The following is a 243,318-nucleotide window of genomic DNA, read 5'->3' as shown; positions in this document are numbered from 1 at the left end:
GAGAAACAGAAGAGAGAGTGATCAAAGACAGCCAACAAGAAAACCCTAGGCAAAAAAGAGAAAACAATGTCCAGAATAAACTAATCAAGAAAATCAGATGCCTAGATAGCAAAAAATCATGAGTCACACCAGGAAACTTGAAGATAAGGCCCAAAGGAATAAACTAACACCTCAACTGAGATTCAGGAGTTAAAACAACTAATTATAGATGTTTAAACACATCTAAATAAAATCAATGAGTTGGAAAAACTGTGGCAAAAGAGATGAAGGATATAAAGAAGACACGGTGACCATAAGGAAGAATTTGTAAGCTTGAAAAAACAAATGGCAGAACTTATGGGGATGAAAGACACAATAGAAGAGATGAAAAACACCACAGAGACATACAACCACAGACATGGAGAGGCAGAGGAAAGGATTAATGAACTAGAGGACAGATCATCTGAAATCCTACACACAAAAGAACAAATAGGAAAAAGAATGGAAAAATATGAGCAGGGAATTAGGAAACTGAATGGCAACATGAAGTGCACAGATATATGTGTTATAGGTGTCCCAGAAGGGGAAGAGAAGGAAAAAGGGGCAGAAAAAATAATAGAGAATATGATCAATGAAAATTTCCCATCTTTTATGACAGACATAAAATTACAGGTCCAAGAAGTGCATTGTACCCCAAACAGTATTGACCCAATAGACCTACTCCAAGACACTTAGTAGTCAGATTTTCAAATGTCAAAGACAAAGAGAGTGCTGAAAGCAGCAAGAGAAAAGCAATCCATCACATACAAGGGAAGCTTGATAAGACTAATGTGGATCCCTCAGCAAAAACCATAGAGGCAAGAAAGCAGTGGTACGATATATTCAAAATACTAAAAATGAAAAACTGCTAACCAAGAGTCCTATATCTGGCAAAACCATCCTTCAAAAATGAGGGAGAGTTTAAAATATTTTCAAACAGACACTGAGAGAGTTCATGAACTGGAGACCTCCTCTATAAGAAATACTGAAGGGGGTGCTACAGACAGATAGGAAAAGACAGGAGAGAGAGTGTGCTGGTTTGTATATTTATGTCCCCCAGAAAAAGCCATATTCTTTAATGCATTCTTGTGGGGTCAGAGGTATTAGTGTGGGTTGGGTTGCAACCTATTGGTCTAGTGTCCATGGAGATGTGACCCACCCAACTGTAGGTGATAACTCTGATTGGATCATTTCCATGGAGGCATGGCCCCAAGCATTCAGTGTGGGCCTTGTTTAGTTTACTGGAGCACTAGATAAGCTCAAACAGAAGGAGCTCATAGCGAGCTGGAGCTGAGAGAGAGATTTTGAAGATGGCTGTTGGAGGCTGATGCAGACGTTTTGGAGAATGCCATTTTGAAATGCAACCTGGGAGCAAGCAGACGCCAGCCACATGCCTTCCCAGCTAACAGGTTTGCTGGATGCCAATGGCCTTTTTCCAGTGAAGGTACCCTTTGTTGATGGACACTTTGTAGCCTTAAGACTATAACTGTGTAACCAAATAAACCCCCTTTTATAAAAGCCAATCCATTTCTGGTGTTTTGCATTCTGGCAGCATTAGCAAACTAGAACAGAGAGGGTTAGAGAAGAGTGTAGAAATGAAGATATCAAGAGATAGAAAGAGGGTAGAGATCAGGCATTTGATGCTGAAGGAGTATAGAATGTTGAAGAGGATTGATTGTATGAAATGGATAGCACAATGCTGTGTGTTGGTAGCACAATACTGTAAGTACACTGAACAAAGATGACTGTGAGTACAGTTAAAAGAGGCAGGTTAGGGATATGTATGACACCAGAAGGAAAGAAAGAAGATAAGGACTGGGACTGGGATGGTATGTGTTCTGGTTTGCTAATGCTGCCATTATGCAAAATACCAGAAATGGATTGGTTTTTCTAAAGGGGGTTTATTTGGTTACAAAGTTATAGTCTTAAGGCCATAAATTATCCAAGGTAAGGCATCATCAATAGGGTACCTTCACTGGAGAAAGGCCATTGGCACCTGGAAAACCTCTGTTAGCTGGGAAGACATGGTGCATCTGCTTGCTCCCAGGTTGTGTTTTAAAATGTCATTCTCCAAAATTTCAGCGTCAGCTTTCAATGGCCATCTTCAAAATGTGTCTCTAAGCTGCTATCCAAAATGTCACTCTTAACTGCAGTTTCTCTGAAGTCCTTCTGTTTATGAGCTTTTATAGTTCTCCAGTAATTAAATCAAGACCCAAGCTGAATGGGCGGGACCACACCTCCATGGAAACAATCCCATCAAGAGGTCACACCCTAATTAGTTTACTGGAGCACTAGATAAGCTCAAACAGAAGGAGCTCATAGCGAGCTGGGGCTGAGACACACATTCACAGAGTCAGTAACTAGAATACAAGTTATTAGGGGCTGGGGTGAGGGCAGGGAATGGGAAGGTAATGCTTAATTGGTGCGAAGTTTCTGCTTGGGGTGATGGAAAAGTTTTGGTAGTGGATGATGGTGATGGTAGGTAGCAGAACAATGTGAATGTAATTAACACTGCTATATTATATCTGAAGGTAGTTAAAAGGGAGAATTTTAGGTTGTATATATGTTGTTAGAATAAAAAATTTTGAAAAGCCATAGGGTTGTACAACATAAACAGTGAACCCTAATGTAAACTAGGGATTATACTTAATAGTATAATAATATTCTTTCATACATTGTAACAAAGGTACCACACTAAAGCAATGTGTTATATAATAGGTAAAACTGAGTGTGTGAGTAGGATAAATGGAAACTCTGTATTTTCTGTATGATTTTTCTATAAACCTACAATTTCATTAATAAAAAATAAAGGAATAAAAAACAAAAGTCATACTAATAAGTCTCCCTGTTAGAGCTATTGAACAAAAAGTATTGAAACTCCACACCTTCAACCTAATCAAAAGACCCCCTCCACAACAGGTCTGCCCCCACAAGATTTGATTAAAAGAACATGGCTTTTCTCAGGTACTTAATAGATTCAAACCAGCACACCCTTTTATGTGCAATTGTTTCACCTCCAGGAGAAAGCTTCCTTTCCTCCATTCCTTCTCTGAGAAGAATAGAGACTTTTATTTTTTGATTTTGCAATTGGTTTCTACTGTTACTGCATTGGTGATCAGAGAATGTTGTCTGTGCTGTTTCTACATTTTAAAAAATTTATTGAGGCACGTTTCTGTCTGATACATGGATAGTTTTTGTGATTGAGCATTTTGAAAGAAGGTGTTTATTTGGGCATATAAAATTATACATATATATATCTGCCTTATTTATTATCTTATTTGCAAACTCTCTTTTTTTTTTACTTTTCAAGTTTAATTAAAGCTAGTCCTAACCTCTATACACCAAGACTACTAGGACGTCCAATATCACTAAATATGGCCTGTTTAAGGGTTCCCTCTATATCAGTCAAGGTCCCAGCAAATAGCAAGATAGCACACTCAAATAAGTGTAATATGAGAGAGTTTAATTAATGTGCTGTTTACAAAAGTGTGGGCTGGGTTAAAGGAAAACTTAGAAGAAAGTTAAAACACCCCAGGTCTAGCAACAGCTGGGAGCCATTACTCTTCCTAGGCATGAAGTAACAAGGCCCCGTGGCAAGGGGATAGTTATTTATGTAACCATGAGAGGATATCTGTGGGAGAGGGCTACCTGATAGGAGCTGTGCCCTTTGATAAAATAACACAGATATTCAATCTGCAGTCCTATAGGGAGCCAGGGAGAAGTACCCCTACTTCTCTCTTCTACCTGGCAGTCTTCTGCCCTAGGTCTCTCATTGGCTGAACCTAGGAGGAAACCAAAAAAACAAAGGAGCCCAGGTGTGGCAGCCCAGGGGTTGAACCCCCCCCCCCCCCACTTAGAGAAAGGGGTGGAACCTTGAGGGTAGTGGCCTCTGTGTCCAGAGCACAGACATTGAAGGTCACTGAGCCTTATCGCTGTTGGTAATCAACTTTCAGGAGACTCAGCTGAGGTTTCTTTGCAACCAAAGTCTCAGGAGGCTCTGCTGAAATCAACTTTCATGAGACTCATCTGAAGCTTCCTTGTAACCTAATCTAGCAAGGCTCTGCTGAACTATATAAGGCACTCCTCTTCCTCTTTTTTGCATGGATCATTGACTTCCATATTCCAGCCAGTCTTCACTGGGAAAAATCCTCCTGTAAGTAAGTCCCTAATTAAAACTCATGGGTTGCCTTTGGTCTTGGGCTTGAGTCAGGTTGCAGCACCAGGTGATGCAGTCCATAAGGGTCAGCTTCCCATGGTACAGAGCAGGGTGATAAAAGTGTGGAGTAGATTTCCCCACACTTGACTGACAACTCCTCCTTTTTGGTCTGGAAATCCCAAAATTGATTAGTTTCCTATTCCTGTTTCCAAGGATCTATAAGGTATAGATACTCTCCTGGGAGTGGGGAAAATACTCTGCAGAGAGAATCACTCACTACTAGATAATTTGCGAATACCAATACCAATCTGCTGCATCTTACAGGTATTATTATTATTATTATTATTATTAGAAAAACACTTCTAACTACCTTAGAAAGCAGAGGATTTTGAGAGGTGGGGGAAGAAAAGACAGAAGTTCTTTGGGTGCTAAAGTCAACTGAGGATAAAGAGAAAAGAGAGCCTCTACTCTACTTTAAAATTCAGTTTAAACTAGGTACAAGGGCTCGTAGGATACAATGTTCTCTCCTCTCTCTACGTAATGCTACAAAAGTAAGATTACCTTAAGGAACAACAACAACAACAAATCGATATGGCTCCAGTTGTAGAACATCCTTCATTATAGATCCTGCTTGGCAAATGAATAGATCCTTCTTTTTGGACTACACAAAATTCACACACACAAGCCAAGATATTGTTAACATGTTTGACCCACAGAAGAAAGTTTATGCCAAATGACCAAATATCAATTTCTATTCTGGGTGATACTAAAAGAACAGCTTTAGAATGTCAAGGTTGTGAAAGGATATCTTATTTGAAATACTCAAAACCTTTCCCCCAGGAAGCAGGTGGTCCTGTTTCTAACCTGGGCAGACTGTTTTTCCAGATGGCCTTCGAACATTGCCCTAGTCAACTGAACAAATTCAATGTCAGTGGAGAGGCTCTCATGAGGGAAATCTGGCTTGAAAACTCTGAGCCAAATGATTTTCTCCAAAGCCCATCTGAAGTGAGAAATGTGACAAATGACCTCTGTGCTTCCCAGATAAGAAATATAAAGCAAGCACACCTGTCACGACTCGGAGGGAGGAGGCTTGTTCTGACCACCGTGCAGACATCTGGTCAGCCCACTATTTGCTGGTTTGGAAAACTAACAGATGTGGTGTTAAGAAGCAACTTTCACAATTATGGGGGAAATGCTATTGGGCACAAGGGCTATGATCTATACCAGTCAATGATTTTCCCTCTATTAATTCTTAATTATTGGTGAATTATTATTTTACAAGGGGTAAAATAGCCCTTTGGAGGTTTTCCTACAATCTCCATATGGTGTACAATCACCTGGAGCTGTGTTTTTCAAAATGTGGCCCTTACCACCTGCATAAGAAAATCCAGGTTCCTGGGCTTGTCCAGCTAGGGTGAGCTAGAATCTCTGAAAGTGGGACTGGATATGTGTTTGGAAAGGCATTCTAGGTGATTTTTTTGTGGGTTCTAATGGTGAAAGGGGATTTGATTCTTCTTCTGTTTTAAATATTTCAAATAACAAGATCACTGGGGTCAGGATAAAGCCTCTATTATACAGCTAACAAAAAAAATTAGAGTAAAGGAAGAACTTTGTAAACTATAAAAACCTAAGTAATTGGTAATTGACTATAATAACAATAAGAGATTGTGTTAGTGGAAAAGTGGAACGGATTGGTGTAAGAATTTAGAGAAAGGTTGAGATAACATTTGGCCAGGTAATTAGGGAGGACTTCATGGAACGGATGACATTTTAGCTGGACTTTGAAGAATAGGTAAAGATTTCAATTGGTGTAACTGGTGAGGGAATTACAAAGAGATGAAAGCAGAAAAGCATACACCCAGACTTCACTCAGTTTGACTGGAGCAGTGGTTCTCAACCTCCAGTACATCAGAATCACTAGCGGAGCCGTTTAAAACTATAGAGGTATGGACCATGCACCAGGCCAATTAACTAAGAATTTCTGAAAGTTGGGTCCTGGGTGTCCCCAGGTTATTCTAATGGGCTGCCTGGGCTGAGAACTACTATGTTAGAGAGTGGGGTCTGCACTAGGGAGAGGGGCAAGGAAAATGAGACTGGAGAGCAAGGTTGGGCTAAGATCACAAAGGGCTACAAATGCCAGTTAGGAAAATTGGAACTTAGATAATAGAAGCAGAGTACTATTGGAAGGTTTCTGAGCAGCAGGGTGATTTAATTAAAGCAGTAATTCAGGAAGGTTAATCTGGGAGAGGTGTACAGAATAGATTGGGGTGGGAGGAGGGAAGGCAAAACAGGATGCAAAGACCAGTTAGGAGGCTAGCTGGAGTAGTCCATGAATGATGTGGAAGAGAAACATATAAGCCTCTTATACCAACAACAACCAAAAAAAGGTCAGAAAAATGAATTTCTTCTTTAAGGAAGATGTACAGCTTCAAAGCACTGTCTGCTTGACAGTTAGATTGAAGGTTAAGGAAAAGGTGTCAGCTTGAATGTATTTTTGGTTCTTTGACACTATAATAATTGATCCATAAGCTCCTACTTAAAAAAAAAAGATAATTCTTGCTCTTGGAAACTTGATGGATTACTGTCTTTTTTCTCTCCCCTCTCCTTCTTTTTCTTACTTCCTTTCTCTTTCTTAACAGATTAAAAACCTCTGTTGCCTTTTAATGGTTTGAAATGCTTCTGAAACATTGTTCAGATAATTATGCTGCTTGGAAAAGAATTAACATGAAAACAAAAGGTGATTTTTAAATTGCCTTAGTTGATTTAAAATGTAAAAATTTACTAAGCTTTTCTGAAAGGAGCATGGCATACACAGCATATGAATTCTATTTGTTTTAGTGGTGTTAGAGAATCTTAAGCACAACAGAAAATTTTCATTTGCTTAATTGACTTTGACAATGAGTTGATAAGAACCTGAATGAGTTGGGTAGCAGTAGGTAGGAAAGAAAGGAATGGTTGTAAAAATACTGGAAGAGAATATGTAGCAACTAATTCCATGGCAGAGAACAAGGGCAAAAGGTGAATAGTTGGTGTCACTGAGAGAAATCGAGACATTTGAAGGAGAAATTGGCTATGGAAAAAATAAATTCAGTGTCAGCTACTCTTGAGTTTGAGGTGCCGCCCTTTCCCCCTCCTCCTCGTTCCTTCCTCTCCTTTGGCCTGGTAGAGAAGATAATCCAAAAGGTTACCATCCTGAAGAAAACTGTCCAATTCTGTACCAAATTTAGCAATCTAATTTCAGTATTTCTTTCCTAATAAACAATGAATCTCTATTGTTCACTTGATCCTGGAACTAGCCCTCTTGTCTTTCTGCTGGTTCTTTCACTAACAGATTGAATAAAACTTTAATATGTGTTAAAAATTATTTTGTCTGAGTATTTTACTTGTATAGTTTCTAGCTTTTAGCAACTCCAGCCTGCAAATATAATCACATTTAGGAGTTTGTTTTATGTAAGCCACGCTTTTTTTAGGAAGCAGCATCCTCGGGTCATAAACATACCTGGGCCTTTGGCAGCTGCTGGTCTCTTATAGTTCACTGAACAACAGAAAGAAATTGCAAACTATTGTCATTCCCTGGCTCTGTCACCATGACCATGGCATTAGCCTTCAATGATAAGCGCTGTAGAAGCAGGGAGAGGTCTTTTTAATAGTTCTCTGTTTCTTAAACCCTTCTTTCTTCTAGAGCTGCATTGTCCAATATGGTAGCCACAAACCACAAGTGACTATTTAAATTTAAATTAATTAAAATTTATAAAACTTAACAATTAAATTCCTTAGTTGGACCAGTCACATTTCAAGTGCTCAAGAGCCACATGTGGCCAGTGTCTACCATATTCAACAGCACAGATAGAGAATATCTAGATGATCGCAGAAAGTTCTATTGGATAGTGCTGGTATAGGAAACTTTGACCTTGGGGGAAAATGTACAATAAAAAGACCACCACAATCCCAGGAATACTTATCTGGAAATCTGACTTACAAAAAAATTTAAAAAGACAGCATTATTCTACACTATGTCATGTTGTACTTTTCATGTTTTTTCCCCTCCTTGGTAAATGTTATCTCTTGCAGCAAGAATTGTTCATGAACATAGTTGGATGTCAGCAGACAAATTGTAAGCTCTCAATCTCCATTTCAACTATTCCATGTGAGCTGAGGCCCTTGGAAGGGAAAATGTGCTTTATCCTAGAAAATAGGATGAGGCTTCAAGAGGCAGAATCCCTCAATAATAGACATGAAATCTTGGGGCCTGAATCATGTTTTGCACAAAAGACATGCTCAAATCCTAACCCCTGGTCCTGTGGATGTGAACTCATTTGTAAATAGAAACTTTGAAGATCCTATTTGGATAAGGCAAAAGGGAATCAGAGTGTGCCTTATTCCAATAAGGCTGAAATCCCTATAAGCAGAGAAATTTGTATACAGCAAATCAGAAGACGTCAGAGAAGGAAAGAGAGATTTCCATGTGATGGAGGCAAAGATGTATCGACAAGCCAAGAAACACCAAGGAATGCTGGCAAGCCATCACCAGCAAGCTACAGACTCCTGGCAAAAGCATGGCCTTGAGATACCTTGATGTCAGATTTCTAGCCTTCAAAACTTTGGGGTAATACATTCTTGCTGTTTAAGCCAGTCATTGTGTGGTATTTGTTATAGCAGTCCTGGTAAACTAAGACATGATTGTTCTTATTAAATTTAATCCATTTATTTTCTTGGGGTACAGTGACCTTATGAATTGTCCAGGTTTTTGTGGTCTGTGAGAAATAGTCCCACACAAAATTAAGTAAAAGAGGAAAGGAGAAAAAGAATGTTGAACTTTGCATCTTCCTTCAAGAAGGTTAGTCATGATGAAAATTAATCTAGAACTTGAGGAAATAAGCAGAAACAATAGCAACATGGTAGCTCTCAAATTTCTGTATCGAAACCCTCCTGACATCTCCCTATATGTGGCACCATTGATATTCTGCCCCTTGAAGAGTTAGTTTCTTCGATTACCAACTTATTGGGGAAAGATCATATTTACTTTGTAAGATATATAGGACCTCCTCACTGATAGCAGTTGATAAATATGAGTGAATATTAATTAGGGAATTATAAAAGTTGTTACAATTATAAAGTAATGAGGAGACTTGCTGCCACTTGGGGTCTCCTACTTGGGGTGGAGGTAGACGGTGATTATCATAGTTCAGGTTCTGACCTCAGGATTGCAGGTCCAGAAACTCAATTTTAATAGGACAGCCAAACTTGATCAGGAACAGGGAACCAAGTCTCAGTACCCCCATTTGTAAAAGACAGAGCATAAGATCCATTTGTTCCTGTATAATGGGAGACATTTCTTTCCAGAGACTAGACTTCAATACATAACATCTGTTATATGTTCTTATAGTTCCAGGCACTGCCTTGTCAGTATTAGGGTTCTCAGAAGGTAGGTTATATCCAAAGATGCTTGTGTAATACATAGAATAAAATAGAATTGGTACCCTCTGGATTTGTGCAAGATGACATTGAAGAGTTTTCAGGAACATTTTTCTTATGCTGTGGGAAGAACTGACAAAACATTAATAGATCACACTTCTCTGGTGATTGGCATCTCACAATCTTCTCTGCCATCCCCCCTTGGAAAATGGCTGGTGCTTGTTCTTAGCTTTTTTCTTTCCAAGGCTCCCAAAGATGGTTCCTTTTCTCATTATATGGTTTTTACTGCTTTTCGTTCACCTCAGCCCCTGACATGTTGTTGTCAGCAATCAAGGCTGGACTAACATGGATTCAGAAATCTAAATATGTTCTTCCCTATCTACCCACAGCCTCAATCTAGCTCTCAAATCTTTTATTCAAGATTAAAGGGCTCTATCAGTCAGGGTTCTACAGAGAAACAGAACCAACAGGATATGTATGTAAATTTATTAAAAGGAACTGACTCATGCAACCTTGAGGCTGGCAAGTCCGAATTCCATATGGCAGGCTGTAAGCTGGAAACTCAGATAAAGGTGATGATGCTAAAGTTCTTAGTCTGAATTCCCCAGGGGAAGCTGGCTGGCTGGATATTACTACAAGAGCCAATGCTGAAGCTGAGTCTGAATTCCTCTTCTAACCTCTGAAACCCTCAGGTCTGACTTCGAAGTCTACCAACTGATTGGATGATGAGTGTCGGTCAGGAGGAGAGACACCTAAGGAGATATCAACGTATTCCAATATAGGTGTGGAGTTCCCAACAGAAGCAAGACTTACACAGCACTGGATGAACAACATTTTGCTCACACAGAGAAGAGACAGAGCAAGGTTATCTTCACTAAAGGGCATCAATTCCCAATAGCCTTCGGGTCTCAATCCATGGTAATGCAGGGAGATGTTCTACACGCAGCACTCTTCTCTTGTGTTTGTGTGCTGTAGCAAAGAAACCCTGCTCCCTTCCCACCAGAGACAGACATACCACCACACTATCTCCGGTGAATACTTAGACATGCTTAGGACAATAGGGGATGGAATGTACTGGCAGTCCTCTCTTCTACTACAGGATTGTGTTTTATCCTGCCAGGTGGGTGTGTCAGCCTGGCAGGTCCCAGGGAAAGGTTGCAGGCTGTGCTAGGACTGTCCCCTTCCACAAGGAGATTCCCAGCATTGCTGAGGCCATCTCCTTTGTTGATTGTAGATGCAACTAACTGATGATAGATGCAAATCCCATGTTGAAATACCCTCACATTATCAAGCAACTGGGCACCATAAGCTAGCCAAGTTGATATGTGAAATTAACCATTTCAGCCCCCAAGTGGGGATAATATTTTAAAAACATAATCTGCTTTGACATGTTGTTTGTCAGCAATCAAGGCTGGACTAACATGGATTCAGAGATATAAATATGTTCTCCCCTATCTACCCATAGCCTCAATCTAGCTCTCAAATCTTTTATCCAAGATTAAAGGGCTCTATCATTGAAAAAAATGCTTTTCTTCTTTGACATTGCTGTTCTATTAAATTTATACCTAACACCACCTCCTCTTCTACTGTGAAAGACAGTAGAAAATACATAATGGTTAACAATAAGGATACTGAATTCAGACTATCTTAGATCTTGTATAAAGTAACCTCTTTGAGCTTACATTGTCCATCTGTAAAATGAGGATAATGATAGTACCTTCTATTAGGATTGTTGCAAGGACTAAAAGAGATAATGCATATAAATTGCTCAACACAGTTCCTGGTACACAGGGCACAATCAGTATGTGTTAGCTTTGCTCCTTCCCCTGTTCCTCTCTTCTTCTCTTTCTCCTCCCCCTCCTCCCTCTTTCTAATATTTGATTAGCTATTTTTACTATCAAATAAACAATTGTGATTGCTAAACATGCGAACATTGCAACAGCTGTTATTGACTAAATGTGTTCTCTCACTTTTTCCATTTCTGACTAGGTTATTTTCCTATTAGTGCTTGGGTACCATAACTATTCGCACATTCAATGCCTTACTCCAAATTATACTCCATGTCCCTCCCTAATACCATCAAATAATATTGTCACATGATATCTAAAGTGGTCACAATGACTGACTTTTCGACAGAAGCATGGGATTTTTCTATAGCAAACATCTAATTTAAATATTGAATCCAAGACTCACTATCCCCTGCCACCAACAGACTTCTGTAATGTCTCCTATAATTATAAGGCACAGTTCTCAGAAAAGCAGGGTCATTTTAATAAAATTACAAGCAGAGCATAATTAGCAAAGTAAATCTGCTGCTGAGGAAAATAATTGTGCTCCAAAGTACAATTGTGATTTAGGACAATGCTGTATTGAAATATGTTACTACCTCTTTCCATTACTGTGGATAATTAAGAGTTGATTGGTACTTAAAACACAACAAATTTTATGTGTGAGGAAATAGAAATTCATAGTTTGTCATTCCCTGCTTTTCTTCCTTAGAGGACTAAAAATGTGCCAACCATAGGCTCAGTCAACCCAGTTCCAGAAACAGTGAAAGCCTCACTTGGCAAAAGAGTGGGAGCCTCTGACCCACAGATATGGGTGGGACCAATAGTCTTGACCCCAGGCACACAGCACAATGGAGTTTCTGTTAGGTAGGAAGAGAAATTGGTAACAGCATGGTCTGGAAGAACTTAACAGGGGAAGCAGATATGGCCATGTCCAGGGAGAAATAACACTCTTAAGTCATTAAGATTGAGGCTTTTTAATCAATTCTGTTCAGGGCAGATGTCATTCAAGCCAAGGGGCAGGCTGTGGGGATTCTTAGTAATGGGGTAGGGAACAGAATCATATAGGTTGGGAGGTCCATTCAAAATAGTTTGAGGGGTATCAGCGCCAGGAAAGAGGATTACAGGTAAGGGAGATCCCTGAGCTCCCATCCAACTGAGCTGAGGCAAAGCACCAGGTTCCAGTCCCAAAATTCAGTGCCAGTTTTACCTCAATGGAGGGAAACCATAAACTGGGGAAGAGGAGTAGTCAGGCAGGTTGATCAGGTGGAGTGGGTATGTGAAAGGAAAGCACACATTGTGCGAGATTCACCCCCAGAAACACCAGATACAGAGCAAAAGAATATTCATGTAATTTTCTAGTACATGAGGCACTCCAAATTTCCTGGCAAATTAGACTCTTTGTGGCACTCTACTGCTCACAACTGGTCAGGATTCAATGGAACAATGGTGAAAGTATTTTCAAAGTGATTCTACTAAGACAATAAATAGTAATGAAAGAGTTCATTGTGGTGATATGTCTAACATGTTTCCCTTAAAATTCAACTATGCTTAAAATTAAATTGAAGACATTAGCACTTAATGTGGACAAGATGAGGTGAAAGTAATTCTGCATTAGAAAAATTGAATTATAGGATACATTTTAAAGAAATAATGATATTCATTTTAAGCATTCAATATTTAAACTATTGTCAAGTAAAGGGCTCACCTCAATAAAAATACACTATTTAAATTAACATAACAATTATCTGGAAACAGAAAGTTCAGATCATACATGCACTTAATTTAGAGAAATTAAATTACTTGTGGGTTGGCAGAGAGAAAAAGAGAGAAAATTACAGACATCTGGCTCACTAACATGCCTCAGAGTGGGCAGAGAAGGAAATTGGCTAAAGCAGATGAACCACGAAAGGGTGGGGATTTGATAGGGAAAGTGAATCTCATCCCTAAGGACACCAGATGCTGGATAAAGAAGTATCCATGTTCTCTCATTCAGTCTTAGTTTCCGGGTGCTTCTTAAAGACTGAGAACCCCTGGTGTTGACCATGAACCCAGTGTTTAAAGACACCTAAGTTTTGGACAACATAGTCTCTAAATATAAGCCAGCTACTGTATCTGGGGTTCAATCAAAGAAATGGTGATCTGCTCCAATTCTGGAAAAGGTTTCTTAGTTTCCTACATGACTTGTGACGATGAATGCAATGAATCTAGCTAGCATATATGCCATAAATATTACAGAGAAAAAAATGGGTTAGTATGGCTTCAGGTAATCAATAAGGAGATGATAAGGCCTTAGAGAAGTATGAAAATAATTGTTGCTGACATACACTGAGCACATACAGATGTGAGGCACTGTTCTAAGCTTTACACATTTTAACTCATTAAATTCTCACAGCAGTTCTAGTATATACTATCATTATTCCCATTTTACAGACAAGGAACTAAAGCTCAAAGAAGTTTACGTGAATTGACACGGCTAGTAGGTGACAGAGTAAACCCAGGAAATCTGGTTTTAGAACCCAGGAAATCTGGTTTTAGAACCTGAACATGTAACACCTCACTAGTACCTTTCAAAGTATTACACTAATGGCTTGAGGACAGGGACTTTTAAATATGTGCTTATTGACTTTAGCACATTGTTAGAAAATGTTCTTGACCTTTTTGTGGAACTCTACCGTCATCTAAAGACAGCCTTATGTTGAAAAAGAATTAAGATTGCCTTAACAGAATAGAGTGGCCATATGATTTTTCATCGAAATGGGGCACTGCCAAAAGTAAAGAAGGGGTGCCATTGATAGATTTGCCAGGAAAATAAGTATAAATTATATTGTCTCAGGCAAACTGTGACACGTATATGGTCATTCATTCTTACAAGACATGTTTCTACTTAAAAAACATGCAGACGCCTGGTGAAGTTGCATGTTGCTGTTCACACTACATATAATACATGTATATTACTATATATGGTTGTTTTCTTCAGACCATGTATCTGTACTATATGGGCAATTTAAGGGATTTTTAAGGACAGTCTTGACTATCCTTGACGTTTGCCTTATACACTGATGAAATAAGTCCTACAAAATGTGACAACGTAGACGGGTTAAGTATATTGAAACAGGTTCTCTTATCATAATTCTCTGGAAAAATGTTTTTCAGAAATTCTGTTTGAACTGATAATTTTTGACTTCCTATAAAAATTAGCATGAATTGCAAATAAATGAAGTCTAAAAAAGAGTTTTCAAACTGTAAGTAGATTAATACATTTCTTCAGATAAATTCAGCTGTTCAACAAATTTGTTGAACTCCTATGTGCCAGGCACTTTGCTAGATGCTGGAGATACAACAGGAAACAAAAATTACGCAAAAAAACAGTTAATATAGGTACAGAGAGTGATAAGTACTATAATGAAAATAAAATAGAGCAATATGATCAATATGATAGAGTAATTGGGGAGTAGTGTTGGGGTAGGGAAATTAGATTGCATGGTCAGGGACAGCTTCCTCAAGGAAGAGACATTTGATCTGACATACGAATGACAAAGAGTTGCCAATCATGCAAAAGTTCCAGGGAAAGGGAACTCTTAGTGCAAAGGTCTTAGTTGGGAATGAGAGCAGAAAGGAAACCAGTGTGACTAAGGCACAGTGAATAGGAGGTGGGGAGGTAGGAGATCTGGTCAGAGGGGTGGTGAAAAGATAGCAGCCATGCACCTTCTATGACTGGAAGACAAGGTTTAAATATCTCATTGTTCCTTGAGCCTTGGCTGTCTTTAGTAAGAAACCAGCCAAGCAATGTTAGGATCTGGTCTCACCAAGTCTGGACAGACCCTGTGAGGTGGATGCAGATGCAAGTGGCTACTCTAATCTTAGCTGTAGCCATGTTGGCATGGTCTCTTCTCTACATTTTCATGATGTGGTAATGGACAGGGAAGGCAAAGGAAGATATAACAAGATCTGGGATTTAGTTTCTTGAGGTGTCCATTTCCTGTGGTGCTTCTTTCTCAATGATAAAATGACCTTTCAAAGTCCGTCTGCTGGGGATTATATCATGCCCTCCACAAAAGGCATGTTCGGGTTCTAACCCCTGGTCCTGTGGTGTGAACTCTTTTGTAAATAGGACCTTTGAAGATGTTATTAGTTAAGATGTGTTAATCCAATATGGCTGAAGTCCTTATAAGCAGAGGACATTGTACACAGAAAGAGAAGCTATGGGGAGCAGCCAGAAGCTAGAAGTCAATGGAACTGGGAAGAGAAAAGAGAAGATTCCACCAAGTGTGTTGTCATATGATAGAAAAGCCAAGGAACCCCAGAAAGTGCCAGCTAGCTAAAAGATACTAAGGAAGAGGCAAGCCTTTTAGCTTCTGACACAGTGAGCCAATAAATTACTGTTAAGCCAACCCATTGTATGGTCTTTGTTTTAGTAGCCAGGAAACTAAAACATCTTCTGATTGATAGAGATGCAAGGTTGCTATGTAAATGCTACCAAAGTTGGTAGAAAATGCTTCGTGGCCTGCTGTCTTGGGGGCTTTGGTACCAGGTAAGCAGATGCAGCTGCCCCTCCAATCAAGCCTGCTTTGGTGGGTTATCCTGAACTGAAATATGCCAAATAAGCAGTGTGAAGCCTCCCTAACAAAAGGAATCAAATTAGACAATCTCAAAGAGGCAGTCACTTCTTTTTGGTTGTAACTGACTCTGGAATTTAAAAGATAAGAGTTCAGAACTTAGAGACATGCAAAGGATATGGCTTCTTGCAAATTCTTACCCAAGAGCCATAAATCCAGATACCTACCAGACCTCTCCCCTTGGATATGCATGATGTTCCAGATGTCATTGAGTTAAGAAGGCAGAAAGGAGAGGGAAGTGGCTTATCTCAACCCTTCTTTGCTCATTTACTTGGGCCAAATGAATTAAGTACTCGTAATGTTCAGCCTCTTGATGCAGAGACTTATAATTTTGCCAAGGAAGAAAACACATGAAGTTAATCAAGCCTCTAGATCTAACTAGTTTATTGGAAACTTGGGAGTTGAAGAAACAAGTGACACTATGAGGAAACTATCAGATTGAGAATTCTACTATACAAATAATACATCCTGGAATTCACCCCATAGCAAGTTATATAGCTCTTCCTAATTCCTTTTTACAGCTGCATAGTATCCTTTTATAAGGATTTATTCATTCATTTATGGCTTGTTTTCCCCACCAGAAAATTAGTTCTATCAGGGCAGGGATTTTTGTCTATTTTGGTTCTGGTGCCTAAAACAGTGCCTACCATAAATAAATGTTTGTTGAATGAATTTCAAGGCAAATGGTGGCTTTGATAGAGAAAATCATGAGGTTTACTTGTCTGCCGTCCATACTAGACTCTAACTTTTCAGGCAGGGCCAATGCCTTTCATCTTTGTCGACTCAGCCTTTATATTGTACCTGAAACATATTCTATGTTTGATAAATGTTTATTGAATAAATGAGTTTAAAGATTGTTTAAATTCAATCATTCAGTGTCTTGTACAAGGAGGGGAAAAAAGAAGAGTAGGCATTTTGGAATTTTATTGCCATAAAGTCACAAATCTATAAATTTCCTTGATAGTCTTCTCTGAAGAATCAGAGGAAGATTGAAAAGTCTCCAAAACAAGATAACTGAGGCAAAATTAAAATATCATCCTGCTTTTACTTGGAAGCCCACAAACCACACTATTTCTTAGAAAATAACATTTCAGGCTTATCTTTCTATTTTAGATATAACTGCTTTTACTATTACACACAAAGGCAGCAATATAATAAAAACAAAATGTAAAAATTTGCCTTGTAAATAAGGAAGTAAAATAACATAAGATTAAAAATAAAATTAAATAAAAATGAGTAAAATAAAATAATAAACAGTAAATACATTTATTTATTGCCTAGGTGAGAAGAAAAGAAAGATCTCAGTCCTCTGTTCTTTCCCCCCCTCTATCCATGTGTGCATGCACTGCATTCCATCCTTAAACTTCTGCCCATTGTACAGAGAACAAAAAAGGTGAATTAATTTGGGGCTCAAGAATCACTGCTCTTCTTTCAGTTTATTTCTCTTGAGTCAAGGCACCCAACATGATGCACAAAATGTTTGCAGAATAAGGAAAGGGAATGTTCTATTGGTTTCTAATGGGTTGGAGATAACATATTTTTAGAGTTTCTAGATATAGGTAACTGGTTATAGAAAGGTGAAGAAGATTTCTTTTCACTAGAATATAAGCTCAGTGAGCGAGGGGACCCTCACAGCCCCAGAGCCTAGCGCAGCATTTGGTACACAGGTTCTTAGTAAATGTTGAATTTATTAATGAACTCAGTCTGTCCATTGGTAGCGGTCTTGTATATTTTCCTGCCACGTTATATTTTATTCTGATGTGGAGAAGTGAAGAGGAAAAGCCAAGAAATTCTGGGCATAATCTGGGGTAAGGGAGCTCATCTCTTTGGACCTCAGCTTCTTTTTGAAATTATAGGGATGGACCAGTTTAAAATTCTTTCCATCTCAAATAGCCACATTATCAGGGTTCCATTTAAATTATCCTCTAGGTATTTCCTGCTGAGTTGATGGTGGAGAAATTAAACATTGCATCAACACATACAAATTAACCACTATAACCAAAGAAATGTATCTGAAGACTAACAAAAATGCTTAAACAGCATTGTCTAATAGGGACTTTCTGTGATGATGGAAATGTCTTTTATCTGTGCTGTTCAATACAGTAGCCACCAGCCACATGTGGCTATTGAGAAATTGAAACCTGATGAGTATGACTGAGAACCTGAATTTTAAACTTTATTTAATTTATATTTATTTAAATTTAAATAGCTACATGTGGCTAGTGGATACCCAAGTGCTAGTTTCCTCCATGAAAATGTAAATTCTTGCAATAATTATGTTTTAGTAAGTCATCTGGGTATTCTCAGAACCTAGAAAGGAGTGGAACTGAATGTCTTGCAGGAATGTTAGTCTGGGAAGCCTGACTGGTGAAAGTAATTCTTTGAAAATGAGAAAAAGGAGTGTTCCTGTATTGAAAGATTAAACAAATCTGTATTCAGTTAAGAAAAAATTTATTGAACAGCTACTGTGTGCCGGGCAGTGTGTTAGGCACTGGAGATAAAAGGTAAGCATCGCATGAGCCCCACTATGTGGGGCCTCTGTATCCAGGAGGGGAGCTATACATAAAAATAATGATGTGTCAAGTGTCCATGACAGGGACTGCTAATTATTCCCTTCTGTGGGTTGAATTGCAGCCCCCAAAAAGATATGGTGAAATCCTAACCCCAGGTACCTGTGAGCTAGATCTTATTTGGAAAAAGGATCTTGGAAGATGAAATTAGTGAGGATGAGATCATACTAGATTAGGGTGGCCCCTAATCCAATATGACTGGTATTAAGAGGAGCAGAATTTGGACACAGACACACAGACACATGGAGACAGATACAGAGGGAAGACAGCTGTGTGAAGATGGAGGCAGAGCTCGAAGTTATGCCGCCATAAGCTCGGAATGCCTGGGACCACCCGAAGCCGGAAGAAGCAAGGAAAGATTCTTCCCTGGAGGCTTTAGAAGGAGCATGGCCCTTCAACACCTTGATTTTGGACTTCTAGCCTCCAGAAACTATTAGAGAATAAATTTCTGTTTTTTTTAAATACATTTTTTCATTGTGAAATCTAACGTATACATGCAACAGTGATAACTTTCAAAGTATGATTCAACAAGCAGCTAGAGAGCAAATCTCAAAGAATGCCATGGGTCACAGTTCCACAATTTCAGCTATTTCCCCACTGTGAAACACAACATCTACAGAAATTTCTGTTGTTTTAAGCAACCCAGTTCGTGGTAATTTGTTATGGCAGCGACAGGAATCTAATATATCCCCCAATATCTATTCTACCTTCTACATTTATTTGTAGAAAGTCTTGAGTTTTATCTGAGCAAATGTTTGCTCAGCTAGAAACTACGTTTTCCAGACTCTCCTGCAACTAGTTGTGGCCATGAGACTGAAGTTCTAGCAAATGGAAGGTGAACTGGTTCATATCCTTATAAAAACCTGGATCACATCTTCTACGTGCTCATTCCCCCTTCTATGCGCTGCCCTACAGATGTGGTAGTATGGGGCCAGCTTTGGTCTTGTGGATGAGGACAATACCCTAGAGAACCAAACGAAAAGGAACTGGTGTCTCCAGAGGCTGGAGGAGTGCGGCTCCCTATCTCTAACCACCTTCCTCAGGCTGTGCTGTTAATTAAATTAATGCAACACAGCATTTATTTGTCTCATTTGAGCCACTGTATTTTTGGGTCCCTTTGTGAAAGCAGCTTAGCCTATACCATAATAAATACAGTGATAGGGCAGAAGACAAGAAAAGTGCTATGGGAGCAATTATTCCAGCCCTGCAGGGAAGGGAACACTTATTTGAGGAACTGTTGTTTAGTTAAGCTTTGAAGTTATAGACTGAGTCTTGTGTTCATGGTATGTATGAGAAATATCAATAATATACCTTGTTTCCAAAGTTCTGAATAATGAAAATGAAACTTAAAAATCTCTAAGATTTATGCTTGATATAGACAGCAGCTGTCAAATCTTACTCAGAAAAAATACGAGCTCTCTGGTGACAAGAAAGCAGCATTTCATCTATATTGTTTTCAAAATGGAAAAAGTACTTCTGGTCATTTTCCTGCTGTAATTGTTGTGATACATGTCATTGTCGAAAAAACTGGTACTAAGGAAAAATAATAAAGGAATAACACGAAAAGAAGATTCACTTTGCCCCTTATAACTGAGCCCTCCTTCCCCTTCCAGTGCCAGATACTAGAATATGTATTAGCAATTATCTTAGAGAAACATTGATTAGAGATAATCATCTGTTGAGGGTGGCCATATAAAAATGGAACAAACATAAAAGAATGTTTAATCACTTTAATTTAAGCCTAAGCAATCAAGTTTTATAGGAATTTTCTGTGGTTCATAATGTTATTTTTTATCATGCAAATGTGCCACATGGATTTTGTAATATGAAACTGTTTTGGCATGATTAAGATTGATTAATAACTTTTCTGCACTTATTAAAAAGAAAAACTCTTGGGGAATGACTTATACATGATGGACCACTGAGATGTTGTAAGTAATGAATGCTTTATTTGTAAAAATCATTACCAAACCATTTTACTCATTGACAAACAAGAAATGACTCATTGCAGGCTGTAGTTTCTCTTCTACATGGCAATGTAGAATAGTGGCTAAGGATATACATAAGGGAGCAACACTATTTCAGTTCAAATCCTTAGGTGCTATCATCTACCAGCTGTGTTAACTTTGGCAAATTATTTAACACCACCATGCCTCAGTTTCTTATCTAAAAAATAGGAATTAAATAATAAAATCTGTAACACAGGGTTTTTGGGTTAATTTTTATAAAGCATTTAGAATGGTGCCAGGTATATATTAAATCTTAAGTGTATTTGGTCAATAAACTAACTTCAGAAGTGATTTTGAAAAGACTGATAAAAACAAATGATGTTTCTGTATGGCATAAAAAGAAATGTGCTATCAAGCCATGGAATAACATGGAGGAATTTTAAATTAATATTACCAGGTAAAAGAAGCCAGTCTGTAAAGGTTACATGGTACATGATTCCAACTGTTTGACATTCTATAGCATGCTATAAAAAGATCAGTGATTACCTTAGGTTTGGGGGAGAGGGAGGATTGAACAGTTGAAACACAGGGGATATTTTAGGGTAGTGAAACTATACTCTGTGATTCCCTAATGGTGGGTACATGATGTTATGCATTTGTCAAAAACCGTAGAACTATATAGCACAAAAGTGAAACTTAATGTATTAAAAATTAAAAACAAAACAAAACAAAACAACAAACATTGATGAGGTTAGTGGATCTCAGAATGGAATGCAAAATGTGATAAAAGGATCTAACTATTAAAAATATATGAAACAACCTCACTAAAAGGAGTGGGAGGAAAGGTGCCCACTTAAGAAACTTTGGAAATGAGTGAAGTCTGTAAGAAACTGTACATAAGCACTGTCCTCTAGTTGATAAAGTTTCCCACAGGGCCATGGGTTAACAATTCTGACACTGCTATATAAATGAACTGGAATTGAACAATTAAGGAAACAGATGGCAGATGGTGGGATTCAGGTTCCTCACTATTTGCTGTGGGAGGCTCCAGAGAAGCAAGGGAGGATGATAGAATGATCTATGTGATAATGGATTAGAGTTGGAATAGATACAGATGATTACATATAGAAATATTTATAAATATGTGTATATACATGTTAGTATACACACGTATCTATCCTTACTCTGTCAGTTGATAGGACCTAGAAACAATGACATTATGAGCACACATATAGTGCCCACGTCTTGGCTTCTAATTCCATTCTCCAATATGAGGAACCAGAACTTCTTGGAGCAACGGCTGATTCTGGGACTGGAGCAGGAAATATACAAGATGAGCCTGGAGCATCTTGTAGTGCTAGAAAATAAGGAAGTTCTCAGAAAATCAAAACCAAAGAGCAAACAAACCAACAAAGATGGGGCCACATCAAAGGGACACAAGAGTCAAGTGAAAGAGCACCCAATGGCAAAAGCTGGAACAATATAGGCAACAAAATAAATAAGGTGGTATTGGATTATAACTTCAAGTATAAAATAAAATCCATGAGTCCATACCAATATAAAGAAATGACTAAATATATAAATAAATGGGGCAGAAAAGACAAATCTCCAAGATTTTGGCACTAAGTGTGCTCACTGCTACTGGACTGTCAGTTTCTAGGCTCTCTCAACTGCGAGAGCAAGGAAAGACATGCATAACACATGTATGCACATATGCAGAAGAATTCCAAATAATTTATGTAGATACTCTGCTCCCAAGAAGGTGGAGCATAAATCCCTACTCACTATGGAGGGCTGAACAAAGTGACTTCTTTCCAAAGAGTACAGTATATAAAAGAGGAGAAAAAGAGTAACTTTACAGTGAAAAAACCTGACAAACACTACCTTATCCAGATCAACAACCTTAGTGCTAATCATGTTGATAGTATGTACCCTTGGTAGGATGTGATTAAAATGGCACTTTACCTATGTGGTCCTTCTCCCAAAACCCAATACCCCAGTCTAATCATGAGTAAAATACCAGAAAAGTTCCAGTTGAGGGACATTCTACCAAATACTTGACTAGTACTCCTCAAAATTGTCAACGTCATCAAAAACAAGGAAAGTCTGAGAAACTCACAATCAAGAGGAACCTAAGAAGACATGACAACTAAATGTATATGGTATCCTGGACTGTTAAAAGGACACTAGACAGAACTAAGGAAATTTAAATAAAGCATGGACTTTAATTAATAATAATGTATTAATATCGGCTCATTAAGTGTACCAAATATAACATACCAATGTGAAATGTTGATATTAGAGGAAACTGGATGTGGGGTATATGGAAATCTATATACTACTTTCTCATATTTTTTCTGCAAATCTAAATCTGTTCTAAGTATTAGAACAAACAAATCAAAATGTGGGTATCTTTTTGTCCAGCAGGGACACAGAGAAGATAAAATGAAAGAGCATTTCAGATTGATGTCTAAAATTGACATGGCATGTAAGACGAATGTGAATGTGAATGCATGGTGCATTACAGTGATTCCTGTAGTACGTAACAGACATAATATGTATTTTCTGTATTCAAATGGGTATTTTTTAAAAAGTTGATTACTATGATGAAAGTACATAGCATTTCATCCTGTTCTATTCGATTCCAAGATGCTATCTGATGTAGAAAGGGGTGTGGCTGACAGTACTCCATGGTTGCAGAGGGGGCATAGGGTCCTAGGATTTCTCAGTGCCTCCTGGATCCTAACTGGTTTTTGGTGCAGTGTGGTTGGTGCAGCTTGTCCCCATTCATTTCATTGGTAGCACTCTGATTGTTGAGCATTTACAGTCCTGACATCTGTTCTGCTTTTAAGCTTAGTTATGGTTTTTCCCTTATTGCATTAACTTGCTGATATGCTTCTAATGAATTCCTTTCTTTGCTTAAATTTGTCAAATTTTATTCCAATTGCTTGTAATCAAAGAATCCCAGCAGATATAATCAATTACAATATTTTAAAATGATTTTTAAAAGATTTTTAAATGATGCTGGTAGTCTGATTTTAAAGTTCATATTGAAAAGAAAATATTTAAGAACAGCCAAGAATATTCTGAAAAAAATGATTATTTCTTCTAAAGACAACAAAAAATGCTATAAACTATAGTAATTAAAATAGGGGCTATGGCTGCTGGAGTAGTGATCAACTGGACGGACTCCAGAAACAGCCCCATATACACATGGGAATTTACTATATGCTAAAAGTACAATTTCAAAACAGTGTGGAATTAATGAAGCGAATCGACAAGTGGTTGTGAGACTTTTGGATTTCCATATGGAAAAAAACGTTACAAACTGTGCAGCGATGACTTGACCAAGACAATTTTTTTTCCCTTGACCAAGCTACTGGTCTTGTCCCTCCCGCACCATACCTGTTTCCTTCCCTGATCTGACTACCTTGAAACTAGTCTTCTAGATACGGGACTGCAGAAAAAAACAACAGACTGTAGGAGGAAAAAAGTTGGGGATGGTGGCGGAAAGACAACTTCAGATAGTAGCTTATTCCAAGTTATCAACTTCATTCTCTTTCCCCTCCCCTTTCAACAGAGGGCTTACTGGTACTTTTACACTTGCCCTGAACATAAAATTCAACCAATCCCCTGCCTTCCTCAGAGTTGAGGTCTGCTCTCTCTCTCTTACCATGGTAGCTATAAATAAAGTTATTCTTGCCTGCTTCGCACTGTCCTGTGCGGTTTTTTGCTTGACAGACTAGCCAGCTACCAAAATCTTTTCTCCAAGCACCCGGAAACTCCTCTGGTGAGAAGGGTCCTTGGGTGAGAAGCCCTGACTTAACCTCTATGAGTTTCTGCCTTACTCATCTTACTCTGCTTAATTCAAGAGGAAATAGGTGAGAAAGCCGTTAGCACAGTGCAAAGCGTATAACAAATGCGCACTGACATTCATTCGGCTCACAGCGAGCCTAACTCGTACGTTAAACAGTGCGAACCTTCCGCAGTCCCCAAGTCCGTTCTAAAACCTGGATCTGGCGTAATCAGCCGATCCTTAAGCTGCGCTCAGATCTGCGCATGCTCTGTAGATGGAGCAGGCCCCCCCCCCTCCTCCCCCTCGTCGGAGCCTCGGTTTGTTTACTAATTTACGACGGTCGTAAACTGGGGTTTCCTGACGGCTTCCTACCTTTACGACGATAACAACTATGGCGGCTGCCAGTGGTAGATTTGAAAGTGAGAGGAGTATTGAAGAACGTAAAGAACAGACTCGGATTGCCAGGGCCGAAGTGTTGCGCCAGGTACCTACTTCCGTTATGGGTGCTTTGGAGCCATTTAGAATCGTGGGAATGAAAGGTTCCCGAGAGCTAGGCCTTCAGCCCCTCGTCCTCTGCCTTCAGTTCCATACCTTATGTGGGCGGGGTCTCCCTTTGGGATGTCCCCGAACTCTTGGGTTCTCTCCATACTAGATGCTTTGACTGTCCAGTTGCTCATTCTTTTTGCAAGGTAATCTGTTCTTCTTCCTCTGAGTTTCTTTACCTTTTAAAGTCACCCCTTCTCGACTTTTTCTATCACCTAGGCTGCGCACGTTGAAGGGACTCGGCCTCTTGCAACAACTCTTCTGCCAACGGCTTCTCAGCCTGCCCTCGCTCCTGTTGTATTTGAAATGAAATTTTTTCCTTTTGAGGAACATATGCAAAGCGCATTGGAGTAGACTGTGTATGGCTGCTTCAATCTACTGTTAGTAGTATTGGTATAAATTCCAGGCTTATTGTAAGCCCTTACTGATTGAAACAAGGATTGATACTTGAGACCCTCGAAAAAGGTTGAGAAACATTGTAGTTTTCATTAAGATTGAAATACATATTATGTTAAAAAACGGAGGAAGTAAATTGTATTATGTTATCTGGAAGCTAGTCAAGATATGAGAAGTTTGACAATGAAGGGGAAAAATTAGTTGGGGGGCTACATAGTGTACAGAGGGTTTTATTTTGGTTTAAGATGGAAGGGTTTTAGACGAGTTGAAATGCAGGTGAGAAGGAGCGAGTAGAGAAGAGGTAAAAGAAGGGGATAATGACAACAGCCAGATCTTAAAGAGTGAGTGTAGGCTATTAGACTTGGACAAGTGAAAGGTTGGTAATGTTCCCAGATTTCAGAACCTGAAATACACGCATGCACACACACACACACACACACACACATATATTCTTCATCCTTTTTTCTTTGATATTTCAAGCAGTGTTTAGAAGGAGTAGGGTTTGTAATCATCCTTGTAGATCCTCCTCTCTTTAAGACCTATCTGCAATCTCAGCGTGACTTGCTGTTATTTAGTGTTCTTGTGAAAGAAATTAGACATTGATATTTAAATTGCAGTTTTTTTTTTTTGAGATTTGGGGACACTTTGTTGACTATTACTGGAGAAAGGAAGAAAGATAAATTTGTGGGAGGATGAGTGGTGACAAAGCAGTTCTAATAGAACTCTCTTGGTAAAGGACAGCAACCTATCAGATTAGATTGTTGAATAGGAACTATGAAAATTATTTATTTTTGTGCAGACTAAGGGTACCTTGAAAACTGACATCTGTTTGCAATGTTAGAAGTTCATTAAGTGTTTTCTTATTGTAATGCATTTTCTTTTGAGGGGAGTTTCTGTTTGAGCTTCCTTACTTTATTAGTGTGGAATAAAATGACTCTCACAAATTCTGGAAGAAGACAACTTGCAGTTTACCCTCTGATGTATTAAGAAAAAATATTCAAAACTTGGAAATAAAGCAAAAATTTTAGTGTTTCCCTTTAATATCAAAGTAGAGACTAGGCTAAGAAGCCTGCTTAATGGTCATCTGATTAAGGCAATGTAATTTTGTTTGACTAACTGTTTACTCTTGATGATAGCTAAGACTCTGTAAACTAATAATTAACTTTTAGAAAGTAGTGAAGATATGTTAATTCCTGATTGGTAGGGAGGTAGAGAATATAACCTCAAAGATTATTGTTCCTTTGCTCTGTTGGACATTAACCAGTTTTGAATCTAATTTAGCAATCATATTCCAGCATTATTTTTTTCCATTGACTATATATGGATACATTTCGTATATGTGTAGTATATATTTTTTTAAACTAGCTTTGTCATATTGCTGGTTCTCTCATTAATGAGGGGACATGTGCTCATTATGTATTAGTGTGAGAACTGTGTTTTTAACTTTATAAAGATTATACTTTGATAATTGAAAGTATAGAAAATTTCCTAATCTGTGCCATTGTGTATAGGTAATACATTCTTGGATATATGGAATAAAAAGTGCTGTGTTTTAAATATTTACATTTTATTTATATATATATTTATTACAGAAATTGCAGATTTACAGAAAATCGTGCATAAAATACAGAGTTCCTGTATTCCACCCTACTATTAATCATGCCTTGTGTTAGTGTGGTACATTCGTTACACGAATGAACATTTTTATAATTTTGCTATTAACTGTAGTCCATTGTTTACAATGTATTTATATATTTTTGAATAGTTAATAGATTCATATAGTTCAAAATTCAAAAGATATGGAAGGGTAAACAATGAGAAAATCTCCCATTTCTGAGCTAAGCCATCCATTTCCCTTCCCTGGAGGTAAACAGTGCTACTTACTGCTCACCTGTTCTTCCAGGAATATTTTATGCATATACAAGCAAATATGTTCATACCATTTGTCCACTCCTCTTCCCACTTTTTTACACAAAATATAACATACTTTACACACTGGTATTGAACTTTGGTATTTTCTCCTAACAGTGTATTATGGTGGTCACTCCCCATCAGTATATATAGAGATACAGAGCTTCTTTTCTTTTCTTTTCTTTTCTTTTCTTTTCTTTTCTTTTCTTTTCTTTTTTCTTTTATTTTTTTAACAGCTGCAAAATATTCCACTGTATTGCTGTATCATAATTTATTTAATTAGTCTTACTGAATTACATTTATTTCCAATCTTTATTAAAAAGAAGACTTTGATGAATAATACCATCTGTAGTCATTCATGTAATAACATTTGGGCATATGTGAGTGTTTTTTTGGATAATCTTTCACTATTACATTGCTACAATGAATAACCTCATATATGGTCATTTGTACATATTATCATTTGCACATATATACTTATATCTGTTGGATACGTTCCTAGAAGTGGATATATGTTTTTGTAATTTTGATAGGTATGACAAAGTTGCCCACCATAGAGGCTGTAAGAATTTACTTGATCATCATCAGGATATAAAGTATCTTTCCATACTTTTGACATCATGGTATATGTTATCAATTTTTAAAATATTATTTTAAGATGATGTTAATGTCAATCTTGGGCCTGATATTAGGTTAGTGATTTCTTTGTTCTCTTCTCCTGGGTATTTTGATTATTTGCTTATTTTCCAATAACTCCCTCAGAGAAAACAAACATTCTTCCCACCTTGGTTTAATATTTCACATTTTCATCTACTCTGAACATTGTGTGACTGAGACCTATATTTTCCTTATGTAGCTTTTATGTATTTTTTCCTTTCTGTTTTTCTTTTCAGTCAGTGTCTGAAATAAGGATGTTTTTATCAATCTTGTGATACTCTTTGGAGAAGTTTTGAAGCTTCTTTTTAAAAATGGGTGTTAAAGGGATGGTTTTTTTTTTATGGCTTCCAAATGAAGCATTAACATTTGTAATAAGTGCCGTATGACTGATAAGTTCTATGAGCTTTGAAGCACTGTAAAAATCTGGGAGGGTTTTATGAAGATGGTGATAGAGTATAGTGTTTCTTCAGACTGCTTATGCCCATGGCCATGACGTATTTTAACATAATGTCAAGGCAAGGCTTACAGGTTTGGCTGGGAAAGAAACAATGAACTCTTGTTAGATTCAGACAGTTTATAACTTATATAGACAGTAAAAGCAAGAGTAGTTAAAGTGTCAGCTCTTTCTGTTTCTTGTCCCAGATGATGGCACTGAAACAAGGGGCCATGTGACTGCACATAGATGGGGGGACACTCTGTTGCTGAGGAGCAGATATTACAGCTAAGTAGTTTTATAGCCTGCAGGTATTCTCTAAATAGAGGGTGAGGCAGAAAGCTTCTTACTTCATTAGAACCTGGGAGGTGATGAAAAACTGTCTCATGACAACTCCCAGGAAGATGGGGAGGCAACTGGGAAATGGCCTACCATCAGTTCCCCACAAGCCTCCTATGATGTCTTGTTACAGGAGGATCATGAGGCATTCTTCCAAGACCTAGGTCAGCTGAGCTTAAGCCTTGCCTTCATGGCCTGTATGAATAAATGCAAAGTTGCTTAGGTGTCATGGCAGAGCCATTCCCCTGCACATCTTAGACTACCATATGTTTTATGGTAGTTAAGAACTTCTCTAAGGATAAATTAATCATATATGTTAGATATTTCACTTTTTAAACCTTCTACTTGATGAAAATGTATACAGATTATCTCATTCACTTAATCACTTGTGAAGTGTTTGTACCCATTGATGCAAGAATAGAAATACTTAAGAGACTTCTTGCGAGTGATTTTTGTAGTTGAATATGCCTTCATAATCCGTTCTTCTGACTTTTGATACTTCAGAATCTTGCTTTTGAGTCTACTCTCCTTATATCTGGTTTTGTAGTTAAAGGAAATAATACTGTAACTCTTTTTCCCAGGAGTTTATTGTATCATGTTTTTAAAGGAGGATAAACCACATAATTTATCATCTAAGTTTTTGAGAGTGAAAGAGGGTGCTATTAATAATTATTGAGAGAAAAAGTCATGAATGAGGACTGAAAGGGCAAACTGGGTCAAATGGTCACCAGTGGAGATCAGTTAGTCCAGTCTTGTTGCATTGATGAGACAGCTGAGAACCAGAGAGGCAACGGCTAGGAAGGTATGGGCGTGTGTGTGTGTGTGTGTGTGTGTGTGTGTGTGTACACACATACTTTGAAAAATTACATTGTTTTGGATATGCATGTCTTTTTTTTTTAAAAATTTTATTGTGATAAAATGGCTCAAAACTTGCCTTTGAAACCATTTTTAAGTGTACAATTCAATGGCATTTATTACATTACAATGTTGTGCTACTATCACCACCATCCATTTCCACAACTTTTTCATCTTCTTAAATAGAAACTTGGTATCCATTAAACAGTAACTCTCTATTCCTGTCCCCCAGAGCCCTGGAAACCTCTAATCTCTCTGTTTCCTTGAATTTGCTTATTTTAGATATTTCATATAAGTGTAATTATGCAATATTTGTCCTTTTGTATCAGGTTTATTTCATTTAGCATAATGTTTTCAAGGTTCATCCGTGTTGTAGCATGTATCAGAATGTCATTCCTTTTTATGACCGAATAATATTCCATCGTAAGGATATACCTCAAAATTTTGTTTATCCATTCATCCGTCTATGGATACTTGGGTGGTTTCTACCTTTTGCCTGTTGTGAATAATGCTGCTGTGAACATTGGTATACGTGTACCTGTTTGAGTCCGTTTTTAATTCTTTTGGATACAAACCTAGGAGTGAAATTGTTGGGTCATATGGTAAATCTGTATTTAACTTTTTGAGAAACTGGCAAACTCTTTTGCACAGTGATCGCATCATTTTACATTCCCACCAGCAATGCATGAGGGTTCCAATTCCTCCATATCCTTGCTAGCACTTGTTACTCTCTGTTTTTAAAATAATAGCCATCCTAGTGGGTGTGAAGTGGCTGTGATTTTGATTTGCATTTCCTAATGGCAAACGATTTTGAGTATCTTTTCATGTGCTTATAGGGCTTTTGTTAATTTTCTTTGGAGAAATGCCTATTTATGTCCTTTGTCTACTGAAAATAACATTTTTGAAATATTTGTGTCTCTTAAAATTTTATTTTAGAAGATTGCCAAATCTACAAAGTTTTAAAAAAGCAAACACTTGCCATATTCCAGAAGTAATTAAAATTTTGGTGTACATTCTTCTGTTTTTTTTTTTTTTTAAATTTTTTTAATTTTTTGTATGTCTGTCCACGGATCCAGATCCTCAAACTCTTTTCAACAAAATTGGAGTCATTCTCAAGTGTAGTTCCATCCCACATTTTGTCATTTTTATTTTAAACAGTTTTCCATGCCATTAAATAATCTCTGAAGGGCCTGTTTTTTTTTTTTTTTTTTTTTTAATGGCTTCATACTATTTCATCTCATAGATATGCTAAATTATTTATTTCCTTTTTCTATAGTTGACCCATGGATTATTTCCATTTTTTCACTACTGTAAATAATGCTGTGATTAATAAATATCCTGCTAGGTATTTGTGCCAGTTTGAATGTATTGTGTCCCCCAAACACCATTATCTTTGATGTAGTCTTGTGGGGCAGACGTTTTGGTGCTGATTAGATTTGCTTGGAATGTGCCCCACCCAGCTGTGGGTGATGACTCTGATGAGATACTCTGATGGAGGCATGGCCCCACCCATTCAGGGTGGGCCTTGATCAGTGGAGCCATATAAATGAGCTGACTCAAAGAGAAGGAACTCAGTACAGCTGTGAGTGATGTTTTGAAGAGGAGCTACAGCCAAGAGAGACACTTGAAGAAAGCACAGGAGCTGCAGATGAGAGACATTTTGCAGACGGCTGTTGAAAGCAGACTCTTGCTCCAGAGAAGCTGAGAGAGGACAAATATCCCAAGTGCAACTAAGAGTGACATTTTTGAGGAACTGCAGCCTAGGAGGAACGTCCTGGGAGAAAGCCATTTTGAAACCAGAACTTGGAGCAGACACCAGCCACATGCCTTCCTAGCTAACAGAGGCTTTCCAGACACCATTGGCCATCCTCCAGTGAAGGTACCCGATTGTTGATGTGTTGCCTTGGACTCTTTATGGCCTTAAGACTGTAACTCTGTAACCAAATAAATCCCCTTTATAAAAGCCAATCCATTTCTGGTGTTTTGCATTCCAGCAGCACTAGCAAACTAGAACAGTATTTTATTTCATTTAATTTTTATTTCAACAAACATTCATTGAACTACCCTGTAAATCCTCCTGGGGATGTAGAGCTCTTCTACAGATGTACCTATTTCAAGGAACATATAGGCAAATAGAATATAGCTGTAATAAATTTTATAGTAGAGGTATGCTGTATTAGTTAGGGTTCTCTAGGGAAACAGAATCAACAAGAGATATCTATAAATATAAGATTTATAAAAGTGTCTCACACAACTGTGGGTATGCACGAGTCCAAATTCTGTAGGGCAGGCAGCAGACTGGCAATTCCAATGAAGATGTTTGATGAACTCCTCAGGGAGCAAACTGGCAACTCCTATGAACATATTCCATAAACTCCTCAGGCAGCGAACTGGCAACTTTAATGAACTCCTCAGGAAACACTTCACTGGTCAGCCGAAGAAGTGAAGGTCGTCTCTGTGTCTTACTTTAAATCTTCAACTAATTGGATTAAATCCAGCTGATTGCATTCTCTCCTTGTGGAAGACATGCCCTTTGTTGATCTAATCAGTCAGAGCTGCAGCCAGTTGACTGATGATTTAGTAAAACAGCCTTCTGGTTTATTAACTGGCCATAAATGTCCTTGCAGTAACAGTTAGTCCAGTGCTTGCTTGACCAGACACCTGGGTATACCATCACCTGACTAAGTTGACACATGAACCTAGCCATCACATATGCATAGAATTTTTTTTGAGATTTTAAATGCAATTTTATTGAGATATATTCACACATCAAATCATCCATCCAGACTATACAATCAGTGCCCCACAGTATCATATAGTTGTGCATTCGTCACCACAATCAATTTTAGAACATTTTTATTACTCCAAGAAAAAAATAAAAATGAAGACTCAAAACATTCCATACTGCTTATCTCCTCACCCCTACTATTTATTTATTTTTTGTCCTTATTTTGTTACTCATCTGCCCATACACTGGATCAAGGGTGTGTTGGTCACAAGGTTTCCACAATCACACGGTCACACGATAAAAGATATGTAGTTACACAGTCATCATCAAGAATCTAGTCTAATAGGGGACTGGTGGTTTGATGGGTTGGGCCCTCTACCACAGGTTTTACCCTTGGGAAGACGGTTGCTGCAAAGGAGAGGCTAGGCCTCCCTATGGTTGTGCCTAAGAGCCTCCTCCCGAATGCCTCTTTGTTGCTCAGATGTGGCCCTGTCTCTCTAGCTAAGCCAACTTGAAAGGTGAAATCACTGCCCTCCCCCCTACGTGGGATCAGACACCCAGGGGAGTGAATCTCCCTGGCAACGTGGAATATGACTCCCGGGGAGGAATGTAGACTTGGCATCGTGGGACGGAGAACATCTTCTTGACCAAAAGGGGGATGTGAAAGGAAATGAAATAAGCTTCAGTGGCAGAGAGAATCCAAAAGGAGCCGAGAGGTCACTCTGGTGGGCACTCTTACGCACACTTTAGACAACCCTTTTTAGGTTCTAAAGAATTGGGGTAGCTGGTGGTGGATACCTGAAACTATCAAACTACAACCCAGAACCCATGAATCTCGAAGATAGTTGTATAAAAATGTAGCTTATGAGGGGTGACAAGGGGATTGGGAAAGCCATAAGGACCACACTCCACTTTGTCTAGTTTATGGATGGATGAGTAGAAAAATAGGGGAAGGAAACAAACAGACAAAGGTACCCAGTGTTCTTTTTTACTTCAATTGCTCTTTTTCACTCTAATTATTATTCTTGTTATTCTTGTGTGTGTGCTAATGAAGGTGTCAGGGATTGATTTGGGTGATGAATGTACAACTATGTAATGGTACTGTGAACAATTGAAAGTATGATTTGTTTTGTATGACTGCGTGGTATATGAATATATCTCAATAAAATGAAGATTAAAAAAAAAAAAAAAAAAGACATAATGCTGAGCAAAATAAGCCAGGCACAAAAAGAGAGATATTGTATGTTACCACTAATGTGAATTCTGTGAAAAATGTACAATGTTTTATACTGTAGAATGTAGGGGACCTAGAGATACCAATTAGTGGAGGGGGAATGATAATCTAATAAGAACAGATAAACTGTGGAGGGTAATCTCAATGTTATGGGAATGCTCAGGAATGATTATGGTTTGTAAACTTTCTTGGATATAGTAAGATCATGTTGGAAGCAATAGAGTTATTTTAGGTTTTTTTTTTTCTCTTATTCCTTTGTTTTCTTAGGGGTTGTTAATTTTCTTGGGGTATGGTAGGAACATGATGGAAGCAATGTAGTTATTTTAGATTATTTGTTTTTCTTACTCCTCTGTTTGGACATGGTTTATTAATTTTCTTGGGGTATGGTAGGAACATATTGGAAGCAAAGTAGTTATTTTAGGTTATTTGTTTTCCTTAATCCATTGCTTTGTTTGAAATGTTGTGGGGTTTTTTTGGTTGTTGTTTGCCTGTTTGTTTTTAATTTTTTGATAAACAAAGTTAAAAAATTGAAAAAAAATCAGTAGAAAAATGGGAGTAAAAACTAAATGACAAATAGGGTGGGATGGGGGGATGGTTTGGGTATTCTCTTTTCATTTTTATTTTTTATTCTTATTCTGATTCTTTCTGATGTAAGGAAAATGTTCAGAAATAGATTGTGGTGATGAACGCATAACTATATGATCATACTGTGAACAGTTGATTGTATACCATGGATGACTGTATGGTTTGTGAATATATTTCAATAAAACTGAATTAAAAAAAAAAAAAAAAAGAATCCAGTCTACTGGATTACAGTTCAATAGTTTCAGATATTTCCTTCTAGCTATTCTAATACACTAGAAACTAAAAAGGAATATCTATATAATGCATAAAAATTACCTCCAGAATGACTTCTTGACTCTATTTGAAATCTTTTAGCCACTGAAACTTTATTTTGTTTCATTCCTTTTCCCCCTTTTGGTCAAGAAGGCTTTCTCAATCCCATGATGCCAGGACTAGGCTCATCCTTGAGAGTCATGTCCAGTGTTGCCATGGAGACTTACACCTCTGTAGTCATGTTCCATGTAGGGGGGAGGGTAGTGAGTTTATTTACAGAATTGGCTGAGAGAGAAGCCACATCTGAGCAACAAAAGAGGTTCTCTTGGGGTGACTCTTAGGCATAATTATAGGTGGGCTTATCTTCTCCTTTGCAGGAATGAGTTTTGAAAGGGCAGGCCCCAAGATCAAGAGCTTGACTTTATTGAATTGGGAGTCCCTAATGCTTGTGAGACTATCAGGAATTCCATGTGGAGATTTTTGAGTTATCTTTTTATTATTATTGCCTTGTAGCTTACCTGCATTATGGTAAAAAATCATGCTCTGAATTATTTCAATTCACTACCATATCTGCATAGAATTTGAGAAGCATCAAATTCAACTTCAGAGTTTGGAGGAGATAAGGAATAACTATTCAGGAAAAACTTGCTTTAGTTGACCATTGTTGGAGTGCGAATAAAAATTAACACTTGTTTTTTAGAAAAATGATTCTTCCTGCAGTATTTTTTTTTTTTTTTTGAGGGGTAAAGAGATCAGGTGTTGTAGGTTGAAGGCACAGGAATCGATGTCCTAACGGTTAGAAAACTTTAAGGCAGTAGCACTAGGAATGGTGAAAGGAAAAAGAATTCAAGTTGTAGTTGAGGTAGGAAGCTTAGAGAGATCGAGTGTCTACAATAGGTTCCGGGATTCTGCCCCTGTTTGGTGGCTGAATTCTCTAGATAATGTGGAGATGTGTGTGTTTTTTTTTTTTTTAATTGTGAAATATAACATATTTACATAGAAGTGATAACTTTCCAAATGCAATTTAACAAATAGCAAATTTCAAAGAATGCTATAGGTTACAGTTCCTCAGTTTCCGTTATTTCCTTATTGTGAAATATAAATGCAAAAAGGTGATAACTTTCAAAGTATAATTTAACAAGTAGTTATATAGGAAGTTTCCAATAATGTTATGGTTTATAGTACCGTAGAGTCAGTTATTTCCTTATTGTGAAATATAACATATATACTAAAAGGTGATAACTTCCAAATTACAATTTAACAAGTGGCTATATAGCAAATTTCAAAGAATGTTATGGGTTACAGTTCCACTATTTTCAGTTTATTCCCTTCTAACTGTTCTAATACCCTACCAACTAAGAAAAAGAAAATTATATATAGATTCAGTATTCATAATCCTTTGTTAAATTTTATCTTGTTTTTTTCCTCTAGTTTAATCATTTTCCTGATCTTCAGGGATGTCTAGGCAGTGATTACCCTAACTTGTTCATGTTCAAAAAGGGTGTCAACATTATAGGAGCAGGGGGCGCAACTGGTTGATGTTCTTGAAGAGGCTATTGCTTCTGAGTTTGGGGACTTAGCTGGCATAGAAGCTCTCTGGAGGATTTAAGTTTCTGAAGAATAAACTTAGTGAGTGAGACTCTATAGAGTCTCGGATACTGTTGACTTTGGCTTATCATACCTTGGCCATTTGGGACATCTAGCTGGATCTTGCATAGGAGTAACCTCCAGGACAACCTTTCGACTCTAGTCCCTAGTATGCAATAGGTAGATTTTTCCCATGTACCACTCTGTTATCAACTCTCTGTACCAATGTCATACCTTAGAAGTATATCATGCAAGCACCTCTCTGTATTTGTAGTGCTGATCTGTGGGATACATGCCTTTAAACAACCCCTTTCAATCCTGTTTGCCTTCAGTGTAGCTCTGATACTTATAATCCCATTAACAAACAATCATCACCCTATCCATTCTCATACCTTTAAATTCACCCTCATTAACATATCTGAACATATTAGGTTATCATTCTCCCTTCACTAGCTTCTGTCTATCTCTGAGTCTCCAATATTCTACATTATAAGATGTTGATTTTACATTGTTCAGGGAGTTCATAGTAGTGGTGACATACAGTATCTCTCCTTTTGTGTCTGACTTATTTCACTCAGCACTTTATCTTCAAGGTTCAACCATGTTGCCATATTTTCAGGACCTTGTTCCTTCTGACTGCTGCATAGTATTCCATCGTATGTATATACCACATTTTGTTTATCCACTTGTCTGTTGAAGGACACTTGGATTGTGTTCTGGTTTGCTAATTGTTGCCATTTTGCAAAACACCAGAAATGGATTGGCTTTTATAAAGATGGCTTATTTGGTTACACAGTTACAGTCTTAAGACCACAAAGTGTCCAAGGTAACACATCAACAATCGAGTACCTTTGCTGGAGGATGGCCAATGGCTTCTGGAAAACCTGTTAGCTGAGAAAGCACGTGGCTGGCGTCTGCTCCAAGTTCTAGTTTCAAAATGGTTTTCTCCCAAGAGCTTCCTCTCTAGGCTGCAGCTCCTCTTCAAAATGTCACTCTCAGTTGCTCTTGGGGCATTTGTCCTCTTGTAGCTTCTCAGGAGCAAAAGTCTGCTTTCAAAGGCTGTCTCCGAAATGTCTCTGTAAACTGTAGCTCCTCTCTCAGCTCCTATTCGTTCTTCAAAGTGTCCCTCTTGGCTTTAGCAAGCTTGCTCCTTTTGTCTGAGCTTATATAGTGCTCTAGTAAACTAATCAAGGCCCACACTGAATGGGAGGGCCACACCTCCGTGGAAATGATCTAGTCAGAGTTACCACCTACAGTTGGGTGGGTCCATCTGTCCCTCAAGGTGAAGTCCCTCCGCCTTTCCATCCAGGTCCCCACCATGTACTATGAGTCTCTCTGTGGGCTCTCACATCCCGAAACCGTGGTCCCAGGCATACTTCAGCCCCTCTCTAGTTTCCTTCATGGAGGAGAAGCCAGCTGCACCTCACCCACTTTGCCATCTTCCCAGAAGTCCTTGTGTTTTGTTTTAAAAAGATATTTTCTGTACTTTGGCAGAAGCAGATTCCTTCATGAGAATGATATGAAAGTGGGTGAGGTTTTTGTTTTCTTGGTTGTGAAAAGTAGTTCACTTGTTAATTTTTTCTCAATGTTATAGGCTAAAGCCAGTTTTGAAAAGGAAGAAAGGTGTAAAGAACTTAAGCGACTTCGGGGTGAAGATACATGGATGCTACCTGATGTGAACGAGCGAATTGAACAATTCTCACAGGTGAATACTAACACATTTACCTGATGTGGGCATATCTGTCTTTTTGTTTACTTATTTGAGTTAATATTAGAAGAGCAACTTTATAGAATATTTTCATAAGTTACAGAATGAATATCACATTAGTTAGCATTACTGAATAATTTTTTGTCTCTGGCAGAATTAATATAATTTGGTATTTTGGATGTTATGACATTGGAAAGATTTTGCTACTTGAGGAGGCTGGTAGAAATCTTTCCTTCAAATTTCTGACCCACTAGTAACAAGCTTATGGATCTAAAAAATATGCATTTTAAGGATTATGTCTTGTTTTTTATATCTCAACCCTTCTCTTCCCAAAATGCTTTTTAATTAGAGAAGTTGTAGGTTTACATAAAAATCATACATAGAATAGATTTTTCATATACCACCCTATTATTAAATCCTTGTGTTAGTGTGTTACATTTGCTATAATTAATAAAAGAACATTTTTATAAATGTATTATTAGCTGTATTCCATTGTTTACATTAGGGTTCACTGTGTTGTACAGTTTTATAGTTGTTTTGTTAGTTTCTTTTAATTTTTATTCTTGTAACAAATATAAAAAATAAATGCAAAATACATATATAAAAAGTATATAAAATATATGTATATATTTAATATATAGTGAAATTTCCCTTTGTAAGCACTTTTAAATATATAATTCAGTGCTGTAACTTACATTCAAAATGTTGTGCTACCGTCACCATCATCCATTATTAAAACTCTTCCATCACCCCAAATAGAAACTCTGTGTGATTGAAGCATTGCTCCCCATTCCCTCCCCCTCCTCTGGCCCGTGGTAAACCATATTCTAGTTTCTGTCTCTGTGAATTTACTTATTCTAATTGTTTCGTATCAGTGAGATCATACAATGTTTGTCCTTTTGTGTCTTGCTTACTTCATTCAACATGGTATCTTCGAGGTTACCTCCATGTTGTGACATGTATCAGCATATCATTCCTTTTGTAGCTGAATAATATTCCATTGTATGTATAAACCATATTTTGTTTATCACTTCATCAGTTGATGGATACTTGGGTTGTGTCCATGTGCTGGTTTGGATGTATTATGTACCCCAAAACGCCATGTTCTTTAATGCAGTCTTGTGGAGGCAGACGTAAGAGTGTTGATTAGGTTGGAACCTTTTGATCGAGTGTTTCCATGGAGATGTACTCAGTCATCTTGTGGGCAGGACCTTTGATTGGATAATTTCATGGAGGTGTTACCCCACCCATTCATGGGTGGGTGTTAATTAAAACACTGGATCCATATAAAAGAGCTGACAAACAGAAGGACTTCCGAGAAGCTGCAGCTGAGACACGTTTTGAAGACTGCCATTGAAAGCTGACACATTTTGGAGAATGTCATTTTGAAATGCAACGGAAGCAAGCAGATGCCAGCCACGTGCCTTCCCAGCTAGCAGAGGTTTCCCGGATGCCAATGGCCTTTCTCCAGAGAAGGTACCCTATTGTTGATCCCTTGCCTTGGACACTTTATGGCCTTAAGACTGTAACCTTGTAACCAAATAAACCTCCTTTATAAAAGCCAGTCCATTTCTGGTGTTTTGCAAAATGGCAACATTAGCAAACCGGAATGGTCCATCTTTTGGCAATTGTGAATAATGCATCTGTGAGCACCAGTATGCAATTAACTATTCAAGTTCCTGCATTCAGTCCTTTTAGGTACATACATAGAAGTGAGATTGCTGCATCATATGGTAATTCTATACTTAATTTTCTGAGCAACAGCCAAACTGTTTTCCATAGTGACTGCATCATTTTATATTCTCATCAGCAGTGAATGAGTGTTCCTTTTTCTCTGCATCCCCTCCAACACTGTTTGTTTTCCATATTTTTTTAATGCTATTTTATTGCGATATATCCACACACCATAGGACTCTTCTGAAGTATACAGTCACTGGCTTACAGTATCATTACACGGTTTTGCATTCTTCCCCATGGTGAAATTAGAAAATTTTCTTTACTCCAGGAAAGATATAAAAAGAAAAAAGAAAACCCTAATCTTCTCATACTCTTTTTCCCTCTTATTATTGACCCATCGTATTGATGTGGTACATTTATTACTATTGATGAAAGAGTATTAAAATATTACTGTTAACTATAGTCCGTAGTTTGCAGTAGTTACATTTTTCTCCATATACCCTTCTATTATTAACTTCTTGTAACAGTGTTGTACATTTGCTCTGGTTCATGAAAGAACTTTTTTATATTTGTACAGTTAATCACTGACATATACCACAAGATTCACTGTGTTATACATTCCCATAATTTAACTTCCAACTTTCCTTCTGGTGACATATATGACTCTAAACTTCCCTTTTCCACCACACTCACACAACACTCACCACTGCTAACTATTCTCATAACATGCTACCATTACCTCTGTCTGTATCGAAACATTTAAGTTCAACCTAATTACACATTCTACTTATATTAAACAATCACTCCCTATTCTTTAGGCTCATTTTATATCCTGGTAACCGATATTCTATATTTTATGTCTGTGAGTTTACATATTGTAATTAGTTCATAGCAGTGAGATCATACAATATTTATCCTTTTGTGTCTGACTTACTTTGCTTAACGTAATATCCTCAAGGTTCATCCATGTTGTCATGAACTTCAAGACTTCATTCCTTCTTACTGCTGAATAATATTCCATCACATGTGTATACCACATTTGTTTGTCCATATATCTATTGATGGACACTTTGATTGTTTCCATCTTTTGGCAATTGTGAATAATGCTGCTGTGAACATTGGTGCGCAGGTGTCTGTTGCTTCCTGGCTTTCAGATCTTCTGGGTATATCCTGAGTAACAGTGTTTCCTCTTCTTGAATTTTTTGGAAGAGTTTGAGCAGGAATGGTGTTAATTCTTCTTGGAATGTTTGGTAAAACTCACCTGTGAAGGAATCCAGACCTGGGCTTTTCTTGTTGGTGGGTTTTTTTTTTTTTTTTTTTTTTTAATCATCATTTTATTGAGATATATTCACATACCACGCAGTCATACAAAACAAATTGTACTTTCGATTGTTTACAGTACCATTACATAGTTGTACATTCATCACCTAAATCAATCCCTGACACCTTCATTAGCACACACAAAAAAATAACAAGAATAATAATTAGAGTGAAAAAGAGCAATTGAAGTAAAAAAGAACACTGGGTACGTTTGACTGTTTGTTTCCTTCCCCTACTTTTCTACACATCCATCCATAAACTAGACAAAGTGGAGTTTGGTCCTTATGGCATTCCCAATCCCATTGTCACCCCTCATAAGCTACATTTTTATACAACTGTCTTCGAGATTCATGGGTTCTGGGTTGTAGTTTAATAGTTTCAGGTATCCACCACCAGCTACCCCAATTCTTTAGAACCTAAAAAAGGTTGTCTAAAGTGTGCGTAAGAGTGCCCACCAGAGTGATCTCTCGGCTCGTTTTGGAATCTCTCTGCCACTGAAGCTTATTTCATTTCCTTTCACATCCCCCTTTTGGTCAAGAAGATGTTCTCCATCCCACGATGCCGGGTCTACATTCCTCCCCGGGAGTCATATTCCACGTTGCCAGGGAGATTCACTTCCCTGGGTGTCTGATCCCACGTAGGGGGGAGGGCAGTGATTTCACCTTTCAAGTTGGCTTAGCCAGAGACAGAGGGCCACATCTGAGCAACAAAGAGGCATTCAGGAGGAGACTCTTAGGCACAAATACAGGGAGGCCTAGCCTCTCCTTTGCAGCAACCGTCTTCCCAAGGGTAAAACTTATGGTAGAGGGCTCAACCCATCAAACCACCAGTCCCCTATGTCTGTGGTCATGTTAGCAACCATGGAGGTGGGGTAGGCGAATACCCCTGCATTCTCCACAGGCTCCTCAAGGGGGCACTACATCATTTTTTTTTTTTCCTTGTTTGTCTTTTTTCTTTCTTTCTTTTTTTTTTTTTTTTTAACTTTCCCTTCTTTTTTAAATCAACTGTATGAAAAAAAAAGTTAAAAAGAAAACAAACATACAATAAAAGAACATTTCAAAGAGACCATAACAAGGGAGTAAGAAAAAGACAACTAACCTAAGATAACTGCTTAACTTCCAACATGTTCCTACTTTACCCCAAGAAAGTTACATAATATAGCAACATTTCAGTAAACTTGTTCCTACTACATCCATCAGAAATTAACAGACCATAGTCATTTCTGGGCATCCCCAGAACGTTAAATAGCTTATCTGTTCTTCTTGGATTATTGTTCCCCCTTCCTTAATTGCTCTCTACTGCTAGTTCCCCTACATTCTACATTATAAACCATTTGTTTTACATTTTTCAAAGTTCACATTAGTGGTAGCATATAATATTTCTCTTTTTGTGCCTGGCTTATTTCGCTCAGCATTATGTCTTCAAGGTTCATCCATGTTGTCATATGTTTCACCAGATCGTTCCTTCTTACTGCCGCGTAGTGTTCCATCGTGTGTATATACCACATTTTATTTATCCACTCATCTGTTGAAGGACATTTGGGTTGTTTCCATCTCTTGGCAATTGTGAATAATGCTGCTATGAACACTGGCGTGCAGATATCTGTTCGTGTCACTGCTTTCCGATCTTCCGGGTATATACCGAGAAGTGCAATCGCTGGATCGAATGGTAGCTCTATATCTAGTTTTCTAAGGAACTGCCAGACTGACTTCCAGAGTGGCTGAACCATTATACAGTCCCACCAACAATGAATAAGAGTTCCAATTTCTCCACATCCCCTCCAGCATTTGTAGTTTCCTGTTTGTTTAATGGCAGCCATTCTAACCGGTGTTAGATGGTATCTCATTGTGGTCTTAATTTGCATCTCTCTAATAGCTAGTGAAGCTGAACATTTTTTCATGTGTTTCTTGGCCATTTGTATTTCCTCTTCAGAGAACTGTCTTTTCATATCTTTTGCCCATTTTATAATTGGGCCATCTGTACTATTGTCATTGAGTTGTAGGATTTCTTTATATATGCAAGATATCAGTCTTTTGTCAGATACATGCTTTCCAAAAATTTTTTCCCATTGAGTTGGCTGCCTCTTTACCTTTTTGAGAAATTCCTTTGAGGTGCAGAAACTTCTAAGCTTGAGGAGTTCCCATTTATCTATTTTCTTTTTTGTTGCTTGTGCTTTGGGTGTAAAGTCTAGGAAGTGGCCTCCTAATACAAGGTCTTGAAGATGTTTTCCTACATTATCTTCTAGGAGTTTTATGGTACTTTCTTTTATATTGAGATCTTTGGTCCATTTTGAGTTAATTTTTGTGTAGGGGGTGAGGTAGGGGTCCTCTTTCATTCTTTTGGATATGGATATCCAACTCTCCCAGCCCCATTTGTTGAAAAGACCGTTATGGCTCAGTTCGGTGACTTTGGGGGCCTTATCAAAGATCAGTCGGCCATAGATCTGAGGGTCTATCTCTGAATTCTCAATTCGATTCCATTGATCTATATGTCTATCTTTGTGCCAGTACCATGCTGTTTTGGCAACTGTGGCTTTATAATAAGCTTCAAAGTCAGGGGGTGTAAGTCCTCCCACTTCGTTTTTCTTTTTTAGAGTGTCTTTAGCAATTCGAGGCATCTTCCCTTTCCAAATAAATTTGATAACTAGCTTTTCCAAGTCTGCAAAGTAGGTTGTTGGAATTTTGATTGGGATTGCATTGAATCTGTAGATGAGTTTGGGTAGAATTGACATCTTAATGACATTTAGCCTTCCTATCCATGAACATGGAATATTTTTCCATCTTTTAAGGTCCCCTTCTATTTCTTTTAGTAGAGTTATGTAGTTTTCTTTGTATAGGTCTTTTACATCTTTGGTTAAGTTTATTCCTAGGTACTTGATTTTTTTAGTTGCTATTGAAAATGGTATCTTTTTCTTGAGTGTCTCTTCAGTTTGTTCATTTCTAGCATATAGAAACATTACTGACTTATATGCATTAATCTTGTATCCCGCTACTTTGCTAAATTTGTTTATTAGCTCCAGTAGGTGTATCGTTGATTTCTCAGGGTTTTCTAGATATAAGATCATGTCATCTGCAAACAATGACAGTTTTACTTCTTCTTTTCCAATTTGGATGCCTTTTATTTCTTTGTCTTGCCGGATTGCCCTGGCTAGCACTTCCAGCACAATGTTGAATAACAGTGGTGTTAGCGGGCATCCTTGTCTTGTTCCTGATCTTAGAGGGAAGGCTTTCAGTCTCTCACCATTGAGTACTATGCTGGCTGTGGGTTTTTCATATATGCTCTTTATCATGTTGAGGAAGTTTCCTTCAATTCCTACCTTTTGAAGTGTTTTTATCAAAAAGGGATGTTGGATTTTGTCAAATGCTTTTTCAGCATCTATTGAGATGATCAATTGATTTTTCCCTTTCGAGTTTTTAATGTGTTGTAATACATTGATTGTTTTTCTTATGTTGAACCATCCTTGCATGCCTGGAATGAACCCCACTTGGTCATGGTGTATGATTTTTTTAATGTGTCTTTGGATTCGATTTGCAAGTATTTTGTTGAGGATTTTTGCATCTATATTCATTAGGGAGATTGGCCGGTAGTTTTCCTTTTTTGTAGCATCTTTGCCTGGTTTTGGTATTAGATTGATGTTAGCTTCATAAAATGAGTTAGGTAGTGTTCCATTTTTTTCAATGTTTTGAAAGAGTTTGAGTAAGATTGGTGTCAGTTCTTTCTGGAAAGTTTGGTAGAATTCCCCTGTGAAGCCATCTGGCCCTGGGCATTTATTTGTGGGAAGATTTTTGATGACTGATTGGATCTCTTTGCTTGTGATGGGTTGGTTGAGGTCTTCTATTTCTTCTCTGGTCAGTCTAGGTTGTTCATATGTTTCCAGGAAATTGTCCATTTCTTCTACATTATCCAGTTTGTTGCCATACAGTTGTTCATAATATCCTCTTATAATTTTTTTAATTTCTTCAGGATCTGCAGTTATGTCACCTTTTTCATTCATTATTTTGTTTATATGGGTCTTCTCTCTTTTTGATTTTGTCAGTCTAGCTAGGGGCTTGTCAATCTTGTTGATCTTCTCAAAGAACCAACTTTTGGTGATATTTATCCTCTCTATTGTTTTTTTGTTCTCTATGTCATTTATTTCTGCTTTAATCCTTGTTATTTCTTTTCTTGTACTTGGTTTAGGATTGGTTTGCTGTTCATTTTCTAGCTTCTTCAGTTGATCCATTAGTTCTTTGATTTTGGCTCTTTCTTCCTTTTTAATATATGCGTTTAGTGCTATAAATTTCCCCCTTAGCACTGCTTTTGCTGCATCCCATAGGTTTTGGTATGTTGTGTTCTCATTTTCATTCGTCTCTATATATTTAGCAATTTCTCTTGCTATTTCTTCTTTAACCCACTGATTGTTTAGGAGTGTGTTGTTTAACCTCCAGGTATTTGTGAATTTTCTAAGTCTCTGATGGTTATTGACTTCTAATTGTATTCCATTGTGGTCAGAGAATGTGCTTTGAATAATTTCAATCTTTTTAAATTTATTGAGGCTTGTTTTATGTCCCAGCATATGATCTATTCTGGAGAAAGTTCTGTGAGCACTAGAAAAGTATGTGTATCCTGGTGATTTGGGATGTAATGTCCTGTAGATGCCTGTTAAATCTAATTCATTTATCAGATTGTTTAGGTTTTCAATTTCCTTATTGGTCTTCTGTCTGGTTGATCTGTCTATAGGAGAGAGTGATGTGTTGAAGTCTCCCACAATTATTGTGGAAACATCAATTGCTTCCTTTAGTTTTGCCAGTGTTTCTCTCATGTATTTTGTGGCACCTTGATTGGGTGCATAGACATTTACGATTGTTATTTCTTCTTGCTGAATTGCCCCTTTTATTAGTATGTAGTGGCCTTCTTTGTCTCTCAAAACATCCCTGCATTTGAAGTCTATTTTATCTGAGATTAATATTGCTACACCTGCTTTCTTTTGGCTGTAGCTTGCATGAAATATTTTTTTCCATCCTTTCACTTTCAGTTTCTTTGTGTCCCTGTGTCTAAGATGAGTCTCTTGTATGCAACATATTGATGGTTCATTTTTTTTGATCCATTCTGCGAATCTATATCTTTTAATTTGGGAGTTTAATCCATTTACATTCAACGTTAAAACCGTGAAGGCATTTCTTGAATCGGCCATCTTATCCTTTGGTTTATGTTTGCCATATTTTTCCCTCTCTCTATTAATATCCTTTATTGTACCCATACCGAATCTCTTTAGTACTGAACCTTTCTCCAAGTCTCTCTGTCCTGTCTTTGTTTCTCTGTCTGTAGGGCTCCCTTTAGTATCTCCAGTAGGGCAGGTCTTTTGTTAGCAAATTCTCTCAGCATTTCTTTGTCTGTTAAAAATTTAAGCTCTCCCTCAAATTTGAAGGAGAGCTTTGCTGGATAAAGTATTCTTGGCTGGAAATTCCTCTCACTCAGAATTTTAAATATATCGTGCCACTGCCTTCTTGCCTCCATGGTGGCTGCTGAGTAGTCACTACTTAGTCTTATGCTGTTTCCTCTGTATGTGGTGAATTGCTTTTCTCTTGCTGCTTTCAGAACTTGCTCCTTCTCTTCTATGTTTGACAGTGTGATCAGTATATGTCTCGGAGTGGGTTTTTTTGGATTTATTCTATTTGGAGTTCGCTGAGCATTTATGATTTGTGTATTTATGTTGTTTAGAAGATTTGGGAAGTTTTCCTCAACAATTTCTTTGAATACTCTTCCTAGACCTTTACCCTTTTCTTCCCCTTCTGGGACACCAATGAGTCTTATATTCGGACGTTTCATATTATCTATCATATCCCTGAGGTCCATTTCGAGTTTTTCAATTTTTTTCCCCATTCTTTCTTTTATGCTTTCATTTTCCATTCTGTCATCTTCCAGGTCACTGATTTGTTGTTCAACTTCCTCTAGTCTTGTACTATGAGTGTCCAGAATCTTTTTAATTTGGTCAACAGTTTCTTTAATTTCCATAAGATCATCCATTTTTTTATTTCGTCTTGCAATGTCTTCTTTATGCTCTTGTAGAGTCTTCTTGATTTCCTTCATATCCCGTACTATGGTCTCATTGTTCATCTTTAGTTCTTTGAGTAGCTGCTCTAGGTGCTGTGTCTCTTCTGGTCTTTTGATTTGGGTGCTTGGGCTTGGGTTATCCATATCGTCTGGTTTTTTCATATGCTTTATAATTTTCTGTTGTTTTTGGCCTCGTGGCATTTGCTGAACTTGATAGGGTTCTTTTAGGGTTTGTAGACCTATTGAAGTCCTTATCTCTAATTTATCAGATCTACAGCTTCGTGGAGTACACTTTCTCTAACTAACCAGCAGGTGGCGTCCATGAGCCACCTGTTCTCCACAAGCCAGTTCTCCCCTGCTTAGCCTTTTTGGTGAGTTGGGGAGTGAGTCTTGTGGGGCCCAATTGGTGTACCAAGCTTGCGTGTGTAGTTGGTGTTGCCTGCCCTGTATGTGGGGCGTGTTTCTGGGCAGTCGGGGAGGGGGGGTGGCCCTAACAATCAAATCTCCCTGATGATCCTAGAGTTTTAAAGCTGCTGCAATAGTCTAATCCTTCAGTTCAGTCCTGCCACAGTTTGTCTCTGCCACTGACCCACAAGTCTTTGGTATTGGCGTATGGCTCCTGAGACTTGCAAGTGGGCCCCTCTTCCAGGCTGTGCACCCCGGGTCCTCTGTTGAGGGATGACTGTGCTATGTCACAGGTGAGTGCCGTACCCCCAGGGCAGTTCTGGGCTGCTGGGCTGTGTAGGGAGGCTCCCAGTCTGCTCAAATGATGGCTGAATGGGGCTTTGTTAATTCACACTGCTCCACCTTCCCAGTTCTGGGACATTCAGCTGAGGTTGCAGGGAAGGCTAATGTCCACGCCCAGTTTTGTGGTGTGTGCCTGTTATTTGAAGCACTTCCGTCACACTGGGTTGTCTGGGGCAGCTCTGGGCTATGGGGCTGGCGATGGGCAGGAGTGTTTCCTGTCTACCAGGATGGTGGCTGTGAGCGGACACCCCCCTTTTCTTGGGAAGTTGTGTTGTTTAGTGAATTTTCTCAGCCACTGGATTATTGCCTTTTGTCTCAGAGCCCTCTTAGTTCTGCTCTTGACTTGACGTGCCCAAATTGCAATTCTTTGAAGCTTTCTGTATTGGGCTTCTTAGAGTAATTGTTTTAGAAAAAGAAAAAAGGATTTAAAAAAAAAAAAAAACAAAAAACAAAAAACGGCCCTCCTCAGAGATCTAATGGGTTATTGAAATGCTAATAGACAAAGCAACCAGGGCCATTAAGGAAAGGTGCACAGGGCAGAGAGATCAGCTTTGCTTCGGGATTTGCATATGCGCCTCAAGGCCTGATCTCCGCCCTTCCCCTTTCTGTGTTCACCAGAACTCCAAAAATCCTCTGCTTTTATTTTGGAGTTTTTCGTGTTGTTTTTTTTCTATGCCTGTCTCCTCTCTGCTGGGCTGGGTGCTCTCAGAGTCTCTGGTGTCTGGTCTCAGTCTATCTATGGTTGGAGTTTGAATCAGTAGAATGAGTTTCCGATAAGAGCAGCCACTGCAGTTCTCCCTTCTCCTTCCCGGAGCTGACAGCCCCTCCTCCCCCGGGACTGAGCCTGGCAGGGAGGGGCGCGGGTCCCCTGGCCGCAAAAACTTACAGATTTCGCTGATCTCAGCAGTTCCACGTTTTCATGAGTGTTGTATGAAGTATGCCCAAAGACAGATTGCTCTGTGGTGTCCAGTCCACGCAGTTCCTGGCTTTTTACCTACTTTCCTGGAGGAGTAACTGAAACTTACAGCTCACCAGTCTGCCATCTTGCCCCGCCTCTGGTAGGTTTTTGATGACTGATTTGATCTCTTTACTTGTGATTGGTTTGGTGAGGTCTTCTATTTCTTTTCTTCTGTTTAGGTTGTTCATGTGTGCCCAGCAAGATGTCCATTTCATCTAAATTGTTTAGCTTATTGGCATACAGTTTTTCATAGTAACAACTTATGACCTTTTTTATTTCTTTGGGGTCCGTAGTAATGCCTCCCTTCCTGTTTCTGATTTTATTTATTTGCTGCTTCTCTCTTTTTTGGTCTCTTTCTCTATTTTTGTCTTGGTCAGTCTAGCAAAGGATGGTCTATTTTATTGCTCTTTCAAAGAACAAACTTTTGGTTTTATTGATTCTCTCTCTTTTTTTTTCCTCCATGTCATTAACTTCTGCTCTAATCTTTGTTACTTCTTTCCTTCAGCTTGCTTTGGGATTAGTTTACTGTTCTTCCTCTAGTTTCTCCAGTTATGTCACTGATTTTAACTCCTTTTTTTTCTTTTTAATGTAGGTGTTTAGGGCTATAATTTCCCTCTCAGCACTGCCTTCACTGCATCCCTTAAGTTTTGATACATTCTCTTCTTGTTTTCATTCGTCTTGAGTTATTTACTGATTTCTCTTGCAATTTCTTCTTTGACCCACTGATTGTTTATATTTGTGTATTTTCTGGTTCTCCATTTGTGATTGATTTCCAGCTTTGCTTCAGAGAAAGTGCTTTGTATAATTTCAGCCTTTTAAAATTTATTAACACCTACTTTGTGCTCCAGCATGGTCTATCCTGGAGAACATTCCATGAGCACTTGAGAAGAATGTATATCCTGCTGTTTTGGGGTGCAATATTCTATATATGTTTGTTATGTCTAGTTCATTTATCTTATTATTTAGGTTCTCTCTTTCATTACTGATTCTCTGTTTGGATGTTCTATCTATTGGAGAAAGTGGTGTGTTGAAATTTCCCACTATTATGGTACAGTCGTCTATTACTCCCTTCAGTTTTGCCAGTGTTTGCCTCATGTACTTTTGGGGCACCTTGATTAGGAGCATAGATATTTATGATTGTAATTTCTTCTTGGTGAATTGTCCCTTTTTTAAATATATATTATCCTTTATCTCTTATAACATTTTTACATTTAAGGTCTATTTTGTCTGATATTAGTATAGCTGCCCCAGCTTTCTTTTGGTTCCTACTTGCGTGGAATATTTTTTTCCATCCTTTCACTTTCAACCTATTTGTATTTTTGGGTTTAAGATGAGTCTTTTGTAAGCAGCATATTAGATGCTTTGAATAACATTCAAAGTTATTACTGTAAAGGCCGTTCTTGATTCAGTCATCTTATCTTCTAGTTTTTATTTGTCAGATCTATTTTTTTCTCTCTCTGGCTTTTTATCCTTTAAGTTACTCTTACTAATACTCTTCAATTCTTTACTCTCCTCTAGACATCTCTCTCCTGTCTCTTCTTTTCATCTGTCATGGCTTTATTTAGCAGTTCTTGGAGGGCCGGTCTCTTATTAATGAACTCTCTCAGCTTCTGTTTATCTGTGAATATTTTAAATTCTCCCTCATTTTTTTTTTTTTTTTTTACATGATAAACTAAGCACATTTATAATGATAAAATGAGTAAATATAATAGCGGCAATGCTAACCACTGATTCCATGAGATACACTGATTCCATGAGATTCCATGAGTTTCAAAACTTACACAGCTACAGAGTATCGACGATAAATAGTCATTACCAATTAACACAGTTTACTACAGCTTTTCTCTTTCATTTAAACAAGCATATCATTCCCTTTTAAAATCATTCTCTAAATAAATATTTAGAGATAGAGAACTCTAAATGAAATAACAATCCAATGTTAAAAAAAAACTAAAAAAAAAATGAGTCTAGTCTTACAGTTTGACAGAAATGAATTATTAATAGTGGAAGGGGAAGGGATCAGGAAATAATTTCAAGTTCTCAATGTCCAAAAGTAAATTGCACAGTAAATCAATATGAAATGAAGAGTCCATATAGTTCAATGAACAAAAGGGAAAGTTCACGAGGACAAAGATCACAGTTCAGAGAGAGGCTGGACGAAATTCAGACATGGAGCATCACACTCATTGATCTTTAATTGGTTGCTCAGAAAGGAGCAGCTGGGATGCCATTTAGCTTGCTAGGATGGACGTAATCAATGGGTTGAAGTTGAGATGGAAGTAATTCTCTTTTGTAATTCAGTTGCTCAGCCAGATGATCCAGAGGTAGCCAGCATTTTATTTTTTGTCCATTGAATTTAAGACTGCATGCACAGCGTGAGGAGGTGCTTGGGGATGGATGCCCCTATGAGTGGCCTTGAGCGGGCAAACTCAGAGGTTAACAGATGGTGTGTCAATGGCCTGGACAGTTGGCACTCAGGAGAGGTACAGAAGAGGGTGACAGTTGTTGGGTCTTGGGAACAAAGGCTTACTCTGAAATGAGCTGTCAAAAAGCCTGACAAAGGTAGATCACACTACCCCTCAAGATAAACTGCCTCTTCTAAATAAGCATGCAGGAAATACTGTCTGGTTGGTGACATAAAAATGCTCCACAAAACATGCAAATTACTGAGTATTAGAAATTGCATTGGCTGCTAGCGCCATGCTGCAAAGACTCCATCATGGGAGCAAACAGCTAAATCACAGATAGCTTCACAGTAAAATCTACATTCACAATACTAATAGGTTTCTAGTGTTAACAAATTATACACAATTATAAGCTCTTAAAATGCAACATACTTATCAAGCAGTTGCAGATAATGAAACATTATCAGCTATCAATAATTTGTTGGCACTTCCACTTTTGTTTATAAAATTTCCAATACACTGTACCACAGTTATGTGTCTAAACAGTGAGGATGTTAATGGAGTAATGACTGTTCTACTGGCCAGGCGATGGGATCAGTAGTGAATTCAGTGCTTAAAAACGAATATACAAACCTCTGAAGAGGTGGGACTCCATGTGAGAACTTTTGTTGAACTTACAAATGATGAAGAATGGGCCATGGCCAGCATGCAGCATTATTTCCATTGTCTAGTTCAGATGGAGAACAGGTGCTTTTATTGATCTGTAAACTTACCAATATAATTTTCCACAGTTTTAACCTTTTAAATATTTTACAGTGCTTTTATGCAACTATATTGCTTTTTGATCATTTTAAATTTAAAACTTATTTTCAAAATATTGTTTCCTACTTCACTGTGTCCTAAGCAGGAAGTAAGACATACATGACAGTACTTTGGCCTCACTCCATTTTAGGTCACTGACCCCACCATACTCAACCTAACAGTAGTTAATTTAGTGTTATCTAGAACTAATATTGAAAACTGTATGCATATCCCTGTCTACATTCAATCATTAAACTACAATAATGCTGGTAAAATGGCAGGCTTAAATCTTACACTAGAAGCACCTCTGACAAATATACACAAGCAAAATATAGAGAACAAAACAGATGAAGAAAAAATTCTTCCTATGAAACATCTGGTAAAACACATATTATTTACATATACACATTGTCAACATAGTCGCATTCATTTGCATAATTATATATTAATAACAGAAAAACTTCACTTCTGCAAAGTACAGTACATCCTTCTTGAAAATGGGGTAAAGGAGGGGTTAAAACAATCTGATGTATAGTTGGGGCACTCAGCCCACTTTCTGAGGATTGGCAGCCCGGACTACTTGCTCATATGTGATCCTTTGTGTAATTAAGTACTGAGCAGCCTGTGTTGCAGCTGGTGTTCCAGTAATGGTTACCTTCCGATTCCTTGTGCCAGGTACGAATTCTCCCTTTTTGGAGATCTGTATCCTTGCACCAGTCAACTCCTGGTATTCCACTAAATGTTTTCCCTCCTTTGCCAAGTATTGCACCAACTAAGTTTTCTGGCACTGCTATTTCAACTACATCCTTTGATCCATCTGTGGATTTTTCTGTTCCTAGAATGGCACTGGCAGCTAGGGGAGAAGCAGCTCCAAAATATCCATTGGTTGCAGCAGTAGCAGCAGCCAGGCTACCTAATGCAAATGTCCCCACTGTACCACCAGCTGTGCTGCCACTGGCTGAGGCTTCACTGGCATAGGTGGCCAACAAATTGGCTGCTGCTGCTGCTGGGTTGGCACTGGCAGCTGCTGCAGCCAAAGCCCCTGTTGCTGCTGCTTGACTGAGGCCTAAACCTAATGTGTTGAGATTATATCCATAGCTGGCTAATGTATTAAGTGCAGAGGTGATGGCCACCAGGTCATTGCCTGTTAAGCCAGATAAAACTGCTGGAAAGGCTGCAACGCCAGCAAGGTTAGCATGTCCTAATAGCCCTGCGGCAGCTGCAGCACTTGGTAACACTTCAGCAGTGTTTGCATAAGGAGATCCGGTTGGATTAGAATTTGCTACTGGACCTGTAACATTGGCATAACTGATATTGAGACAGCTGCCACTCTGTGGATCCTCTTGTATCTTCTGGATGATAAGTTCAACAGCTTTTCGGTTTTGTTCAGGTTCTCCACTCACAGTGACAACCCTCTCTTGCAAGTTGATCCCATCAGGTTTCTGGGAAAGCTGCACCCAAGCCCCTGACTGCTCCATTATAGCCTTCACAGTAGCACCTCCCTTCCCTATTATCAGACCTGCTGTGCTGTTGGGAACTATAATCTTTACCTGATTAGCTCTGGAGGTGGTCATGGGATCAGATGGAGAGGACTTGGTGGTAGTTGGGGAAGATGGCAATGTTTGTTTGATGTGATCTGGATTGACGGTGGTCTGGGGTTGTAGAATGCTGACTGGTTCTGTCTTGGCCACATTTTGGGGCATTTCTCGAATTCTTTCTGCAGTGAAGCCATGAACTGCATTCAGTGCTTCAACTGTTCCATGGATCAAGCACACTCGCTCAGTAGTACAGTCTATGTAGTACTCCTAGTCAGTTTCACTCTGCAGATGGCACAGTAGAGAAATACCTTCTGTACAGGACCATGTACAATTTCTTCTGCAGCTGTCAGCACCTGGGTAAAAATCTTTGGACTTAGACAGCCTGATGGTGGCTCCAGTTTCTTTTTGCAACTGAACAATTGTCTGTCCTCCCTTCCCAATTATAGATCCAGCCGCATAACTAGGTATGAGAACCTTTAGAAAATACTGGCCGTCTTCACCCGTATTGGTCCTCTTGGTGCTGCCGGCTTCAGGGTGTGCTTCCAGAGGCCTTTTCCGCAAGTCTGGTGGATCCAAGTCTATGGGAACCCCAGTGTGGGTCCCGTTCTGCTGGATGGGAGCTGCCGCCATCATGTTTGTAGTTCTCCCTCATTTTTGAAGGACAGTTTTGCTGAATAAAGAATTCTTGGCTGCAAATTTTCCCTTTCTGTATCTAAAATATACCACTGCCTTCTTTCCTTCATGGTGTCTGATGAGAAATCAGAATTTAGTCTTATTTGGCTTCCCTTGTATTTGGTGAATCACTTTTCTCTTGCTGCTTTCAGAATTTTCACCTTTGGCATTTGTGCCAGTTTGAATGTATTATGTTCCCCCAAACGCCATTATCTTTGATGTAATCTTGTGTGGGCAGATGTTGTCAGTGTTGATTAGATTGTAATTCTTTGAGTGTTTCTGTGGAGATGCTCCCTACCCAGCTGTGGGTGATGACTCTGATTGGATAATTTCCATGGAGTTGTTGGCCCACCCATTAAGGGTGGGTCTGAATTAAATTACTGCAGCACTATATAAGATCAGACAGAAGGAGCAAGCCACTACAGCCAAGAGGGACGCTGAAGAACGAACGCCCAGAAGCTGAGAGAGGAACTGCAGTTTGATGACAGTCGTTGGAAGCAGACTCTTGTTCCGGAGAAGTTGAGAGAGGACAAATATCCCAGGTGCAACTAAGAGTGACATTTTTGAGGAACTGCAGCCTAGAGAGGAATGTCCTGGGAGAAAGCCATTTTGAAACCAGAACTTTGGAGCAGACGCCAGCCACGTGCCTTCCGAGCTAACAAAGGTTTTCTGGACACCATTGGCGATCCTCCAGTGAAGGTACCCAATTGCTGATGTGTTACCTTGCACAATTTATGGCCCTAAGACTGTAACTGTGTAACCAAATAAACCCCCTTTTATAAAAGCCGATCCATCTCTGGTGTTTTGCATTCAGGCAGCATTAGCAAACTAGAACAGCATTTGACAATCTGATTACTGTGTGTCTTGGAGTGGGTCTATTCAGATTTATTCTGTTTGGAGTACATTGGGCTTCTTGGATTTGCATATTTATGTCTTTTATAAGGGTTGAGAAATTTTTAGCCATTATTTCTTTGAATATTCTTCCTGTTCCTTTTCCTTTTCTTCTCCTTCTCGGACACCCATGATATGTATATTTGTGCACTTTGTGTTCTCTATCATTTCCATCAGTACCTGCTCAATTTTTTTCATTTTTTGCTCCCTTTGTTCTTTTGTCTCTTAAAATTTGGTTGATCCATCTTCTAGCTCCCTGATTCTTTCTTCTGCCTCTTCAAGTCTGTTCTATGTCCCTAGTATATTTTTCATTTCTCCTACAGTGACTTTTATTTCCATAAAGTCTGTATTTTTCTATGTATTCTTTCAAAGTCTTCTTTATCCTCTTCCAGTATGTTCTTAATATCCTTTATCTCTTTATACACATTTTCCTTTATTTCTTTGAAATGATTCAGGAGATTTTTTTGCACATCTTTGATTAGTTATTCTAGATTCTTTATCTCCTCCAACTGTTTGATCTCTTACTTTGACTGGGCCATTTTTTTGAGTTTTAGTATACTTTGTGATTTTTTTGCTGATATCTGATCAACTGATTTTCTTGATGGATCTATTCTGAAAGTCGATTTCTCTCTCATCTAGGATTTAGTTGATGCCTGGGTTTGTATTAGGGCACTGCTTTGACAGTTGGATTGTCTCTATTTCTCAGCCAAAACAGGGCTGGATTCAAGGGGTTTAGACCAGCTGATAGGCCTTGAGAAGGGCCTGGAGCAGCTCTGAAAAGCCCTGTAGTATCCCCCTGCACTTTCCAGCCTGTCCAGCAGATAGCACTGTTCGGTGTCTTACTTGTCCCTAGAAGCTGTTTACTTCCTGGAGCCCAACAGTGTCTGACCAGATGGGGCTGAAACTATGGTGTTCCTATGCCCTCACTTTGCTGGCCAAAATCTGGCTCATTGTGAGGCTGTGTCCCCTACCGTACTTGGGGCAGAGGACTTCCCAGCCACCCCAGTCTGCAGCCATTGCCCAGGCTGGGATCAGGCTACTCCCTGCTATTTTCCTCAAGGGAGGGGGGTTGGGCACCAGGAACTATGTCTGGAAATGCAGTCTCTGTCCATGTTTCATCAGGCTCTTCATCCCTCACTGACCTGGCCTTGATATGTCCTCTCCTGTCCCTTGGGTCCCAAACAGTTGATTTGGGTATTTTCTGCCTGAATTGTTGCTTTTGGGAAAGATTCAGTTGTTTGGGAAAGATTCTCCCTAATCCTCCATTTTGGAAACTCCTTGTTGCCCTTTTATATTCCATCCTCCCCAGTGGCTCAAGTCCTGCTGTGAGTCTCTGTGGGTTTAGGTCTCTGTGTCCAGATATAGGTAGGGATGTGTCTCACTGTTGTGAGGGATTTTATAGTCTATGTTCCTGGTGGAAAGTGGGAGGGATCTCAGCTGCTGTCTCTGGGTACTTCCCAAGCTGTATGGGACTAATTGAGGGTCAGGGGAGAGAACCATCCCATATGGAATGGAAGTTTCCTACATGACATTTTTCTCTTTCTTTGATTCAGCGTTTGTGGGATCATCCTCCAGTCTTTACCTTCCTCCAGAGTTCTGAACAAGTGAGAATTGTCCTTTTTTCTTTTGCTGAATCTCTGGGGAGAGGTTTTCGTAGCTGTCTTATGTCGCCATGTTGATGGCATCACTAGATCGTATTTTTTATAGTAGCTATTGTAGTGGATGTCAAATGGTATCTTGTAGTCTTGGTTTACATTTCTCTAGTGGCAAATGATGTTCATCCTTTCATGTGCTTATTGGCCATTTGTTTATCTTCTTTGGAGAAATGTCTATTCATATCTTTTGCCCATTTTTCAATTGGGTTGTATGTCTTTTTGTTGTTGAGTTATAGGATTTCTTTATTCTGGATACTAAATGCATATCAGATATGTGACTTCCAAATATTTTCTTATATTGTGTAGGTTGTCTTTTACTTTCATCATAAAGTCCTTTAAGGAACAAAAGTGTTTACTTTTGAGGCAGTCCCATTTATTTATTTTTTCTTTTGGTTCTTGTATTCTGGGTGAAAAGTCTTAGAAACCATTGACTAACACAAGGTCCTGAAGATGCTTCCTATGTTTTCTTCTTAGGATTTTTATAATCATGTTTCTTATATTTAGTTCTTTGATCCATTTTGAGTTTATTTTTCAATGTGAATTAAGATAGATGACCCCTTTCATTTTTTTGAACATGAATATGCAGTTCTTCCAGTACCATTTCTTGAAGAGACTATTTTTTCCCAATTGAGTGGGCATTGGAGACTTGTGAAAAATCAGTTGGCCGTAAATGTGTGGGTTGATTTCTGAACTCTCGATTTGATTCCATTGGTGTATATGACTGTTCTTGTAACAGTACCATATAGAGTTTTGATTACTGTGTCTTTGTACTGAGTATTAAGATTGGGAATTGTGAGTCCTCTAACTTTGTTCTTTTTCAAGATGGCTATGGCTACTAAGGGTCCCTTACTGTTCCATGTAAATTTGATAATTGGCTTTTCCATTTCTCCCAAGAAGGCTGTTGGAATTTTGATCAGTGTTGCATTGAGTCTGTAAATTGCTTTGGGTAGAATTGGCATCTTGGCAATATTTAGTCTTCCAGTCCATGAACATGGGGTGGCCTTCCATTTATTTAGATTTTCTTTGCTTTCTTTTAGCTTTGGCTTGTTTTTTTGCATATAAGTCCTTTCCATTCTTTGTTAGATTTATTCCTGGATATTTGATTCTTTTAGTTGCTATTGTGAATTGAATTTTTCTCTTGATTTCTTCTTCAGTTTGTTCATTGCTGGTATATAGAAGCAATACTGATTTTTGCTTGTTGAGCTTGTACTACCCCACCACTTTCCTGAATGTGTTTATTAGGTCTAGTAGCTTTGTTTTGGATTTTTTTCTGGATTTTCTGAACATAGGATCATGTCATCTACAAATAGGCAAAATTTTACTTTTTCCTTTCCAATTTGGATGCCTTTTATTTCTTTTTCTTGCCTAACTGCTCTAGCTAGAACTTCCAGTAGAATGTTGAATCACACTGGTACATCCTTATCTTGTTCCCAATCTTAGAGACAAAGCTTTCAGTATTTCATCAGATTGTGATGTTACCTGTGGGTTTTTCCTGGATGCCCCTTATCATGTTGAGGAAATTTCCTTCTATTCCTGGTTTTCAGAAAGTATTGATGAAGAAGTGGTGCTGCATTTTGTCAAATGCATTTTCTCCATCAATTAAGATGACCATATGATTCCTTTCTTTTGTTCTGTTAATGTGGGGTATTACATTAATGCATTTTCTTATATTGAACCACCTGTGGTGGTTAAGTTCTTGTATCAGTTTGGCCAGGGAATGGTTCACAGGGTCTTGTCAAGCAAGCAATGGTCTAACCATTACTGCAAGGATATTTGTGGCTGGTTAATAAACCAGAATGCTGGTTTATTAAATCATCAGTCAATTGATTGCATCTGTGGCTGATTACATCAATGAAGGGCGTGCCTTCCACAATGAGAATTTATTCAACTGGATTTAATCCAATCAGTTGAAGACTTTTAAGGTAGAAAGAGAGAGAACATTCACTTCTTCTTCAGCCAGCCAGCCTCTCCTTGGGAGTTCATTGAAGATCTTCATTGGAGTTGCCAACTCACTGCCTGCTCTACAGAATTTGGACTTGTGCATCATGCTCTATGGAATTTGGACTCATGTATTCCCACTGTTACATGAGAAATGTTCATAAAATCTCATATTTACAGATAACTCCTGTTGGTTCTGTTTCCCTAGAGAACCCTAATATACCACCATGGGATAAATCCACTTGATCATGGTGTATAAATCTTTAATGTGCTTTTGGATTCAGTTTGCTAGTATTTTGTTAAGGATTTTTGCAAATATTTTTATAAGGTTTATTGATATCTTTATCTGGCTTTGGAGTTAGCCTGATGTTTGCCTCATAGAATGAGTTAAGTAGTGTTCCCTTCTCTTCAGTTTTTTTGAGAGTGTGAGCAGGTTTGGTGTTAATTCTTCTTGGGACATTTAGTAAAATTCCTCAGGAAAGCTATCTGGTCCTGGGCTTTTCTTTTTTGGGAGGTTTTTGATTACTGATCCAGTCTCTATTAGTTATGGTTTGTGGAAATTTTCTATTTCTTCTTGAGTCATTATAGGTAACCTGTGCGTTTCTAGGAATTTGTCCATTTTGTCCAGGTTTTCTTATTTGTCTGCGTATAGTTGTTCTAAGTATCTTCTTAGAGTCCTTTTTATTTCTGTGGTGTCAGTAGTGATATCGCTTTTTCCCTTCTGATTTTAATTATTTGTGTCCTCTCTTTTTCTTTGTCAGCCTAGTTCTAGGTTTGTTGATTTTATTGATCTTTTCAAAGAACCAGCTTTTGGTTTTGTTGATTCTGTTATTTTGTTATTTTTTTTCTCTATTTCCTTTATTTCCACTCTAATCTTTATTATATCCTTCCTTCTGCTAGCTTTGGGTTTAGTTTGTTCCTCTTTTTCTGTCTCCTCAAGTTTTGAGGTTAGGTCTCTGATTTGAGATGTTTTTTCTATTTTAATGTAAGCATTTAGAGCTATAAACTTCTCTCTCTGCACTGGCTTTGCTGCATCCCATGCATTATGGTATGTTGTGTTTTCATTTTCATTTGCCTCAAGACATTTCCTGATTTCCCTTGTGATTTCTTATTTGACCCATTGGTTATTTAAGACTGTGTTGTTCAATTTCCACATATTTGTGAATTTTCCATTTCTCAATTTGTTATTGATTTCTTGCTTTTTTCCTTGAGGTCACAAAGATACATTGTTTATGTTCAGTAGTTTTGAATTTATTGAAAATTGTTTTATGACCTAACATACCTATCCTATGTTAATTTGAGAAGATTTTGTATTCTGCTGCGGTTGGGTGTTAGTTAGGTGTAGTTGGTTTAGAGTATCATTCAGTTCTTCTGCTTCCTTAATGATCTTCTGTCTCAATGTTGTATCCGTTTTTTAAAAAACTCAGTTTTATTGAGATATAGTCACATACCATATGATCATCCATGGTATACAATCAACTGTTCACAGTACCATCATACAGTTGTGCATTCGTCACCCCAATCTATTTTTTGAACGGTTTCCTTATACCAGAAAAAGTAAAAATAAGAATAAAATATGAAAGTAAAAAAGAACACCCAAATCACCCCCCCCACCCTATTTTTCATTTAGTTTTTGTCCCCAGTTTTCTATTCATCCGTCCATACAGTGGATAAAGGGAGTGCAATCCACAAGGTTTTCAGAATCACACTATCACCCCTTGTAAGCTACATTGTTATACAATCATCTTCATGAGTCAAGGCTACTGGGTTGCAGTTTGATAGTTTTCAGATACTTACTTCTAGCTATTCCAATGCATTAAAATCTAAAAAGGGTTATCTGTGTAGTGCATAAGAATGGCCACCAGAGTGTTCTCTTGATTCCATTTGGAATCTCTCAGCCACTGAAACTTTGTTTCATTTCACATCCCCCTTTTGGTCAAGAAGATGTTCTCAATCCCACGATGTTGGGTCCAAATTTGTCCTTGGGAGTTGTATACTGTGTTACCAGGGAGATTTACACCCCTGGGAGTCAGATCCCATGTAGGGGAGAGGGCAATGAGTTTACCTGCTGAGTTGGCTTAGCTAGAGAGAGAGGGCCACATCTGAGCAACAAAGAGTTACTCAGTGGGAGACTCTTATGCACAATTATAAGCAAGTTTAGTGTCTCCTTTGCGGTAACAAGCTTCATAAGGGGAGTCCCGAGATGGAGGGCTCAGCATACCAAACCGCAAGTTCTCAGTGTTTGTGAGAACATTGGCAACAATCCAGGTAAGGAAGCCCAACACCTCCATATTTTCCCCCAGCTCCTCAGGGGGACCCTGCATATATATTATTATTTTCACTCAAATTACTTTGGGATGTGTTGTTATTTCACACTAACCTATACAAACCTACGAGGTCTCACTTCCTATTCAAAGTTCCATGTGATTATGGTATTTGAACAAACTGTATGAGTTAAATTTTTTAGGAAATATCGATCCTGCACCAACTAAACATCTCTTTCCTTGATCTCACATGGTAGTTGAAGTTTTAAAACAGTCAGTATCATCCTTTACCCTTTGGCGTGATTTGCCCTAGTCCTAACCGTATCTGCTTCATTCATATCTCTAATTGAAGTCTGGACTCTTCTTCAGCTTTTTTAACAGTTGCTGTATGTGCTAATAGTGACATTCATATCTGCTGAGTTCTAGTTCTGAGTTTCGTGTGTCACACAGATACCCAAAGTTCCAGGGATTGGTCAGGTTATAAACAAAGGGAGCAGCATCTCAGAATCTGGAGATGGCCATTACAATTCAGGAATAGATGTGACTGCTTAAGAGCTTATTATCTAGCAACCGTTACAGTAAGTGTTCCCCTGATAAGCTATGCTCTGAGATTCAATTCTGAGTCCTTGTAACAGTTTTTTACTTAGTCTATTTCATCTGATATTTGTGGAGCTTCTCCAGGTCTCTTCTAATTACTATTTGCATGGTATAATATTTTCATCCTTTCACTTTCAATCTAGTTACGTCTTTGAGTTTAAGGTGAGTCTCTTATAAACAGCATATATTTTGGGTCTTTTTTTAAAAATCTATCTTGCCAATATGCATTTTGACTGGAGAGTTCAATTCATTTACATTTAAAGTAACTACTGATAAAGCAGGACTTTCTTTTGCCATTTTGTTGTTTTTTCTTTGTTAAGTCTTATACCTTTTTTTTCACCCTCAATTTTTTCATTATTCCCTAGTTTCATATTTATTTGATGTTTTGTATCATGCCATTTTGAGTTTCTTCTCATTTCTTTCTGAACGTATTTTTCATATATTTTCTTTGGTTACCATGGAGTTAAAATTTAACATTGTAAATCTCTAACAATTATATTTTAGTTGATACCACCTTGACTTCAACAGTATACATGTGCACTCTGGTACTCCTCCATCCCCCCACTTTTTTTTCCCCCATACTTGTTACAGTTTATCTCTTTGTACACTGTATGTCCAAAGCCATAAGTTATTACTTTCGATGTATTTGCATTTTAGCAGCTGTAACTAGTAAGTAGTAGAGTTTCATACTAAAACATAGTATGTAATAGTACTAGCATTTATAATTACCCATATGGTTACCTTTACTGGAGGTCTTTTCTTCTTTATGCTGCCTTCATCCACTATCTAGTGTCCTTTTCTTTTTGTCTCTAGGTCTTCTGTAAGCATTGCTTATATGGCAGGTCTAGTTGTGGCGAACTCCTCAGCTTTTGTTTATCTGGGAATGTCTTAAACTCTCCCTTGTTTTTGAGAGGAAGTCTTGCCAGTCATAAAATTCTTGTTTAGCAATTGTCTTCTTTCAGCAACTTAAATATTTTGTACTACTGCCTTTTTGCCTCCATGGTTTCTAATGAGAAATTGCCTGTAATGTTATCATAATTCTTTTGTATATAACTTGTTGCTTTTCTCTTACAGCTTTCAGAACTCTCTGCTTGTCCTTGTTTTGAACAATTTGATTACTATATGTCTGGACATGGGTCTCTTTGAGTTTATTCCTTTTTGGGGTTTGTTGGGATTCTTAATGGACATTTTCATGTCTTTTGTAAATTTGAGAAGTTTTCATTTGTTATTTCTTTGAATATTTCACCTGTTCCTTTCTTCCTTCTCCTTCTTGGACCCCATAATGCATATGTGTGTATGTTTGATGGTGTTTCACAGGTCTCTTAGGCTTTGCTCACTCTTTTTTATTCTTTGTCTACTTCTCCACCTGAATCATTTCAGTTGTCTTGTCTTTGGAATAACTGATTCTGTCTTCTGCCATTCCGGTTGGCTTTTGAAACTCATTAGGAAACTTTTCATTTCAATTATTGTGTTCTTCAACTTCAGTACTTCTGTTTGGTTCCTATTGAAAATCTGAAAGAGATTCCTATATTGTTCATTCATTGCTTTCCTCATGTACTTTAGTTCTTTCTTTAAGTTTTCCTTTATCTCCTTCAGCATCTTGAGGGTCATTTTTAAAAAAGTCTTTGTTCAGTAAGTTCAAATTCTCATCCTCTTTGTTGATGGTTTCTGGATTTTTATCTTCTTCCTTTGGATGGGCCATCATTTCCTCTTCCTTTGTCTTATCTTTTGTTGCTTATTATAGATTCCAGTATTTTAAAGTGTTAACTATTGGAACTAGTCCCTGAGCTGTCTGTTTTTAAAGCTTATATCCAGCTAGTGATATGACAGAGATTTTCTTGACTGCCAACAGCTAATCAAAACAAATAAACCAAAGCCTTTCGTTGTCTTTCCCGTTCACTCTGCTTTATTTGGTGGCTTCTGTCAAAGTTTAGCTCTCTTATAAATAAGATAGATGGGAAGCAAATGTGAAGTGCAGGGTCCTGTCTGTCTTATGTGAGACTGAGTGGAGCTTCCCTGCTTCTTTTCCTGAGCTTGTGCTTGTTGGCCTTAGGAATTCTGTTTACAGTTTATATGAGTTGGAATGAAAGCCCCTTCTACTCCCTTTGAAATAGACTTTCACCCCCTCCTGGATTCTCTTTTGTGTGATTTAATGCAGGTAGTCATTTTCCCCAGGCTGCTTCAAATTGTTTCTTGCACTGCTTTAATGTTGGCAACATGCTTCTCTGCCTTCAGTACAAATTTTGGAAGGACAAAGGGGAGTTTCTTAGTTCATTGTTTCAGAATTCCTCCTGATAGAATATCACTGACATCCAGGCAACCCAGTGTATTTGTAGGGGTTATTTTGCCCCTTCTGGAGCAAGGCCAGAGACCCACAATTGGAGCACAAGCTAGTTCCACCCCATGTTGTGGAGGGGATAAGGGAGAGAACTGCAGGGGTACTAGGAGCTTCTTCTGTGACTTTTGAAACTGCATTTTCTTGATTCAACTCTTTCCCAGTTAATGCTTCCCTTTAACTGTTTCCTATAGTTTTGAGGAAGGTTACTGTATTTAAGATTCCTCTGCCACTTTTGGCTAAGGGGGATGGGAACAGTGGGCACCCTAGAGCTGGTCCCATTATCTGAAGTAGCTGATCAAAAGTAGTAATCAGACCACACACCCCTGGAGTTTGGAGGATGAGGTCTTTATGTCCCATCCTGGCATTAGCAAACTGTACCAGGAGCCTGAGCTGTGGTCCCCACTCCTGCCTGCCACGAGGCTGGAGGATGGGGGATGGCAGCTGCTGTAGGGAGGGTTAAATTCACTAGCATTTACCGCAGTTTACCAGCCTCTTCCTCCTGCTTTTCCTTGGATCGTGCACAGTGTTTCACTAGTTTCCTGAGCTTTAAAATAGTTGACTCAGACAGTTTCTGCCAGTTCAATAGCTGTTTTGGTGAAGGAAATGATTCCTGGAACATCCTATTCTGCTGTCATCCCACAGTCCTCTTCCACACAATTTAAATTCATGCTGTCTTGTTGTATTTTATATGGTCTAATAATCGTTCATAAATCCATAAATCCTTTTGGTGGCATATATATATATGCACCCATACATACAGTAGATTCTTCTTATTCAAGGTAGTTATGTTCTATAAACTCACTGTGAAGTCTGAATTAGTGAATATTAGTGACTATTGAACCATTGCCCCTAGGTGAAATACAAGGTTAGGTTCCTGTGATCCTCTGAGAGTCCTGGGAGCCTCTGGTCATATTTTATCAAAACAATGATGATGAAACAACAATGTTAGAGGCTGCTCCCATTCCATCCCATCTAGAAACAGTATCATTGCCTTCAGAACGTTTTAGAGCTACATTTATTGAAAGCCTCTCAGCATAAATTTAACCAAGTTTAATCATAAATCATAGTGGGGAGCAGGTAATTGGAGCTCATTAAATGTGTTGATTTATTAATTTTGAACACACAGTCAGTAGCACTTTAACTCATGCCTTACTGCAGCTTATCTGACACACTTATTTCCTCTGTAAGGCACATGACAGACTTTTTTACTTAGGAACACTAAGTGACACTTCAGAGCTATGCTTAGGGGCCATTTAAACAGTGAAATAAACAACAAAAAGCACAAAACATGGGAAAAAATATGGCACTAAGTATACAGGGAAAAGGGCATTTGTTAATAGTATGAGAGCTGAAGCAAGAAGGCAGAGTGTTGCTTTGGTCTGATTAAGCTGGGAATGTGTGTGTCAGGAGACTTAAATTTTTTGCTGCTCTGTGCATGTCTACAAATGATTGTGAAAGTGCTGTGAGTATTGTTTTTGGAGTTACATGTAAATTTTAGTGTGCAGATTAATTCACAAGTATGAAGTCTACAAATAATGAGGATTGACTGATGATCCACACACACAAACACAGATTTATGTGCATATATATATATATATATTTAATTTACAAACAAATCTGCAAGTAAACTAAAGCTAAAAGTTCTCTCCTATTTTCTGGTAAGAAAGTCAGCTATATGACTTATCAGTAGTGCATATATTATAACATCTTAAGGCTTTTTGGAAGATTCTATTTATTTAGTCATATTCCTTGTCTCATTTCATGAAAGATTTGAAGTGTTTTGGAAGATGAATTTTTTCCCTCAAGATGCTTCCTTTTAAACTAGGATGAAAGTTGAATTATTTTCTTACCTATTCAAAATCATTATTTATAGGAACACTCTGTGAAGAAAAAGAAGAAAAAAGACAAGCATCCAAAAAAAGTAAAGAAAGAGAAGAAGAAAAAGAGCAAGGAACAGAAATATGAAAATGAGTCAGCTGATAGTTCATCAGTAAGTATGTACAAAAACTCATCAAGGGAGCTATTTGAGAAAATTTTATGTAAAGAAATGATATTTAGGAACTTAAAAAATATTAGAAGCTTAAAAAAATAATTACTAGGTTGCCAGATGAAAATGTATGGGAGACATCTACTTGGATATGTCCAGGAAATATTGGGATTGTGGACCTTGGGTTCCAGAGAGAGGTAAGAGGATAGAGATACAGTTTGGAAATCATTGCTAGTTGGAGCCATTAGAATGGATGAAATGCCCAGGGAAATTGAAGAGAAATAAGAGCACCAGACATTGAAGTGCCAGGTAGGAAGTAAAAGACATTAAAAAGAAGTATTTGGAAAATTGGGAGAAGCTGGAAAGAGCTGTATTGTAAATAAAGGGAAAAGCATTTCAAGACATTCGAGAGTTGTTAGTTTGATTTTCCACAGGAATTAACTTTTAAGTCTTTAAAATAGGATGTGTTTATATCCTTGTCTTTGGAGACAAAAGGAAGAGTATCTGGGTCTACCATGCCTCTGGCCCATTCTGGGATGAGAGGACTTATATGGGAAAGGACAGCATGCCATATCCCTTAGGCATGTTTTCAAGAAGAAAAGTGTGTCTTGTGCTTAGAGAGTGATGGGCTGGTGATGTTTAGGGATAACTGGGTTATGCTCTTGGTTGAATCACTGAGTCCAAAATCTGGCCTCTCCTGTAGTTTCAGAAACTAAATTTTTGGCAGTATACCTTGAGATAGTACTTGGCTATTGAATACCTGTCTAATATGAGAGTGCAGTATATTAATTTGCAGTGAGAAATACATTTAGATAGACTTGTAGGTTAGCTAGCCAGCATATTTTGTAGTGATAAGAATATTTAAATTACATAGAAAAATTTGTTTTGCTATAACTCAGAACGAAGGGAGGGAGAAGATCTTAAAGTGAAAAAAAAGATAGAGGCACTATTTCCCCAATAATGGGTTTGAATTACTGAACCTATTGAGAATCTGATAAAAATGATCCTTTCTTCAAAAAGCCATAATCATGCAAAGTTGTTTATTTTAGTGAGGTTTATAAAGGGATCATAGGTTAGGAATCCTTATCCTGTGGGGATAGCTCTGCCAGGCAGACTAAACATTTAGGTCATTTGGTTAAGGGCACTTTCTTCGCCATATTAAAAATACATTGTCCCATTCTTTTTCTTTGTTCTTTCCTGGAAATATATGTACGTCTTTCTGTTGCAACATACAGTATATGCATTTGTACATACATACATAAGTTGTACAGTATACCTTAGTGAGAATGGTTTGAATGAATGCTCAGTGCCCACACCAGACTGAAGTGGATTAAAGAATGAAAGAGAAGTTTGTACTGACAGGACAAAGGGGTAGCTAGAAGAGTCAGGTTTGCTTGGTAATCTTTTTGAGAAAATGTTTCTAGGGAAAGAGGAATATCTTTGATAGGTTTTAGTATAACGATAATTCTAGTCTCATAAATAAATTAGAAAGTGTTTCTTCCTTTTTTGTTTTCTGATAGAGTTTGTGCAAGATTGGTGAGATTTCTTCCTTAAATGTTTGTTACAGTTCATGAGTGAAACCATTTGGGCCTGGAGTTTTCTTAGAGGGGTTGTTTTTAATCACCTCTATTAGTTTTTTTTCTTCTTTAGTCAGTTTGGTAATTTTTTTCGAAGAATTTGTTTACTTCATCTGAATTGTTGAATTTATTGTCATAAAGTTGTATAATCTCTTGTTCTTTCAGTGTCTGTAGGGTCTGTAAATGACAGCCTCTCTTTCATTCCTGATTTTGGCAATTTGTATTTTCTCTTTGCTTGGTCATTCTAGTCGATTAATTATTTATTAATCTTTTCGAAGAATTGGCTTTTGGTTTCATTGATTATCCTCTGTTTCATTGATTTGTGCTAGCTTCATTATTTCCTGATAATTACTTTGTATTTAATTTGCTTTTCTTTTTCTAGCTTTCTAAGTTGGATGCACAGGTCATTGATTCTAAATCTTTCTTGTTTTCTATTGAGTATTTACAGCTATGCCTTTTCATCTTACCACTGTTGTATCTCCATCTGACTAATTTTGGTGTGTTATATTTTCATTGTCATCCTGGCAAATATTACCTAAGTTACCTGTTATTTTTTCTGTTATTCATGGGCTATTAAGAGTGAGTTTTAAATTTCTTGATACTTGTTGATCTTACCAGTTTCTTTGTATTGATTTTGAATTTTATTCTTTTATTGTTAGAGAACATACTCTGTATAAATAATTTCAGCTCTTATCATTATTGAGACTTATGGCATGGCCTGTGATCTGTCATAGTGAAAATTCCATGTGTATTTGAAGTGAATGCGTTTTATGCTGTTAGAATTAGTGCTCTGTAAATGTCAGGGAAAGTTGGTTGATGGTGTGGTTAATCTTCTGTATTGTGATATTCTATTTACTTCTTCTGTCAGTTACTGAGAGAACAATTTTAAAATGTCTAGCTCTTAATTGTGGATTTGTCTATTTATCCTTTTGGTTTTGTCAGTTTTTGCCTTAAGTATTTTGAAGCTTTGTTAGGTACATATTTAGGATTATTATATATCCCTGATTAATTGACCCTTCTTTCATCACTAGGAAATGTTTCTCTTCATCTCTGGTAATACTCTTTGTCCTGAATGTCTACTCTGTCTGATATTAATAAAGCTCTCTTATTATTTTGTTTTCATGGTAAATCATTTTTTACTCTTTTAGTTTAATGTATCTGTTTGCTAAAGCTGCTGAAATGCAATACACCAGAAATGGACTGGCTTTTAACAATGGGGATTTGTTAGCTTACAAGTTACAATTCTAAGGTCATGAAAATGTCCACGTTAAGGCCTCTGAGCTACATTAAAGATGAGTTAGAGAAAGTCATTTCATGGCCATGTATGCCATAGTACTCTTTGCCAGTTAGGTGATAAAAGCAATTATTTGGAAATATGATGGAAATTACAAAACTGGCAGAAAGACAAATAGAATAATAATTAGGGCTGGTACTACAAAGGCATTTGCAAGGTTTTGCTTCACTACAGAGCATCTGATAGAATTTGAACTTGCCCTAATTATAATTTTCTCCCAGAAAATAGAGGAAATAATGAGAGAAATTACCTAACCATGACTACCATCTTCAACTGGGAAGTTGGCCAAGGTGAAGGTCTTCTGCAAGTTCCTTGTTTCGGGTTGCTAAAGCTGCCGGAATGCAATATGCCAGAAATGGGTTGGCTTTTACAATGGGGATTTATGAGCTTACAAATTTACAGTTCTAAGGTCATGAAAATGTCCAAATTAAGGCATCAACAGGATGATATTGTCTCTGAAGAAAGGCTGCTGGCGTCTGGGACATCTCTGTCATATGGAAATCACATGGCCAGTGCATGCTGGTCTTCCTCTCTTGGCTTTTGTTGCTTTCAGCCTCTGGCTTCTTTGGCTCCATCATTTTATCTCAGCTTCTCTGGGCTTTTTGTGTCTTTTATCCTCTCAGAAAAGACTCCAGTAAAAGGATTAAGACCTACCTTGAATGGGGTGGGTCACATCTCAATTGATATAACCTAATTGAAAAGTCCCACTTGCAATAGGTCTGTACCCATAGGAGTGGATTAAAAGAACATGGCCTTTTCTGGGGCACATAACAGCTTCAGACTAACACAGTACCTGTTTTGAGATTAAAAATGTAGTGAGCAAAAAATGGGGCCCCATTGAGCATGGATATTTAAGAGCTTGAGCAAAGGAGGAAGAGTTCAAGAAGGAAATGGAGAAGAAACAGAGAGTGTGAGGAGAACTGGGGAATGCTATGGAAGTTAAGAAACTGTATTCAGCAGAGAGATGTAGTGTGTTGAATTTGGCAAAGTGGAAGCCATTGGTGACCTTTAGAGCAGTTTCAGTAGACAGGAGCCAGAGTGGAAATAATTAAGTTTGTAGGAGGGTGAGTTGGATGCTATGGTGGCCTCATTTTTCCTGATGAGGTAGGAGTAGAAGTTATTTGCTGAGGATTTGTGAGAATTGGTAGAAACCATGAGGAGGGTATTGAAGAAGATGTTGAGTACTTACTGTCTGCTAAGGCATTAAGGTAAGTACTTGGGGATACAAAGTAGGCAAAGCAGATGTGGTTCCTGACCTCATGGAATTTATTGTCTAGGGGGAGAGTAAGACATAATGAAATTGTTGTACAAAAAATGTAAAACTGATAAATGTTTCCAAAGAGGGGATGAAGTGAAGAGAATGGGAGAGAGAACTGACCAAGGACCAGTAAGAGGAATGCTAGTTGGATTTGAGTGTGTGAGGTTCAACTGAAATAGTAAATCATGATTGAATTTATCCAGGGTTGTAGACTGTTTGTAGCTGTGGTGGTGGAGCAACTGATGACTCTAATTAGTGAATTTCAAATGGTTAGTCAACATCTGGTGGGAGAGAGAAAATCTGTAGCTTTAGAAGGCCTCTGACAGAAAAATTTTTTTAAATCTTAGCAAAGTGGCACTCCTCCAAAGAAAATGCTAGTTGTTTTAGATTATAAATGCCCTTTTTAGTGGCTAACACCAAGACGTAGGTACTAGTTCATTCTAAATTGCTTTGATGATATAAACATGAGTAGATCAGAAATATACTTAAGTAATTATTTTTAAAAAATGGTAACTATAAATATGAATAGCTAGTTCTAAGGTTACTATAAATCCCATTCAAGGCCAAAGGTAAATAAATGATTAAACAAAATCTGCTCTGTATTGAATCAGTTGGCAGTTGAAATGCCAGAACACAAATATTTACTCTATGTGGGTAATACCTTTTAACAGACATATTTGTGTTCTCTAGTAAAAGAAAGATTAAGATAATTTTCAAGAACTTGTTGGAATGGAAGAATACTGGTCTCATTCAAGAAACCCATGTTCTCATGTTAGCCTACTGTTCTCTCACTTCTTCCTGCCTTGGCTTCAAGATCTCAACTATGCATTAACAAGTGGTTTGTACTAGGTGATTTCTGACTCTTAAGTTGTCCAGCTCCAGAGAATAGATTTAAGAGCCAGGCAGATTTGGATTTGTATCCTGGTTCCCCCACTTGGATACCATGTAACTTTTGGCAAGTTATTTAATTTTGGGGATGTTTTCTTATCTGTAAAACCAAAATAATACTTTATGGATTGTTTCAAGGAGTCAGTATTATAGCGTATGTGAAAGTGCTTAAAACAGTACTTGTAATAGAAGAGTTGATTGATACATTTCTTGAAAGCAAAACCCCAAACCTGGCCTAATGCTGAACTCATAGGGGATGTTGTCAAAATACTTCTTAGAAGTTGATTTAATAGTCTGGTATTTAAACACAGCAAAATGCCTTACTAACTTAGCTGTCAGCTGAGCTCTCAGCATTTGTAGATCTAGGGAAATCTTAAATTTGAGACTTAGGGGCAAACAGCATATTAATTTACTTGGGTGTCTTTTCCCCTATTCTATTTAAGCAAAGATGCAGCCTGCTTGATGTTAATATGAACTGTAGCTCTGTGTTGAAGTGAGTTCTCTCTACCAGACAGCTCTAATCTTTGTGTTTCCCTTGGTTTGATAATAAACTACTAACAAACAAATGATTTGGTTGGCATTTTGTGAGCTTAATTCAAAATAGTGGACTTACTTGTTCTTTCTTCAAATTTTTAATGTTATTTTTTAAAGGGGAAATATAGTGTAAGGATTTTCTCTAGAAAATTTGATAGCTGAATTTTCTACTACTTAACAGCACAGAATTTTTATATCAAAGTATGCAAATTTAAGCATTTTACTTATATGCTAAATATTCTTAGAGCTCTGAAGATGAGTGGGTTGAAGCTGTTCCATCCCAGATTCCTAGCAAAGAAAAGGCCTGGAAAGTGAAAGATGAAAAGTCAGAAAAAGAAGATGACCACCAAGTTATTCAGGTAAGCCACCTGATTTTAAACAAAGAAGTGTGAACTTCTAAAAGTAGATGAATACTAAAAGGAAAGATGATTATAAATTTCCTTAGTAGAAAAATTAGACTTTGAAAACAATATACTTTTATGAATAATTTGTGGCAGTAGTGCTATTTACTGAGCCTTTGAACTCCTCTTTTTCTCTTGCTGTGAGAAGGTGCTTGTCTCTATTCTGGTTCCTTAGAGGACTTCCTCCCTCCAGTTGTTGATAGAGAAGTACACCTGCCCTTTTGTACTTAAAGCCTTGTACTGTTACTACTAGGTGACCTGTCTATAGTAAGTAGAGTTCAGTTGCAGTTTTTTTTTTCCTCTTTTACCTTATGCCACAATTTACTTATAGTCGAATAGTTCACACATCTGGGATAATAGTTTGTGTGGCCAGGGAAGAATTAATTTATCCACTGTTAGCCACACATGAAGGAAGAAAGGTGAAAAGAACTAGTGTTTCAGTGCCTGTTATGTGCCTAGCACTGTGCCGGATGCCTTATATCTGTTGTCATTTATTCCTTACAACAGTTCTGAACGGTAGGATTTTTTTTTTTTTTTTTAATTAATAGACTATTTTTTAGAGCAGTTTTAGTTTTACAGAAAAATTGAGCAGAAAGTATAGTGAGTTACCATATTATTCCTCTGAAGTTTCTGCTCTTATTATTGTTTATTGTTAAATTCTAATCAATTTAGATTGAAATGAATTTTTTTCTAACAGAGGGATGAGTGGATGACTGTTGATTTTATGTCTGTTAAAACTGTGTCATTATCATCACTCAAAGCTGAAAAAGAAACTCTAAGGAAAATGGAGCAAGAGAAAACCCAGGCAGTTGAGCAGGTATGTTTAAATGCTTTAACTCTTTAACTTTCTAAGTTGCCTTTTAATAAGCAGATAAGAACATCTATACAAACCCCAGGTTTACTAATAAAATATTATTTTATCTTTTGTATTGTTTAGTAAAATTAGTAACAACAATGAAATGAGACATAAGTTCTTTTAAAATAACTTTCCTGTAGGAAGTCCATTAAAAGGTATACTGAGATTTATAAATCTAGAGTATTTGTAGTTGAGTGAATACTGAGTTTAAGTAAAAATCATTGAATTAAAAATGAATCCTCTTAACTTCTATTTCTGTTAACCTGATGAATTAGAAACCCTGAAAAATGCTTTCATTTTGAGACAATCTAAAAATTCTGGATAAAATATAGAAGAAATATGTTTATAAAATATCAAATAAATAAATATATTTATTTGATAGTTTATTATTGTCATGGTGCTGACAAGAAAAGGTAGGGGGGAGAATTGAGGCCAAAAAATGTGTCAAAAGTCTGAATCTAGAGAAGTAAGGAAGTGCTGAAACTGGTGGCTTTCCTGGTGCATCACACATCGTGATAATCTAGAACTTCAATTTTAATGGATGCTTGGGGATGGAAGATAAAGTCTAGAGCCTACATGAGATGTGAAAATCTGAGTGTTGAATCCATGTAAGGGATATATCTTCAATAAGAGGATGAAGTTGGAATAAAACCACTTGAATGGCAAGAAACCTAGTGTGTCTTGTCAGGTACCTGGTATGGTGAAGGGAAGAAAATCTCCCTAGAGAATATGTAAGTACAAGTTGGCACTATGGTGGTTAGTAGCTTGGATTCATAGGGGTTTATGTTGATGGCTTGAATTCATGCTACCTGTGAGGTTTGAAAATCTGCAAGATGAAAATTAATTTTAAAGTATTCTTGAGTTGGTAGTGCCTTGAAGCTCTTGGCAGAAGTAACCACCAGTCCTTTCTAGATATCATAGTGTCAATGTAGACTTCAGTGGTTCTCCAGAAATAAAGTTCTAGGAATATGAGGTCACAATCTAAAATCACAAAATACATGAAAATAGAAAGGTAATTTGTGAATGGTAGTCATATAAACAGCAGAATCAGATTCATGAAATGTGTATCTTTTAGAATATTTAATAACTTCATAAAGTAATGACAGGTATAGAAAATATGACTAAGGAATAAAAGATGATTAAGAAGGCATACTTGAGAAAGAGCCAACTAGAACCTCTAGAAATAAAAAATAAAACAACTGAAATTATAAACTCACAGATAGGTTAAACATCACATTGAATGCAGCTGAAGAAAAAATTAGTGAGCAAGAAAATAGTTTTTAAGAATTTACCCCAAATGTAGTATAGAAGGACAAATAAACGGAAAATATGGGAGAGTGATCATAAGAACTCTATGGTCAATACTGTTTTGTTGTTGTTTTTTTTCCTACCCTGATTTTAATTTTGAAAAACATGAGTGTGGTAAATTGTATTGGCTTATAATTAAGCAACTATCCGTATGGGAACATTGTAGGCCAGGAGTTTTTGGAACATCCTAAATTCTGTAAAATATCTTTGTCCTTGAATTAGAACTGAAGGAGTTGGAATTCATTGTATTAACAGAAGAAAAGGAAAGTATACCTAGCAATAGGGGTATAAACAGTGGCTAGTGGAGCAAGAAAGGGAGCTTTCTGATGTCTGGGAGTTGGTTTTACCTATTGCTTTTCACATATGTGCTCTGAAGTCAGTCTCTGCTCTTTGGGCCTAATGGTCTGCTGTGTTAGGGTAACCCTGGATTGTGGTTTTATGTTTTGCTCATATTCAAACCTGATTTCCATATCAAACAATAGGACATAGTAAACTCTTGATTTTCTTTAACAGAATGAAGTGGTGATCATTTTTCTTGGAAATATTGTTACATAATTCCACTTTCCCTTTTCCTAAGAAACTAAAAATTTTGTCTTGCTTTTCTTACCAATTTTCCTGCTTTGAATTTTAGACTTTCTAATCACCAGTATTTATGTAATCTTTTCTTATGAATTTTTATATAAACTTTTCTGATTCAATTAAGTCATCTTATATTGATCTTGTGCTCTTTTACATATGTAATTCTTGTCTTTTGCATCTGTATCCTCTTTTCCTTTTCTACTGCTATTTCTGTATTTGTATGCCAGTTGTTAGTTACGTATCCTTGTCTGTGCATCGTTTATCTCATCTTTTAATTTGGGTTGAGTTAATAAGTGTGCACCTGGAATTAAGCCATTAAGGTTAGATAGTATTATCATTCAGGCCCTCATTTATTTTTGCCTGGGCAATTACAGTGATCTCTTAGTTTGTTTTTCAGCATCCCACAACTGATTTAGGTTAATTTCTTCAAATTATAGCTTTGATCATGGTACTATTCTGTTGAGAAGCCCTCAGTGATTCAAGTTAGGGGGAATCCTTTGCCATTCCTAATGCTTCCTTTCTGGTGGAGGATGCTCTTCTAGTGATATTTCATGTGGTCCTTTTTTCTCATTCTGTCTCAGAGGATATGGAGTAAATTTTCTATTGATAAATTTGGGAAGAAGAAACTGGGCATGCTTAGTTTAGCCTAGCCTTCCTTGCTCTGTGAACTTGCTGCCTACAGAGACCAGGCGGGGAACGGGATAGAGGTGGAGGTTGGCCCAGTGCTTTCTACAACTGGAAAAGTCTGTCTCATTGTGGGGTTCACTTAACAGGCTCATTTGGCTCTCCCTGAATTCTTTTCAGTTTAGCCCTCAGCAGTAATAAAGATAATTTTTGTCTCCTATTTCCTATGCTTTTTTTTTCTTAATGTGTTTAGAGCCTGGACTGAAAAGAAGAGTGCTGTATTTCTTGTTTTTCTTTAGAGACCCCAACAGCTTCCTGCAAAATAAAGTCCAAACTCATTAGATTAGTGTTTATGGCAAATGTCTTTCTCTTGTGTAACTTGTATCTCAACCAAACTAGTTTAGTCACTTTCCCTCATAGTTGTCTGTAAATTCCTGTCTTTGAATTTTTGGTCATCTGTTTCTAACTGAATTCCCTTCATCTCTGTATGTTTGCATCCTGTTTCTCCTTCAAGCTCTATTTCATATATATTATGAAACTCTTCCTATTTCCCTTAACTGAAATAAATCTCTTTTTCCTTTATGTTTCCTTAGAACTTTATTTAATCCTTTGTTATAGTACTTGTAATTTTCTGTAAAGTACTATAATTTGCTGGTCTTGTCATATCTCTTTTATGAGATTATAAATTTTTTGAGAAACTTTATTTTGTTCATATTTGTATCTTCCCTAGCTGCAAGTTTTAGAACTCTGCACATAATAGGTGCTTTTGACTCCCTGTATATTTGAAATTGTAGATTTATTATTTTCCCCATCAATTTTTAATTGCAGTTTTATTGAGATATATTCATACACCATACAAACCATTTGAATTATATAGTCGCTGACTTACAGTCTCATCAAATAGTTGTGCATACATCACCATGATCAATTTTAGAACATTTTCATTACTCCAGAAAAGAAATGAAGATAAAAAAGAAAACCCTAATGCTCCCGTACCCTATATCCTCCTCCCCTATTATTGACCCGTAGTATTGGTGCAGTACATTTGTAACTGTTGATGAAAGAATATTAAATTATTACTGTTAACTATAGTGCATAGTTTGCTATAGGTACATTTTCCCTCCATGTGCCTCTCTTATTATTTACTCCTTGTAATAGTGCTGTATATTTGTTTTAGTTCATGAAAGATCCGCCATCAATTTTATTTTACCATGGTACTCTGTAAATCCTTGGGTTTGGGTCTGAAGTTTGATAACCTGTAGTAATTTGTAATTTCAGTTAGGTGAGAATTCAGATTGGTGTATGCAGAAGTAAACCATCTAGACTATAGATTATGGGGTGAAATTAGCCTATTTCCAAACACCTACATATCAGTTTGTGTGTGGTGGTCTCTGCACATCATCGTATTCTTAAGAAATGATAAATATTTAATTTCTTAATGAGGAAAAAATGACCCTCCTCTTAAAACAAAATGTTAATTTGTATAATGGCAGTGAGGGTAAGATGAATGGGAAGAAGTCTAGAATAATGGTCCTTTGCTGAAGCCTTTGTATGAAGCATGTTGATTTTCTATCTCTTCGTGATACTGGGGATATCATTTTTTTTTTTTTTTAATGTTTGTTCCGGTTTGCTAATGCTGCCCTTTTGCAAAACACCAGAAATGGATTGGCTTTTACAAAGGGGGTTTATTTGGTTATTAAGTTACAGTCTTAGGCCATAAAGTATCCAAGGTAAGGCATCAACAAAGGTTACCTTCACTGGAGAAAAGCCATTGGCATCCAGAAAACTTCTGTTAGCTGGGAAGGCACGTTGCTGGCAACTGCTAGCTCCCAGGTTGCGTTCTCCAAAGTGTTGCTCTTGGGGCATTTTGTCCTCTCTTAGCTGCAGCTGCTCCAGTATCTGGGCTGTGTGGCTCTTTTTAAAGTACTCCAGTGATCCAATTAAGACCCACCCTGAATGGGTGGGGCAGTACCTCCATGGAAATTATCCAATGAAAGGTCTCGCCCATAGTAGATTGAGTCACATCTCCACGGGAACACCGAATCAATAGGTACCAGCCTAATCGGTACTAATACATCTGCCCCCACAAGATTACATCAAAGAACATGGCATTTTGGGGGACATAGTAATCCAAACTGGCACAGTGTTCTAGGCTAGTATTCTTCAAAATGTTGGTTATGAAATTAATTTGTTTTAATCAGCATTTAAAATAAATACAATATCAGCATGTATTACATGTAATAAAGATACAGTTTGTATCCTAAAACTTTTGTTTTAGTCTGTCTCTTTTTCTGGGTCAAGGTGAAAACAAAAGTTTGAAAGCCAGTGCTTGAGGCTGTGTCTGTATTTTCTTGTCTTTTTAGGCTTGTATTGTGTTATATGCTACAGAATAGTAGCACTTATTTATAGACCCAGTCTTTACCTAATAGAGGTGTATGCCAGATTTTTTCAACCTCCTTTCATAAGCAGAAGACCTCCTTACTCAAGTGCTTGGCTTCAAGTGAAGGGACTAGCTCCATTTCCCTTTCTCAACTAGAGTACTTTCAGTATTTATTATCTTATACCAGTTGCACTCAGAACTGTTACTTCCTGCTTAAACAATTGAGCTTAGTAGAGCTGTGGCTTCGGTGCTGCTTACTGCTTTGCATTCCTGTTTTGTTCTGGTTCTCATGATGTTTATCTTGTGTTGAACTCAAGTATGTTTATATATATATATATATATATATAATTTTTTTTCTTTTTCCTATTTGTTCTGTGTAGAGATGTGAAGTGGACCTTAATAAGCCCTCCTTACTAGAAGGCCTGAATATGTTTTTGAATTGATTCATGTTGATACATATTTATTTCTAGTTCATTCATTTCAATTGTTCTGTAGTCTTCCATTAGCTAACTATGCTATCCTATAAATTTTCATTCCACTATTTATAGACATTTATAAATTGTTTACTTTTTTTCACTATACAAACAGTGCTACCATGAAAGACCATATATGTTTTTTCCCATGAACATATGAGACACTAGAAGTGGAATGCTAAGTTATCACTAGAATACATAACTAGAAGTGGAATTGCTAAGTTATAGGGTATATACCTGTCTTCTTTTACAAATATTTGCAAAGAGATTATAACAATTTATACTGTCCCAGCAGTGTTTCTTTACCATAACTTAATACTGTATTTTCAAACTTTTAACTTTTTGCCAGGTTAATTCTTGGATGAGAAATGATATTTCATTGGTTTAATATGCATTCATCTGAATACTAAGAGAGCATCTTTTCGTGTGTTTTGGTCATTCAGATTTCCTGTAGTGTGAACTGCTTGTTTCTGTTCTTTGCCTATTTTCTACTGGTGTCATTTATCTTTTCCTTATTTATTTGTAGAAATTCTTCATATATTCAATCCTTTGTCTTTTATATGTTTTCAGAGAGTATCACACACTTTACCTAGCTGGTTGTCATTTGTCTTACTCTGTAATCCTGACTTTATTTTTTTCCGGCTAAGTATCTGATATTTATTTCTTTAAGTGACAATTGGAAGAATTTCCTTGATTATAAGTATGGTGAGATTTTGTAGTGAACTAAAAAGGGAGGTGACAATCTTTTTTTGATACAAACAACCCTAAGAAAGAAAATTCTTAGGGTTTTGCGTCTCACTCTGGGCTAATGCTTTTTTAACTTGTGTTTGTACTCTGAAACTCCTTTACTCTCTTGTCAGCTCATTGATGAATTTAGAAAGATTGTTTTAAAAAAATTTTATCCAACATTTTTGTTTTCAGTGGTGTGGTTGGTCCATATTACTGGAAACTGAAGTTCCTAACATTTAACTCTTTCTGTTTCTCTCCATACTACAGTCATGACTAGTTCTTCCAGGAAGCATTTTCTGACTTCCTAATTTCGATTTTTTGTGGTTCTGGTATATATATAGCATCCTTTACTTTCATAGCACTTATCTATGGTGATACTGCTTAATTGTCTTTACCCTTTCATTTGACTGTAATTTCTTTGATGGCAAGGACCATGCCTGTCTTATTCATTGATAGCCCGGGTTACTTGAATTGCAGTTAGGCTACTATTACCTCTTATATGGACTTCTGTCACAATATTCCAACTGGATTCCCACCCTTAATTCTTGTCCTTCTGCAGTCTTCCTCCACACTGAAACCAGTTTGATATTTGTGTAAAACAAGTCTAACTACTTTCATGACTCACAGTTGCCCCTAAGCAATTTAAAATGGCTTACGTGGCCTACATCCTGATTATTCTGCGACCTAACCTTGATCACTACTCACACTTCTGAGTTCTAGCCAGACTGAAGTACTTTAGGTTCCCCGAAAGTTCTGTGCTTTCTTTTTCCTCTGAGGTTTTATTAACATGCTGTTATTCCTTCTACCTGGAACATCCCTATCCAACCCTACCAACAAACAAACAAACAAAAATTTGTTAATTCCTGTTCATTCTTAGGTCTCATAGTGAACATATTACTTCTTCTAGGAAGTCGTCTTCGTTCCTTCACTGTGAGAGGGGTTTGAATTCTGTGTGCGGCTTTGGCACTTGTACTTCCATCTTCAGAGCACTTAGTTGCTAATTGTCCGTATCCCTCAGTTAGAGCATAAGCTAGCAAGGGCTGAGCCATGCATATTGACTGTAGATCTCCTGCATATAGCACAGTTTTGAGACATGATAGACTTTCAATAAAAGCATTGAGTGAATTTAGGCATTATTTCCTCCAAGTTATAGAAGAGTGTATCTTAACAGTGCTTTTAATGATTTGATTTGTCCAAGGTTACAACTGTTAAGTGGGTTTCAGATTTTTAATTTATTATTATTTTTTTGTAGTGGCATTATTTTTAAATTCTGACCTTTGAAATGCTTTGTTATAGTCCAGACTGTTGGAAAGAGAATTGAATCCATACTGGAAGGATGGTGGGACAGGTCTTCCACCAGAAGATTGTAATATGTCATCAGTTACTAAAGGTATGCCTATATTTTGGTTGTAGGCACACAGGAATTTCTCAGAACTTTTAATTCCTAAAGGAGTGACCTGAGTTTGTTGGTAAATTGGTAAGATCTATTATGAATTCCCCAAAGCATAATAAACCAAATCAGATTATGGGATGTATTAAATGGAAGTTTTTCTACTGATTATTTAAATTATTCTGCTTGATGCTTTAATTTTGATCAAGACCTGAATTATCTGTGTCTGTGTATTCATAAAGCAGTGATTTCATTGACTATTTGATGTGAAATTTGTGTGCTTTCATATTATGAGCATCTATGGATTATTACTAGTTTTAGTTTACATATGACAGAGCATTGATAAAATTTTTGTGAACTTTTGAGACCATATTCAAATTATTAGTACTTGGGAATATTCTTTTAATTATGATATATTTAGGAGCAAGTTGATTAAATATATATTTTTATACTTAATAATATTTTCATATTTGAGTTTCTAGTTTGGATGGGTTAATAGTACGCTTCTCCGAGGATATAAAATGCTTTTGGTTTCTTACACTATAACAAAATGGAAAAAGCATTAACTGTGAAATTTTACTAAAATAATGTATACACATTAAAAATGTGGTTTCATATCATCAGAAAATTTTCCTTTGCCAACATTAATAAAATATGTATTGGCCTGAGGATAGTGCTGTTATTTTCCAGCAGATGGAGACAAAATATTTAAGGTGTCACGTAAACATACTTTATAATTTTATAAATACTTATATGCCAATTAAGTGTTGCATCATTGACAATTCAATGAAAATTTTATTTGAGTACAATTCCTTAGGATACAAATGGTTGTAGTATATATTATCATGTTATCTTTTTATCTAAGTGATTTTTCAGTAAGGTATTTTCTGCTTTTTATACATAGCTTATTTTTATTTTGGCCTTTTGTTGTAATTCTTTTATATTTTAGGTAGAGATGTCCCTAGAGCCACTTTATAGGTTCCTTTATAATTATTATTTAGTAATTTTACTGAAGTAATTAGTAATTATGACTTTATTGCCTTTCAGCATGGGCAGACATGTCTCTGTTGGGTTACATAATATTAACTGTAGTCTAATCATCAGCCAAGTGTCTCTTTGAAATACTGTTTTTTAGAAACTTAAAAAAAAATCCATTGGGGGAGTAGTAAGTTAGCTCAGTAACAGTACTACAAACATTACTATGTAGGGTTGATTTTATGGTTCAAGCTTTTGCTACCCACATTGTCAAAGGAGAGTCAATAAATTTATCTGTGGGGAAAACTTAAAATGGGCAAGCTGAGTCTGGGTATTTTCAGTCAAAAGGTTCTTAACTTCACTGGGTGGAAAAAACCCAGAGTTCTACCTTAGGTAGTATCTTTCAGCTGGCTGAAACAAATAGCAGAATCAAAGACACTAGGAGCCTTTCTCCCTTCCCTTCATGCCATTCATATCATATCATTCCCTCATATCATTCATCATCATCATTTCCCTTTTCCCTTTGCTTCTTCCTATATTCATTTAGAGGCAGTAAAAGTGACACGACTCTCCAGCATGTCAGAGACCCATTTTTAAATTTTCAAAAATGATCTGCAGACTTTACTAAATATACATAGTGTCCTTCTTTTAGACTAATGCCAGGGCTGAAACTGTCAGGCACCTGTAAGTATTATAACCCTTGTGTTAAGGAGTTATGTAGCGGTTACCACAAAGTTAAGGATTCAGACTTTGGAGTTGGGCTACTTGAGATTAGAATTTTGACATTTCCACATATTAGAATATTTGAATATTATCTTTCTTTCTGTATAGAGGACTGAGACCATGTCTTATTCATGTTTTTACCTCTTACTGTTGTTTAACAAATTTTTATAATCATTGTAGATATTCACTAAATATATGTTAGATTGGATTTCATGATAGATGGTATTGCAAATTGGTAATTTTTGTTTGCTTTTTACATATTAAATGTGGTGATTTCTTTTATGTTAAAAATACTTGATTTTTGCCACCTCTAATTATAGGATTAATAGTATTATTGAAATAGAACATATCACTAAATATAACATTATTATATAAATATTTCTAAAATTGTGGTTTCAACATGGGACTGAATTGACTTAAAATGTTTATTCTTGTTCTGATTTCTTGACAAATGTCAACAGGAATATGAACTGTCTTACATTTCCTCTGAGATATTTTTCTCTGAACTATATTAATATTTTGGTGATTATAGATTATTGAAATTTTCACCATGTCCATCACACTATCAGTTTCACAGATAATTCTTTAGAATGAAAAGTTATTTCTCTACCTTGGACATTAACACAGGCATTGACTATGATGGGTTTCTTTTACTTATCATTGTAGATTGTAGATTTAGATTAACTTCCCACTGAGTGACTGCACTATAAATATTGATCTCAGATTATATAAATAAGAAAAAAAAAGCAAGAGCAAATTAAGCTTTTGAATGAAAAAATGAATCACTATATTAACTAGAAATCTAGGTTTCAAAGTACAAGATATCTTAGACATGTAAAAGAAAGACCACATTATTTTTGAATAGATCACTTAGTAGAGATAAAATTTTGAGATTTGAACAAGAGAATAGAATTAAATTGAATAGAATTAATCTGAGATTGCAAATCTTTTTTTAAGTAAACTTTTTATGGAAGTAATACACATGTATAGAAAAGTACAGAAATCGTAAGCGTACAAACTGCTCATTGTCACAAAGTGAAAACGTGTGTAATCATACAGTCAAGAAAGAGAACATTCTCAGCATCCAGAAACCCCCTTTGTGGTCCCTTCTAGTCACTACCCTCTCCCCAGAAGGGTAACTACTATGACCAAAGATAATTTTTTGCCTTAAATCATATAGTATGTCCTCTTTTGTTTCCAGCTCCTGTTGTGCACATTTTATGATTAATTTATATTGTTGTGTGTAGTTATAGTTCATCATCCTTGTTGTTGAGTAGTAGTCTTATTTTAAGAATACATCATAACCTTTGTATCCATTCTACCTGTGATGGACATTTGGATTGTTTCCAGACTGAGATTGTTGCAGATTGTTCTGCTGTGAACATTGTTCTGCATGTCTTTGGGGGTCTTGCTGTGTGCATTTCTGTTAGTTATAGAGCTGGGGAGATCTTAAAGCAGTTACTATTTTTTGGCAAGGGGAATCAAGAATGGAGTTTTGATTTAAGTAATTGATTAAGTTTCCTCTTTACACATATCAAAAGTGAGATTTGTATAAAGGGAAATGTAAACAGTTAACAAAGTTTATTGTAATAATAGGCATTCAAATGTTCATGGTTGGTAATCATAACTAAAGTAGGATAATTTGTTTTAATGTACATTTCAGCTTTATCTTCTATAAGTCTGTCGTTTGTTCTTTGTGCTGCATCTAAGGTAGCTTCACTTTCCTCCCCTCTCTCCTCCCATGTTTGTACCTTTATTCTTTATTTGTTTCTGGGAATGCTCTCCCTACTCTTTTGTTTGTTTATAGAAACCCAACTCTTTTTCTGAGCATAGTTTGTGAAAATTTCTCTGACCTCCCAGTTGGAAATAACCTTTCACTTTTCTAATTTTCTATAACAGTTTATATCTTTTTAAATACTTATCACATACTATCTTTATTGTAATTGTCTATATCCTTTTAATCTCATTCTCTTACATTGGAATTTTTTTGAGGATAGTATTATCTTTTCCTTCCCTATAGTGACAAAACTCTGTACTTTGTATGTATAGGCACTCAAATATGTTGAATTGGATTTTAAATGCCCTGCTGATTTTTATATATTCAAGAAAAATGTTTAATTTTCTAGTTTAGAAGCCATCGTAGAAACAATAAATATTAATTCTATGATAACCATAGGAAAGTATAACTGGTATTTATATTGGAATTCAGTTTCAGTAGTAGAAGATGGTGGATTAAGCTGGCTAAGGAAGTCATATCAAAGAATGAAGGAACAAGCTGAGAAACAAAATAGAAATTTTGAGGACATTGTAGCTGAAAGATATGGGGTGAGTTTCTCCATTAAGGAGATTTGTATTATTTTTAGAGTTATAGAAAAAATTAAGTGTCACTGACTTTTTTGTGTGTGCCAGAAACACTTGAATTGGATTGATATTCAATTTCAGACTTAAATGCTGCTGAAGTTATTTTCTGCTTTTCATTATCATGTAAACTTATGTAGCATATTTTTATTGACATAATGTTTGTACATTTAAGTATATAAAACTTAAGTGTGTGTGTTTAATGTAATAACAGCATTTTCTTACTGTGAGGAAATTTAAATAAAACAGAAAAGCCTCCATAGTACACTTCTATAGATAACTACTGTTCAAATTTTGGTATATTCTATAGTTATTTTCCTATGAGGGCACATATACTCTTAAAACAATGAAACCATGCTGCACATGCCATTTTAATACCAGCTCCCCTATTCACCATGTGCAGATTATCTTTCTTTTTTAGTTTATAGTGATGTCTTTTTTTCTCCCTTATTTCCTGTTTGCTCAAGTTTAGAAGTAGTAAGATTTTAAAAATATAGGCAAGCCACAAAAGAAAAAAAGAAAAGAAAAGGGAAAACATCATCTTTAGACCTAAGAGAATTGTTAACCATTTCATATATATTCTTCCAGGTATTTTTTTCTATTTATTATGTACGTTGAAAATATGCGATTTTGTAGAAGTGGGTTCATAGAATACATACTGCTTCTTTTTGTTATTATGGTAGACATGTATGATGCCAGTAAATATATATGTGCACATTTTAATGACCTAATAGTTTCTTGTATATTTGTATGGTTGTACCACTATTTATTTATTTGATTGTCGATGGATGGACATTAATGTGTTTTTTCAACCTGTGTTAAACAGCACTATGGAGAACATTTTTGTCCATTGCATTTTGCATACTTATCTGATTATTTTCTGGCTATGAATTACTAAAATTGAAATTGCTGGCTTATAGGATATGGACATTTAAAGTGAAATATATATTTCCAAATTTCTGTACAGAATAATTGACCAAATTATGCTGTCATTAAAATGTATCTTTCATCACATGATTTTCAACAGTAAGATTGTCATTTTTTAATTGTGCTTTTGTGATGGGTAATAAAAAGTTTTTTATTTTTTTGCTTTTATTTTTATGTATTTGATTACTGGTGAATTAGAGTTTTAAAAATATGTTCTATCACTATTTGTATTTTTTAGCGAATTGACTTCTTATATTATTTTCCTTTTGGGATATTGATTCATTTAACACTTTTTACTAAAGCTGTTCAGATTTTTCCTCCTAAGTTTCATGTTTGTTTTTCACTTTGTTTTTATTTGCTATGGATAAACTTGAAATATTTTTACCTAGCAAAATCCATCGAGTTTTTACTTCATGACTTACTGCTTTTGATGTAATTCATTGAGATGCCTTCTCCATCTCAAGGTCTTAAAAATGTGTACCTGTATTTACTTTGAGTACTTACTTATTTTGTATTTTATATTATCTTTAATCATCCTGTAATATATATATATTTGTATGGTGTAAAGTGGAGATCTAACTTTCCTCAAGTGCTTAGCTAGTTGTTTACAATATATTGAATAAAATTATTCTTTTCTCACTAATTTGAAATGACACAGTTATTATTATATTCCATTATATACATGGGTATGTTCCTTTACTCTCCAATCTATTCCATTGATTTTTCTGCCTTTTTCAGGACTTGTATTATACTGTTGTAATTGTAGTTTCAGTAAGCATGCAGATGGCAAATAACTAGTGAATACCTACTAATGTTGGATCATTCTTCCATTCTTTGATTTTTTTTTTGCTTATGGAATTTCTTTTAATATACTATTGAATTAAATTTGTTGATAATTTTATTTTTAATTTTTATCTTTACTTATAAAGGATATTTCTGTTTAGTTTTCTTTTTATGTTATTTTTATTAAATTTTGATAATAGGGGCTATGCTAAGTTTAGTATTTGAATGGTGAAGTTTTATATAATTTTTTTTATCTTCATTTTATTGAGATATATTCACATACCATGCAGTCATACAAAACAAATCGTACATTCGATTGTTCACAGTACCATTACATAGTTGTACATTCATCACCTAAATCAATCCCTGACACCTTCATTAGCACACACACAAAAATAACAAGAATAATAATTAAAGTGAAAAAGAGCAATTAAAGTAAAAAAGAACACTGGGTACCTTTGTCTGTTTGTTTGTTTGTTTGTTTCCTTCCCCTATTTTTCTACTCATCCATCCATAAACTAGACAAAGGGGAATGTGGTCCTTATGGCTTTCCCAATCCCATTGTCACCCCTCATAAGCTACTTTTTTATACAACTGTCTTCGAGATTCATGGGTTCTGGGTTGTAGTTTGATAGTTTCAGGTATCCACCACCAGCTACCCCAATTCTTTAGAACCTAAAAAGGGTTGTCTAAAGTGTGCGTAAGAGTGCCCACCAGAGTGACCTCTCGGCTCGTTTTGGAATCTCTCTGCCACTGAAGCTTATTTCATTTCCTTTCACATCCCCCTTTTGGTCAAGAAGATGTTCTCCGTCCCACGATGCCAGGTCTACATTCCTCCCCGGGAGTCATATTCCACGTTGCCAGGGAGATTCACTTCCCTGGGTGTCTGATCCCACGTAGTGGGGAGGGCAGTGATTTCACCTTTCAAGTTGGCTTAGCTAGAGAGAGAGGGCCACATCTGAGCAACAAAGAGGCATTCGGGAGGAGGCTCTTAGGCACAATTATAGGGAGGCCTAGCCTCTCCTTTGCAGCAACCGTCTTCCCAAGGGTAAAACCTATGGTAGAGGGCTCAACCCATCAAACCACCAGTCCCCTATGTCTGTGGTCATGTTAGCAACCATCGAGGTGGGGTAGGCCAATACCTTGCATTCTCCACAGGCTCCTCAAGGGGGCACTACATATTTTTTTCCTTTTTTTTTCTTTTTTTTTTTTTTTAGCTTTCCCTTCTTTTTTAAATCAACTGTATGAAAAAAAAGTTAAAAAAAAACCAAACATACAATAAAAGAACATTTCCAAGAGACCATAACAAGGGAGTAAGAAAAAGACAACTAACCTAAGATAACTGCTTAACTTCCAATCTGTTCCTACTTTACCCCAAGAAAGTTACTTATATAATTTATTAATGCTTTAGAACAGATAAAAATCACAGAGAGACATTTTAAAATAGTGCTTAAAAACATTGGCTTTGTGGTCATGTCGTCCTGAATCTTAATATCAGCTTTGTTATTATTTGGTGCATGACCTTAGCTTGCATTTTGTTGTTGTTGTTGTTGTTCATTTTAAAAACAGTCTGTTAGGATCAACTTCATATAAATGTCATGAGCATTAATAATAATTTGAGTGCTTTCCATGTGCCAGGCACTGTCAAATTGCTTTATATGTAATTCAATCATTTAGTCCTCACAAAAATACTACTATTCTTGTTTGTTAAATGAGTAGACATAGGTTAAATAACTAAGATTCAATGATTAATAAGTAGATTTGAACCTACGTACTACGTCTCAGGAGCCTATTTAAATGATGCGAAATGTGTATTATAGTAAACATTAGATAAATTGTAGTAACTGCTGTTTTAAATGCCATACTTTATTGACTCTAAGAAGTCACTAATTGCAGATGCACTGTTATTTTATGTATCACTAAGAAAGAAAAAAGCTGCTTATGAAGCAATGCTTTCTTTCTTTAAAACTAGCTAATTTTGTTTGCAGCACTTTCCATTCATCTATTCAAGGTATCTAGGCAATTTTTTTGATATACAGTTTTCATTTACAAGCCTTTCTTGTTTTTGAACTATCCTTTCTCTGTGAGAGTCTATGATTGTTTTAACAATATAGTAAGTAACCTTTTGAATTTTACAGACAGTAGGAATTACTATTTAAAAAAATTACTCCTTGTCTATTTTCTGTATTACACTTTGTTTTAGTGCAGGGAATTTGGTCTAAGTGGCTGTCTTTCAAGCTCCCAGGTCTTTTTCATTATTTGGTAATTTTGCTCCTTATTTTTTAAGTATTAATATTACGGTAGGATAACTGTATGGTTCTTTTTTTTTTTTTTTTTCTTTTGTGGGTTTTCCTTTCATGTGTCACATGGTATTGGGTCATGGCAAAAGGTATGGGGGGGTGTACAAATCACTGGAGCCTTTTTAATTTTACATATTTTGTTTAATTTTTCTCCTTTGTAGTCAATGGAAATATTTCAGTTGAAATTAGAAGAAGCTGAAAAAACTGCATCCCAAAAAGAAGATTATACACAAAAATGGTGGAGGAAACCAACATATACAGATAAAGCACAAAATAGTCAAGAAAGTAAAAAATCAAACTTAGTAAATTATAATAAACGTTCAAGGGATAGATATTGTACAACAGATATTGCAAACAATATCAATAAGGATAAGTTTATTGGCGAAGAAAAAGATAATAGATCTGGGTCTTCAGAAACAAGTAGAAAAGAATCTGATCTAAGGCAAAACCAAGAATTTTCTTCTCCTAGAAATTTGAGACCTAAATTCTTAAGACCCTCTGATGATGAAGAACTGTCATTTCCCAGCAAGGGCAGAAATTTTGAACCATCGAGTTCATCTTCAGCATTAGTAGCCCAGGGTTCTTTGAGTTGTGGTTTCCGAAAACCCACTGAAAACAGCGAGAGAAGTTTATCATCATGGAGTCGATCTGACAGGAGAGACGGAGACAAGAGACATTCAAATCAAAAGCCATTAGAAACCAACAGTAGTATGGACTACCAAAACATTCCAGAACCCGTGAGAGAAAAATCACAAGATGAAAGCTTGAGAGAGAATTCTCTGAAGAAAGAACATCTGCAGGATACAAGGTTTTCATTTTCTGGGTATCTTCAGTTCCTAGCTTTTGAAGTGTTTTTATCAAAAAAAGATGCTGAATTTTGTTAAATGCTTTTTCAGCATCTACTGATATATCATTTGATTTTTCCCTTTTAATTTGTTAATGTGTTGTTGTATAACGTTGATTGATTTTCTTATGTTGAAACATCCTTGCATGCCTGCTATGAACCCCACTTGGTTGTGGTGTATGATTTTTTTATTGTGTCTTGGATTCAATTTGCAAGTATTTTATTGAAAAGTTTTGCATCTATATTCATGTAGTTTTCCTTTCTTGTAGCATCTTTATCTGGTTTTGGTATTAGAGTGATGTTGGCTTCATAAAATGAGTTTGGTAGTGCTCCATTTTCAATTTTTTGAAAGTGTTTGAGTAGGAATGGTGTCAGTTCTTTTTGGATAGTTTGGTAAAATTCCCCTGTGAAGCCATCTGGCCCTGGGCTCCTATTTGTAGGAAGCTTTTTTGATGACTGATTGGATCTCTTTCCTTGTGATTGACTTGTTGATGCGTTCTATTTTTTCTCTGGTCATTCTAGGTTGTTTATGTGTTTCTAGGAAATTATCTATTTCTTTTAAATTGTCTAGTTTGTTGGCATACAGTTGTTCATAGTATCCTCTTATGATTTTTAAAATTTCTTTGTGATCTGCGGTAATGTCCCCCTTCTCATTTATCATTTTGTTTATATGGGTCTTCTGTCTTTTTGACTTTGTCAGTCTAGCCAGGAGTTTGTCAATCTTGTCAATCTTCTCAAAGGAACAAATTTTGGTTTTATTTATTCTCCCTATTGTTTTTTTTTCTCCACTTCATTTATTTCTGCGTTAATCCTTGTTATTTCTTTTCTTCTACTTGCTTTAGGAGTAGTTTACTGATCATTCTCTAGCATTTTCAGTTGTTCTGTTCTTTGATTTCATCTCTTTCTTCCTTTTTAATGTATGCATTTAGAGCTAAAAATTTCCCCCTCAGCACTGCCTTCACTGCATCCCATAAGTTTTGATATGTTGTGTTCTCATTTCATTTGTCTTTGGATATTTACCAGTTTCTCTTGGAATTTCTTCTTTGACCCACTGGTTGTTTAGGAGTTTGTTGTTTAACCTCCAGATATTTGTGGATGTTCTAGATCTTTGATGGTTATTGACTTCTAGTTGTATTCCATTGTGGTCAGAGGATGTTCTTTGAATAATGTCAGTCTTCTTAAATTTATTGAGGCTTGTTTTATGCCCCAGCCTATGATCTTTCCTGGAGAAAGTTCCATGAGCACTAGTAAAGAATGTATATCCTGATAATTTGGGATGTAATGTCTCTCTATATATCTGTTAATGACATTGCTTATGTTCTCAATTTCCTTATTTGTCCTCTGTCTGATTGTTCTGTCTATAGGAAAGAGTGGTGTATTGATGTCTCCCACGATATTGTGGAAGCATCTATTGCTTCCTTCAATTTTGCCAATGTTTGTCTCATGTACTTTGGAGTACCTTGACTGGGTGCATAAACATTTATGATTGTTATTTTTTCTTGGTGAATTGTCCCTTTTATTAGTATATAGTGTCCTTCTTTGTCTCTTATGTCATCCTTGCATTTAAGGTCTATTTTATCTGAAATTAGTGTTGCTACCCCTGCTTTCTTTTGGCTGTAGCTTGTGTGGAGTTATTTTTTCCCATTCTTTCACTTTCGATCACTTTGTGTCACTGGGTCTAAGATGAATCTCTTGTAAACTGCGTATTGCTGGTTCATGTTTTTTAATCCATTCTGCCAATCTATATCTTTTAATTAGGCAGTTTAATCCATTCACATTCAATGTTATTACTGTGAAGGCAGTTCTTGAATCAGCCATCTTATCCTTTGGTTTTTAGTTGTCAGATCTATTTGTTCCCCCTCTCTCTTTATTTCCTTTAAGTTACCCCTACTAATACTCTTCAGTTCTGTACCCTTCCCCAGGTCTCTCTGTCCTATCTTTTTTTCTAGCCAGTAGAGCTCCTTTTAGTATTTCTTGTAGGTCAGGTCTTTTTTTAAACAAATTCTCTCAGCATTTGTTTGTCTGTGAAAAATTTAATCTCTCTCTCAATTTTGAAGGAGAGCTTTGCTGGATGAAGAATTCTTGGCTGGGATTTTTCTTTTTTAGAATTTTAAATATGTCATACCACTGCCTTCTTGCCTCCTTAGTGCCCATTAAGTAGTCAGTACTTAGTCTTATGTTGTTTCTGTTGTATGTGGTGAATCGCCCCTCTCTTACTGCTTTCAAAACTTTCTCCTTCTCTTCAGCATTTGACAAACTGATCAGAATATATCTAGGTTTGGGTGTATTTGGATTTATTCTATTTGGAGTTTGTTGGGCGTCTTTGATTTGCATATTTATGTTGTTTATAGGTGTTGGGAAGTTTTCCCCAATAATATCTTTGAACACTGTTCCTAGCCCTTTGCTCTTCTCTTCGCCTTCTGGAACACCAGTGATTCTTATATTTGTGTGTGTAATGTTTTCCATTATTTCCCTGAGATCCATTTCAAATTTTTCAATTTTTTTTCACCATTCATTCTTTTCTGTTTCAAATTCCGTCAGGCTGTCCTCGAGTTCGCTAATTTTTTTTTCTGGCTCTTCAAATCTGCTGTTATGTGTCTAAAGAATAATTTTATCAACAGTGTCTTTTATTTCCATAATACCTGCTATTTTTAAAATTTATTCTTGCCAATTCTTCTTTATGCTCTTCTAGGGTCTTTCTGGTGTCCTTTATATCCTTAGCCATGACATTGAGGTTTGTGTATACTTCTTTGATTAATTGCTTCAAGTTCTGTGTCTCCTCTGGATTTTTAATTCAGACGTTTGGGTTGTCCGTATCTTCTGGCTGCTTCATATGCTTTATAGTTTTCTGTTGTTTTTGACCTTTTGGCATTTGCTTATCTTGATAGCATTCTTTTAGGATTATTTGAACATGTATCTATGATTTGATAGAGCTATAGCTTGGTGGAGTGCACTTTCCCTGTCCTACTAGCAGATGGTGCTCCCGAGCCTCTTCTTACCCTCCAGCCAGTTCTCCCCCAACTTTGTCTATGCACTGAGTGGGGGTCCAAACCATGTGGAAATCCAATCAGTGCATCAATTTTCCGTGTGCACTGAGGACTGCCAGCGCTGTGGGTGGGGTTTGTGCCCTGTGTAGTTTGGCAGGGATTCTGCCGTAGGACACAGTGATCCTGGCTATTCCTGGGTTGCGGATGGAGTATTCTGGGGCTGCAGAGATGTGTGTCTCACCTTCCAGCTCAAATGCCCCACAAACCCTGTTTGCCTACGCCTGCAAATCCCTGGGATTGGGGGAGGGCTCCTGGCACTTCTATGCAGCACCCTTGCCTTTAGGCTGTGCACACTGTGGGCTTCCATAGAGAAAGATTGGATGCTGTCACAAGTCCGCTGAATCCTGAATTCCCTCAAGGGAGCTCTTGGCCACGGGACTGTGAAGGGTTATCTTCTCAGCCAACTGCAGAGATGGGACTTAGAAAAACTGTACTCCATGCTTGGCAGCCAGTCCCCAGCTCATCTGCGGCTGGGCTGTGAAGGGTTCTCTCCCAAGCCAACTGCTAAGATGGCTGCACAGTACGTGGAAAGCTGCCCCCTTCTGTGCTCATCTACCTGTTCCAACCGCCAGTCCCTGGCATGGGGGCTCTTGGCTGTGGGTCTGCGTAGGGTTATCACCCCAGCCAAGTTCTGAGGAGGGTGCATGGGGCATAGAAGGCTGCTCTCCTCTGCGCTCATCAGCTGGCTCCACCCTCCTGTTGCCTGGTGGTGTTCCAGGCTGAACATTCACTAGTCTTAAACGCAATCTCTCGGCTTCTCCAGCTACATACTCACTGTGTGGTGTAGAAGTCCCTGCCCTGGTGGAACCCTGAAACTGCTGGGTTCCAGGAGTGCTTTCTCTCCTTTACCTAGTGTTTTTCACGGAGGAAAATTTTGCTCTGTCTCTCCTGATCTGCCTTCTTCATGGAGGTTACCATTTATTTTTTAAACTGATAATCGCATATTAAGGTCCAGAGAATGCAAAGAACTCAGCTGTATTTTCAGAATATCAGTTATTAATGAAATAGGAATTATGGATTCCTCTTTTTTAAAATTGATGGAAGAAATAAGATATACACATTTAACAGTACAGTTTTGTTTTATGGATTGCATTTTATTTTATAGTTTTAGTTAATAATAATAACAACTGGAAAAGCAATTCAGTAGCTGTATTTGTTTAAGATGTGTTGCTTTTTTGCAATTTCAAAAGCTGAATGAGTTAATCCTCTTAAATGGTTATGCTACAGGAAATATTTTGGTAGATTTTGTTGCTGGTGCCATGTTACTTTCTAAGGAAATTACTCCATTTTTAAGTCCAATTATAATTGTAAATATTGCTTGCCTCTGGGAGACCTGGGAGACTGAATTATGCTGCCATAGTCAAAGTATGAAGTGACAAAGATATGCCCAACATACGGCAGATGCAGAGGGGACATGAATTATGGTGGTGGATTTGCAGAGAAATAAATAATCCACTCTTGGCAATGGACAGGTTTTAAAGATCATGTTAGAGTTTTAAAAGTGAAGCATAGATAGGATAGTAATTATACCTGCAATGATTAGGAAAATAGGAAGCCATTACTGGTTTTATTATTATGTACCTGTTACACTTAATGTGGGGCTATGTCAGAAGAAAAGGAGCCTTAGGTTGACTGGGGTCAAACCTTGGCAAACTGATTTAGCTTTAGGGATGGCCCTGATGGGGATAACCAGAAATCCAAAATAAGAACCAAAGGATAATGACAGACTTGAATCATCATTAATATGTTAATAAAAACAGCAACAACAACAACAAAATGCTTCCACCAAATCAGTGGGACACTAAAGGAAGAGGTTTTAGGAAATAATAAGATTTAGTGGTAGTAGAAATGAAAGTATGTGATTTGGGGTCACGAATCTGGTAAATCACTTTAATTTTTGTCTCCCTCTGAAACTCTGTATTATAAAGCACAGTGGGTAGATTTTATTCATAGGGAGTTGGCAAAATCTGGACTGAGTGCTGGAGCTCCAGCCAGATGGGTTCTGGTTCAGGTCAAGGCTTTGGTCCCAGGTAACTAAAGGACAAATCCAGTTGTGTTGACTGGATAAACATGGCAGGGATTACAGAATGTCTAAGACTGTGTGCGTATATAATTGTCCAGACTTCACTTCTTGCATCCTGGGTGGTAGATGATTTCTAGTCCTTACTTGCTAGTGGGATAGGGCTTTTATTTCCTGATATCATTAAAGTTGGCTTACTGATATCATTTGGTTATCTGTAGGTCTTGACTTCTGTGACTGTAGCTAAGCAGAGTATGCAAGGCTGTTTTACACTGTTAGTATTCCATCTGATTCTCTAATTGCCTCATATTTGTTTGTCTTATATAAATTGCAAATTTCTGGTAGTTTTACTGTAATACAGTTACTCACTCAAAGCTATTTTTTTTTGGACTGAAGACAATATTCTTTATTAGCGGTGTTAATAAAGCTTTCCATGAATTCCATGATTGGTTGGTGAGAGAAAGAAAAATCTAAGACTCTTCTACATATTTATGGGAAGAAAAAAAATCATGGGCGTGTAGAGTGGTGTAAAGTTAGGAGACCAGGGTAGGATCTTGAAGAATGCCTATTTTCTAGTATTGGAAAGATTCACTGAAGGATTGTTAGAAGCTGTTAGTTTATCTGAATACTATATTGGGGGCAGTTCTTTATAAAATACCTGAATTCTAGGGAGTTTTAGAACCAATGAATTTTAGAACTAGAAAAAAACATAGAACTGAGTTTAGAACTGAAGAAATCATGGAACCTGTGGAAGCTAACGAAACTGAGTTGTGATTTGTACAATGTTGCATAACTAGGGTTACCAGATTTAACGGATAAAAATAAATAAGTCCCTTGAAATATTTAGACATGCTTATAAAAAACAAAATATATGTTGTTTACTTAAAATTCATATTTGACTAGATTTCATGTATTTTGTCTGGCAACCCTTTATATAACACTTAATCATTTCCTGGGTCTGTGACCTTTTACAAGAGTTTGATACCTGACCTTTCTGTGTTTCGGTTTCTTCATCTTTTTTGAAACAAAGATACTAGTAGGATCTATTTCGTGGAGTTGTTGCATTATTTAATATATATGAAAAACTTAGTATAGTGTCTGGCAAATAGTATATATGCCTGAAACATAGTAAGTACTCCATAAATTTTTGCTTTTGTTGTTGCTATTAATATTATTATATAGTTAGTTATTGGCAAAGCTTAGATTAGACTCCATGTCTTCTGATGTCCATTTTAGCAGTATTACATGCTTTTCAAATAAGATTAAAGGAGAACCATGACTTGCCTTTAAAAAAAGACCCTTTTTTCCTTAAGTACTTTTCATATTATCTTTCTAGAACTAGAGGTAGGTTCACTTTTTGTTTTGTCCTTTTGTTTATTTACTCATTACTTACTCTCAACCACTCCCTTATTCAAATAATTTTGAAGCTCTGTTTTCCACCTAGCACTGAGAGAGAAATTTTTAAAAATGTATGACATGTTTTCCTTCCAAGAGCTTGTAGTTTTTTGGTGTAATAGGATGTAGCAACATTAACATGAAATTATGCAAAGCAGTATTTGGGTGAATACCCAGATGGCTTTGAGTTTATCTATAGATTGCTTTTTCACCTTTGTCATGATTGTCCGTTGATAAAGTGCTATAAAATATTTATTCCTGCAGCAAGTCCTTTCCTGCATTACAGGTAAATAAGAAATAGAGATGAAAATAGGAGGTTGAACTTGTTTTGAATCTGTTGTTTTTGAGTTTTCTCTATAAAATGGGTGTTCTTGTATTTCAGTTTACTAGCTTGATTTGTATAGTTTAGATATCTCTCTCATCAAGTAGTTTGTGTGATTAGATTTAATTTTAGATATGTCATGCTCTTAGTCACAGGAGATGGATTAATTCGTTCTTGTATAAGAGAAACCATTACATATTGCAATGTTATTGCATTTCCAGTATTGTTTTAAAAAAGTTTTTAATTAACAGGGTGCCTAATTCTGCTAATTTTTATTAGAAAATTTTATTTAGAAAGTGGAGATAAGGGTCTTGAATCAGCAAATCCTAATCTTGACACCTAAGTTTTTGTTTACTTTTTTTCTGATTAAAAAAGTGGTACATGTTCATTATAAAAAAAACTTTTTTGGAAAGTTTAGTAAAGTACATAAAAATGCAACTTCTCTTAACATCAGCATGATTTCTTTTAGTCTTTTTCCCTAAATCTATTCTTTTAAATAATTGAGAATATACTATATACAACTTGGTTTCCTGCTGTTTTTACTTATAAGCATTTTCTAAGTGTGTGTGTGTGTGTGTGTGTGTGTGTGTGTGTGTGTTTTAAAGACAGTATATTCTAATGGGAAAGTATGACTTGTTTTTTAGAAATTAATTATAAAGAAGACTTCTTAAGTATAGAAGTAATCCTGGAATATGAGAAATGCTTGTACTTTTTTCTTTTTGTATGATAATTGCAGATGTTACGGTGATGTTTCTCTTAAAGCATCTGCTCATCATTCTAAAATCTTAGGGAAAGTAAGGAAGAGTCTATTCACTGCTTTTTACTGCAAAGCAATGTCTTTGTTGCTATACTAATAAAATAAAACAATGCATTCTTCAATCATTGTGTGACTGACAACTCTCATTTTAATGTCTGTCTGTCACCTGTTGTTAAATTAAATGTATTGAAGTAGCTGTAAATATTGAAATAATTAATATGAGAGATGTTCAGAATTGTAGTACATCATGCCATTTATCCTCATTTTTTCCATCTACTAATAAATATAATTCCTGTGAGAAAATGCCACTTCCTCTTCCCCACTGATTTGCGTGGGGTAGGAATTCCATGATAATGAGTACCTCTTTTAAGAGTCCCTTGAGATTCCAGTTATTTTCTTGAAGCTGTGGGTTTTGGATAGTCCTCAGTTTAACTTCATTGTCTTCCCCTGATTGCATCTTTAAGATTTCATCCAGACAAGTGAGGGGTGGAGGAAAGTTTCTTAAAAAAGGGAAGGATAAAATAAAATGAAATGACCCCCCCCCCCCAAAAAAAAGAAGAAAAGAAAAAAGAAATGAAAAATAATGTGTCCTGTGGATTGACCATGTTAAAGGACTTTGGCAACTTAATCAAGAATATTTTCATTGTAAAAGAGGGTATAGAAGCCAGATTTCTGTACACTAAACTATAATTATGGATTATGAGGTAATAAAGATAGAAAGTATATGTGGGAGATACTGGTTCAATGAAGTGCTCCCTCCCCATTTTTTTTTTTTTTTTTTTTCTTTTTAAGGTACAGATCTTTCAGCACATGTATATGTTAATAGGAAAGGGCCAGTATCAAGTTTAGAAGTTAAAAATATGGAGAAATGTCAGATACTGTAACTTGAGCAAGATCCTTGCGGTTAGTGTGGGTGAATGTGGGATCCAGAGTGCTTAGATCACTGTTTTTCAACACATAGTCCGTGGACTGTGTGGTCCTCTTTGGCCTGCATATGGATCACAATGAGTTTGGTAACCTCAGAAAAAAAAACAGTGATGCAACAGTCTGGGGTCACACCCAGCTACAAAATTGAAATAGCCTCTCATTCTTATGACTGTTACTGATACTAGCTTAAAAAGATTATTTTAGTTTTACCAATTTTTGATGAATATTTAGAACAAAATTACCCTAAAATTTTTGGTTCATGTGTACATCACATTTCCCTTATGTGATCTTTGGATACTAAAAGTTTGAGAAACAGAATATTTGTTTCTTTTAATCATTCATGTTTGAAAAAAAGATTAAGTACCTGGACTGGTATGACAAGGAATGAAGTAACAAGGGAGTTACTTTTTGCATCAGAGATGTCCCCTGGAACTTAAATCAGATAATTTTGACCAGTTCATTTTTGCTGTTTATCATATATTTACTGAATGGTTCTGTTTTTTTATGTTTGATGGTATAAAAATGATTATGACACAGTGTCTGCCTTCAAGGAACTTACAATATAAGAGAGGCAGTCATGTAGACCTGTGAACAAATCTGGCACATAAATGCCATTATATAGGTACTTAAAATAACAGTAGTAGTAGCACAAAGGAAAGAGTGATTAACTCTTCTGGGGTAAGAGTAGAGGCAATAGGGTCCCCAGAAAGTTGTGTAAGTGTACTAGTGTGAGGTCTTGAAGGATGAGCCCATTACTCAGTAAGTGGGGAACAGCAACCAACTTGGAGAGGTGAGTCATCATGGTATGGTTAGCATTTGCCAACACTGTTTTGGAGTATAGGATGCAAGAGCTCCCTGAGGGCGTGATATATCTCTTTCTAGTCCTGATAGAGTGCATAGTTAGCTTCACCAGCCTCTTAGTAATTTATGGAATATGGTTGAGTGGGAGGAAGATGAGCAGGTATGTTTTGCAAGCAGTGTCTTGTACACCTTGTAAGCGGCTCCAGAAATCATGCGTTTGACAATATTTTATGAGTAATAAGAAAGAAGTATCAGATTTGCATTTTAAAAAGATTCCAGAAGCATTTCACATTCAATTTCACATTTCACATTCAACTTGTGGCAAGTATACCAGTTAGGAGGCTGTTGTGTTAGTATAGGTGAGAGACAAGAAGACCTGTATGTAGAGATGGACAGGCAGAGCTTGAGTTGCCATCTGTGTGGCTCAGTGATAAAGCTTCTCATTCTGTGACTCCTTGAAATAATTCAGCTACTTCTTTGCTGTGCACTCACTAGCTCTAGACATTCTACTTCTTAACCTATCTTGATGAGATTTCACTATTGGGTTTTAAGCATAGTGAATGGAGGACTGGTTAGAGGATTCTCCTGTGATCAGTAATTGTCATTCAGTGGCATGGTAACTAACAGTCATCAAGTACCAAGTTAGGTTCTGTTTCGAATTTTATTATATATACATCACTGCATTAAATATGATAGTTTGAAGGTATGCATTCATCATTTTATGGATTTTATAGCCCAAGGATATTTGTCCACTCTCATAAAGCTAGTTAATGGCAGAGTCTGCATGTGAACCCATGTCAATCTGACTTCAAACTCCTTTTCCCATAATACTAAGAGGGATTTCCCATTTCTTGTGAGGACGCTTCAAGGAGGTCATGATTGGCATTATAAATAGCTTTTAGTACTTCATAAAGAGTTTGCATCAAGAGTTGAAATTTTCATTAATATTCTGTTTTTAGGTGTTTACACTTTTATTTTTACTCATATCTATTAGTAAGCATGAATCTATTTACATATTGACATTTGATATGGTAGTTTGTGATAACATCCCTAGAAGTTTTCTCCTTAAAAGAAGGAAATGTAGTGGCTTTTGTTTATCAAAAGCCTATCTTACCAACTTAAGGTTGCTTGCAAAATGGCTTCCTTTCTGAATGACTGAACTCAATAGGAAATCCTGTGAGGACTTATCCTGTGTCTGGATCATAGTAAATATGTAATGGAATAACAGAGAAAGGTTGGGGACGTATTGGAAACTCACCTTATCCATTTCACCTTTCTTTGGAACTTTATTTTCTTAGTTGGGTGGTGTTGAGATAACAAGTAGAACTAGATATTTTGCTGGGGGAAAAAACCTGGTCAGATTTTATCTTCATTAGGAAAGTGAAGAAAGACAGAAAATGTGGAAGGAAAAGCAGCCAGGGCTTACATGTTCTGGTTATGCGCTTTAATCTGCAACACTAAATGGGTAACACCCAGGCACTGGCATGGTCTTAGCGTTTGCCTTTCTGCTTGTTTTGGCAGATCTAAAGGTGGAGACTTTTCTGAAGGTCTCTAAGTCTTTCAAATTGCAAGAATTACAGCATGGTATAGACCTTTTGTCTTAGTTTCTATCTAATTTTTGAAAGAGCTTTAACTTAAATCTTTCACAGTGGTCTGTGAAATCATAATAAAGGATAAAAATAAAGTAGAGGGAACTAAAAAAAAAAAAAAAAGCAGCCAGGGGTTTTTCACTTAGGAAGTAGGAGTTTGAGAAGCAGACCCGGGGACAGGCACAAACTTCAGGGGGAAAAAATCGCACTGATTCTCTTTAAGAAGGGCATGAGCTGTAGTTATTTAAGTTATTTTACACTATACATACATGTAAGAATTTAACTAATATTTATAATCGCCATATAATGGACATACAGGACAGTAAATTTTCAAAGCCTAGAATTTTAGAAAATTAATTGTATAGGAAAAATGAAAATTGAGAAAATAGTGTTGATTAGTAAGTCACTTTTTATAAAAATATGATTGGATTGGAAATTCAGATAAATCATGCATACAGTACAATAAAAATGATATGTTCCTCATCATTTAATATGAATAAAAATACTGAAAAGTATTTTCCATACAGAAAAGTATAACTAATGATATAAGCAATAACTCAACCCACAGTTATATGAAAAGTAATAACGTTTCTCTGCTTACACAAATACAGTGCCCCTACTGTTCATTTTATTTGCTTTTTAAGATGTAGACGAAAGAACAGTCAGTTAAAAAAAAATTGCTACTTTCTAATGGTGTTTTACCTCAAATATTGTAAGTTTCTTAGTCTGAGCGTCAGATTATTGCTTTTCTTTCACCAAAATGAGAAGAAATGGTTCTTGTAGGATTTCTGCAGAGATTAATATCTTTTTTTAGCTCAAATACTATCTGTTAGAATATTTCTATTTCTTTGTCCAAAGAAATTCACTACTTAAAAAAATTTCCATATATAGATGGGTCAAGTTTTAATTTGAAGGTCTGTTTATATATTTTGCATATTACTTTCTCAGAATGTATTTTGAAAACTTAAGTTAATTTCAGTAATGTGTGATAAAATTTAGGAATTTGGGAAAACTTGTAATGTTACAGATGAATCTTTTATATTTGATATTGTGGCAGAGGTTAGATATAGTCTGCTTTTAAGTTTTTTTATTCTTCCCTGTTCTGGTTTGCTAAAGCTGCTTTTATGCAAAATACCGCAAATAGATTGGCTTTTATAAACAGGATTTATTAGGTTACAAATTTACCGTTCTAAGACCATAAAAGTGTCCAAACTAGGGCATCAACATGGGGATACCTTCACTGAAGAAAGGCTGATGGCATCTGGAACACCTCTGTCAGCTGGGAAGGCACGTGGCTGGTATCTGCTGGTCCTTTGCTCCCGGGTTCTGGTTTCCAAATGTCTTTCTCCAAAAATGTCTCTTGGCCTCTGTCTCTCTTAACTTTTCTCTCTCAGCTCCTGTACATTCTTGCTTGTTCTCCCAGGGCATTTCACTCTAAGCATTTGGGGGTTCTCAGTTTCTCTGGGGAAATCTGGGTTTAATCTCTTAGCTTAGCACCTCCAATCATCTTCCGTTCTGCATCCCCAAGCATCTGGGTTTGCCTTGACTCATCTTCTCCCGGGGGCAAACTCTGGATTACATATTTAAGCTTCTCTCCAAAATGTCTCTCTCAGCTTCTCTAAGCTCCTTGTTTCTGTGAGCTCTTTTAAAGGACTCCAGTGATCTTATTAAGACCCACCTGAAATGGGCGGGGTCACACCTCCACGGAAATGATCTAATCAGAAGTTTTCACCTATAGTTAGGTGTGTCACATCTCCTTGGAAACATTCAATCTAAAGGGTTCACCCTAATCAAAAGACTAATAAGTCTGCCCCCACAAGATTGCATTAAAGAACATGGCTTTTGTGGGGGACATGAAAAATTCAAACCAGAACATTCTTCTTTGAGGTTTTTTAAAATAGCTTTATTGATGTATTATTAGCATACAATAAACTGCATATATTTATGCAGTTTGAAATGTGTGTATACTCATCAAAACATCATTCCCCAAAGTTTCCTGGTGCTCCTTCATAATCCTTTTCTCTTGCCTCACCCACTGTCCAATCCCCTACCCTCAGGGAACCACCCATCTGCTTTCTTTCATTGTCGTCTAGTTTGCCTTTTCTAGAGTTTTATGTAAGTGGGATTATACATTACTTTTCTTTTTGTTTGTTTGACTTCTTTCACTCAACGTAGTTATTCTGAGATTCATTTATGTTGCTGCATAAATCAATAGCTCGTTCTCTTTTATTGATGAATAGTATTCCATTGATGGATATACCTGTTGGTGGAAATTTGGGTTGTTTCCAGTTTTGGCTGGTACAGTAAAGCTTTTCTGAACTCATGTACAAGTTGTTTTTATGGATGTATGCTTGCTTTTCTCTAGGGTGAAAGTTTAGGGGAGAAATAACTATAATCATGTGGTAACTGTATGTTTAAATTTTAAGAAACTGTAAAACTTTTCCAAAGTGGTTCTACCATTTCACATTACCAACAGTATTGTTTATGTTCTAGTTCTTCCACATCCGTGTCAGAACTTGGTTGGTGTTCTTTTAATTTTGGCTATTCTGCTGCATTATAGTGGTATCTAATTATGGTTTTGCTCTGCATTTCCCTAATGACTGATGATGTTGAGCATCTTTTCATGTGCTTCTTTGCCATCTGGATATCTTTTTGTAAAATGCTTAAAACATTTAGTGATGTTACCTCTCTTATTCCTTTATTACAAATCTGTACCCTCTCTCCTGATCAGTGGGTTAGAGGTTTATCAATTTTATTGATTGTTTCAAAGAACCAGCTTATGGTTTCATTGAATTTCTTTATTGTTTTCTATTTTATATCTCATTTATTTCCACAAAGGTTTTTATTATTTCTTGTATTCTGCTAACCTAGGGTTTACTTTACTCTTCTTATTCTACTTAAAGTATGAGAAGAGGTCAGTGATTCATGATCTTTCTTATTTTCTAGCTAATTTGTGCTATAAAATTTCCCCTAAGTAATGCTTTAACAGCGTCCCCCAAATTCTGATTTGTGTTTATGTTTTCATTCAGTTCAAAATACTTTCTAATTTCCCTTTGGTTTCTTTTTTGACCCATAGGTTATTTACAGGATGCTATTTAGTTTCCAAATATTGAGGATTTTCCAGTATTCTTTGTTACTGAATTCTAATTTGAATTCATTGTGGTCAGGCAACATACTTTCTATGACTTGAATCCTTTTAAATTTATTGAGATGTGTTTCATGGCCCAGAATATGTTCTATTTTGGTAAATGTTTTGTATGTACTTGAAAATGTTGTATATTCTTTTGTTGGGTAGAGTATTATATGAATGTCATTTTATTAATGTTAGTTGATGGTGTTAAAGTTTTCCATATCCTTGTTTATTTTCTGTTTACTTATTCTGTCAGGTACTGAGAGAGGGGTATCGAAATCTCCAATTATAATTGCAGTTCTGTTAGTTTTTGTTTCATGTATTTTGAAGCTTTGTTATTAGGTGTATAACGTTTAGGATTCTTATGTCCAGGTGGATTGACCTCTTTTTTATGTGAAATGACCTTTATCTCTTGTATTATGTTTTTGTTCTGCAAGCTCATTTGTCTAATATAATGTAGCCATCCAGTTTTCTTTTGAGTACTGTTAACATGGTATTTCTTTTTCCATCCTTCTGTGTCTTCATAGTTAAAATGTATTTCTTATAGTTGAATTTTGCTTTTTTTATCCAGTCAGACAATTTCTGCTCTTTGATTGTGTGTTTAGTTCATTAATGTATTTAATGTGGTTATTGATATGGTTAGGTTCAAATCTGTAATTTTGATTTTTCTTTTTTATTTATTCTCATCTGTTTGTTCTCTTTTGCCTCTTTTTCTGATTTCTTTGGATTTAGTACTTTTATGATCCCATTCATCTCCTTTGTTGCTATAATTATTTTTTTGTGGTTGTTTTAGTGCTTGCTTTAACTTTGGTAGTACACATTTTCAGTTTAGCATAATCTACCTTCAAGTGATATTATACCACTCCTGTATGGTAGAAGAACCTTATAATATATTTTTTTTCTATTTATCCCCTCCTGTGCTTTCTGCTAGGTTGTCATACATTTTACTCATTATAAACCCCATGTACATTATTTTTTTTTGAAGAGTCAGTTATCTTAAAGAGATTTGAGTAATAGAAATAAGTCTAATGTATCTACCCTAGTAGTCATCATTTCTAGTTAACATGTTGCATTGGTATGGTACTTTTGTTACAATTGATGAAAGCACATTTTATAATTGTACTATTAACTATCATCTGTGGTTTAACTTAGGGTTCACTGTGTTGTGCAGTTCCATGGATTTTTGAAAAATTTTTCTATTCTGTTACCATATGTACAACCTAAAATTTCCTCTTTTAACCTTATGTAAATATATAATTCAGTGGTATTAATTACTTTTGTCTTTGAAAGGTATTTTCACTGGGTATAGAATTCTAGGTTGACAGTTTAAAGTACTTTAAAGAGGTTGCTCCTCTCTCTTCTTGCTTGAATTGTTTCCACTGAGATCTGCTCTCAGCCTTATCTTTTTTCCTATATGCATGATATGTCATTTTTTCTGGCTGTTTTAAAAATTATCTCTTTATCAACAGTTTTGAGCCATTTGATTATGATGTACCTTGGTTTAGTTTTCTTCATGTTTCTTTTATTTGGGATTTCTTAAGATTCTTGGATCTGTAAGTTCATAGTTTTCATCAAATTTGGGAAATTTTGGTCCTTGTTTCTTCTGTTTCTCTTTTCTCTCATTTGGGGACTCCAATTATAAATATAGCGGGCTCTTAAAGTTGTCCCACAGCTTTCTGATGATGTTTCCATTATTTTAATTCCTTTTTCTCTGTGTTTTTCATTTTGGATATTTCCTAATGCTTCAAGTTCACTATTCTTTTTTCTTGCAGTCTCATATCTCATTAATCCCTTTCAGTGTATTTTTGATCTCAAGACATTTAATTTTTATCTATGGAAATTCAATTTGGTCCTTTTAATATCTTCCTTGTCTCTAACTTTTTGAACATGAAATACAGTTATAATAATTGCTTATACTTGTCTGCTAATTCTTACATCTCTGTTAGTTTTGTGTCAATTTTGATTGATCAGTTTTTCTCCTAATTATGAGGGATATTTTTCTGCTTCTTTGCATGTCTGGTTATCTGTGATTGGTTTTTAGACATTATGAATATAACACTGTTGAGTGCTGGATAGTTTTGCATTCCTATCTTTTTCTTTATTAGAGAACTTACAGGTTTACAGAAAAGTATGCATAAAATATGTGAAGTACAGAGTTCCCATACACCTCCTGTGCTGCTTTGAATGTATTAAGTCCCCCCAAATGCCATTATCTTTGACATAATCTTGTGTGGGCAGACCTATCAGTGTTAATTAGATTGAAATTCTTTGAGTGTTTCCATGGAGATGCACCCCACCCAACTGTGGGTGGTAACTCTGGATAATTTCCATGGAGGTGTGGTCCTGCATATTCAGCATGGGCCTTGATTAGTTCACTGGAGCACTATATAAGGTCAGACAGAAGGAGCAAGCTGCTACAGCCGAGAGGGACACTTTGAAGAATGCACACAAGCTGAGAGAGTAGCTGCAGCTGAGAGACAGTTTGAAGACGGCCATTGAAAGCAGACTTTTGCTCTGGAGAAGCTAAGAGAGGAAAAACACCCCAAGAACAACTAAGAGTGACATTTTTGAGGAACTGCAGCCTAGAGAGGAACATCCAGGGAGAAAGTCATTTTGAAACCAGAACTCTGGAGCAGATGCCAGCCACGTGCCTTCCCAGCTAACAGAGGTTTTCCAGACACCATTGGCCATCCTCCAGTGAAGGTACCCAATTGTTGATGCATTACCTTGGACACTTTATGGCCTTCAAACTGTAACCGTGTAACCAAATAAACCCCCTTTATAAAAGCCAATCCATTTCTGGTGTTTTGCATTCCGGCAGCCTTAGCAAACTAGAACACCTCCCTATTATGAATGCCTGCAGTTAGTGTGGTATATTTGTTATAATTCATGAAATAACATTTTTTAAATAATTGAATAAATAACTATAATTATACTATTATCTATAGTCCATTGTTTACAATAGGGTTCACTATTTGTGTTGTACATTTCTATGTTGTTTTTTTTTTAAATTATGTTCTAGTAACATATGTACAACCTAAAATTTCCCCTTTTAGCCTCATTCACATATATAATCCAGTGCAGTACATTTATAAGGTAGTGTTGCCATCGCCACCATCCGTTATCAAAACTGTACAATAAACTAAATTAGAAGCTGCCTACAAATCAAGCATTAACTCCCTATTCCCTACCCACAATCCAGCCCCTGTATTACAGATTCTGATTCTATGAGTTTGCTTGTTCTAATTATTTTGCATCAGTGTGAGCACATATATCTGAACTTTTGTGTATGGCTTATTTCATTCAACATGATATCTTCAGGGTTCATCCATGTGGTTGCATGTATCAGGACTTCATTTCTTTTTCAGGCTGAATAATAATCCATTATTTGCGTATACCACATTTTATTTATCCATTCATCAGTTGATAAACACTTGGGTTGCTTCCATCTTTTGGCAATTGTGAGAATGCCGCCATGAACATTGGTGTGAAAATATCTGTTTCAGTCTTTGCTTTCAGTTCTTTTGGGTACATTCCTAGAAGTGGGTTTGCAAGTCATAGACTAATTTGAATCTTAACTTTCTGAGGAACCACCAAACTGTCATCCAAGTGGCTGTACCATTTTACATTCTGAACAGCAACAAATGACTTGCTCCTGTTTTTCCATGTCATCTCCAACACTTGTTATTTTCCACTTTTAAAATAGTAGCCATTCTAGTGGCTGTGGAATGATATCTCATTATGGTTTTGATTTGTATTTCCCTGTTAGCTAAGAATGTTGAGAATTGTTCTAGTTTGTTAATACTTCTGCAATGCAAAACAGCAGAAATGGATCAGCTTTTATAAAGGGGGTATATTTAGTTACACATTTACAGTCTGAAGGCCATAAAGTGTCCATGGTAAGTCATCAATAATCAGGTACGTTCCCTGGAGGATGACCAGTGGTGTCCGGAAAACCTCTTGTTAGCTGGGAAGGCACGTGGCTGGCATCTGCTCCAGAGTTCTGGTTTCAAAATGACTTTCTCCCAGGACATTCCTCTCTAGGCTGCAGTTCCTCAAAAATGTCACTCTTAGTTGTTCTTGGAGTGTTTTTCCTTTCTTAGCTTCTCTGGAGCAAGAGTCTGCTTTCAACGGCCGTCTTCGAACTGCCTCTTATCTGCAGCTACTCTCTCAGCTTGTGTGCATTCTTCAAAGTGTCCCTCTTGGCTGTAGCAGGCTTGCTCCTTCTGTCTGATCTTATATAGTGTTCCAGTAAACTAATCAAGGCCCATGCTGAATGGGTGGGGCCACACCTCCATGGAAATTATCGAGAGTTATCACCCAAAGTTGGGTGGGGTGCATCTCCATGGAAACACTCAAAGACTTACAATCTAATCAATACTGATACATCTGCCCACACAAGATTATATCAAAGGTAGTGGTGTTTTGGGGAGCAGAAGACATTCAAACCGGCACAAGCATCTTTTCATGTGCCTTTTGGTCCTTTTGTATATCCTCTTGGAGAAATGCTTAAGTGTTTTGTCTGTTTTAAAAATGGTTTTTTTTTGTTGTTGTTGTTGAGTTGTAGGATTTCTTTATATGTTCTAGATATTAAACCCTTATTGGATATGTGGTTTCTAAATAGTTCTCCCATTGAGTAAGTTGTCTTTTATTTTTGAGACAAAGTCCTTTACTGCATTATAGTTTTTAATTTTGATGATATCCTGTTCATCCATTTTTTCTTATGTTTCTTATGCTTTAGTTTAAATTTAAGAAACCATTGCCTAACACAAGATCTTGAAGATGCTTCCCTACATTTTCATCTAGGAGTTTTATTGTCTTAATTCTCATATTTAGGTCTTTGATCCATTATGAGTTAATTTTTGTATAAGGTGTGTGATAGGATCTGCCTTAATACTTTTGCATATTGATATCCAGTTCTCAGTACTATTTGTTGAAGAGACTATTCTTTCCCAGTTGAATGGACTAGGCAGCTTTGTCAAGTATCAGTTGGCTATAGATATGAGAGTCTATTTCTGAACTCAGTTTGATTCATTGGTCAATATATCTGTCTTTATGGCAGGATCATGCTGTTTTGACCACTGTAGCTTTGTATTATGCTTTAAAGTCAGTCAGTGTGAGTCCTCCAATTTTGTTTTTTCTTTTTCAAGATGTTTTTGGCTATTTGGGGCCCCTTACCTTTCCAAATAAATTTGATAATTCCATTTCTATAAAGTAAGCTCTTGGAATTCTCATTGGGATTATGTTGAATCTGTAAATAAATTTGGTTAGAATTGACATCTTAATATTTTTTCTTTCGATCCATGAACATGGAATGTCCTTCCATTTATTTAGGTATTATTTGATTTCTTTTAGCAATGTTTTATAGTTTTCTGTGTACATGTCCTTTACATCCTTTGTTAAGTTTATTCCTTGATAGTTGATTCTTATAGTTGCTATTATAAATGGAATTTTTTTTTTTCTTCATTTCCTTCTCCTTTCTAGTGATTAGTTTCTGTTACTGGTGTATAGAAACACTACTGATTTTTTCATATTAGTCATGTATCCCACCTCTTTGCTGAACTTATTTATTAGCTCTGGTAGCTTTGTTGTAGATTTTTCAGGATTTTCTATATATAGGATCATGTCATCTGCACAGAGTGAAAGATTTACTTCTTCCTTTCAATTTGGATGTCTTTTATTTATTTATTTATTTATTTATTTGCCTAAGTGGTCTAGCTAGAACTTCTAGCTAGAATAGAAGAAGAGTGGTGACAGTAGGCATCCTTGTCTCATTGCCGATCGTAGAGGGAAAGCTTTCAGTCTTCCACCACTGAGGATGATGTTAGCTGTGAATTTTCATATATGCCCTTTATCATGTAGCAGAAGTTTCCTTCTATTCTTGTCTTTCAAACTGTTTTTGTCAAGAAAGGATGCTGGATTTGTCATAGGCTTCTTTTTTTTTTTTCCCATCAATCGAGATGATCATGTGGTTTTTTTCCCCCTTCGATTGTTTAATGTGGTGTATTATATTAATTGATTTTCTTATGTTGAACCCCCCCTTGCATTCCTGGGATAAATCCCACTTGATCATGGTGTATAATTTTAAGCTGCTCTTGGATTTGATTTGCAAGTACACACATTGTACAAGATTTTTACATCTATATTCATTAGAGATATAGGTCTGTAATCGTCTTTTCTTGTAGTATCTTTATCTGGCTTTGGTATTAAGGTGCTGATGGCCTCATAGAATGAGTTAGGTAGTGCTCCCTCTTTAATTTTTTGGAAGCGTTTGAGAAGGATTGGTATTAATGCTTCTTGTAATGATTGGTAGAATTCATCTGTGAAACCATCTGGTCCTGGGCTTTCCTTCATTGGAAGGTTTTTGATGACTCACTCAATCTCATTACTTGTAATTGGTCTGCTGAGGTCTGTTTTTTCTAGAGTCAGTGTAGGTTGTTCTTGTCTTTCTAGGAATTTGTGCATTTCATCTAAGTTACCTAATTTGTTGTCATAGTATCCTCTTTTGATCCTTTTTATTTCTGTGGGGTCAGAAGTAATATTTCCCCACTTATCACTGATTTTATTTATTTTCTTCTCTCTTTTTTCTTTGTCTGGGATTGTCAATATTATCGATTTTCTCAAAGAACCAACTTTTGATTTTGTTAATGCTCTTTTATTTTATTCTCAATTTCATTTACTTCTGCTCTAATCTTTGTTATTTCTTTTCTTCTGCTTGCTTTGGGTTTAGTGTGCTGTTGTCTTTTTAGTTCCTTCAGGTGTGCAGTTAGGTCTTTGCCCATGTTTAATTGATCAGATTTTTTCCACTCTTCTTCATCTGATTCTTGCCCTGGATATGCAGTTTTTAAGATTGTAATTTTTGTGCAATTGTTTCACCTCTAGCAGAAAGCTTCCTTTCCTCTGTTCTTTCTCTGGGAATCTTGATCTGTTCTGTTTGTTTTTGTTTTGCCTCTATAGTTTTTTACATTCCTTCCCTTGCTTCTAGGTGGGGGGCAAATTTTGGAGGAGGGTCAACTCAGAGAGGCCTTTCCCAAATTGGTATTTCCCAGCAAAAACAGGGCCAGGAACCTAGAAAGGAGGCACCAAGTACCTCCGAAGAGCCCTGGGGAGAGATTCAGCAAAGACACCAGAATCCTTTTTTGATTACTCCTTGAAGCTGCACTTTCCTGGCCTGCCCAGCAGATGGTGCTCTTTAGTAAACTGTTCCTGTAGACCTAAGGAGATACTGTGTTATTAAACCTCCACCGTCTCTACCCCTGTTGGAGATAGGGTTGAAGCAATAGCTAAAGCAGCAGTTCAGAGATTGGACCCCGTGATCCAAATTCACCACTCAAGAGCTGTGATCAGTGCTTGGCCTAGGCCTCCCACCCATTTTCTTGAAGAAAAGGACTTCCACATACTTCTACTGCATCAGTCAGCCAGAGACTGGACTGAGGCGGTCGCCTTGAGAGTGGTGGATGGGTGCCGGCAGCCTCTGCCGAGTGAGTTATTCATAGTTCTTTACCGCAGTTTCTTAGCCTCTACCTTGGCTGCTGTGCAGTACTCCGCTGGCTTCTGAGGCCCCCAAACAGTTGTTTTATACAGTTTCTGCCTATCTTCTGGCTGTTTTCAAGGATGAGTGAACCATGGAGGTCTGTTCAGAGGTTTTTGCTGACTGATTCAGTGTCTTTACTTGTAACTGTTCTGTTGAGATCCTTTTCTTCTGGAATCAGTGTAGGTTGTTCATGTGTTTCTAGGAATTTGTCCATTTCATCTAGGTTGTCTAATTTGTTGCCATACTGTCATTCATAGTATCCTCTTAAGATCTTGTTTATTTCTGTGGGGTTAGTATTAATGTTCCCTGTCTCATTTCTCATTTTATTTATTGGCGTCTTCTCTCTTTTTTTCCTTTTTCAATATAGCTAAGGGTTTGTCAATTTTATTGATCTTTTCAAAGAACCAACTTTTGATGTTGTTATTGCTTTCTTTAAAAATTGTCTATTTTGTTGATTTCTGCTTTAAACTTTATTATTTCTTTCCTTCTGCTTGCTTCGGCATTAGTTTACTGTTCTTTTACTAGTCTCTCCAGATATGCAATTAGATCTTTGATTTTAGTTCTTATATTTTAATGTGAGCATTTAGGGCCATAAATTTCCCTCTTAGCAGTGCCTTCGCTGCATCCCATATGTTTTGATATGTTGCATTCTTGTTTTCATTCATTTTAAGATATTTACTTGATTTCCTTTGCAATTTTTTCTTTGACCCACTGAATTTTTTAAGAATGTGTTCTTTAACTTCTATGTGTTTGTGGGTTTTCCAGTTCTCTGCCTATTACTGATTTCCAGAATCATTCCAGTATTGACAGTGAAGATGCTGCTTTTATTTCAATCTTGTTAAATTTATTGAGACTTGTTTTGTGACCCAACATGTAGTCTCCTGGAGAATGATCTGTGTGCATTTGAGAATAATGTGTATCCTGCTGTTTTGGCATGCAGTTTTCTGTATATGTCTATTAAGTCTAGTTCGTTTATGATGTTATTCAAGTTCTCTGTTTCCTTATCTATCTACTGTCTAGATGTTCTACCTGTTGATAAGTGTGGTGTACTGAAGTCTCTAACTATTATTATAGAGGTGGCTATTTATTCCTTCTGTTTTGCTGGTGTTTACCTCATGTACTTTGGTGCACCATGTTTGGTGCATAAATATTTATAATTGTTATTTATTCTTGGTGGATTGCCCCTTTTATTAATATGTAGTGTTTCTTTATCTCTATGACAGCTTTTGACTTAAATTGTTTTGTCTGATATTGGTATAGCTTTTCCATCTTTTTTTTGGTTACTATCTGAATATAATATCCTTTTCCCTTCTTTCACTTTCAACCTATTTGTGTCCTTGGGTCTAAGGTGAATCTATTATAAAAAACATACAGTTGACTCATACTTTTTATCCATTCTGCCACTCTGGTTTTTTGATTGGAGTCTTTAGTCTGTTAATATTCAGTGTTATTACTGTAAAGGCAGTACATACCCTTTTTATATGTTATATCTTTTTCTGTCTCTCTTTTCTTTTATTGCAGCCTTCTTTTCAGCATAGTATATCTTTTATGCTCTTTCTGTCTGATCTCTTTCTCATTTCTCTTTTTGTATATTTTTAAAATACTTCATTTGTGGTTACCCTTGGGTTTGTATTACACAGCCTACATCTATAACCTAGTAATTTGAATAGATAACAACTTTTTTTTTCTTTTTGGCCTATTTTAGGTTTTTCTTCTTTATTAGAGACATTGTGGGTTTACAGAACAATCATGCATAAAATACAGGGTTCCAACCTCCCTATTATTAACACCTTGTATTGCTGTGGAACATCTGTTACAGTGGATGATATCACATTTTTATACATGTATTATTAACTATAGTCCATGGTTTAACTTGGGTTCACTGTGTACCATATATCCATGAATTTTAAAAAATTTTTATTTTGTTGCTATACATACAATCTAACATTTCCCCTTTTAATCACATTCAGGTATGTATTTTAGTGCTATTAATTACATTCACAATGTCATGCTGCTATCACCACCATCCATTATCAAAATTTCCCATCATTCCAAATAGGAACCCTGTGGATTTTAAGCCTTACCTTCCAATTCCTTATCCTCACCTCATCCCCTGGTAACCTGTATTCTAGAATCTGACTCTATGAGTTTGCTTATTCTAATTATTTCAAATACTGAGTTCATACTATAAATTGGCTTTTAAGTTATTATTTTTTGATTCAGTTTTATTGAGGTATATTCACATACTATACAGTCGTCCATGGTGTACAGTCAACTGTTCACAGTACCATCATATAGTTGTGCATTCATCACCCCAATCTATTTTAGAACATTTTCCTTACACCAGAAAGAATCAGAATAAGCATAAGAAATAAAAAAAAAAGAACACCCAAGTCACCCCCTCCCCATCCCACCCTATTTTTCATTTAGTTTTTGTCTAACTTTGTTTAAATAGCTTATCCCTCTTCTGGTCCCATGTCCTCCATTTCCCCTCTGTATATTGTTTTTGTTACACGTTATCTATGTTTTGCCATTATCGGGAAATATGACTTTTTTCTGTCAATTGTATTCTGACTGTTACAGTTACAGTACTGTTGGGTTTTGCACCTACCTTTACTGATTAGCATCATTTCTTCACACTACTCCAAGCCACTTTCTCTTGTTTTTTCGACCTAAACACTCCCTTCAGTAAATCTTGTAAGGCATGTTTTTTTTGTTGAACTCTCTCAGTTTCTGTTTATCTGGGAATATTTTAAACCGTCCCTCTTTTGTGATGGACAGTTTTGCCAGATACATACTTTTTGGCTGACAGTTTTTTTTTCTTTCAGTAACTTAAATGTATCTTACCAGTGCCGTCTCTCCTTCATGGTTTGTGATGAGAAATCAGAACTTAGTCTTATTGAGGATCCCTTGTACAGGACAAATCACTTTTCTCTCGCTGCCTTCGTAATTCTCTTTTATTTTTTGGCATTTGAAATTCTGGTTAGTATGTATCCTAATAAGGATTTGTTCTATTTGAAGTATGTTGCATTTTTTGGACATGTATATTCATGTCTTTCGTGAGAGTTGGGAAGATTTTGGCCATTATTTCCTCATATATTCTTTCTGCCTCTTTTCCCTTCTATTCTTCTGGGACACCATGATGCATATATTTGTGTGCTTCATGCTGTCACTCAGATCCCTGAGATGCTGCTAATTTTTTTCCATTCTTTTCTCCACCTGTTCTTCTGACTTTATGATTTCAATTGTCCTGTCTTCCAGTTCACTGATTCTTTCTTCTACTTGTTCATATCTGCTATTGTATGCCTCTTGTGTATTTTTAATCTCCATTATTGTGCCTTTCATCCCCATAATTGCTGTTATGCTTCTCTTTTAATCTTTCAGATTCTTTTTTATGCTCACATATTGTGTTTTAAAATCCTTTAACTCCTTTAGCTCTGTATTCACCATTAGTTTATTTATATCCATTTTATTCTTTATTTCCTTGAATTGATTTAGGAGATTTGCCTGAACTTCTTTGATTAGTTATTCCAAACAACTAATATTTCCTTTGATTGGGCAATATCTTCCTTTTTCTTAGTATAGCTTGCCACTTTCTTCTGAAGTCTAGGCATCTGATTATTTTGATTTGCTAACTCTGAAGGTCTTTTTCTCCCTATTGTCTAGGACTTTATTGTAGGTTGGCTATTTGTTAAGGCTCCTCTTTGGCCCTTGGACCATCTTATACTGAACCTTTAAAGTGCCCATGTTTAACTGTTTCAATCTTCTCAGGTCTTCTACACTTGATTCTTGCCCTGGATACATGGTACAACTCTTAAGATTGCCCTTTTTGGTGAAATTATTTCACTTCCTTGAGAAAGCTTCCTTTCCTCTGTTTTTTTTCTCTGGGAATTCTGATCTGTTCCATTTGTTTCTGTATATTATTTTCTCCCCAGCACCTGTAATTTGTTTAACTTCTCTCCCTTTCTCAATGCCGTTTTTATTACACTTTTCTGTTTTGGGATCTGCCCTCCCTCACTGCAATTTGTCTCCTCTTGCCCCCTTTGTATTTATGTGAGAATTTTCTGCCTCTGGTTACTGCCCCATTAGGGTATCCCATCCTGGGGAGCAAAATTGGGTTGATGTAAAAAGGTCTGTTTTTTTTTTTTGTTTGTTTAGATGCTCCAGCAATCAGACTGTGCTGAATGTGTGCACCTCTTGCCAGCTTTCTGCCATGGTCTATTTCATTTCCTGGGTGCCTTTTTTTGTATGTATGCACTGGTTAGCTGCTGTGTTCTGCCCTGGGTCTGTGCAGACTTTTTTCCCTATGCCTGGATATCCATGCTGTGAATGGCTTTATGGTCTACATCCGTGGCAGGAGGGACTTGGGCTGTGCTGCCTCTGTATGAATCTTAAGCTGGGTACGACCAAATGAGTTGGAGGGGTCTGGACAGGTGGGTTCAGGTTGTAGATCTACCTTTACTAGTGTTTCTTTCTTTTTCTTCACGTCAGCATTTGTGGTGTGCTTTTCAGATCTCTATCATCCTTCACAGTTCCAAGCAAGTGGTTATTTGTCCTTTTATTAAGTTGTTTCTAAGGTTAGACTTTTTCAGAGGATGCCTTATGTCACTATGTTGGTGACATTCACTCTCCTCCCATAAATATTTTTGAACTTTGTTCCAGGATATGGTTATTTGGAAACCATTTAATCCTTTTGGTTCTTGCTTTCAAGATTTGCATGGTGGGACCAGAATATCATTTAGTCAAGGTCTTATTCCCCTCCAATGAAGGAAGATCCTTCTCCATTCAGTGCTTTCAGAATTATGAGGTTTCTTTGTCTGTCTGTTGGTACCAAGCACTATTTATAGCCCTGTGTGAGTGCTGAATTCTGTTTTCAAATCCTTTTGGATAGTTCTTTCCATGGCCTAAGTTAGTTTACTGTTGAATCCTCAGTGGGCCTCCTCTGTGGTTCTCTTTTGTGTAAACTCTAGCTTTCTTTGTCTCCATGAACTCTTAGCTCTGTCTTCACTCAGGGAAATCCACTGAGCTCTGTCTGCGTGCCCCTCCCTACATCATAGCCTCAAATCTCTGTTATGGTGATAATTGGTGCAGCTTTGAATGGGGCAGGAATCTGACCCTGGCTGGAAATTTCTCTTTTCTTCTGTGATGTTTCCATAGTGGAATTTTGGCACATGATCTCAGTTGGAAATTATGTTTTTTGATTTAATTCTGGACTGACTTTGCCAAAGAGTACATGATCATTGCTTTTCTTCTTTGAATGCAATTGCATATGCCATTTCCTTGTTACAATTTCTTAGATTATAAATAATTTATCACACTGAATGAGGAGAGTTTCCCCAGATATCGGGAATGGTAGCCTGTTTCTAGTGGTTTTTGTTTGTTTGTTTGTTTCCCTTTTAGAATGAGTATGGGAATATTAAATAATGAAGCATAGCTGATATATTAATTGATTTTTCTCATTGGAACTGGGGCTTTTGTCAGTCAACTTGTTCCCTATCATAGCACACACATGGTATATAACAGAGAGCCACTAACTATTGATTTATGGTAAAACAATGAATTTAATTTTTATATATTAATATCTTGATCTCCTGTTGGTACTGAATGCTTTGTTGAGGTCAAATTGAAAGAACATTTGAGTCTTGATGTTGTAATTTGCGGTGTACCTATATTTCATATCCTCTTAATCTGTTCCATTCAAAAAGGAGTTCAGAAAATGAGTCCATCCACATCCTGAGTGTTGATGAGAAGAACAAGTTGGGTGCCAAGATTATCAAGGCAGAGATGATGGGAAATATGGTAAGACTCATATATGTTGTTCTTTTTGGAAAATAGTGATTAAATATTTAATTTCTTAAGAGTAATTTTGGAAGTTCCTCAACAGTATGGATGTACCACATTTTGAAATGTGCTGTTTATTGATTCCTTAAAGAAGTTCTTAAACATTTCTAAAAAATAGTCTGTTCACTGCTAAATAAATGATCTACTTTCATTGTCAGATTTCTGAAATTTAAGATCCTAAGGAGTTACCTGATTTTTAAAAATTTCTTTTTTACTTCACTATTTACTTTATTTTTAACTTATTGAGTATATTTGAGGGAGATAAAGATATCACTGTCTTCTTTCCCCTTTTAGTGATGTATTACTAAGAATGCTTATTACTTTCTTCAATTTCCTTAGTTATGAACCTAAAAAACGAATTCCTAAAAAGTATGGTTAATTCATTTATTCAAGTTTTTTTTTTAATAATTCAATTTTATTGAGGTATAGTCACATACCATGCAGTCATACAAAGCTTACAGTTGTTTACAGTACCACCATATGGTTGTGTGTCCATTACCAAAATTAATTTTTGAACATTTTCATTGCCACACACACAAAAGTAATAAGAATAAAAATTAAAGTGAAAAAGAACAATTAAAGTAAAAAAGAACACTTAGTGCCTTTTTTTTTTTTTTTTTGCCCCCATTTTTCTACTCATCCATCCATACACTGGACAAAGGGGAGTGTGATCCACATGGCTTTCCCAATCACATTGTCCCCCTCATAAGCTACATTGTTATACAGTCATCTTCAAAATTCAAGTGTTCTGGGTTGTAGTTTGATAGTTTCAGGTATTTACTGCTAGCTATTCCAATTCATTAGAACCTGAAAAGGGTTATCTATATTGTGTGTAAGAGTGCCCACCAGAGTGACCTCTCGGCTCCTTTTGGAATCTCTCAGCTATTGAAACTTATTTCATTTCATTTCACATCCCCGTTTTGGTCAAGAAGATGTTCTCCATCTCATGATGCTGGGTCCAGATTCCTCCGTGGGAGTCATATTCCACGTTGCCAAGGGTATTTACACCCCTGGGTGTCAGATCCCACATAGCGGGGAGGGCAGTGATTTCACCTGCCAAGTTGGCTTAGAGAGGGCCACATCTGAGTATAGTTAATTCATTTATTCAAGTTTTAAAACCAATGTTCGATATTGTATCAGATACTTGTAGGTTAGCTCATTTAATTCCAATTATAATGTTGTAGTTTAAAACTGATTTACCCGAGAATTGAATAGAAATAGGGATGATTCAATAAGAGTACTTCTATTGATTGATTGATTGATTGATTGATTATATTGAAGGCCTGTCACATGGCTGCTGCAGTGGGCACTCATAATACATGTTAAATTGCACATGGCTGATAGCAAAGTCAGACAGCTTACCATGTCTTGACTGAATAGAGTCACTCATGGTCATAGGTATGCATTCACCTCAAGGTGATTTTTAAGTAATTTTCTATTTTGTTATCATATGAATACACGTTGGAAGAACAAAAGGTCTCCAACAAGACATTTCTATTTTTAGTAGTTTGTATGTCTTATAGAAGGCAAATCTTTTATATGCTCCTTCTTTTTCTGAATGTGGACCTTCGTAACACTCAACTTCAACTCAACCCAGAACTTGCAAGAGAGAGAAACTGACAGCAAAAACAGCAAGAGAATAAAGTTTGAATTTTGAAAGCACAGAGGAATTAGCTAAAATAGAGAAAGAGAGGTCATGTAGGTAGGAGGTTAGCTTATATTATAAGAAGTGTTACTGTGTTGGTGGATCCACTTCAGTGGTGAATGCTATTCTTTGCTTGTCACATAAATATATTTATTTAGTTTTTTGCTTAGTGGTTTGTTGCTTTATATGTCAATTTTATATAAATTTCTACAGAATTCCTAGAATAAAAATGAAATATATTCAGAATTTTTATCCATATTACTTTCAACAATGAACAAAGTAATACTTCAAATCTTTTGATGGCTTCCTTGTTACAAATAACCCAAGTTTTAAATATTGCAAGTTTGTAGTATCTAAGGAATTATAAAAATGTCATCCTTACAGTTATATAATTCTTTCATATCCCTATCCTGCCCAAAATATATAACCTTATAATGATTTACCTTGAAAGCATAAACAAATGTCACAGATATTTAAGAAGTTTGTAACTGAGGTAAGTTCATTAAAAAGTAATATATAGACTGTGAGTTAGTAATTGAAGCTAGGTGATGGCTACATGTGTGTTCATTATGCTATTTTCCCTTCTGTTATATAAATTTGAAGTATTCTGTAATGCAGAATTTAAATATATATATGTATATCTATTTTTCCTGTTTTTGTTTTTGAAGGAATTAGCTGAACACCTTAAAGCCCAACTTGAAAAAGCAAATAAATTCAAAGAAACTACAACACAGATATCATCCAAAAAATCTGGGGAAGAGGTAAGGAATAAAAGTTTGTTTGCCGGCACATAATTGCCTTGTTCAGTAGTACTACTTTGCATTGGTAATATTTTCATGTGAGGTGTTTCTATATCTGTGTCTGTGTGTGTATGCTTGTTTTAAAAATGTATTTCCACATATATTCTCTTACATTGGAAACAGAGCCTAAGCCTGGTGTCAAGGCGACCTGGTTTTATTCTGGACTCTGCCACTTACTATTTGACCTTGTACAATTCAGTTAATACCTTTAGTCTATAAATTCTTCCCCTACAAAATGAAATACTTGAATTAGCTATCCATCTCATATCAAACAAGTTATTTTGTTCAATGATTCATTCATCTCTCCATTAGTGAACAAAACAGACAAAAACACCTGCCTGTATACAGTTTTCATTTGTGTAGGAAGAGAGAGAGACAATAAATGATAAAATAAATAAATAAATAAATCGCATAGCAAAAGAGTAGGGTTAATGGAAAAAGAATAGGGTTAATGGGAATCTTGAATGTCAGATGGGTTGGTGGCTTACAGTTTTAAATAGGATACACAGGTAATCCTCATTGAAAAAGTGACATTGATGCAAGGATTTGAAAGAAATGAAGGAGTGAATCTCTTTATAGCTGTGTGAAGAACACTGCAGGCATATTAGGAAACAGATGATAACAGGCCTAAGGTGGGAGATTGATGTGTAGGAAGAACAGCAAGGAGACCAGTCTTGCTGGAGTGAAATGAGACAGAAAGAGGGTTGCAGGTGATCTAGGTCAGAGAAACTATGGGAAGCCAGATCATGTTAAGCTTTGAAGGTCATAGTAAGGAACTGGGTCCTTAATCTGAGTGAGATGAGAAGCTAATAAAGGGTTTTGAGCAGAGAATATATTTTGACTGAACCATCTTGGCTTTGGTTTAAGAAAAGATTGAAGGATAATAAGGGCAGAAGCTGGAGTCTGGTTAGACTTTTGCAATAATACAGATAAGAGATGATGGTAGCTTTGATCAAGATACTTGCCTATGAGAGAAATGATTAGATTCTCTTTCTATACTTTTTCTGTATATATTTTGAAAGAAGTAGTGACGGAATTTTTATAATGGCTTAGATGTGAGATATGTGATAAAGAAATGGGTCAGAGAGGACCCCCATATTTTTAGCTGAGCAGTTGAAAGAATAGAGTGGTCATTATTTGAGATGTGAAAGAAAGAGGAGGAGCAGATATGGGGGTGAAGATGAGAAATTCTATTTTGGTTATATTGAGTTTGGATACCATTTAGATATAGAACAAGCAGAGGTGTCAAGTAGGCAGTTGGTTATAGTGTGGAGTTGGGAGAAGCCTAGGCTGAAACATATTTAAATACATGGTACTGTATTAGATCACCAAGGAAATAAATGTAGATAGAAGAAGTCAAAGGGCTTAGTTGGTTCCTTATGGTGTTGAGGTTAGATAAATGAATATACTGAATTCTTCAACAACTCTTGAGGTAGTTCATGTCATTATCACAGTTTTACCGACCAAGAAACTGAGGCACAGAGAGTTAAGTAATTTTTCCAGATGTGCAACTAGTAAGTGGCAGAGCAATGTTTGAACCCTCATAAGGGTTCTTAAGTTTACATGACACTTCTTCTTTTATTCTGAATGAGAAAGCAACAACAATTTTGGAGATTAGGTTTGATGGAGGTCTATGATTTTAAAGGACTATTCTCAAAGATTAATTTCCATCATTCATTGTTAGTACGAAAGGAGGTAGGAATGCATGAAGTGAAGTTCCGTGAAAATTTTGCAGGCTAACATCATTAATGGCATTGATGCTGGTATACAGAGTATGTTTATGAAATTAGCTGTTTTGGCTAAGTTGTGGTAGCTAATGTTTTTAAAAGTGGATAACTCAGAATTTTTACACAAATTAAGGAATTGAGAAAAAGTTGTGTTTTTTGCCTTTAAAATTTTGTCTCTTTACTAATATTCTCATGTTGCTCATTTATTGTTTTCCTGATAGCCTTTAGTTCTTTTTCTGAATTTTCGTTCATCTCTTGGAGCATTTTTAATATCATTGTTTTAAAGGCCTTGTTCTATATGTATACCTTCTGGTCTTCTTTTTTGTATTATCTGGACTTTTATCGTCTTCCTTTGGATGGGCCATCATTTCTTGTATTTGCTTTTTTTTTTTTTTTTTTTTTTTTTTTTTTTAATCTTGTACTCCTTTTTGCACAGTGTACATTTTAATGTTTAAAATGTTAACTCTGGGATTTAATCCCTGAAGTGTCTGTTTCTTGATTTTATAACTAGTTGGTAATAAGACAGAGATTTTCCTGAGCTTCAGCTCAAGGCAAATGCAGTGTGCAGGGTTTTCACTGTCTTTCTGGACCTGTGTCTTTCCTAGGCGTTTGCTTGTTGGTTGTTTTGCAGTTCTGTTTAGGGGTGTCTGGTTATCTCGTGTGTTTGAGGGAGATGGACCACGCTCTAATGGGTGTTTGAAGCCGGCAAGCCTTTGCCCAGACTGTCCACCTCTATAGTTTGTACAGTCCTTTTCATTGTTTCAGGCTCCTTTTGCATAGAAGGCAAATAATGGGAGGGGCAAACTCGTGTGGACTTTCTCAAGTCAGTCTTTTCTAGCTGAAACATAGCCAGGGACCACAAAACGGATGCAGATTAGTTCTAAAGTTCCCTTAGCATGGGTGTGTTTGGGGGTGGGGGGTGGGGTGGAGGATCAGGAAGAGTGTCACGTGCTTCTTCCATGGCACCCCAAAGCTGAGCTTTCTTGGCCTGCCCAGCAAATGCAATCCTTCAACTAACTGTTCCCTGCAGTCCTGAGGATCATAGCATCTCTCATTCTCCTCTGCCATGTCCTTTGTCCTGGGAGGGTTGAAACAGTGGCTGTGGCTGTCTTTTTCAGGGTGGGTTGAAACAGTCGCCTCCTTCATAGCCAAGCCCCCAGGGGTCTGAAGTTGCTAATCAAAAGCCATTATCAGTGATCAGCTGTGCCCACCCCTGGTCTTGGGGAAGAGGATTTTTATATCCTTTTCTTTCACCAGTGAGCTAGCCCAGGGCCACCCTGACAGTGGCCTGGTGTGAGACTGGGTTATGGGCACCAGTAGCTGCTGCACAGAGAGAGCAATTTACTGTTCTTTAATGTAATTTATCAGCTTATTCCTCCTTCTCTTTCCTGAATGCTATACAGTGTTTTTCTGGCCTCTGGAGTTTTAAATAGTTGTTTCTGTCAGTTTCTTCCTGTTTAATGGTTCTTGTGGTGGAAGGACTGAGTCCTGGCGCTCCCTACTCTGCCATCTTCCTGTAATCCTCCTATCATGGGGCTTTAAAGTCAGAGATCTAGAATTGGGTCTGGGGCTTCATCATTTTTTGTATATGATCCTTAGTATCTTCATTAGTAAAATGTGACTTAGTAACACCTAGGTCACAGGCTTGGTTGTAAATGAGATATATCCTATAACTTTAAAAAATTATATCAGTATTAATTTCTATCTGTAAAAGTTTTCTTGGTTTGTTTTTAAATAAGAAAAATATAAGACGGTTTTTAGATTTCATTGCTATTTTTTTAAATTTAATTTTATTGAGATTGTTCGCATACCATACAATATCCAAAGATCTAAAGTGTACAATCAGTTGCCCATGGTACCATCATTCAGCTGTGCATCCATCATCACATTTTTTTTTCAATTTTTAGAACATTTTCATTACTCCAGAAAACAAATAAACAAAAAAAAGAAAAAAACAAAACAAAAATAATACTCAAATCCTCCCATCCCTAACCACCCCCCCTCATTACTGACTCATAGTATTGGTATAGTATGTTTGTTACTGTTGAAGAAAGAATGTTAAAATAATAGTACTATTAACTGTAGTATATAGTTTGTAATAGGTATGTTTTTTTCCCTATATGCCCCTCTATTATTAACCTCTAGTTATAGTGTCATACATTTGTTCTAGTTCATGGAAGAGATTTCTAATATTTGTACAGCTAATCATGGACATTGCCCGCCACAAGGTTCACTGTTTTATACATTCCCATCTTTTAACCTCCACCTTTCCTTCTGGTGACATATGTGACTCTAAGCTTCCCCTTTCTACCACATTCACACACCATTCAGCACTGTTAGTTATTCTCACAATGTGCTACCATCACCTCTGTCTATTTCCAAACATTTAAGTTCAACCTAGTTGAACATTCTGCTCATAATAAGCAACCGCCTCTTGTTCTTTAGCCTTTTATATCTTGGTAACTTATGTTTCATGTCTATGAGTTGACATATTAATAATTAGTTCGTATTGCAGACCATGCATTATTTGTCCTTATGCGTCTGACTTATTTCACTCAATATAGTGCTCTCAAGGATTCTTAATCAACCCGTTTTTTTTTTTTTTTTAAGACAGTTTTGTTCACCTGCCATACGTTCCGTCCTAAGTGAAAAATCAATGGTTCCCTGTTTAGTCACGTATTTATGTATTCACCACCATCACCACTATCTATATAAGGACATCTCCATTTCTTCCACAAAGGAGGAAGAGTCAAAGAAGATAGAGAGACAAAAGAAAAAGAAAAAAGAAACAAAACAAAACAAAACAGAACATTACAGCTAAAAAGCAACAAAAGGAAAGATAGAATTAAACTAAAGTAGAATAAAAGAGTCAGACAACATCATCAATGCCAAGAGTCCCATAGCCCTCCCTTATGTTCCCCTCTTATAGGCATTTAGCTTTGATATATTGCCTTTGCTGTATTAAAGGAAGCATAATACAATGCTTCTGTTAACTGTAGTCTCTAGTTTGCATTGATTGTATTTTTCCCCAATACCACCCTATTTTTAACACATTGCAAGGTTGGCATTCATTTGTTCTCCCTGACGTAAAAACATATTTGTACATTTTATCACAATTTTGAGCACTCTAGGTTTCACTGAGTTGTATAGCCCCACTCTTTATCTTTCCTCTTTCCTTCTGGTGCCCCACATGCTCCTAACCTTCCTCTTTCAACCATACTCACAGTCATCTTTGTTCAGTGTACTTACATTGCTATGCTGCCATCACCCCAAATTGTGTTCTAAACCTCTCTCACTCCACTCTTTTCCTATCTGTAGTGCTCCCTTTAGTATTTCCTGTAGAGCAGGTATCTTGCTCACAAACTCTTTCATTGCCTTTTGTCAGAGAATATTTTAAACTCTCCCTCATATTTGAAGGATAGTTTTGCCAGAGATAGGATTCTTGGTTGGCAGTTTTTCTCTTTCAGTATCTTAATATATCACCCCACTTCCTTCTTGCCTCCATGGTTTCCGCTGAGAAATCCACACATATAGCTTCCTTTGTATGTGATGGATCGCTTTTCTCTTGCTGCTTTCAGGATTCTCTCTTTGTCTTTGATGTTTGATAATCTGACTATTAAGTGTCTTGGCGTAGGCCTATTCAGATCTATTCTGTTTGGGGTATGCTGCGCTTCTTGGATGTGTAATTTTATGTTTTTGCTAAGAGATTGGAAATTTTCATTGATTATTTCCTCTATTATTGCTTCTGCCTCTTTTCCCTTCTTTTTTCCTTCTGGGACACCCATGACATGTACATTCATGCGCTTCATGTTGTCATTCAATTCCCTGAGACGTTGCTCATATTTTTCCATTTTTTTCCCTATCTTTTCTTTTGTGTGTAGGATTTCAGGTGTCTTGTTCTCCAGTTCCTGAGTGTTTTCTTCTGCCTCTTGAGATCTGCTGTTGTATGTCTCCATTGTGTCTTTCATTTCTTGTGTTGTGCCTTTCATTTCTATAGATTCTGCCAGTTGTTTTTTCAAACTTTTGATTTCTGCCTCATGTTCACCCATTGTTTTCTTTGTAACCTTCATCTCTTTTGCCATATCTTCCCTGATCTTGTTGATTTGGTCTAGCATATTTCTTTGAAAATCTTTAATAGATTGTTTCATTAAAGTGAAACAGTATTTCCACTGTGTCTTGATTGAAGTGTAAGTTTGTTCCTTTGACTGGGCCATATCTTTGTTTTTCTTAGTGTAGGTTGTAGTTTGCCGTTGTCTAGGCATCTGGTTTCCTTGGTTACCCCAATCAGGTCTCAGGAGGGGGAAATATTCAGTATCAGGTTTCCCTGAGGGTGTGTCTTAGAGATTGACACACCCTGTCAGGCCTCTAGCCTCTGTGTTTTTCCCAACCTGCCCAGCAGGTTGTGCCTGTCAGCCTGTCGTTCCTGACTGGTGTAAGGAGGTATGGCCCGCTTAGTTTCTGTTTTGGCTGTTTTCCCCCAGTCTCTGGGGTCTGGTTCTGAATGGAAGGCAGGTAGTAGAGCTGGGCACACCTCCATCCTCTTAGGGAAGATACACCCCCTAGGGAGTTATCATCTGCATTTGAATGGGTTCTTTGTCTCTCTGTCTCTGCTATCTCCACCCTTGTCTGAGTCAGAGAGCTGTGAAATGAAAATGGCTGAGGTTTTCTCCACTGAGCTGCTCAGGTTGAGAGAGCGAAAAAGGGACAGAAAGCCCCCTTTTAGAGCCAGTACATGGCCCTCCAGTTTCACCCATCAGCCAAAGGTAACACCTGGTCTTCTGGGCTCCCCCTCCAAGGGCAGGGGAGTCTTCTGCCTCTTTAAGGTCAGTCATCACTAAAGCCTCTGTCTGCTTGTTGGGGATTTGTAGCTTGTATCGAGCAGTCCACATTTGCTAATTAAAACCCCAGTTGGAGCTGGACTGAGGTATATTTGCTTACTCAGAGCGTGCTCCTTTCTGCCACAGCAAGGTTTGCCTACCATGGAGGGAGGGGACTCCCGGCGTGTTTCTGCAGTTTTTACTTACAGATTTGATACTGCAATCTTAGGCATTTCTTCCAATCCAGATTGGTAGACGATGTGTGGACAGACATGGTTGTTCCCCAGTAGTTATTCCAGGTTATTTACTAGTTGTTCCTGGTTGTTTATTACTTGTTCCAGGGGACTAACTAACTTCCACTCCTCTCTATGCCACTATCTTTGCTCTTGTTGCTATTTTTTTTTTTTTTTGAAATAATATACTTTTATTAAAGCATTCCAGGATTGTATGACTTTGCATATGCATAGATTTATGTTTTTAATTTTATTTTTAGTTGTGGTAAAGTATACATAATATAAAAATAATTTTAATGATTTTAAGTGGACAAATCTTTTACATTAAGGACATTAACAATACAGTGTAACTTACACCACATTCATTCTCCAGACTATTTTCGTCATCCCCAACCAAAACTCACACCCATTCAGTAGTAACTCCCCTGACTCTGATCCTCTCCCCACCTCTAATAATCACTATTCTGTTATCTCTATGCATTTGTTTATTCTAAGTATTTCATGTAAGAGAAACCATACAATACTTGTCCTTTTGTGTCTGGCTTTATTTCACCCGACATGTCTTTAAGGTTTATCCATGTTGCAAATGTATCAGCACTTTATTTCTTCTTATAGTTGAAAACTATTACATTCTGTGTATAGATGACATTTTGTTTATCCATTAATCTGTGTATGGACACTTAGGCTGCTTCTACCTTTTGGCTGTTGTGAATAATGCTGCGATGAATACTGGTGTACAAATACCTTTCTGAGTCCCTGCTTTCAATTGTTTTGGGTATATATCTAGGAGTAGAATTGCCGGGTCCTACGGAAACTCTGTTTAACTTTCTGCGGAACCACCAAACTGTTTTTCAAAGTGGCTACACCATTTTACATTTCCACCAACAATGTACAAGGGTTCCTATTTCTCTGCATCCTCGCCAAAACTTCTTTTCAGTTTTTTTTTTTTTAGTTCTACATTTCTTGATACAGTTCTTTTTTTAAAAGTTTTATTCACACACGATATAATCCATCAAAAGTGTACAACCAGTGGCTCTCAGCATAATCACAGTTGTGTTTTTAGCACCATAATCAATTTTAGAACATTTTCATATCTTGTTGCTATTTTTGATACATGAAATGTAATATTTGCTGTATTTAAAGTAACCTATTTTATAACTCAAATAATTTTTTACATCTAAAAGAAAATAGTTTCTGTTACTTTACATTTAAAAACTTTCTGAATTTTCTCCTCCCCCTCTCCCCTACCTATGTTTAAATGCTGAAATGTTCCTGGTTAAAGATATAATCAAGTTGTATTCTCATAACTAGCTTCATATGTAAGGATTACAAAGAAGCATGATGAAAACATGGCTTGAATTTCATTTTCATATTGCTACAGATATTTCACTGACTCTAGAAAACATCTGCTCAATAACATTATAATCTGTAGTGTTTAAACATGTCCATAAATAATCACCTTTTGAAACTGTGAGATGACTACAGATCTAGGCTTAAATATGTCTCATACATTTTTAGCAATGATCCTTTACATTAATATTTTGTTTCTCAAGTTTGTAAATGTTTATTATATTTTCTAGCAGTAGGTTTATGAGAGAGAGAGAGGAGTTAGGTAGATCATTATTACACCAATTTGACAAGAAATAAAACTGAGGCTACAAGACTGAATATGTGCCTTTATTCTAATTTTAGAGCATGCTGTGGAAAAATTTCAGGGTGGACAAGATGGCTTGATTAACTTAAAAATGGGGTCATGGAAGAAATCTTCAGTCTGTGTTTATGTTATCACCTTCTGAATCTCAGTACTGATATGGAGTTTACACAATGGTTTACCGTCTAGAGGATAGAACATCATTCTACTCAGTTTTTCCCATCATATTTCTATCTGTGCTTGTTCTAGTTTGCTAATGCTGCTGGAATGTAAAACACCAGAGATGGATTGGCTTTTATAAAAGGGGGTTTATTTGGTTACACAGTTACAGTCTTAAGGCCATAAAGTGTCCAAGGTAATGCATCAACAATTGGGTACCTTCATTGGAGGATGGCCAGTGATGTCTGGTAAACCTCTGCTGGCTGGGAAGGCATGTGGCTGACTTCTGCTCTGAAGTTCTGATTTCAAAATGGCTTTCTCCTAGGATGTTCCTCTCTAGGCTGCCATTCCTTAAAAATGTCACTCTTAATTGCTCTTGGTGTGTTTGTCCTCTCTTAGCTTCTCCGGAGCAAGAGTCTGCTTTCAGTGGCTGTCTTCATACTGTCTGTCATCTGCAGCTACTCTCTCAGCCCTGGTGCATTCTTCAAAGTGTCCGTTTTGGCTATAGCAAGCTTGCTCCTTCTGTCTGAGCTTATATAGTGCTCCAGTAAACTAATTCAAGGCCCATGCTGAAGGGCGGGGCCACACCTCCAAGGAAATTATCCAGTTAGAGTTATCACCCATAGTTGGGTGGAGCGCATCTCCATGGAAACACTCAATCAAAAGATCACACCCTAATCAAAAAGATTAATCAGTCTGCCCCACAAGATTGCATCAAAGATAGTGACATTTTGGGGGACATAATACATTCAAACTGGCACAGTGCTTCATTGTAGATGCTATATCTTCATTTTCGCTGATTTTTCTCTTCTTTAGTCTCTAGTCTGCTTTTAATCCCATTCAGTAAAATTTTCACTTCAGATATTATATTTTTTATCTCTAAAAGTTTCATTTGGTTCTTTTTTAAATGTATACATTAAGTCCGTGTTTTTCTTTAGATACTTGAATTTAATATTAGTAGCTACTTTAATATCCTTGTTTGCTGTTTCCATCATCTGTATCATTTTTGGTTTATTTCTGTTCACTGATTTTTCTTCTAGTTATGGAGCACATTTTCCAGCTTCTTTGTAAGTTTAGTAATTTTTGATCAGAATCTGGACATCATGAGTGTTACATTGTTGAGTGTCTGGATTTTGTTGTTATTCTTTAAAGATCACTTAGCTTTGCTTTGGCAGGCAGTTAATTACTTGTGCATCAGTTTGACCCCTTCATGCAATGTTTTAAAGCTTTGCTATAGAGAGTGTAGAGTAGTCTGCCGTCTTGGAATTGTTTATCCTGATGACTAAAGTGTAACCTCTTTAGGGTCTTTAGAGAATTCCTTGAATGATCATCAAGGGCTGTCCACTCTGGTTGATTGGAGCTCAGACTTCTCCTGGATGTTTTTGAGCTCTGGTAATTGTTCAGCTTACAACTCCCTGATTATTCTTTGCCTGATCTTTTGGAATTTCACTCCATAAATGTACAACCTACGACTCAGCCCAAACTCCAGGGGATCCAATGTAGTTTTATTAGAATAGATCCTGGTAGATACCTGTGGCTCTGTAAATCCAGCTACCTTGACTTTCCTGAACTCTGATCTCCACCTCCTCAAATCAGCAAAGTAGCTGAACTGTTTAGGTTCCAGAACCCCTTCTTGTGGTGCAGTCTGGAAACTACCCTTTGGTAGAAAGCTGTGGCAATCTTAGGGCTCCTCTCATTTGCTTCTCTTCTCTTGGAGATCACAGTTTTTCATGTGTCAGTTGTCCAGTGTTTGAAAATAGTTATGTCATATATTTTGTCAAGTTGTCTGATTTTTCAATGGTGACAGATTATAGCTGTTTCTTGTTCTGCCATTATGGCCAGAAGTAGAAGTCAGGCATATTTCAACAAAATAAAAGAGCACTGAGTCCCATTTTCTTCCACTAGCTGTTAACAACACAGATCTGTTTGTAATACTTTCAAGCAAATGCAGATGCTCCTTTGTTCTCAGGTAAAGAAGAGAATCAATAAAATGATTTTGAATTAGTATTATCAGTTGAAGAATAATGTAGAACAAGGGTTGGTAGATTGTCTCTGTAGAGACCAAATAGTAAATATTTTAGAGTTTGTGGGTTATATACTCTCCGTCACAACTACTCAACTCTGCCCTTGTAGCATGAAAGCGGCCATTGACAATAAGTAAATGAATGTGCATGGCAGTGTTCCAATAAAACTTTATTTATGGACACTGAAATTTGAATTTCATAGAATTCACATGTCATAAAATATTCTTCCTTTGATTATTTTAAACCATTTAATAATGTAAAAACCAAATAGATTTTATAACTTTATATGATGTTTTTTTCCTCTTTTCCTCCTTTAAAATAAGAATCCATGATTCCTGTCATCCAACAGGCTATTTTATGGATTAGTGAAGTAATGGTCATAAAACATTTTGAGATTTGTTAATGAAAGTGTCCATATATAATGTTCATAGGGGATCACTCAGTTTTAATATTTTCAAAATGTAAATCCAAAAGAGACAATTGAAATTGTTGGGGAAGTTTTTAAAACCAAGAGCGTTTCGCATTCTTATGAAAAAAACAAAACAAAGCATAAAAACTGGTCTCTTTTCTTTAGAGGGAAATTGCTTAATTACATGGCTGATAAAATTACTTTTGCATATATCTGTGTAAAATGTACTTCTCATTTCTTTCTTAGGTTTTAATAACATGTAGATGATTAGAATGCACTGTCTTGGGTACCGAAAGTGGGAAAACTTAGTGTCCTTTGATCTGGCAAGCCTAAGGAACGGGAAGTAGAAAAAGGGAGGAAAGAGTGAATAGAGGGAAAAGTAGGTTAGCTTTGGTAGTATGATTAATCTATATGAGGCATCAGTTTATTAATCCAGTTTACCAAGCATTTATTGAGTGCTCACTGTATGTTTGGCACTATGCCAGGTGCTATAGGTACAGAGGAGCACACAGCTTGGCCTTTGACCTGGAAAAGTGGGAAAGACAGATAATTATTAGTAGGCGAATAGTTACCTTCCAGTGATATAAATGTTCCTAAAATAATTTGATAACTGAATATTGGTTTTGACTAATTCCTTGGTTTCCTAGTTGAGCAAGAAGGAAAAGTTGCTTCATGCAGAGGAAATAAATATATGGCCATAGAATTTGGAAGAGATACTACGTTAAAATGCTTAGACTTGATTGTAGTATCTGGCACAATGCTTCTCATTTTCTTTCATTTTATAGTTTACATTTTCTAGTCCATCATGGACTAATGGTTTTGTAAAGTAAAATAAAAGTGAATTATAGCAAAATAAAATTTGAAAGATTAAATAAAATACAAGCCCCCAAATTTTATTTAGATTCAATGTAAAATTAGTCTGTGAGATTGCTATAAAAGTTTATAAACCTCAGTTTTTGTATCTCATCATGGTTTGATAATAAATATTTTGTATGGGGTAACAATTGTTGGACTGGCATTAGTCTGTGGAACACTCTTTGAGGGATACTGATCTAGAAGGTGATGTGGAGTCCCTATAGGTTTTTTAGCAAAGTGACATGATTATATTTGTGTTTAACACAATGACTTGGTTCATAGTACAAATGATAATTAGCTTTCAGTCTTGAAGGTTGGAACCTCTGGAACCATCAGCATTTGAGGGGTAGCTAGAAATGGAGGGGAAAGTGAAATTGGCTTTTCTTTTACTGATAATTACTGTAGAAAATAATTCCCCCACTAGATTATAAGCTTCTTGAAGTCATGAACCACATTTGCTTTGTTTGATAATAGTAACTTTTAGAAATAGTAATCTTTTTCAAAAATATTTGATAAATCTATGAATGAATGGGTCAGAGAGGTAAGGGAGAACAAGGAAAGAGCAGGCTATTTAAAACTGGAATGAAGAGAGTTCAGGCTGAAGGATATACATATATATATAAACTGAACCAAATGCTGTGAAATCCAGGAGGGTGATAATTGTGAAGTATTGAATTTTTAGTAATTTGAAGACCTTTAGTGAGATCAGCCTCAGGAGTGTGATAAAAGTTGGAAGTCAGCTAATAATGTTTTGCCCATTCCTATTGTCCTGTAGGGAATGGTTGGAGATGTGTTTTAAAATATAATATTTCATTGATTGAGGAAGAAAAGTAGTGGTAAATAATGTTTACTATTCATTTAGTGTTGTATATGAATTTAAGATTAATAATAGGTATGCACTTTTTTCTTTTCTTTCAACAGGGAACTAAATCTGTTTTAAATCCAAGTGAAATTGATTTTTAGGATTTAATTCATACTTGAGAAGAAAATTTAAATGTGATTGATTTTGGTTTTGTTTCAGAATGATTTTTTTTTTAATTTAGTTTTATTGAGATATAGTCACATACCATGCAGTCATCCACAGTGTACAATCAGTTGTCCACAGTACCATCATATAGTTGTGCATCCATTACCACAGTCAATTTTTGAACATTTTCATTACTCCCTCCAATAAAAATACGAATAAAAATACAAGTAAAAAAGAACACCCAAAATATCCCATCCCACCCACCCCATTATTCATTTAATTTTTGTTGCCATTTTTCTGTTCATGTATCCATACGCTGGATAAAGTGAGTGTGAGCCACTAGGTTTTTGTAATCACACAGTCACACTGTGTAAGCTACATAGTTATGCAGTAGTCTTCAAGACTCAAGGCTACTGGGTTGCAACTCAGCAGTTTCGGGTATTTCCTGCTGGGTATTTCAATACACTAAAAACTACAGAAGGATATCTGTATAATGCATAATAAAAAATTCAGAATGACCTCTCGACTCCATTTGAAATCTTGCAGCCACTGAAACCTTATTTCATTTCATTTCTCTTCCCCCTTTTGGTCAAGAAGGCTTTCTCAATCCCATGCCAGGTCCAGGCTCATCCCCGGGAGTCATGTCCCATGTTGCCAGGGAGATTTACACCCTTGGGAGTCATGTCCCACGTAGGGGGTTGGATAGTGAGTTTACCTGCTGACAGATTGATTTTTAATGAAGTAGTTCCCTAATATTCTTTATGTGATTCTTTATTAGAACCTTTCCAGTAAAAGTCATGTTGGTACTGTGTCATCTTTTAATATTGCCTACATGAACATTTTATTTGAAGTCTTGCTTCTGTGGTTGCTCATTCTTTTTTAATAATTAAAATAAACTCTAGGTGTTTTTTTCTCACTTTTTTTCTTGAAAAGATTATGATCATTTTATAGTATGGTTAGTAATTAAAATCCTGGAGATCTTAAAATAATCCATAATGTTATATGAAGGTGGGCAGGAATCTTTTTATCCCTTTTTTGTTATTAAATATAAATATTCAGCATTCTTCACAATAATTTCAAAAGTTATCTCTAAATCTTTCCATAGACTGAAGACCAGCAAGAAGTGATCCTGGTTAAAACAGATCAGTCTGGAAGAGTATGGCCTGTGAACACACCAGGAAGATCTGTGGAATCAAAAGGAGAAAGACAGAGGAGACAGGTGGTATAGTTAACATAATGTCTTTGTTTATTACTTAAAATTTCTTTCTTCTCTCTGAGACTTTCTTTGCATAAGACAAATATTTTCTAAATTGCAGTTTTCTGATGTATACATTAGAAAGTAGTAAAATTATGTTTCTATTTTTATTCTTAGTTATATTCCTATGCTTTTTGCAAAGTAGAATATGATTCAACTGCCTCTTTTTCAAATGGTTGTGGATTTTGAATATTTAAAGCAATTTTAATCTTAGTATACAATTTCTTTGAGTGTTTATAGCTTCATTTTGCATTCTTACTATATCTCTTAGGAAAACCTTGGTCTTCCAGACCTGTTATTTGTGTTAGACAGCTAAACTGAGACCTGGTGATGGTGTATCCATACACAGTAATGTTTAAATAATTATGTAAATAATGTGATCCTTTTACGTCTTACAGCTCTAGCAATTAGTGTTTAGCACTGCCTTGAGATTTTGAGATGGCAAAAACAATGCATTGATATTTCCCAAATTAGGATTTTGTTTTAAATTTGAAACATCATACAGGTGGGAGTTGGGTCCACAAAAGATTTATTCATTCAGAATTTTTCTGTCAAATGTTTATTATTTGCCTATTGAGTGCCTACATTGCTGGAGATAGAAATTAATGCATTCAGCAAGTAGAAGGTGAGCTGGAGACCTCTTCTGATGTAATGAGAGGAGTTAGGAGGTTGGAGGAGGGATGAAGCAGGAGAATAGTAAAGTATTAAATTTGCTCTGAGAAATGACAGAAAGAACTGACTGGGATGTATTGTTAGGGCCCTTTTTGAGTTCCATACTGCTGAGTAGTCTAGGTATAGGAGTAAAGAAGGCAGGCATGTTCATTCAAGATAGAGGTTTATTCTTTTAGTATATTGAAAGAACAAGGGGGTCAGGAGTTCTGAGGGTCTGGAGCCAAGGAGTGGTTGAAGTCATGGAATGTGAAATTTAAGCTAGCAAAGATTGAACAGTAATATTGGGAAAAGATATTGGCAACATAGTTCCAAAGATCTCAAAGAAGTTGAAGACCAGGTTTTCTTTGGTTAAGGGAATATGAGGGTGGTATTGGGGAGATTTGATTTGGGAAGAAATAAATAGTACTTTTCTTTCCACATTTGGGTATGGAACCAACCTGATAGGAAAATCCAGTATTGACTTATTAAGGGATCACAATATCAGTTTTAATCTGGACTTAAAAATCAGACGTGGGCTTGCTAATACTTCCTTTGTCTTTGAAATACTTATTTGAGCTCTGGGTGACTGCAGGCTTCCCTCCTCAATGGCAGGGATTTTTTACTATAAGGAAGAGAAGAGCAGAGAGGAGTAAGGAAGGAATGGAGCATTTCTGCTTTTCCACCAGATTCAGCAATCAGATAATGCCATACTTCCATCCTTGGGGAAGATGGAGTAAAGGGGCAGAAGAAGTAAGGAATATTGTTCTAATGGAAATTTCCTCCACATGGAAGCAAGTAGAATTAGGGATAAGTGGAAAGATAGATTGTGATGCGTAGTGGTATTTTACATGTAGTATCAGATTTATAGGGTAATCCATAAAAATACTTCAGAGATTCATGTTTTCACTATGTTAATAATGTTCATTTTGTCTTAGGTTCCAACTCATGAGGAAAAAGAAAGGGTCCGATATTTTCATGATGATGATAACCTAAGCCTAAATGATTTAGTCAAAAATGAAAAGATGGGAACAGCAGAAGATCAAAACAGACTTTTTATGAGAATGGCATCTAAGGTAAGATATATATCTAGGTTACCTTTGTATTTTAAGAAGCTGGTTTTTCACTCTAACAATGGTTTACTTGTAGAGAGCTGGTTCTCTAATCTTAATTTATTTTATTAATTTAAATCCTTCATAAGATATTAGGAACATACATTTTGGAATTGATCTGATTGAGAAGTATACATTTGGAATTTTTTTTGTTTTAAATACAGAAACTGATTTAATTTGTTATTGTATTCTGTGGATGTATTAATTATATAATTGATCCACCATTTAGGAGAAAGTTTTGGGCCAGAGTTTAATGATTGGCAATGTGCTGTCAGTTGTGTTACTAATCTGTTTTGTCTTAACGTTCCTCTCCTTATTCTTAATTATGTCATCAGGAGGTAGAATAAAATATGGAGTAACATATTATGGATTATAAAGAAGGCATTTTGGAATAATATTGTCTACTTATATGAAAATATGCATTATCTTAATAATTTGTTAAGAGAAGTAGACAGGATGAGTTTTTGTTTTCAAATAACATTTTTCGTTACCATCCCTTCCTAAACGCTACCATTAATGTTGTTGTTTTATAAAAGAGACCTATTTAAACTTAGCTCTTTAACAGGAGTTGGCAAAGTTTGACCTCATGGGAAAATCCAGTTCACCACCTGTTTTTGCAAATAAAGTTTTATTGGAACACAACCAAGCCCATTCTTTGTATATTATCTACTGCTGCTTTTGCTATATGGCTGAATTGAGTAGTTATGACAGAGACTCTATGGCCCACAAAGCCAAAAATATTTACTATCTGGCCCTTTACAGGAAAAGTTTGTCTACTCCTTCTCTATAATACTAATGGTTACTTTTTGGTTGGTGGTGGTTTGAACTGGGTATCTGGGAGACAAGAATGGGAAAGAGACTTTTTAATGTATATCTTTTCAAACTTATAATATTTTTTATTTGTAAACTGTGTGAATGTATTACTTGGTTAAAAAGTTAACCTCGTGAAAATTAAAATAAAATAAATGTAACCAAGGCGTTTGGAGGGGGTGGTGGGTGGAAGTGGGGAATAAAATAAACTTGGGTTAAATTTAGAAATGGTTATTCTTCACATCACCAAGAATTGTGTGGAGTCTTAAATTTAGCCCCTTAGAATAATTTAACCCTCTGTTTATTTGGAGTGAATTGTAAGGAATTCCGTCATTTCTGGAAATTCAATGCAGAAAGGACGTATTTTATGTCCTTCTTAGAAATGAGATCACTTTATGTGGAAGTCTGAATTAAATATGGCTTTAGTAATGGCATCATAGTCCATTCAAGTTTATTTATAAGAGAAAAGTCCTTGTTAGAAGTTGTAAGTTGTTTATTTATCAAACAAATGTATATTGAACACTTAATTTGTGTGTGACACATTCTAGGTGCTAAGTATAGAGAGGTGATCAAATCAGAGTTCCTCCCCTCAAGGAGCTTATATTTCTAATAGATGAGACAGATGATAAACAAATACATACCATAAAAATTATATAATGTAAATAATATATTGCATTATGGAAAATATTTGTGTAGACCTAAAGCAAAAGGTAGTTGGAGATAGGGTCATATTTTCAATAATGTTGAGGGAAGGCCTTTCTGTGGAAGTGAAGTTACAGCAGACTCTGAACAAACTAAGGGAGTGATCCATGTGAATATTTGAGACTATTCCTAGCAGAAGAAATAACACATGCAAAGGATCTGAAGCAGAGACAAATTTGAAAAACATCAGGAAATAGCAAGCAGACAAGTGTGATTGGGAAGGAGAGAGAAGGAAAGAGAAGTAGAAGATGAGGAGATGGGAGACATAGCAGACAGAGGTCATATCATGTAGGGACTTTTAGCCCATGGTGCAAGAACTTTTGTTTTTGTTCTAAATAGTGGGAAGCAGAGCAGTGTCATGACCTGGTTTACATTTTGAAAAGATTTCTCTAGCTGCTGTTTTGAGAAGACAATGTAGAGAGGCAAGAGTGGAACCAGGGAGATCACTTATGTGGGTATTGCATTAGTCCACTTAAGAGGTAAAAGAGCCTTGGATTAGGGCAATAAAGCTAGTGAGAACTATTAGGATTTGGGGCAATGTTGGTGACATTTACTGAAATGGGAAAAACTGGGGGAGGGACAAGTAGGGGGCATCAAGAGTACTGTTATGGACATGTGAACTATGAAATGCCTGTTGGACATTCACATGGTGGTGTGGAGTGACTTCCTCTGGAGCTCTGGGTAGGGTTGGTTCTCCCATATAAATTTGAATGATGTTAGCATGCAATATTTAAAGCCATGGGACTTAAAAGTCTGAAAATTCTTAAGGGAGAGTCTGAAGACTGAGTCCTGGAGTACTGTCTGGAAGGGGAGAGAAAGGATTGTGCAAATGAGACTGAGAAAGTGCAGCCAGTAAGGTAAGAGGAAAACTAGAAAGATTGCTGTTTTGGAAGCCAGAGAAAACTGGAAGAAGGTTATGAATAACTGTGCCGACTACGTCTGAAAGGTTGAGTACGATGCAGATAGAGATGTGACTGTTGGATTTGGTAATTTGGAGACTTCTGGTGACAAGTGTGGTTTCCTTGGTGTGATTGTATTCAGTTCATGAGTGAATGCATGTAGAATTGGTGAAGATAGTGAATATATCCTACTAAATACTTACGAAGAATTTGCTGTTAAGAAGCACTGTCAATTAATGGGGTCAGTGAAGGTGTGTGTGTGTGTGTGTGTGTGTGTGTGTGTGTGTGTGTGTTTTAAGAAAAGCAGTAATGCACCATATTTGTATGCTGATGGGACTAATCCAGTGTAAAAATTGATGCAGTAGAGAAAGGGCTAATTGAAGAAGTAAACTTCTTGAATAGCCAAAAGGGAATGGGATGTATATTAGTTTCTTGGAATTTGAAACAAATACCATATGATGGGTTGGTTTACAATAATTGGAATTTATTGGCTAATAGGCTTGAGAAGTCCAAAATTGAGGTGCCAGCAAGGTGATGCATTTTCCCTGAAGACCGTGGTGTTCTGTGGCTGGCTGCTGGTGATTGTACTTGCCTTTTCTGTCACATGACAATGCACATGACCGTGTCTTCTGCTTTCTCTTCCACGTTTTATTGACTTTCAGCTTTTTGCTCTTCCTTTGGTGTCTCTTTTTTTTGTGTCCAATTTCCTTTGCTAATAAGGAGTTCAGCCATATTGGATTAAAGCCCACCATCATTCAGTTTGAGCACAACTTAACCAATAACATCTTCAAAGGTCCTATTTACAAGTAGGTTCACACCCACAGGACCAGGGGTTGGGACCTGAACATGCCTTTTATGGGAGCATTATTCATTCCCCAGCAGGAGACAATGTATAGATGGCTTTAGGAGCTGGTTACTATTCATCATTTAAAACAAGAGGGAAGGCAGAGTGTAAAGATACAGATGCAGATAGGTTGGCCAGGTTGGTAGTAGGAAAACGAACAAGTTTTCTTATTACTTCTGTTAGCTTAGTGAAAAGACTTCAGCTAAGTGTATGATAGAAATGAGATTTTTTTTTTCTTTTGCCAAGTTTGGGTAAAGCAGGGAATGGATAGAGACCTTTTTAAATTTGGATTGTGGTACATTGATCAAGACTTGTTTTGTGTTTTCCATATTTCACTACCATTGCTTATTGTCTTAAGAGTACAAATAATAGAGCACATTTTTAATGTATGTTTCTTTCGTTATATTTGAACATTACTTTTAATAACTTTAATATAATATTTTAATATTATTTATATTGTATGGGATAATTTTTGGTATTAGCTGATTTATCAATAATTGCAATTTCATTTGGCCAGTTTCCCTGAACATTTTAAGTCATTTGTTTTTTAAAAAAGTCCATATTCACTAAAGTAAAACATGGGTGTTCGAATACTACAAATATTAATCCGTGGTGTTTGTCCCTTAAAAGTTCCATTCTCAGTCTATCTTAGCTATCACAGAAATCTTTGACTTACAAAATAATGTTTTAGTTTTATAGAATGATGTGTTTTAGATTAAATAGTCATGTGAAATATCCTTATTAAATGGATTTATGAGAAAGCTTTCTAAATGCCTGTCATAGGCATTTAAAGTGTCATAGATAGTAGTCACTCAATAAATGTTTCTTTCCCACGTTCTTTCATTTTTACACTATTTATAAATGTTTATTGTTTTGTTTTTTATATGATTTAGATATTTATCTAATAATTTTCAGCAAAAGTCAGTCAAAACGGGTAGAGTTAAATAAACCTATCTACTAGACCTATATACTAGTTGCAATAGTGTGCAACTAGTACACATAGAAACTGGATTTTTCTTAAAAAGTTCTAGCTGACCAGTTTATATATTGTTGAATTTGTAGTTGTATTAATAAGGTGTTGTTTTTATCCAAGAAAATTGTTTTCCTTGCATCATTTAATGATGATATTAATTTGGTTGTAGCAACTAACAAAATGCAGTAAGCCATTCATTCCCCAGGTAACTATGCTTTTTCCTACCTGTTTTTTTTCTTTTTCTTTTTTTTTGGCTGAAGATTGATTTGACTTGTATATGATAGCAGAAGGAAGAGGGTCAGCTTGAATCATATTAAGCAGTTTCTCATAAAACAAAGCATAAAGGTCCTTTTTTTTTTTTTAATACACAAAGTAATTCCAGTCCCTACTGATAGAATTACAGGCTGCTAAGGAAATGCTGATTTGGCATTGTTTGATTTTTAGTTCATCAAGGCTAATAATTAACCACAGCATAGAAATAATTTTTTTTTTGTAGTTTTAATAATGTAAATCAGCTGTGTTAAAAATTTGAAGTTTAAAAGCAAGCTTATAAAGTACAAAGTACCTGGATTATTGACACATCTATAAGTGCTGTGTTTAATCCTCTCACTCTTAAAAGTTTATGAACTTTTGCATTTTTAGAGTCAGTAATATCTTTGGTATATAGTTTAGATATGTTAAATAGTTTCATGAAGAAACCACAAGCTCATGTTTCTTTATATTATTAGTTGGAAGTTACTGAGTCTAGAACAGAGATTGGCAAACTTTTTCTGTAAAGGGCCAGAAAGTAAATATTTTTGGCTTTCTGTTGCAGTTGTGCTATTCTGGCACAAAAGCAGCCATAGACAATGAGCAGATGAATGGGTATGGCCACATTGCAACAAAACTTTTTTCAAAAAAAAAAAACAAGTGGCTAGTCTGATTTGGCCTGTGGGCTATGGTTTACCAATTCCTGTTTTATAGGCTCTGTAAATGATGTACATTGTTATGGCAAATTCTTTGAGTTTGGATACTTCCTTTGTTTAGTGGTTACCCTGCAAACGGATGTTAGGTTTGGGGAGAAATAACAGTCAGAAATAGTTGATGATAGAACAAGAAACTGCTTATTTATTTGTTTTTTCAGTCAACAAATGTTAATTGATCTCATTTATTGTGTGAGGTGTTCTCCTACTGGGGATATGATGGCACATGAAGAAGACATGATCCTTGAGTTTATGAAGCTTATAGCTAATGAGGAAAAAGAATCATTAAATAAATTTTTATAAAAAATGTTTTCGGTTATTATGGATGTGCAAATTGCCGTGCAAAATGAGTGCTGAATTTTGGGAGCAACACACCAGGGTGACCTAACTTTAACTGGGGAGACAGAAAAGGTTTTTTTATGGACAGCAAGTTTGACACTATTTCCAGTCAGTATTAAGTTTTATGCGGATGTTTTTTACTGTTGATATATATTTTATTTTTATTGCTATCTAATTTAATTATTTGTTGATTTAATTTTTACTGCCTATCCTTTTCTTGTAATTGTGAAATTCAGATTATATTCACTTTTTTCCCATTTATTTTGCCATTAAATCTTTGATATCATCTCTTTCTTATAACCAGGTAAGAAACTTGTCTCATACCAAATATGAACTTGATTATATTTAGATGTGGGATAGTTGAGTTTTTTAATCCTTTCTATATTTTTATAGTTTTTTTTAAACTGAATATGTACTACATAATTAATGAAAAAAAGGTAAAAAATATCCTGAAAAAAGAAGGGTATGTTCATCTATTTTCATACTGTAAATATGTATCTTAAATTATGGATGACAGTGTGCTATGGTTTTCTAGAAGATAACAGGTAAATAGTAACTTCTTTTTGATGAAGAACCTGGCTTGTGCAAGTTATGTAACTTTTCAAAGTTCCCACAGTTAATGAGTTGCAAAAGCCAGTCAGAAGCCTCAGCTTTTAACTCTAAACCCTGCTTTTTTCATTAAACAATACTGTCTTTCAAATGACTCACCTTGATGGATAGATAGTTGTTGCCTGTTGACTAAATTTAATTGTCTTTGCACAGTTTTCATGTGTCATTTGTTGGTATTTTGGAATAGTTGTGTGTGTTTTGCTCTTTCTTAAAATACTTTCTATTGACTCCAACATTCTTTAAATATAAACTCTTCCATTTAAAATTTAAGACGTCAGTGTTTCCTTGGCAACATAAACTCAGGCACATCTTCATGAGATCTATATACATCTTTCCTAATTAATTTTGTTAGCACTGTGAGCAGTAATTTTATCATTTTTGTACTGATAGAGCATTAAAAATGGGCTGGAGGGGAGGGGAAATGAAGGAAAAGAAAAGAATAGTAAGGAAGAGAAAAAAAGGCTCAAAATAATTCGAGTTTTACCTTAAATTGTAAGAAAACAAAATGATTTTTATCATCTACTAAAAGATGTTTGCATTTCTATATATAGTTTTATTTTTTCTGTTTGTGACACTTAAGGCTTGAGGTATTTTCTGATGGAAATAATCCTTAAAATGCACATTATATTTTCATAATATACACTAAAACCTAAATCCTTTTTTTTTAATTTTCATTAAACTCTAGTATTAAGAAAAAATCTTCAGTGATTAAGAGGCATACTTTTTTTAGAGGTATAATTAGAAGGAGCTAAGGCATATTGAATTTGCTGTGTCCGTTGGTCATTTTAGTTCTTATGGAAGCCATTCCCATTCTTGAAGACTTTAACAGATATGAGGTAAGGTTAGCTTTAGAAAATTCTAATCCAAGAGTGTTAAATCATGTGTATTTTCATGTGACACCCCACCCCCCAAAGAAATTTGAAATTTGAGTTTCATAATGATAGAAGTTATATTTTTCTTTTACACAAGCCTAGTAAAGAATTTTGATTTTGTTTATTCATTTTCAAAAGATATAGGCTTGCATACAGTCCAAGCTGGGTTTTTGTTTTTGTTTTTGTTTTTCTCAACTTCACCAAGGGTGGACGTGTGAGAGGGGGCTGGCAACACCAGATAATGTATTTCGTTAACATTCTTTAGTTCGGTCTTAGTTTTTGATCATTGTAAGTAAGGTTTGTGAGGACTGTTAGTTTCAGATTTTGACCTATTATGTTTAAATTGTTGACGCAACTGGGTATCCTGTTTTAATAGGTTACCTATTCATTCTTTGTTTTTAAAAATTAGACCCCAGAATTGCATGAAATTTGTGTTTCATCATTGAATCGATCTTTTCCCAGTGAATTTGAAGATTTGAGATTTGTCACAGTTTTGATCAAAATTTTTATTAAAAAGCGTTGTCATAAAACTTGTAATGCTTGCTCTCTAACTGCTTGTTAAATTGCAGTTAGAAAATTATTACTTTTATGTATGTGTGTTATATTCTACAATAAAATGATTAAAAAAAGAAAAAGAATTAAATGGTAGTATATTTTTCTCTGTTGGTAATCCCAGTGTAATAATGTAATAAAAATTAAATATATTTTGTTACAAACCAGTATTTTTATATGACAACATAAAAAAAAGCCTTTAGTTTTCATGGGGTCTTTTTTTTTAAGGATCCAAGTATCTGATTTTTTTAAAAAGATGCCAGTTAGTTATTTTGTTATAGTTCAGGTTTTTGTTTTGTTTTGTTTTGTTTTGTTTTGTTTTTTGCTCAGCCATCAAAATGGAGAAAACAACTTAGCTTTCATGGTTAGAAGAGATTAATATTTTTGTATGCACAGTATTTAGGCTATTAATTCATTAACTTCTATTTACAGGCTTGAATTTGGATAATATTTGGTGTTGATTAAATAGGATATAAGTAATATTTCGATTTAATTCACCAGTTCATGTGGTTGGTCAGTATCATTAGTGAATACAAAAAACTTTCCTTGTGGAACTACTGTAATCAGAATCCCTCTAGAACAGAGTTTCTCAGCTTCAGCACTATGGACATTTTGGGCTGGCTAAGTCTTTGCTGTGGGAGGACTGTCCTGTGCATTTTAGAATGTTTAGTAGTATCCTTGGTCTCTACCCAGTGGAAACGATTAGCATTGTCCTCCTATCCCCCAACCCCAGTTTTAATAATCAAAATGGTCTCTAGACATTGCCAGATGTCCTCTGGTGGGCAAAATTGCCCCCATTTGAGAACTAACTGCTCTCAAAAAACCTGGGAGAGAATAATAATAATAATAATAGTAACTACCATTTTTTGAGGACTTGCTGTATGTCAGGCTGTTTACATACGTTAATGCTTGTAATTATATGGTAACATACGTGTTATTAACCCATTAATAAATAAAAATTGATTCTCAGAGATACTCAGTAACTTGCCCATGATCACATATCCCTTTCCCAAACCAGGTTCATTTCCATGTTTCCTGTCAGAGCACAGTACTTCTATCAAATCTAGGTTGGAAAGCTAGGAGTCATTAGCAACACTGCCCTTATACCCTGTATCAAACCTGTCACCAGTGTTATACTCTCTCCTGCCCCCAATCAATCTGTTTCTCTTCATTCACATTGTGTGTTAGTTAGGTTTCTCTAGGGAAACAGAACCAACAGGAGATATCTATTAATATGAGATTTTATAAAAGTGTCTTACACAAATGTGGGGCTGCACAAGTCCAAATTCCATAGGGCAGGATGCACAAGTCCAAATTCCATAGGGCAGGATGCACGAGTCCAAATTCTGTGGGGCAGGCAGCAAGATGGTAACTCCGATGAAGATCTTTGATGAACTCCCCTGGAGAGGCTGGCTGGCTGAAAAAGAAATGAAAGTTCTCTCTCTTCTCCATTAATAGTCACCAGTTGATTACATTAAATCCAGCTGATTGAAATATATCACTGTGAAAGATAGGCCGTTCATTGATGTAATCAGCCCCAGATATAATCAATTGACTGATGATTTAATAAACCAACCTTCTGGTTTATTAACCAGCCACAAATGTCTCTGCAGTAATGGTTAGGCCAGTGCTTCCTTACCTGGGCACCATCACCTGGCCATGTTGACACATGAACCTAACCGTCACAGTCTACCCCTTGTCAACTTGGCAACTATATGCATCCCCTTAAACCATACTTAATTTCTAAATAGAACACAATAACAAACATATTTTCACCAACACTACTCGGCTGTCCTGCATACAACTGGAAACACTAAATCTCTCCAGAATAGGGTGCAAGTCCTTGAGTACTATTCACCTTAAGCTTGATATCCCATAACTTAAATACTATGAAATGCACAATAGGCTTATGTCATATGATAAGGAGTTAAAGATAGAGAAAAAATAAAGATATATGGACAAATAAAAACATACTGATAATAAAACGAAGAGGAAATATTCATGATGTCATAGTCCTCATTTCTTTAACTGGTCATGTGGTCGTAGTTCTTATTTTCTACCTTCTTCCACTACCATTCCATGTTCCCTTTACCCTCAGCAAGCGCTTTGGCTGGCCATGGTTCTTTGCCTGGGGGGTGACCCAGACCTTAATTTCTGAAGTTTCTGGACCATTGGTAGTTCTTCCTGGATTAGGTTGTTACAGTTTTCTGTTAACTTTAATCAAAGGGCATGGTAGTACTAAAAGATACCCTAGGGGATTTCCTGTATTCCAGGAGAAGTCTTCTTTACCTCCATTGTGTAGTTGCAGTGCTATTTCCTCTTGATAGTCAGGTTCAATAACCCCAGCCAGTATGGTAGTCCCCTTCCTTAACTGTTGCTTCAGAGGCATGAAAAGCCCAAAGTGTCCAGGTAGCAGTTTTAACTTCTGGTTAAATGGAATTACTATTGTGTCTCTTGGTGCAAGCACTCCTCCTTTTGGAACAAAGACTTGTAGACCAGCAGAGCTTAAGTGTGCAGGGACAGGAAGCAAAAGTTTTCCTAGTGGATCATTAGGAGTGATAGTGAGTGGTGCTACTCCCATTTCCATCCCTTTATTCCTGGACCCATGAATCTTGGCTATGGGAGAAACAGCACCATAGAGTGGATGCTGATTCAGAGCATACACATCCTCCTGGAGATCACTGCCCAGCCCTGCAAGGTATTGCCACCTAGTTGGTGCCGTAATTGTGTCTTCAAAAGGCCATTCCACTGTTCTGTCAACCTAGCTACCTCTGGATAATGGAAACATGGTAAGACCAGAGAATTCCATGAGCACGTACCCATTCCCTCGCTTTATTTGCTGTGAAGTGGGTTCCTTGGTCAGAAACAATGCTGTTTGGAATACCATGATGGTGGATAAGGCATTCCCTAAGTCCACAGATGGTAGTTTTGGCAGAAGTATTGAGTGCAGTGAAGGCAAACCCATATCCACAGTATGTGTCTATTCGAATTAGAATATATTGCTGCCCCTTCCATGATGGAAGTTGTCCAATGTAATCAACCTGCTGGGAGATTGGACACTCAGCAGTGGCTGTGGCAAGGTTGGCCTTGGCAAGTGGAAGTCCATGTTGCTGAGCCCATGGATAACCTCCATCCCTACCACCATGAACACTTTGTTCATGAGCCCATTGGGCAATGACAGGAGTGGCTAGGGAAAGAGGCTGATGGTATCCACAGAACAGGTCATCTTATCCAGTTGATTAAAATCTTCCTCTGCTGAAGTCACCTTCTGATGAGCATTCACATGGGTCACAAATATCTTTGTTTTTTTGCCCACTCAGAAAGTTCTGTCTACATACTTCTTCCCCAAACTTCTGTCACCAATTTTCTAATCATAGGCCTTCCAAGTCCCTGACCATCCAGCCAAACCACTGGCAATAGCCCATGAGTTAGTATATTAATGTACCTCTAGCCAGTTCTCCTTCCAAGCAAAATGAACATCCAGATACATTGTTTGAAGTTCCGCCCACTGGGAAGATTTCCCCTCACACTGTCCTTTACGGACATCCCAGAAAGGGGCTGAGTGTTGCAGCTTTCCACTGAGTGGTACCTGCAAATCATGCAGAACCATTTGTAAACGAGGATCATGTTTTCTCTTCCTCAGTCAATTGATTGTAAGGAACTCTCCAAGAAGCCATTGCTCTGGGCTAGGAAAGAGGATGTAGTGTACAGGTGGGGGGCCATGGACATTTGGGCCACTTCTTCATGTAACTTACTTGTGCCTTCAGGACATGCTCAAACCCTGTCTCGTATATAACATTTCCATTTTATGATGGAGTGTTGCTATGCATGTCCAGCTTTATGGCTTGGCGGGTCAGACAACACTGAGCTCATGATAGGTAACTCAGGTTTCGTGGTAACTTGGCAGCCCATGGTTAAGCATTCTGTCTCTGCTAAGGCCCAATAGCAGGCCACAAGCTGTTTCTCAAAAGGAGAATAGTTATCTGCAGAAGATGGTAAGGCTTTACTCCAAAACCCTAAGGGCCTGCATTGTGATTCTCCTATAGAAGCCTGCCAAAGGCTCCAAACAGCATCTCTGTTTGCTACTGACACGTCCACCATTGGGTCAGCTGGATCATATGGTCCAAGTGGCAGTGCAGCTTGCACAGCAGCCTGGACTTGTCATAGAGCCTCATTTTGTTCTGATCCCCACTCAAAACTAGAAGTTTTTCGGGTCACTCAGTAAATAGGCTGGAGTAGGACACCCAAATGAGGACTATGTTGTCTCCAAAATCCAAAAAGGCCAACTAGGCGTTGTTCCTTTTTTTTGGTCATAAGAGGGGCCAGATGCAACAGCTTATCTTTTACCTTAGAAGGGATATCTTGACATGCCTCACACCAGTGGACCCCTAGAAATTTTACTGAGGTGGAAGGCCCCTGTATTTTTGTTGGATTTATCTCTCATCCTCTGAAATGCAAATGCCTTATGAATAAACCTAGAGTAGTTGCTACTTCTTGCTCACTAGGGCCATTGCTGCTTCTTGCTCACTAGGTCCAATCAACATGATATGATCAATATAACGGACCAGCATGATGTCTTTTGGGAGGGAGAAATGATCAAGGTCCCTATGGAGAATATTATGACATAGGATTGGAAACTTGACATACCTCTGAGGTAGGACAGTGAAGGTATACTGCTGGCCTTGCGAGCTAAATGCTAACTGTTTCTGGTGGTCCTTACTAACAGCTATTGAGAAAAAAGCATTTTCCAGATCAATTGCTGCATACCAGGTACCAGGGGATGTGTTGATTTGCTCAAGTAATGATGCCACAACTGGAACAGCAGCTGCAATTGGAGTCACCACCTGGTTAAACTTATGGTAATCCACTGTCATTCCTCCAAGACCCATCTGTTTTCTGCACAGGCCAAATAGGAGAGTTGAATGGGGTTGTGGTGGGAATCACTACCCTGGCATCTTTCAAGTCGTTAAGAGTGGCATTAATCTCTGAAATGCCTCCGGGAATCCAGTATTGCTTATCAGTTACTATTTTGCTTGGCAGGGGCAGTTCTGGTGGCTTTCACGTAGCCTTTTCTTCCATAATAGCCCTCACTCCACAGTCAGGGAACCAATGCGGACATTCTGCCAGTTGCTGAGTATGTCTGTTCCAATTATGCATTCCAGAATTGGGAAAATAACCACAGAATGGGTCCAGGGACCTACTGGACCCACTGTGAGATGGACTTGAGCTAAAACTCCATTGATCACCTGACCTCCGTAAACCCTACTCTTGTGAACCAGAGTGATGTTTTGGGTGTCCTGGAATTAATGTCACTTCTGAGCCAGTGTCTAATGATCCCTGAAATATCTGATCATTTCCTTTCTCCCAATTCACAGTTACCCTGGTAAAAAGCCATAGGTCCCCTTGGGAAGGCTGGGAGGAAGATTATCAGTATAAATTTTTGGCAGTGTAACAAGGTCCTTGTTACGTTTTTGACTGGGAAGAGAAGAGATCAAAGCTCATCTGGAGAAAGTTTTATTGTAGCCATGCGCAGGCAGGCTGAAGCCTAAGAGTGGCAACAGCTCCAAACAAAGGTGGGGGTACAGTTTTATAGCTTTTTGGGAGGGGGGTTGGGGGAATAATTGTTGGTGGGTAAGATAGAGAAGTAAGGAGTTGAGTCATGGGATTGGTTTGCTCAGGGTAGGATAAGGAGTTGACATCAGGGTAAGATAAAATGTTGACGTCAAGGAGGTTATTATGTTATGGAAAATTTTTGTTTGTGTTGTTTCTCGGACTGCTACGTTAGCTAAGAGTGGGTTTTATGTAAATAGTCATGTCTGTTGTGGGAGAGCTTCTAGGGATGTGTTGTGTATCTGTTGGGGGTGGGGAGTTTTGCCTAACAGTCCTTCCCTGAGAGTATCCGGCCTTCCCTTCATTCAAGGGGCTCTGGGTCGGTAAAGTGTCTCAAGTCTGGGAATTGATTAAGTGCCCATGATTCTGTTTTTATAATTTAAATTAGACTTTGTTCACTTGACCTGGAATTCTTCTGCTTATATAGATCAAATAAAAAATTCTTCTTATACAGAATTTAGTAGACTGCCCATCTATTTTACTTCTAGGTACTCCATGATCTACTAGCCAACATTATAAGTCTCTGTGAGTCAGATTATTTTGACCTCTGCTTTGAGCCTGCTGTCCATTATGGTAGCTATGCCCACCTTGTCTTTGGTGATTAACTGCTGCCATGTGGCTTCTACCAGTTTGGGATCCAATTATCTCCACTGCGTTTAAGGGTTCCAGTTCAGTGACAGCAGTTCCCACAGTAATTTCTGACCTACAGAGAATGGAGACTACAGAGCTCTTCAGGGATGATGGAGTTAGTCTCACAGATTTATTCCTCACAGTCCTGGTAAAAGTTGTGTCCTCTGGACATTCCTGGAGTGTGTGAGCAGGTCTTCCATGATAAATCCACTCTAACATTCCAATCTGTCTAAGCCCTTGGATCCGGGGCAGTTCTGGCATTTCCACCTCAGGTGATGTTGGCCACCTTTTGATCCATGTTTCAGCCAACCACCCAAACAAACTGTTAACACCCTTTCTAACCCCTTGAGCTACAATATTGAATGCAGGAGCTCTGCTTAGTGGGCCCATATCAATAAATTCAACCTGATCCAACTTTATATTCCTTCCACCATTATCCCATACTCTTAATATCCATTCCCACACATACTCCCCTGATTTCTGTCTATATGAATTGGAAAACTCATGCAGTTCTTTTGGAGTATAGTGTACTTCCTCGTCTTGAAGTAAAGAGTGTTAGTGGCCATGGGTCATGAAAAGAATTTGGAGTATCCTTTTACCTAATTACCTCAGGACACTCTGTTGCAGTTTCATCTGGTGAAACAGGAGTAATCTCTCCAGGAAGAGGAGCAAGGGGTGCTTCCTCAGGCGAGGTGATTACAGGTTTAGCAGGCACTGAAGGTTTAATCTCTTTAGGTGGAGGTTAGATGGCAGGCTCCTCAGGGCAGACTGGAGGTCAGGAAGCTGTTTCCTCAAAGCAGGCTGGAGGTTGTGTAACTCTCTCCTCAGGGCAGACTGGAGGTGGGGAAGCTGTTTCTTCAGGGCAGACCATTACCAGTATATCTAGCAAAGACGCAGCAGAATCTAGGCTTCCAGTATCCCCACGGTCATTATCAACCCTTATGTCCCCATCCCAATTTTCAGGATTCCATTTTTTTCCAATCAGTGCCTTTACTTTAACAGCAGATACCTTGTGAGGTTAAGATTTTAGTTTATGTTGTAAATCTGCTATTTGCACAATGAGACTCTAGGTCTGGTTTTCAGAGATCTCAAGTCTGCAGCCACAGGAAATAAGATTTTCTTTCAGGGCACACATAGAAAACCTTTACATCTGCTATACAGCCTTTAAGTTTCAAATTGGAAGGCTTCAGTTCGTCCCTTTCTCTCATAACTGTATCCAGCATATCATTATACCTGTTAACTCCACAAAACTCTGTTCACGTGTCAAAAACACAGTCACCGAGAGCCTTTCCTTGTACAAGAGTATGATTAGGAGAATCAAATGGTGATATTTTGGGTATCTCCATTGCCAGCTCATGCCATGGGCTGTCGGTGCCATCTTGATTATTGGAAATGGAGTCATTAGTGCCTTTGAATCTAATCAGAGTAGAAAACCAATTGTAAAAGCCCATTTTAAGACTCTGTTTCTCAAGAGCCACTCCGGGTACCAAGCTGCATTAATTAGTGCTCTCTAGGGAAACAGAACCAACAGGAGATATCTGTAAATATTTTATAAAAATGTCTCACACAACTAGAGGGATTCATGTGTCCAAATTCTGTAGGGCAGAATGCATGAGTCCAAATTTTGTAGGGTGTGGACAGTGAGCTGGCAACTTGAAAGTCTTTCATGCACTCCCCAGGAGAGGTGAAGAAGAAATGAAAGTTCTGTGTTTTTTACTTTAAAAGTCTCCAACTGATTGGATTAAATCCAGCTGATTGAATTATCTCATTGCAGAAGACACATCCTTCATTGATGTAATCAGCCACAGATGCATTAAATTGACTAATGATTTAATAAACCAGCCTTCTGGTTTGTTAACCAGTTTCAAATGTCCTTGCAGTAACGCTTAGGCCAGTGCTTGCTTGACTAGACACATGGGCATCATCACCAGGCCAAATTGACACATGAACCTAACTAACCATCCCACATTGCTACCACACCATCCAAGCTGCCAGCATCTCTTACCTGATTTACGAAAATAGTGTCCTAACTGGTTTTCTGGCATTCCTTCTTTTCTTCTTCTAATTCTTTCTTCACTCTACCACACTGAAGCCAGATAATATTTTTCAAAATGTATATCTGATCATGTTAACCCCTAGGTTAAAACATTTCAAATATCATTTGGTTGCTGTAACATTGAAGACCAGATTTTTTTAATGTGTGGCCTAACAAGACCTTGAATGTTTTGGTTTCTATTTCTCCAACCTTAACTCAAATATACATTCTTTTGCCTCCTCTACTCCAGCCACACTGACTTGCATTCTGTTCCTCAAATGTACTATGTACTTCCTCCTGCCACAGCCTCTTTACACATGCTGTTTCTGCTATTCTTTGCCACCCTTATCGCCTTCCATCTAGTTATCTCTTCCTATTCATACAGATTTCACCTTTATCATTATGCTTTCTAGGGAAGCCTTTCTTCACTTCTCTGAATGGGTCAATCCCTCTTTTAGGATCTCAAATTCCCATCATAGCTCTAACTTGACTGTTCTTTGAATAATCTTTTAGTTAGTACCTATCTTTCCCTCTGCTAAGTTCCATAACATGGGATCATGTCTGCTTTTATTCACCATTGTATCCTAAATATTTAGAATAGTCCTTGTCACGTAATATTATTCAATAAATTTTTGTTGTCCAGAGTCACATCTTTGAGATTTGTAGTCAACTGTATGAAACTTCAAAAACTCCTTTTCACTGCTGTCCTAAATTGCTTTGAAAATTCAGATGTTTTCTGTTCTCATTGGTTCCTGTTGATTATATTTTGGAAAAATGATTGTGAAAAACAGTCTTTCATCTTTTATCATTGTTGTCTTATATCAGTCAGCCTTTTCCCTCTCTTTCTTAATCGAGACAGCATCTTAAAAAATTGCCAAGTGGTCACAGCACTGACAGACCTGCACAGAAATTATTATATTCAGTGTTTTATGTGATATAAAGAGGTGTGGTCACAGGAATAGTCAAATGATAGGGCGGGTTGCCTGGAATGTTTGGTTAATTTGTAGTGCATAGAATCAAGAACTGAATTTATATTTTTAAATTTCAAAAATAGTGATAATATTCTTCCAGTATATTTTAGTGGTAATTGGAAGCTCAAATGCTTAACAAATAGCAGGATGATAGTGTATTAACCTGAATAAAACTGGTCTATGTATAGCACATTTTATTTTTACATTTGTCTGTTATCCATGCTTTAATTTGAATATCTATTACATAGAATTACACATAACCATTGTCTTATGGAGGAATAATCTTGATTCCTGCCTCTAATTCCTATGTCTTTCTTCTACTGATGACTTTAGGGAGGATTCAGGGTATTTCTACTTCCTGGCTAATATGCATGACCCAATAAAGCTGCAGATGGAAACACTGGAAGAGTAAACTTAAAATCAGGCAATACAGATTTTATATTTATAAAATATGTAAACCATGTTGAAATTAGTTTTCTGAACATGTTATATAGACTAAAATGGAAAAAAAAAAGCTCTTGTGCTTCTCTAATGTTTAATATTTAAATAAGCTGTATTGCAAGACAAACATGGACAGGAATTGCTTATAATGTGCCTATTATAGGCATATGTAATGCTCTAGACATGGAAGTATTCTAATGAAGACCATTGCCATTTGTTTGCCAAAGCTAACATTAAAGTTTATTTTTTTTGTTACTTAGATAGTAAAAGATTGTAGGATTTAAAACTCTCCTTGATTTTAGCTACAATAGGTCAAATCTCTTATGGCATCAGAGATATCCACTTCCATTTCCAGTGTTTAAGATGAGGTTTTCTTTATTTTGTGACCTTCTCTTTAGTGTTAGTGTTTTAGTGATTTCTTCTCTTTTCCTAGGCCATGACAATTTTGTTTTTTCCCCATTAATGAAAATAATCACTTAGGAAAGAGTTACGCATTCTTATGCCCCATAACAAGTCAGAAATCAAGTTAAGGGACTTGAATTATGTGGAAGCTAAAGAATTTTAATCTGATGCCGTATTACCACGTAAGATTTAAAAATCAGTTACTGGAGTTTATCTTTTTTTTTTAAGGCTTAGTTAAAAATTATGATCCACTCAGCATATCTAGATGCTGACTTTCTAGCATTGCACTGGTACACGATTTAATCAGAGAACAATTTTTTTTTTTTTTTAATCATCATTTTATTGAGATATATTCACATACCACGCAGTCATACAAAACAAATTGTACTTTCGATTGTTTACAGTACCATTACATAGTTGTACTTTCATCACCTAAATCAATCCCTGACACCTTCATTAGCACACACACAAAAATAACAAGAATAATAATTAGAGTGAAAAAGAGCAATTGAAGTAAAAAAGAACACTGGGTACCTTTGTCTGTTTGTTTCCTTCCCCTACTTTTCTACACATCCATCCATAAACTAGACAAAGTGGTGTTTGGTCCTTATGGCTTTCCCAATCCCATTGTCACCCCTCATAAGCTACATTTTTATACAACTGTCTTCGAGATTCATGGGTTCTGGGTTGTAGTTTGATAGTTTCAGGTATCCACCACCAGCTACCCCAATTCTTTAGAACCTAAAAAGGGTTGTCTAAAGTGTGCATAAGAGTGCCCACCAGAGTGACCTCTCGGCTCCTTTTGGAATCTCTCTGCCACTGAAGCTTATTTCATTTCCTTTCACATCCCCCTTTTGGTCAAGAAGATGTTCTCCGTCCCACGGTGCCAGGTCTACATTCCTCCCTGGGAGTCATATTCCATGTTGCCAGGGAGATTCACTTCCCTGGGTGTCTGATCCCACGTAGGGGGGAGGGCAGTGATTTCACCTTTCAAGTTGGCTTAGCCAGAGAGAGAGGGCCACATCTGAGCAACAAAGAGGCATTCAGGAGGAGACTCTTAGGCACAAATATAGGGAGGCCTAGCCTCTCCTTTGCAGCAACCGTCTTCCCAAGGGTAAAACTTATGGTAGAGGGCTCAACCCATCAAACCACCAGTCCCCTATGTCTGTGGTCATGTTAGCAACCATGGAGGTGGGGTAGGCGAATACCCCTGCATTCTCCACAGGCTCCTCAAGGGGGCACTACATCTTTTTTATTTTTTTTATTTTTTCCCTTGTTTTTCTTTTTTCTTTTTTTTTTTTTTTTTTTTTTTTTTTTTTTTTTTTAACTTTCCCTTCTTTTTTCAAATCACCTGTATGAAAAAAAAAGTTAAAAAGAAAACAAACATACAATAAAAGAGCATTTCAAAGAGACCATAGCAAGGGAGTAAGAAAAAGACAACTAACCTAAGATAACTGCTTAACTTCCAACATGTTCCTACTTTACCCCAAGAAAGTTACATAATATAGCAACATTTCAGTGAACTTGTTCCTACTACAACCATCAGAAATTAACAGACCATAGTCATTTCTGGGCATCCCCAGAACGTTAAATAGCTTATCTGTTCTTCCTGGATTATTGTTCCCCCTTCCTTAATTGCTCTCTACTGCTAGTTCCCCTACATTCTACATTATAAACCATTTGTTTTACATTTTTCAAAGTTCACATTAGTGGTAGCATATAATATTTCTCTTTTTGTGCCTGGCTTATTTCGCTCAGCATTATGTCTTCAAGGTTCATCCATGTTGTCATATGTTTCACCAGATCGTTCCTTCTTACTGCCGCGTAGTATTCCATCGTGTGTATATACCACATTTTATTTATCCACTCATCTGTTGAAGGACATTTGGGTTGTTTCCGTCTCTTGGCAATTGTGAATAATGCTGCTATGAACATTGGCGTGCAGATATCTGTTCGTGTCACTGCTTTCCGATCTTCCGGGTATATACCGAGGAGTGCAATCGCTGGATCGAATGGTAGCTCTATATCTAGTTTTCTAAGGAACTGCCAGACTGACTTCCAGAGTGGCTGAACCATTATACAGTCCCACCAACAATGAATAAGAGTTCCAATTTCTCCACATCCCCTCCAGCATTTGTAGTTTCCTGTTTGTTTAATGGCAGCCATTCTAACCGGTGTTAGATGGTATCTCATTGTGGTCTTAATTTGCATCTCTCTAATAGCTAGTGAAGCTGAACATTTTTTCATGTGTTTCTTGGTCATTTGTATTTCCTCTTCAGAGAACTGTCTTTTCATATCTTTTGCCCATTTTATAATTGGGCTGTCTGTACTATTGTCATTGAGTTGTAGGATTTCTTTGTATATGCAAGATATCAGTCTTTTGTCAGATACATGGTTTCCAAAAATTTTTTCCCATTGAGTTGGCTGCCTCTTTACCTTTTTGAGAAATTCAGAGAACAATTTTTAAAAACACTATGTCAGCTAAGAGTTGCTATAGTAGAATATAATTCATTTGATATTTTTCTCAGCTTAAACTTAGTGATTATTTGATAGCAGTAGGCAGAGTATCATAGGACTGTTGACTTTGTTGAATATTTGGTAGTTATGTGAATAACTGAAACAAACAAATATCATTCTAGTCTTTTCAAAAAGCTAATACTTGAAAGTTGTTACTCTTTTTAATAAACTAGGTAATAATGATACAGGTTCTTTATGGATTATGAAGGTCTTAATTATTTGTAAAAGGACTAGGTAATATGGTACTTTATACAGTATGAATGCATAAGGCTAAAGGCCAGTACCACAGTTTTAATTATGTTTTCTTGATGTATCATTATTTGTTCTTTGTCTTAGTCAAATTGGCTCTGGCGCCACTTTGAAAAATAATTCCTTATTGGAATGTTTGTCTTTGATTGGATTTTTACTAACCTTAAATTAATTTTGAAAATGCTTGGGATCAGTTTCTTTATTTTCTTTCTGTAACAAAGTATTTTAAGTATTTTAGTATTATAATAATACAATATATGAATGGAAATTGTAATAAAAGAAACAGGGGTCAAAAGATTGCTTCTAACTAGGATGTGATTATGAACCAGAGAATAAGACAAGCATATGAATCTATTTTCTCATAATTCATTATTATGATTAAAAAATGTGGTATTTTGCATATCTCCTCCTGATCCTAGTTACATATTTATGGATTGTAGGCTGGCGTTTGTATTTTTACCCTAAATTTAACAATTATTTATTGAGTACCTGGAGAAGATGCCTCTAAAGCCTTACTCTTATATTATACACAATTCTAATGTACTTGATTATATAGTTTTATACCAGATACATAATAAAATCAGCAAATTGGAAGTTGGGAAACAGAACACCATAATCAGATATGCTTATAGTAATAACTGCCAGCTGACTATATGCTTAGAGCAGACAATGAGATAGAAAAAGGTAGGGAAATAAATAGGTAAATTGTGGAAGTCTTGGTTGATTTAACTACCACCCCTGTTTTACTTTGAATGTCATTCCTGAATTGTGGCACATTGTAGTAATTGTTCCAGTAATTATCCTGTATTGTCAGGAAAATATTAAGTTCCAATTTTATATTTGAAAAGGCAGGGCTGTGTTTAATACTATTTGGAAACATTGCCTTTCAAATGATTAAAATAAATAATGGTTTTATGCTTACAGGGCACGCCCTCAGATATATGGAAAATTTGGTTGTTCAGAAAGACTTATTTTACCAGTATACAATAGCAAAGGTTCTAAACATCAATTATGATTTGATACCTCATTTTTATCAATTGTCAATCACTGCTTAATAAAATCCTGATTGCTTTATTTATTTTTTTCTCTTTAGATAAATTTTTCAAGAAGTTTAGCTGTGACTATGATGGCAGGGTCATATGTATTACAAAGGAGTGTTTAAGCATCTTTAGCATGCTTAAATGTTTAAATTCTGATTTAGAATAGTTGGAAAGGCCAACAATAAAGGAGAAGAGGGAGACGAGTGGCAAATCTGAGCAGGCTGCAGAGTCAGTCCTATCCAGAGCATGTAAGGAGGGATTGGGGTCCAGTGCACAGGTGGCAGAATTATTTTGAACAGGAGCACACACAAAGGCAGGAATTGTAACAGAAAGAAGGGAATAAATGCCATGTGTTTGTGTTTTAGTTTTCTAGAATGCGCTGAGCAGATATCATGAAATGGATTGGCTTTTAATGGGAATTTATTAGCTTACAGTTAGAGGCCATGAGAATGTCCAGTTCAAAGCATCATCAAGGCAGTGCTTTTTTCCTGAAAACTGGTTGCCAGCAAATCTTGGGTCCTCTGCCACATGGCAAGGCACATGGCAACATCTGCTGGTCTCTTCCTTCTCTTCCAGGTTTTGTTGCTTTTAGCCTCTTGCTTACATGACTTTCTTTCTCTACATTCATCCTGTTTATAGAGGACTCCAGTAAGAGGATTAAGACCCATCCTGAATGGGTCAACACTTTTACTGAAGTAGCCTCATTAAAAGAGCCTACTTACAGTGGGTCCATACCCATAGAAATGGATTAAATTTGAGAACATCATTTCTGGGGTACATACAGCTTCAAACCACCACAGTTTGCTTGTTTGGTTGTAGGTTTGGTGGTAGGAAGATGAGGAAATTCTTGTTTGTTTTTATTTTCTCTTTGAGAGTGAGAGTAAGGGGAGCTGGTAGGATGTCCAAGGCTTGTTGGTGAACTTCTAAAATAGCTACTGTGGAAAATGGTAGGTTTTCCAATTGTGTGGGAGAGCAAGTGTAGCTTGTAAATTTATAGTATAACCAATTTACAAAATTTAGTAACTTTTCTTTAATAACATGACAAACCAGGGTGGGACCAGAGAAGGCAGATGACTGACTGCATTCAGATTAGGCTATACTAAAATAGTATATTAGTTTTGGTTATTAAAGATAGTGGATTGAGACATAATGGAGTGGTCTTACATTATTATTACATTTACTTTCAGCCATCATATTATACAATTGACATTTGAAACATTTGAGTTTCATGTACTATTATATACTACTTTTGAACAGTGGCTTAATTATATTAAAAATAATAATTTTGTTCTTGGAAAAATTCTTGAAAAATTAAATAAGTGGAGCTTTAGAGCAAGAGTACCTTGTAATTGCTATTTACAGAAGGTTAGATCTGTATTAGTCACATTTCAGTCAGAGAAGGAGAACCACTAGGAAACACACACACACACACACACACACACACACACACACACTCATACATACACAAAGGGATTTGTTACAGGGATTTGACCTTATGCAATTGTGGGAGCTGGTTAAACATTCTCTAAAAGGCTGTTGTGTTTGTGTCTGACTTCGGAGTAAGCAATTGGGAAGGCAAAATGGATGTGAAGAGGGAACAAGCTGCAACCCACCGTAAGCACTGTTGGAGCCCTCAAGGATGGACTAGAACACATGCCAATTCTTACTGCCTCTGACCTTGGTGGTATGGGTGTCCTTTAGAGGCCAGGATCTAATACAGACAACTGGTCCAGGCATCGAAGAGCTGAGGAGGAAAGAGGAGAAGGTGGAACAGTTGCAGAGCGGTTGCAGACCCAGTTAGTTGTTGCCTTATACCAATGAAGTGAGCTAAGTGATAATGTATGCAAGTGATGAAATGGCTGCTGCTTCCTTTCTACCTTCCGAGTCTCTCACAAGACTCTCTTTCGTGGTCTACCCTAGCCAGAAAAATACAGGAAAGGGAATTCTGGTAAAAGTAGTACAGACTAGCCCAACCGACAACCAGCCACAGCCCCTGTTCCTTGTTACCTTGACAAATTCTCTTAAACCATATTTCATATCTAAATAAGATAGCAAAATTATGCTTCTGTGCAACTTGATGCAACTATAACTTATATAACCAAAACCATGCTAACCTTTCTCTCAGAATAGAATATAAATTCGCTTTCATCTTTGGCTCACCTTCATTCTTCTCTTACTGGTTCACACTTCCCCTTTGATATTCTGTAACTTAAATACTGAGGTAAAAGTTAACTGATCAATACATTTTATGTTATATGGTAAAGAGAGGGAAAGAAGACAAAAAATTTTGTCTAATAAAAATGTGTGTCTATTCACATACATGTTCATTTCAAAATACGGAAGAATTACTCATAATTATTACAGTAGTAATTTCTACAGCTGGTCATGGTTTCAGCTGGTATTTGTAACTACTTGTCTCTATTACTCATCACACATTCCCTTTGTCCACAGCAGCAGCTTGGCTGGTCATAGTTCCTTCCCTGGTAGGGTGACTCAAATTTTTATTCTGAAGGTCTGGGCCATTATTAGCAGTCATACTTGAATTGAGTTGTAGTTTTCCATTGAGTTTAATCCCAGGCCATGGGAAGGCTAAGGGGTACCCTAGAGGATGTCCTACATTCAGACATGTCTCCTTACTTCCATTGTAGTAGCAACTCAGTTTGCATTTGATAGTCAAGATCAATCACCGCAGCCATTATATTAATCTCCTTTTTAGTCTTGTTTTTTCTATTAGAGAAGTTGTGAGTTTACAGAAGAAGTCATGCATAAAATACAGAATTCTTATATACCATCCTATTGTTAATCACTTGCATTAGTGTGGAACATTTATTACAATTGATGAAAGCATATTTTTATAACAATACTATTAACTGTAGTCTGTGTTTTAACTCAGGGTTCACTGTGTAGAGTCGTTCGATGGATTTTAAAAAATTTTTATTATAATCACCATATATACAATTTAAGGTTTTCCCTTTTAATCACATTCAGATATATATTTCAGTGCAGTTAATTACATTCACAATGTTTCCTATAACTCTCTGTCCCCCACCTTTTTTTTTGTACTTGTTACCATTTTTAGCTTTGTACATTGTATGTCCAAACCCCTAGATTTATCATTACTTTTTATGCATTTGCTTTTTAACATCTGTAGGAAGTAAGAAGTGGAGTATATCAAGCAATACACTAGAATAATACCGACTTTTATAATGACCCAAATGGTTACCTTTATCACAGGTCTTTATTGCTTTATGCTGCTCTGAACCACTGTGTAATGTCCTTTCCTTTTGGTCTGAAGAACTCCCTTTAGCACTGTTTATATGGCCAGTCTAGTGGTAATGAGCTTCCGCAGCTTTTGTTTATTGGGGAATGTCTTAATCTCTCCCTCATTTTTGAAAAAAAATCTCATCAGATAAACCGTTAGTGGTTGGCAGTTGTTTTCTTACAGCATTTTATATATTTCAACCCACTGCCTTCCTGCCTCTATGCTTTTTTATGAGAAATCTGCACTCAATCTAATTGGAACTTCCTTGTATCTAACATCACTTTTCTCTTGCAGATTTCTGTCCTTGTCCTTTGCATTTGGTAGTGTGATCAGTATATGATGGAGTGTATTTAGGTTCATGTTTTATCCTTTTTGGTGTTCTTGGGGCTTGTTGAATGTGCATATTAACAGTTTTGCTAAGTTCAGGAAGTCCTCTGTCATTATTTATATCAATATTCCTTCTACTCCTTTCTCTTTTTCTTCTCCTTCTGGGAGTCCCATAATGAGTATATTGGTCCACTTGATGGTATCCCAGAAGTATCTTAGGCTGTTTTTGCTTTTTATATATTTTTTTCTTTCTGCTCCTCAGCCTCACTAATTTCAAGTGCCTTGTGTTCGAGTTCATGAATTCTCTCTTCTGCCATCTCCAATCTGCTCTTGAAATCCTCCTGGTGATTTTTCATTTCAGTTATTGTGGTCTTCAATTAAGTTCTGTTTTGTTCCTCTTAAAAATTTCTGTCTCTCTACTTTGATTCTCATATTGCTCATTAATTGTTTTCCTCATAGGCTTTAGTTTTTTCTCTGTATTTTCCTTCATCTCCTGGAGCATTTGTAAGGTCATTTTTTTAAGATCAAGGTCTTGGTCTGCTAAACTGCTAGCGCCCAATACTTGCAAGAATATCATGAATTCCTCAACTGGGGAAGTTTAATAATTTCCATATTTTCCCCAGTCCCTCAAGGGGGCTTTGCAAATACTTATTTTCTGCCCAAATTACTTTGGGATGCATCGGGGCTTCATGCTAACCTGTACAAACCAACCAGATCTCACTTCCTATTCAAAACTTCCATGTAATTACGGTGTTTGAGAAAACTGACCATACAAGTTAAATTATATAGTGTGCTACAGAAAATACCGATTTTGCACCAAATAAACATCTCTTCCTTTGGTCTCACACAGAAGCCGATGTTTTGAAACACAGTTAATATTATCCTCTACCCTTTAGTTTGAGCTACCTCAGTCTCAACCAAGTCCATTTTGTTCATATCTCCAATCAAAGTCTGATCTCCTTTTCAGCCTCTTTAACAGTTGCTGCATGGGGCAATGCCGACACTCACAGCTGCTAAAGTCTGGCTCCAAGTCCCAGGAGACACACAGACACCCAAAGTTCCAGGGACTGACTAGTCACACACAAACAGCTCAGCATCTCAGAATTTATAAGTAACTGTCACAACTCATGTATAGCTGTGACTGCTGTAAGAGCTTACAATCTAGGAAACTTTACATAAGCCTTCTCCTGGTAGTATGTGCTGTCAGATTCAATTCTCAGAGTTTGTACCTGTGCCGGTTTGAATGTATTGTGTCCCCCAAATGCCATTATCTTTGTGGTCTTGTGTGGGGCAGACCCTTGGGTGCTGGTTGGATTTGCTTGGAGTGTGCCCCACCCAGCTGTCGGTGATAATTTTGATGAGATGTTCCCATGGAGGCGTGGCCCCACCCATTCAGGGTGGGCCTTGATCAGTGGAGCTATATAAATGAGCTGACTCAAAGAGAGGAAACGGAGTGCAGCTGGGAGTGATGTTTTGAAGAGGCGCAAGCTTGCTAGAGAGGAACGTCCTGGGAGAAAGCTGTTTTGAGGCCGGAGCTTTGGAGCAGACGCCAGCTGCCTTCCTAGCTAGCAGAGGTTTTCCAGACGCCATTGGCCATCCTCCGGTGAAAGTACCCAATTGCTGAGGTGTTACCTTGGATGCTTTGTGGCCTTAAGACTGTAACTGTGTAGTGAAATAAACCCCTGTTTTATGAAAGCCTGTCCATCTCTGGTGTTTTGCATTCTGCAGCATTAGCAAACTAGGACAGTACCTTATTGTTAGTCCATATTAGTTAGGTGTTATAATGTTTGTCTTTTCATTTCTGGTTTATTTCACTCAATCTACTCTCCTCAAGGTCCATTCACATAGTTGCATACCTCAGAATTTCATTCCTTCTTCCCGCTGCTCAATATTGCATTGTATATATACACCGTAGTTCACCATTTGGTTTATCAGTCGATGTACCCTTAGGCCACCTCTATCCATTGCAAATCGTGAATACTGCTGCCAGAAACACCGGTGTACAAATGTCCACTCTTGTCCCCACTCTCAGTTCCTTCAAGTATACAACCAGTACAGGGTTGCAGGACCATATGGCAACCCCCTACTTAGCTTCCTGTGGAACCACACACTGCCCTCCAGAAGGGCTGCACCATTCTGCTTCCCTACCAACAGTGAATGGGTACATCCCTCTCTCCACATTTTCCCCAGCACTTGTATCTCTCTGTTTATTTTTTTAAACAGTTTCATTCACACACCATACAATCCATCTTAAGTAAACAATCAGTGATTCCCAGTATAATTACATAGGTATGCATTTACCACTACAGTCTGTATGAGGACATTTCCATTTGTTCCACAATGAAGGAGGAAGAGGAGGAAAAAAAAAATGAAGAGAAAAAGATAGAAGAAAAAAAAATAAAGTACAATAAAAAGGTCATGTAACAACAACAGCAGCACCAAGAATCCCGTATCACTCCCTTATATCCCCCTTTGTCAGACATTTAGCTTTTTGTAGATTGCCTTTTTACAATTAATGGAAGCATATTACAGTGTTACTGTTATCTACAGACTCTGGTTTGCATTGATTGTATTTTTTCCCTTTTAGGCAAAAGGTGTTTTCAACACCTATCAATGTTGGCTTTCATTTGTTCTCTCTTATTTAAAAACATTCTTATATTAGTACACTTAATCACCATCATTGACTACTCTAGGCTTCACTAAGTTTTACAGTCCCAGTCTTTATCCTCTTTCTTTCTGGTACCAAAGATGCCCCTAGCCTTTCTCTTTCACCTGTACTCACACTCATCTTTGTTCAGAGTACTTATAATATTGTTCTCCCATCAGAAAATATTGTGCTATCCATTTCTGGGTCTACACAAATCAATCTTGTTTAACATTCTTTACTCCTTAAGCATCAGATGCCTGATCTCTACCCTCTTTCTATCTCCTGATAACTTGTATTCTCAAATTTAACTTTCAAGGTTTGCTCATTAATGTTAGTTCATATTAGTGACACCATGCAGTATTTGTCCTTTTGTTTCTGGCTAATTTCACTCAATGTAATGTCTACTGTCTACCATTTTGTCTTTTGGATTTCATATGTCATATCTTATTTTGTTTTTATGCTTTGTCTGTCTCTCTCTTTACCCTTACTGATGATCTTCATTTCTATAGTCTTCTCCTAACTTCTCTGTCCTTTCTTTTCCTATCTGCCTGTAGTGCTCCCTGTAGTATTTCTTGTAGAGTAGGTATCTTGTTCAGAAAGTCTCTCAGTGTCTGTTTGTCTGAAAATATTTTAAACTCTCCCTCATTTTTGAAGGACAGTTTTGCTGGCTATAGATTTCTTGGTTGGCAGTTTTTCTCTTTCAGTAACTTAAATGTCATAACACTACCTTCTCACCTCCATGGTTTCTACTGAGAAATCCACACATAGTCTTTTTGAATTTCCCTTTTATGTGATGGATCACTTTTCTGTTGCTGCTTTCAGAATTCTCTCCTTGTCTTTGACATTTGATAAAATGATAATATTAAGTGTCTTGGACTAGGTCTGTTCAGGTTTATTCTGTTTGGGATACACTACACTTTTTTGATCTGAAATTTTATGTATTTTATAAGTGATAGAAAATTTTCAGTGATTATTTCCTCCATTATTGTTTCTGCCCCTTTTCCCTTCTCTTCTCCTTCTGGGACACCCATGATACACAAATTCATGCACTTCATGTTGTCATTCAGTTTCCTGAGATGCTGCTCATACTTTTCCATTCTTTTCCCTATCTATTCTTTTTTGTGTAGGATTTCAGATGTCTTGTCCTCCAGTTCATGAATCCTTTCTTCTGCCTCTTCAAATCTGTTGTTGTGTGTTTCCATTGTATTTTTCATCTCTTCTTTTGTGCCTTTCATCCCCATAAGTTCTGCCATTTGTTTTTCAAGCTTACGAATTCTTCTTTATGGTCACCCAGTGTCTTCTTTATATCTTTCATATCTTTTGCGATATCTTCCCTCAACTCATTGATTTGATTTTTTAATTGATTTAGCATATTTGTTTGAACATCTTTAATTAGTTGTTTCAACTCCTTTATCTCATCTGAGATGTAAATTTGTTCCTTTGACTGGGCCATAGCTTCGTTTTTCCTAATGTGACTCATAATTTTTTGTTGTCTAGGCATATGGTTTCCTTGATTACCCCATTCAGATTGTTCCAGACTATCGGTCCCAGGTCTCAGGAGGAGGGTGTAATCACTATCAAGTTTCCCTGAGGATGAGCCCCCAGAAGGTTGTCAGTCTTTCCTGTAAGGCCTCTAGGCTGTGCTTTTCCTATCCTGCCCAGCAGGTGGCACCTGTGAGCCCACAGCTCCCCACTGGTGTAAAGAGGTGCAGTGCCTTTAATTCTCAGCATACTCTGTCCTGGCTAGCGACTGAGGGTATCAGAAGCCAAGCTTGTTTCTGGGTTTTGTTTTATTTTGTTTCCCCCAGACCCTGGGGTCTGAATTCTCTGAGGTAGGGCAGCCACTTGAGCTGGGCTCCATCCCCCTTTTCTTAGGGAAGATACGCCCTTTAGGGAATTATCTCCTATACTTGACTTCTTTCTTCCTCTCTCTGACCCTCTTAACTCCACCCAGGGATGACAATTGAAAATGCCTGAGGCTTTCTGTAATGAGCTATTTCGAATGAGAGATAAAAGAAAAAGAAAAAAATTCCCTTTTCAGAGCCAGTCCTCAGCCTCCCAGTTTTGCCTGTTGACTGGAGTCAGTACTTGGTTGTATGTGCCCATTTTCTTGGGACACATCCATTTTCCAGTATTCTGAGCTCAGCTGACTCAAGAAGCCTCTGTTTCTATTTATTTGTTGTTTTTTTTTTTTTCCCTCAGTCCCGCCTCCTCTCTCCTGGGAGAGAGACCTCAGGGTTCCTTTCCTGCTTGCTCCAAGTTTATCTGTGTTTGTAGCTTGTATTCAGTAGTCAAAATTTGTTAATTAAAACTGCAATTGGAGCTTGGTTGAGTTACTTTCCCTGGCTCCTGGTAGACTGCTTCTTTTTCCCACAGGGGAGTGTTCCAGCTCAGCATGCTGTGCCAGTGGTGGGGGATGCCAGCTCTGCAGTTTGGGGAGCTTTACTTACAGATCTATGCTGTGATCTCAGCCATTCCACCCATTCCAGATAGTGTACAATGTGTCTTCAGTCACAGATGTCCCCCAACAGTGGTTCCAGACTATTCAGTGTCTTTTATGCTAGTTGTTCCCGAGGACTAACTAAATTCTGCACCTCCCTATGGTGCTTTCTTGCCCCACCCTCCCTATTGCTTTGTATTTGATGATAAATGAAAAGTAGTTCCTTTTCTTCAGGTAATTTAGTCTAATGGAAGAAAAAGTCAAGTTAACGTCCAGTTATGATACTGTGTGGTCATCGTGAGATTCATGGAAGAACGGGTACACACTGGAGGGGCCTGGACGATGTAGTAATGTTCTTTCATGGTGATGAAAACTATGTTTAAGTCTGGGATTGGAAAATGAATAGGTGGCAAAATTAAGGGCAAACTTGGTCATACAGCAGTGTATGCAAAACATAAAGGTAACAGCACTTTTCTGGGACTGAAAATAGGGTGGCTAGGGGATAGAGTCTGCCTAGGGGTGAGGTGGGATGTGCCTTGAGAGGCCATCAAAGCCAGATCATGAAGAGACTTATAATTTTGATGGCTCACATTTACTGGGTCCTTATTGTGTGCTGTGCATATTTTGTGAGGTTTAAGTGAGACAGCCCTATTAGATGGATAATATTGTTATAACCATTGTAAAATGAGGAAATGGGGCATAGAGAGGCACAGAGAGATTAAATAATTTGATCAAGATTATATAATTGGTGGAGGAGATAGAATTTGATCCTGGCCATTTTGACTATAGAACCCAAGCTTTTAACCATTACACCTTTCTGTGTCTAAAGCAGAGTTTTAATTTGTTCCTCTAGGCAATGTAGAGCTCTTTAAGGATTCTAAGCAGGGACATAAATAAGTAAATTATAATTGTGTTTTGTGTTTTAAAATCATCAATTAGACCACAATTTATGTTGCGGAAGGTGTGGAGAAGGTGCCTAGAGATACAATTGAAAAATGTTTTATGTTCTGTGTAAGTGTGTGTGTTAATTTTTAAAGGGAAGGTAGTTACACTCTCTGTGGTTCAGTTTTTTCATCTATTGAATGGACATGATAATGGTTCTTACTTCATAGGAGTATAAAAATTCAAATTGCATTGAATTGAACATCGTAAATTCTCAGTAAAGTGATGATGTAAAAATGATGATGGTGATGGACTGCTTGACCTTCAAAAATTACTTTTTAATCATATTTTATTAAAAAATACTTTTTAATCATTTTATTTTTCCTTCTGGTTATATAAGAGCTTTTTCATAGAACTTTAGAGATATGATTTCAAGATGCTATACTACAATAAAATCTTAACTGCTACCCTCTTCCCCCCACCATTTTTATTTTGGTTTTTCAGTTCATGGGAAAAACGGATAGAGACTATTATACTCTGGATGACATGTTTGTTTCCAAAGCAGCTGAGAGAGAACGTCTTGGTGAAGATGTGAACCAGAGGAAAAAAGCTATTTCTGAGCACCAGAGTCTTACTGCACAAATGGAAAAATGTCTGTATTGTTTTGACAGTGCTCAATTTCCCAAGCACCTTATTGTTGCAATAGGTGTTAAGGTAAGAAATGTAACATTATTTACATAAGGAGGAGATTTTTTAGTATGTAGATTTGCCTTTTTCTTCATACTCATATGAGATTCCTGAGGAATCTGTCTTTCCGTATCCGATGGCATGAAGCTCACATCTTGTGGGAATTTACTCTTTAGAGAAGCAACATTGAGTAGTAGGTAAGGCCATGGACTTTGGAGCCAGATTACCTGGTTTCAAATTCAGGCTCTCCCATTTACCAACTGTGTGACCTTATTTGCATGGTTGGTACTTTCTCAGCATTAAAATCACTTCAAAGAGATTCAGTCTAAAGTAGCTTTTGCCTCTTTCCTTATTTTCTCATAGAACCCTGTTTTTTTCTTCATAGACTATCTCATAATTTGAAGAAATTTATCGTATTTTCTTTGTTCTACTTGTTTATTAGATCTCTTCCTCAGTAAATCTATAATAGTCTATAAGCTCCATGAGGACAGAGAATTTTTGCTTTGCTCATTGTATACCAAGCATCTAGCCCTGCTCCTAGTACATTCTAGTCACTTATCTCAATAAATATTTGTTGATTTAATTCTTACGTTAAGTAAATAATTATTGTGTACCTGGCATACTAACTTATAGACACAGAAAGGCATAATGGTGTCAGGAGCAAATAGTTTGAGGAATAGACATACACATGTTTATTTATTTATTTTATTCATTTGTTTGTTGTAACACACACACACACACACACACACACACCCATTTATGTAGCCAAAGAACAGTCATTAGCTTTTCCATATCAAGTCTAGTCTGTCTTTAGATTGGTATATTGTTAAGTCATTAAGATAGTCACTTTTTCAGTTTGAATGTTGGTTTCTTTTACTTTATTTCCTTACCCTTCTTTTTCTTCTGTTTTCTTTCCTTCCAAACTTCAACCAAAATAAGATAAATATAAAAATTGCATCCAAATTTAATCAAATTTTAAAAGAAACAAACCCCACCTTAACCAATTACTTATTAATTTTTCTGAATTCCTTTTTAGACCTTTTACATAAACATTTAAATTTTTATATTTATTACTTTATGTGTAAATATTTCATTCACTTTTAGTCTACTCCCTATCTTAAAAAAAGGTAAGAGTAAATTAAACATCAAATAACACTTAAAATTTTCGTACATTGCCTTAGGTGAAGTTTGGGTCTTTTCAATGGCTTTATTTTCTCTGTTGTCCTGAAGACAGACTGGCTCCAGAGTTGCACAGGCGTATTAAGTGTACAACCATTTTGTTATCCTCCTGCTTTATAGGCTGCATCCTAAAGCAGGCATTTCTCAATTCACTGGTCAAAGGAAACTGTTGGCCAGTTAAACAAACATTTGTCTTTGTTCATCTCATACTGCTATCTCATAGATTGTTTTTCCCTTACTTATCAGTTTTCCTCTGCTACTGTTAGTAACGTGTCTTTTCCAGTTAGTCATTTCTAATGGTACTGAATTCTTCTCTTTGCTTTCAGCAATGAATTGGCCAATCTGTTTCTTTCTCCTCTGATGACTTTTCATTCAGAAAGCTTTGGAACCAGTTGCATCCCTCCCTTTCTCCACCTGTGCTTTATGTTCTCTTTGCTTTAGAAACTGCTATCTACCTTCAGCCTTTCATCTGTTAATATTTTCATCTAACCTGAAATATTGGTTAGAAGAAAGTTCATCAGTTCCCTATGATATCCCTATAATATATGGTATCCTATCACATCCATTGTAGCTAATAGATCATTTTTTAAAACTTGAATAAACGATAACAAATCTTCCCTTTAGTTATTTCCTAAGTTAATAATATATGATCATGAGTTTCTAAGGAATTTCTTTGCTCTTAAACTGAAATAGCAAACAGTATTTCAAAGCAATTCAATAATCTGGGGCTCACTTTGAATTTCTATTATTAGAATAATGTCTTCAACCCAAATGTATTAATGAAAATACATTAGTACTCATTAGAGTGAGAAGTTAATAATTTTCTGATCATCAGTCATCCCTGCCTACTTCCTCCTTTGCATCTACCCACCTCATTGTCAACACTATGCTTTACTTTTTTTTCAATAAATAGATTTTGGTTTTTAGAATAACTGTAGATTTACAGAACAATTGAGACAATAGTACATAAGAGTCCCATTACCCCAGACCGTTTCCCCTGTTATTAACATCTTACATTAGTATAGTACATTTGTTAAGATTAATGATTCGGTATTGATATATTATTAACTAAAGTCTATACTTTATTCAGATTTCCTTAGTTTTTACCTAATTTCCTATTTCTGTTCCATGATACTATACTACATTTAGTTGTCATGTTTCCTTAGAATCCTCTTGGTTGACAGTTTCTCAGATTTTCCTTTTTTCCTTGTTTTGCTGGCCTTGAGAGTTTTGAGGAATACTGGTCATATGTTCTCCCTTTTATTGGAATTTGTCTGATGTTATTCTCATGATTAGACTGGGGCTGTGGATTTTTGAAAAGAAGAGCACAGAAGTAAAGTGCCATTTTCATCACATCATTTCAAAGGTTCATGTTATCAACATGGCTGATCACTGTGGATGTTCACTTTGATCACCTGGATGATCTGTCATGTTTCTTCACTGTGAAGTTACTCTCCCTCCCCAGCTTCCATACTGTATTCTTTGGAAGGAAATGACAATGCACAGCCCACACTAAAGGAATGAGGAGATAGGCTCCTCCTCCTCGAGGGCAGTGTATGTACATAAATTATAGAAATTTTTCTGTTTGGGAGATTTGTCTCGTCTTGGTTTACTTATTTATTCAGTAGTCATTGATTTATATTAGTATAGACTCATGAATATTTTGTATTTGGGGTTATAAGCCAATGCTACTTGATTATTTTGAAGCTCAAATTGTTCCACCTTTGGCCATTAGGGGTTCTTAAAGTTGGTTCCTATGTCTCTTTGACATACCCCCTGTCAGTGTGGACTCTATGTCTGTTCTTTTGTTTTGTTTTGTTTTTTGTTTTTTGTTTTGACTTTCTTACTTTCTGAAAGTATAAGATGCTTTAGGTTCATCTTGTATATTTCCTGCCCCATTTATAGAATCAGTCATTTCCTTATATTGGAGAAATGTATTAAAATCCAAGATCTGGATGCTGAGTGTGTTCATTGCTACTGGGGTGTTGGTTCTTCTAGGCCTCCTCAACTGACAGGGCAAGGAAATTTATGTTTGCATACTAATTGGTGTATTTACACATACCTATAACTATTTCTATATGTAACCATCTGTGTCTGTATTAAGCTAAACATGGGTTCATCCTGATGTCTGCAACTCTAATCTGTTACCACATGGATCATTCTACCTTCTTCCTTGCTTATCTGTAAACTCCCACTTCCAGAGTGAGAAACCTCATTTCCACCATCCACTATCCATTTACTTAATTGTTCAATTTCAGTATACATATATAGCAGTATCATACATGTATAGCAGTATCATACATGTATAGCAGTATCATAATTAACCTAGTCCCTTCTGGGAAACAATTTTATTGACTAGAGTAAGTGCTTATGTGTAGCTCCATTTGCTTTTAGTCTTACAGGTTCTACTCAATTTCAGAATTACTCAGGTTAGCACCTTTTCCTTCTACCTCCTTCAGTGAGACGATGTCATACATTTTTTTTTTTTAATCATTTTATTGAGATATATTCACATACCACGCAGTCATACAAAACAAATCGTACTTTCGATTGTTTACAGTACCATTACATAGTTGTACATTCATCACCTAAATCAATCCCTGACACCTTCATTAGCACACACACAAAAATAACAAGAATAATAATTAGAGTGAAAAAGAGCAATTGAAGTAAAAAAGAACACTGGGTACCTTTGTCTGTTTGTTTCCTTCCCCTATTTTTCTACTCATCCATCCATAAACTAGACAAAGTGGAGTGTGGTCCTTATGGCTTTCCCAATCCCATTGTCACCCCTCATAAGCTACATTTTTATACATCTGTCTTCGAGATTCATGGGTTCTGGGTTGTAGTTTGATAGTTTCAGGTATCCACCACCAGCTACCCCAATTCTTTAGAACCTAAAAAGGGTTGTCTAAAGTGTGCGTGAGAGTGCCCACCAGAGTGACCTCTCGGCTCCTTTTGGAATCTCTCTGCCACTGAAGCTTATTTCATTTCCTTTCACATCCCCCTTTTGGTCAAGAAGATGTTCTCCGTCCCACGATGCCGGGTCTGCATTCCTCCCCGGGAGTCATATTCCACGTTGCCAGGGAGATTCACTCCCCTGGGTGTCTGATCCCACGTAGGGGGGAGGGCAGTGATTTCACCTTTCAAGTTGGCTTAGCCAGAGAGAGAGGGCCACATCTGAGCAACAAAGAGGCATTCAGGAGGAGACTCTCAGGCACAAATATAGGGAGGCCTAGCCTCTCCTTTGCAGCAACCGTCTTCCCAAGGGTAAAACTTATGGTAGAGGGCTCAACCCATCAAACCACCAGTCCCCTATGTCTGTGGTCATGTTAGCAACCATGGAGGTGGGGTAGGCGAATACCCCTGCATTCTCCACAGGCTCCTCAAGGGAGCACTACATCATTTTTTTTTCCTAGTTTTTCTTTCTTTCTTTTTTTTTTTTTTAACTTTCCCTTCTTTTTTAAATCAACTGTATGAAAAATAGTTAAAAAGAAACCAAACATACAATAAAAGAACATTTCAAAGAGACCATAACAAGGGAGTAAGAAAAAGACAACTAACCTAAGATAACTGCTTAACTTCCAACATGTTCCTACTTTACCCCAAGAAAGTTACATAATATAGCAACCTTTCTGTGAACTTGTTCCTACTATATCCATCAGAAATTAACAGACCATAGTCATTTCTGGGCATCCCCAGAACGTTAAAAAGCTTATCTGTTCTTCTTGGATTATTGTTCCCCCTTCCTTAATTACTCTCTACTGCTAGTTCCCCTACATTCTACATTATAAACCATTTGTTTTACATTTTTGAAAGTTCACATTAGTGGTAGCATATAATATTTCTCTTTTTGTGCCTGGCTTATTTCACTCAGCATTATGTCTTCAAGGTTCATCCATGTTGTCATATGTTTCACGAGATCGTTCCTTCTTAGTGCCGCGTAGTATTCCATCGTGTGTATATACCACATTTTATTTATCCACTCATCTGTTGAAGGACATTTGGGTTGTTTCCATCTCTTGGCAATTGTGAATAATGCTGCTATGAACATTGGCGTGCAGATATCTGTTTGTGTCACTGCTTTCCGATCTTCCGGGTATATACCGAGAAGTGCAATCGCTGGATCGAATGGTAGCTCTATATCTAGTTTTCTAAGGAACTGCCAGACTGACTTCCAGAGTGGCTGAACCATTATACAGTCCCACCAACAATGAATAAGAGTTCCAATTTCTCCACATCCCCTCCAGCATTTGTAGTTTCCTGTTTGTTTAATGGCAGCCATTCTAGTTGGTGTGAGATGGTATCTCATTGTGGTTTTAACTTGCATCTCTCTAATAGCTAGTGAAGCTGAACATTTTTTCATGTGTTTCTTGGCCATTTGTATTTCCTCTTCAGAGAACTGTCTTTTCATATCTTTTGCCCATTTTATAATTGGGCTGTCTGTACTATTGTCATTGAGTTGTAGGATTTCTTTGTATATGCAAGATATCAGTCTTTTGTCAGATACATGGTTTCCAAAAATTTTTTCCCATTGAGTTGGCTGCCTCTTTACCTTTTTGAGAAATTCCTTTGAGGTGCAGAAACTTCTAAGCTTGAGGAGTTCCCATTTATCTATTTTCTCTTTTGTTGCTTGTGCTTTGGGTGTAAAGTCTAGGAAGTGGCCGCCTAATACAAGGTCTTGAAGATGTTTTCCTACATTATCTTCTAGGATTTTTATGGTACTTTCTTTTATATTGAGATCTTTGGTCCATTTTGAGTTAATTTTTGTGTAGGGGGTGAGGTAGGGGTCCTCTTTCATTCTTTTGGATATGGATATCCAACTCTCCCAGCCCCATTTGTTGAAAAGACCATTATGGCTCAGTTCAGTGACTTTGGGGGCCTTATCAAAGATCAGTCGGCCATAGATCTGAGGGTCTATCTCTGAATTCTCAATTCGATTCCATTGATCTATATGTCTATCTTTGTGCCAGTACCATGCTGTTTTGGCAAGTGTGGCTTTATAATAAGCTTCAAAGTCAGGGAGTGTAAGTCCTCCCACTTCGTTTTTCTTTTTTAGAGTGTCTTTAGCAATTCGAGGCATCTTCCCTTTCCAAATAAATTTGATAACTAGCTTTTCCAAGTCTGCAAAGTAGGTTGTTGGAATTTTGATTGGGATTGCATTGAATCTGTAGATGAGTTTGGGTAGAATTGACATCTTAATGACATTTAGCCTTCCTATCCATGAACATGGAATATTTTTCCATCTTTTAAGGTCCCCTTCTATTTCTTTTAGTAGAGTTATGTAGTTTTCTTTGTATAGGTCTTTTACATCTTTGGTTAAGTTTATTCCTAGGTACTTGATTTTTTTAGTTGCTATTGAAAATGGTATCTTTTTCTTGAGTGTCTCTTCAGTTTGTTCATTTCTAGCATATAGAAACATTACTGACTTATGTGCATTAATCTTGTATCCCGCTACTTTGCTAAATTTGTTTATTAGCTCTAGTAGCTGTATTGTCGATTTCTCAGGGTTTTCTAGATATAAGATCATATCGTCTGCAAACAATGACAGTTTTACTTCTTCTTTTCCAATTTGGATGCCTTTTATTTCTTTGTCTTGCCGGATTGCCCTGGCTAGCACTTCCAGCACAATGTTGAATAACAGTGGTGACAGCGGGCATCCTTGTCTTGTTCCTGATCTTAGAGGGAAGGCTTTCAGTCTCTCACCATTGAGTGCTATGCTGGCTGTGGTTTTTTCATATATGCTCTTTATCATGTTGAGGAAGTTTCCTTCAATTCCTACCTTTTGAAGTGTTTTTATCAAAAAGGGATGTTGGATTTTGTCAAATGCTTTTTCAGCATCTATTGAGATGATCAATTGATTTTTCCCTTTCGAGTTTTTAATGTGTTGTAATACATTGATTGTTTTTCTTATGTTGAACCATCCTTGCATGCCTGGAATGAACCCCACTTGGTCATGGTGTATGATTTTTTTAATGTGTCTTTGGATTCGATTTGCAAGTATTTTGTTGAGGATTTTTGCATCTATATTCATTAGGGAGATTGACCGGTAGTTTTCCTTTTTTGTAGCATCTTTGCCTGGTTTTGGTATTAGATTGATGTTAGCTTCATAAAATGAGTTAGGTAGTGTTCCATTTTTTTCAATGTTTTGAAAGAGTTTGAGTAAGATTGGTGTCAGTTCTTTCTGGAAAGTTTGGTAGAATTCCCCTGTGAAGCCATCTGGCCCTGGGCATTTATTTGTGGGAAGATTTTTGATGACTGATTGGATCTCTTTGCTTGTGATGGGTTGGTTGAGTTCTTCTATTTCTTCTCTGGTCAGTCTAGGTTGTTCATATGTTTCCAGGAAATTGTCCATTTCTTCTACATTGTCCAGTTTATTGCCATACAGTTGTTCATAATATCCTCTTATAATTTTTTTAATTTCTTCAGGATCTGCAGTTATGTCACCTTTTTCATTCATTATTTTGTTTATATGGGTCTTCTCTCTTTTTGATTTTGTCAGTCTAGCTAGGGGCTTGTCAATCTTGTTGATCTTCTGAAAGAACCAACTTTTGGTGATATTTATCCTCTCTATTGTTTTTTTGTTCTCTATGTCATTTATTTCTGCTTTAATCCTTGTTATTTCTTTTCTTGTACTTGGTTTAGGATTGGTTTGCTGTTCATTTTCTAGCTTCTTCAGTTGATCCATTAGTTCTTTGATTTTGGCTCTTTCTTCCTTTTTCATATATGCGTTTAGTGCTATAAATTTCCCCCTTAGCACTGCTTTTGCTGAATCCCATAGGTTTTGGTATGTTGTGTTCTCATTTTCATTCGTCTCTATATATTTAGCAATTTCTCTTGCTATTTCTTCTTTAACCCACTGATTGTTTAGGAGTGTGTTGTTTAACCTCCAGGTATTTGTGAATTTTCTAAGTCTCTGATGGTTATTGACTTCTAATTGTATTCCATTGTGGTCAGAGAATGTGCTTTGAATAATTTCAATCTTTTTAAATTTATTGAGGCTTGTTTTATGTCCCAGCATATGATCTATTCTGGAGAAAGTTCCGTGAGCACTAGAAAAGTATGTGTATCCTGGTGATTTGGGATGTAATGTCCTGTATATGTCTGTTAAATCTAATTCATTTATCAGATTGTTTAGGTTTTCAATTTCCTTATTGGTCTTCTGTCTGGTTGATCTATCTATAGGAGAGAGTGATGTGTTGAAGTCTCCCACAATTATTGTGGAAACATCAATTGCTTCCTTTAGTTTTGCCAGTGTCTCTCTCATGTATTTTGTGGCACCTTGATTGGGTGCATAGACATTTACGATTGTTATTTCTTCTTGCTGAATTGCCCCTTTTATTAGTATGTAGTGGCCTTCTTTGTCTCTCAAAACATCCCTGCATTTGAAGTCTATTTTATCTGAGATTAATATTGCTACACCTGCTTTCTTTTGGCTGTAGCTTGCATGAAATATTTTTTTCCATCCTTTCACTTTCAGTTTCTTTGTGTCCCTATGTCTAAGATGAGTGTCTTGTATGCAACATATTGATGGTTCATTTTTTTTGATCCATTCTGCGAATCTATATCTTTTAATTGGGGAGTTTAATCCATTTACATTCAACGTTATAACCGTGAAGGCATTTCTTGAATCGGCCATCTTATCCTTTGGTTTATGTTTGCCATATTTTTCCCTCTCTCTATTAATATCCTTTATTGTACCCATACCGAATCTCTTTAGTACTGAACCTTTCTCCAAGTCTCTCTGTCCTGTCTTTGTTTCTCTGTCTGTAGGGCTCCCTTTAGTATCTGCAGTAGGGCAGGTCTCTTGTTAGCAAATTCTCTCAGCATTTCTTTGTCTGTGAAAAATTTAAGCTCTCCCTCAAATTTGAAGGAGAGCTTTGCTGGATAAAGTATTCTTGGCTGGAAATTCCTCTCACTCAGAATTTTAAATATATCGTGCCACTGCCTTCTTGCCTCCATGGTGGCTGCTGAGTAGTCACTACTTAGTCTTATGCTGTTTCCTTTGTATGTGGTGAATTGCTTTTCTCTTGCTGCTTTCAGAACTTGCTCCTTCTCTTCTGTGTTTGACAGTGTGATTAGTATATGTCTCGGAGTGGGTTTTTTTGGATTTATTCTATTTGGAGTTCGCTGAGCATTTATGATTTGTATATTTATGTTGTTTAGAAGATTTGGGAAGTTTTCCCCAACAATTTCTTTGAATACTCTTCCTAGACCTTTACCCTTTTCTTCCCCTTCTGGGACACCAATGAGTCTTATATTTGGACGTTTCATATTATCTATCATATCCCTGAGGTCCATTTCGATTTTTTCAATTTTTTTCCCCATTCTTTCTTTTATGCTTTCATTTTCCATTCTGTCATCTTCCAGGTCACTGATTCGTTGTTCAACTTCCTCTAGTCTTGTACTATGAGTGTCCAGAATCTTTTTAATTTGGTCAACAGTTTCTTTAATTTCCATAAGATCATCCATTTTTTTATTTAGTCTTGCAATGTCTTCTTTATGCTCTTCTAGAGTCTTCTTGATTTCCTTCATATCCCGTACTATGGTCTCATTGTTCATCTTTAGTTCTTTGAGTAGCTGCTCTAGGTGCTGTGTCTCTTCTGGTCTTTTGATTTGGGTGCTTGGGCTTGGGTTATCCATATCATCTGGTTTTTTCATATGCTTTATAATTTTCTGTTGTTTTTGGCCTCGTGGCATTTGCTGAACTTGATAGGGTTCTTTTAGGGTTTATAGACCTATTGAAGTCCTTATCTCTAATTTATCAGATCTACAGCTTTGTGGAGTACACTTTTTGTAACTAACCAGCAGGTGGCGTCCACGAGCCACCTGTTCTCCACAAGCCAGTTCTCCCCTGCTTAGCCATTTTGGTGAGTGGGGGAGTGAGTGTTGTGGGGCCCAATTGGTGTACCAAGCTTGCGTGTGTAGTTGGTGTTGCCTGCCCTGTATGTGGGGCGTGTTTCTGGGCAGTCGGGGAGGGGGGTGGCCCTAACAATCAAATCTCCCTGGTGATCCTAGAGTTTTAAAGCTGGTGCAATAGTCTAATCCTTCAGTTCAGTCCTGCCACAGTTTGTCTCTGCCACTGACCCACAAGTCCTTGGTATTGGCGTATGGCTCCTGAGACTTGCAAGTGGGCCCCTCTTCCAGGCTGTGCACCCCGGGTCCTCTGTTGAGGGATGACTGTGCTATGTCACAGGTGAGTGCCGTCCCCTCAGGGCAGTTCTGGGCTGCTGGGCTGTGTAGGGAGGCTCCCAGTCTGCTCAAATGATGGCTGAATGGGGCTTTGTTAATTCACACTGCTCCACCTTCCCAGCTCTGGGACAATCAGCTGAGGTTGCAGGGAAGGCTAATGTCCACGCCCAGTTTTGTGGTGTGTGCCTGTTATTTGAAGCACTTCCGTCACACTGGGTTGTCTGGGGCAGCTCTGGGCTATGGGGCTGGCGATGGGCAGGAGTGTTTCCTGTCCACCAGGATGGTGGCTGTGAGCGGACACCCACGTTTTCTTGGGAAGTTGTGTTGTTTAGTGAATTTTCTCAGCCACTGAATTATTGCCTTTTGTCTCAGAGTTCTCTTAGTTCTGCTCTTGACTTGACCTGCCCAAATTGCAATTCTTTGAAGCTTTCTGTATTGGGCTTCTTAGAGTAATTGTTTTAGAAAAAGAAAAAAGGATTTAAAAAAAAAAAAAAAAAAATGGGTCCTCCTTGGAGATCTAATGGGTTATTGAAATGCTAAGAGACAAAGCAACCAGGGCCATTAAGGAAAGGTCCACAGGGCAGAGAGATCGGCTTTTCTTCGGGATTTGCATATGCGCCTTAGGGCCTGAGCTCCGCCCTTCCCCTTTCTGTGTTCACCAGAACTCTAAAAATCCTCTGCTTTTATTTTGGAGTTTTTCGTGTTGTTTTTTTTTTTTCTATGCCTGTCTCCTCTCTGCTGGGCTGGCTGCTCACAGATTCTCTGGTGTCTGGTCTCTGTCTATCTGTGTTTGGAGTCTGGATCAGTAGAATGAGTTTCCGATAAGAGCAGCCACTGCAGTTCTCCCTTCTCCTTCCCGGAGCTGACAGCCCCTCCTCCCACGGGACTGAGCCTGGCAGGGAGGGGCGCGGGTCCCCTGGCCGCAAAAACTTACAGATTTCGCTGATCTCAGCAGTTCGACATTTTCATGAGTGTTGTATGAAGTATGCCCAAAGACAGATTGCTCTGTGGTGTCCAGTCCACGCAGTTCCTGGCTTTCTACCTACTTTCCTGGAGGAGTAACTAAAACATACAGCTCACCAGTCTTCCATCTTGCCTCGCCTCCCCGTCATACATTTTTATACAATTAAGTTCTCTTGTCACAATCTGCATTCTTTTCTGGGATCCCCAGGCCTCCTAAATGAATTTTAAAAAATTTGCATGCATTAAGGTTCACTCTTTGTGCTTTAAAGATCTATGGATTTTGACAAATACATAATGTCATGTATCTGCCATTGTAGCCTCATAATGAATAGTTTCACTGCCCTAAAATTCACCTATGCTTCACCTATTCAACCTTCCTCGATTCCCCTGAACTGCTAGAACCACTTAATCTTTTTACTGTCTCTATAGTTTTACCTTTTCCAGCATGTCTGATAGATGTCTCAACCTGAACAGCTCCAAACTGAATGTCTGATTCCCACCCTGACCTTCACCCTCTGCTAGAGCCTATCTTTCCCATAGTTCTTCTTTTAGTAAATGTCAACTTCATCTTCTAATTGCTTAGATTATTCCTAGTTATAATACTTGCCTCCTTTCTTTTCCTCACACCTCACTATCCTTCTCTAAATCCTGTTGGCTCTATTTCAAAGTGTATACCTGTTTTGACCACATCTCAGAAGCTTTACTTCTACCCCCTGGCCACCATCATCTGTTACTGGATTCATGTAGTAGCTTCCTAATGAGTCTTCCTCTTCCCTTGCTCCTTTCTCTATAGAGCAGCCAGAGTGATCTTTTTAAAAATTTATCAGACTTAGTCAGATCTAGCTTTCAAACAAGTGCCAGAATCTGTACTAGGGCCTCCAAGGCCATGCAGGCCCAATTATCTCTCTTACCTCATTTTTGACTACTCTTCATATCATTCTGTCAGCTTAGCCACTCTGGCTGCCTGAGTATTTGGGAATCACACCCAGTATACTCTGCTCAGGTGCTGTTCCCTCTGCCTGGGGACTCTGCCCACAAGTATTTGCATAGCTTACACCCTTACTTCTTCAGATATCCTCTCACATGTCACCCAGCGGGTGACTCTTAAGTGGGGTCCTCTGACATTTCCACAGACATTATTTATACTCTTTTCCTGCATTATTTTCTGGTACCCCTTATCATGATCTGACTTACTATACATTCTACTTGTTTATTTGTCTCTCTTCCCCCAGTGGTCTCCTTATAAGCAGGGGTTTTTGTCTCTAATCATCGTTTGTTCCTTAGCACGTACAACAGTGCCTGGCATATAGTAGGCCCTCAGTAATTTATTGATTGATGAATGGCTCTATTCTCTCTTTCAGATCAAAAAAAGTATTGCCTTTTTGGGTGCTCTAATTCATTTCTTTCAATGTTTATTTTTTTTCCCCTATTATATGTTCATTTTGTTTGGAAAAAAATTATTTTTAATACCTGTTTTAGGTAATTTTTATAATGTTTACAATGCTTTTTAAAATGGACTTGACTTTCGTGAGTCATCTTACCTATGACTGACACTTGTATCTTGACCTTTTTCATGGTAGTCATGTAGGAAGCCTGGTTATTTGTGTCAATATATTTTATTTTCTAAGTCTATAAGTTGCCTACAGACTTTCCCATGCCTTTTTGTCTTTCTTTTTTTTAAATTGTAAATATAGTTGCAGTTTTACTGTAAATATAGGTAAAAATCCAAATGCATTCTTACTTTGTCCTTTCATCAAACTTTTAAAAATTTTCAGTATGTTGTAAAATAAATAGTAAATAAATAAATATTGTGTGCCATGCAAAATAGTTCTAACTAAACCTAACAAAAATAATAGAAAATAAGATCGAGTCCTTTTGCAGAATTTTCTTTAAGCTCCTCATAAAACCTTTTGCCCATTGCATACATACTATTTGATCTTTTTTCTTTTAAAAGAAAGTTTGCATGTAATGGAAAAATAGCATCAGTTTTTAGGTAATGTGTATATACGTAAATAATGAGAGCTTAACCAGATCAGTTAAGCCATCCTGAAGACATTTTCTTTCCCTCATAATTGGGTTAATTCTCTTGCCTCAGCTAATGAGATTTAAGAAAGCCTGATTTATAGGCATCAGTTAAACTACTTTACCATTACCAGGCCATATATCATTTTATGCTTGGGAAACTTACCAGGCCATATATCATTTTATGCTTGGGAAACTTGTGTTGTTACAAAGGTGTTCAAACCATATAGTTCTCTCAGAATGAGGATAAAGTGTCATCTGTTTTGTGCTTGGGTTAGTTTAACCTTTGTCTGATGTATAACAGTAAAAATTAAGATTTTGTGCTTTCAATGTCCAGTTTGTTTAAAGTCGTCCTCATAATATCTTTTAAAATATTAAAATAAAAATATTGTCTATAAGCAAGTATACGTCATTAAATGTTAGCCACTTTTCCCTATCAGGGGTTCATCTGTTATAACCGAGAATAAATAGCAGTAGCATTTCACCTTTGGAACTTTTTTCTTTAGGTTTATTTATGTTTACCCAACTTTCGGTCTCTTACTGAGGGACACTGCCTGATAGTCCCTTTGCAACACCACAGAGCGGCTACCTTATTGGATGAGGACATCTGGGAAGAAATTCAGGTCAGCATGATAATGCTACTTATAATTATGAAACTTGTGAGCAGTTTTCACAAATTATTGTAATCATTTCCGACAGGTTTTAAATCTTCATCTAATGATTTTATTTTCTGAACTTAAGCACTTGCAAATACTTAAACAAGTGTTTATATCTGTGGATCATAATGTTTTTACCACAGTATATTTTTATTTTCTTTCTCTCATGTACTCCATGTAATGAAAACTTTTGTCTGTTAAATAAATTGTTAGATAAAGTAGTAATTATTTTCACTTAAAAAGTCAATCTATGACTTCTAATCTTTTTTTTTTTAGTAGCATGAGATAATCATTCTTCACATAGTAAGCTAATAAATTCCAGACAAAAGGAAAGAAATTTGAAGGAAATTTTGTGAGTCAGAGGTTTTTAGTCAGCAGTTTCCATATATCCCTTGAACAGAATTGACCTTCTCTTCTGTTGTGATTTTTGTGGTAATTTTGTTACTGACTCTAATTTCTGCTTTTTCTCCTTTATAATATTGCCAAGCTTTTGGATTCAAATATTGTTTTTGTGACTGACTGTTCAAGAGATTGAAAGCACAGCATGGGTGATATTGCTGCTGAATTATTTCAAGACCTCCTAATGGCCAAAAAGAAGGAAAGGAGGAAAACTCCTGTTTTTCTAAGATCTGACAACCGAATAGGAACCAGGGACCCCTGGTTAGAAAATGTGAAAATTATAAGACTCCATAAGAGTCTATTTAATAGGTTTCGCAGCTTGCTGATAAAGATGCCAGTGGAGGGGCTATTTTGATTGCATTTCATGAAATTCAGTCTCTTACTCCCTGTACTTTTTAGGTTCATGCTGTGAAAGTTAAGGGCAAATTTTTTTAATGCATCTATGGCCAAGCAAGATAAGAATGTGGACAGGCTTTTTTTGTTTTTTTGTTTGTTTGTTTTCAGAGCAGTTGTAGGTTTACAGAAAAATACTGCTGGACAAGTATTTTTGATGTGAAAATTTATTTTTTTACAGTAGTGGATGCCAGTGACAATAAGTAATTTAAGGTGGAAAGTATGGAAATTTGATTTTCAGAACTATTTTGGAACTTTTCTGGGATGCCTATTAAAAACTTATACATGCGAAACTGACTTCACTTAGAGCAAAATACAGTGCCAAAAGATTTTAAATAATTACAGAACTCTAACATATACATTTTATATTTCTGTACCATATGAAGCTACTAGATGAAAAGCATTGGGCTGGATAAAGAAGTATATTCAGTTCAACAGATACTTAATACATTAATATAAGATATTCTTCTAGGTGTTGTAAGAAATGCAGAGATAAAATCATTCATTAATTCTGCCCGAAGGTATGGTGTATTCTATAAGAGGTTACATCAAAGCTTAGAAGATGTTGCAAGCCAAATGCATTATGGAAAATTGGATGAAGGAGGAAAAGCCAATTTTTTTATTCAAATAATGGTATTATAGTTCATTTTGTTTGATAAAAGGAAAAGAAATTGTTAGAAGTTATAAATTACTGCAGGGTAGGGAATTTGTGAAATATCTGAATCCTAGCTTATTTAAATAAATCTAGTTTTTTTAGCTTTTTTTTTTTTTTTTTTACTTTCAACGAGTCTGATTATGACATGGTAAATATCCTTATGGTACTTCTTTTAGTGAGTATATGAAAAATGATTTAGTTTAGCATTTTGCAAATGCAGGAGCCACTTCTTTCAAGTGTTTTTTTTTTATCATCATCATCTAGTAACATTTAAATTTAATTTTAGATCCCCTATTTAATAGAAAATGCAAAGATAAATTTCAGTAGAGTATACCTGAATAATTACCATTTCTGAGTAAGATCCAAATTGTTAGTTTTATTAAATATATAATGAAACGTGATCCCCTTTAAATTTATTCTTATCAGATTGACAGCTTGAATTTATGCTACTATCAGACACTGTAGGCCCATTTAAAAATAATTGGGGTGAGGAGAGGGTGCTGGTTGTTTGCGAAAGGGCCCATTTCATTGGGGAACTGCTAGTGTTGGTACCTTTAGGTCTTTTTCTTGGGGCTAGTCATATTCCTTAGAAAAGACTTTTATTCTACTACCTAGAGCCTGTAAGTCTAGATGCCAGTGTTCTGGGAGCTGAGTGGGAGAAAAGGCTGGGGATGGCAGAGTGTTGAACGAGTGCTAAGTAAATTTTCCTGTAATTCCCTCATTTTCATAGTATATTCCCAACTATGTCTGGTTTCTCCAGCTCAGCTACCTGCCTTACGTTTTACCTTCTACAGAAGAGAATCCTGCAGTATTCTGTTGATTTAGAGGAGGAGATATAGGGTTTTAATTGCTCCTTCAGGAAAAATGTCATCTATTTTTAGCCAGACCTCCATAAGAATTTTTTTCAATATTCATTCTATTGAGATATATTCACATACCACGCAGTCATACAAAACAAATCGTACATTCGATTGTTCACAGTACCATTACATAGTTGTACATTCATCACCAAAATCAATCCCCAACACCCTCATTACCACACACACAAAAATGACCAGAATAATAATTAAACTGAAGAAGAGCAACTAAAGTAAAAAAGAACACTGAGCGCCCTTGTCTGTTTGTTTTTTTGTTTGTTTCCCCCACACTTCCACTCATCCATCCACAAACTAGACAAAGGGGAGTGTGATCCCCATGGCCCCCCCAATCCCACTGTCCCCCCTTGTAAGCCACATTTTTATACAATTGTCTTCAAGATTCATGGGTTCTGGGTTGTAGTTTGATAGTTTCAGGTATCTACCACCAGCTACCCCAATTCATTAGAACCTAAAAAGGGTTGTCTATATTGTGCATAAGAGTGCCCACCAGAGTGACCTCTTGGCTCCTTTTGGAATCTCTCTGCCACTGAAGCTTATTTCATTTCCTTTCGCATCCCCTTTTGGTCAAGAAGATGTTCTCCATCCCACGATGCCGGGTGTACATTCCTCCCCGGGAGTCATATTAAGCGTTGCCAGGGAGATTCACTCCCCTGGGTGTCTGATCCCATGTAGGGGGGAGGGCAGTGATTTCACCTTTCAAGTTGGCTTAGCTACAGAGAGAGGGCCACATCTGAGCAACAAAGAAGCATTCGGGAGGAGGCTCTTAGGCACAATTATAGGGAGGCCTAGCCTCTCCTTTGCAGCAACAGTCTTCCTAAGGGCAAATCCCGTGGTAGAGGGCTCAACCCATCAAACCACCAGTCCCCTATGTCTGTGGGCATGTTAGCAACCATCGAGGTAGGGCAGGCCAATACCCCTGCATTCTCCACCAGCTCCTCAAGGGGGCTCTGCATATTTTTTTCCTTGTTTATTTTTTATTTTTTTTAAACTTTTTTTTTTCCTAAATCAACTGTATGAAAAATAAAAAATTAAAAAAAAAAATTAAAAAAAAACATACAATAAAAGAACCTTTCAAAGAGACCATAACAAGGGAGTAAGAAAAAGACAACTAACCTAAGATAACTACTTTACTTCCAACATGTTCCTACTCTACCCTAAGAAAGTAACCTAATATAGCAACATTTCTGTGAACTTGTTCCTACTATACCCATCAGAAATCAATAGACCATAGTCATTCCTGGGCATTCCCAGAACGTTAAATTTACCCACGATAGCTAATCTGTTCTTCTTGGATTATTGTTCCCCCTTCCTTAATTGCTCTCTATCACTAGTTCCCCTACCTTCTACATTATAAACCATTTGTTTTACATTTTTCAAAGTTCACATTAGTGGTAGCATATAATATTTGTCTTTTTGTGCCTGGCTTATTTCGCTCAGCATTATGTCTTCAAGGTTCATCCATGTTGTCATATGTTTCACGAGATCATTCCTTCTTACTGCTGTGTAGTGTTCCATCGTGTGTATATACCACATTTTCTTTATCCACTCATCTGCTGAAGGACATTTTGGTTGTTTCCATCTCTTGGCAATTGTGAATAATGCTGCTATGAACATTGGCGTGCAGATATCTGTTCGTGTCACTGCTTTCCGATCTTCCGGGTATATACCGAGAAGTGCAATCGCTGAATCGAAAGGTATCTCTATATCTAGTTTTTTAAGGAACTGCCAGACTGACTTCCAGAGTGGCTGAACCATTGTACATTCCCACTAACAATGAATAAGAGTTCCAATTTCTCCACATCCCCTCCAGCATTTGTAGTTTCCTGTTTGTTTAATGGCAGCCATTCTAGTTGGTGTGAGATGGTATCTCATTGTGGTCTTAATTTGCATCTCTCTAATAGCTAGTGAAGCTGAACATTTTTTCATGTGTTTCTTGGCCATTTGTATTTCCTCTTCAGAGAACTGTCTTTTCATATCTTTTGTCCATTTTATAATTGGGCTGTCTGTACTATTGTCATTGAGTTGTAGGATTTCTTTGTATATGCAAGATATCAGTCTTTTGTCAGATACATGGTTTCCAAAAATGTTTTCCCATTGAGTTGGCTGCCTCTTTACCTTTTTGAGAAGTTCCTTTGAGGTGCAGAAACTTCTAAGCTTGAGGAGTTCCCATTTAACTATTTTTTCTTTTGTTGCTTGTGCTTTGGGTGTAAAGTCTAGGAAGTGGCTGCCAATACAAGGTCTTGAAGATGTTTTCCTACATTATCTTCTAGGAGTTTTATGGTACTTTCTTTTATATTGAGATCTTTGGTTCATTTTGAGTTAATTTTTGTATAGGGTGTAAGGTAGCGGTCCTCTTTCTTTCTTTTGGATATGGATATCCAACTCTCCCAGCCCCATTTGTTGAAAAGACCATTATGACCCAGTTCATTGACTTTGGGGGCATTATCAAAGATCAGTCGGCCATAGAGCTGGGGGTCCTCCATATGAATTTGATGCTGCCTATTCCTGAGCCTTTTACCATTTGGCTGTGCAGCCTGGCTTTCTTCTTTGCTCTTCTTGCCACCAGTCACCCCCTACCCTTACCCGTACTCCCACCCCCAGCAGGTTTTAATAGGCCTTCTAGTATTTAAGTCAGATATTACAGGGTGATCTGATTTTCAGTGTATTTTCTCTCATTCTCTTTGTTCTAGTAGGTTTATGCATTTTTAAAAATTGCTTTAATGTCATTTTTTGAGGGAATCTCCTATGGAGGGAGTAGAGTTAAATGTGTGTGTGTGTTTCTGTCGTGTGTCATAACCCTTACGTTTGGATAACTTTATCTTTAGACATGGTCTTTAGAAAACTTAAATAAATTTTAGCATGATCAACCCTATACAGCTTAAATATTTTTAAAAAGTACTTTAATTTTAATTTCAAAATTATTTACTTATGTTTACCTGATTCATTGTAATTTGACTTGATGCAAATTAAGAACTGCATCATTATAGTATAGGTTACTTAAATACATTATGAGGAATGTAAGTCCAGATGGATTGACTAATTGAGGAATGGGCAATTAGATGAGTAGGCATAGTTCAGAAAATAGTGATAACCCAAATGATAGAGTGCTTTCTACTAGGAATACGGGAATTTCATGTCATCTCTGTAACTTAAGATCTCCTTATGTCTATGAAGGGTAAAATAGTTTTTGTTATTTCTTATAATGAACTACAAAAACTTTCCTCATTGTTTAGTTGTTACATTACCTTAAAAACATGCACATTATTGAAATGTATATAGGAATTATTGAAATGTTATATTGCACTGGGGAAAATCCAACTTTAACAGAGTTAGTAACCTCAAATTGCACCATTGAACTCATATTTTTAATTTAAAGTTTTTATATACATAGAGAAGTACTTAAATATGTGCATTTGAGTGTGTGTGTGTGTGCATGTGCTCCTTGGAGCTATTAGTGTGATTTTAATAGATTTTATAATATTGAACTATCTTTGCAGTAGTAGCTAATTTAGTACTTTTTCAGTTTTTCATTTATAACTCATGACATCTTGAGCTTGCTTACTTTTATGATTATCCATATGGAATCTATAACAGTCATCCAGGATTTTGCCAGGAAGTGCCTTTTGAACAAATAATGCTGTAGCAATTGGACATCCATAGACGAAAAACTGAAACTCAGCCTAAACCTCATGCCTTATCACAAAAGTTAACTCAAAATGGACCATGGACTTAAATGTAAAATGTAAAACTATAAAACTTTTAGGAAACCCTTAGGATACAATCTACAGGATCTTGGACTATACAAGAGAGTTCTTAGACTTGACAACAATTAGAAAATGGGATGAAACCAGGAAGAGACATTTCACTGAAGATGATATATAGATGGCAGAGAAGCGCATGAAATGATGTTCAACATCATTAGCTGTTAGGGAAATATAGAATTAAAACCACAATGATCTATCACAATATACCCACCAGAATGTAAAATAAAAAAATATTGACAGTGCCAAATGCTCATGGTGATGTGGAGTAACTAAATTTCTCTTACATTGCTGGTGGAAATGTAAAACGGTATAGCTACTTTGGAAAACAGTAGGATAGTTTCTTAAAATATGAAATATGCTATTGCCATATGACTGAAAATTGTACACCTGGGCATTTATTCCAGAGAAATGAAAGTTATTTATCCACAAAAACTTGTAAAGAAATGTTCATGGCAGCTGTAATTTTAATAGCCCAAAACCGGAAACCCCAGATGTCCTGTACCAGGTGAATGCTTAAACATAACTTTGGTGTGTTGAACTATTGATACATGTAACTACTTGGGATGAACCCCAAAAGTCTACATGATTCCATTTATATAAATAACATTTTGAAATGACAGAATTAAAGAAATAGAGAATAGAGATTAGTGTTTGCCAGAGGTTAAGTACAAGGAATGTAGGACAGGAGGGAAGTGTGTGTGGCTATAAGAGAGCAACAGGAAGGGATCCATATGCTGTTGGAATTATTCTTCCTTGACTGTATCAATGTCAATATCCTGGTTGTGATGTGGTACTCTAGTTTTGTAAGATGTTAACATTGAGTGAAACTGCGTAAGAGGTACATGGGATCTCCCTGTATTCTGTGAATCTATAATTATCTCAAAATAAAAAGTTTGATTAAAATAAAAAGCTGTCAAGCTGGCAGAGTTAAATGAAATGTTTTATCCTCCTATTTAGGCAAATAAACTTTAATAATGCCCTACAAAGGCCAAATTTGAATTTCTAATTTTCAGACACCTAGAACACACTAGTTGATGTGAGGGAGCTGGCCTCTGGCTTCCAAACTGTAGCCTGCCCTCCTTTCTTCCAACCCCAACGCTGTCCTGCGTGACAAGGGGTATCCTGTGAATGCACGTGAACACCCTAGACCTCATGTCTAAGCTTCATCCAACCATCTACAAACAACTGTCCCTCAGGCTTAGGAGTACACAAAAATAAATAAACAAATATAATACATGAAATAATGAAATAAATAGAGATTTTATAATAATGCTTAGCTCTTTGGCAAATGAATAACCTCTTCTCAACCTTAGCACATTTTTCCTTTATGCACTTGATAGGATTGCATTATATATGAAAAGAGAGACTACCTGAATATACAAGGTTGCAAGTGAGGGGTCAGAAGACATATAAGGGAACCAACAAATGAAGATACCGTAAGCAGAGAGAAATAATTGGAAGTGAATTCCACTTGTTATCTGTTCCTGAATTTAAGGATGCCTACTAGCTCAGAGTACCCTTTTTGACTTAGGAATGTTTTCCCCTGATTTTACTATCAGCTCTGCATATTTTACCACTTAAATTTGATTTTATCTCTTCCTTTTCTCATTTTAATTTACTGGAACCATTTCCAATATATACGTAAAACTCTGAAGAGTTAGTTTCAGAATTATGTTCTTAAATATGTGAAATTATGTAGTAGATTTACAAAGTAAATAATTATAAAGTAATATTGACATGTTCAGACATTGTTTACTATTTTTTTTATTTTAAAGAGATTTATTGGACTTTTTACTGTTTTTATATTTTGAATCTCTGCAAAGTCCTTTATCTAGCCATTTTTCTTCAGATGTTCAGAAAAGCATTGGTAAAGATGTTTCAAAGTAAAGGATTGGACTGCATCTTTTTGGAAACCAACAGGAGCATGAAAAAACAGTATCATATGGTTTATGAATGCATTCCTCTCCCGAAGGAAATGGGTGATATGGCTCCTATCTATTTTAAGGTATTTAAAGATGGTCTTTACATGCATACTTATTTTTTGCTACAATGCTATTTTATGAATACAGTGTTTTCTTTATTCATGTTTTTTTCTCCCATATACTTAAATCAGATTTTACAATATATTAAACAATACAGTAAAGCACAAAAAATTCTCCTGTATAAATGTCTGTAGAAAGAAGTTTGGGATTTTGACCCTTTAAAAGCATGCTTGCTTATAAGTGTGAATATACTATCAAGTGCTGAATTATAATTCCTTTTAATTTCTCTTTTCTCAAGTGAAATCACGGTTTTACTTTGAAGTACTTTTAAGTAAAAATTTTCATAACCTGAGAAAACTGATAATTGAAATACACTAGGGTCAAAGACAGAAAGACACAAATAACACAGATTACAATTGCTGAGACAAGTTATTGCCGTTAAGTTTTAGCATTCAATACCTTATCATCCTATTTGTAAAAAGGAAAAAAGTTTGTAACCTTCCACATACATTTTGGGCATATAATAAATGATTAGAGTTCTTAACCAATTATGTGTCATTATTATTTCAAGCAGCTTTTATTAAATACTATGTGTTTGATTCTGATCTGAATACAATATAATTTATGAACTAATGGAAATGCAGAAATGTAAAACCATATATGGAATATTAACATGTGCAAAGAAATAGAAAGATAATGTTTTGTGAGGTAGTGAATGCACACTTTTGGGAATAAAACATTTAGACAGTTTGGGATGATAAATTTATTAATATGGACTATATATTCCAACAGAAAGGATTATAAAACCTGTTAAGGTTAACGGGTGGTGAAAATCTACTTTCACTTTAGAAATCTTTAAAGACAATCTGATTATTTAATTTGAGGAATTATGCTATTAAGTATAGAGAATAAACCAGATAATCCCAGAGACCCATGGTAGTCATTTGTTAAACAAACTTAGGTGAGAAAGAGATTATTCTACTTTTTCAGTGTGTTGTTCTGTTGTCCATCAATAGAGTTTTAGGTGATTGTGACTAGAGGATTTGATGTACAGGGCCCAGCAGAGAGTGGCCACTGTTGCTCATGTGGGGTGACAGAAATGTCATCCCTTAACAGAATGGTGTGTCACTTTTCTCCTCTACATTAAACCTTTTATTTGATCATAAAAATTCATTTAATTTCTCTGACTTCAATTTTGTATTGAATATGCTACATTATAATGTCAAGCCAAGTAACCTGTGCCTTTTAAAGAGTATATATGATGTATGTTCTAGTTTGCTAATGCTGCAGAATGCAAAACACCAGAGATGGATAGGCTTTTATAAAACGGGGGTTTATTTTGCTACACAGTTACAGTCTTAAGGCCACAAAGCGTCCAAGGTAACACCTCAGCAATTGGGTACCTTCACCGGAGAATGGCCAGTGGTGTCTGGAAAACCTCTGCTAGCTAGGAAGGCAGCTGGCGTCTGCTCCAAAGCTCTGGCCTCAAAATGGCTTTCTCCCAGGATGTTCCTCTCTAGCAAGCTTGCTCCTCTTCAAAACATCACTCACAGCTGCACTCAGTTCCCTCTCTTTGAGTCAGCTCATTTATATAGCTCCACTGATCAAGGCCCACCCTGAATGGGCGGGGCCACGCCTCCACGGGAACATCTCATCAGAATCATCACCACAGCTGGGTGGGGCACATTCCAAGCAAATCCAACCAGCACCAAAACGTCTGCCCGACAAGACTACAAAGACAGTGGCATTTGGGGGACACAATACATTCAAACCGGCACAATGTATTATAATGATACTGTACAAAAGTGAGATTATTTTTCATTTGTTACTTGGCTTTTTTTTCTATTAAATTTCTTTACCATAGATAATAATCATATTGCTTAGCTTAGAAAATCTTATAATTTTATTTTTATGTATTTCTCTCCCTGAATTTTTACTTCTTTGTTACATGGGGACAAACAGTTCATTCCTTTGTTGCCATAAAGCATATACATTATTCTTTTGGTATTTGAAAGAGGAGCAGTAAAACTAAATGAGTAGATTTCTATGGATGCATGTGGGAATTTGTGAGCTTTTATATTCACAAAGTATGTTCAATATTAACTTGTTAGGTCTTATTAAGGATTGTTTTTGTCATGTAAAGTTTAATACAATAATTAAGAATTAGTAAAAGAATATTATTTTTACTAAAGATAAAACTTTTAAAAACTCAAGTTCTAATTTCAAATAACTAAAATTAAAGTCTTAATCCACTCAGAGTAATGACCTAAACATGTATAATGTGCCTGGTAATTAATTTACGGTATTACTTTATTTTTAAACTGTCTCTTTGTATTTGATTATGTATAATTTTTTCATTAACAAATGGTTGCTTTTTAGAAAGCCATAATGGAGTCTGATGAAGAGTGGTCCATCAACAAGAAATTAATTGATCTGTCTTCAAAAGATATCAGAAAGTCTGTAGGTATCAACTTTTCTTTCTAATGCAAGAAAATATTTCTAGGGCTTAGGATATTCATTAATTTCCACATCTGAGTTGAGAAAGACACCATTTGACTGAATGACCAAAGACAAAGTAACTGATTCCACAAATAAAGAAGATGTTGTTTTCATTCTGTGTGGTTTAGTAAATGCTTATTTGTTTGTAGAGGTTTTTTGCTTACCCAAATAAGTGTTTCTTCCTGACCTTGTAGCCCTCTACTGTTGTAGTCCTTATAAGTGGCATTGACAGCCAACTGTATATACCATAAAAGCTCATCTCATAGGCTTCTCAGCCACTCTGGAACAAGTGACTGGGGGGCCTTGTTGTTGCTGGGATTATAATGAGAGAAAATTTTTCATAGAGGCTCCATTTTGAATTTTGAACTCATTTTCTTTTCCCTATGCAGACATACCCTCATTCTTCCTATAAAAAGGCAGTTGAGTTAGATTGTGAATACGTGGTTCTTTTGGAGACTTACCTAACCATGTTTCATGGTTTGATCTTGATTTGCAATTCAACTTTTAGATATAGGTGATATATAAGTTGAGTACTTCTGTAATGACCGCTTTCTTTTCTAGGAATATGAATTAAATGGAGTATAGATTTAATAGACACTTGGATTCCTTTTTTTCCTATTCAAAAACTAATTTATTCTAGAAATATTTATTGAGGTTCTAGATAAGTGAGCAAAACAAAGATCATTGTCTTTAAAAAGCTTATATTCTTTTGCAGGCACCTATAGTCTGTGGGCCAAATCCAGCCTGCTGCCTGTTTGTGTGAACAGTTTATGTCATGGTACAAAGGCAAAGTTGAGTACTTGCAACAGAGACCGTATGATCCGCAAAGCCTAAAGTATTTTACTTTTTGGCCTTTTACAGAAAGAGTTTGCGGACCCCTTTTCTAGTAGATGTCACTGGAATATTTCTCCCATTTCTTTTGGAAAGCCAGGCTCCCAATACAAGTGACTAATAGGATTTCTTACTGCACTTATTATATCCCAGTCAACATATTCAAATTTTATTGCATTATTGAAGACACACAGTTTTAATTCAGGGGTAAACCATTGTCTACAGTTTTTTTTTCTCTTTCCTTGCTGGTGAATTGGGCCAGAGAATGTATTTTAAAAGAAAGAAAGAAAGAAAAAGCCCTAAATGTCCTGCTTGCTTCTTTCCCTTATGAGCCTGTAGAAAATTGTGTCATTATGTATGTATATTTGTTGCACCAAAGATTTTCACTTCTTATATAAACATTTCCCATGCCATTAAATATTCTTTCAGAACATGATTTTAATGGCAGTTGGAAACATTTCAAAGTAGAAATTTTAAAAGAAATGTATTATTACCCATTTGCTACACTGTATGTATAATATTCTTACCACTGAGCCATCTAGTACCTCTTGTTTCTTCAGACATGAATAAGTACCTGAATTAAGGAGCAGGGGATTTTAATAATATTATAACTTAACCAATATGGAAAAATAAGAAATAGATACTGATCCTTATAAAAACAGCAGTTGTATATTCAATTTTAAGGTGTTTTAAATGAGACTGTTTTGAGAGAGTCATAGTAGATGGAGAATAAGCCAGATGACCTCCTGAGATCCCTTTTAGCCTTAGGATTCTATAATTATCTGGCTGGAATTGTGAAGAGAACTTGAGTGTAAGAATAATTCCAAAGGAGGTCATTTTTTAGGTTAACAAGATTTCAGGTATCTTATTAAAATGATAAAGATGTTGAGCATGAGGTAAAGCACTCAAGTTTTCTTGCATTATTTTTATTTCTGAAGGGACCTCATTACTCTTCTTTTTAAAGCACTGTGCCCTTGCTAGTTTCATAAGGTATTTTGCCTGCTTCATTGGGAATGGGGTGTTGTTTTGTTTTTGATGCTGAGTAGATTCTTGGTGAGATTATAGAATCTCTATTCTAGATTATGATAGAGATTTATTTAATTGTAATTGATTTCCGATTGTTTGTTGAATTTATATTTTTCTTTGCTATATGAATATGTTTCGCCTTTTCTGCTTGTTTTGTTTACTTTCTTTGGGCCTTTTGATTTCTTTGCAGTATGGTACAAAGTCCATGAAAATAGTCAAGGGAAGCAAATTTGAATGTTCATTGCAGAGTAGTTCCATGATATTAAATAACTTGTTACAAAAGTGGTCATTTTTCTCAAGACTTTCTCATGAAGATTTCATGAGAATTCTTCCTGAACTTTTAAAAGTTGTTTTTTACTTTATTTTATTTATTATTATTATTTTTTTTTGTGTGTGTGTAGCAACTATAGAAATTGTAAGAGCATCCAGCACACTTAGGGACTTGTTTTTCTGAAAAATGAAAGTCCTTTCTGAAGGAAAATTTGAATTTACCCAGAGACTTTCAAACTCAAGGGCAATTCTAGGAACCAGGAGGAACATCTAGAATATTAGAAGGAAATTTCAGATACTACTTCTTTTCTATCATAAATAAAAATTTTTGCTATAATTCTGTTATTACCTTTAAAGAGTAATGTCAGAGTTCCAACTCTTTTTCCTTTCTTGCCAAGTGAGGAAAAGGGGAAAGTGCTAAATGTACATACATTTTGATACTAAAGTTTATGCAATGCCTACTCACTGACAGCTCTTCTAGCAAGATAGCAGATTGGACCTTTTACAGACTCTAGTGAGAGAACAGAAGAGAAGTTTGTGGCAGCAGCTGTTCTTTGGGTAAAAGAGGTTGTGTATTCATTGTGCCATCTTGGGAAATATGTTATAGGTGGTTGAGCCTTGTTATGTGAATTAGTTTCCTAGTGCTGCTTTAATAAATTACTACATACTTGGTATTCTAAAACACCCAAATTTATTATCTTACAGTTTTATAGGTCAGAAGTCTGAAGTGTGTGTTAATGGGCTAAAATCAAAGTGTCAGCAAGCCTGTGTTCCTTCTGAAGACTCTAGGGGATAATCAATTCCCTAATTAATTCCAGCTTCTAGTAGTGACCTCCATTCCTTGGTTTGTGGCCCCTTCTTCCATTTTCAAAGCCAACAGCATAGTATCTTCCAATCTCTCTCTGGCTTGACTCTTCTGACCCTCTGGCTCTGACCTTTCCTCTTCTAAGGACTTTTGTGATTACATTGACTCCACCTGGATAATATCCTCATCTCAAAATCCTTAACTTGATCACATCTGTAAGATAACATATTCATGACAAATAGAGGATTAGGATGTTGGCACTCTCGGGGGAGGCATCCATTTTGGTACAAATTAAAGGAATTGGTCACTGTCATCACAGATTTCTTCCTCAGGTTATGTCTTTCTTGAAGTATTGACCTTTAGTTGATGTCATTCTGTAATACCCCTTTCAGCATTGAGATTCATGCTTTGCAAATGGTGATCTACTTCAGATGGCAAAAATATTGTAATGGAGCCTTCCATCCTTTTTTAATTTGACTACCAGATTTGCATAAAACACTCTTGTAAAGGAGATAGAAATGAAAGTAATCCTTGAGTTATCTTCTTTGTACCACAGATTGGGTGGAAACGTTATATGCGTTGTCCTAATTGGTCCTCATAGCAAACCTCTGAGCTCTTCATTTTTCTTATGAAACTCAGAGATGTTAAATAACTTGACTGAGGTTACATAGTTAGAATCAGAGCTGTGATTAGAGTTTTGTCTGTCTTATTTTCCTTTATTTTTTCCTAATTTTCAAGATTATACATGTTCATCATATTTTTTTAATTGTGGAAATATAGAAAAATCTAAAGTAACAAAAAAGTAACCCGTTTCTTTACATTGTATATTATTTACCACTCTGTAGACTGATTTTTTTTAACTTGTGCATTTCCTATTACATGAACAACTCTTCATAAGCCCTAATTTTGATTGCTTTATAATGTTTCAAGGCAACCACTGTCTTTCCATCCTGCCATACTGTGGCCTTCCATATCCTTCCTTCTTGGGAAACAATACAAAATATATAAGGTTAAGTAGAAATGTGATTTAGTGCCAAATTAAGTAAATGCTGACTGTATGAGGGGATTAGAGAGGAAAGATGTTACTGTGAATTAGCCTACTTGGATCATTTCTACCAGCAAAGGTGGGACTTGAAGAAAAAGCTTGCAAGGACAAAAAATCTAATTAATTGATAGAGAAGCAAGAAATTATGACCTTTTCTAGTCAAGATTTAGCTTAAAATACTTCATGTATGTATGTGTAGAGAGAGAAAGGGAGGAAGATGTGGAAGAAAGAGAGTGAGTGAGGGAGGGAAAGATAATAAATAATCCTGGAGATATTTTGAAATGAGTTTGGTGAACCAGGTATTGCTATGTCCATCTCACTAGTTTAAAAAGAGATCTGATTGTTCTGGTTTAATTTATGTTTGATAAATACCCAATTAAACAGTAGTACAGTTTCAGGGATATTGTAAACAAAGCTCTAAGTATATGGCCAGGCCCCTTTTCCTAATCTGCATTATGAGTAAAATATGAAAAAGTGTATTCTTATTCTCTGTTCGTGTGGTTTAAGGAAAAATATTTTGCTGTTATATTAAAAAAGAAGTTTTTTTTTTTTTTTCTGTTTTCCCCAAGGACAGGAAAATAATTGGTTTTGATTATAATTGCTAGATGTTATGAAGAGCTATCTGACTGACATGAAATGTTTTACTTAGAAAGTTAGGTCACTGCTTAAGAATCTTTAGAATTGGAAATTCATTGTATACCTTTGTTTTAGTGGATGCTTAATTACTGTCATATCGGAGAGCAAGAAGAGGAATTAAGCATAACTTTTTGATTTGATGCCATATTTGATGTATGATTTTTCTGTTTGTTTAGGTACCCAGAGGCTTACCTTACTTCTGTGTGGATTTTGGCCTTCAAGGAGGATTTGCTCATGTTATTGAAGATCAGCACAAATTCCCTCCTTACTTTGGAAAGGTTTGCTCACAATTTGATAAAATTCCAGTGTTTAGGAATTTACTAGCACTTTTCTTTTGAGGGGAAATTAAAATTTGGGGCACTATATGCTGTGGGGTTGGTGAATACTGCTCCATCCAATTTTTAGAGGGAGAACCTAGAAACTATCATTAAAAATGACTCAGAATAGTTATAGGAGAGTCAGGAAGGTCATTTTGGAACCAAACATTTGTTAACAGTAGTAACAGTAACTGTAATGTTTCCCTTTGAAGTCACCTAGCCTTGTGCCGAGTGTGATGATAATTGGTAATATTTATTAAGGGTCTACGGTGTGCCAGACACTGTTCTGTACCCTCATTTAGTGCTAACAATAACTTTATTGTGTGGTATTTTTATTATTTTCATTTTATAGGTGAAAAACTGAGCTATAGAGAGGTATATAACTCATGGTGCTAGTAAGTGACAGAGTTGGGGGTACGTACAAATGATCTCCTCCCTTCATTTTAATTAAGCAATATAGTCCAGGAAGAATAAATGACTCATTTCATGCAGATAGTTTTAGGGAGGATATTAGAGTCCAGATCTTTTAATTGCCAGTGGATTCTTTCGATTACTAAAAGTTGCCCTCTACGGATATTGTCCTTAAATTAAAGGTCTACTGGAGTATCTGGGAAGTGTATAAATTAGTATCAGGAACTGGAATGAAATTAATGCAGCAACCTAAGCAGTTAGAAGAAATCTGGTCAGTAATAGCTCTAGAAGTGACCTTTTAGTCTAGTGTAGCTCAGGCCTTTCTGCTCATATCCCTGTGTAGCCAGTTCCTCTAAATTAGAGGAGCCTTGATGAACTCTTTGCCCAAGGTGCCCCCTTTCCCACCCTTGATTTCTTCCCTCCCCACTTTCATTTCCTTTATAAGAACATCTTCTACAAATAATGGGGATGTGTCAAGAGGAATCCCAACTCCAAATGTTTGGATTCAAAACTTTTCCTGTGGTTGCCCTTAATGAGTTAACTGGAGATCCAAAATCATATGCATATTTGAACTGTTGACATATATTACAGAAACTTGTTTGTGAAATTTTTTAGAATTTTTTTTTCCGGAGTAAACTGCTCTGAAAAATCCTGTTGTTTTGTAATAGAGTTTATAACTAAAGGCTCTATGAATCTGGATCTGTTTTAAAGTAAGCTTGATTGTAGTAAAAAGGAAATGAAGCATTTTTTTACTTGTATAAACTTAATTGGGGAGATTGGTCCCATTTCAAGTGTTTTGCCATATATTATGGTTTATATGATATTGTTTTAAAGTTAAAAGGAAAGTTTCCCTACTTAGTGTTGCCTCACAGATCCATTTTCACCAACCCTTTGCTTTTCAAGAGACAGCTTGGGGGGCCCAAGAACTTCCTTCAGCAAGAAGTTGCTTAGAGAGCAAGAAGAGATTATTGGGATGGTTTATTTCTGTTAGCAGCTGCTTATGTAATAGAACAAGAATCAATTCTGTATGGTACACATAAGACAAACGTTGATGTTTTATAGAGATAATTTCAGGTCCTCTTATAAGCTAGGCTTTCTTAAACTATAATGCTTACTTGGACCGAAGCTGAGAAACTTGTGCACTAAACCTAAATTTGCTCCATTTCTCTTGATGTCTTCTACAAATCCCTGTCTCTATTGGTCCTTTTATTTTCTTTTCCCAGTGATAGGGGAGGTTCCCTTTTCCATGAAGCTTTCCATGATACATCCAACAAATAGAAACTTTTCTCTTTTTTTGAGTCTCCAAAGCATATTCTTTATCAATTTGGCACTTATTCTACTTTATAGCACAGTTCTTTGTATAGCTGGAGTATTATTCTGGCTTCTGCCACAATCCAGATTCCATTAAGAGCTGTCAAAAGGCAGATAGATGTATGCTAGTTATCTTTGTATCTCTATATTTGTCATTTGCTTTGTGCATAGTTGGCCCACATGGTGTATTTGTTAAGATGAAGAACCTATGTCTTGGAGACATTCTCTGTTTTGTCCAAGGTCTCACCACACAGTCCAGTAGAGCTAGACTGAGTATGCAAAATTTGACCCTTGGTCAAGTGTTTTCCTGTATTTCCTTCGACTTTTCCTCTAAGCATTGCAAATTTCCCTCATATCTTTCTGTACACAGATACTTGCATAAATTCGATCAATGTCTGTCGCTAACAGCACAGAAGGAAGATCATGAAGGAAATAATCAAGAATAATAAGCAAAGTCATTCTTTTCAGGGCTTGGGAATGTAACTTTTTAAATGAACATGATTTATAACTTTTAATTCTAGATTTACTTAGATTAGTATTAAAATGTGATTTTGCTTTTCTGCATGATTTTTCTGTAAACCTATAACTTCTCTAATAAAATCTGTAATGTGATTTTGATCCTGAAAAAAAAAAAAAGATGTCCAGCTAATAGTAGAATAAACTGATTGATAAGTATGCTGGGTAGCAGAGAAAACATTAACCTAAGAATCAACTGCAGTTGAGTAGCAAAGTAAATATTTACTACATGTTGATTTACTTTTTCTCCAAACTGTTTACCAGAGCATCTAATGAGAACCAAATTATTTAAATTTCACTTTCTCTTCTCCCCTTTAACTACCCTCTAGTAATGTGTTAACAAGCAACAAAAGAGACCTATGGCGTGACAGGAGACACAGCTAGGACTCCTAGAATCACAGCATTTGCGTAGTTAGAACTAATTGAAAACAAGTTTTTTTTTAAACTGGAAACTAATATTTATGCATTATTTGAACAGCATCATGGAGAACTGCTTAATGATATATTTAACAGCAGAATAAGTGGAAATAGTTTAATTCCTATTTTAGTTATTATTTATATGTGCATGTGTTTGCATTTTTCTCATTCTTTAAAAGGAAATCATTGGTGGGATGTTGGATATAGAACCAAGACTTTGGAGGAAAGGAATACGAGAAAGCTTTGAGGACCAGAGGAAGAAGGCACTGCAGTTTGCTCAGTGGTGGAAACCATATGACTTCACCAAAAGTAAAAATTGTTGAAATGTACCTATCATTTTTTATTTCCCCTTTAGATCCTTTTCAGTTTTTATTTCCATCATCTAACTAAACAGCTGATCCTTAGGCTATAGGGAAAGAGGGTTATGGCAGCGAACTGCTGTGGGTCACTGATAACCCTCAGTTGCTTCTGTGGACTTCATTTTAGTAAACACAGAGTAAGATGAGATATATTGGATGACCTGCTCACGTTCCTGTTCTGTCCCTAATTCTTGGTGTTCTTAACTATTACAATTGATTGTAGAAAAGGTCTTCTCTGAAGGAATATCTAGGGCATAGCACATCACCAGTTCCAAGAGAGGTGGGTCTACTCCAAGGTTGTTAAGTCAGTTAACTGGCTTCTTTTGCATTTTTTTTAGAAAAGACTTGGCATATTTAGAATAACCAAAATTTCTTTTCAAAGGATTTTATAGAAGAGCTCTTCATTTTCAACCAGTATATAATATCACTGCTACTGTTTTTGTTAAAGGAAAAAGAATGTCCCAAAAGTAATAAAGAATTGATAATGAAAATATAACTCATGTTCATGCTTCAGGTTTGTTTTTATTTCTGTCCAGTATTATTTGTGTCTTTAAATTATTGTGATTTTAAAAATAAGTGTTCCAAATAACACAATTTACAGTTGTTTGGGGTTTGTAGAAGAATTAAAAATCTCATCTAGTATTATTTTTGGGTTAAATTGATTGTTTTAAAATTTCAAGAAATGATAGCATTCTAAATGTCAGGAGCACATTCTATTGTCTCCTACTTGATTGAAGGTACTAGATTTTTATTTGTTCTCATACTTGGTGTCAAGATAAAACCATATGCTTACAAAATATGGCCATAATGTGAGAGTGCCCCTACTTTAAAAATGTGTATTTATATATGAAGATATTTTTGTGGTAACCCTCTTACAGAGATTTTTTTGGGGGAAGCTGAACCTTGGTATTTTGTTATAAAATGTTATATACATAGAATCAGTAGTGAAGCATATTGAGAGTAACCACCTTCTACAGTTATTTTAATATTAGCATCCCATTATATCTTTAGTATATTAAAAAAGTTTTAAAAATATACTGTGTTTTTTCATTTCACATTTAAGTTGAAGTTTAATGGTTTCAGTATTTATGTATTGAATTTTAGTATATTTATCAAACTCATGCTTGATAATGTGTTTATTGCTGTTTTCAAACTGTATTTGGCTTTGTTCCAAGGTCTTGAAAAAACCTATAAAATTCATTCATTCAGCCAGTAAGTTAACTAACATTACTTTGCAGGGCACTGTGTAATGTGCTGGTGGTGCAAAGATAAACGTACTCAGCCTTAAATTATTTTACAGTTTAGTGGTGAAAGAAACATGTACAAAAATAATTATAGCACATTATGGGAAATATGTGCCAAGCATATTGGAGTACATTGCCGAAGGGCTATTTCACACCTCCCCTCTCTTCATTCTCAGTTAATGACCTTGCTTCCAATTTTACTGAGAAAATGTAGCAAACAGGAGGGAATTTCCACAACATCTTTTCAACATACCTGCATTTTTATCCATGTACACTACTTTTTTTCTCCTCTTGCTAACTGTAGATGAATTATTTTGTTGTTTTTTGCAAGGTTAGTCCACTCATTTGTGTACTGGATTTCTTTCATCCCTTCTCACTTACTCAGCTGGCCTTAATCTTTGTGTATTATTCATTTTTCCCTCTACAGGATCGTCCTATTAGCATACGAGAAAATTTTGTATCATATTCCCTGTAGCCTTTTCTCTTCTCCAGTTGACAGCAAAGTTCATTTTTTTTTTTTTTTTTTTAAATGCTGTTTCCTCTCCAACCATTCTCTTCTTGTCAATATAGTTAGCTTCATCCTCACCATTCTTCCACAATGTTCATGTGAAGGTCAACAGTAATTAATTCTCATGTTCATCTTACTGTACATATCAATATCATTAACATAATTGATCGTTTCCCCTTGTTGAAACCCTTTCTTCACTATGCTTCTAGAACACTGTCTCTTATTTATCCTTCTTCCTCACTGGCTGTACTCTGCCTTCTATGTCTCCTTTGCTGATTCCTCTTCAACTAGTCAACCTCTAAATGTTCAAATGTTCATTCTTAAACCTCAACTCTTCTCTACTACACTCACTCCCAAGGTAATTGCATCATTAAAATGGTTTTAAATACTATTTATGAGCTGGCTCATGTAGTCAACAACTATTTGAGTTTTGGTTATGTACCAGGCACTGTTCTGTGTGTGAGGGATACATTAGCGAATAAAACAAAAATCCCTGTCTTGGAGGAGCTTTCATTGTATCATGGGAGACAGACAATAAGTATTAGACCTAACAAATAAATAGCCTAGAGAATGTTAGAAGGTCATAAGTACTATGGAAGAAGGAGAAGTAGAAAAGGCAAATTTATATGTTTCTCCAGACCTCTTCCCTGAACTTAGACTCGTATATCCAAATGCCAGCTTGACATCTATACTCAGATATTTAATAGGCATCTGTAAAAGGCATGTCCAAAACTGACTCCTGATTTTTTCCTGTACTAGTTATTTATTGCCACATAACAAATTACTCCAAAACTTAGTGGCTTATAATAACAGCTGTTTTGTTATATTTCACAGTTTTGTAGGTGAGGAGTTTGGACAAAGCTTGGCTGAATAATTTTTCTCTGCTTCATGATGTTTGGGGCCTCGGGAAGTGTAGCTCAGACTTCTGGAGATGACTAGGGCTGTATGTTTACGGCCTCTGTTCTTTATGTAGCGTATGTTGGATCTGGAATGTTCAAAATGGCTCCTTCATTCGTGTCTGGGCACCTGGGCTGGAATGACTGGTATCATTCTCCACATTTGGCAATTTCAGGGTAGTTGAACTTACTATATGGCTTCTATTTTTTTTTCCCAGAGCACCGTTCCAATGGAGAATTCCAAGAGATAGGAGGTAGAAGCTCCTAGTCTCCTATGTCCTGGACACATAAATTGGCACAGCTTCATTTCTGGTGTATTATGTTTGTCAAAGCTGTCACAGAACCCACATTCATTCAAGAAGAGAGATTATAACCCTATCTCTTGATGAGAGGAATGTCAAATAATTTGGGGCTACCTTTAATCCACTGTAGTCCACCATTTGGCCACAAATTTACATTCTGCCCACATGAAAAATATATTCCTATCCTCTCAAGAAAATTAGGACATCAAGCTCATGCTGAAGGTTGAGGATCTCATCTAAATCAGGTCCAGATGGAGATACAGCTTCTTAGGTGGTTCCATGCAATCTGAAGACCTTTGAATTTAGAATGAAGTTTTGTGTAACCCCTCCACACACACCCCCCCCACACACACAACATAAAATGGTAAGAGGAGCTTACAATAATTACAATAGATAACAGTCAGCGAAAAAGTAGTAAAACAGAAGGTACATAGCAATCACTGTTCATTAGTAATTCTAAAATTTATTTGAGCACATCTTGCCGGTTTCTTGAGTAGGACCCCAGTCTTGTTTCTTAGGAATGATTCTCTGTGGCTCTTTGCTCTGCTGTCTGAGCTCTTAGATCAACCCCAAGTCATTCTTTTTCATAAAAAAAAAAACAAAAAACAAAAAAAAAACTCAATATCAAACACTGCTAGCCAAGATGAAGTAACTGCATTTAACCTCCTACCTGAAACAACTGATAAATGGGCATCATATGAATCATTGGGACATCTGGCAAAAAAGGTCAAGTGATTCCTAAGAGATGGGAAACTAATGAGATGAGCCTTATGATTGCCTTAGTACTACCTTTTCAGGTTGCAGTGCAGGGAGAGGAAACCCAGGCATATTCTATTGAACTACCAAGTTGAGATAAATGTATGAGTTGGGAGATGAAGACAGCAGGACAGAGTACTGGAGGAGAGAGTACAGACAGAAAGAGAACTGCCAAGGGCCCCCCTTCTGGTATTCAGCTAAGTACCAATCAGTGCATGCATGTGAGGAAATTACTCGAGGCCAGGCAAAGATCAACCTACCTGAAAGGTTTAGAGATAAATTCCCACCAGCTAGAATGATTCACTGGGAATGATTTTTTCTTCATTGTTTTGCAATAATTATCCCAAGACTGATAAATGGGCATCATATGAATCATTGGGACATCTGGCAAAAAAGGTCAAGTTGTGCCAAACAAATCTTACAAGTAAGTGGCAAAGGAATCAAACTTTCCAAGTAACTTAACTGCATCCCAGAACAAAGCTGAATAATATTTATAGGAATAAAAAATATCTGGTACTCACAATGTAAAATTCAAAATGTCTAGCAGCCAAAAATCACCAGGCATGCAAAGAAGCACTGAAATGGTAACGACATGGTAAATATGTAAGATTTTTTTTTCTTATTGCTTAAAGAAAAATTTTTTTAGGAAGTATTTGATTATTCAAACAGAAATAATGTAGGGTGGAGTTTTTAACATATGTAGAGGTAAAATATATGACAATAGCACAAAGAAGGGGAGGGGAGAAATAAAAGTATACTATTATAAGGTTATTATACTATACCTAAAGTGTTATAATATAATTGAAAGTAGACTGATTAAAGATGTATAATATAAACCCTAGAGCAAACCTTAAGATAAAGTATGAACAAAGATTTATACCCAGTAATCCAACAAAGCAGATAAAATGGAATCATATAAAAATAATCCAAATAAAAGCAAAAGAGTCTCTGGCTAAGCCAACTTGAAAGGTGAAATCACTGCCCTCCCCCCTACGTGGGATCAGACACCCAGGGGAGTGAATCTCCCTGGCAACATGGAATATGACTCCCGGGGAGGAATGTAGACCCGGCATCGTGGGACGGAGAACATCTTCTTGACCAAAAGGGGGATGTGAAAGGAAATGAAATAAGCTTCAGTGGCAGAGAGATTCCAAAAGGAGCCGAGAGGTCACTCTGGTGGGCACTCTTACGCACACTTTAGACAACCCTTTTTAGGTTCCAAAGAACTGGGGTAGCTGGTGGTGGATACCTGAAACTATCAAACTACAACCCAGAACCCATGAATCTTGAAGACAGTTGTATAAAAATGTAGCTTATGAGGGGTGACAATGGGATTGGGAAAGCCATAAGGACCACACTCCACTTTGTCTAGTTTATGGATGGATGAGTAGAAAAATAGGTGAAGGAAACAAACAGACAAAGGTACCCAGTGTTCTTTTTTACTTCAATTGCTCTTTTTCACTCTAATTATTATTCTTGTTATTTTTGTGTGCGTGCTAAAGAAGGTGTCAGGGATTGATTTAGGTGATGAATGTACAACTATGTAATGGTACTGTAAACAATCGAAAGTACGATTTGTTTTGTATGACTGCGTGGTATGTGAATATATCTCAATAAAATGAAGATAAAAAAAAAAAGCAGAAGAGGAAGATGAGATCAAAGTACAAATGGGTCAAATAGAAAACAAATAGCAAGATGATACAGTTAAACCTAAGCAAATCAGTAATCACTTTAAATACTCTAGCTATCCCAATTGAAAAGAAGAGATTGTCAGATTGGATGAAAAAGCAAGAATCAATTAAATGCTGCCTAAACAAAAATATGCACTTTAAATATAAAGACACAAATAGTTTTAAAATATAGGATTAAAAAGATATATCTTGCTAATAGTAATCCAAAAAAAAGCTGGAGTTGCTCTGTTAATACTAGACAAATTGGATTACTGAGCAAAAAATATTACTAGCTACCAAAGGGCATCTTTTCTTTTAGTCCTTTTCGTGAAGCCAAGACTTTCATAGACTGCAAGTGTTTGTAATCCCTTCCCTGTAAAATATTCTGATCTTCAAGGTAGTTTTTCTGTATTTTTACTCTTGCAGTGGGATTTCATTTTCTGGTGGTGATTTTAAATAAATTTTAGGCCCTCCAACAGTTCTCTTTTCCTTTATTCTCTGTGTAGTTTTTCCTTGGACTGCCCTTGCTTGCTACAAAGGCTTTAGGGAATGTGATTGATCATTTGCTTAGATTTGGTGCTTTTTCTTTTTTTTAGTTAATATGTAATTCGAAGTTTGGGTATATCTCCTTCTTATTAGGTTGAGGATATGGTTTTGTCTTGATTTATTTGTCCTTCCTGTTGTTCTGTATTGTTTCTGAAGAATATAGGGAGACAAAGGTATACATAGCTGCTGTTATCCTTTACTACCCAGAGTCTTCTCCTGTTCTCTCCTAAACATACCTGAACGAGACTTCCAATATAGCTATTTCTCTTTGGAAGCTTCTATGGCAGTGTTGATCCGATTGCCCAGTTCAAAGCAAACTAACCATAAGCACTATGTTCAGTTACCTTTTCTGAGGGACTGAAAATTGTGGACCATTACTTAAAACTCTTTTTACTTCGTTGGTGCTCCTATCTCTATTTACTTATTTCTCCCCAATTGTTGCTTATTGGTGTAATTTCTTGTTCCTTTTTCTTTATGCAGTCCTTAAATAAGTTCTCTACATAAAACAAAAAACAAAAACAAACAGTAAGCCACTTCAGACTCAACACAGCCAAAGAAAACACTTTTACCTCATTTCTAAATCTTTTCTTCCTCCAGTATTTCCACTTTTGGTGAATGAATCTATCTACAACCCAAGATTCCAAGCCAGAAACCTGAGAGTCCTCTTTCACACCTTCTGCTCTTACATCTTCCACATTTAATCAATAATCGTAACCTGAACACTATATTTTCTTGACACCTTCATATATCCTTCCTATTGTCTTTGGTGTGGCCTCACTTCAGACCCCCATTATCTCTGTTCTGGATCTCAGTAATAACCTAACTATTGTTTCACCTTCCACATGACCATTAAAATTAGCTCTTTAATGATCTTTTCAACTAATTCTCTTCAATCATTCAAAAATACACGAGAGAAAAGGTTTTTGATGTTACTTCATCGTGCTTTTCTATTGTCGTCTTCTCTTTCCATCTCACTCCCTCTCCCACTCAGTGGGAATCATAACAAATTACTTCAGTTCCCTTCACATAGCATACTACTTAGCCTCTGTACCTTTGTTTATGTTGTTCTGTTTACTTTTCACACACATACACACACAAACACAGAGGGATATACCAATTTTGAACATCTGATTTAGTCCAGATGTTAACCTTCTCTGTGGAATCTTAACTGACATCATTGGTAGAATTAACCACTTTTTCTCCCTTGTGCACCAGTTGCTGTACCAGGTACAACATTCTAATGTATCAACTATAAGACTTTATTTGTTTACACGTCTACGTCTATGTAAACTAGTATTGGTACCTGAAATATAGTAGGCTCTCAGTCAATATTTGAGTGAATTATTAAACACTATGGGCACTTTAAAAGACAAGATGACGGTTTTCTAAGGTTTGCTTTGCCTTCTACCTGATCCAAGACTTGACCATTGGTATGTAAATGTAAAAATACTTTATATAGTATTTTTGGTCAGTGGGTTCTTGATGTTTCTGCAGGTTACATGTGAGTTTACTTTTACCTGCAAAAATAATTCTGAGTCTAGAAACACAAATAAGTAATTGAAAGGGATATCTCAGAACTAAGAGAGGAATTACCAAAGGAGAGAAGAAGCATTGAGATCAAGCAATATTTGATAAAATTCAGGCAATGTCCTCAGGTGCTTTTGGATACAGAAATGTCTCAAGGGCCATTAACATGATCTTCAAGAAACTTCTGCTGGTATTCTTATCTGCTGGAGCAAATGTGATTGAGACAGGTGCATAACATTTTAAAAGTATAAATTGTTAATTCTTTTGTGTAATTTAGTATATTATTAAAATATTAAACAGCATTAAGTTTAATCTCACATAAAACACTTAGTATTGTTTCTCTTTCTGCTCTAAAATTAACTCAATTAGGAACTCATTATATAAGTAGACAAACATAGACTTTAGTCACTTTCTAGAGCAAATATTGTGAAGGATGTTTTATTACTACATGACATTTTATGATGTTAGTTTAACTATAACTTTGTATTGGGAGAAATCCCAGCTTGTATACTTAAGTCCAATAAAGGTGTTATTTTTAATGTATAGATATACTAATACAGGAAACTAGAAAATGAATACAATTCCTCACAAATACCTACTTTATTATTCAGTAATTTTTCATGAGAATATTGCTATTTGAGAGAAAATCATGCATGTCTAAACCTTTAATTCTTCCAATTACATAATTTTGTATGCCTATTTTTAAATACCATTGTATGTTTTTTCTTTAGTTGTCATTTTAATTTCAGCTCGTCACTGCATTTCTCCCAGTATGAAAAGCATAAAGAATTCAGTTGAATACTTTCTAGAGGGAAAATGCAGTTGTTGTGAGTGTAAACCTAGGAGCCACATGCTATTACCCTTTGTAGCTTTGTATAAAACTTGAATTTCCTATCCATTCTGCTCAAATTAAGAATATAAAATAAACATTGTCTAGGTCAGACAGAAGATGGCAGCATAAAGGGGAGTAGAAGTTAGTTAGTCCCCATGGAACAACTAATAAACAACCAGGAACAACTAGTAAATAATCTGGAATAAGTGCTGGGGGACAACCATGACTGTATACATCATACACTAACCTGGATTGGGAGGAATGCCTGAGATTGCAGCATAACATCTGTAAGTAAAAACTGCGGACCTGAGCCGGGAGCCCCTCCCCCCCATGGCAGCCCAAACTGCAAAGCCTTGCTGTAGTAGAAAGTAGCACTCTCTGCACAAGCAAATATATATCAGTCCAACTCCAGTGGGGGCTTTAATTAACAAATCTGGACTGCTCAATACAAGCTACAAATTCCCAACAAGCAGACAGAGGCTTTTAGTGACAACCGAACTTTAAGAGCTGGAAGATTTCTCTGTCCCAGGAGGGAGAGCCCAGAGGACCAGGTGCTATCTCTAGCTGACGGGTGAAATGGGGGGCAGTGAACTGCCCCTGAAAGGGGGCTTTCTGTCCCTTTTTTTCTCTCTCAACCTGAGATGTTCAGTGGAGAAAGCTTCAGCAATTTTCATTTCCCAGTGCTCTGACCCAGACAAGGGTGGACATAGCAGAGTCAGAGAGACAAAGAACCTATTTAAATGCAGATGATAACTCCCTAGGGGGTGTTTCTTCCCTAAGAGGAAGGAGGTGATGCCCAGATCTATTACCCACCTTCCATTCAAAACCAAATCCTAGAGCCTGAGGGAAAAGAGCCAAAACAGAAACTAAGAGGGCCACACCTCCTTATACCAGTCAGGAAGGACAGGCTGACAGGTGCCACCTACTGGGCAGGTTAGGAAAAGCACAGTGGCTTGAGGCCTTACAGGTGTCTCAGTCTTCTAAGACACACCCTCAGGGAAACCTGATATTGAATATTGCCCCCTTCTGAGAGCTGAGCCCTTTCTGGTCTGGGAAACCCTGCTTGGGGTATCCAAGGAAACGAGATGCCTAGACAACAGAAAACTACAACTTACGCTAAGAAAAATGAAGTTATGGCCCAGTCAAAGGAACAAACTTACACTTCAACTAAGATACAGGAATTGAAACAACTAATGCTAAATCAATTCAAAAAGTTTAGGGAAGATACGGCAAAAGAGAGGAAGGGTATAATGAAAACACTGGGTGTACATAAGGTAGAAACAGATAGTTTGAAAAAACAACTGGCAGAATCTATGGAAATGGAAGGCACAATGCAAGAGATGAAAGACGCAATGGAGGCATGCATCAGCAGATCTCAAGAGGCAGAAGAAAACACTCAGGAACTGGAGAACAAAACACCTGAACTCCTACACACAAAAGAACAGATAGGGAAAAGAATGGAAAAATATGAGCAATGTCTCAGAATGACAATATGAAACACATAAATGTATATGTTGCGGGTGTCCCAGAAGGGGAAGAGAAGGGAAAAGGGGCAGAAGCAATAATAGAGGAAATAATGAAAATTTCCCATCTCTTATGAAAGACATAAAATTACAGATCCAAGAAGCACAGTGTACCCCAAACATAATAGATCTGAATAGGCCTATGCCAAAATACTTAATAATCATGTTATCAAATATCAAAGACAGAATCCTGAAAGCAGCAAGAGAAAAGGAATCCATCACATACAAAGGAAGCTTGATAAGATTATGTATGGACTTCTCAGTGGAAACCATGGAGGCAAGAAGGAAGTGGGGTGATATATTTAAGATACTGAAAGAGAAAAACCATCAACCAAGAATCCTATCTCCAACAAAACTGTCTTTCAAATATGAGGGAGAGCTTAAAATATTCTCTGACAGGCAATGACAGAATTTGTGAACAAGATACCTGATATACAGGAAATATTAAAGAGGGCACTACAGACAGATAGGAAAAAACCGGAGTGAGAGGTTTGGAACACAATTTTGGGTGATGGTAGCACAGCAATGTAAGTACACTGAACAAAGATGACTGTGAGTATGGTTGAAAGAGGAAGGTTAGGAGCATGTGGGGCACCAGAAAAAAAGAGGAAAGATAAAGACTGGGACTGTATAACTCAGTGGAACTGGAGTGCTCAACAATTATTATAAATGTACAAATATATTTTTACATGAGGGAGAACAAATGAATGTCAACCTTATAAGGTGTTAAAAATAGAGTGGTATTGGGGGAAAAATACAATCAATGCAAACTAGAGACTATAATTAGCAGAAACATTGTATTCTGCTTCTTTAATATAAGAAAGGCAATATACCAAAGCTAAATGCATGTAAGAGGGGGACATAAGGGAGCTGTGTGGGACTCTTGGCATTGGTGATGTCTGACTCTTTATTCTACTTTGCTTTAATTCTACCTTTCTTTTTATTGCTTCCTAGCTGTCATGTTTTTTCCCCTCCTTTTTTTTCTTCTCTTTTTCTTTTCTCTCTCTCCCTTCTTTGACTCTTTCTCTTTTGTAGAAGAAATGGAGATGTCCTTATATAGATAGTGATGATGGTGGTGAATACATAAATATGTTACTATACAGGGAACCATCGGTTGTTTACTTATGACAGAATTTATGGCAGGTGAACAAAACTATTTTAAAAAAATGGGTTGATGAAGAAACCTTGAGGGCACTCTATTGAGTGAAATAAGACAGACACATAAGGACAAATATTGCAGGGTCTCACTGATATGGACTAATTATAATATGCCAACTCATAGACACGAAGTATAAGTTACCAGGATATAGAATGAGCCTAAGGAATGGGGAGTGGTTGCTTATTATGAGCAGAATGTTCAACTAGATTGAACTTAAATGTTTGGAAATGGATAGAGGTGATAGCGTGTTGTGAGAATAACTTAACAGTGCTGAATGGTATGTGAATATCGTGGAAGGGTAAGCTCAGAGTCACGTATGTCACCAGAAGGAAAGTTGGAGGTTAAAAGATGGGAATGTATAAAACAGTGAATCTTGTGGTGGACAATGTCTGTGATTAACTGTGCAAATATTAGAAATCTCTTTCATGAACCAGAGCAAATGTATGACACTATAACTAGAAGTTAATAATAGAGGGGCATATAGGAAAAAATGTATACCTATTGCAAACTATATATTACAGTTAGTAGTATTTTGACATTTTTTCATCAACAGTAACAAAGGTACTATACCAATACTATGAGTCAATAATGGAGGGGGAGTGTGGTTAGGGGTCTGGGAGGATTTGAGTTTCCTTTTTTTTTCATCTTTGTTTCTTTTCTAGAGTAATGAAAATGTTCTAAAAATTGAAAATGATGGTACTGTGGGCAATTGATTGTAAACTTTGGATCTTTGGATAAATGTATGGTATGTAAACAATCTCAATAAAAAATAGCATTGTCTAAACTCAAAAATATTGTGTGGATTGATTAGTATAATAAGGGTCTTTTAAGATACACATAGAGTTTAAGTATATAAAACCAGCTCTTGATTATACATTTAAAAACAATTGAGAAGTAAAATCTACCATATAAATTAGTACAATTAAGAATGGATTGATTATATCTTAGCTATATGGCCTTGTACTTCATATTTGTTTACATACTCCTTTTAGGTCCTTTGCTTTTTCATTGTTCTCTAGTTTTCAAAAACTGAAAATAATGTTATTGTGCATTATAAATGCAACATTCCTGATTTTATATACAAATAAATTGATTCAAGGACGACCTTTAATTAGTGAAGAGTCTAAATTTTCCAGTCTGATATAAAGCAATAAAATTGTATTACTTTAAAGCAGTAACCAAAAACAGCTGCTAAAAGGTTTAGAAAAGACTAGCTGGACTGGCCAGAATGTTTTGTTCTTGGGCAGATGACTCTACTACAAATAGTTCAGTCCCTCCATGTAGCGGTCAGATGATTGAGTTCTAGCTAATCGGAATGTTAGTAGAAGCCTTACACCTTAAAAGAAAGTACACAGACACAGTTCTGCATGCTCTTACCTCTTCTGCTGTTGGATGCAGACAAACATGGTGACCTTGGAAGCCACATAATGAAAATGGTGGAGCCTAAAGATGGAAGGAGCTTGGGACCCTGAATCACATCTAAGAACATAACCAACCCATCAGTAGCACCTACTTTGGACTTTATGAGAGCAAACAAATTAACTTCTATCATGTTAGAGCCATTATTAATTTTTAATTTTGTTAGAGCAGCCTATGCTACCTTAGTTAATAAAAAATTGGTACCTTGAAAGTAGAGGTTTCTGAACAAAAACATTTAAGATATGTGGCATTGACTTAGGGTGGTAAAGTTGAGTTAAAGTAAGCAACACTAATAAAGATGTATTTATATTTTCACAGCTAAACTTAAATTTCACATATATGGTATTTCACAGCACAAAGAGAGGAGCAACCACTGTTTTCAAGTGCAGCCTTCTGTAGTGTACATGATACCCAGGGTCTTTCTTTAACTTATGGATAGTCCTTAAAATGTAATGATAAACAGAGTTCTGTTTCCGAATTTGCTTATATTCGCTCCTTTGGACATGAATTATTCACTTTACTTGAGACCAATTTGTTCATTTGTATAGTGTAGCTTTAATAATCAATTCATATTTAGCCATTGGGTTGTATATTGTGATAACTACTTACTGTTCCTTTAAGGAATTAGATAAAATAAATACTGTCATTAAAATTTCAACTGTGAAAATGATTTTTAAATGTTGATTTAGTGTTAACTTTAAAAGGGGAATATCATTTTATGTATGAAGAATTATTTAAAGTATAGTAGGGAGGTCAAACAGAGAACTTTTTTCAAGTGGAATTATAGATGACATAAAATCTTTACACAAGTAATGTAAAAAGGAGAAATGAAAAATGAAAACATTGATTTCTAGCCTCATAGCAGTATCCATCAGCAGGTAAAGAGCAAGTGAACTAGTTTTGTTGATTTTCTTTCTTTGTAGGTGGGTATTTCTTGGTTTGGCAGATCCTTGAGGGCCCAGCACAGATGCTAGCGTAGACTTTTGCTCTCTCAGCTGCAATGGCTTCTAATCTCACATCTACTGGGAGGTAAGAGCCAGTGCACCTTTTTTTTGTATTTATTATTATTTTTTATTTCTCCTTTCTCTTTTTTGTTCCATTTGGTCTGGTAGATCCTTGAGGGACCAGTATAGATGCTGCCCCAGGTTTTGATCTCAATAGCAGCAACTTTTGACTTCCCACTGACATTACACCTTCCCCCCCGCCCATTTTCTGTCTTTTGGTGGGTGTTTTGGTAGTATTTTTTTTTTTTAATTTTCTCTCGTTCACACCTTTCCTTTCTTTCTTCCTTTTTTTTCTTCCTTCTTGTTTCTGGTTTGGCAGAATGAGGAGTGGAAGAACTAGGTTTCCAGAGTAATCACAACACAATATTCAGAATATCCACTTCTCAACAAAAGATTTGAAAAACATACAAGATAGGAAAGCATGGCTGAGTCACAGGAAATAAAAAAATTGATGGAAACTGTTCTGAAGGAGGCACAGACTCTGGAATTACTAATCAAGAATCTTAGATCAGCTCTTAGATAGTATCAATGAATTAAAGGGAAACATGGACAAAGAACTAAAGGAAACTGGTAAAATAACATGAACACAAGGAGAATTTCAGTAATGTGATAGAAATTACAAAGAACCAAATGGAGTCTGGAGTTGAAAAGTACAGAAACTGAAAAGAAAAAATCAGTAAAGAGGTTAAGCAGATTAGAGGAGTCAGAAGAAAGGATCAGTGAATTTGAAGATTAGACAATTGAAATTGTCTGGTTAGCAAAGTAGACAGAAAAAAAACCTGAACAACATTACAACATCAAGCATAACAACATATGCATCATATGAGTCCCAGAAGGAGAAAGAAATAAAAGATCAGAATAAATATTTAGAGAAAGAATGGCTGAAAATTTCCCAAATCTGATTAAAGGTAAGAATTTTTAATAATATAAAAATCCACGATGCTCAAGGAACACGAAGCAGGATGAACAGAAAGAGATATATGGTATGACACCGTATATTCACACTGCCAAATGCTGAAGATAAAGACAGAATTGGAAATACAAGAGAGAAACAATTCCACTCATATAAGGGATCTTTAATAAAATTAATGTACAATTTCTCAATAGAAACCAGGGAGGCCAGAAGGCAGTGGGAGGAAAAAATTACTTTTACTTGTTATCTGGCTTAAAATTCAAATGCTAAAAAATCATCTTAGTTTTTAAGATTCAGTCCATCCTCCAAGGCAGCTAGTAAAGAGCCAATGACTGTATGAAAAAATTGGGGTGTTCTGGAGACCAGAAGCATATCGTACACCAGCCAGGGATGAGCGGAAGAAAGAGATTGATAAATCACAATGAAAAGCTGTGAGTAGATCTCTCCAAGCTGTGGAGGCTGGTGCCCATCACCCACTGACACAACAGGCTTCCTTAGGAGCCACTTCCTGACTGGACATAGAAGCCCTCTCTCCTAGGATTGGGGGCCCAGCTGGGCAATGATTGTGGCTTTTTATTAGCAAACTTGGATGGCAGGGAAACCAGCAATGATCACAATTAAATTTTCCATGTTGTGTTTCAACCACTCTCCCAGCAGGGGAAGGAGCAGGGTAGACAGAGAGACACACACAGTCACTTTTTGGGGTGATAGAGGTCAGTTTGCTGAAGGATGGCTCTTCCCCAAGAAAAGTGAGAGACAGGGCTGGGCACCAACTCTGGCTCTTGACTGGCAAATCTGGGGTGCTGGATTCCAGCTGTGAGATCAGCTACATTCTTAAACAGTCCTTTAAAAGAAAGCAGTTGGCAGCCTCCATTTCAGCCCTGTCTCCAGCAGGGGAGGAAGTGGGGCTAATTGAGAGGCACAGTTATCTCTCTGGGCTGCGGAGACAGGTTGTAGAAGGCTGGCACTTCCCCAAGAAAAGGAGTGGGGGACGAGGCCCAGCACAGTTTGAAGCTGTTGTTTAGAGAATTCAGATCCCAGGGTCTGGGATCCCAGCAAGTTTCAAACCTCAAAAAGCAGCTGGCAGCCTCTACCTCAACCACACCATCCAGCAGGGGCAGAGTCAGCCGAGAATTAAGAGCACAGTACAATCTTATGACTGTGGGGAACAGTTTGATGAAAATTGCCATCTGGGCAGGACAGGAAAAGCACAAAATTAGGAGACTTTGTAGACAAGACTGGCATCCTTCCAGATTTCCTCCCCAGAGCACTTTGGAACTGATCTACACCCCCTTTGTTGGTCCTGGGCCTGTTTTGACTGGGGAAAATGGACTTGGGTAGGTCCTCTTTAGGGGAACACTCCTTCCAGAATCAGCCCTCCAGTGAAAGTAACTAGAGATAATGAAAGGAGTGTTAGAAATATACAGAGGCAAATAAAAAAACAAACAGAACAAATCAACTTTCCTGAAGGAGGAAGAGTGAAAAGGAAGCTTTTTCCTGGGGGTAAAACCATTGCACAAATAGTGCAATCTCAAAACTCATACCATATATGTGGGGCAAGAAGTAGAAAAATAAGAGCTGAAAAATTCTGATCAGTTAAGTATGAGCTATTCTAAAGGTCTAGAATAAGTTGAACCAAGTGTCAAAGAAGTGTTACAGCACAAAGCCAATCAACACAGAACCCATAGGCAAGAGAGAGAAACCAACTGCCAGAATAAACTAATCAAGATAATCAGATGCCTAGATACCAGCAAATAAAATCACAAGAAGTATGAAGATATGGTCCAGTCAGAGAACAAACTTAAACTTCAGATGAGATACAGGAGGTGGTACAACTAATTATTGATGTGTAAACAAAGCACCTAAATCAATTCAAGGAGAAGAAAGAAAACGTGGCAAAAGGGATAAAGTATATAAAGAAGACACTGGTGATCGTAAAAAGAATTTGAAAGCATGCAAAAACAAAACAAAAAACCTTATGGGATTGAAGGGCACAATGGAAGAGAAAAAAATACAGTGGAGACATACAACGGCAGATTTGCAGAGGCAGAAAGGACCAGCAAACTAGAGGATAAGGCCTCCAAAATATTAAACACAAAAGAACAGATGGAAAAAAATGGAAAAATTTGAGCAGGATCTCAGGGAATTGAATGACAGCATAAAGCACACAAACATAAGTATCATGGGTATCCCAGAAGGAGATGAGAGGGGAAAAGGGGCAGAATATCCCTGTCACATGTCAAAGACCAAGAATTCTGAAAGCAGCAAGAGAAAAGCAATTCATTATATACAAGGGAAGCTCTGTAAGACTAAGTGCTGATTTTTTGTCGGACACCATGGAGGCAAGAAGGCAGTGGTATGACATATTTTAAGTACTGACAGAGAAAACTGCCAGCCAGTAATTCTATATCCAGTAAAACTGTCTTTCAAAAATGTGGGAGAGTTTAAAATATTCACAGATAAACACAAAATGAGACAGTTCATTAACAAGAGACCTGGTCTATGAGAAATACTAAAGGGAGTGCTTCAGGCCTATAAGAAAAGACAGGAGAGAGAGCTTTTGTGGAGAGTGTAGAAATGAAGCATATCAGGAAGGGGTAACTAAAAGGGTAGAAAGAAAGAATAAGACATGACACATGAAAGTCAAAGGATAAAATGGTTGAAGAAAGTACTGCCTTTGCAGTAATAACATTGAATGCTAATGGATTAAACTCCCCAATCAAAAGACATAGATGTCAGAATGGCTTAAAAAATATGATCTATCTATATGCTGTCTAGAAAAGACTCAGTTTAGTGCCAAGGACACAAATAGGTTGAAAGTGAAAGGCTGGGAAAAGATATTCCACACAAACAGTAACCAGAGAAGAGCAGAGGTAGCTATACTAATATCAGACAAAACAGACTTTAGATGCAAAACTGTTAAAAGAAACAAAGAAGCACACTATATATTAATAAAAGGGTCAATCCATCAAGAAAAAAATAGCAGTCATAAATATTTTTGTACCTAACCATGGTGCCCCAAAATACATGAGGCAAACACTGGCAACACTGAGGGGAGGAATAATTGTCTTGACAGTAATAGTTGGAGACTTCAATGCACCACTCTCATCAATAGATAGAACATGTAGACAGAGGATCAATAAGGAAACAGAAAACTTGAATGATATGATCTAATAGACATTTATACAACATTGCACCCCAAAATAGGATATCCATTCTTCTCAAGTGCTTATAGCTCATTCTCCAGAATAGAACACATTTTGGGTCATGAAACAGGTCTCAATAAATTTAAAACCACTGAAATTATACAAAGCACTTTCTCTGATCATAATGAAATGAAGCTGGAAACCTTTAATAGGTGGAGGACTGGAAAATTCACAAATTTATGGAGGTTAAACAACACACTCTTAAACAATCAGTGGATTATAGAAGAAATTACAAGATAAATCAGTAAATATAATGAGACAAATGAAAATGAGAACCCAACATTTCAAAATTTTTATGACAGAAAACTTCTAGGGAACAAATTAATACATATTGGGACAGAATCCATCAGACAGAAGTAGGAGGTTCTAAACAGTTCAGTTAGATTGGTCAGATCCAGGTGACTTCCAAGGCTTCTACAATTCTGTGTCTCTAAGAATGGCCTACACACAAAAAAGTTCCATTTTACTAGGTTATTCTCTATCAGACATCTGTTTTGGAAGTGATCCAGTCCCGGAAGGCAGTCACTATAGTATAAACACCAGGCTTATTAGGTTGGCTGCATTCATCTTCCCAGCTCATTGTTTCAGCAAGGTACCGGATATCTGTAGCATCTGAACTAACCATGGTCCTCCAGAGTCACCCTTTCATTGGAGTCTCAGAAGGTGAAGAGAAAGAAGGTGGGGCTGGTATGCATCTCTTTGTCCTTGCAAGGAGCCAGCACATAACATACTCAGAGTTATGGCATCATTGTAAACTTGAGGTTTGTTGCATATTTTAGTGTCTATGAGATCCACTTGAACTTGCCAAAGATGATTTTGACTGTTACCATCATTTTGCAGTGCTTCAAGTCCTGTCACAAACATCTGATCACCTGGGTTGAACTCATGGAAGCATCAGGGAGACAAATTCTGTGTACTGCATTTCTGTAAGGAACAGGTTTAGAAAGCTCTGTGGTGAAATGTCATAGTCATGTGATAGATAATTGTGTTTTTCATGGACAATTATCCTCCTGAGGCCATGTTTCATTTTTGGAGGCTTTATTTTTACTCCAAAGGAAGCAGTCCATCTTGCTGGGTCCTTATACATTCTAAAGCAGTGAGCAGCACTCACAAGCCATGTGCCATTAATTAAAGTTTCTCCACAGCAATGGTTCCTATCCCATTGCAGGCTAACTGGCTATGGCCATTCACCCTCTTCAACCTCTGTCCCACCAGTGATCCTCAGACTCTGGCTTGTAGATTTATTATTTAGTGTTCCACAGCAATTGTTCAGATAGTTGTCCATTTCTGTCTTGTTGATTTTTTTTTAATTTCAACTGATTCAGGATCTACTTTAGAAATTGGTCCTACAGCATCTTGAATTTTCTGTGTAGAAAATGTTGAATATATATTTATATTTATATTTTTATTTAGTTTTGTACTTATATTTATGGTTTCAGGATCCTCAGAGTGAAATCTAAAAATCAGCAGCATGTGAGCCAACACTCCATGTTCCTCTTGAAGGAGTTATGGTTCCATGGTGGTGATGGACTAGGAAAGATGGAAGTTAGTGCTACACCACCATTGTTATTTAACATTGTGCTGGAAGTTCTAGCTGAGCAATTAGGCAAGAAAACGAAATAAAAGGCACCTAAATTTGAAAGGAAGTAAAACTTTCACTGTTTCCTACATGTAGAAAGTCCCAAAATAATCTACAACAAAACTACTAAAACTGCTAATTAAGTTCAGCAAAGTGGCAGGATACAAGATCAACACTCAAACATCAGTAGTGTTTCCATATACTAGTAAGGAGAAATCTGAGGAGGAAATCAAGAAAAAAAATTCTATTTACAATAGCAACTAAAATAATCAAATATTTAGAAATAAATTTAACCAAGATGTAAAGGACCTATAAACAGAAAACTACAAAATATTGCTAAAAAAGTAAAATAAGACCTATATAAATGGAAGGACATTCTTTGTTCATGAATTGGAAGACTAAATATCTTAAGATGTCAATTCTACTCAAATTGATTTACAGATTCAACGTGATCCCAATCAAAAAGTCCAACAGCCTACTTTGCAGAAGATGGCAGTTAGGAGAGACAGGGCAAAAAAACACCTCTGTGAAAAATGCTAGATAAAAGTCAGAAAGTGACTCAGAACACCAGTTCCAGTGATGCATCAGCTGGACAAGGTCTGCTAAATCCACAGGGACCATGCACTTGGTGAAATCAGGAGCCTGCATTCTGAAACAAGTAAGCTTGCTGAATATCTGGCAGCCATGCTGTGGTTTGGGGAAACTGTGGGTTGGCATTTGGAGTTGGACTATTTTTTTTTTTTTAAACCCAAAAGTGGCTGCAGATATGGCAGCAAGAACCGCACAGTGAAGTGTGGCAGGAATGGCATCCCCACAGCCTGTGGGTACGCCTCAGTGTCTGGAGTGGATGATAGCCTTTCACACATCCACTGCTAATTGTCTTGGAGCAAGGAAGGCAGAGATTAGCCAAAAGGGGAAAAAACCATGACCCTTAGAGCCATCTTCCCAGTGGGTTGGGAACGCTCCTGCCCAGCGCTGGCACCACAGCCCAGAGCTGTGCCAAAAAACCCAGCACGACAGGAAATGTTTCCAGCAATGCACACACACACCACAATATCAGGTGTGGACAATAGCCTTTCACACACCCACAGCTAATTGTTCCAGAGCTAGGAAGGCAGAGCTGTGCGAAAAGAGGGAAATTAACATGCCCCATACAGCCATCCTTTCAGCAGGCTGGGAACACCCCTACATGGCCCTGCAGCCCAGAACTTCCCTTGAGGGACAGCATGCACTTGTGACATAGCACAGCATTCCCTCAGCAGAGGCCCTAGAGGGCTCAGCTTGGAAGAGGGACCGACTCAGAAGTCCCAAGGACTATACACTAATACCAAGGACTTGTGGGTCAGTGGCAGAGACAAACTGTGGTGAGACTGAACTGAAGGTTTAGACTCTTGCAACAGCCTTAAATCTCCAGGAACACCTGGGAGGTTGATTATTAAAGCCGCCCTCCCTCCCTAACCACTCAGACACACACCCCACATTCAGGGTGGAAAGCACCAACTACCACGCAAATCTAGTGCACCAATTGGACCCACACAAGAATCAGACCCCCACAAACCACAAAGAAAAAGTTGGGGAGAACTGGCTTGAGGGGAACAGGTGGCTAACAGACGCCACATGCTGGTTAAAGTGTACACCACCAAGCTGTAGATATGGCAAATTAGAGATAAGTCTTTGAATTAGCCTACATATCCTAAAAGAACCCTATCAAGTTAAGCAAATGCCACGAGGCCAAAAGCAACAGAAAATTTTAAAGCATATGAATAAGCCAGACAATATGGATAACCCAAACCCAAACACCCAAATCAAAAGATTAGAGGAGACACAGTACTTGGAGCAGTTAATCAAAGACCTAAAGGCAAACAACGAGAGCAAGGCACAGGATATAAAGGACATGAAGAAGACCCTAGAAGAGCATAAAGAAGAAATTGCAAGGGTAAATAAAAAGATAGATGATCTTATGGAAATAAAAGAAACTGTCGACCAAATTAAAAAGATTCTGGATATGTATAGTACAAGACTAGAGGAAGCTGAAAAATGGATCAGCGACCTTGAGGACCACAGAAAGGAAAATGAAAGAACAAAAGAAAGAATGGGAAAAAAAACTGAAAAAATCAAAATGGACCTCAGGGATATGATAGATAATATAAAATGTCCAAATATAAGACTCATTGGTGTCCCAGAAGGGGAAGAGAAGGGTAAAGTTCTAGAAAGAGTATTCAAAGAAATTGTTGGGGAAAACTTCCCAAACCTTCTATACAACATAAATACACAAAGCATAAATGCCCAGCGAACTGCAAATAGAATAAATCCAAATAAACCCACTCCAAGACATATTCTGATCAGACTGTCAAATACTGAAGAGAAGGAGCAAGTTCTGAAAGCAGCAAGAGAAAAGCAATTCACCACTTACAAAGGAAACAGTATAAGACTAAGCAGTGACAACTCATCGGCCACCATGGAGGTGAGAAAGCAGTGGCATGACATATTTAAAATTCTGAGAGAGAAAAATTGCCAAACAAGAATTGTTTATCCAGCAAAGCTCTCCTTCATATTTGAGGGAGAGCTTAAATTTTTCACAGAAAAACAAATGCTGAGAGGTTTTGCTAATAAGAGACCACCCTATTTGAGATACTAAAGGGAGACTTATTGACAGAGAAACAAAGAAAGGAGAGAGAGATAGGGAGAAAGGTTCAGTTCTAAAGAGATTCAGTATTGGTTCATTAAAGGACATTAAGAGAGAGAGGGAAAAAATATATCTGATAAACATAAACCAAAGGATAGGATGGCTGATTCAAGAAATGCCTTTACAGTAATAACATTGCATGTAAATGGATTAAACTCCCCAATTAAAAGACATAGATTGGCAGAATGGATCAAAAATATGAACCATCAATATGTTGCATACAAGAGACTCATCTTAGACACAGAGACACAAAGAAATAGAAAGTGAAAGGATGGAAAAAAATATTTCATGCAAGCTACAGCCAAAAGAAAGCAGGAGTAGCAATATTAATCTCAGATAAAATAGACTTTAAATTCAAGGATGTTAGAACAAAGAAGGCCACTACATACTAATAAAAAGGACAATTCAACAAGAAGAAATAACAATCGTAAATGTTTATGCACCCAATCAAGATGCCACAAAATACATGAGACAAACATTGGCAAAACTAAAGGAAGCAATTGATGTTTCCACGATAATTGTGGGAGATTTCAACACATCACTCTCTCCTATAGATAGATCAACCAGACAGAAGACCAATAAGGAAATTGAAAACCTAAACAATTTAATAAATGAATTTGATTTAACAGATATATATATAGAACATTACATCCCAAATCACCAGTATACACATTCTTTTCTAGTGCTCATGGAACTTTCTCCAGAATAGACCATATGCTGGGACATAAAACAAGCCTCAATAAATTTAAAAAAATTGAAATTATTCAAAGCACGTTCTCTGACCGTAATGGAATACAATTAGAAGTCAATAACCATCAGAGACTTAGAGAAGTCACAAATACCTGGATGTTAAACAGCACACTCCTAAACAATCAGTGCATTAAAGAAGAAATAGCAAGAGAAATTGCTAAATTTATAGAAACGAATCAAAATGAGAACACAATATATCAAAACCTATGGGATGCAGCAAAAGCAGTACTGAGGGGGAAATTTATAGCACTTAATGCATACATCAAAAAGGAAGAAAGAGTTAAAATCAAAGAACTAATGGAGCATCTGAAGAAGCTAGAAAATGAACAGAAAACTATTTCTAAACCAAGTAGAAGAAAAGAAATAACAAGGATTAAAGCATTAATGAATGATATAGATAACAGAAAAACAATAGAGCGAATAAATAACACCAAGAGTTGGTTCTTTGAGAAAATCCACAAGATTGACAAGCCCCTAGCTAGACTGACAAAATCAAAAAGAGAGAAGACTCATGTAAACAAAATAATGAATGAGAAAGGTGACATTATTGTGGATCCCAAAGAAATTTAAAAAATTACAAGAGGATACCATGAATAACTGTATGCCAACAAACTGGATAATGTAGAGGAAATGGACAATTTCTTGGAGACATATGAACAACCTAGACTGACCAGAGAAGAAATAGAAGACCTTACTGACCAATCACAAGCAAAGAGATCCAATCAGTCATCAAAAAACTTCCCACAAATAAATGCCCAGGGCCAGATGGCTTCACAGGGGAATTCTAAACTTTCCAAAAAGAACTGACACCAATCTTAATTAAACTCTTTCAAAACATTGAAGAAAACGGAACACTACTTAACACATTTTATGACGCTAACATCAATCTAATATCAAAACCAGGCAAAGATGCCACAAAAAAGGAAAACTACAGGCAAATCTCCCTAATGAATATAAACGCAAAAATTCTCAACAAAATATTTGCAAATCAAATCCAAAGACACATTAAAAAATCATACACCATGACCAAGTGGGCTTCATTCCAACAGCCTACTTTGCAGAAATGAAATTATGAAATTTATTTGGAAGAGTAAATGGCCCTGAATAGCCAAAAACATCTTGAAAAAGAACAAAGTTGGAAGACATACTTTCTGAGTTTAAGGCATATTACAAAGTTACAGCATGGTCAATGAGCATGGTGCTGGCATAATGATAGACATATTGATCAATAGAATCAAATTGAGAATTTGGAAATAGACCCTTACATCTGTGGTCAATTGATTTTTGACAGACCTGCCATGTCTACCCAACTAGAACAGTCTCATCAATAAATGGTACAGGGAGAAATGGATACCCATGTGCAGAAAATAAAGATGGATCCTACCTCACACCATACACAAAAATTAACTCAGAATTGATCAAAGACTTAAATATATAAGAGCCAGGACATAAAACTCCTAGAAGAAAATGTAGTGGAGCACCTTAAGGTCTTCTGGTAGGTAATGGTGTCTTGGACTTTACATCCAAAGCACAAGCAATGAAAGAAAAAATAAAGAAATGGGACCTCCTCAAAACTAAAAACTTTTGTGCATCAAAGGACTTTATCAAGAAAGTGAAAAGGCAGCTTCCTTAATGGGAAAAAATATTTGAAAACCTCATATCTGCTGAGTTTAATATCCAGAATATATAAAGAAATCCTACAACTCAAGAATAAAAAACAACCCATTTAAAAAGTGGGCAAAAGACTTGATGTTTTTCCAAAGAGGAAGTGCAGATGGCTGAAAAGCAAATGAAAAGATGCTCAGCATTACTAGTTATTAGGGCAATACACATCAAACCACAATGAGATATCCTTTCACACCCACCAGAATGGGTACTATTAAAAAGAAAAAACAGAGGATGTGGAGAAACAGAAATTACTTTACCACCATGGAAGACAGTTAGGTGTTTCCTCAGAAAGCTAAATATAGCATTGCCATATGATCCAGCCATCCTGCTACTACCTATATACCCAGAAGAACTTAAAGTAGAGACTCAAACAGACATTTGTCCACCAATGTTCATACCAGCATTATTCACAATTGCCAAAGATGGAAGTAATCCAGGTGTCCTTCAACTGATGAATGGATAATCAAAATGTGGTACATATGCACAATAGAGTATTATTCAGTGGTAAAAAGGAATGAAGTCCTGATGCATACAACAACATGATGAACATTAAAGACATTATGTTGAGTGAAATAAGCCAGACAAAAAGGACTTTTATTGTATGACTTCATTGATATGAAATAATTAGAATAGGCAAAGTCATAGAGTTAGAATCTAGAATATAGATTACCAGAGGATGGGGTGGGGGTAGAAAGTGGGGAGTTGATGCTTAAACTGTGCAGAGTTTCTACTTGGGTTGATAGCAAAATTTTGGTAATAGATGGTGTATTAGTTAGGGTTCTCTAGGGAAACAGAATCAATGAGAGATATCTATGAATATAAGATTTATAAAAGTGTCTCAAACAACTGTGGGTATGCATGAGTCCAAATTCCATAGGGAAGGCAGCAAACTGGCAACTCCAGTGAAGATGTTCGATGAACTCCTCAGGAAATGAACTGGTGACTTCGATGAACTCCTCAGGAAATGAACTGTCAACTTTGATGAATGTGTTTGATGAACTCCTCAGGAAATGAACTGGCAACTTCGACAAACTATTCAGGAAACACTTCACTGGTCAGCCAAAGAAGAAGTGAAGGTCCTGTATCTGTCTTGCTTAAAAGTCTTCAACTGTTGATTGGATTGAAATCCAGCTAACTGCATTTTCTCATTGCAGGAGAAATGCCCTTTGTTGATGTCATCAGTCACAGCTGCAGTCAATTGACTGATGACTTAATAAACCAGCCTGTTGGTTTATTAACCAGACACAAACATCCTCACAGCAATGGTTAGGCCAGTGCTTGCTTGACCAGACAGCTGGGTACAATCACCTGGCCAAGTTGACACATGACCCGAACCATCACAGATGGTGATGATGGTAGCACAACATGTGGACATAATTAATAGCACTGAATTATACATGAACATGGCTTAAAGGTGAAATTTTAGGCTGTATATTTATTACTAATACAAAAATTTAAAAAATACATAGGGCTCACAACACAGTGAATACTATTGTAAATGGAGTATAGTTAATAGTATAATTATAAAAATGTTCTTTCATGAATTGTAACAAATGTAACACACTAATGCAAGTTGTTAGAAATTGGGTGGTATATGGGAACTCTGCATTTTATACATGATTTTTCTGTATTCCTACAATTTCTTTAATAAAAAAATGCAAAAAAGAAAAAGAAAAAGAAAGAAAACTGAGGTTTTCAGCATGGTGTAACTGAGTTAAAGATTTATGATTTGCAAGATTAAGTAAAAGCCCTGTAGTCCTAAGTATAATTTATGATGTATTTATCTAAAAATATGTAACTACATACAACTATATAGTGATATATATAACTATATACAACTATATATGAAAACACTCATATGCATATATACATACACATATATAAATATCCTAATTTTGTCCAATGGAAAAAAAATGGCTAACAGAAGTGATGTGCCCCCCATATCATGGCTTCTCAATAGTATTTCCCCTTAAAAGGAACCAAGCTCCTTGGATAAATGGTTAATTCAAGGTCTGGGGCAGGAAATGTACAAGATGAGTCCAGAACATTTTATCATACCAGAAAGCAGGGAAACTATTAAAGACTATTATAACTGTATCAAAAGAATTCAGAATCTAACTTGATGAAACCCCCAGTAACCAAATTTGGGACAATGTGAGAATAAATAAGGATAAAATCTGCAATGGATTGAAATACATCAAACCTGTTTAAATCCATAATTCATACAGATACAAAAGATGCAACATCAACAACCTTAATGGTCACCTTTTGAGAATGCTAAAGAATGAGATCATCATTTTGAAAACTGGTAAATAAACAGAAGCAGGCATTTTCTGAGTAAACTGTATCTCAAAGTAGTTAGGTAGTTGTTGGGGTTTAAGTCTTTTTATAGGCCAATTTCCACTCAAAAATGAAAAATGAATGATAGAATAATATCATTTTGCAACCCTAATGAATTAATGAATTTATACAAAAGACAATTAATGTTTAAACAACATATGATGTGTACAATGAAATTGTTTAGCCATAAAAAGAAATGAAGTTCTGATATCTGGTACAACATGGATGAAGCTTGAAGACATCATATTGAGTGAAATAAGTTAGAAACAAAAGGGCAGATATTGTATAATCTGATTCATAGAATCAGAAACTAGAATACAGGTACCTTGGGCTGAGTGGAGGTAGGGAATCAGGCATTTATACTGAATTGATATGGAATTTCTGTTTGGGGTGATGGAAAAGTTTTGGTTGTGATGGTAGCAATTACTGTGAATGTAATGTTTCATTGAATTGTATATCTGAACGTCAATAAAACAGGTAACTTTAGGTTGTATATGTGTTAGCAGAAACAAACAAGCAAACATACAACTGTACAACACAAGTGAACCTTAATATAAAACATGGACTATAGTTCAGAGTATAACTATAATAATATTGTTTCATAAATTATAACAAAATTACCACACTAACACACAATGTTAATAGGGAAAATTGTGCATGTGATGGGAGTATATATGTGAACTCTGAACTCTGGACTTTCTGCACAATTTTTCCTATTATAAACCTACAACTGCTCCAATAAAAAATTGCAAAAAAGGAAAAGATCATCAGTTGTTGATAGCTTAAAAAATAGGGTCACTCAGCGATTAATAGTTCTTGATAAAAATACACATAACCATGAGTAGTCTTGTAGGACCAAAATGATATAAAACAAAATCCTGAATTAGATTAAGCAATAGTTATAACTCCCAATTTATAGGAAGTACAAGACACAGAGGAATGGGTCAACTAACACCATGGGGTTACAATCACCAAAATCCATAATGAGGAGACTCTAAAGGACAAATGACTTAGTTTATACAAAAATAACATCAAAGAGAAGAAATATCAGATGGAGCCCCACATCAAGCCAGATTTTGGCCAGCAAAGTGAGGGCATAGGAATCCCACAGTTTCATCTCCCCAGTGTGGATAGCTTGTGCTCAGATGCAAAGCAGATTCTAAGGATGATTAAGTTACTGAACATTGCCATCTGCTAGACAGTCCAGAAGATACAAGGGAATTGAAACACTTTTCAAAGATGCTCCAGACCCTTTCTTAGGACCACAGGAGCTGTGGTCCTAACAGGTTTCCATGCTCTGCATGGAAACCTGGCCCCATTTTGACTGAGAAATATGGAAGACCCAGCTGTTAAAGTGGGCTCTAAAACCAACCAAGGTCTCGCTGGCTAGCAAAAACAGAGTATCACTGGAAGTAAGCAGATTTGTATTACCACAGACAGTGAATTTGGTGGGGTACCCAGTGCCTGCCTCCCATCTCTGTGGTAGGCCATGGTGGGTGATTTGGGGGGGAAGACTGGGGTGCAGAGCCAATCTGACAGCTGGCCAGTGAGAGAAACAAAGAAAAGATAGAGATCAAGGACAACAAACAAGAAAACCCTAGGCAAAAGAGAGAAAAAGAGAGAAAACAACTTCCAGAATAAACTAATCAGAAAAAAAAAAAAATCATAAGCCATACCAGGAAACACAAAAATATGGCCCAGTCAAAGGAACAAACTGAGATTCAGGAGTTGAAACAACTAATTAAAGATGTTCAAACAAATCTTCTAAACCAAATCAATGAGTTGAAAGAAAATGTGACAAAAGAGATGAAGGATATAAAGAAGACACGGGGTGACCATAAGGAAGAATTTGTAAGCCTGAAAAAACAAATGGCAGAACTTAAGGGAGTGAAAGGCACAACTGAAGAGATGAAAAACACAATGGAGACATACAGCAGCAGACTTGGAGAGGCAGAAGAAAGGATTAGTGAGCTAGAGGACAGGACATCTGAAATCCTACACACAAAACAAGAAACAGGGAAAAGAATGAAAAATATGAACAGGGGCTCAGGGAACTGAATGACAACATGAAGCACATGAATATACGTGTTATGGGTGTCTCAAAAGGAGAAGAAAAGGGAAAAGGGGCAGAAAGAGTAGTAGAGGAAATAAAAAATAATCAATAAAAATTTCCCAACTCTTATGAAAAACAAAGAATTACAGGCCCAAGAAAGCTGCACACCCCAAACAGAATTCATCCAAATAGACCTACTCCAAGACACTTACTAATCACATTGTCAAATGTCAAAGACAAAGAGAGAGTTCTGAAAGCAGCAAGAAAAAAGCAATCCATCACATTCAAGGGAAGCTCAATAAGACTCAGTGTGGATCTCTCAGCAGGAACCATAGAGGTGAGAAGGCAGTGGTACGATATATTCAAGATACTGGAAGAGGAAAACTGCCAACTTAGAATCCTATATCTGACAAAACTGTCCTTAAAAAAATGAGGGAAAATTTAAAATATTTGCAGATCAACAGACACAGAGAGTTTGTGAACAGGAGACCTCTCTACAAGAAATACTAAAGGGAGTGCTTCAGACAGATAGGAAAAGACAGGAGAGAGAGGTTTGGAGAAGAAGGTAGAAATGAAGATATCAGGAGATAAAAAGAGGGTAGATATTGGGCATTTGATGCTGAAGGAGAATAGAATATTCAAGTGGACTGATTGTATAGATCCAGAAATGGATAACACAATAAAGTGTGATGATAGAACAATATTGTAAGTGCACTGAACAAAGATGACTGTGAGTACAGTTGAAAGAGGAAGGTTAGGGGTATGTATGACACCAGAAGGAAAGATAGACAATAAAGACTGGAACTGTATAACTCAGTGAAACTTAGAATGGTCAATGATTATGATTAAATGTACAAATATAAGAATGTTTTTACATGAAGCAGAACAAATAAATGTTAACTTTGCAAGGTGTTTAAAATGGGATGGTATTGGGGAAAAATATAATCAATGGAACCTAGAGTTTATACTTAACATTAACATTATAATATGCTTCCATTAGTTGTAACAAGGGCAATATACCAAAGCCAAATGTCTGTGAGAGGGGGTTATAAGGGAAGAGTATGGGATTCTTGGCATTGGTGGTGTTGTTTGACCTTTATATGGTATTTTATTTTTATTTTTTATTATTTTTAGTCATCATTTTTTTCTTTTCCTTTTTTTCTTTTTTCTTGTTTCTCCTCTTCCTCTTTCTTTGCAGAAGAAATGGAAATGTCCTCATATGGATTGTGGTGGTGAATGCCTAACTATGTGATTATACCTGGAACCTTTGATTGTTTACTTAGTAGGGAATGTATGGTGTGTGAATAAAACTGTTTAAAAATTAAAAAGTTTTTTGAAAAAAAACCCTTCTTAACAATGAATATGATCAAATTTAAATGGGATACGTTTATAATTTGAAATATTATGCAAACATTGAAATTGGAATTTTGAAGGTTTTAGTGACAGGAATATTCTTATGATAAAATTTGAAAACAAGAATCCAGAATACATAGCCATGCAAAGTGTACAATATAATACAATTTTGCATCTTTCCAGATGTGTATTTAAAAGTTCAGAAGGGAATCCACCAAAACTTCAACTGTGATTATCTTGAAGCAATGAATTATAAATTATATTATACCTTTCTGTACATTATAAACTATCCGGTAATTATTATTTCTTATTGTAAAATCAGAAAAAGTGAATACATATCTTTCATGAAGCAAATTGAGAGGTACCTGTAGTATGGTGAAAAATGTATTTGAGAAAGTCAATAAACTCTGGACTTAAAGCCCATCAGTTTTGCTCACCAGACCAACAGCCAATGGTAAGTTTCTTATATGACCCTCATTTCTCTTCTAGAGAACAATTGTAATTATGGTATTATACAATTGTTTATAATTTGGATATTCAGTTCCGTATAGTAAATACTCAAATGTAGGATGTTCCCCTGTGATGACAAAATTTGCTCAATTTTTGGTTGTATTCTTTCCTTTTTTTTTTTTCCTTATATGGTATAGATGATAGTTTGCAAAGGTTAATAGATTCCTGAATATAATCCTGAATATTTAAAACTAGGTGGAAAATGATTAGAATGTTTTAAAGCTCCGTTTTTATAGTATTTCTCTGTTCTCTTTATTTTAATAACTTGATTTTAATTAAGCTTAGCAAAATTTATTCATGCATGCAGACACTACTGACTGTTTCTCATGTGCAAGGACACTATGCAGAATAAGACAGTAGGTATGCTATGGTCGCTATCCTAAAGGAAAATTTATTCCTATAGCCAACAAATACACAAATGTGTTATGTTCCATAGTCAAAATAAATGAGGTTTCAGAGCTCAGAAATTGCTTACATCTAGAAAACTAGAGAAGGTTTCATGGAAGAAGTTGGTATTCGAGGTGGGATTTAAAGGATTTATTTTATAAATATTAAAATGTTCCTGAAAGACAGCATGAGTTTAATATTTTTATATGTTTAAAATTTTATTTTAACTTTTATGAAGTAAAATTATACAAAGTCAATAAAAATCATAGGCTTTTTAAATATTTTACTAATAGCTCTAAAGATAATGAGTGGATTATAGCTGAACATACATTTAGGGCATAGTTGATTCTTTGTATTTGACAATGAAATTTTAATTGGGTGCCAAAGACATTTTTTGTCCTATAGGTTGATGAGCATAATATCAACCAGTGTGTCATTTGGGGGAGTCTTGGGAGATGAGAGTAGCCTAAAAGGTTTGTAACAAAGTTTGGGAAGTCTCAGAAGTCTAAGAAATTTTGGCTTTTTCCTGTTAGCATTGTGCAGTAATGCACATTTTAAGAAAGATGGCATGGTAAAAAAGATTCTTGAAATAGTGTTTTAGGATGATTCATCTGGAAGAAGGTATGTAAAATTTAGAGAGGTTATTTAGGTCTTGCAGTTATCTTATAATGAAAGAAGAGCTGAAATGAGTGTTGCAATTTTGGTCATTTGTTCCACAGAAATGCCAAAGTAGAAGTGAAGGAACAATGCTACTAAAGTACCTCGAAGGAAAAGAGTTCAGAGATACTTAGTTATGTATCTTCCTTGTACATGCAACATTTTTTTAAAAATCTAGGTCCCATGGTATGTGTAAGGAGAAAAATTAAATGGAAAGGAATCTACTTACACTCTCCTTTCCTTTTATCGATTTTTTTTGTATCATTAAAATGGGTCATCTTATAGTACTTGAGAGAGAATTCATGAACTATTGCCCTCAACACAACTATAGCAAGTCAGTTGATCCCTGAGTGAAACATACCCAGAAATTTTTGGTTTCTGAAACATCTTGATAAAATATCAAACCTTGAAATCTTTCAGCAGTAACTTTAAAATTTCACAGTCTCTATTAGTTAAAAGGGCATTTTTTTTCTTGATAATATTTTGGTATTTCTAGGCTCCAGAATCATTATTTAGGATTTATCTGTATGAAGTGTGCAGTAACAGAAATTATCACAATAATTAATGCTTTTCATCAATCTTACCCTTCAAATTGTTGGTCTCCATTGAGACATATTTTAATGATAAATCATAAGGCATTCTTACCTTCCTATTAGTTATCTTATATCAACTGAATATTTTGGTTTTGATCATCATTTATGCAATGATCATGTTTCATTACAGTTACTGTCATTCAGTGCAGCTCAATGTCTGAGTGCCCACCGGATGCTCTATACAAATCAACAATTGAATATGGTTGTGTGAATTTTTGGTTTTTAAATGAAGGTAGAGTAGCAGCAAGCTGAATGCAATCAACTTCAATTTATTTTGATTTTTCCACAAATATATGATGTCTTGTTTGGAAGCATTGTGGTATAATGACTTTGGAGTAGTGTAGTCATGTGTTAATAATAATGTAACCTTATCTGTGTTATTTAAATACCCTATTATACTGATATGAGATAGGCATTGTGTAAGGTTTTGGAAATGGATCCTACAATAGATAAAACCTGGCTTTAAGGTGTTCAGAGTCTAACAAGAGTGGAGAATGGAGGTGAGATGAGCAAGGTCTCAGAAAGTTGTTGAAATTAATTGGGTTAACATGTATCCTGTGCCTGGCCAAGTGCCTAGTAACAAGGACAACATTGTAGATGTTGGTTCTCACTTTCAAATGTTCTCTATTTGGTCACTTTAGAGAAGACCTGATTCTATATAGTGATAATTTGGTATAATTCCAAATTGCCTTGGTACCTGAAGTTTTGGGTCAAAGACTTGAATCTGAACTGTACTATATATACATTCTCCTTAATATGCAACTTGGGCTCCACTGCAGAGAAGCTATTTTTCAGATATCTAATACAATTTCCTGCTTACTTGAATTTAACAAATTAATCTGTTTTTCTTTTGACTGTAACTGAAGGAATGAGAAAAAAGGCACCATTGAGATGTATTAAATTATTAGCTGGCATAATTTTTGAGAATTTCTGTACAACTTTACAAGGTGTTCATAATACTCAAAGGATTCTAATTTTCTATTAAGTGGGAAATGAACAGCTCATATTTTTAGAACTTACTGAAATATTTCTAACTACTTGAGGTCTAAGTTTTATATCAAAATAAATGAAAACCAAATGGGCCGCTAACAAATTATTGATCAAGGAATTTGAATACCCAAGGTAGCATATTATATTCTATTAAAAGATGAAAACTGTTTCTCACAAGGGGTTTACTATAATTTAATCTATACTTTGAGTTCAAAGATCTGGCTTCAGTATGGCATTTACTTTAAATAGTTTTTACATAATAGTGGTGAGATCCTGCTGACACAGCTACTTACTTATCTGGCACTTGGACTTAAAGTGTGCCTGGATCAAAAAGGAGCTAGACATGTTATAATACAAAATATGACCATGTACAAAAATGCAGTTTGTGTTAGAGAATGGAGTTTATTTCATCAGAGAACAAGAAACATGAAATAAATATAAGTGCATGTTTAATTTTTACCTACAGTATTTACTTAAAAGCCTCCCCTTTTCAACAAATATTGTATCTTTTAAATACATTATGATGATTGAACAAAATCACGTGGAATCTTGAAATAACTTATTAGCAACATCTTAAGGGATGAGCTTCAGGAATCATTTATTCACAGCAAGTAGAAAGCAGTGAAAAATGGGATTGCCTGCATTTTTGTGCTGATCATTTGGTTTCCCCCTGTAAAAAAGTATCACTAGGACACATTTTTTTTTTTACATTCAGTTTTATTGAAATATATTCACATACCATACAATTATCCATGGTATACAATCAACTGTTCACAGTATGATGATATAGTTATACGTTCATCACCACAATCTATTTCTGAACATTTTCCTTACATCAGAAAGAATCAGAATAAGAATAAAAAATTAAAGTAAAAAAAAGTACACCCAAACCATCCCCCCCCATCCCACCCTATTTGTCATTTAGTTTTTGTCCCCACTTTTCTACCCGTCCATCCACATACTAGACAATGGAGTGTGATCCACAAGGCCTTCACAATCACACTGTCACCCCTTGTAATTACATTATTATATAATCGTCTTCAGGCATCCAGACTACTGGGTTGGAGTTTGGTAGTTTCAGGTATTTACTTCTAGCTATTCCAATACATTAAAACCTAAGAGGTGTTATCTATATAGTGCATAAGAATGTCCACCAGAGTGACCTCTCGACTCCACTTGAAATCTCTCAGCCACTGAAAGTATTTCATCTCATTTTGCATCCCCCTTTTGGTCAAGAAGATATTCTCAGTCCCACGATGCCGGTTCCAGATTCATCCCTGGGAGTCATATCCTGCGTTGCCAGGGAGATTTACACCCCTGGGAGTCAGGTCCCACATAGGGGGGAGGGCAGTGAGTTCACCTACTGAGGTGGCTCAGTTAGAGAGAGAGAGGGCCACATCTGAGCAACAAAGAGGTACTCAGGGGGAGACTCTTAGGCACAATTATATGCAAGTTTAGCCTCTTCTTTGCAGTAAAGAGCCCCACAAGGGCAAGTCCCATGATAGAGGGCTCGGCACATCAAACCGCCTATCCCAGTGTTTGTGACAACATCAACACCAGTCCAGGTGAGGAAGTCCAACACTTCTGCACCTCCCCCCAGCTCCTTGGTGGGGGGGGGGGACTGTAAATATATTTTTTACTCTCTGCCCAAATTACTTTGGGATGTGACTAGGACACATTTTTAAAAATTTGCTTTATATACATATACAGGCCAGTACTTATTGGTGGAAAAATCTTAACCAAATAATTAAACTTAGCATTTCTCACATGATGAATAAAATGACATCCTTTGCTTCCAAATGTGATGTATTGAGACACTCAAAACATCACCTATAAAATATTATGGCAGAATTAAAAATTTGAATCAACTCATCAGGAAACAATCCAAATTGAGGGACATTCTAAAACAAGTGGCTAAGAATCTTAAAAAATGCCATGAAAGACACAAATGGGGCTGGGGAACTCATTAGATTAGAGGAGACTAAAAAAAATATAACAACTAAATGCAATGTATGATCCCTGATTAACCCCTGGATAAGAAAGAGAAAATGAAAATATAACACTCTGAAGTACTTTTTTGGCAGGACAATTGGCAAAATCTGAATATGGATTTTGATAATAATTTTGTATCAGTGTTAAAATTCCTGAGTATGACTATTATATTGTGTTTATGTCAGAGAATTTTTTGTTCTTTGAACATGCATACTGATGTAATTAGGGATGAAGTGTCATAAAATCTGCAAGTAGTTCTCAAATGGTTGAGGAAAAAAATCTGTATATAGAGAGATAAAGCAAATTGAGGCAAAATGTTAAAACTGGTGAGTCTAGGGGAATAGTAAACAGGTTTTCATTGTATTAGTCTTGCAATTTTTCTGAAGGTATGAAATTTTTCAAAATAAAAAATTTGGAAAATGCATACACAAATCAGAGAAGTAAATTAGATTTGGAATATGATTTAAAGTAATTGTTGTTATCAATCATATCACACTCAATTGCCGGTTATATAACAAACATTTTTAATTTCATTTTTACGATCGGGATGAAATCCTTAGATAATATAACCTACTTACATACATAATTTTAAAAGTCTATATAATGCCCTAACTATAATATAAAAGAGAACAAAATATCATGTTCTTTGATGGGTAAATTCTTGGGCACAACTACACTGTTAGAATAATGCCCTCTGCAAATTTCCAGAATTTTCCCTGGGGGGTGGTCTGCCCCTTTTGTGAACCACTGGGTTCACTATGAGCTAATGTAGCAGAAACACTACCCTGAGACATCACTGAGATGAAAACATGACCATGTATGTTTGCTGAATGGTAAGAAGGCCCACAAGCCATCAGTCTGTATGCATTAATTTGTCTGAATATTTTGAGTTTTGAATATATTTGGAGAAAGAATTAGTGGGTGTTGAGTTACAGAGGAAATATTGAAAGGCCTGTAGGATGTCTGTTTTCCCATTAGGTTCTCATAAATTTTGTTTAAGCTCCATGGAGAAATAGGGTCCTAGATAAAAGCTGAAAAACCTGTTTTTCCTAGGTATTCTGTTGGAGATTTAGACTCAAATGTGTTGTTTGTGTATTCATAGTTAATAACACAGCTGAATGTAATTTATTTTGTCTCCCATAGTTTCTTGAAATTTATACAATGGAGGAAGTTTTTCCCATGCCACTGAATGAAATTTGACAGGCCCACAGCTTTTCTGATTACTGTTAGGTCATTATTATGCCTAACAGTAGACAACTCCAATTTGTCCTGATTCAGCATTGAAAATATTCAGTCCAATATATTGGAAAATGCTTCAATTTTCATTCCAAAGCAAGATTTCTATTTCCTCCCTATTCTCCAGCCAGGACCTGAGGTAATGGGCCTCTACCCTCTCTAGAAGAGGGTGTGGTTGGCTTCTTTTCTCCTTACTTCTCTTTTTTTTCTCTCCTACTCCTGCTCTCTCCTTCACTAGTTACTATTATTACTGATTTCTCCAGAGGGAGTGGGAAAGGGGAAAGGAGGACAGTTTCACTGAATATGTGAAGATGATTTCAGGCTCTCTGGGCCTGGCAGATGTTTAAAGATGAATGTCCTATGGCTGCTTTCAAGGCATTCTGGAGTTTCCCCTACTGTAATATGTGTGGCAAATTCTATTTCCTGGATCACTTACCTCTTAGTTTTCCAGCAGGCCCACATTTGGTCCATGGAAAACACTCTGAATTCTTTGCCTCATCAAACTGTGGGAGTACAGGGCAATCCCAACACAACTGCCTCCACTTTGCCTTCCCCAGTAGAGCACCCCTGGTCACATCGTAATGGATTGTAATGTACAGGAGATGTAATGTATGGGATAACCCATAGGTTTCTTAAGCAGGCATCAGACTCTAGTCCACTGTTTCTTCTAAACTTGAGGAGATACCTGTCAAGCTTCCTGAGTGGTCCCATTGAGAGTCTTCCCTGCAGGCTAAAGATGAAGGAAGTAGAGTTGCACTTTCATCCTTCCCCTTTGGGGAATGAGTAGTTTTCACAGCAGTCAGCTGCTGTCTCCAATAAATCTTTTTTTTTTTTTTTACAAATCTTCTCTGACTCTCCACTGCCTTTATTCTTCTATATATTCTTGACATGACTTTAAAGTCATCTAACTTCCTTTCAAAATCTGTGCTTGTTCTGGCACCTCACTTTGGAATTTTGTATCTATTTTATAGTGGAGCCTCAGTCGAAACTTCTGATTAAATATTCTACTCTCAGGTTGCCTGTTAACAGTTCAGTGGGTCAAGGAGGCTAGAGGTTGTGGATTCGGTAGCTTTGTGATCTTGGACAAGTCATTTCATCACCTGTTTATTTGCAGAACTTAATTTACAAATAAGTTAAAAGTTATTTGTAAAATAAAGGTAACATATTGGTAGGGTTGTTGTGGGAAATAAAGGAGATACTCTGTGTAAAGCATTTGGACTGGGACATAGTATGTGGTCAGTGACTTGTGGTTATTGTTATCCTTTCCATTTCAGTTTTGACACTGTCAGGGTTAGATTTGGGAACATCAGAAGATATTCCTTTGGAATTGATATCAGCATTCTTATAGGGGCACCCTATGTGGGTAGTGGACACCAACCAGGGAATGGAGCATTAGAGGTGAATGCTTGGACTCTGTATATTGGTGTAGCCCTAGAGACTCCTGGATCTAACAGTGAAACTTTGTTGGAGCAGATGTCCTGCATGATCCTGCTATGGGAAATTCTGGTAAAATCTAGGCTTTTACTAGTGAGGTGATCCTACAATTCCCATCGGCAAATGACTCAAAGTGAGGAGCAGAGCTTATCAGATTTCATAAGACATGGAATTGTTTTCTTTTGTTAAGGAAGAAACACTGAATTGGTTAGAATGCTTTTAGCTGCAAGTAAAAGGATAATTAGCAGTGACTTGTGAAATAAAGACTTTTAATTATCTCACATAAGAAGTCTGGGAGTAGGCAATGCTTATGTTGGTTCTCTGACTCAGTGATTGTCATGACTGTTCTCTCTAATTCTTTTGGCCTTCCGTCTTGGGCATAAAATGTTCTCTGCCTTTCTAGGCATAGCATCTTCATTTAAAGCAGGAAGGAACAGGTAGAGTTGGTGTCAGTCATATCTGTGCTTTTATCAAGGAAGCAAAAGTTTTCAAGAACAACTCCCTACCCAAGACCTCTGCTAACATTTCATTCACCAGGACAGTGTCATGAGGCCACCATCACTAGCTATAAGGGAGGCTGGGAGAGCCTCTCTGAAAGAGTTGGGCAAGAGTGAAGGAGCTTGGGAAAAGGTTTTATGTTGGTCAGTGGACAGAATTTGCTACAGATCATCATGTACATTTATTGTAATCATCATTTTGTAACTGCAGAAGAACAAAAACCTAGCAAATCAGAAGATAAGCATCAGAAAATTTCCAAGAGTATAGAGAAATAAATATAGAAACTATCAAAAGAAAATAGGGAAGGAGTTACAAATTAAAAATTCCAGAAGAAAAGGCTGAGACAGACTGAAAAGCAATAATCAATTAAATAGTGATACAAATTACCTGAACTGAATACGGAAAAAGTCATCAGATCAAAAGGCCTCACTAAGTATGAGGTAGCATTAATGAATATTAGATTATTGTTGATATTTTTGAATTTAAAAATTTAAGGAAAAATACCTAAAACCATCCAGGCTGAAAAAAGTATATTAACAAAGGAAGAAGAATTGGGTAGGCACTGGACTTCTTTTCAATATTAAAGGTTAGAAAATAGTGGAACAACAGCTACAGATTTTTGAAGGGAAATTGTTGATTCAATACTTTCTAAACTGAAATGCTTCACAAAGAATTTTCATACATGCAAGACTTTTAAGTAATCTACTCACATACTTTCATGAAAAAAAGTTACCCCCCAGTTTTTTTCAAGTTGACCAAGAAATACACAAAAAATAGACAAAAAAGTATAATTAAGCAAAAAAAAATCATAAGTTAGAGTTTGTTTCTCAATACTGTTTTGTATTTTGGTTTTGAAATTTGTGATATTACTTTAATATTCAACTAGAAAAAACAAAATATAATAAAAATTAATATTTATCTGACTAATATCTTACATTTTGAAATAAAAATTGTGAAGTTGGATATTTTAGTTTCCTTGGCTGCTTAAGCAAATACTATTGGTAAAAAAAATTATTAGGTCATGGTTTTGTGGCTAGGAAAAAGTCCAAAACAAAGTATCATCAAGGTGATGCTTTCTTCCTGAAGACTATGGTGTTCTAGGGCTGGCTACTGTGATCCTTGGTCCTGGGCTCCTCTGTGACATGGCGCTACTGTGACATGGCCTCTCCTTTTTCTTCTGGGTTCTGTTGACCTTCAGCTACTTGCTTCCTATGACTTTCTCTCTTTCTCTGTCTTCACACCCACAGGCATGGATTAAGGTTAAGCACATGTTTTTCTGGAGCACATACAGCTCCAAAGCTCCACATCCAGAGTGAGTAGATGGAAAAAGGATGGAAATATGTCAGCTAAATTTTTAATCTTTCAGAGATATGTAGATACATAATGGGTAAAAATTATGTGACTGCTCATAGACTTTCTCCCCTCCTTCAGCCCACATATGAACATCTTGCATTGCCTGCCAGATTTTCCCTTACCCTCATGCCTGCTCGTTGTTATTGCCAAACTAGCTCTTGTATTTGTGTTTTCTAGTTGATGACTATATAAATAGTTTTGTTTGTTAAACTCAATATGGCCCAGAGATTGGGCCACATGGGTCCTCAGGGTTACAGACACTAATTTATTCAGGATGTTGATATGGAAGTATATGTTCAATTATTTTTTTAGGTAAGATAATCATAAGATAAAATGCAGCCATGGAGTCTTCTCCTTTGACTCCATCAGAAAAATCTCAGGGGAAACTTTGGGCTGGGTTTGTCATACACACATTGCTGAAGTCATCACTATGGCCAGAAGGATTGGTTAACTTTAAATTTTTTGGCCTGTCCTGGGTTACATACTTTTGTGGCACTTACAGAGGCAGTCAGCCCAGCCTGAATTATATATAATGGGTTCCCACAGGGAAAAAAGGATTTTGTTATTTGAAAGGGCAAAAGAGAGGCTTGTTTATTATCTATCCATCCTTTCTGTCTAAGTATCTACTTGTGTCTGGGATAATATATGGCATAAAATAGGTTATTCCTTTCTTTTTTCTTTTTCATCATCCAGTTTCTTCTTCTTCTTCCTCCTCTTCTCCTCCCCACCCCTCCTCCCCCTCTTCTTCTTCTCCTTCTCTGCTTTCTTCTTCTTCTCCTTCTCTGCTTTCTTCTTCTATTTTACAAAGAGCATTTTTAGCTGTAGAAAAGTAATTTTTAATTTATAAAATTGCTATGGATAACAAATCTGTGCTGGATAACTCTTTGATAATGACAAGTGAAAACTCTTTCATTTACATGCAATCAAATAATTATAGCCGTGAATAATTTTAAGTCTGGATGAATGTGTGTGTGTTTCTGTATGTGTTTTGGGGAGTGTGTGTGCGTGTGTGAAAGAGAGAGGGAGAGAGGGGAGGGAGAATGTGTGTGAGAGAGAAACAGATTCAACTAGATCAATGATCTCAAAGCTGGCAAACCAAGAGAAGGTACAAAATAATTCCTTGGTTGTCTGAAAGTCAGCATGTTTCTGAAAATCACAATTCTAGGTCTACAATCCTTATGGATAAAGAACTTTTGCATTATGCTGTGGTTAGTGATAGAAGTAAAACAAAGCTGGTGGAGGCAAGAACAAAACAGGAAATAAGAAGTAGGTGCATCATAATAAGTATGGAAAAGTTAATGATTTTATCAGTATTCTACAATCAAAGAGAAGGTTTTGTTTTTAATAAAGTGGTATTTTATCGTCATAAGAATTATAGAATATCAAGTCCTTTACCAAAACCTTCCACTTGCCATAGAATTCTTGTACAAGTTGAGATTTCCATTTGACTCATTCTGCTTTGGGGTACACTAGTTTGAAGCTATTCTGTACCCCAGAAAAGGGCATGTTCTTTTAATCCTTTCCCACGATGCAAACCTGTTGTGGGTGGGACCTTTTGATTATGTTGTTTAAATTGAGATGTGACCCACCCAACTCAAGGCAGGTCTTAATCCTTTACTGGAGTCCTTTATGAGGATAAGACAGAAAAAATCTGAGAGCACATAAGAGAAACACTCAGAAAGCTTGGAGAGAAAGACCCCGAGAGAAGCAAACAAAGACCCAAAGAAACAGAAAGGCACAGACCTGAAAGCAACAAAATCTGAAAGAAGGATCAGCAGACACTGGCCATGTGCTTTCCCATGTGACAAAGGTGTCCTGGAGCCAGCAGCCTGTCTTCAGAGTCCAGGTGTCATCCTGTTGATGCCTTAATTGGGACATTTTCATGGCCTTAGAACTGTAAACTTGTAAACTAATAAATCCTCATTATAAAAGCCAACCCATTTCTGGTAAATTGCATTCTGGCAGCTTTAGCAAACTGAAACAGATTTTGGTACCAAGAAGTGGAGTGCTGTGATCTGCAAATACCAAAAATGCTAGAAGAGCTTTATAAATGGAGATTCTGGAAGAATTATGAGATGCTTGATAGAACAGGCCTAGATTGCTTTGAAGAGACTGTTGGTAGGAATATGGATGCTAAAGATACTTCTGATGAGGCCTTAGACATAAATGAGGAATGTGTCTTTGCAAACTGGAAGAAAGGCGATCTTGGTTTTAAACTGGCAGAGAATTTGGCAAAATTGAGTCCTGGTGTCAGGTGGAAGGCAGAATTTGAAAGTGATGAGCTTGGATACTTAGCTGAAGAGAGAACTCAACATATCCATTTCCTTATGTAGCTGAAGTTAAGAGGAAAAGTTTTTCTGAGAAGGCAACTTGAATTCTGATAGTAAATCTCAGCAGAATCAGCTATGTCAGCGTGGAATCCAATTTAATCATTACCTCATTTGTCTCATGCTAAGTCTTTGCTTCCACCTTTCTTCATTCTTAGAAAAAGCAGTCCATCTCTTAATTTTACAGAATTTTAAAATGAGTTTCCTCTAGACTTACACCAAATTAACACAGGAAATCATGGACATGTAAAAGAAATAGTCAAAAATAAAAATCCAATGAAATTTTTAAGTGAAAATTAACCTTATCTTAGAGTTTCAAAAATAAGTTGACTCTATATCTTTAGAAAGATTAACTTTCATTCTTATCTTTCTCCTTACTTCTCTTATGGTTTTTCATCCTAGATACTAATAAGTCCTAAAATTTCTAACCTTTATTGCTATTAGGGTTTGTTAATGTGACTAAATGACAAAGGAAGATTCTACCACAACTGATTTAAATATTTGTGCTTTAGGTACATAAGTACTAAGATGACTGTTGGAAGTTCAAAAGCTGCAATGGCATTTTGGTTTAGAAAGCTAGGCTTGAGACTATCCCTACTGAAAAATGGGGCATCGTCATCCTCATAATTGTAACCTTTAGTGAGCATTCACTATGTACCATGCCTTATACTATGCATTTTTCAGGCATTGTCTCATTTAATTTTCATGAGCACACAATTAGGTAGATATCTCTGAATCTTCCTATTATAATGAATGCCTCTGTTCTACAAATGGAGAAACTCAACTTATAAAGAAGATAAACTATTCGAGACCTACCAAAGTTAATACCCTGCACAATTCCAGGGGGAATTACATTGGAGCCTGGGAATACAGCAACCTCTGGAGTTGAGACTTCACATTGTATAGTAATACACAGTAGCTCTGTTGGTAATGGGCAGAGATAACTTTCAAGTCCAGGTCTTTTTGACTCCAGAGACCACTGCTCACTCTGTTATATTTAAATGGAGTTGTGGGCCCAGCTAGAAGGAACAAGCACAGTTCTTAATTATAGAGGACAGAAAAGTATGTCCTGTTACCAGGTCTCATCCTGGAATCTGAAGAAAACTTGCATTATCTCAGGATCTTCTGATTTGGGAGCAAAAATAATCACACCCACCCTTTCTCTAATGCAGAGTGCTGACACATATCCAAACATTTTCCAGCGGTCTTCAAAACTGTAATCCAGAAGAGGGACTGTGATCTAGAAGTAAATGCTACAATGAGTTCCTTTAATAAATTCCCTTTGAATTCATGACAGGCCTGACTTTTGCTTAATTCTATAAGGGGCAGAGTCTAGAGATCTCCAATGTTTATGTTTTCTCAGTGACAAATTCTAGGATTTTAAATTTATACATTTCCTTTCAGCATATTTGGTATGAGTCTATTGAACGCTGAGTCAATTGGAAGCATGCAGTGAATGAGTTCCTATAATTTATTCCAATACATTTCCTTGGTAGCTATCTAAATTATTTGTTTTTTGACTTTCATATTGAATAAAATAGTCTACACAATACCATAACAGCAGTCATTGTCTTTCAAAGCTGAGAATAGACGACAATAGTCTGGCATTTTAATTAGATACTTGCCTTTGCGTGTATTTTAGCACCAATCTAGCAAAACTGAATAATAGATGAGAGTTTTGATCTAACTTCAGACATCTCCATCCCTCCAACTGCATCACAGTATATAACATAGGAACTCAGGATGAAAGGAATTTTACTCATTTCCTCTCCTTAAACGGTAGCTTGCTATTGTTCTTCATAGTTATTCTAATTCACTAAGTGATTTTCTGTTCTTTTCAGCAGTGCAATGCTTGTCAGCAGAGTATCTGTATCTTAATACATAATTATTTTCTAAAACATTACTGTTAGAAAATGAGATAATGAGCAATAAGAGTACAGTTTGCCCAGTCTCTTCCTCTCTCTTCCTTCTCTCATACATCTGACAAGTTGAGGCTCAGGGTGCTGTATCTGGGCTGCCCTCCTAGAAGCCTTGAACCAGGCAACACTACCTTCTCTCTGAACATGGAGTTGGATAGAAGAATTCACATGCTGCCACCTTGAAACAACTTCTGTCAATCCTGGGCAGACCATCTAGTTGGACTGTCAATCCTTAGGGGCTGAGCAGAGAGGAGAATCTAGGTGGGTGACACTAGGTTTTACGAACCAAGGAAACCAGGTGAATTTGAAGCAAATGGAGGGGGCCAGATCAAGAACTACTGAAGCTGTGCTGTGATAAGTGTTAGAAAAGCTCAGATAACAAGGCAATTGCAATATGGGGTGACCTATTTTAGAATACAGGTGTTCACAATATCTTGTGAAGGAAATTAGACCACCTGAGGTAGATGGGGACAGGAGGAAGGTCAGGGACTATTTAACAGGGAAGGAGATGCTGAAAATGAGACTTGAAGGATAAAAGGGAGTTAAAAAGGCAGAAAAGAAGGTAAGACATTCCAGAAGAAGCAACCTGGTGCAAGTTCACCAAGTTGTCATAGAGAAGCTGGAGACCACAGGATTTCAAAATGTCTATAACCCGGATGAGAATCAGGAGATCCAAAAAACGGAGGCTGGTGAGGCGGGAAGGAACCAGGTCCTATCTTTCCTATGCTCACAAGTTGGATTTCTATCTGTGTGTAATGGGAATCATAAAAGATTTTAATGTGGGGCAGAGATATGATCAGATTTGTTGTTTGATGGAATCCATGTGGAGGATGCCTCAGAAGGACCTGACACAAAGAGAAGGGAGATTAGTTTATAGGCATTTGCAACATTTTAGTCAAGAGATGAAAAGAATGTGAACCATGATGGAAATAGTAGAACACAAGAAGCATTTGAGAAATATTTTAGAAATGAAATTTTGAGGGCTAGTCATGGATGAATCAAGATTTTTGACTTTGTTGATTGGATGGTTGCAGG

The 243,318-nt window shown here is 36.6% G+C and overlaps 1 protein-coding gene and 2 pseudogenes across 2 annotated transcripts; 1 reads left to right on the top strand and 2 right to left on the bottom strand.

The window, feature by feature from the left end:
• Positions 1–24,677: 24,677 nt before the first annotated feature.
• Positions 24,678–198,949, top strand: CWF19L2 (CWF19 like cell cycle control factor 2). Of its 2 annotated transcripts, none has more exons than XM_037841310.1 (18): positions 24,678–24,794; positions 37,425–37,535; positions 65,246–65,362; positions 71,156–71,269; positions 72,009–72,128; positions 79,557–79,650; positions 83,558–83,673; positions 87,878–88,524; positions 115,788–115,881; positions 118,237–118,329; positions 132,316–132,429; positions 134,052–134,189; positions 165,745–165,954; positions 179,790–179,906; positions 187,878–188,033; positions 190,390–190,470; positions 195,299–195,400; positions 198,274–198,949. In XM_037841310.1, the coding sequence occupies exons 1-18, from the start codon at positions 24,702–24,704 to the stop codon at positions 198,415–198,417; spliced, it is 2,661 nt and encodes an 886-aa protein (XP_037697238.1). In that variant the 5' UTR covers positions 24,678–24,701; the 3' UTR covers positions 198,418–198,949. The 2 variants fall into 2 exon arrangements, with proteins under 2 accessions (XP_037697238.1, XP_037697237.1); XM_037841309.1 differs by having other exon boundaries at positions 87,878–88,539.
• LOC119538401 lies at positions 51,836–53,650 on the bottom strand (annotated as a pseudogene).
• Positions 198,950–216,439: 17,490 nt separating the features above from the next.
• Positions 216,440–222,273, bottom strand: LOC119537291 (annotated as a pseudogene).
• Positions 222,274–243,318: the final 21,045 nt, after the last annotated feature.

The sequence above is a fragment of the Choloepus didactylus genome, chromosome 6 (assembly GCF_015220235.1).
Source record: "Choloepus didactylus isolate mChoDid1 chromosome 6, mChoDid1.pri, whole genome shotgun sequence".
Lineage (NCBI taxonomy): Eukaryota > Metazoa > Chordata > Mammalia > Pilosa > Megalonychidae > Choloepus > Choloepus didactylus.
The sequence above is the reverse complement of the archived record's forward strand: the minus strand, read 5'-3'. Positions and strand labels throughout refer to the sequence as shown.

Coding starts and splice junctions, on each gene's coding strand:
- CWF19L2 (XM_037841309.1), top strand. CDS start 24,702: ATGGCGGCTGCCAGTGGTAGATTTGAAAGTGAGAGGAGTATTGAAGAA. Junction 71,270..72,008: donor ATGACCACCAAGTTATTCAG/GTAAGCCACCTG, acceptor TTTTTCTAACAG/AGGGATGAGTGGATGACTGT. Junction 179,907..187,877: donor ACATCTGGGAAGAAATTCAG/GTCAGCATGATA, acceptor ATTTTTCTTCAG/ATGTTCAGAAAAGCATTGGT.